This window comes from Xenopus tropicalis, chromosome 2 (genome assembly GCF_000004195.4).
Source record: "Xenopus tropicalis strain Nigerian chromosome 2, UCB_Xtro_10.0, whole genome shotgun sequence".
Lineage (NCBI taxonomy): Eukaryota > Metazoa > Chordata > Amphibia > Anura > Pipidae > Xenopus > Xenopus tropicalis.
In genome coordinates, this window is record NC_030678.2 from 108,780,013 (window position 1) to 109,068,370 (window position 288,358).

Here is a 288,358-nt window from a genome sequence, read left to right on the forward strand (position 1 = left end):
CATGGCCTAGGAGCACACACGTTTTAAATTTGGCCATGGTGGAATTTTCATTATTCTTTAATAGGGCCTTCTCTATTAGTGAATCACCAGCAGTTTCAAGACTAGACAGCATTTTAATAAATGGTATCAATCCAAGGACATATGGTTTATACTGAAATACTATTGCACAGGACAAAACATGGGTTGTTTATGTTATTAAAACAGCCTCGGCCGTGCCTAAGTAAGTAGCCAAGATGCCACTTCTTTCAGATTAGAGCTGATCAAGATTAAAGTAGCTGCACACACTCTATTTAACATGAGGAGGGGGAGCTTACCCAGTTTATTGTGCCTACCTGTATCTGAATCAAGTAAGGATTATCTCTCCCCAAAATGTTGATAAGCATGAGCATTTTATATAAACTGTATGCAGCTTATCATCATCATTTATTTATATTGTGCCGTTAAGTTACACAGCACATGATATTAATTTATAACAGGGGTCTTACAATTATTCAGTAAACAAGGGCTAAAGAAATAGGATCAGAGGGCTCTGCTCACAAAAGGCTACAATCTAGTAAAGTAAAAGGCTTCTCTAAGGAAAGCTTTGAGACTTGGTCATTTGGAATAGAAAGACATTTTTAACCATTTTTATTCGGGAGAATGTGTACAATTGAAAAATATATGGTTTTTCTATTTGTGGCTTTACTCCACATAAAACACACTTTCTTGCTAAACATTAACACTGTTGAGAAGTTCTCCAATGCTGTGAAATGCCATAATGTCTGTTGCCTGATAGTAAGAAGGCCAGGCATTGGCTTGTAATCTTACCAGGTTCAGGCCCGGATTTGTGGCGAGGCCACAAAGGCCCGGGCCTAGGGCGGCAGAAATTTAGGGGCGGCATGCCGCCCCGCTGCAACAATATTGTGACATTTCGCTCCCATACGGAGCAATGGGGACTTCTCCCCACTGCTCTGTAAGGGAGTTTAAATGCCCGTGCATGCGTGATTGCGTCGGCGCGACACGGGGGAGGTGGGTTTGTTTGCGCATGCGTGGGAGGCGGGGCGCGAATGGGGGGTGGCCTAGGGGCGCCCGGATTTGAAATCCGGCGCTGACCAGGTTTGCAGGCAGATTGCATAAACAAGCTCAGCACCCCTGCAAACCCCTACATACAGTATAAGGTTTCCCCTTTGCCATAACGTGCTACTCAATAATTAATACTACAGACTGGCATAATCTCATTAGTCAGAGAGAAGGCATGTGATTTTGGGGTAAATATATAGCAGGCTGAAGTTTAGCATCTTTGAAAAAATGTTTTGTGATCCTGAGTAGTTCTAATGCACTAACTATGGGAATGGCATCTTTTCACCTTTTTCTGAATCAGCTAGAAGTTTTAACAGTCTAAATTATTGTATAACTATGATCTGAATCTTTACTATCACCTATGTTGTTACATATATTTAATGAAAATGTTAAAACTGAAGCCCAGCAAGGCAGTCTCATCCCATGCCCCAAAAATCCCCCAATTTGCATTTAGATTGTTCAGTGGCAGCACTAGTGAATAACACACTTTCTCTCTCTCTCTGTCAAAGCAGACCTGATTGTTATTTAACGCAGTGGCAGTTAAATTACATTTCCATTAAGGTAGGTCCAATACAATTATCTGGTAAAAATTCTTAATAAAGCACCTCACTGTCTGCTAGATTTAATTTCCCAATGCCAACTCTGACTAATGGTTAAAAGAAGGACTGAATAAAAGACAGGGAAGAGGAGGTGGGATAAGGCCAAATAAAAAGAGCCGATAGTAGCGACGGTGATCTTTTTTTTATTTAAACTCAGAAATGAATGTGTCTAATAATTGATAGTCAAAGCTCACAGCTTTAAATGGGAATAGTAATAACTCATATTGAAATCACCAAGGCGATTCGCTTCAGCTGCTTGGCAAATTTCTGTGAATTACAGATTTAATGCAAACCAATTATGAAGTCTATATTATGTTTTGACAGTTATTTATAATTGAACAAGTTCTAGTTTCCAATTCATTATAATTACTGCTGTTGGTAAAATAGTCAGGGTCAGACTGCCTAAAATCACCTTTCACTGGCAGCATGTGTTTTCAGATAATTTTCAATGGGGCCAACATAGGGCAACTTTGTGTATTTGGACTCACTGATTATGTGCAGGGCATGGTGCAAAGTGCAAAAAATGGGGGCTCTCTTCCATGTTTTTTTTTCAACTTTACTCCCTGGCTTGAACATAGAAGGAGAGAATACTTATGAGGTGGGCTTTGTATCTGGGTGGGCAGTAGTAAAGCGTGGGCTAACCAGCAACCCGTGGGTTTACACCACTTGGTCAGGTGGGTTAGGGTTAAAATATGGGCGACCATTGTGGGATTAGGTTGGGTGTGAGTTAGACTAGGGAAGTACACTTTTCCTCTGCTCCCAAAGTTTCCCTGAACTGGAACTTAAAGTACCCTAAAGTACTTAAAATAACTTTTAGTATGATGTAGAGCAGGGATCCCCAACCTTTTATACCTGAGCCACATTCAAATATAAAAAGGGAGCCCCTATGTGGACTGGCAGCCTATAGAAGGCTCTGATAAACAGGGTTTTAAACAACCAAAACCTGCCTAAAAGTCAGAAAAATAAGCACATGATTTGAGGCCTCTGGGAGCAACATCAAAGGGGTTGGTGAGCAACATGGTGCCCCTGAGGTAGAGAGTGATATCTGCAATTGATCTTAATTGTTTATTATTTGTGGTTTTTAAATTATTTAGCTTTTCGTTCAGCAGCTCTCCAGTTTGGAATTTCAGCCTATCTGGTTGCTATTGTCCAATTTAACCTAGCAACCAGGCATTTGTTAGAAAGAGAGACAGGACTTTAAGTAGCAGAGGGTATTAAGAGAAAGATAAGTAATACAAAGTAGCAATAACAATGCAACTGTAGCCTAAAAGAGCAAAAAATAAAAAGCTGGGTAGGTTTTAGGTGCCAAGCTTTTTATTTTTGAAAAACCCATTTTTCATGAATTGGGCTATTTGGATGAAGAAACCATGCAAGGGAACACCCGTGTGGTTGGGGATATGAATGCTCGAGTGTTCATAAATGTGCCCCTAAGTCTAAAAGGTTTTCAGCCGCAAGTTTAATGTGCAAAGGGCAGTTTGGATTCATGGCTGTAATTGTAAATGAGCCCTAATATGTAACACAAGTATCTAGTCTCTAATTCTAACCGCTGTGTGGTTCCTACATTTAATTGGACCCTAGCAACTTTCTTCTTCAGCCATATTGGGGGCATCTTTGTGGACATTTACACTTTTCACATCCCACTCTACATGATGTTACTTTAAAGCAGGGTCTGAAATCACCCAGAAGCTATTTGCTGCATGGAGTCCCCGGGGATATAAGGGACTTCATTCTGAGAGTTGTGCAAGTCGGACTTATGTGTACAAAGCAGATCATTGTTCACAAGTTTTTATGGGAAGAAGGGGAACTGAATTTGCTTTAGTACATATTCCAGGGTAGAACATGCTAACTAGATTCTTTTAAAGATTATCTTGAATACTTATGAAACAAGAACAATGTTTTTCCTACTAATAATGTGGTGATTTGCCCAGAAATTCCATTGCAACTTACTATAGATTAGATTTATTTCATTATTGGCTCATGAGGAAGCACGCAGAGAGCACGTGAATCGCGTTGGGCTTCTATTATCTATTGCTTTTATCGTTGTACACACTGTAAGTATGAGCAGGGTTTTATCTTTATATTAAACGGTTTTACACTATATTTTGCCTCCTCTTCTATTCTATATACTCTGAGGATTTTGACCCCACTTCAATCAATGCCCGGTCGGGTTTTTCTACATGTTCTAATTTAATGGCACCTGGTGAGCATTTATACTAGACGCTTTGAGTGGGTGTTACACATTGTAATCAGCAATTTGCTAAGCACTTGTGGTGTTTGGTTTACACAATATCCATTTGATCTGCACTATATTTTGTTTTTTGTTTTATGTTATGCGCTTCCACTGACAATACTGCATTACTATAGATTAGTGTCTACATCCGATGCACAGTTTTAATAACACAATTAGCATCAGATTCACTACCCGTATGTAAGTTGTAGCTAATGATACACCCCACTACGGGACCAGGCTGGCGATAATTCCAGGTCTTTGTGTCAATGCACACACTTGTGTTTAATTCATTAGAGCAAGCTGAAGGGGTGCTGAACTCAAGTATAAAGGAGTATGTATGGGCACCAGTACATTTCTCTATAGTGTCAATAAACATGCAATTTTGCATCCAAACAGTGCTATGTCCCCTGCTCTCATAGTAGCCTCTTCTGGCTACATAGATACAACTACAAACCAGCTTTCAGCCTGACAAGTTTACAATGAAACAGGTCACTCCTACTATAACATGATACTGTATATGCTTCACTTCTTTTAGCTCATAAAACCTACATCACCAAATCAAACTTTATCCATATGGGACTAATATTAATAACCCACTACAAATGGATTATTTCACTCTCCCTACAATTTACTAGTTGTCACCAGCATTATCAGCACCTGCAATATAAATGCTTGGTGGGGGCAGGAAGCTTCCATAACATAATTACATGGGGCCACATTACGGTAGAGCACTCAGACACCCTAAGAGCAGGACAAATGTTATGGGCCTTTTGTTCCCCTATACTATAGCCAAAGCCTTTTTATCCTATTAGTTAATTTCTCTGAGCTTTTATGAGATATTCATACAGTCAATTTCTGCATATTTAATATATTGTAATTATACCTATCTGTGTTCAGTAGGTATTTGTTTGGCTTGCTGTTATTAATGCAATTTATAAAAATGCAATAAAATATTTAGCATGAAGCCCTAGTGAGATTTGTAGAGGAAAAGAAGAGCTCTGCAGGAACTGGAGAGAGCATTTTCTGGCTGAGAGATTTTATGTCCTGGGAACGATTTATTTCAGACATTACTGCTGACCCCCTCCTGCTGAGGCTGAGCACATTTAGAGGAACATTAAGCAATTTCATTCCATAAATATGCAGCCTGACTGCGATCCAAACAATATAGCAGCAATATGCAATCCTCTTCTTTTGATTCCTTCCCCTCAGTATCGACGCCGCCTCGCATAGAATGGCTGCTGCTACAAATCTGATCTATGTCAGGAGAAACACAGACGCGACTCACACAAGTGATTAACGCTACACTCGGGGATTTGCATTAAATTTGCATTAACATTACCAAAACTAGGCTGGCTTTATACATAACTGGGTATACAACGCCGCAGTTTCACCTTCCCAGGCAACAAGCCAATTTCTTACAACAAAATTATAAATTAATAGGATTATGCCAATGCACATATTAGTTTCTCTTTATAAATGTATTCTTATAAATTTATCTTATGCTTTGCATTTGGCTTGCGCATGACTATTAGAAGTAAGAGACGGGGGATCCAGTGTTACCAATAAAAACCCTTCAGATCACAGGTAGAAGGGCATAAAGTGAAATGTAATGTAATTCTGAAATGCACAACAGTATAGTGTAGTGGATGATTACTAAAGACTGTTTTACAAAGAGTCTTTAGTATTTTTCCTTACAACAGTTAATATATCTAAGGATTTTATGTCAGTTCCTCAAGGTTCCCAACTCATGCCGCGAGTCACAGACAGATTCACCTGCTCTAATTGGCTGATTTTAGAGATTTGAAATGCCCAGCCACCAAACAGCATGGTAAAAATGTAAAGCATTTGTATCTGCAAAATGAGAAGATAAAAAAGAAAACCTATTTGTGAAAAAGTATTAAAAATATATATAACAGTTTAGATGTTGGCCTATATTGGATAAAAATATCAAATGAAAACAACCATTACATTAATATTCTGTCTGCAAATGCTGAGCCTTATACTTTGTTACATACATTGCACCTTATGTTGTGATTTGCCACATTTTGAACCATACAGTGCTCTATTTTGCCACAAGAACAGAACTGCACTGTTTTACATTAACCTTGGGACCATTTTAGAAAGAAAAGATTATTATCATTACTGCATGCTTGTGTGGTTTCATTATTGGGATAGAATGATGATGATGGTGAGACTGGTTATCCCACTTCCCTAAGTTTACATTTGTTTAGGCTTCAGATTGACCTAGTTATTGACAAAGCCAAGTATTCACTGTTTGTCTGTCTTTGCATGTTTTGTCTATTTACCTTGTAGCAATTTCATTGCATTAAACAGTAGCATGCCTATTTAAATTCATCACATACCTACACCAATTATGTATGAAATTGACTATACTATGTGATACAATGGAACTGTTAAGTGATGCATACAAACACCTTCTGGATGGTATAGACATCAAACTGCCTGCTAGTAATTACTAAAAAAATGAGTGTTTTTTATAGACTTCTCTAAGCGATTTTGTTCAATAAATTCAACTTCTCTCATACTTTCAGATTGAAACTAACTGGTAAAAAATGACACACATTAGATTTCCCAGTGCTCTAAAGGCTGTTGGTTATATAACATCTTGGCCTGACTCTTTAGTTCATTCATTTTATCCAAGGATCTATTTACTCCTTCTACCAAGCCAGCACAGCACCAATAAGACAGAAATATCTTGATATTAGGATGGTGGGATGGTGGATCCTGATATTCAGATTTAACCACTATAAACTTTCCCCTTTTTTCTTTAATGTGTCTTATTCAAAGAATGGTGGGTGGTTGATTTCCATTCCATACCCTACAGACTCTAATACAGTAATTACGCAGCCACTGCCCGTAAATTATAAAGATTATAAAGGCAATTGAAAAAAAAGCGTCATACTGTAACATTTTGTTTATTTTATGAACAGGAAAACACTCATTGTGCAGTCGTTACCAGATCGCTCTGGCATTTCCTAAATTAGATGGTAACATTCATACTTAGTAAAAACATTCTGAGATTTGTGCAAAGTACAAAGGATTTGTTCTTTTCATGTACAGTTTACTTACATCAGATTCTGCTTTGTACAAAACAAGTTTGCCAGATATAGGCCATATTCACTTCTACATTAATTCCACAAGTAAATCATTTAATCATATACAATATTTAACCATAACTGCCTCTCTTATTGGCACTAGCAACATTTAACACTGATTTTTTTAAATGAAATGTACAATTTAAATTATATATTTTCCCATATTAACTTGAAAAGCAGCAAGCATCTCAGTTTGTCATTCATCTCTCTTTTTTTTTCTTTTTACAAAACTCAACTAGTATTAAGGTTAAGCCTCACACTCATTGCTGAACTTGTAGAACGCTAGGAATATATATGTTCACTGTCCTTTAGGGGACAAACCCCATGAAGTATGGGTAGGATTAGAGTTTGCACCACATGAAACAATGGAACAAGTTCATTGAAAGTTTCAAGTGCTGGGCTAAGTAAAGTTGTATTTATTGAGTTAGAATGAAGTCTAACAAATGTTTTATTCTTTATTCTGTAGATATTTCTCAGAGAAATACTGTGGGGCAACAGGCAGTGGATCTTCCCTACTTCTACCTTACAACTCACCTTGGAAACATTTGGACTGGTCTAGACCATCAAGCATGGCTTGGTGTAAAATTTCAACTCTGTTAGTTTTAATAAAAGATTTTATGTAATTATCCAACTCACAGGGATGCTGGGAAATTACTGACATTCCTTGCTAAAAAAAATAGCCAAAATACAGCATCATTGCTTTGGCCCAATTCAGTTAAAAATATGGAGTTCATACCAAGATATGTGTGTAAATATATCTCACCAGCACTTTTCTGCCAGCCTAACCATATTTGACATTACCCATAAAATATATTGTATTTGTAGCAGTTGTGCTTCTGTGTCACTGCATACGCTCCATATTGTGCTTGTTATTGTGCTTGGATAATTGAGTCACACCTCTATTGGTACAAATGCCAAGATACAGTTTATAGTATTCACAAATGGCCAATAAATCGATATAATCCAAAACCCACCCGCCAATCGATCATACCGTTGTGTAAAACAATTGGGATAACTTGGAAGTTATGAAATCTGCGAAAATAATAGTTTCAAAATTGTTAAGCCCACTGGGCAAAAGGTTTTATTGTTAGTATTTCTTAGCAGTAGCTGTGTTTTCCATAAGAAATGTATTTTTAAGAATAATTTAGCTTTTTTAATTAAAAGTTAATGCTTTAGCTTGTGATATTAGTGCCCAAATAATATAGCCAGTAGTCTTAAAAGCAAGAACTGCAGTAGCTATCCAAAATGGGCAAACTGCCCTCACATCCCTTCAGAGCATATTTATGAAAGAGTGAAAAGACAAAATTCTCTGATAAATACCCCCATATCCAACTGATATGTTTATGTGGTATTTGGAGTATTTTTTGTATAGTTAATGTACAGTTGTGTAGGGAGCATAACATTGTGAAATGCAAATTTTTATTCAAATGTTGTGTCTTTTATTAAATATCAGCAAAAAGTGTTCGCTAACTATATGTTAACTGTGTGCATGGGAAAATTGTTAGCATTGTGCATTTTTGTCACTAATACCATTTGCTGAATATCAAGGATAATTCATACACTATAAATGAAAATGTGCTTTGTGGCTTATTCCAGGTTTTCTATTATAAAAGCAGCGCAAGGCAGAGGTATGGGCAAATGAGGCTAAGGAATGGGTATATGGGGCAGAAAAATGGGCAGGTGTGGATAATGGGCGAGGCAGAGGCTGTCTTCTATATAAAAGGGGGTGATCTGCCGTAGAAACAGTTAGGGAAGGGACGGATTATAGGTACTCTTGCCTCCCTTACAAACTTACCAGCATTTATGTGGCCAGGAAATTTGTATTACCAGCATTGGCCCTAGCTGGGGATTTGCCAGCTAAGCCGGTTAAATGCCAACTGAGTAGCAACTATTTGTGCAATGCCCTGAATAGTAAATTTTTTTTACTAATAGTATTCTGCGCGATCATTTAAAAACCTTGACTTGAACCAATTTGTTCTATGTGTCACTAAATATATTGCTATACATTACAGGATTCCTATCTGATATTAAAGATTGTGCCTTAAAGTAATAACATTCTGCATAATCCTTTGAAAAAAAAAGTGATTTGACCCAAACTTTTCTGTGCAATGCCTGTCCCTAATGAAACATGTTCAATAGGATCTAGCCGATGCCTAGTGTACATAGTGTTCACTATGGGGCAGCAGGAGGGCAATACATCATAGAAAATAAAGGGATAAAATGCAGACTGAATGTAGGCACCTACGTCATGAGAAAAAAGCAATCCCAATTTACTCTGAAATTGTCTGTTATGTCCTGTAAGCTGTTGTGAAATATAACTCCCAGAATCAAGGCTGGTAAAGGGATGGTAATTTGTTTATTAAGGGGAAAATTTATCAACGTTCGAGAAAGTTTTTTTTTCATGATGTTTTTTTGCACTAAAACTTGCACAATTCAAGTTAAGGTTCAAAAACTTAAATGCCTGATAAGTGCAAAAAAACTTGAAAACTTAAATGTAACTTCGCCATCTAAAAGCTTGTGAGTTTCTATAGAAGTCAATGGGAGTTGTCCTAGGCAAAGTTATATTTTCAATTCAAGATATTTGAGTTTTCAGATTTTATTTGAGTTTGTGTACTCGAAAATTTGAGGTATTCAATTTTTTTGGAATCGCACAAGTTTACCACATTAATAAGTAAGTGACCATTAGATATTTGAGTTGATTCGATTTAGAAAAACAAACTCGAAAATTGCTAAATAAGCCCATTCCTGTTAATGTGGTTTCAAGGGAAACTGTTTCTGCTGTCTACAACAAAATCTGAAGTTAATTAAAAACAATGAAAAACAGAAAAGGGTTTTAAAGGATAAACTAAACCTGTATTTTGGTGAATAAAAATAAAGTTGCACCTCTGTTAATCAAGAAGTTGGTTTCTATTTTAAAGTTAATGCTGTGCAATTATATATGTGGAAACCTGTTATCCAGAAATCTCTGAATTACAGAAAGGCCATCTCCCAAGAAGACCATTTTAAACAAACTAATCAAGCATAAAATAGTTTTAAAAAAATATCTTTTTCATTGCAACAATAATAAAACTGGTGCAAGTACCTGTGAGTAGCATCAAGGCAGCTGATTTTGTGTCCATTTCACCCTTTGCAGTTGCACTTGCATCATAAATAACCCGGTATGTGTGTGCATACCCAGACAGATGCAATTACAAACACAAGTAAATAATGGATGCTTTAATCACAGTAACATAAGTGAATGATAAGAAAAACCAAACCCAGCCCCATGCACCTGATGAATCTCTCCGCTGTGTATGGGACAGAACACGTGCGCATGTAAACTCCTTGCACAGGACATATTTCTCCTTGACCTGTTCCAGTGTTAGGGAAATAAAACTGCCGATAAATTATAATCCCTAATACATTCAACCAGATGTTTAAAAACAGCTGTAGGGCCACAGATCCCCAGAACATTTTACATCATGCACTTTAATGGCCATTGGGGATGATAAATATTAATGTAGCTGCAGTGCACTTAAAGGTCATCTGTTTCCAGCAAGGTTTTTTTCTATTGTGAAATCCACTCATGTCATAGCTCTAACAGGGTGGAATTTCTCCATGAACCATGCTAGCATATTTCATTTTTTTCTAACATTTGGTGCTCAATTTGCTGTATTTATTGCACTGGCTTGTCCGGGGACAGCTATATTTGACTTGTTGGTCACTTACGAAAATACCCTGGAGATGTATTTTATCTTGGAAAAGAAAAAAAGGTGCTTTCTATTATTTCAGGATCTTTACACTCCTACTGAAAATTATATATAAATGGCAATGCATATTTATAACCAGTAGATACTTTTGAAGAAAGACTGGATTGTCACAGTAACAAAGAATTTTCAAGTGGGCTCCAGCCTGAATCTTACAGCCCCCCGAGTAATTAGGGACAATAAGTGGTGTAGTGAATTCTCCTTATAGTATTCTATACTTACTATACTTATACTTATATTTTTAGCAGCTTTTGTTACAATTTTGGGGTGGTCCCTATGTGTTCCAGTCCGACACGGTTCAGACCAATTATTGCCACTAAGCCCTCTTTCATTATACAAACAAATGTATTTTTCTAATGAAGAGTTAATATGAAAGTCACAGCACTTAATGATTCGGTTGGTACAAGTTGTACTTTACAACAGCTTGCAGGGTCTCAATTTCATATCAGTCCTGTGTAGAAATTATTAGATTTAGTTATTTGTGAAGATTCCTATTTGAGCCACCAAGTATACAATGGAGTATGAGGCATAGCCAAGACTCTCTGCTGTAAACATAGCCACTGCAAAGGTCTTAATCAAAATAACCGAAACAGTTTACAATGGATAAAAACACCAGATAAGAAAATACAATGTAATATTCTATAGTGTAGTCAAGGACAAATAATTAAATATATTATCTCCCAAAACAGACATCACACAAACAAATGTAGTTAGTCCCCACTATGTTTATATAAACTGTTGCAGACTGCAAGACAATGAGAAAACCAGTTAGTTTGCTGTTTCTGAATTACCATGTCCATCAAAAGAAAGTCTGCAGTACAATACATGACTTATTTATAACCTGTCCATTCTCCCTATTCCTTCTTGCATAGGCAAGTAATAAGAACACTGCAGTTTAGACAAATAAGTTAGGGTAGAATATACATAAAACATTTCATTCGTCATCAATATATTATTGTTAGCAAACAGCATCAAAATGGGAATCCTCTCAGCCACTGATTGTAAGAGGAAGGCACTACTTTTCCACCCAGTCCCATCTTAGTGAAGGACATTTATATCACTGCATTTCTTCAGGTGTAGGAATCGAGGGTCCAAGCCCATCTTTGGAAGTCAAAATGAAAACAATAAAGCACCCCTTTTGTTTGTTGACTTGTGCTCTAGGAACATCTCTTACATCACCAGCACATTACAAGATTTTCCAATCAGGCGATTACAGTTTCATGTTGGTGCCTTCTCTTTTGTTTTGTATTAGAAGCCATACAATTACTTTTGAGAGCAGCCATCAGAAACTCTCTACAAAGCTTCCAGGGAAAAGTCCTGTCCTTCCATTTCTTTGCAAAGTGCCTTTATACCAACCATCTTCTCGTTTTTTGTGAACAAAAACAATGTCTCCCTCTTTCAGCTCAATTTCTGCTTCACTTTGAGGTGGGTATGGCACAACAACCCGATACCTGAAACAAGTAAAAATTATATTAGAAGTATAGAATGTTTAATCATTTTGTAAATTGTAACATATTGCTCTACATTACATTTAGGACATTAGCGTGGAGGCATAGTATCTTAAATGACTGAGATCTGGGGTTTTCAAATCACCCTACCATGATTGTAGGACTGCTTCAATTCAAAAGTGCCATGGAGGGCCAAACTCTGCTCAGGGCCCCTTGTACATCATAACAAGGTTACAGATACAGGAAAAAATGCTGTATCAACCAGTCAGCAATAGTTCCAAGAATATCTAGGACTCAATTTTAACTGGCATTTAGGCTGCACTCTCATCTTCTTGCACTTCTCCAGGCCCAGGCGCTCAGCCCCACAGTCTGGGAACCACTGCCTAAGGCTGTTATCCCACAGGTTAGAAACCAGTGCCTTAAGGCAACGTCAGACCTGATGTACAGTCCACTTCTCTCTGCCTGCATTCTGTAGGTGGAACTGACTTTGCCCTCAAGGCAAAGTCAGTTTGGAAGCCACTGCCTTTAAGGTTATTAACATTTAAACATTTAAAATTCATTAGTAGCATTGTTTTTTCCACCAATGTGGATTTGTTAACTTAGTTATCATCAAACAAAAGGTACTACAGAGAAACGGGGGAACATAAACATTTTGCGTGAATAGGAAGCTCCCACAAGTCCACCTGCATTCATAAAAAATATATTCATATTAACTGTTAGATGATGCAGAGTCAACTCAGATACGTTATTTCTAGATGTTACAAACGAATGCTTGAACTCCATATCAGAGTAACCACTCTGCATATGATAAAAATCAATTCCAAGACATTTTGCAGTAAATCTTTTACATCACAAGTATCCAATGGTCAAAAGTAAAAATCAACACTGGTGGTATCATATTAAGTAATATTTACAGTTTTTAAAACCTGCCAGATAATATCTGACGTGTTAGTCATGTATATAAATTGTGCCAGGAAAATGAATTCTCCCTAAGGAATGAAATGCAGTAACATGAAGGCTTGTTGATCAAGAGAACTGCATACAGAAGCTAATATTTCCCTTTAATATGCAGAGCTCAAAGTGTGGTCACTAACCTCCAGGAACACCACCAAATCCCTTGTACAGTATGTGGGATTCCTTTGATATTCTCTAATTTAATCATATATTCCTTTTTAAAAATGGCTGCTGCTGTGTAATTAATTCTCCATGAATTTAAATAGCTACAATTCATCAGAGGGAAATATTGTCAGTAACCTGAAGAAAGTGTCACATGGTTACTTTTGTTGATTGCTGCACCTCCTATGGCAGAGCAGGGGCTGGGCTAAAGGAAATAGCCGTGAATACTGTACATAAAAGACAGCCTCAGTTGTCTGTATTATATATCTGCAGTTCTGGCAATGGAAGACAAGGCAGTGTGAAGATGTCTGAGGAGGAGCCAGCCTAGTGATCTGCTTCTATTGCTGGCTCTCAGGATAGATCCTCAGTTTCAAATCCCTATGGTAGCCCCTTGTGATTCTGAACAAGTCACATAATCTCCTGGTATCCTAACATACTTAGAGTGCCCCCAAAGGCTTTGCTGATTTCCATAGTTCCTCAACACAGGACAAAAGCACCATGAGTACCATGAGAGTAATACATTCATTTCTTCTCCTCTATCTCACTGTGGAGTTGCTATAGCTGTGTAAGGGTTGTGCTACAAACTTCAGACCTTTACACAGCAAACACTTTTGATTGATAAACAATAAACTGAGCAGAAATTAGCATCAATTACAGGGTTAAAATTAAGAGTTGTGTATTTTTTACAGTAAATAATGCTTATAATACAGTTAACCTGCTTTAGAATATATGAAGCCAATCCATGTTATTACGGCAAGAATTCATGATGCACTTCAAAAGTTCCAAACCATAGGTTTGTGCATATGGTTGAGAAGTCAGATCTAATGTGCATTTGTGCCCATAAAACTTATTTGCATCAGTGATTTCCTGTAACTGAGAACTAATTAATTATTAACTAGTCATGTGCGTATAATGCAAAATATAGAAATGAGCAGTTCTGGCAGTGTCTGTAGAAAACAGATTTCTGTGTGTTATTTCTTCATTTAAAGGAAGGTCTTAAGGTGGTATTTCTATACGCAGTTACATCTATCTGTGTACCCAGCTAAAATATGTAAAGTAGAGTGCCTGACCACCCCGCTGCATTGTAATGATAGGTACATACAGTAGATAGATGCATTTCTGTGACCCCTAGTTCAGGTTCAGGATGGAGGCCTTTGAAGAAGTTAAAAGTTGCCGTACACTTAATTGTACATACCGTATATACTCGAGTATAAGCCGATCCGAATATAAGCCGAGGTACCTAATTTTACCTAAGAAAACTGGAAAAACTTATTGACTCGAGTATAAGCCTAGGGAGGGAAATGCAGCAGCTAGTGCTAAGTTTCAATAATCAAAATAAATACCAATAAAATTACATTAATTGAGACATCGGTGGGGTATATGTTTTTAAATATGTATTTCAAAGAAAAACAGTAAACTAGTTCTGTAAGCGGAGAAGAGGGTCAACAAAAACAATATGAGTACTACCCCACGCTCATTGCACATTGGCAAACTGGCAGCTGGCCCAGTCCCGGAAGACACGTAAGGGGAAATAAGTATTGCGACTGGGAGCGGGCCAGGGCACTGGAGGGTCTGGTTGCGGTTGGCCTAATTTGCACCCAAAGGACAGAAGGTGCTAATCTGGAGGGACCCATGGCACCTGACTCGAGTATAAGCCGAGGGTCACTTTTTCAGCACATTTTGGGTGCTGAAAAACTAGGCTTATACTCGAGTATATACAGTAATTTAACTGTACATAATTTTTTTTAATTATTATTTGCTTTTGTGTTCTGGCTCATTTAACTGTCTCCTAATATACAATATATTCAAAAGTAGAAATGACATTGATTTGTTGTTGCCATGGATATTTGCAAAGTTTAATTCAATGGGAAATAATCAGTTATATTACCTTTGAACCATGCAGCAATTGTGTATTCTGTTCATTGTCTGCAAGAGCCCCGCCAGCCTATCACCCACAAAGCCCTTTCACACATCTTACAGAAAGTACCCCTTAATACAGTAGGACTAAAGACTAAAATATATTTAGGATTTTATCCATCTTAATAGAAATGAACACAATGTTCTCACCTTTGTGACTTGAATAATAAACCACAATAGATCTGTAATGACTTTGTACATTATGAATAAAATCTGCCCTTAAACAAGTGTTATTCTAAATTAGAAATAGCCTTTCAGAAAAACAGTAAATGTGTCTGTGGCAAATAGCATTTGTACATAATATACAATGTTCTATTTTGAATCCAGAGCACATAAAAATATTTCTACATTTTCTATTGAGACATGAATAGAACATAATTATATGCTTGTCACAAAAGAAATTTTTTCTTCTTTAGTACACCCTAATATAAGCACAGAACATGCTCAAGAAACAGACAGAGCAAAACTTTTAAATAAGAATAACTATTCACTCAAGGCTTGTCAATAACACCATTAAGTGATCATTAAACCCCATAAACGTTCTACACTTCAGTAGTTCAATGCAAGTTGGTGCAAAAAGAGCATTTCACTTAAAATTGGCAGTCAAGCAATTAAGATTCATAAGTGTTATTGCATTGCAAAGCCAGACTGCTTGTTATGGGTTACTAAACTCTGTTTAGAGCAAAATGCAACAGTTACTTTATTATAATATTAATGCCTTAGACTATGATGGTTGGAATTTGGGTTATGCAATTGGAGCAAAAAGTGGGCGGCTGATTCTTCCCACAGGTACTTGCTTATAGTAATCAATAAAATTTAACAAGTATATCATAGAAGTGTCAAGGTTGTGGCCTTCAGGATGACTCGATCCTACTGTCAGGGCAATGGTCACCAGGAAAGGTACAGTAAGTAAGAATTGAGGAGGAAGCAGGATCTGGTCAACTGGCAGGACAGGTAAAACTGGAAGTAAGATGGCCTTTGCTCTTTATAAAGGTACAGACAGGTCAGACAAAGTATATGCAGGAAAGGTTTGTGCTGATGCAGGCATGAGAGGGAAGGTAAGTGCTGCTGGTACTGGCAGGATTAATGTTTAGGCATGCCTATTCTATAGCCTAAGGGTCCAGTGTAATCAGGGGCTCATCTAGCTTTTATTATTGCTTCTCTTTCCGAATCTTTAAATATTTATTTGTACTGGGTCCTGTCGGGTGCACCTGGGAGTAAGCACGCATGTGCCTTGCATCCCTTCTTCTCCCAGGTGCCCCGCGCCGGACCCAGCGCAAACAAAAATAAATATTTAAAGATTTGGAAAGAGAAAATAGAAATAATAATTGGAAAAAAAAGCTAGATTGGCCCCTGATCACACTGGACCTCTAGGCATGCAAGTGACGCATGCCTTGCCATACTCTTGCTTTGCCTGCTAACTGTGCTGTGTATCTCCAGGTGGGAATAGCCTAGAAGGGGAAAGTGTGGAAAGCATCATTAAGGGGCCTCTGGAAGTATTGGTAGCAAGAAAAAAGGGCAAAATCCAAGGAGAGACAACAGAAGGGCCAAGCAAATATCAAGCCCAGGCACAGTTTAGAATAGAGGCATGGGGCAATTTAAGGAATGCATAGAGGAAATGGGTAAATGGACGTAAGACCAAGGCATTCGTACAATGGGGATTTACATAAGTAAAGTCTGTGCCCAACATAGCATCCTCACTGGACCCACATCATCCCTGTGCCCTCAAACCAACACTTACTTCCTGGTGTGAATAAATGAATTAAAGACACCAGTAAATCTACAAAAAAAAATATTCGTCTTGTTTTTGAAATGTTACTTTGGTATCACTTCATTCTCACTGTACATTAACCTCAAACCTATTTACAGTTTTAAAAACCTACCTCTCCCTGAATAAAGTTTTGGGCTCAGGTCGGACAGCAATCATTGCAGAAACAGGTTGTCTTACTGGTGAAGGAAATGAGAAATTAAGATCTAAAGAGCCAGTTTTTCTGTGCAAGGGATGCATTCCCATCGCTCCTTGCATTTCACTTTCAAGCGGACACGATCCTGCCCTGCCATGGCTGTTCATAGAGGACAGCTCCAGTCCCACCGCTCCTTGTATCATTCCTTCTACCACAACCTGAGGGTCATGAGTTGGCGAGATGGAGGGTGGAGATCGAGATTTCTTTTTTGCAGAAGCTCCAACTAACAATTTCAGAAGTCCACTCTTCTTCTCTCTCTGTAGAAACAAATAAAGCATTCAGATTCTTGCATTCAGCTTGACCTTTGATGTACTTTTGTTTAATAGAATGAAAATATGTTAATTACTTAATATTATTATGGAAATACTCTTATCCTCATCAAGTCATACTGTAATTAATTTTTAAATCACACTGTTCTAGAAAGGTATCCATTATTGTGGCTGATCCTTTACATCCTTTCTATAACTTTTTTTTTTTACTACAAGTGCTGGACCGGGGTGTCTGGTGCCCACCAGGGCTGTCACCTCAGGGGCCACTCCAGTCACAAACCTTCCAACTAAGGGAGGCCCTGTAGGGCTGCACTTACTTGATTAGCTGGGCTTCCCTGCTCTCAGTAAGCTGCAGACTTGGGAAGGGATGGAGGGAGATCCTGTGCCTGCATGTTTTTTTCCTCTACACACTGTTCCTTTTCTCACTGAAGTCTAAGTCCTGGTAGAGCCACACATGGGTGAAATTAGAACTCCATAAACAGGCCATAAGCTGCAGAATCGCTCTAAAGGACTCAAATTGGCAGCTTAAATCTACCCAAGTATGGCCACCTTTAACCTTTCCTCCTATTACAGCAAAGAACTGCAGGCCTTCAAGCTCCTGCCCTGACTTCTGAAGCCTGCAGCTCACTGACAAATAGGGGGGCCTGGCTAATAAGTGCAGCACAGTTAGAATGTCCGCCCTGATGGTGGCCCTTGTAGTGGAACTAAGTTGCTGGGGGCCTACACTGTATATTGCCACCTGGAAAACAATATCAGAGTATCTGTGCTCAGTCATCTATGTTGTACAACAGTTTTATTCCTCCAGCTGTAAGACTTTTACATTTAAATTTCTTTGTAGGGTCCTATATGGAACCCTTGTGGGTTTCTGTTCTTGTCTCTTTAGAGATTATACTGTACATAGGCATATAGCCTGTTTTTATGTAAACATATTGGAATTTGTATACTGTATTTGCACAGTAATAGATGCACTTTATAATAGCTCATAAGGATGTTATTGTATAAAACAGAAACAAAAATGAGCATAATATGGTTAATATTTACAAGTATGGGATCCGTTATCTGGAAACCCATTATCTGAATTACAGAAAAGCCCATAGACTACATTATAAACAAATAATTCTGCTTTTAAAAAATTATTTCCTTTTTCTCTGTAATAATACAACACTATAACAGAGATGCTAGGATATGATTAATCCTCATTAGAGTCAAAACAATCCTATTGGGTTTAATTAATCTTTAAATTATTTTTTAGTAGACTTAAGGTATGGAGATTCAAATTATGGAAAGATCCCTTATCCAGAAAAGCCCAGGTTTTGAGCATTCTGGATAATAGGTCCCATACTTGTACTGTGGTGACACACTGGAAAAGTGAAATTGCATTGCTTTTTTTGCACATTAACTGTTGCTTTGTATACTACATTGTTCCTTTCACTATCTGCTGTAATATGTGTAATGTGTTTTCTTTTCTGGGGCCAGAGAAAAAATGGTGTACATTATGTATTGTGGTGACACAAGTGGGTTGCTTTTTTTTTTACACATTATTGCTGCTCTATTCACCTTTTGTTGTAATATGTGTTGTGTATTGTGTATTGAACCAATTTTGTTTGTGTTTTCCTATGCATTTGAGAAGACAATAAAACCTGAATCTGAACAAGTCAAGGGGTTATAATTTGGTAGCTGACAAACCCTTCTCCTAGCACCACTGCCAGTGATATTACACCCATGTCATTATCCTGAGCACTGCAACAATAATCCAGGACTTCACAGTTTTTTAATCAAATAATTAATAATTACATAAAGGTGTTTCTCCTCCTTTAGGATATTATGCTTTTTATGTGTTATGGTATTACCTTTAATTCAGATAGTATAAGCAGTGACCATGATGATCAACCTGACAAGAAGCACACTTAGCAAGTGCTTCCTTCCTTCCATACACTCTGGCATTATAAACCCAAAACTACCAGTAGTGCACTTGGTGTTCTGTGCTATACGTTATAAGAAAATATGGTTGGAGCTTATATAAGATCTAAAACAGCATCCTTCCAATGCACATTTAAAATAAAAGAGGCAATGGGGAAAGTTGTTATGAGATAATATAGTGTTATCTTTACATTTATAGAACACAGTGCACAAACCAAAGATAGAGTTATAAACAACATATTGGTAATCACCCTTCGATATAGGAACAGCTTTTGATTCTCTGCAGTTGATTTTCTACCATTTTCAGCCCTAATTACATATTAATAATCTGGAGTAAATCAATTGGATTCTGACATTGATTCCTAAAAAAAAACCCAATGTAATTTACTATATGATAGGGAATTTCTTTAGAATCTCCAGATATTCTCTAACTAACTCAGAATGAAATTCTCAGCCTTGCATATTAATGGCTGTCATGTGATACTGGGTATCATCTTCATAGCTAGAAGCCTAGTAATTACTTTAGCATTTTAAATAAAAACAATATCCAAACCAAGGCCTGGTGGAATAACAACATTTAGGTTTGCAGCATTTTAAATTAAAACCAAGTGATTTATACTAAAGAGATTCTATATCTGAAATGGAAGCCTGCCAACATTTCATCGGAAGTTGTTCTATTAGCTGCAATCATAGGGAATTTAATTGAAAGCTCATGACAGTGCCTTTTGTACTCAGGGCAATCATTACAATTCAACATTCTAATAAGGCAAAAAGAATGGGAAATTTTTAGAAAAACTTTCATCATTTAGAGACCAATCGAATAAGATAAAAGGTGCCAGTAAAAGAAAAGAAATGAGTCGCATTTTTGATTCTTTAAAGATGTTCTTTGCATATAAATCTCAGAATAGTTAGTGGACCTTAGGCTTACCAAGATCCCAAAAGGAGAAAGACCTCACCATTGCAGAGACACAAAAGAGACTTTACCAGCAGGCACACTTTCTACTAATGTTTATGGCCCATGGGGTGTTTTGACAGGTTCAGTGCTCACATGGAAAACAGAGGCAGTCAAAATGTGTAGAATCAACTGTAAACACCCCTCTTAGATATGGGATATGCTGATATCTACATACACTAGTGATGACAAGAGGTCTCTGCTCTATTAGCATGTTCTATTAATAGAGCATTTACCATGCTTTGCTATGGCAAGCAGAGACAGGCAATATCGGACATTTTGGCCACTGATGTATTCTGCCTGAGCAGTGGGGGCTAATACACTTAATGTACCATAAGACTTGCAAGAATCACTGCGAGTAGTGCCTGCAGTGTAGATAATAATTCCAAATCACGCCATGCCAGACAGTGCTTCACATTGGAGAGCAATTGCCAGTTCCTACCATTATTTCATTATTTCCATGGCTCTCTAGGATATAAATTATTTCTTAAACAGCAGATAGAGGCAAGCAGTATTACTCTCACATAACAGTGAAAAGTGAAAACTCTATGTATAGCTCAATGGGACCACAATCAGGAAACTGTTTCATTATTATATGCTAATTTGATGGGATATCTAAAGGAAAAGGTAATTTGTCTTTGTGAAATGTTTCACTGATGACTGTTGATGTTTTAAGGACATGTAAACCCTACATTTTTCTACCATGTATATAAGTTGGGCACATCTCCCCCACCCAAACCACACCATTTGTATTACATATATCCCCTCTGTTTGCCGGCTCCATCACATATTCCTAAAACAAATAACAGCTTGCACCCGGCAGCCATTTTCCCTTTCACACATTTTCAGTGATATTTACATCTGCAATTCATGCAACTCATGTTCATGCAATGAGCAATGCAAAATTACACAGGCAGAACTTACTTTGATAAAAATTCCTGCTTGAGTTGTGCCCTGTTAAACAGTTAAACTGAGCTCAGGACAGGGGGTTAAGAGAAAAACATGTTTCTTCAGCAGAGTGCACAGCTAGAGCAGAGTTTTTATGGAAACCAGCAGTGCCATCTCTCTGTTGGCTGCTAGCATGTGTTTGGTAACCTGAGTTGAGAGGAACTGAGCATGCTCAGTTGCCAAGAGCCAAAGTAAATTCCTTAGGGAGGGGGCTGAGTGAGTTACAGGAGGAGAAGGAATCCCAGGTGATTAAGGGGATGCTGCAGCCTTACTATTAACCTTTGAACAGCAGGTGTGGCAGGTATTTAAAGATTCCAAAGAGGCTGTTTATACGTCTGTTAAAATGGCATATGATACAAGAGCAATAGGGTTTCTGAAAGTCAACTGAAGTGACTGGATAGGCATACTGAAACCCCTACACACCAAAGAAGGGGCATTTTATTTCTATTATATGTGGGCTTTATATGCATTTTTTTAAACAGAAGAGCATGAAATACAGACAGCTAATATCACCAGCAGATTTTTGGTTACCAAAAAGATGTATTGGATTGTGGTTTAAAGGGGTAAAATAAAATCTGCAATATTAATGAAAAAAGACAGTAGCTGCCTTTCTGCAAAGATTTAAACCGATTTCTTCCATTGTAAAAAGTCCATTGCAGATGCTATGATAATAGATTTATTCTTTTCTTCTTGCCCTTATACAGGAAAAGGGTTAATATTTGTGATATTTTCTGGTATAATTTCTGTACCACTCATTGTGTATAGCATTACTTCAGCACTCGTTTCTGGGGAGCACAGAACTCAAATTAAAACCACAATAATCCTTTTGCATTACTGAAAGGAGATGAGCATGCCTTAGCTTAGCATTTGGTTTTGTAGATGCTCAAAGTGTTATATTCATGCATTTGCTCCAACTAGTGATATATTGTTGTGGATTCAAATTTAGTACATGCATGGGACTAATGATTTGGATACTTTAAGGCCGCTGAAAAATAGCTTAAACATTGATTAAGTCCTATAGGATGTTTTACCTCCAGTAATGAGTAATTATATTTTAGTTGGGATCAAGTACATTCTACTGTTTTATTATTACAGTGAAAAAGGTTAATTCATGTTTAAAAATGTGATTATCTGATTAAAATGTTGAGAGAGAGAGCCGTTTTGTAATTTGAAGCTTTCTAAACAATGGGTTTCCTGTGAATCCCATATTTGTACCCCATTTAGGTGGCTCATATTAGTGATATTTAAAACCTCTGAAAACGCTGGAAACTAGTATTTACAAAGTAATACAAATACATCCATCAAAGTTATATGAATGCCAAAGTAGTTGTTAATGTAGTGATGGAAACTCAGACTAGTAATATGTTACTGCATACTACAAGCTTTTCTGTTACTATTTTTACAGCTCTAAAAAGTAAATCTTTGCAAACATAGTAAAGATAAATCCCATATATTTGCAATCAATTTTTATAACAGCGAAGAGATATGATAACCTGTAACACAGGTATACGTACAGGTCTGCAGCTGTACACATATACTCATATTATAACTTTGTGATTACTAAAATTGAACAATCAAATGGATATATCATGAATGTAAATAAAATGTTTCATAAAATATTCTAAAGCATTCCATAATGTAAAAATGTCTAATATGCATTTCTAGTAAAAGGTAATACTCTCAGTAGGTAATATTTGTAAGTTATAACAGGTTCCTATTGCCCCTGTAAGGCATGCAAGGGTGGCATGGGGATCAAAGGGGTTAATGTTGTTTTGTTGAAATTAGGAATGACCAGTGGAATCATATGGGCCATTAAATACACTTCCAAAATAAAATGCTACCTGCAGGATGTTGCAGTCTGGGGCACTGTTTGCTGGGGAACAACTAATCTCCTGGGCAACACTATTATACCCCAATTATAAAATATAAGGTCACTTTGTTTGCATGAGGATACTGACTTATTACTTTAATATAGCTTACACCAAGGTGACTTCTTCCCCTCACGGTTTGAAAGTAGGTCCATCCTTTTTGTACAATAAGCAACCTCATACACTGGCATGCTAAAGTCCAATAACTAATTGTGCCACTGTAGCTGATCTAAATATTTGCAGAGATATTCACTTTAGTGCCTATTTGTTGGCTGTGTGAAATGAACACACTGGCACATTTGATGACAGATGTCTCTATGGTTTTTTTTTTAATACAAAGTTTATGCAACGTTATGTCACAAACAATATATACATAAAAGAATTCCTATCCTCATTCTGTGCCCTGCATAAGCATAACCCACTTGACAGAGCTGGCAGGTGGCAGACTGGCCCACACATCAGATGTGACATTTGCAGCAGGTGAATTGAAGGCAAACGACAGCATGACAGACGTATGAGGCATTTAGGAGCCGACCACAGAGCAGCCAGCATGACTTAAATACATAACCTTCAGGGCTCTCTGCCTTTAGCTGTATAACAAAGCAAGGCACGCCATCTAATTGCATGAGTGCTGCAAGCTCATTAGTGCAATTTGCTTTGTGTATATTTTCACAAGTTTTACACTGTAAATATATTTTTTGAATTGGCAAGATTAACACAGTTCAATAAATAGTGAGAACGATAGTATTTCTATTTAGGAATCAAGGAAAAAAATGTTCTTTTCCTTGGAATGTTTGCAGAGGCTGTAGATGAGAAATTCGCCCCCAACTGAAATTGCTAAAGGCCCATGTGAATCACACAGATCTAAACCCCTCTTAGAAAAATATTCTCTTTTCCTTCTCTTCTCTTACTGCACTTCACTCTTCTCTCCAGCCTTCCTCTAAACATTTGCTCTCTCCCTAATCCTTTTTCACACCTTTTTTACTCATCTTCCTGTCCTCTCTAGCACATTATTTAATCCCATTTCTTCTATGCACCCACTTCCCATCTATTAAATATTTTCTTTTTATTACCCAGTTTCTCCAACCATCTTCCCTTCTCCTATGCTCTTTTCACCCCACTATTCCATACATTTTTTCTCCTTTATCCTGACTCTCTTATTAACTCAGTCTTTAAGTATTGTGTACCCCTTTACTGACTGCCTCTAAATTCTCGTATTTCTCTTCTTCTGATTGTTTTGATATTCATGTATCGTAATTGGGATTATAATCCCTGCCACATTTCCTTTTTTAGTGCTTTTTTAGCTGTAATTTATCCAGTCCCTGCCAGAAGCATTCTGATTAGGAGTGCTCCGCTTCGTGGTAAAAGTAAAGATTGCGGCCCCCATGGGTACAACTGCAGCACTCCGGCATGGTGCGTAGTGATGCGCTGCTGATATGTGACATCAGTTACATGTGACTTCCTCCTTGGTCCCCTTTTCTTTTCCTGCACGTTGATGATCTTTCATCTGGTCCATTCTACTACAGGAATGGGATCTGTTAAGCGGAAACCCCTTATCCATTATAACCAAATAATTCTAATTTTTAAAAATGATTTCCTTTTTCTCTGTAATAATAAAACAGTACCTTGTACTTGTTGAAAAATAAATTGATTAAATCCATACTGGAGGCAAAAAATCCTATTAGGTTTATTTGATGTTTAGCAAACTTAAGGTATAGAGATCCAAATTATATAAAGATTCCTTATCTGGAAACCCCAGGACCCAAGCATTTTTTATGATAGATCCTATTTATCATTATTCTACATCCTTTCCTATAGGCCATGTTCTCTCTTATACTTGCATACTGTCATGCTTCTGCTTGCTAGACAGTTTGTCACCTTTCATTGCAACTAGGCATGTAACTCACTCATTTTGTAACCCCCACCCTGTTTTCCAAATACAAACACTTTAACATTCTGAAAAACAAGACTGGACTAGAGGAAACAATGTTACTTGCCATTTACTATTCATAAATGCTAAAAAGAGAACAACAGTCAAGAGAGATGCATATCAAAAATATCTTGAAAATAAAATATTTTACATTGAAATTAGATTTTTAGTTATTTAGTTTCTTAATTAGTCAAAGACAGAAAACAGGACAAAGCAATTGATTTTCCTATCTCATAAACAGGGCTCACTTTAATTATGATGTTTTGTAATTCACTACTAATCCCCACGCACTGCATTACAGGAAATAATGAATGAATTGCAATTAAATGCTACCATACTAAATATGTCCATGTATCTCAGAGAGAATGACAAGGCTTTAATACATTGGTTTTATGGTGTTCTCTGCACAGATGTAGACAATGAAGACAAGTGAGCTGGGCATCAATATGAGGGAATTTGTTCTAAGCACATATTCATTTTTAAGAACGTTAGTCTTAAAATAAAAAGAAAATACAAAATACATTAAACCATTTGATTCAGTAAAAAAAACCCCCACAAAGGCCACATTTGCGTGACATATAGCAAAATTGTATGCAAGCCACAATAGCACTGATTTAAGGAACTTTAGAATTCTCCTCTCACTGCTGTGACAGTAAGGCACATGGAGCTCAATCAATCAGAGCCATATGACTAACCCTTAAACATCTACTAAATGCTTTCTACCGACAAATTCATCATTTTTAATTCAGACAAGCACTGAATACTCCACAAAACATTTGAATGAGCCCAATCCAAAACTTAATTTGCTTATTCATACTGAGTAAAACAGTCAAAATGGCTGAACTTTGAACAATAATGTATCACTTTTAGTTGTAAGGCTGGGGGCCCATGGGGCCCATGATACATTTTTCTCTGCCAGTGTTTTGTATGCTCCCATTCACTTCTTTGTGTAGCTCGACGCCACAGTGGCATAAGTAGATGTTACTGGGCCCCACTGCAAATTTGATTTAGAGCCCCAAAACCTTTTTAAGTTGACTTAGTCTACTAAGATTTATTGAAGCTGTTCATTATTTAGGACCTTAAAGGGCCCTCTACATTCCTGGGCCCCAGGCCCAGACTGGCAATCTGTGGATTCTGGCAAATGCCAGAGGGGCTTCTGTATGATGCCATAGACGGTCACTATTTATTGGGCCTGTGGTGGGCTGTTTGGGCTTCTGTCTACTTTAAATGCCACTGCCTATTTGAATCCCAGTCCAGTCCTGCTGGGCCCTTGTGCAACTGCAGGGTCTGTTTCCTCTGTAGTTACACCCCTGGCACAGCATCAGACTGTGTGCAACTATACTGGATTAGTTTAAAAAAAATCAATTGTTTGCTTTTTTGTGCTGAAATCCATTTAGTACAGCTGAAAGTCAATGCTGGCTGGGAGCAGATGCACTTTTCTTCGCCATGTTCAGGTAGTGAAACTGTTATATATTATCAGCATTCAGTATTCTAGTTGTCACCTTCTACCTGACACACTTGCAAAGCTGGGAAATGAATGACAAGCCTGTGTAACAGAGAAGGGGTATAAATATATGTAAATCCGATCATATCTCAGAAAGCTTTGCAACCCCATATCCAAGGTATGTTAGTAATTTACAGCGACAGAAATGTAAACACCGGCAGTCCCAGCAAATCAATCAGCAGTGACCTTGAAGACCTCCTCTGTGAATTGTGATTTGGACTTCACAGGGTTAAACTACAGAAATCCATCACTTTACTTGTAATCCCTCTTACTGAAACAAATGCTCAGTTTGTGTTCAATACATAGGACAGTATTCACTGACACACCTTGTATAATGCAAATATTTGCTCCGTTCTCCATTCTAGAGATTTGCAGCAGTTCAATGATTAGAATTATTAACATACCATAAATAAGATACTCGTTATCCTTCATTCTTTCATCTTCAGCTTGTCTGCAAATAACACATTCACTGATTTCGCACAAATTTTGCAAAAGTACCAGTTTTTGTAAATAAACTGGTACCCAAAAGCAGAATATATTGTTATTTAGCATTAATATAACATACACATATTATTATAATAATGCACTTTCCCAACATTATGGGCATATTTGATAAAATCTGTTTGACCACAATAAAATCTAATTTGGCTGACATATACAGGTATAGGACCCATTATCCAGGATGCTCGGGACCAAGGGTATTCTGCATAAGAGGTCTTTCCGTAATTTGGATCTTCATACCTTAAGCCTACTAAAAAATCTATAAAACATTAATTATACCCAATAGGATTGTTTTGCATCCAATAAGGATTATTTATATCTTAGTTGGGGTTAATAACAAGGCACTGTTTTATTTCTACAGAGAAAAAGGAAATCAGTTTTAAAATTCTGAATTATTTGATTAAAATGGAGTCTATGGGAGACAGGCTTTCCGTAATTCTGAGCTTTCTGGATAACGGGTTTCTGGATAAGGGATCCCATACCTGTACTGCTTTTAATAGCAACACAATTAAGAAATACCTTTTAAACCACTTGAAATGGTTGATGAATGTATATTAAAAAGTTGCTTAGAATTACATTCTCTTTCATGAACTGAAATCTTATTTCTGGGTTTACATCCCCTTTAATGTACCATGGTGTCATTTTGACAACCATCTTGTCTCTATCATACTAAATGCCACAATGGAGATAAACCTTATTACTGCAGCCCTTCAAGTTGTAAATCTTACAATACAATGTTCAAATGAACTGTAGAGACAGCTATAATAATCTCTTTTATGTTTTACAAAAATAATATTGTTATGATATATAAAATGTTCTTTCTGTGTTTTATATTGCTGCCCCAAGGACATCGCTTATACAAGTGAAGTGATATACTGTATATTGAAGTAAATCTATCAACAGATTTTTGTGTTTAAAATTATTTTTTCTTCCGAAAAAACATCACAGCTGTTTTCTTTTATTGTTGGCACCTATTATACAGTCATGGTTTGTTGATAAACTATTGCACACACACACACACACACATATATATATATATATATATATATATACAGTATATAAAGTTACTCTTGAATGCTAGAGGTTACTGGATTCCTTTGACTTTATGTTCAGGAAATTCCGTTTTTATGTTAAACCTTACAAAGAACTAGTTCTGTGTTGATCCCCTATTTCACAATAAACAGCTTATTGAAATTCCTTTTATGCAAAATGATTACAGCTGGTGCTAATGGAAAATGAGCTCCGCTGATATAATCAGATGTTGTTCGAACTTTTGGCTGATGCCAGACGAGGCGTTTTTACGCTGCATATTTTCTAATTCTCTCGGCAGCTGAAAAACGCACGATATCATCATCCATAAAAATAACTTAAACAGTCTCGATGGAAAACACACTATGGGGCACATTTACTAAGACATGAATTCGAATCCGAATTGGAAAAATCTGATTGGAAAACGAACATTTTGCGACTTTTTCGTATTTTTTGCGATTTTTTCGGCACCTTTACGACTTTTTCGTTACCAATACGATTTGCGCGAAAAAACGCGAGTTTTTCATAGCCATTACGATGTGCTCGTATCTTGTTGTGACTTTTTCGTATTGAGCGCTCGTAAGCGGTGGGCGAAACTTTCAGACTTAGCATGATTTTGGAAGCCTCCCATAGGACTCAATGGCACCCTGCAGCTCCAACCTGGCCCAAGGAAAGTCACCATACTGAAGCTTGAATGAATCCGAATCTTTCGTACTCGGCACGAAGGCTACGAAAAAGTCGCAACAAGATACTAGCGCATCGTAACGGCTACGAAAAACTCGCGTTTTTTCGCGCAAATCGTATTGGTAACGAAAAAGTCGCGACAATTTTCCGAAAAAATCGCCAAATACCGATCATTACGAAAAAAACGCAATCGGACGCATTCGGCCGGTTCGTGAGTAAGTAAATGGGCCCCTATGTGTAAATGCGCTAGAAAACGCGTTACCACTGACTTTTCATGCGTTTGCCGAAATACGCCATTATTTGCACATCAACCTATTCCTATGTATACACAAAGGCAGAAAAACCTCTATATATAAATATATGTGCAACAACAATGCTTTATTACACATACAGTATGGGGGTGATTTATCAATGTTCAAATTTGAATTTATTAAGTGCAAATTTAGCAGCTAAAAGCGTGTGAGTTCATGTAGAAGTCAATGGGCTGTCCTAGGCAAAGTCAAGCCATATTTTAAATAAGAGATTTTTTAAATCTCGAATTCACAAATTCGAAAACTAATAAATAAGCCCATAAATGTATGTAGGTTTGTCATGAAGCATGGTTTATTCTGTGCAACTAACTAAACGTATCATTTCATTCTAGCCACAGTGCCATAAGGTAGAACTTAATATAAATTGCTGCTTTGCAGCTAAAGCCCATATAAACATCAAAACAGGAGTGTATAAAACATGGCAATCCAGCTGGCTTCTGCTGAAAGTTAGACATGAACAGTATACCAGGTGGCAATAACTTTTTTTTATTCCAAACACGATTTGCTTCTACAAAACACTGTACAAACCACATTTTCCTCCATCCTATAACCCAGGGCTGACAATGAAGAAAGGTATGAATCAGGAATGCGAGAGTATTATGCACAGATGGATGCCAGGAAGCCCAAAGTATCTTCTACACCTCATTTGCAATTTTAATCTGTAATGCTGAACAATACCAGCCCTGAATGCCTTCCACTAGAAAGCCTATGTTTTCTTTGCATATAAAGTCATTAAGAAGAAGACCAATTTCAAGCTTATGAATCCAACATGCACTTGCAACAAGCTAGTGTGTTCCATTGGCATACAACATCATCTTACAAAAAGAAACTGTATATAAAATAAGTGCCAAGCACATATGGAATAAGTATGGAGTTCATGAAAACAATGTATTGACTATCTGACTATGAAAATTTGCATTCATCCAGGTCATGGTATATCTAGTATAAGTAAATCAAAAGCAACTGGACTTGCTAAGCAATCATCATCAAGACGTTTCACTACTCATCAGAGCAGCTTCTTCGGATGAGTAGAGAAACTTCTTCAATGATTACTTAAAAAGTCCAATTGCTTTAGATTTACCTATACTAGATAAAGCAATGGCTATTTATGTTTCTTTTCTTACTAATTTATTAATAAAGGAGATGATGAAGTGAAGAAAAAACATGTATAGAAGGGTACACATGAAGGCCAACATATGTGCTATGATGAAAGTGGATGACAGAAGAAAAAGGAAAGGGGGTTTGAATAATGAGAACATACAGTATGGGAAATGGCACTGCCAAGGGGAAGGACAAAGCGTGACAGGTTAGACACTAGCACATGAAACAGTGCTTTGCTGTCTTCCTACAATGAAGGTCACTGTCATGACTAATTTAAGTAGCATACTGAACCTATACAAAGAAAAGCATTAGATAAGGCGGATACCAAGGCATGTCTCATACAGTCTGGATGGGATTTGGCTCACAGTGCATAAACTGGATTATCTAACCACTTGACTCACAATTTGTCATATCTATCGGTGCTGAGTGCAAACTGATCTCAGCTCATATAGCAATTTAATGTATAGATAGTGAATTCATTTTTAAAACAATGAATGTTCTTACCTGCAAAATGTTCCTGATTTTCAAGGGACAGTATTAAATTATGGACCCTTAGGGTGAAGACACACAGAGCTACTAGTAGCAGCTACTTTTTCGTGGCTATTCAACTCCAGAAAATACCCTGCCATAGACAATACTTAGAATTGCCTCTGCTAAAACACACTTAGAGACAATTATCAGTAAATGATCAGCATTGTCTATTTTAGTAGCCGTGACAAGTAGCTGCTACTCGTAGCTCTGTATGTCTTCACCTTTAAAGGTGTGGGGCTTACTGGAAATTTTGTGGAGGTTGTGGATTGACCTATGGCCTTGTACAGATGGAGAGTTTATAAGGGGCCGCATGTGGTATGGGTGCATTCTTTTTGTTTCTAATCTGCAAATGCACCATAAACTGCCTGACATGGTGTATCAGCAGATGAATTTAATCTATGTCCTAGCACAGTCATTAAAAACCTTGCACTGAAGGTTCCTTTATTAAAGGATAGTCTAGTGAAATCAGAAGAAATAATTACACAGCAATTTTCAATCTTGCACAGTAATAGCCTAAATAGAAAAACTGTTGCTGAATGACTGCATGATGTTCACGATTAGTGATGAGCGAAATTTGCAAAAATTTTTACGTGCACAACTTTTTTTGCAGCAATTTTTTGCGCCCGTTTTGTGAAACAATTCGCCAAATGGGAAATGTGGAAATTCACCGCAAATCCCTGCCTGCTGAAAGTAGTATTAAAAGAGATATAAATCAAGTTTAATGACTACTCCATTGCTAATAATAAGCTTGCCATCTGGGCTGTTATGTCTCTTAAAGTGGCCATACATGGGCAGATTTAAGCATCCGAGTCCTTCAGATCTGTTTGTATAGTGCCCCCCTCATGGTCAAAAATTAGCCAGGTGTCGATCAGCTAGGTTTGATTTTACTGTCAGATTGGGGACCACATTGGCTCATTTATGCGGTCCTCACTCCAATGGCTTCTATACCCATTGTTGTAATTTGATCGTTTGGTGACCTCACCAAATGAGTGGTCCTTAACGTGTATGGCCACCTTTGCTGTCAGACAGGGTGTGGCTTAGATAAGCATAAATCTGACATATACAGACAGATTTAAGTAGATTCAGCTACTTCAGATCAAGGCAGCTTATCTGCCCAAGTATGGACCCTCCCTGACTTTCTTCTTAACAGATATTTGCCTGAATATTGGCCAGATATCTATTGGGCAGCTTTGAAGATCCCGTCATGGCGGGGACCACCATAAGTCTTGGTCTCTGCCGAAACAAACCAAAGACCTAAAACACCCAACTAACAGATATGTATGAATATGGGTATCTTAAAGCAAGTTAAAGGATTTTTGAAGATTAGTGGTATCTCATTTAAAATAGAGTACATTCTAAAACTAGTTCTAAAACCAATGGGTTTTTTGTCTTTGAATACAAAATGTTAAAGTCTTTTGTAAAAGATTGCTATTTATTTTGTTAGCTTGCCCTGCTACACAGAAATGCAGTGTCTTATTTAAATGAGTTCTGCCTGATGAAGTTATGAAGTTAAAAGATGTGGGAGTGTATTTATGATGATGAGCTCAGTTGTCAGAAGCAGTCAATCAGTGATATGTTTTAAACAGTCTACTAGTAGTTAGAAAAAAAAAAAGCCTGATCTGCTATTGCCAACTGTAGGGGGCTGATTTACTAAGACACGATTTCGAATCCGAATTGGAAAAATTCCGATTGGAAACGAACATTTTGCGACTTTTTCGTATTTTTTGCGATTTTTCGGCGTCTTTACGATTTTTGCGTAAAAACGCGAGTTTTTCGGCGTCTTTACGATTTTTGCATAAAAACGTGAGTTTTTCGTAGCCATTACGAAAGTTGCGCGCAAGTTTTAACGATACGAAAAAATCGGGACTTTGCGCAACTTTCGTAATGGCTACGAAAAACTCGCGTTTTTACGCAAAAATCGTAAAGATGCCGAAAAACTCGCGTTTTTACGCAAAAACCGTAAAGACGCCGAAAAACTCGCGTTTTTACGCAAAAATCGTAAAGACGCCGAAAAAAATCGCAAAATTACCGATCATTACGAAAAAAACGCAATCGGACGCATTCGGCCCGTTCGTGGGTTAGTAAATGTGCCCCTAGGTGTTGGTTTGTATGTTAGTAAGGGAGCCCTGTGAAGTGGCTACAGGAGCTGTCATTCTTAACTCAACTAAATAGAACTGAAACAAGGCCAAAACCATTTTGATATATTAGGTTTCACCTATTCAAAGCATTGAAAATCTGTGGGGAATCCAGGTAAAATTTGAAATCTGCCAAAAACATAGCAATTTCAAAAGGCCAATATAAAAAAGTGTTTTGACAAGTATGTATACTAGAAAAGTAAAACCCCATTTTTGAGTAGTGAATCTGAAGAAATTGAGTCCATGTAACAATAACTGTAAGAATGTTTTCTTTTTTTTTTTTACCACCTGAACAGTTTTAAAAAATGTCCATTTGTCTAGTGGCATTTCTAAGCCAATACTTTCCAGAGCCAGTCCTTTTCTATTGTATGTGCTTTGATTTTTGTTGCTTTTTTAATAGCATTAAAAAAAAATTTCAGAGATCCTAAAATCTTTTTGCTCCCATTATCATATTTTCCTTGCTTACCTTGCTGGGTTTTTTTATTTGTACTTTTCTTATTTTTTTTTGCTTTTTTTCTTGTTTTTTTAATCTTATCACCCTTATTGTAAGTTCTTATTTTAAAAATGCCCTTTTTCTGTAGTCTTGATCCTTTTTCCCCTTTCCCTATCCAAATTTCTTTCTAGTCTTTTTTCACCTTAAGGAGAAGGAAAAGTAAAAACTAAGTAAGCTTTATCAGAAAGGTCTATGTAAATACAGCCAAAAGCACTCACATAAACGCTACGCTGAGTCCTCTGTCAAAAGAAACACAGGATTTCTTGTCTCAACATTTTTGTAAATATGTTCTTAGGGTATCTGACTTCCTCTCTCAGAAAAATCCTTCATTCAAGGGGCCAGAGTCTGTGCAGTTCTCCTCTCCCCCCTCTCCTGCTCCCCCCTCCCATAAGAATTCATAAAACTCACTCCCCCCCACCCATAGGAATGTGTGATCTGAGCTATAACACTAGACTGCAAACAGGAAGCTAATGAACACCAAGCTAAAATGGCAGCTGCAATCAGAGAAAGCTTCTAGGGCTCTTTACTTGGGTATGATAAAGTTTTCTGCAGTATAAATATAGCATTCTAGGTGGCACTAATGTGGCAAATCTAATGGAAGTAAAATGCCAAAATGCCCTTCCTTCTCCTTTAGGTATGTGCCATCTCCATGTTTATTATTCCTGGTTTTTTTTTATATACTTTTGAAAAGCTGGAAGGGTAATGAATACGTGTCTAGTAACCCATAGCAACCAATCAACGGGTAGCATTTAAAGGTCAGCTGTTTGAAAACAAATATCTGGTTGCTATAAATTATTAAATATGTGCAAAATTTTGAAGTTTTAGTGGCTCCACAGTAATTTTTTTATGGTGGGGTTCATAAATTATGTGCAAAGAACTCTCTTTTATTCTCACATTTTACTCTCTCTTCTCACACATATATGTGTACACATGTTTAAGCTTACAGTGTTATCAGAATTGCATTACTAGTATTTGCCTGTTGCGATCTTTACTCCACCATAAATAACATTACATTTATAAGCCCATTGTCACACACGGCTAATCTCTACTTACCTTTTCAGTTTTCCTTTCGTCTGTTCTACAGCCTGTGTTTGTAGGGCTGCCAGTCAGCAAGCTGATAGGTCCATTAGCAGCCTCACCATTTAAATTTGCCGCAGAGACATTTGGAGGTGTTATAGCTGCTGCGGCAGATGTCAATGGAATGACCGGCCTTGCACAGTGGATAGGAGGAGATGGTAAGCCAGATTGCTGAATATGTTGTGGAGATACAATAGAATGTGTCCTATTTAAGTTAGCTGGAAGACGTGATGGAGAACTTTGAGTCCTTAGAGGTGACACAGTGGCTGTGGGCCTTTCCTGGGGCTGTGCTGAAGAATGGCCTAAAAAAGACAGTATATATGAGTAGGAGAAACCGAGTTTCAGCTTTTTCAACTGTAAATGTAAATAACTATCAGCTTTTTAACTGTACATAAATATTTTGCATGTTGCAGAGGTGTGCATTTAACTATTACTGGTGGGAGTGGTAATGCAGAAAAAGAAAAAATGCCTATGATATGCAAGTTTTTTGTGTCTTTCTGCTGTCAAGTTTCCTTGGTTATTTACTTTATGTTGTATTAATTAAAATGTACAAACTTCTGACATCAATAGTAGTATAATAAAGCCTTGTTTCTGGATAAAATACCTTAAAACCACAGTCACTGTATTTATGGAAAAAAAACCTTTGTCAGCTTCACTTTAATGTAAGACCAGCATGGGCTTGGGGTGGCACCTGTAGCAGCATAGCAGCCCCTAGAAAGAGTTCTATGTGGTTGTGGAATATTTTTTCAATGTGAGAAAGACAGGGGGCTCATTTATCTACACTGGGCAAAGCTGCCCATTGGCAGCAACCCACAGCAACCACTCAGTAATTGGCTTTTTTTTCAGCCAGCTACAGGTAAAAGAATGTACGCAACAAATGTAATGGTTGCCATGGGTTACTGCCCACAGGCAAATCTGCCCAGCATTGATAAATGAAGACCAGTGAGATATTCTGCATTAAGTAGGCAATACATGAATGGATGATATTGATGCTGCTTGGTCACTCCTGGATGCATTGGTAGCATATTGCCTAAAAACTTCCTCTTGATTAAGGCTTGGCCAGATACTTATAAGGAAGGCTGGAAAACATGTTGGGTGAGGATTGTATTGCACTACTTTGGACCATGGTTATGGTGCCCTCCTGACCAGATTGCATTCACCCTCATGTTATCAGAGTGTTGGCTTGCAGCTTATTTGCCTATCAGCCTAATTTTGCCTAACACTTGGGTAGGAAGAACTTCAGAGAAGTGATCCCCTCTGTTAGTGGAAAAGGGACGACAGACAGATAGATAGATAGATAGATAGATAGATAGATAGATAGATACAAATTTAATGATAGATTATGTAGATGTAACACTTTGGCCTATGTCAAAACAATTGATAGACAGATATAGATGATAGATAGACAAGCAACCAGGCAGACAGACACATTAGATGTATTACTATGGCTTATGTCAAAACAATAAACAAGCAAACAGGCAAATCCATAGATGATAGATAGATTAGATAGATAGATAGATAGATAGATAGATGATACATAGATAGATAGATAGATAGATAGATAGATAGATAGATAGATAGATAGATAGATAGATAGATGCTAGATAGATAATAGATAGATAGATAGATAGATGATATATAGATAGATAGATAATAGATAGATAATAGATAGATAATAGATAGATAATAGATAGATAGATAGATAGATGATAGATAGATGGATGGATAGATAGATATATAGATAGATAATAGATAGATGATAGATAGATAGATAGATAGATAGATAGATAGATAGACAAATGATAGATAATGTAGCTGTAACTCAAACAATGCAATGCAAACAATGAACTGAACCTGCCAAATTCATACTATATAATTTAGGAGATGTGCTTTTCCCTCTCATATTTGGCTTTACAATACTGCACACAAAGTAATTCAGGGATTCAATTATTTTTGCATATGTAAGAAGGCTATGCTGCAGGCAAAAATCTTCAATAGATCTACATGATTAAATTAACATTGTGTTAGGTTAGAGAGTTTTAGCATGCATAAAAGACCAATTTAATCTCCTGTGGTGTAAGATTTCAATAGGTTAAGCACAGAAATAGAAAAGAACAGCATTCTTACAAGCTTGTCTATGGCTTTTTAATCACTAGCTAGACAGTTAACTATCTCGTAATGCTGAATGCAGGAATTACACCCCATTTTCCTGCTTTGGTAGCAATTTCACCATTAAAAACACATAACTTGGCAAAGTTCACAAATAAACTAAAGGAAACACACCTGGTGGGCCTACCTTATATTCAACCTGTAACCATAACTTGCATTTAAATAAAAATTCATACTCTCTGATTTGATGTAAAGCAGACAGGTTACAGAGGCTGTATGCCCCATGTTCAACATGAGTTAAATTAATCAGGCTTGTGCTGAACATACTTTTTACCTAGCATGAAAAATGTGTTTTTTGTTATTTCTTGAGGTAAACAGGGCAAATAGGGAGACTGAAGTTACACCATGTTTAGTCCTTGTGAGGTAGATAACTGCATTGCCAGAATACAATTCCTCTGTTCCCTGCTTACTATGTTTGTAAAATGGAGTTCATTATGCAGAGAGATTATTTGTGCACTGGTAATCCAATAATTTACCTTGTAAGGACCAAATGAGGCTTCAGTTTCTCTGCTCCCACAAATATTAATTGCAATTAAAACACAAGTACATGCCTTTTTCATTAAACTTGTGTTGAACAATGGGTTATACTGCCCCTTTAATGTATTCAACAGACATTTTATAATAGAAATAACAAAGAGCAAATACAAATATCCACCAGCCTCTTGTTTCTTTGAGGATAAATATGAACCTACCCATCTGTATTGTGCTGCGGGCCTGGTGTTGTGCTGAAATCTTCATGTTGCTGGAGTTTGTTGGTGACTGATGGGGGTGTAGTTGAGGCACAGTAATAGGGAGGATCGGTCTGACGACATTAGTACAGTTTGTTGTCCCACCTGTAGATGTATGGACTGCCAGTGGAGACCCTCTAGTTGTGTGTGAAGCCCCCATGGTGCAGTTCCTAGCATGAACAAGCCCTGCAGGTACTCTGAATTAGAAAGAAAACCAAGGGGAAAAAAGTAAAAAAACAAGATAATTACCTATATAAATGATTATTTAAGCAACACACATACTCTGGCCATATGAATCAGGTGTTGTCACATAAGATAAAGCACAAGATTTGTTACAATGTCTCTGTTTTTAATTAATCTTACTTTTTATTGAAACAAACACAGCTGCAGGTGTTTTTCAATTTTCAAATGAGACCATATTCCAATTATTTCTATAACTCTTTTCAAATGGATATTTCTGTTAAAAATAAACATGTCAAACCATAATTACTTTTCTTTTCATATAATTAATATTCAAGGCTCTTACAATTCACCCTTTGTTGGTGCCACTCACAACTACACTTAGAATAAATAGGAAAAAACAGAAAATAAAATATGTATATTAATATATACTGTGTGTTTTTTTTATTGGAAAAATGTAAAAGAAAGGTCAAATGAGAAGGAAAGGTAAAACCTAAGTAAACTTTATCCGAAAGGTCTGAGGTATGTATAGGTATGTAAATACAGCCAAAAACACGTACAGAACTGCTGCTCTGAGTTCTCTGTGGAAAGAAACACAACATTACTTTACTTCTGTTCTGTATACGTGATCTTCTGTGTCAGACTTCCTTCTCTCAGCAAAATCCTTCAGGGCATGGCACGTCTGTTCATTTAGCTCCTCTCTCCCTTCTCCTCCTCTCCCCTCCCCACTGTGCTGTAACCTGAGCCCAGAGCTGCTCCCTGCCTGCACACTGCTGCCTGGAAGTGAAGTCACACCAAGCTAAAATGGCAGCTGCTATCTTAAACAAACAGATGGAGTTTCTATGGCTGTTTACTCCGGTATGGTAAAGCATTCTGCAAAATAAATACAGGGGCCGATTCACTAAGGGCGATATTTATAGCATGCATTAAAAATATTATCACTTCGTATATTTGGAGAATTAATGATCGATTCACAAAAAGGACAGTTGTCTGAATTAAGGAGCGATTTTATTGTCGTTATTTATCTGGCGATTACATATTTTCTAAGTGATATTTTAAGGCATGCAATATATATATGCATTATTTCGTAGCACGCGATATTAGCGCACGCTATTACACATGTAACCAAGGCAACGTGAAAATGTGGGCTGTGACACTCCACCATATATCCCTCCAACTTTCTGAAAACTTCCTGTGCCGAAAAAATGAAGGGAGCACAGAAGTTTCACAATGCCAGGAACAGCATGGCTTCTGTGTGTTAGTGGTTGCAGATAAGGCTCCAGTACCTCATACAGGCCATAGATGGAAATAACGCTTTGCGATAATTGGGGTTATTGTGCATGCGATTTGAGTAGTAACGCATGCAAAATTACTTTGATGAATCGGTACTTAATTAACAAACGCTTTTTAACGCATAAAACTATGTGTTAAGAGTTAACGACCTTTAGTGAATCGATCCCATGGTGTTCTAGTTTGCACTATTATGACTAATCCTTTAAATAAGTTTTGAGTGAATACAAAACGCATGCTCTTTTTAATATGATTTAACATTATAGCATTCCAGTGCAGTTTCCAGGTAAAAGACCAAACTCACAGAAAGGAATGCCTTTATATGTGGAATGTAGATAAATGTGTTATTATACACTGCTTTTACCATGCTTTAGAAACTTACCACTTCTGCAATTATGAACTGTTTGGTATTCCCTGGGGCCAATAACAACCAAAAAGAGGGAAGATCCACTAAAGTGTGTTAAAATGAATTTATTTATAGCATGCGGTAAAAATTTTATCGCGTCTAATTTTTCACATCTTAACGCACGATTCACTAAAAGCATACTTGCGTTAATTTACACGCGATGCTGCTTGCGTTATTTTAGTTGCGAAGACTATTTTCGTGCGGTATTTGACGGAACGCGTGCTAATCAACGCACTGCATACAAATAATCTCTGCGTGCGAAAAAACGCACGCCATGTTAGCCATACACGCCATTACTTTCGGAAAATTACTGTACTGAAAATGACTATTTCCCTGCAAACTGGAGGCTACATCACTCTAGGGCCAACACATACTTGAATAAATCCCACTGCAAAGTCCATATTGTGTTGCCAAAAGCTCATGAACTGTACTTTTCTATAATTACCTCCTGCCTCAAGTAGGTGTTAATTTTAGCACAGACAAATGCGATATTTAGCCCGTCTAAGTGTTTGTGAATCATGCGTTGTGTTATTTTGGCGTGCAAATTAACGCATGCGGTAGCGCGGAAATTAACGCACGCGATATGTTAATTTTAACGCAAAAAAGCGTGCGATAAAACTTATTGACCTTTAGTGAATCAGCCCCCAGGAGTTGTTGTCCTATTGTAACTTGTAGTAGACTGTTCAAAACTAATTGCTGATTGGTTGCTATTAGCATTTATTTTTGTATATTATATATATAAACTCATCCATTCTCATACAAATTGTTATTAGAGTGCTCGAGTCTCTCCTACTAACAGAGGAAGTATATGATCCTCAGAAAAATTTCTGCATGCTGCTTTCTGCCCTACCCTGCCTGTGTGTGCCATACTCTGCCTGCCCTACCTTGACTATGTGTACCATACTCTGCTGCCTTATGCTGCCTGTGTGTGCCATACTCTGCCTGCCCTACCCTGCCTATGTGTGCCATACTCTGCCTGCCCTACCCTGCCTGTGTGTGCCATACTCTGCCTGCCTACCCTGCCTGTGTGTGCCATACTCTGCCTGCCCTACCCTGCCTGTGTGTGCCATACTTTGCCTGCCCTACCTTGACTATGTGTACCATACTCTGCTGCCCTATGCTGCCTGTGTGTGCCATACTCTGCCTGCCCTACCCTGCCTGTGTGTGCCATACTCTGCCTGCCCTACCCTGCCTGTGTGTGCCATACTCTGCCTGCCCTACCTTGACTATGTGTACCATACTCTGCTGCCCTATGCTGCCTGTGTGTGCCATACTCTGCCTGCCCTACCCTGCCTGTGTGTGCCATACTCTGCCTGCCCTACCCTGCCTGTGTGTGCCATACTCTACCTACCCTACCCTGCCTGTGTGTTTTCATTTTGCTTAGATTGCATTACACTGCAGGATGCTCTTGCATGTGTCTCTTTTAAATGGCATAATGAAAGGGCCTGCTTGGTTCTTAATTGATTGGAGTCGGGACCTAGGGGGAAGCTAGAGCATAAGCAGCAAAACAGTCCAGAATCGTAGCACCAGAGGGGTTAATCAGTCTCAAAATATATTCCAGGCACAGGTAGGTTCAAGCAGCAAAGAGGATGGTTAGAAACAGACAGAAAGGTCAAATACCAGTAGATCAATCATAAGAAACAATTGACAGCACACCCAGGAGCTTACTATGGAAGTCCTAAACTCAGGCATTGAACCCAGGTCTCTGGCGTGTATTTATTTAAAATTTTCACACCAAGCATGATGACATCACATGTCGGCTGTGCATCACCATGCGTCGCACCAGTGCAATGTTGTTATAGCTGTAGCCCCAGCCATCTTTGTCTGGAATAAAAGATGCAGTCTGTGGCAAAACAAGTCACTGTGCAACAATAATAGCCCCTGCTTAAATTTACTGTATGGAGTTTAATACCTGATGTAAAAGGAAAGGCCATGGACATACAGTACTACTGAGGAACATTATGTATATGATAACCATGCGTAAATATATAAGGGGATCATATAATAATCCTTCTAATGATTTACAGTATTTACCAGTAGGTCCTTCCAACAGAAGCAAGGGCACCCATTCCAATAGAAAAAAAGGAGGTCTGTCTTAAGATTCGGAAATGATTTTTAAAAGTGACAGCTGTCCAGTTGTCGAATTCTCTACCTGAATCAGTCGTACTGGCTGATATATTACATAGCTTAAAGAAGGGGTTGGATGACTTTTTAGCAACTGAGAAATACAGTGCAAAACAGCTCATAGTATAAACTGATCCAGGGATTGGTCCAATTGTCAGCTTGGAGTCAAGAAGGTTTTCTTTCCTCATAAGCTTCAGAAGGGGTTTTTTTTGCCTTGCTCTGGATCAACTAGCAGTTTTGCAGGTTTCATATAGACAGAAAAAGTGGAACTTGATGGATGTCTTTTTTCAATCTAACTTACTATGTTACTGTCTAGACACATGTACATGTTACATACAGCACATTACATTGTATTAAACTCCATACGGAACTTTATACGGACTACTGACCTTTCTTCATAATGAACACATTTAACAGACAATCACTTTCTTCTCATATGTAATGCTTTAGACCTGATATCAAATATCTCAGCAGCGTACTAGTCAGGCAGACAAAAAAAATCAACAAAAACCAGCTCAGCTTTTGAAAAATAATTGGTTTTCTTCTACTTCGAAAACAGCATTCTCACTTTTTATGTTGGCATTGTGGAGCATATTTCTTGCAATTCTACTTCTAGTCCGACAAATCAAGGACAGCCCTCTCTTTCTTTATGATAGGGATTCGAGATAAACACTTAGGATCAGGGTGAGTGTCCTCAAATCTATCACCTACTCTTAATCTAAAAGTCTTATTTACATTTTCTATACCGCTACCTAGAGAGATTTGTAACTCACTAGGAGAGTGGAAAAGATAAGACATCTGCCTGAGCAGAACATAACAAAATAATTGAAGTTTTAAAATATCTTCAAATATGGATTCTAGGCCTTTGGTGTTATGTGAAATACCAGCACATGTTCAAGTTTTTGTAAAAACATGAAAAGGGGTTTAAAAAGAGAGGGGTAATTAAATGATGAATCTAGATAAGTCTATTCTAGGCTCATTCCTTTGTTTTCCCTATTTCCTTTACATACACACCTCTACCTGCCAAAATTTGCCTGCAACATTATACGTTGGTATGGATATGAACAGTTTCTGCACCCCATTTTGTGTTGCTTTAAACAGACAGGTGCTTTTGGCCTGAGAAGTGTGAAAATTAATGCAATTAACCATATTAAAATAAAGTTTAAATTTTTGCCTGCTTTGAATTTACTGTAAGCAAACTGCTTAAAACAATGAACTTTCAAAGTCCTAGTATAATGTAAAAATATCATCACATCTACATATCTTGTCTGCCATTATGCTATCGTAGCACTTAATTTCTTCAGTCATGAACACACTTGTGCAATTGGGAGAGTCAATACTGAGAGGCAGGCTGCAGTAAAAAAATATATCAGCAACGCACCAGGGTCATTAGTGTTATTGTTGCTTTAGAATAGAAGGACGGGCATCTGAGTGAAAGTGCAAAACAGCCATGGCTCCAACTCACTCATATTTGCAAGAACACAAGAGGGGTCTATGCAGGATATGCTATTTGGCACTTTAGCCATATAATTCTGTAGAACTCGCTACAGGCCAATATATAATAAGAATACAGCAGTCCTATGCTCCACTAAGAAAGTTGTGATATGTTTCAAATCCTGAATTCATTAATCCCAATTCAACAGCCAGATTGTATGCATGCTGTGCAAAAAGAAGTACGGCATTACTGAAGGGTCAACACTACTTATCTTTTATTTCCCTTTGCATTTGCCTAATGATTGTTTGTTTTTTCCAATAGCATCTGTGAAAAAGTTACTGATTTAGCTTGCAGTTTCAGTCCTGCCTAAGCTGCCATCGTCTTCCGATTGGCTGCGCACCTCCATAACCTTCCTGATGTAGAATTAACCTATTACAAGAAGAAAAAGGCTTGGGCTATCAACTCAGGAAATTAGAGGGGTCACTTGCAACCCTGGGGGTACAAGTTACTCCTCACCATTTGCGCCCCCTGGGGAGAGCAATAGGGGAGGCACAGCTCATTCCTGTCTTTACAGGGCTCTTATTTTGCACCTCAGAATGATGCACAAGGTCAGGTTGGGAAGGAAGGACAACTACATGCCTTGGTGGTGGGTGGCAGCTGAACAAGAAAGCAATAGAACTCACCGTTGGCTCATTGATATTATCAACTCTAGGCTTTCATTGTGCTACCTGCAGTTGGCTAATCAGTGACTGATGGCTATGGGTTACTGCCCAGGTACAAATATGCCCAGCATTAATAAATGAGCCCCAAAACCAGAAGGCAATGTACATGTAATGGCCTGTTGTAAATCAGTAACAGTAAGTTACCAGGACAACAGAAAAATTTACAAAATTTCAAATATATTAAAGAATGATTTTGAAAAATGTTTAAAACACTTAACACAGATAATATGTGCGATTAATAGTGAAGCAGAAGGTAAATGGTTTATACTGCAATAATGCCGCTACCTCCTACTGAAATAAACCATGTTCTACAAACAGAAAAAATATGAGACATTTGAAAATTATTTACAATAAACTGCAATTTTGCCTTTTGTGTATAAACTGATAAATATTATATGCATCTCTCCCGCACACCAGTACAATGATATACCAATTCATACACCACACATACAGTGCAATTATAGCAATTTTACATAATAACAGTGATATAGCTGAAATGATCCTTTAGAATTCAATTTGTTTTCCATAAACTTACAGGTATCAGCAGAGAAGAGATATGTGTAAATAACCCAGAACCGCATGTTGCTATGGTAACCCCATACCATTACAAAAATCTGACAGTAGGGCATGCAGGTAGCGTAGTCACTCAAAGAGCAAATGCAGTGGATAATGTAGTCGTAATTGCAGGTTGACATTTGCAAAATATCCGAGCAACAAGCATTTCTACCTGAAGCATAAAATATACACAGATTACACTTTGGTGCTCAAATTAACCACATGTGGTAGTCATTATTAATATTAAAGGGTTTGGTGGCAAAATACATTATAAAGTGTTCTAATTTCAAGGGCATGATTCATTAGTAATATGAATTTTAAATAATATTGTGCTAAAATCAATTTTTTGTGGAATTTATTTGGTTTACCTTGAGGATTTTCAATTTTTGTGTAAAAATTTGTCGCTGCTTTAAAGGGAAACTATCATAATATTGTTGTTGAGATATTCTATTCATAATATACCTGTATTTTAAACCCATTCTGTAACTGTAAAAGACATGAAGGCATAAGTCACACATTTCCTATGGGAGACAACTGCTTTGCTTGCTGTATACAATATAAGAAAAGTCTCACTTCAGCTCAGTTGGCAAAGCAACTATTAGCGTCTCAAAAGCGTTAGGCTTATGTCACACTGTGTGACTCTAACTTCTACTACTGGGGTAGAAGCACCATTGTAGTGCAAGACACACATTGGTTTTCACAGCACCACGCCACCACATCTACTCCTTTATAAAACTCGGAGGGACTTTAGGGCTATATACTTTCAGATGCAAGGCGAGTATGACCTAGTAGCTTTTTTATCTTTCTGCCTGATTCTGGGCATCTGGTTTTGTTTACTGTATTGTACTAGATCTATTTAAGTGTGAAGTTAGGGTTCCATGTGATACTATGATACAGATATTCTACAGATTCTAATTAAATCAGCTCGGAACTGTTACCATTAGAATTTTCAGTACGTTAATTTTTTGCTTTTACCTGTTGTATGCATTATACTTAACCATTGTTAGTCTCTTTGAAATAGATAAAATAGAGAGTAGCTATATACATTGTAATTGTTACAACACTCTGGTTCTAATGGTGATGGGTTCTAATTTTTAAGTGGTTTTATGAAACTTTTGTCTGTTTAAAGACTTTTTGTAACCAATAAAATTGTACCTGATTATTATGCCTAGGTGTGGCTCTTTATATAAGACATATTCTATTATTTTGAAACATTTTTAGCAACCATCATTGGATGAATAATGTTTGACCTGGCACAACAGTTGTCTTCTCCTTACAAACAAGTCAGCAGTTTATTCTCCAACTGCATAACTTAGGGGTCTATTTATTATGCTGTGTAAACTGAAATTCATCAAAAGCCGGTGAAAATAGCTGTGTAAATTACATGGAAATCAATTTATCCAAACAGCAGATTAGCGTCAGTGGGTCAGTAGTTGGTCGCACAGAAAAATATGAAGTTTTTACGTGCGGAAGCTTGGTAATTTGCCATTGTGGCAAATGTGTGCAGCAAATATTGTCGCATAATAAATCTGCCCATTAGTCCCCTCATTGCAAAATATTCATCTGTCTCTGCTCATAGCACTGTATCCTTTATATTACATTAAAACCAAACATCTTTCAGATAAAATGGACAGTGGGTATATATTAAAGGTAAAGTATCACCACATAATCTTGCCTTTTCTATGCTTTAACAGTTCTGTTATTTTCTCATGCTGTTTTCAGCAAGAGGTATGTTTGTAGATTCATAACTCTTAAACAAGACTCCTCACCTGGAAACAGGAGTGACATAGTTGCCTGGAAATACCCCTGACTGCCCGGTCCGTAGAGATGTCCCCTTGAACCATCCATCTTGACATTTCTCAATGACTCTGTACATCTCACCTTTGCGCAGCTCCAGTTCATCGTTTTTCTGTGGTTTGTATGCATAAAGAGCTAAGTATCTGCAGAAATAACATATAACAGAAAATATATTGGAAATCAGTAAATACTGTAGATATTACAGCACTTGGCACAGGTTATATATATATATATATATGTACATTTTAAAAAAACATTCAGAAATAACCCAACTACGTTTTGAATGAATTTGTGGGCCTTGTACTATAAGCACCAGAAAAAACACTTAATGTTTTCTTGCATTTCTATAAATAAAGACAATTAAGCTTATTGTATTTACGTCTCTCCCATGCTGCCATTGTAGAATATAGTGTAAAGTCAGGCAAGACTGTAAACTAAATATTATTTTCACACATGGTGGTGTATAGAAACTTCCATTTCCAGCCTTGCTTTTCTCCCCCACGGCTCCTTTTAATTACTTTCACATCATTAAACATGCTAATCAATACTGGGAACTTTGGGACTTTTCAAATATTACAAACAAGTCTATCAGCTCCTTACTGAGAGAATGAAAACCAGAAAAACAAAGTAAGTGATATAATTCAGTAGGGGAAAAAGCCTACACTGCCAGAATTGTACTAACAATGTGCACATGATAATAGCTGTAACTATTATTTTTGTTATATTTGGATTCTAAAAGTATGTACAAGTAAAACAGTATGTCGGCATTTGAAAAAAGATCTAGACAAATTGAACGAACAAACATTTTTAGCAACCATCCTTGGATGAATAATGTTTGACCTGGCACAACAGTTGTCTTCCTCTTAAAACAAGTCAGCAGTTTATTCTCCAACTGCATTCATTCTCCAACACTTAGGGGCCTATTTATTATGCTGTGTAAACCGAAATTCGCCAAAAAAACGGTGAAAATAGCTGTGAAAGAAATTAAATGGCAAATTTATCAAGGTATGTGTTATTTTACACCATCTGAATGCCAGATTTGACACCACTCTTTCCAGTGGAAGTTGGTCGCAAATGTGTAATAAATCTGCCCATTAGTCCCCTCATTGCAAAATATTCATCTGTCTCTGCTAATACCGCTGTATCCTTTATATTACTTTAAAGCCAAACATATTTCAGATAAAATGGACAGTGGGTATATATTAAAGGTAAAGTATCACCACATAATATTGCCTTGTCTACGCTTTAACAGTTCTGTTATTTTCTCATGATGTTTTCACACTTTATATATTTACAAGTTCATTCAATTTGCTTGTTCTGCCTTATCTCATCCATACTCATTACTAATGAAGTCACTGGCCTCCCAGGCAGTTGTAAAGTAAATAAAATCAGTCCTTTAATAACAAAGGAAAGTCTAGCCTGCTCTCTGCCATCTTTTGCCTGATTAAAGCTAAGTAAGCTGTTTTATAAGGATGGTAAACCCTTACATTCAAATAAGACTGATTCATTTAAATCATTGATGGCATACAAGATGCATTTTAGAATTTAAGAATTACTTCAAAGGGGTGTGCTTCACCAGTCATATGGTAAAGACAGCTGAGCCAATGATACTTAGAGTCTGGGCATTTAAGTAACTTCAAACCCCAGCATGGCGGAGTGGCCATGTGTTCAGTACAGGCCAGCATCTAAGGTACTCTTAGGGGTACTCACCCACGTTCTATTTATTCCTTTAGGATTTTTCAAAGTATTTAGCAATGGGTGAAAGTAGATTTTGTCGGGTTAAGATCTCCTTTAAATAATCATTCTTAAAGGGACAGTATAAACCACTTTTCAGTATGAGCTCAATGAATATGGCTTGTGCTGAGAACACTTTCTGCCTATTGCTTTAATAACTAAACAAGAATATGAAGCCAGTTCCACTTTAGCACTTCCTGTGACTTTCTGGTTCTGCTAAGCAACAAAGGAGATAATAAAACAAACTATCACTCCACTTAGAAGCCCCCTAATAATAAGATGCCCAAATGGCTGCATCTTAGGGAAGGGAGGGGTTAGTTTGTTCAAAGAGAGATAAGGAACTCTGAATAAATTAGTATTTTTATAATGGGGGGAAGGGAAGAAGTTTGGTGAAAAAAAAATTATATTTTCATTTAGTGTTTATGATGGCAACAAATTGGCAATCATGTGGCTTATTCTTAATTAAAGAATAGACACAATACAATTAACTCCTATTTTCTGAGCATAGTAACAACATAGTAACAGCAATAGTAACAGCAATGTTGTTTTTAGGTGTTTTAGTATGCAGATAAGAGACTCTTACAAACTTGTGACCAGTAAATTCTACCTGCTGATTGGTTGCTATTGTTTGCTGCTCCTGGGCAAACTAAGTGCCTTTTATTACATAACCCCTTAGAGAATTAAATAGGGAAATGAGCAAACTGTTTATCTAATATATACATATTTATGCAAAAGTAAGAGCAAGAGCAATTAAAAGTACATGAACATACATGTTGAGGGGCAACTGAATCTTTGGTGATGTTCCTTGCTCTCCAATAACCGTGCCTGTTTTTGGACCTGCTGCACCAGCCACAGACGAAGAGCCAAATGCAGAGGAATCCTAAAAAAAAGCATAAATGCAGGTTAATTGAGCAAACTGTTTGTAATAATCTGATGAAGGCTGGTAAAATGGTAAATTCTCATCAATACAGACTTTGGGACTCAGGTCAGGTTTAAGGTGTCAAATGAAAAAAAATATAGATATTACATTCATTGCCATCAAATATAAATTATATATATTTTTGTTCAAGAGCTTAATAATTGAATGTTACAAGTGAAGATGCTATTAATAGTGGGAAAGGTAGCATCGCTAAAATGCAATAATTGTGACTGCCTATGCAGCTGAATCTCTATTACCAGAAGCGTGCTGGGAAATGAAAGGAAAACAAAAGTGTTTATACATCATGTAAAACATAACCTTGAAGTGTAAAACTGAAAGAATATATTGGGCTTTTATTCAGATGGAATGTCACAGTGACTGAAGGTGCATTATTGATTTGGACACCCAGAAAATTGCCTTTCTCTTTGAACAGCAAAGGGGATCTGTTCTGGCAATTTGTCGCTATGCAAGGCATATCAGCATGACTTGCAGTTAGTTCTCTGTAGAAGCTCCAGCAATCACTCCTTGCCACAAGGGACACCAGCTTGTTAACAGCTTCTGTGCGGGCATTGCAAAGCAGCTCTATTGGAACTTAAACGGGAACTAGAAACCATTCAAACGGCTCATTAGTGCTTCTGCTTCACTCCTCTGCTGCCACTGAATGCAGTGATAGATTGCGAATCAATTTGCCCCAGGTTGCTATCGCAGGAAGGGGTTAAATGTCACATTAATATTGCACCATTGTCAGTGCCTTTAAACTGGGAATGGAGTTAAAAGAAATACATGTTCATTTATGCATTTTAAAGTAATGCTATCATATCTCTCAAGTATACCTCCTTAATACGTTCTGTTTGAGAACACACCTGGCTGTTTGCTCTGGTTCTGTCTTTTATCTCTCAGCTTTTGTTTTGGTTTTGGTTTTATTGTAAATAAAAAACTGCAGCCAAGGTATGTAACTTGTGTCACCTGGCTATCATTGGTACTTACTGCTAGCATATGTACAGTACGTTGCAATGCATTTAGACGTTAAATGGATACATGAGACCAAAAAGAATCAGCCATTTTTAAATCTGTGTCACTTTGTGAAAAAGGGAGAGACACCAAAATATTCTTTAAGCTTTGCCTAAAAAAACTAATGATCTGTTCATTAAAAAAGACCAATTATAGCATTGTTCCTTGTCCTACAAACTGTACACTGTGCTTTTATACCAATGTCTGCTCGGTCATATGAATGAAAGGTTTGAACATTCTCCCCTCTGCTTTCCAATGCTATCAGATCTATTAACTCTTTTCCTCCTTACATATTTGCTTTTGTTCTTCGTGTGAACTACTGTATTGTATTTGCCACTAGTACAGTTATTCCAAGATCTGTCTTCCAAGCTATTGTGAGAATGTCATCCCCGTGCACAGACAGGAGGGAAACCAACACAGGGAGCCATACAAAGGTTAATGGGATGGAGAGAATGATGCAAGAGCCTGACCAAATCCATCACTTTGAATCTAAGTCTGGGCTCTTTCCTCTGGAAATGTTTTTGCGGTTATCCATGCCTGTCATATCTCATCATACACCTCTTGTGTTTAGCACACAGCCTTCTCTTAGCCACCACTCCACTATCATCTATAACAGAAACTATTTAATAAGAAATTAACTAAAAGAATGGTTTGAACAAACATTTCAAACCATGTGTGCATACCCATCGTGTAATATAGACAGTTCTCTTTCATGTACTTACTTTGTTAGACATTTCTGTACATTGCCTTTTATAAAGCTGTGTAAGAAATGGTGTTGAAAAATGCCCCATATGCTGATGTTTAGCAATTCTTTATAATTGTGTGATTACAGAGAGATAAGTGCATTCGCCATTATGAATGTTAATGTCCTGTTTATTTAATAGATATGTAAAAGAAAAAAGACCTGTTTAATATAATGGCGTGCTATATAAAATCACACATATTCTGAAATGTAATGCTCTTTTTATTTATGTTGATATTTTTGAAAATGATGAGTAGAAAACAAATTTTATGCATTTGAGCTTTCTTTATTGTTTAATTTGATTACGTTTTTTTAATAAACAAGCAAAAATTTGAGATTGGTAAAAATTTGAGTTCGTTCAAGCTAAAAACAAATGTGAATTTTGATAAATAAACCTCCCTGTGTAAACTCCTTCCCTAAAAAATGTATGTCTGAAAATAGCTGCATAGAAATGACTGTAGAGTACTGGTGTTTTTTAATCAGCAACTTTACACCACTTTCCATTAAAAAAAAATGTTGTCACTTGAATATAGGCTATACCAGGTCTAATTCTGTAATATTTAACACAGGTATAAAAAAACAATACATGTCATATATATATATAAGATAAATACCTGTGAAGAAAAAACTTATCCAGAAGCACAAATTCTTATATATTTGTATATCACATATGAAATGGGACTGAAAACTCATTATGACAACCATGTAATTTTAGGCTCATAATACTTTCAGTTGTAAGCCCCACATAAACAACAGTAACCATGTTAAATAAATCCTATCACAAAATGGAGCATCTCCCACAATTATCAATGCTTTAAAAAAGCTTTACAAATTGGCCAGGTTGTAATTACGATCAATTTTACTTATCACAATGACTGGAGTATTAGGATAATCAAGTAAAAAAAAGTACAGACCTGTAAATATGCTAAATATAACTTTTTGACCGATTAGAAATTAAAAATCACAATAACGCTAAAATTTTCTCCAACTTTACTTTCAATGATCATAACATGATCTCTTTTCAGATTGTGTTGGGGAGATAACCTTATAAAGAATGCCAACGAACCTGAACCTGCAGATTTTTGAAGGTTAAGGCCATCTCTGTAGGGACATAAGATGGGATATACTTTTCAAGGGGTTAAGCAAAGAAAGTAAATGGAATTTATATCAATGTACTAACCAAACGTACATCTCTGTATCTTCCCCTTAGAAGCAAACTCAGACAAAGCAAAACCACCATGGTTTTATAGAAAGGAGAGAATGAGATGCTTTAGAAAAAGTTAGATGAAGATGTACAACAAAAAAATTAAGCTGGGTTGTTGGGCCCTTGGTATAAGACTCATGATAATTGGTTTGAAGGGAACAGGTAAAAGACAAATGTTGAACCAATTTTTTCAAGTGAAGGCTTAATAGACCCAGTTCAAAAGTTTACATCCAGTTCAACCTACATATAGGTAATTGGTTGAGATCATTAGATCATCATCATTAGATCATCAATAGCAAACAAAGGTCAAGGACCTGATGGTATTCACCCCAGCACACTAAACAAGCGTAGCTCTATAGTTGATAACCACTTTACTTAACCTTTTATTCTTTGATATCTGCCATGGTACCAAGTGATTTATAATTTAGTAGCGTGTTGGCATAATTCAAAATTCAAAATAATCAGGGAACTCTAGGCCTGCTAGTTTGACATCTGTTGTAGAAAATCTTTTGGAAGGGCTATTAAGTTGGCTTTTACATTGGAATACATTTCAAATCATAAGGGCTCTATTTTTGATGCATCATTTTATAACTTAATAAATGACCTTGATATTGGCTATGTAAGTACTGTCTCTTTGTTGCTGAAAATAATTGTACAAAACAATAGGTTTCATACAGGATGAGTCTGTTTTGCAAAGTGATTTACATATGCTGTGGGACTGAGCAGCAAATGACCAAATTGTTTATAAAGTTTAAGCATTTGAGCCAAAAAAAATTGACTAAAGAAATAAAAGCATAACTTTGTCTGTTTATAGATCCCTGGTAAGATTTCATTAATGCTAATAATTCTTCACCCTGAGTATCCATTTTAGTTTTGGGCACCAGTCCAAAGAATATTAATGAGCTTGAAAAAGTTCAGAGATTTTTAAAACTATGAAGAAATACTGTTTTGCTTTTTTTCTAGAGAAAAGGCTATTGCAAGGAGACATAACTGCTCCCTACAAATATATTAAAGGTAATAATTTTTCATTGGGAGGGCAGGAGGGCTGCCACATTTCATATTAGTGAGGTCCAGGCAGGTGACGTTTGGGGGTTGAACAATGAGGTTTAGTGGGTGTGCTGACACAGCAGTGAGCAATTGGCTGATCGCTGTATCATTTGGTGCAGAGTCCTGTCCAAATTTGAAAATCCAGGCATGCATGAAAACCACAATGTCCAAGTTAAAACCAGACAGGTGGCTCTAGAGGGCAGTGAGGCTATGGCATGCTCTGACTGATAACATTGTGATGGCAGATTTATTTATTGCCCTTAAATGTTTGGCTTATTTGGCAAAATATCCAGATCCAGTAAAGTAATATTCACTGCTATAGTCAACATTATTTATGTATTGAAATATTAACACGTACAGGCTGTGGGGATTTTCAGGGTTCCCTTGCATCAATGTTTGATGTAATGCATCAGTGCAGGCTGGGCAAGCGCAATACATTGTTGCATATTGCTAGAAACATGTATGGACACAAGAAGCTTTGGCTTCCATGTGCACTCAGTTCTGCATCAATTTTACATAGATGCTACAAATGGAAAAATTGTAAATCATAAATAAGGCTTACATTTGGCAATATTTTAGTTTTAGAACTAGTTTTTTAGTTCTAATCTGGTCAGTGATCCTGTAGGACACATGTCTTTTTTCAATCCAAATTAACTATGTAAATATTTCAAATATATTAAGAACAAGAGTAATGTGATCTACTCTCTGCAGACAACAAGTTATTCATGTGAGGGGAATCTAAGTACTGACCTGGCGCAGAATAGTGCATATCTTCAGCAGAGGTCACATAATACATTCTCAATAGGGATTTCAAATACTTTCAGTCTGCTGAAAAAATGCCAACCTGCATTTGAGCACTCAATAACCAGCTGCTCAGGGGAGGCAGGGACGACAATTATTGCAATCGTTTCTAAGATTTTCTGAAAATCTTACAGTCATATGACAGCCACATTCCCCTCCTTTTTCTTAAATCTGTGACAATTTTGCTTTATCACGGCAACCTCATTTTTAGGTTCCTAGCTTTTCATGCTATGTTATATATAGAATATCAAAGGTGTAAAAACACAAAAATGGGCATTTACTTACCAGGTGAAGTGTGCAAAAGTGTAGATTGCAGCAACATGCAGCACCCCCCCACAATAAAGCATTTTTCTCCAGAATTTCAGCATATTTGCAGCCACGCACCAAGTTGCATCTCCCAAATTGCGCTGATGTGCTACTGCGCATGTGGGTTTTTGCAAATCAGATGCCAGTTGTGGTCAGAATTCTCAGATGGGGATTATGTCATTTGCAGCAAACCGTCAAAACAGTAGAGTATTTTGTCACACAGCCTACTATAGCACCCTGAAACTATGGCCACTTTCAGGGCTCCCCAGTGTTAGAAAGGGAACTTGCGTACTATTTATCAGAGCAAGCTGGGAACTGTGTCCCACAGCATCAATAGAAGCACTTGTGCACAATCCATGAGACAGACACAATGGAGCTCACCCCAACAATGCAGAAGTGCAAGGAGAATGCATGGATGAAAGTACTTTTGATGAATAGCACTAGTAATTTAGTGCAACAGCACTTGTGTTAAATTAAAGCAAAAGTGGCAAAATATGAGATTCTTTACCTGTTTCTGATTCCACCCTTTTTTGCTGCCAGGTATAATGATATAAAACGCTAAGGAACTTTACAAAATCAGGTCATTATAAATTTTTCATGCTTTTATTTAAAAACCAGCAGTGCGCGACGGGAAAGACAGATACTCCTTTCAACTGCAATTACATTTACAGATAACTTTAAAGCCATTTAACTTTTTATTTCAAATTTTCTTTCATTAGGCCAGAAATTCTTAACCTATGGGTCAGGACCCAAAATCGGGTCAGTTAATGAAGTGAAATTCCCCGCTAAAATTGGCAATAGCAATGAAGATAAGCTGCATTATTCAATCTGAACCAGTTTTATGTTCACAAAGTTGACTGCATGAGGCATTTGGGTCACCATGAGAAAAAAAAGGTTTAATCAGAAAAAGTTTGCATATGAATAATGAAAATTCTCAGTTTTGCTACCCAGATATTTGTTTTCAAACAAAGGGGTTTGTTTACTAACACTGGAGATAATAAGTTGCCTATACCAGGATGTTTTCTAACTTGTAGGTAATTGTTCAAATCTAATTGCTGACTGGTTGCTATGGGAAATATCCCTAGTAATACATACAAAATCGCCACGTGTGGCCACCTTTAGGGTAAGGTCACATGGGTGTATTGTCAGCATGCAGATAATGAGAATCTAAAGGCTGACAATACACACGTGTGACCTTACCCTAACGGTGGCCACACGTGGCGATTTTCGTTGTTTTGTGCGACCATCGGTCGCAAGAAAGATCGTTCCCACCCTCCACTGACTTTCAGGGCTGAATCGTCAGATATGGAGGTAGAAACAATAGAATTTCTACCTCCTTCTGCCGATTCAGCCCTGAAAGTAGATTTTCCTCGGGTGCCTTCAATGGCGCCCATTCAAAATCTTTTAACCCGCCCGATCGGCTAATATCTGCAGGCTTTTGCAATATCGGTCACCTCGCCGAGTCGCCATACACGGTTTCGTATGATATCAACGGTGCATGTATGGACAGCTTTAAGGTGGCCATACATGCACCGATATTATCGTACGAAACCTCGTTTCGTACGATAATCGGTGCGTGTATGGTATGTCGGCGAGTCGACCGATATCGCAGGAACCTGCTGATATCAGTCGACTCGCCGATCGGACCAGTTGGAAAATTTTGATCGGGCGCCATAGAAGGCGCCTGACCAAAATTCTCCCTTCAGATCTGAATCGGCAGAAGGAGGTAGAAATCCTATTGTTTCTACCTCCTTACCTGCTGATTCAGCCCTGAATGGTGTGTGGCGGATCTTACGATGTTTCGTGCGACCGATGGTCGTACGAAACATCGTCAGATCGCCATGTGTATGGCCACCTTAAGTCTGTTACTTAGAAACAAGCCCATATCAGATTACTGACAGTTTCACATTATGTTGCAGCATTTACATGGTACAGAGTATGATTTTGCTGAGCTTCCATGGCTGACTAAAAAGAAGCCATGTTTAATGGGCAAATAATACACTGTTACATTTACACAAATCAGTGCTGATGGCTTGAGGCACAATTTTTGTATTAAAACACTTAATCCTGCTCAGACTTTCGTTCTACTTCATATACTTAAAACTAATTTAAAATTCCTAACCTGGTGCTGGATACTCCATAGTACTTCTCAGCTCGGTATCACCTTGATACCAGTGTAACAGCAACACTTTTCAAAGGAATCATCTGCATATAATTAAAGGTAAATGTCATAAAGGTTTCCATTCAATTACATTAATTTGGGGGAAAAAAAGTGTATCAGACAGTGCACATCTAAAGGCACATGTCAAACAATATGAATTCTATTTTGTGTTATTTTCAGTAGTTATTTGCAAACACTTCTAACCCTTGGATCAAAGATCAATAAATGGGCAGGTGAAAGAGAAACTAATAATGCCATATCTGGATGGTTCATTCTCCCTCAAAAGCATGTCATTTGTATCTCTTTTGCCACTAACCGTACATTTTTCTACATTTAAATGAAACCACAACAATATGTTTATAATTATCAGTTTTCAAGAGTTGGCATCAAATTGGCTAAATAATCAGGCACTGTACAGAAGATTAATTATTTGTATCCCATAATGATGTGCCTATATTGCTAAAGCAAGGGATACATGTAGTTCATTATCAAGTTGCATCCTTAATAAAAAAAAAATATTTAATTGATGTAACATTCTATAGCAGAACATACAGAGTTCTCAAGGCTGCAATATGCTAGTTTTGAGATTCGTTTCTGACTGCTTAATTTTCAAGCATTGCATTGATTTGACAATAAGACTTGCAATGTTTGATTCCATAATAGTTGACCTAAAAGGTCAGCGTTCATTTTTCCTTGGTGTTCATAAATATTTTCTCTATACCCAGGGCTCATTGCTTTTGATATGTCATAAATATCTTGGCTTAAGCATTACAACAATGCATCCATTTGTATGTTGCTTTCTGGCATACCAGCACTTGCTCTATTTTCCTATTTTCCTTATCGTTGTTCTATCTGTTTTTTCTGATAATACTGTTCTAGATGTACATTCATGCCTTCTTTCTCTTGGACCAAGACACATATGGAGATACATCTCCTTTTTGTATTACATAAATTCCTGAACCAAGTGTATAATTTAAAAAGTCATCCCAGGGATGTATAAAATCACTTTTTTGGCAGCATTATGCTTTCATATGGCCTTGGAACTCTAATACTGACCTCTAATATTCTTATACTTTACCATAAGTGGTACATTTTTCCAGTATAATAAACAAAATCTAAAAAACTTAGGAACATTTGAACAATGAAAGGCAAAGTGGTTGGGTTTTCACCAAGGAAAATAATGTGTACTTTTCAAAGGGCAGTGATTTGTTCTCTGCAGTTTTCGAATGAACTTTATTATAAAAAAAGTCTAAAACATTAGCCACTGTAAATATTATTTTATAGAGTTCTTTTATCAGATTTCAACACAAGTTCTGTCATTTCTGGGGCATGTTTGAATCAAGAGTTAGATTAAATATTGTTTAAAAGAATACCAAAGTCCCCTTATGATTGCAGCACTGCTCAGTCCCAAATGCTTTGTTATAATGAGTTGGAAGAAAAAATGTGACACAACCCCTTTAAGTAACCTGGTGGTTGATGCATCCACTCATCGGCTACAACAAAACCTCTTTAGTCTTCTAGATATAAGTCGGGGACTATGTAATTTGAAGGATGAAATTCCAGCATGCCACTCCATTTATTTGGATACTGCTTTGGAAAACCCATTTGAAATACTGATAAGCATGAGTTGCAACTAATGCGGTTTTGAAAAATGTCCAGTTTTCAATCCAGTAACTTGGATGATTGTTTCCTTGTCCTAAAAGAAACGCTGTTCTGCCATGTAGTTTAAGCAGCGTAGAAATGGTTGGGGGTTATACCCTTTCCAAATGAGATTTTTGATGGTCATAGTGATAAGTGTGCAAGGGTTAGACACAGCAGCATTTCTAGAAACACACACTAAAAGTAATTGCTTCAGCAATGAGCTCAATGTTATTATCATCAATAAAATCACCAGCCTGAAATAGCTTCTCTAACTTCAAAGCAAATCTGGAACTGTCTCACCGCAGGCCACTGCCACTGTCATTAATTCACAAAGAAATGTATTTCTGTGCCTCAGATGCCTATATGTTATCTTTTTACTAAGTTATGTTTATTAATTTTCTTTTCTTACATAAGCGATGAAAGCATGATAGTCTCAAGGCTAACAATGAGGTCACTCCCTTGAAACAAATGACTTGGAAAATTTCTTATGACCTTGCAGACGCACTTCATTTATTCCAGCACTCAGTAATACAAAGACATGGGCAGTCACTGCTTAATGACAGTCGGAGCGGTGCCCAGAATTCTACCTGTGAGAGAAAACTCTTCACAAAAAATAATAAATGTTTCCCAGCAAAACTTTCTGCTAAACATTTTTGTTGTTTTCCAGTCTCGTTTTCTAAAGTTTCCAACAGGAGTAGTTGGGATATAGCAATATACAGTACAGGACCAGTGCCTGGCCTACAGTTGAGGGCGCCCAAGGCTTGCCACATCCCCTGTGCACACGATTTATCAAAACAGACTGGCAAAAGGCATTAGCGTTTCTTACCAAAATGCACAAGGAGCAGCTGTATACCCAGGTACCTTTTATGAATGGGACTGATCATGCAATGAATGTGGAAAAAGTTGCCTCTGAGGTTGCACATTGTATATCTTCTGGTGTTCTCCTGACTGTATCACAGTTGGAAAATGAAGCAGCACGTGGTGCTATTGTTACAAAATTCATTAAATTAACAGTTTAAAAATAGTTTAAAGGAACAGTAACAGCTTGAATGGCTGCCCCCATGGCAGATACTAATCTATTCTTTATTTATGGTTTGAGACCCAAAAACGATTGAACAAGTCGTTTAGGGTGTGTCTCCGTGATCCCATTTAAATAAAGTAAAATTCCTTCCTACTGCAGAAAATACTAATAAAGTAAGATGCTTAACAAGTTGCCCCTTTTTGGAAAGCAAAGGTGATTCTCCACTTTATTTCAGGTCCCCTGAGAAATGAATGACTGTTGTTAGCCATTTCCATTAGCAATAATACAGAGAATGCAAGTAAATTCTTGTGTAGAAGATAGTCCTGAAATGAGTGGTTGTGCTGAATTTCTATGTTATGAGACTGGGGGAAACTAGATCAGGGATAGCTCAGACAAAGATTCCAGTTTTGCCAACAATAAAGCTCTCCCCTGTAATTGCACTTACTTACAAGTGTTTGTTTCTCTGCTTCCATGTTACTTGTTTGTCAATAAATATCAGTGTTTCTGACTTTTTCCTTTATGTTTCTCATGAGGCTTAAATTGATTTTTGTTGGTGACTTAAATGTCTATGCCTAGCACATAATTCCATCTTGGAAATGGGCAAGAATCCCTTGTTTACTGTACCTTATGCATCTCAGATATTACTGTGCATTATCTTGTCCTTTTAAGAGACATGTACAGAGATAGAGGATAAAGGTGAGGATCTTAAAATGTGCTATTTGGGACAATTTTCAGACAGACTGATCAAATGTCTGATGATCACACCTTAGGCTGTATCAGTTCATTTCGATGATCCATACATACCTATGCATGACTGGCTTCCCAGACAGATCTGTTTTTTAGATTACTACTGAAAAAGCAGGCCTGGGTCCATATAATACTGCACTGGCCATTTTGGCAAGCAGTGTCTGTAATGATTTGCCTGTTGTCTGTGTTCAGGATTAAGAACCTGGGTAAGCGCAGTCCATAAGGCCTGGCAGATCCCTTCTTTCCTTTCTTTTTTTCCTATGTATGTATATCTTTATTTATAAAGCTGTACTTATGTACGCAGCGGTGTACAGTAGAATACATTCATACAAACAGGGGGTATTAAAATAGATAAATACAAAGTATTACAATAAGCACAAATAAATAAAAGATACAATTGTAATAAGATAAGAGTCAAAGACACAAGAGGATGGAGGTCCCTGTCCCGTAGAGCTTACAATCTAAACGGGAGGGTAACTTACAGACACAAATAAGCAAAACTTACAGACACCTGACATTGCTGGTACAGGCAAATTTCTATTACAGTCAATGGCAGGTGACATGGAAATAGACATACAATGATGGAGAAACGGTCTTACAAACCTTATTCTCCAATGTCAATTTCTGACTCCTCCAGCTTCATTCCTTTCCTAATGCTTTCCACTGTTCTATCCTTTTTCTTCTTTTGCCTATCCCTTTTTTAATGCAGGCCCCTAATCCTTCCTTAGATTTTCTGCTCTGCCTTTCTGCACTTTTCTAATACCCATAATTTTTTATTTTACTCTTTTTCTATAGCAACGACTGCTTTCTCTGTTGTGCTTTATTGTTCTTTTGCTTATTGATTAGATTATTATTATTGTTCTGGCTCTTCTTTTATTTTTTTTTATTTTTTTTAGCTTTTTTGTTGTAATTTGAATATCTAATACAGAAAACTCAGTTCAATTCAATTCAGGGATGAGGTGTGGTTCACAGTTGTCTGTATGTCCCATGCTGTCAAACTCAAATAATCTCTGCTTGGCTTACTTCTTTGGTGCTCGTTCAGCAGCTCTATATGAGTGGTCTGTATTAGCAACATATTAAAAACAACCCTATACACTTAACACACTATAGAGTTAAATGCAAAAGTTTGGTATTCCTTGCCAAACGATATCTTCTGACGAAGTGGCATGAAGCCATGAAGCTTATGGTGTGGGTCTCTGTGATGATTTTAATGTAGGCAATAAAAGTGTTTTTTTTTTTAACTAATGAAGTGACCCGGTGCTCTGCAACTTCATATTCTGCACAACAGAAAACTAGTGCAGGAATCCGTGTGTCAAAAACAATATATTTGCAAATGTTGGACAGTTACAATGGATAATTACAATTAATTTCACTTCCTGATACTAATTACTCATTAGGACTTAACAGCCATTAGGAGTTGTCAACTGCAGAGCTCAATAAAATCTGACACTCCGAACTTTTGTGTTTCCACTTAATAACATAAATATGACATAATAACATAAATTAAATTAACTGATGTCTAATAAGCAGGGGAATGCTATGAGAAGTTTGAAAAATGCCTGCAGCATTTCCACAGCTGTAATGTAGAAGTAAAGGTAAGATCTGGAAGAGCAAGAATACTTTTAGAGAGAACTGCTCATGTGATGGCCGGAAAGGTGAAGTCAAATTCTCAAGACTGCAAAGGACCTGCAGGAAGGTTTGGCTGACACAACACAGGTTGCACAAATAAGATCTGCGTGGAAGAGTCATCAGGGGGAAGCCCTGCCTGCAAATGTATCACAAAAGCCAGAAGCCTTTTGGAAACAAGTTTTAGAGACTAATGAAATATAAATGTAGCTCTTAAGCCACAATCAAACAAGGTTTGTGTGGAGGAGAAAAAAAGAAGCAATTTTTGATGAAAAAAAAACTGTGGATCCAATAAGCTTTGGGGTTGTCTGGTAGCCAGTGGCACAGGATATATTGAATGTGTAGAAGAAGGAATGGATTTCACTTAATATCAGCAAATTCTGGATACTAAAACAGTCAGCCAAGAAGCTGAGCTAAAAAGGTGATAGCTTGTACACTAAGGCAATGATTCTAAACATACCTCAATCGTTGCCACAAGCAACTTGAAAAAAAGCAAGCGGAAGATTTTTTGAATGGCACTCACAGTCCCCTGACTTCAATGCCATTGAAAAGGTGTGGGTAGAAATTCAACATGCAAGATGGCCTAAGAAGATCTTGGCATTAGAATTGATCTCCAAGCAAGAGTGAGCAAAAACCTCTACCACAACAACTGAAAGACTATTGACTGGCATTTGCAAGCTGAGTTCTGTGCCACAGTAAGTGGTACTAAATACTGACTTTTACATACCAATGTATACACTTACGACAGGTATGGGACCTGTTATCCAGAATGCTTGGGATCTGGGGTTTTCTGGATAAGGGGTCTTTCCATAATTAGATCTACTAAAAATCATTTAAATATGAAATAAAGCCAAAATAATTGTTTTATCTCCAATGGGCATTAATGCTATATTTTTTTGGTACAAGGTAATGTTTTATTATTACAGAGAAAAGGAAATCATTTTTACAAATCTGAATTATTTGATTAAAATGGAGTCTATGAGAGATGGCCTTCCGATAAATCTGAACTTTCTGGATAACGGGTTTCTTTCTAACTGATTCCATGCCTGTATTTATTTTGTTTCTATATGTTAAAGTTTATGAAATCAGATGTAACTGTGCATTAACATTTTCAATGTTTAGAAAGAAAATCTTATTGGAAAGCATAGCCTGCAAATATATAGGTGCATTAATAGCATCTAAATGTTGTATTTGTTTCATGATTTATTGGTATTTTTAAGTTGCGCCATTAGGTGGTATCTCTAGAAAAAGAAGAAACCAGCATTAGGGCACCCTACTCTTTCTTATCGGGCTGTACTTACACAATCATGTAAATAATCAGGGTATTTTCCATTCAGGAAAAGGGGGAGTTGTTTCTGCAAAAAGCAGGAATCTGCTACCATCAAAAGAAAACCTCAGCTGATAAAAGGAGATTAGTTCATTAGCTTGTCAGAATAATTATTTATTTCAAGTTATTTGTAACTTTGTAATTAAAAGCAGAAATGGATAAACAAACACAATGCTCTCAATCACAATTACATTAACAAATAGATTTAAAACTGCAGAGAATTCCGCTATGGCTTTTCCTCTGCAGAGCACTGCCTCTCCCTCAGTTTCTCTCAACTGACATCTTACATGTCAGATATAATTTACACAGTCACCTGAGCAAATTGCCTCCCACATATTAAAACCTAACACATGTTTAAACACTAAATGGTCATATGAGTGTTTAAAAGACTTCCCTGTTATAAATTTGCATTCCACTGCTTCAGTAAACATTATAGCTCTTTATATTTCAATGCAGCTTCATTAAAAAGTTAATTCATTTTAATTTCAAGCTACTTTGTGTTTCAAGGGTTTTAGCAATTTCAATTTAATTAAACGTAGCACAGAGGTGACACATTGCAGCACATCAGGACAATATTCCTTATCTAGAGGTAAGATAGAACTTCTATTTTCCTAGCATATTGTCCACAGAAAATCATTCTTCATATTTGCACTTATACATATGAATTGAAGGTGCTACTTCAGGAAAGGAGGTCTGATATTTTTAGTTATTTGCTCTGTATACTATATACTGTATATTTACTGTTGCTCAGACGGCAGTGAAGGCTTCCCTTTTAATATGCCCAGTTCTAGTAATATAGCTACTGACAACTTGAACATGTAAAGGTAAACAAAGGTCCAGGACCGGATAATTTTTCAGGATTCATTGAGGTCTGGCATAGTGCCGAGAGACTGGCGAATTGCTAATGTGGTGCCATTATTTGAAAATGGATCCCGTTCCTGAAAACTATAGGCCTGTTAGTCTGACATCAGTAGTAGGAAAGATTTTGGAAGGGGTAATAAGGGATAGGGTACTTGAATACATTGCAGTTCACAATACTATTAGTTTGTGCCAGCATGGTTTTATGCGTAACAGATCTTGCCAGACTAATTTAGTCGCCTTTTATGAGGAGGTGAGCAGGAACCTCGATGCTGGAATGGCAGTTGATGTCATCTACTTGGACTTTACTAAAGCGTTTGATACAGTACCTCACAGAAGGTTAATGATCAAATTGAGGAATATTGGCCTAGAACATAATATTTGTAATTGGATAGAGAACTGGCTGAAGGATAGTTTACAAAGAGTGGTGGTAAATGGAACATTTTCTAATTGGGCCAGTGTGGTTAGTGGAGTACCGCAGGGGTCTGTCCTTGGTCCTTTACTTTTTAACTTGTTTATTAATGACCTGGAGGTGGGCATAGACAATACTGTTTCTATTTTTGCTGATGACACTAAATTGTGCAAAACTATAAGTTCCATGCAGGATGCTGCCACTTTGCAGAGCGATTTGACAAAATTAGATAACTGGGCAGCAAACTGGAAAATGAGGTTCAATGTTGATAAGTGCAAAGTTATGCACTTTGGTAGAAATAATATAAACATGAACTATCCACTGAATGGCAGTGTGTTGGGGGTATCCTTAATGAAGAAGGATCTAGGGGTTTTTGTAGATAACAAGTTGTCTAATTCCAGGCAGTGTCATTCTGTGGCTACTAAAGCAAATAAAGTGCTGTCTTGTATAAAAAAGGGCATTGACTCAACATAATTTGCCTCTTTATAGGCCCCTGGTAAGGCCTCACCTTGAGTATGCGGCGCAGTTTTGGGCTCCAGTCCTTTAAGAAGGATATTAATGAGCTGGAGAGAGTGCAGAGACGTGCAACTAAACTGGTAAAGGGGATGGAAGATTTAAACTATGAGGTGAGACTGTCGAGGTTGGGGTTGTTTTCTCTGGAAAAGAGGCGCTTGCGAGGGGACATGATTACTCTGTACAAGTACATTAGAGGGGATTATAGGCAGATAGGGGATGTTCTTTTTTCCCATAAAAACAATCAGCGCACCAGAGGTCACCCCTTTAGATTAGAGGAACGGAGCTTCCATTTGAAGCAGCGTAGGTGGTTTTTCACGGTGAGGGCAGTGAGGCTGTGGAATGCCCTTCCTAGTGATGGCAGATTCTGTTAATGCCTTTAAGAGGGGCCTGGATGAGTTCTTGAACAATCAGAATATCCAAGGCTATTGAGATACTAATATCTACAGTTAGTATTAGTGGTTGTATATATAGTTTATGTATGTGAGTGTATAGATTGGTAGGTGTGGGTTGTGTGTGCTGGGTTTACTTGGATGGGTTGAACTTGATGGACTCTGGTCTTTTTTCAACCCTATGTAACTATGTAACTATGTGACTACTCCTATTCTTTTCATTACGAAGCAGACCTGTCCTGCTTTCTAACTGATTACATCCTATATGTAAATGTCCTGTGCTATTAAGATGCTGTGATTAGCTAAAGATTATTTATATATACCTTTTTGGCATGCTATTGCCTGCAGCCATAACACTGATGACACAAAGGGGCCCATTTACTAACCATCAGATTTTTTTGTTTTCTCGATTCAGATTTTTAGCACTAAAAGCTGCAGAAACAAAAGGTCACAATTTTCTCCAGATTTACTATGCGTCAAATCGGCTCCAAATCCAACAATTTGCCAATTAAAACTTGCTGAGATCACATGGAAGTCAATGGCAGAAGTCCCTTTCCTTGAAGATCCATCTTTTGTCCTAAAACTTTAGAGGCTTCGTATTTTTGATGCTGGTTTTTTGTGCGACAATTCAATAAAGAAAAGGTTTTGGGGCGACAACTCAAAAAATGTGAGTTTTCACAGCAACAATTTGAACAAGTCACAGTTTCTTTTGCACAGACTTTTCATATTGAGTTTTTTTAGTAAAAGTCAGACCCTATTTGACTAAATCAGTCTAATTTTAAAATGAAGAAGTTATAGAGTTTTAGTTATTCTGCCCCAAAGAGTCATTTACAGGCACAAGCACAATTGTGTTCTCACAAATTTCACCACAGTCAGCTGTATGTAAAATCCCATTTATTAAAGCTACTTGCATCAATATGAGTTCTTTGAACTTCTGTATAGCTATGCTCAGTGCCACTCAGTCCCTCCTGCCTCTCATTTTGATTTATGGGCAGTTGCATCTATAAATGCAGGGGAGCCTTGGAGCTACTGCCACCTCAGGAGCTTCTGGGTTCCCTTAGGACCCTGTGTCAATGGGCACATCTCAATCTAAAGTATAGGAAGCACATGTCACTCAAACCAAACACTGGAAATGACGTTAACAGGACAAAATCAATATTTTGTCATGTTGACATCATCTCCAGTGTTTGGTTCGAGTGACATGTGCTTCCTATACTTTAGATTGAGATGTGCCCTTAATTGCATCTGATTTGGAACAAAGTGCAAGAAAAATTGCATTATTCTAAGAAATTGTTCTTAGATAAATGCACTTGCAGTCATAAATGACCCCTACAGATTACAGGCCCTGAATGGCAGATGCCAGAGAAGCTACTGTAAGTTGCTATAGAGTGTTTTATACTTGGCATATGCATGTTCATCAGTACCTTTGGCCACAGCTGTACATAAACCAAGAGGAATGACGAAAGTAAAAATGGACACATTAATATAAAGCTTTAATACAAAGAGGGATTTTTTTTGTTATTAAGATGCATACTGCACTGTTTTCTGTACAGCAAATACATTTTATGCAGTCCTTTCATCCACCTTTTTTTCTAAAGAAAACAGCAGAGAGATCTCTAACAATTTCCATTACTTTTAATTATCAGAGCTCTTGGACTGCAAGATCATGTGTGGCATTGTCTTCCATTATACCATGTCCCATCTCTGTTTTATTACCTTGCTCAAAAACTTTTTTAAATGTATTATTGCTTTACCAAGATCTGTATATACTTCTCTATCTCTTCCTTGCATATGTTAACCCTTCCTTACTCTTTCCTGTTTACGCACTTTCTGTCCTAAATGTTACCTGGAACCCAAATTTTCCTTCGGCTATCAGTGGCATTCTGGAAGATCACTGGTCACAACTGAAGGGCTACACGTTGGGCATATGTTCAATATCAGCTATGCAATACAGTATATTGCTTTTACATTACTTTTGCTTATCACTGAGTCACTGTGATGATGGCTAACAGCACAGGGCACATTCCTTTACCTACCCCAAAAACATCCCATATACACAAAACACTCAACATGCTACATGACATATGTTATATACAGTAGGCAATCAAAATAAATAACAGGCTGTATCAGATGCTATAGCATTTGTTTTCAAAAGTCCCTGCTTATTTTGCAGAATAAGGTGAATAAAAACCTCTATCAGTTTTTCTATGGTGTAGAACACCATAATAAACTCATGATACAGCAGAATCCAACAATGCGGCTTTTTGTAAAGCTTGAATCTTTATTAAAAACTGTCAAGCAGGTCCTTGTCCCATACAAACAAAAGTTGTCTCTCCAAACAAGAACTACAGCGTCTCTAGTGAAGATGACTACTCTTATTTACTGTGAACACGCTGTGAAGGCTGGGATTTTCTGCACTGATCACTGGGTGTTAGTACATGTCAGCACGGTGTGTCATCATTTAGCTGTCATCTTTTCAAAGGGAGCGAATAAAAAAAATATGCCGAGAAGGTATTTAGGTTCAGTGATGCGTTCAGTAAAACATCATGATTTATGTTCGGATGCTATCTGTAGAAAATAGTAGGCAGATGGGACAGGGAGCATGATACCATTTATAGTACCATGATTACATTTCAACGATCATCTTTCACTATTTTCATTATCATGTAAATTGATTTTATTTTATTTATTCATTTTCCACGCAGTCAATCACTTTCTCCTTATTGTACTGTAGAGTAAAGGTAATGTAAATTAGTGCATTCTGTCTAACTCACAATCTGGCATATGATTATGAGAGGTTATTACAAGTATAAAAAGAAACACCAATGTATACATGAGAAATAACTCAAAATCTATTAAATAACAAAAGGATCCCACTCGTCCCTTGTTCTCCATACATTTAATCACACTGATCCTCATATTTTTATACACAAAAACTGAGATTTATGAGCTACTTATAGTTTAATCTGTCAAGCGGCTGTCGCTTTAATGGCAGAAGAAATCATTTAAGGACAAATGTTTTAAATCCATTCTGCAAAGTTGGCTGATGGGTTCTTCCCTTGGGTAAAGAATATTTGAAAGGAATATTTGATGTCATCAACATATAATTAATACATTTCTTGACAGAGGTACTGGAATATCTGAACCTGATGGAAACCAAGTATTGTTTCCAGCGTTACCGCCTCAGGTCCAACACCAACATCACAGCTACATGAATGGAGCTTAATGAACACAAATTGCAGAAAATACAGTGTAATGTTAGCAGAGGTTAAAAAATAATATGGTATTATTTCTCTAAACACCAGGGGTTATATTTATATATATTTTTGAACCCCATTAAAACCTTCCAAAAGCCATGAATAACAAAGAGCAGCTATTTTTTTACATGTGATCCATTTGATGCTGTCAAAATTAGGACAATCCTAATTCAGAGCTGCCCCGACTTCTTTAAATATTAGATTTGTGATTAGTATGATTAGTATGTTATTACATGCAAAGCAGAAATCAGAAAAAATGACTGGGACATACATGCCTCACACTGGCACACTGAACTGTGTACTCTAATGCAGCAGGTAGGCCAGTAAAATTAAAATCCAATTTTTTTCCAGGTGAGTAAAAATTTGGGCCTTAAAGCCCAAGTCAATGCTCTTTAAACAATTACCTGGGCTGGAGCACTGGATGAAAGCTGAGTCAATTCTCCGATTCTGGCAGCAGCACGGGGATCACTAGAACTGATCAATACTGGTGCACTAATTTCCATGGAATGCCTGTTATTCATGGCATGGGAGGATTTGTGCGTCATACTCAGGGCAGTGAATGAATGCCGTTTCTTGGTATTCCTCTTGATGTCGATGTGCCTCTGGTTGGCACTGCCTGCTCCGGCACTGTTTAAAGTAGGGCTTTGAGTCACACTGACTAACATGCTGGCATCAAATGAGACAGGGACCTCATAGCCTTGCGCTGCTGTTAAACACATCTTGTCCTTCTCAATGAGCTGTTTTGCTGTTTCGTTCAGCTGATTGCCAAAGGGGGACATTAAGACAAAAGAAAAGAGAACACATTAAATGGATGTCATCTTGCCTTCTGTATGCTCTGTTTTCTGAACAAAACTACAGGTAACTGCCAAAATTAAGAAAACATTTGAGTACATGAGCAATGTATAATGAAAGCTGGTGTTTTCAAACAGGTGTGGTCAATAAGTTATTCATGTAATGAATATTCCATCATGCCTATGGTATATACAATTCCAGAGCTTTAGTTTCTCCATATTTTGGTTACCAAGGCAAGAGGAAAATATTTCATTTTGGTAATGGATGTTCAAATTATATTATATGGCACATTACTGCATAGCATGTTGATTTAACAAACATTAACTATGTTATGGAGGGAATGTAATGAAGGTTAAAACAGTGACATCTGTGGATGGAATCACATGCACCTCAGTTATTATGTACATGCAACAGCTTAACATAGATGGAAAGCAGACAAGCAATTCTAAATAAACCTGAGGGGTGGGCAGGCAGTATGCTCAACATTAGCCCTAATAAAAATTAACAGCAATGTTCCCTTTTTGTTGGCAGTTACCTACAGTTCAGACAAGATTTTTGGAGGTTTATAGTGCAAACCCAATTCTTTTTTTAACTGAATATTTTTACAATTTTTTGTAGTATGCCAGCTGGACCTGTAAGCACAAAGGGATCCTAACTTTAACAGCAAGATATTGTTTATTCTTCTTGTGTACCAAATACTGAAGTTCTGATGATTATTTTGTTTCCTATACAAATCTGAACCAAAATGTATGTTCTATAAACATTGTTTGTAAATGTATGTTCAAGCAAAGAGTGAGCATGTTTCATATTCATGCACAGAACACTTATGGGTCAGGCTGAGACTTTCATAAAAAAATTATATTAAGTCGCTCCCACCAAGTCCATTTTGGGCCAACCTGCCACATAGCCAATACTTACAGACAAAGACAAGAAATGCTCTGCACTCGCCATCATTAATATGCTTAGACATTTAAACATTTTGTGCATTAAGCTACCAAAAAATGCCCTCCCCTTTAAGCAAAACAGGGACTGTTTATCCATATATTGCATATATTGCTCTGGCCAGTCCTACTCTCACTTTCGTTTGATTCATTAAGAATTCTACTGCTTGATTATACATACCCAATACTTGCCATTATTAATTTGGCATTAAAAGTTTTGGTTACGAATCACTGAAAAAGTTGTCCATTTAAATGGAAAGCACGGGTCAACAGCAAATTATTTTCACTTTAACCTCTGACAGTGACATAAAGGAAATAAATATACAAAGGCTAAGTGAGATGCCATAAACCATTTTATGATAACTATCAAGCACCAGAAATAGCAGAAATGCCTCTTCAAATGTCATTCATGTATGTCATTTTGTCAGCTGTATATTTATCATCAGTTTTAGCTCTGTCAACAATACTGTGGGTGAAAACATGTCTTTTGAAAGCCAATACATTAGCAAATGGGTAAAATTATTATTTCTACTTTAAGCTTAGATCTGTATGTCATCTAAACAGCTGACAATATACTGATGAAAACATAGCACATTGTTTATAGTAATATCCAATCTATGTGTATGTGTGCAAAAATATATGTGTGTGTATATATGTATGTTCAGGTATTGGGACCTGCTATCCAGAATGCTCAGGACCTGGGGTTTTCCGGATAAGGGGTCTTTCCTTAATTCAGATCTCCTACCTTAAGTCTGCAAATAAAATTATTTAAACAGTAATTAAACCCAATAGGATTATTTTAGCTCCAATAAGGATTAATTATATCTTAGTTGGGATCAAGTACAAGGTACTGTTTTATTATTACAGAGAAAAAGGAAATCATTTTTAAAAATGTTAATTATTTGATTAAAATGGAGTCTATGGGGGATGACCTTTCCGTAATTCGGAACTTTCTGGATAATGGGTTTCCAGATAAGGGGTCCAATATCTGAATATATATATATGTATGTACACATATATATATATATATACACACACACATAGCAGGGTTTGTTAAAGTATACAGTCTAACACAATAGAGCAAACAATGTGGCACTCTGTGAAATACACTGGACTATATAAACCTGCTTCACCTCTAGTCTGATATGGGATTATAATTTATAAAATATGCATTTGCACATTTTGCACATTTGCAAGTCCCAGGAACTCAATAGTAACAGAAGTACCGTATCATATAGTAAGAGAAGTTTGAATATAATAAAGCATATTTCCAAGTCTAATCCTATATTTTGTTTTTTCAGCAATTCCGAATTTTTCTATGATAAGTTAATGATTGACTTCCTTGCCCCAGACATACTGGTAGCCATTATAATTGTGTTAAATCTCTGCTGTTTCTAAAAATATCTCTACAAGTACCTTTTGAAGATTGCTTATTTCTTGGTATGTACACCTGATGCCTTATTTAGTCAAAGAAAATTAAATATGTGTTGCCATTAAGTTCACAAAAGCTCTTTTTTTTTTTTACAAAGCCCGTTGCAATCTGTTACCTTGGTAACATAACAGCATTTTGAATAGATAATTTACAACAGAACAATGATTTCAGCAGAAATAGTTAAAAACTGCTTGGCTTTTTGGATGCTCCCATTTTTATTTTGAGAAAATGGGTGCTTTAGCCTTGCACATACACTGAGAACAAGTGATGAAAGTGATAACAGCACAATAAACACCAATGACAGGTCCTTATTGAGTGCAAAACTGCTGACATTGCGTGGATCCCTCTAAGCACAGGAGTCAGCATACATTCTTCAATCCTTGCCAGAAGGAGTAAAATACTCATACATATGAAGTAATCAAATCATTTCTTAGTCATCTGGTATAATATCTAGACAATTCCCTTTTCAGCATATTGCACCTATTTGTCTTTGAGTGAAAGGTATTGTTTTAAGATGAAGGAATTGCAAATGCCATATTGTAGTATGCTAAAAAGAAAAGCCAAGCAGCACATGCCTTCATCAGATGAGACAGAGTGTTTAGAAAGTCCCCCCATTTCACCACCTGGCTTATTATGTTGATTCTGTATTGCAGCATGTGGTTCTGATTAGCTCCCGTCTGCCCAGTGGCTAATGTAAGAACCGCATGGTTCATAAGTAAACCTGCTACTTCCATAGGGTTACTCTGTAAGCTCAGCTCTGTAAGAGCTGCTACTGATGAATCCACTGATGCATCCACCTAGGATAAAATTATTATTTTTTTATTAAAAGTAGTATTATTATACTTTTATATAGCACCAAACCCTTTACAAACAGCTTCACAGAGATAGTGCATGATACATCTGCCCCTACCCCAAGCAGAGTTTACAATGAATTACAGTCACACAAACACCAGGGTCAGTTTTATCAAGAGTCAAGAAACTCTTCCTGTACTCCACATAGATACATGGGCACCACATAGATACATGGGCACCACATAGATACATGGCCACCACATAGATACATGGCCACCACATAGATAGATGGGCACCACATAGATACATGGCCACCACATAGATACATGGCCACCACATAGATACATGGCCACCACATAGATACATGGCCACCACATAGATAGATGGGCACCACATAGATACATGGCCACCACATAGATAGATGGGCACCACATAGATACATGGCCACCACATAGATACATGGCCACCACATAGATGCATGGCCACCACATAGATAGATGGGCACCACATAGATACATGGCCACCACATAGATACATGGCCACCACATAGATGCATGGCCACCACATAGATAGATGGGCACCACATAGATACATGGCCACCACATAGATACATGGCCACCACATAGATCCATGGGCCCCACATAGATACATGGCCACCACATAGATACATGGCCACCACATAGATACATGGAGACCATACAAACTTTTTGCAAAAGCGCTAACCAATGATCCAAGGTGCTGCCCAAATAAAAAAAAAAGTCCCATCTGCTTGTCACCATTTTCTATAGGAAACACAATGCTTACAGTAAATGAGACAAAGCAGTGATAAACGGACCAAAAATATTCATAAAAGTAACACCCACACAGCACAAAATTTTAAACTCTAGTCTTGTGTTTTCATAATATAACCAGGATAGAAACATGTATGCATACCCAACAGCAACATTAAACTGGAAATGTAAACTAAAACATTCATTTTCGTTTTTTATTTTTCTAATTAATAAATAAATAATTTTTTTTTTTTTTTCAAGAACTGAGATGAAGTTCTTGAAGTTCATGCAAGACAATTAACCTATTTTTCTTTAACATCTGAAGGAATGCACAACTCCTAGGGGGAGATTTACTAATCCATGAACACTCATATTTTCGGCGACTTTTGGCACGTATCAAAATTTTGTGACTTTCGGATCGCCAATACGATATTATCGTGACTAATACAATTTTTTCGTAAGCATATTCATGATATTTGCGATCTATCCAATTCGGGATTCAAACTTGTGTTTTCATGAATGTGCCCCCTAGTTTCTACAGCTGAAGGAGCGTGGGGTGGGCATCCCTGGTTGTAACTTGCATCATTCACTAAAATAGGTTTTGGAATCATTTATCTAGCAATACAAGTATAGAACCTGTTATCCAGACCTGGGACTGGGTTAGGAGTCTTTCCGTAATTTGTATCTAAATATATGCCCCCTAAAAAAATCATTTAAATATTAAATAAACCCAATAGGATTGTTTTGCCTACAATAAAGATTATTTATATCTAGGATTAAATAAAATGTACTGTTTTATTATTACAGAGAACAAGGGAATCATTTTTAAAAATTTGGATTATTTGCTTATAATGGAGTATATTCGGTAATTCTGAGCCTTCTGGAAAACAGGGTTCCACATAACGGATCTCATACCTGTACTTGGGCATGTCATGGACCCATGACCCATGTTTTCTAGTCAATCAATGTCCTTCAAAATTGTTATCATTTTCAGAAGTGAGTAAAATGTTTTAATTTCCTGTTACAACAAAGAGGTTTTGCCATTTTTTCACCCCACCATGTTGCAGACAAAAGTGATCACAATATCCTCTATGGTAGGTTGAAACCAGATTTAACTTTTTTTTATTTATAGCATTTAATGGTGGGAAAGATGTCTGCCACTCTGCCCGTAAAATCTAATTAGTGATTTCCCAAATTAGGAAGACAATAAGTGAGTGCTATTATTCCATTGGATTGCCATAATGACAAGCTGTACTACTCCATATGGAACCTTTATCCAAGCCAGAGCAAGCCACAGCTGCAAGATAACCCTGCGACAGATAATTTTGTTCAAATCCCACAAATTCTCATTCTCAAAATCTCATTTCCCATTTAATCATTACCCAGACACATGCTGTCTTTTAGCAGGTGGTAATTTCCAAAGAGTGTGAACAGGAACTTTAGTAATTCTGCTGTACGACTGATTGCTGATTATGTATAATATGTATACTATATATCTATCTATCAAATTAAAGGGGTAGTTCGCCTTTAAATTAACTATTAATATGATGCATTTTCCAAATCCATTTGCAATTGGTCGTTATTTTTTATTTTCTGCCATGTTTAAATTATTTAGCTTTTTGTTCAGCATCCCTTTAGTTTGGAATTTCAGCAGATATATGGTTGCTATGGTCCAATGTACCCTAGCAACCTGGCAGGGGTTTGAATGAAAAGTTGGAAGATTAGTTGAAGGAGGTCTGAATAGAAACATAAGTAATAAAAAATGTAAAAATAAAATAATTACCTCACAGAGCAATAGATCTTTGTAATTTTGAAAGAGGCAACTAATTAAAAAAACACATCAACAATGAAGACTAATTGAAAAGTTAATGAAAATAGGCCATTCTATAAGATACTTAATGAACTACCCCTTTAATAAATTATAATGTGGAATACAATACTTAATTAATGAAAAATTATTTTTAGTGCCAAATTTAATTATAAGGGGCATATTTTTTACTCTTTTTTATGTATACAGAGCCCGCTTGTTTGTCTTAAAGATGTACACACTTCATTGGACATCTCCCAATGTGCCCACCGTTTCCCTGATATTTTGCTAGCCAAAACTAGGGGAAGGCAGGTAGAAGAGGTATGTGCCCACCACCCCCACTGGCACGTGCCCACTGCGCCTCATGCACGTGCCTCTTCTGCTTACCTGTAGTTCCAGCTCTGACAAGGAGTAATTGTTTTTATTGTTTTAAAACAAGAACAGCTGTTGTTAAAACACTTTTCTGGCTGTCATTAAAAATGTTCCTGACAGCAAGGAAAGTGTTAAAACCTATGATAAAACTTTTTCACATCATTTCTAAAAGGAAGAATTTTTATGTTTTCCTTCTCTTCCTCAATATATATGAGTAAGAGTCTAGAAATCCTTTATCATCAAAAAAATAAAAGAGTCTTCATCGAATAAGCCCTTGTTTGTCAGGCAAAGGAGGAAAAACCATTGTGGATAAAATATTAGGCAAAGCTCCAGTCCCTGATGGAATGAATCCAAGGTTACACAGAGAACTAGATAGATTGTCATAGGCAGAAGAAGACAGCTAATATTCAAGGACTCTATCACCTTTGGTACAGCACTATATGAATGCCAAAAAGTACAAACTGTGCTACTTTTTTAAGAGTATGAGACATTTATCCTGATTCCAAGTTTTTCAAAGAACCTGTTTTTAGGAGGTTTAACACAGGGAAGCTAAAGGCAACAGGAGTGATGGTATAACAAAGTATATTTGTATAACTAAGAGAGGAAAAACAAGAAAAACTAAATGGGATGCGTTATTTGTAAATGCGTTATCCAGAGAGCTCTGGATTACAGGAAGGCCATCTCCAAGTCCATTTTAAGCAATTATATTGTAATTATAAAGCAGTACGTTGTACTTGATCCTAACTAAGATACACTTAATCCTTATTGGAGACAAAACAATTCTATTAGGTTTGTTAATTATTTTAATTATTTTTCCGTAGACAGTATGGTGATCCAAATTACAGAAAGATCCCTTATCAGCAAAACCCCAAATTCTGAGCTTACCAGATAACAGGCCCCATGCCTGTACAATGAGATGTCTGAGCCCCTATGTATAAAAAATACACCTAAAAAAGTACACACAATAAAAACAGAAGTTATTTAGGATCTATGTTACCTTTACTATATTGCTTAGAGCTGCTAAAGGTTTGCATGCACTAACTTACTAACTTAGCAGTTCTCAGGACATCTTGCAAATTCTCTTGTGCCTCCTGCAATTTATCCTGCCCTACACTATTAGTGACCCATTAAGGTATGGCACACATGCTGATGCTATAGGCCACACACTGAAAGGGATATAGATGCTCAGAAGTAAAGCAAAGTAATGCCATTTTGCAAGCTTTTTATTTTGTTCTATATTAAGTATATACATTTCTTCAACTGTTTGAGGGTATCTATATTCCTCCTAATGGCTCTAAAAATTCTAATAACACCCATGAGGTCTAGACTGAAGAAAAAACACAAGAGGTGCAAAAAATACAAACTTCACTGAAGTACAGTAGTTCCAGGGTATCAATTTAAACATTTGCACTTTTAGATTTAACCATGGACTGTGGATACAATATAGCAAGGCTTCCAACCCCTAATCAATATAAGGAGTAAAGGTTTAGGCTGGGCATTTCTTGTTTGTCCCTGTTTAAGGCTGATAATGATGATTGTTATTCATCCTTGATAAATGGTCCTTATAACTTCAAATGTTGTGAGAATGTAATTTTTGCAGCAGAAGACTGCCTGTGTTGCTGTACTTTGGCTTACAATTGGCTCTGGATTGCAGAGTGGGAGGATGTTCTATGTAAATGAAGGATAGATCTGGTGAAAATACTGCTTGATATCTGGAAACTGGAACTAGTTCAGAATTAAAAATGGAAAAAGGTTTAATACTTATTGCCATTCTCTTTGCTTTAAGTTGTTTTTCTCGGGGTTAGCATTAAGATAATAAGAGATATAGTAAGTTGGACTTGATGCTCTTATTATTCTTTTCATCCTTGTTAACAATCTAATTATATATAACAAAGCTTTAATCTAATCTCTTTTCACACCATTAAATATATTACCCATTATTATTGAGATATAACTCTTTGCAACCATTTTACTCATTCTTTTAATCATTTTTTGTTGCCATGGCGTATTCAATCATATTTTCTAATAGGCAAACTCCTGCGCATTTCTAAAGCTGCCAATTGTTTCATCTCTGCCATGGGAATGAAGGAATGCTTCACGCTAGAACAACACAAATGCATGAGGAAACTTCATAATGATATAGCAAGTTCCACGTCCCATTTTTTTCTGTTAATCAAACAAAACACTGTTTATTATTCATACATGCAACAGTATATTCAGATGATAGTTTTATTATGTGTCTGGCTGACAATGCAAAAGAATTATAATTTTACAGAAATATAACATTTTAGAAACCTTGGTAAATGCCAAAATAGTCCTTCATCTCTGCACAACAATTGCATTGGCTGAATATATATCATATATATCACTAAACCAATCTTAAACAGGCAGCAAACAATTCCATAACATAAAAAACAACAGGAAACAGTAAAAATGCTGTTATACTGAATGCCAGATTGACCTTTTCCCATAGTTTGAAGAGAAGTATTACAGCACATACACTCACAGATCTGTGAACCATTAACAAGGCTGAATCTATTCCATTTATATATTCTGAAGATTACAATTACAATTACAAATAGAATGTTTTTGTGCATTATAATGAACCATTTGGGCATTATTTAGTCAGAGTGTAAGATAACAGTTCTAAAACAATTAATGGAAAACCTTCCTTAAAAATAAATTGTAGCTATACATGGGTAAATTCCTAGGTCAGTTATCTGTTCCCGTGTGGTTAAGCAGTTGCATTGAACATACACAAAAAGTCATGTTACACAGGATCAGGAGGTTGAGAACTAATTTCAATGCTTTACTTGAAATGGCTGAATTGGTAAGTGGTGTAGTTGTGCTTAGGCCATGCTATGAGCTCTCTGGATCAACATCTGCAATAGTTTTATGTGACCAAACAAGGCAATATGGGACCCTAGGGAAGTATTTATAGCTGGCAGTAAGTCCAGGGCTGCATTAACCCACAGCCCTGTACAAAGTCCCCTGCCGCAAGGGCTCTGTAACTGAGCACTTGTGCCATTTAGCACTAAACCTATCAGAGATCCTATCTGAACCCCATTGTTCAATAGATTCTAACCCATTAATATTATTAATTAGCAAATGATTACAATTAAACAAATCAAGGAAAGAAATGCAAGGCAGTTTTAAAGGGCCTAATAAAAGAAAACAAAATTCTAAGCAACTTTCCTATATTTGTATATGTAAATGTAATGCAAATGAAAGCAGCATTTGCTTAACTCTTGATTATGATTTTTTAAACAATGTTGCAAAAGCCAGTCTCATCCAGCAAGACAGGTATGCCAATCTACCAGCTTGTGTTACATTGTTTCAAAAGTCAGAGTTCAATTAAACTGGTAAAACTTACGGATTTAAACTGTGTGGGTAGACTGTCAAGGTTGTTTTCTTTGGAGAAAAGGTGCTTGTGAGGGGACATGAATACTGTTTACAAATACATTAGAGGGCATTATAGACAGATAGCAAAGGATATTTTTCCCATAAAAATGATCAGCACACAAGAAGCCACCCCTTTAGATTAGAGGAACAGAACTTTCATTTACAGCAGCGTAGGTGGTTTTTCACGGTGAGGGCAGTGAGGTTGTGGAATGCCCTTCCTAGTGATGTGGTAATGGCAGATTCTGTTAATGCCTTTAAGAGGGGCCTGGATGAGTTCTTGAACAAGCATAATCCAAGGCTATTGTGATACTAAAATCTACATCAAGTACAGATATTGGTATACATAGATAGACAGAAATATAATAGATAGATGAAAGATAGATAGATGATAGATAGATAGATAGATAGATAGATAGATAGATAGATAGATATGCGTGAGTGTATAGATAGGTCAGTATGAATGTGTGTATATTTGTGCAGTGGGGTTCGCTTGGAGGGGTTGAACTGATGGACTTCTAACTATATATCTAAAATGTTATTTGCTAATGATTGTCTACTGTCCATAAAAGTTAGCTAATAAAAGTATTGGACCACAAAGCCCAACAAAAAATAAAGAACATGTACAGAAACAAAGGGAGGAATGTAACAAAATAATGTAGTAATAATAAAAATTATTTGTGTATTTTGTGAGAATTTAATGTGGGCGCTGTGAATGTGGAAACTGCTTTCCAACTACTTCTGACAGTGGAAGAAAATTTGCAAATTTTATTGTTTTCGACAGTACGCAGTGTATGTAATAAAACTTAAAAAAAAAGTTTGCCTTTAAAATTGCGCAATGCACAATTAAAATTCACAATGCAATCAACAATATTACATGGCAAAATGTTAATTTTTATTCTTATTTGTGTGCATTTTTTCCCCTTACAACTTTTATTACATTCCCCAATAGAAATGAGGCAGTATTTTCATGCTCACATTCTGTTTTATGATATTAGGGGGCTGATTTACTAAGACACAAATTTAAATCCGAATTGGAAAAATTCCGATTGGAAAACGAACATTTTGCAACTTTTTCGTATTTTTTGCGATTTTTTCGGCGCCTTTACGACTTTTCGGAAATTGTCGCGACTTTTTTGTTACCAATACGATTTTCACGAAAAACGCGAGTTTTTCGTAGCCATTACGATTCGCTTGTATCTTGTCGCGACTTTTTCGTATTGAGCGCTCGTAAGCGGCGGCCGAAAGTTTCAGACTTAGCATGATTTTGGAAGCCTCCCATAGGACTCAATGGCACCCTGCAGCTCCAACCTGGCCCAAGAAAAGTCACCATACTGAAGCTTGAACGAATCCGAACGCTACGAAAAAATCGCAACATTTTGCGCAACTTTCGGAATGGCTACGAAAAAGGCGCGACTTTTCACGCAAGTTTTAATGCTACGAAAAAATCGCCAGATTTTGCGCAACATTCGGATGGCAACGAAAAAGTCGCGATAATTTTCTGAAAAAATCGCCAAATACCGATCATTACGAAAAAAACGCAATCGGATGCATTCGGCCGGTTCGTGAGTAAGTAAATGGGCCCCTTGGTGTCCTTTAGTGCCCTAATGGTACTAAATCAGAATGGATATATTCTAATGATATATCCATCAGCAATGATTTCAAACGTAATACAAAGAAGATAAGACATATGGCCAACCTCCAGCTCAAGTACTTTAAAGTGATGCTTCATCTAATGATTTGTAATATTATTTATTTCTCATTTACTACAGTGTGTTGTGCCTTATTATATTGCCACACACAGGGATGTTTTACACATCAGATTTACAGCCAAGAATGCTTGCTGATAGTTAGCGTGCCTTCTACATCTTAAATCATTGTTGGTCCCACAGGGCTGCTCTTGAGACATCTTCACCTCAGCAGCCTAAAGAGAAAAATTATGAAAGGCAAAATAAACCCTGAGAACATTTCATTTCCTTAGCCTGGAAATAATTGGTATCTGTTGTATAAATAGACTAGAATAAGAGTCATGATATCTGATATATTTTTTTTCCTTTAAAAAATGATATGTTGCTATAGTCTGTGCATAATGAGACATTGTCTAACAAACTAAACCTTTGCAGCCCTACATAGCTATATTAGATATGTCATTTGGAAAGTGTATTTTTTTTAGAATTGCTTCACGTGTAGAAGAAGACTATGCAAAGTAGATAGACTACAGTAAAGGAAGTAAATGGTCTGAAGCATGAAGATTTTCTACAGGAAAATACATTACAAAATCGTTTAACAAGAAGTTCTCAGTCACAGAGCATTTTGTTATTAAAGATTCATAGTAACATGGAAGATGATTTTTAAACTCAAGGAAGAACACTGTATTAAATTTAATGTGCTTGTTGTGTCCCACATAAATGTGTTATGATGTTCATCAGCTAGTTTGCCTGTAGCTAGTTTTGTCCCTCTCTTTTCCCTGTAGTTTGGTTCCTCCCATTTAGTCTCCCCTCCCACAGTCAGTATCTTTTCAGACAAGTATCTGTAAGCATGTGCTGCATCCATCTTTCTGTACCTGGTAAAGCTACTTCGTTTTGACCTATGGAATTTGTCACTGTAAGATCTACACTGCAAGATTAAACTTCTTCAAGATCTTCATCCGTGTCTTCCATTGAGTCGCCTATCTGTGGATACTGCCCTTATGTAAGTTATTGCCATTCTACTGGGACTTGGGACAGTCTAGGGATCAGTAATTACATAGCCACAGCAGCTGAAACAGGATAGCGCTGTTCAATCATTTGCAGGCACTTACAAAATCAGTAGATGTTAGAGTGCAGTTCAGAATGCTAACACCCACTCTACTACCGATGGTCTCAGTCAGAAGCCCATAGAGTAGAAGACCTGATAAACCCAACCACAGGAACGATCTTATCGTTCCGAAAGCTCCACAAGCCAACCTTACATTGTTTGAATACCTACAACTAAAAGACTTTCTGCGGCCACCACAGGGTTTGAGCTCATAGCCAAGGCTTACCTCAAAAAGGTCTGAACACTCTAAGATATATCAGCTTCTCATCACACTATCTCCTGAGCAAACACCTTACCATAAACATATGTCTTAAGGCTGTGGCACACGGGGAGATTAGTCACCCGCGACAAATCTCCCGTGTCGCAGGCGACTAACCTCCCCGAAATGCCATCCCACCGGCGAGAATGTAAATCACCGGTGTAATGAAATACACAGCACCACAATTTCTCCGAAATTGCGGAAGCTTCCTCTCAAGGCAACTTCCACGATTTTGGAGAAATCACAGCGCCGCGTATGCCATCCCACTGGCGATTTACATTCTCACCAGTGGGATGGCATTTTGGGGCGATTAGTCTTTCGCAACACAGGAGATTTGTCGCGGGTGATTGATCTCCCCGTGTGCCACAGCCCTAAGTGAAAGGAAACAGGACACAACCTATCACAGAGGAAGATTTGGGCTTCCACATGGGTCAACGCTAAAAGAATGGTGACATGCACAAGGCAGAAAGAAAACCTATATAAAATTATGATGCACTGGTATAAGACTTCAGAGAGACTTAACACATTTTTCCCTAACCATTCCCCGCTATGCTGGAGAGGATGCCAAACTGCAGGCACTCTAGTACACATTCTATGTATATGCCCCATAATACAACCTTATTGGGACAGCATTAGGGACCTACTATCTCGACTCACCTGCGGAACCCTCCAGAAAGACTCTCTCACCCCAGGATTACATAAGGCTTCTTAAACTCTAAAAAATCAAGTATTAACAGCTGCCTGGCTAGCACTTACGAGCAAATGGAAATCAGCAACTCCACCCTCACTCCCCAAAGTAACAAATACAGCAACAAAGAGTTTGAATCCGGAATTGCCCATATACAGAATAAAAATACTAAATTTCTGGAAACATGGGCCATGTGGGACTGACTGACCAAAATGACTGACAAAACATGGTTTACCCAACACTCCATCCCCAAACTTATTGAATACCTAATAAGGCTATGTAACCTGTTGACTATACTTTTTATGCTGCATTTTTATGTATATTTTACCTTTTCTTTCTTCTTTACTTCCTTAATAAAAAATTTAAGAACAAAAAAACAAAAACAAAAAAAAGAACCCACAAGCTTTACATCATCTAATTTACAAAGCAGATGATTCAGTTCTTAGAAGCTAATACATTTATCTGCTTTTAAAAAATGCATGGTATTCTGCGTTGTAGATTACTATTTATTGATACTAAAGACAATAGTGTTGCTGGTACAACTGTTGTCTTTAGTATCAATAAATAGTAATCTACAACGCATCTGCAGATCAACTGCACTGGTTAAAATTAGGAACATGGATACTTTGTACATAGATGGATTCGCAACAGTGTGTTAGCTGGGATAGGGACTTATACTATACGTCTGGATGTAAATTAATTCTCTCTGTGCAGTTACGGACACTAATTGAACACGAGTAACAATTCAACGAATGAGTGGATTGATTGCTCCAGTTATTTGATTGATATAAATAACAAAGTAACAGGCACTGATTGAAATAGGGAATAATACACTTTATTATCTATTACATATTTTATTGTATATATACTTTTAACAACATTTATTAAAAGTTAAGTTTTATTCTATATACAGACGAAGCACTAAAATTTTCTCTGGTTTGTTTCTTTCCAAAAAAAAAACTTTGTTTCTTTCCTTAGGATTTGCAACAACAGAGCTGGGGGGGGGGGGGGTGAGGGGTAGGGGGTTGAGTAGCACAGTGGAAGTGACGTCATGGACATGTGACGTGGTACCGGGCCTAAATAAAGCCTTGTTTCCTTCATTATGTTATTGCTCTCAAATCCTTTCCCCTAGCCAAGGAGCATTCTAGATGAAGTGCACACCACATTCCCAGAATTCACTTTCCTAAAGCACTTCCTGTGAGAGATAAGCATGTCCCAGGTGCTTGGGAATAATATAAAACCATGCTTTATAAAAGCCACAAACAAAAACACCAATAATATAAAATATAGGAAATATTCAAAGATACCTGTTTCTAAAAGTCTGCCTACTTTGAAGTGGGCATCTACTACAATGGACAAATATGTTCCGTAGAATAGAAAGCTTTTTGTAATGAAGCCTACAGCTCCATTCTTTTCAGGCTAAAGTTAGCCACACCTATTCTAAACTTAGCCTAAGCCACAACAATAGGTGCTCGCAATTGTACCATAATAAAAAAACAAATAATCTCTGTTTTCACATTAATTCATATTATTTATAAACTATAGACAACTTTAATCCTTTTGTATCATTTAAATTTCTCTATTGTTTAAAGGGATGAATATAATTTTTTTTCTGTAAGAAAAGATTTGTTTTTTTTTCTTTAAACCATTTCTAAAAGGTGTCTTATAACTTAGTAATTTCTGATGAAAGATACCATTTATAGCTTCGTCATTTGCATTACCCTTTCTCACCTGTTTTGCTAGGAGGCTAATCTTCTTCCCAGATTGTAATAAAACAGTGCCATAGGCTATGGTTTGAGCTACAGACAACACATCTGGTGATTTTTTAAATTAAACATATTAAAAAAAACCACACAAAAGTAAATGAAAAAACAAATGAAACAAAATTAGATTTTTATTTCATTTCTATATTGTACAGGCATCAAAAGGCAAGACATGCTTATAGACAGCTATGCAAAATCAAATTATCTAACACTCTGGAAATGATTACATTACAAAAGAGACTTTTTATTAGGTAAGATTCAATTATATGTGCAACTGCAGCTGTTGAAAGTTTGTAAGGGTACAATGGCAATGTACAGTAGCTTGCTGAAGACTGTAATACAATTATATATTAAATGGATAATGCTGCCCTTGGATTGGAAACAGGTGATTTAAAGATTAAAAATAAAATCATATAGCCACTGCTAGGGACGTTGATTCTTTTGACTTCTATTTGTCACATTCCAGCAAAAAAACAGAATGCAAATACAGCCCTATGTGTGGTGTCAGCACTGTTAAAAGTGGGGCAGGATGTGGCAGGACACATTTTTTTTTTTACCATTTATTTACTCATCCCTTATCAGTCATGCAGCTACAGAAGAAAAGTGGAAGCCATGTTGTTATAAAGGAGAGGTGAGGAAAAAGACACTCAAGGGAGTAAGAGGGTGAATTTAATTAGGGGAGAAATTGGTAAGAAGAAGGCAAAGTAGAAGGTTACTTTTGTGGGTACATTAGAAAGATGAAATGAGTTCTTGATAATAAAACAGTAGATAAAAAAGACAGGCAATAAGGGGTAGAAGAAAAGGTATCTGAAAAAGGAAACTAAAAAGAAGATTGGCAACAGAGGAACTGGATGGAGTAGAAAAACACTTGGAAAACAAGGGGTAGAAGACAATTACTGTAGTCGAGAAATAGGCATCCAGGTTAGAAGAAATACTTGAGTGAGAAAAAAAAATATGGTGAAGAGGGGAGTTGAGAAGAGAGGTACCCAAGCAGGAAGGGATGTAGCCAGGTTGGGAACTGGTAATAGAGGAAAGGGTTGGGAGTGAAGTGGTAGAGAAGAAAGACATCCATACTTGTAAAAGAAAGACAGTGAAGGAGAGGCAAACAGCGAGGCGAGTAAGAAAGTGCCAAAGGCAAAAAGGTAGGGGTTGTAGGTTTGTGTAGGAGATAAGGATTTCAGTGGTGGAAAGGCACAATAGCAAGTAGGATAAGAAGGTAATAAGCAAATCAGTAACACAATGGAAAAGGGTATTTGCTATTGACAGTGGTGAATTAGTGGACCAATGGGGAACATCACATGAGCTGGCTCACAAAATCATATACAGGTATCGGACCCCTTATCCGGAAACCCATTATCCAAAAAGTTCCCAATTACGGAAAGGCCATCTCCCATAGACTCAATTTTAATCAAATAAATCACATTTTTAAAAATGATTTCCTTTTTCTCTCTAATAATAAAACAGTACCTTGTACTTGATCCCAACTAAGATCTAATTAATCCTTATTGGATACAAAACAGTCCTATTGGGTTTAATTACTGTCTAAATAATTTTATTAGCAGACTTATGCTAGGAGATCCGAATTATGGAAAGACCCCTTATCCGGAAAACCCCAGGTACCGAGCATTTTGGATAACGGGTCCCATACCTGTACCATATATACCAGTTGGATGTATCATCATGTGTGATGATTCTGGAGGAGGAAAACTGTGGCTGTGTGTGACTAAGCACAGAAAGAAGCTCTCAATATGTTTTGGTGAGATTTGAGATATCAGGAATCCTCTGAGGAACTAGGATCCAGGATAGTTGTGAACTGCTTTTTTAGCTCAACCAACACAGTACTGTACATATAAATCAATAACATAAAGAGGCAAAGTTCAGCCTTCCCAATGTGGCTCAGCCCTTCTAATACCAACATCACTTCTACAGCCTCTCCTAGTTGTACTGCCATTTTTTAATGTGCATTTGCAACTTTGGCCAACCACGCTAATTATAAATGGCAACTTGTTTGCCTTACATTTTACAGAGCATTTGGAGCTACAGCTTTGAGACATGTAATCTAATATCTGAACTGCAGACTTATTTTATGAGTGTAGTGTATGAAAAAAAGGTTTTTGCAATGCTAATTGCTTCACTTTTACTTGCAGCAATTAACTAACAAATGCTCCATTAATGAAGACTTGCTTGTGAAAGGCTATTGTTCAGTCCTTCATTAAATTAAAGCTCAGAGGCAATCATATGCTAACAAAGGGAATTAAATACCCTGCTAAACTGGTAATGGGGGGAGAACCCGGGACGGATGCATTTATACAATATTCGTATCATTTTAGCTTTATAAAAATAGACATTTGACAATGTTAAAAGATAAATACAAATTCTCTGAGATATTTAATTCCAAAGCTATTCCACAAAACATAGCTGGTAATGCTTTTGTTGTTTATGGAAAAGATTTGTCTAATGTCAAAACTGGTGAGCAGTGGTACTGCAACTGATAAAGTCATATACTGTATTATATATTCCAAACATCTCTCAGAAAGTGTTGACCCTTTGTTTAATGAGCCGTAACAGCTATGTAACACATCTTAAATTAAGTATTAACTGTATTGATTCAAATTAAATCAACCATAAATGTTCAACAAGTTCAAAACGATGTACATAAAAAGACCATATTGACACTTATATTGAAAAACTATTGACACTAAGAAGGCTTTTAATGTTACATTTGTATATTACTGTAAATTCGTATGCAAGCTCTAAGAATTAATTTAAAGAGATTACAAACACAGGCACAGTTCTTAGTAGTGATCTAAGTGATATAACAAGGGTTAACTGTGATTGCTCCTCAAGTAGTACAAACCCAAAACTTTACTTAAAGTTCTGAATTACCTTCGGTCTGTACTTCTAAAATTAATCAGCCTAATGCTGCCCAGGTTATATGACTTCTTGCACCCCACTTACCTCCACATACAGGATGGGAAAAATACCGATCTTGTCTCCCAACATTCCTTCAGCCCAGTTGTCATCGACACGTCTTATTACAGTCAAAATTTCATCCTGCAAGAAAACAGTGACTATATATTAAGTGGGTATCAGAAACAGGCTTTTAAAAATATTAATATTTATGTATTTATATATAGATATAGATATAAAATATAGAATGTGAGCAAAAAAATATGGCAGAACTGCTGCAATTTGCTGATAGGGAACCTTTCATTAATAACAAAGTAAAAGTGAGTAAAGTTCTTTGATATATAATACATGTAATCAAATTAGAGGATCAGCCATCAATTACCATTCTTTGACCCTATCCCTTTGCCAGTTCACTATCCACATTCATGAAGGCTTTCCAAGAGTGAAGCAGCTTAGTTTTTACATTCATTGTATGGCAGTGTTTCAAAAACCTTGACACATATTCTAACAAACACTTTCCCATTCATTTCAAGTAGGAAATATTAGTTTCAGTTGAGTGTTAGTGCCAGCTGCTTCCATTAGGCCTTTTTCATCTGTAAGAAAACTATATACAGTTATGAGACTTTTTATCCAGAATGCTTGTGACCACGGGTTTTCCAGATTTGGGGTCTTTCCATAATTTGGATCTCCATACCTTAAGTCTACTAAAAAATCATTTAAACATTAATTAAACCTAACAGGGTTGTTTTGCCTCTAATAACAATTAATTATACTCAGTTGGGGTCAAGTATAAGTTACTGCTTTATTATTACAAAAAAAGGAAATCATTTTTAAAAATGTAAATTATTAGATTACAATGGAGTCTATGGGAGGTGGCCTTCTAAAATCTTCCTAATTGCTACTTATTAAAATAAGAAAATGCCATTCAGCCTAGAGTATTAATTAGTGTATATTATTAATAAGTAGTGCATATTCATTTATATTTCAGTTGCCTTTGCTAATTTTCATACAGATATTTTTTTATGCCAAAAATGTTATTGTTGTTGTTATTTGCTAATGTGCAGAATACAAAGTAATGAGAGGATTTAATGTTAGAAAGTGGATTATTGCCTGTTTGTTTGTTGCTAATCTACATGATACATTTCAGCAGGCTGGCATGAAAGGGCGGAACAGGGGGTGCAAGCACAAACCGGCAAGTTTTGCTCAGTAGCAGTTACACTGCTAATCCCTTTCTGTGGTCCCATGTCGATGAGTCTACAGAAGAAAAACTGCCAGAGATAGCTGTTATTTGAGAATATATTTTGTACAGCCAGAGGGCATAATGAAATAAGCAAAGTACAACATTGTTCTCACAGGCACCCTTTGCTTGCATTGCTGAGACAGACTTGTATTCTGAAGTATTTATATGGATTTCTGACATATTTTGCAGATGTTGGAAAACACGCCAGTATCAATGTCAAAGGGTCTCTTGAGGAAGACAAAGCTAATTTAACTCTTCCCCTATGAGCCTGAAGATTAGAAGTCATTAGTGTACCAGCCTGGGCTTGCTATCGCTCAGTGGAACTGAGGTATGGCATTTGTTGTCACAGTAGAAAGGTCTCTTTTCATCACCACAAGCTTCAGTTAGAAGGTGTTAGAGACACACTATGCATTAAATAACTAGAAAATAGCATCCAATTGTTTCAACTGCTGTATAATCATGCACAGAGCAAGGCCTCCAACTGCACGAAGAATGCACGCTATAAACTGCACAGCAAGAGTTGCTTCCAAAATTTTTCAGAATTCTTTTATTTTTCTGTACATCATCCCCCTCTGTGGGAGTTTACTAGTCTCCCTGCAAGTGACCTAGTTTACGAGTAATGAAGTTCTCTGGATTTCTCTCATTTTTCTATTGGCCCATAAGTATAACTATAATGTAAATACTGCTATCTAAATGACAAGTTGAAAGACTACAGTCTGCAGCTGTGGAATAATTGTAGAATGAACTGATATGTCCAGAGCTTGACTACTTCAAGGAAATATTATTATTATAAATAATAAATTATACATTACTTGTTAAAGTATAAAAACTTCAAGCTATCAAAGCAGATCAATTTGTTAAACAAGCAGGAGGTTGTGATAAAGGGTTTGTCATTTATGTGTATGATATTTAATGACTGTGAGAGGATCCCTGTACTGGTAGTACTGGAGTAGGCCAGAATTCAAGCTGGTGAAACAATAGTAGCATGGATGAATGTACTTGCTGAGTGTAATGTGCAGCCTGCAGTTAGACTTGAATCCAGATCCATGTGTTTCCCAGACCTTGCTGCACTAGGAAGGCAGGCTACATGCATGTATAAAAAAAACTACCAATTCAGTCCATGTTCCAAGCTTCATTAATTGAGATAAGCTGCATTGCCTTATTCAGTAAGTACTGACTGTTGGCAAAACCCCCCCTTTGCCTTGTCTTAAAAAAAAAACAATCCTTTGTTCTGCACTAAATTGTAGGTCCAGTTCACTGTATTTCTGGGTATTTTGCCTTGTCCATGTATGTCTAGCCTGTTCCTGGAATCCTGTTGCTCAGCTTTGTTCTTTATACTGATCATATAGAGGGATGTAGCGAACCTCAAAAAAAAAGTTTGCGAACGCGTTCGCGAACTTACGCCAAAAAGTGCGAATATTCGTGAACTTTGCGAACCCCATAGACTTCAATGGGAAGGCGAACTTTAAAACCTAGAAAAGTCATTTCTGGCCAGAAAAAACGCCACGCGAACCCAAATTGCGAACTTCCGAACTTGCGAACACCCGATGTTCGCGCAAATTAGTTCACCGGCGAACAGTTCGCTACATCTCTAATCATATATTCTAAACACTGCCCTGCCTGTGTTTGGATTTCTTTTGTGAGACTCCTACCTGTTTCCTGAACCTAGCATGTCCTGCCTGAGCTGAATAATTGTCAACCCTGCCCTGCTTGTACCTAGTATCAGTCCTCATTTCCTAAACCTATCCAGTCCTTAGTCCTTATCCTATCCTGACTGCAGTCGACCTTAACATTGGATCTAATGGCAATTGCTCTTCCCATTGAATAATCACGTTTCTTTAAAGGTGCCCAGTAGGTGGAACCAGTCACTGAAGGATCAATAGATGTAGACCCAGCAAAAACAGTTAAGCAGAAAATAAGCACAGTCTCAAAGCATAACTGCAATTCAAATTTTCTTATATTCTTTTCAGGTAGACAGCAGGAGATACCAGAACCTGGAGGAACCACTGGTAAATGCAGAATCGATGCATAACTGCAAAGTTTCTTACATTCTTTTCAGGTTTAAATCAGTAGTCAGTAACTGAAGGGTCAACGGCAGAAGGACTAGCAAACACTGGTATATGAAATGTAAGTCTCAAGGCACATTTGGGAGGCCTTAAGGAAACTGCACACATGATGGCTTGTCGCCCCCAAAGGTGTAAAAAACTTGACATGCAGTGATACTATGTAACTGCGGGAATATGCCTTCTTCCATATTTTCCCACAATTACAGCAGATTGCTCCACATAAAGGGATTTACATGTGGCAATCTGAATCATCTTCAAAGCAAACAAAAAGATATAGAGATAGCTAGAGGGAGACACACAAATAATTTCTTTTTATCATTGATACACTCAACAAACACTTGTCCATTATTACAATATGGATTTTTTTACCTTAGTAAATGTTAAGCAATCCTTATCTTGATCTTTATCTTTGATTTCAAAGTCATAAAGTGCTTTGCCCTGTGGTGGCGGTTGAGTCAGTGGCTTTATGCATTGGACGTAGCTTGCTGGAAAGAAGCCTCGATTTCCGTTCAGTTCTCCATGGTACCAGTTCTCATCCACTTTTCTTCGTAAAATTATTATATCGCCCTTATTAAATTTTAGATCTCCTGGTTCCTTGCCCTCATAGGCATAAAGTGCTCTTCCACAGGGCAGTTGTGAGATATTCTGGGGAGAAAGATAAATACAAATAAGCAAAACTAATTTTACAGTAGTCTGTAGGTAGTACAGTAGATATTTAAAAGTCGGCTGCATAAGCCATGTTTCTGCAAATATTAGGTTTAATATTGACAGCCATGGCCAGTTATTTTCAGAGCTCTGACATTATTTGCACACATAACACAGTGTAAATGACCCATGGATTTTTATAATTTGTATACAATTTTGTATGTCACCATGGTTAATAGCTCTGAATTAAATGTCACTATAATTAATGAGCCTCCATCTCTAAGAAATGGCACTCTATACAGCAGACGGATATTTATGCTATATATTTATTTTTCAAAGTATCAAGCCATTATATAAACAATCCATTACATTAAAATATTAACTAAGACACAAAGACATATTTCTTAAGATCAGTAAAAACCAAGTTTTATTGGTTTAACAAGAATATCAATACAAAAGAGAATAGCAACAAGTGTGATTTGCACAACATATTCCTTGTCAATAATGGTGTAGTAGGCTTATCTGAATCATTTTTCACTTTGTATTGGTCTTACAGATATATCATGTCACATATTATGCTGAGTACTTTCTAAAACATAAACTAAAACAATAAGCAGTGAGAACACTTTCAGCTCACTTTCAGCTCAGTACAGAACACTGAGCTGAAAGTGCTGGTTTGGTAACTTTACATTTACTAACAGAAATTTTACTTGAGTAACATTATTTTCCTTGACTATAATAAGCATTTGGTCTGCTGCAATGTTATCTAAACTCCAGTTGTATACATCCTACCTTGATTTCCACTGCAAAAACAATACAGGTATGGGATCTGTTATCCAGAAAGTTCCAAATTATGGAAAGGCCAACCCCCATAGCCTCCACTTTAAGTAAATAATTCTAATTTTTAAAAATGATTTCCTTTTTCTCTGTAATTATAAAACAGTACCTTGTACTTGATCCTAACTTAGATATAATGAATCCTTATTGGAGGAAAAACAATCCTATTGGTTTATTCAATATTTAAATGATTTTTAGTAGACTTAAGCCACCTACAAGTTAGAACTCAAAAGCAAAGATCTGATTGGTTGCTACTGGCAACAGCACTAGTGATATGTATCTCCAGTCTTAGTAAACATGCCCCTAAGGGCTATGGCAATTAGCAAATCAAACTGCCCAACTATGTACAGTGGGCAGCTTCTCATTTGCTTGAAAGTGAAAGGTTACTGAGCATTAGAGATGTAGCGAACTGTTCGCCGGCAAACTAATTTGCGCGAACATCGGGTGTTCGCAAGTTCGGAAGTTCGCGAACTTTTCGCGTATGTTTGCAATTTGGGTTCGCGTGGCGTTTTTCCGCTGCGTTTTTTCTCGGCCTAAAAACGCCTCACAAGCCACACATGGCGTTTTTCAGCAAATCCAGTTTCCATGGTGCTAATAGTGCGAAATAGCAAAAATCGCCGCGTATTCGCTAGGTCTGCCAGCTGCCTTTGCGATTTTACGCAACACTGTGTCAACAAAGTATTTTTCAGAGAAATTTTTGCCCTTGATCCCCCTCCTGCATGCCACTGTCCAGGTCGTGGCACCCTTTAAACAACTTTAAAATCAGTTTTCTGGCCAGAAATGACTTTTCTAGGTTTTAAAGTTCGCCTTCCCATTGAAGTCTATGGGGTTCGCAAAGTTCGCGAATATTCGCATTTTTTGGCGTAAGTTCGCGAACGCGTTCGCAAACTTTTTCTTTGAGGTTCGCTACATCCCTACTGAGCATGGGCAACTGTCATGGGAAAAGTGTGTTTTGTAATGGTGTTGCTTTAAATAAAAGGTAGTGAACCAAGCAACCCATGTTCCATTTTCCTGAAGGGAACTAAAAAAATACTATGAAGGGACCTTAGAATCATTTGGCTAGTGGCTTAATTACTGTGGATGCTAGTAAAACTCTCATTCAACTTATGGATAGCCTAGCTTTACTCATCAGTCACTAACATATACTCAGATGATACTAGGTTTCAAATTGTCACACAATAATGATTTTATAAATAAACATATAGCACTGTGCCCCATAAATGTCTTCTACAGAAATGGAATATGATAATCTCTCCAATCATTTTGTTCCTTCTTGTAAAAGAACAGTTCACTTCTAATAACAAAAAGGCCAGCATAATAAAAACAAGAATGTGATAAATAATGTGTGCTGTAATGTTAGCCAGCCACTAGGAATTTATCAAAACCTCCCAGGAGCAAAACTAAAACAAAACAATTTACACAACATTTACTAAAATAAATTGTACTGCTTTTAATTAAATCTACTGCAGCCAGGAGACTTTGGGCTATGGCCCATTTGATTTATATCTTGATGTTTATGGATGCTATTATAAACAAGACAGGCACTACTTTTTAATGGCATTTCTGTTACTAGATTGCCTGCCACTTTAAAACAGTATATTATTAGCCTAAATGATTTAGTCAACTCATGCTTTATTCATATTGTTTGCCCATATTCATTCAACACTGTGATATCAGCAAAAAGTAACTGCAGTAATCAACCTTTCTACAGCATTTCTGTGTATAACCAGTAGTTTGGATGAAAATAAGAAGTTAGATTAAGGCTGCAAAGATATTTATTGAAATTTATTTTCAGCTCATTTTGTACATATTGTTGCATATGCCTGTGGTGATGTCTTTTGAGCCAGTCAATATTCTTACTGTAGTTTATAAGTAAAAAGCTCATAAATGTATATGGTTCTCCAGTTGTTGGTAATTATACAGTTCTTCATACACAGCTGGAAAGCTGAATGTTTAGTTTTAGTATTTATAAAACACAGAATCTCAGGCCTTCTATATATGAGAACTTTATAAAATGTTCTATCCAAACCTACCCAAGTAATTTCCATAAATGTATTGTAAAATATAAGTCATAGTTTAATTACTCCATTCCTTTAACCATTTTGGTTGATCAAAACTATTTGTTACATTTGTTTTTTGATATGTCCCCCATTAATTTTGCTGCCAGGTATAATGAGAATATGTAATCTCCCTACATATAAAAAAAACATATGAGAAAATAAAAGAAAGAAATACAGAAATAAGTACTTTTTATCAATAGTACAAGAATTAGCACTGGAAATCTTTAGATATTAGAATACCAGCTAAACATATATTTAATAGTAGATAGAAATCCCCACAACTGCTGCCCCCCTAGTTGCTTGTATCTAAATTACCTTATTTACATATCTATGTTATTGGCCCATAGGTAAGTGAATAATTCCTGTCACTCTTAGAAATATGTGTAGAGGAGGCCAGTGTGACCCATATTGCACCATCACTAGCTGGAAAGGCACTTTTAGACCAAGATAGGGTTAAATAACCCTAAATAAAGCTTCCACCAAAGTTATAAGGTTATATGGTTGCGCTTAATACCAGTTTGGTAGGATCATTGTGCCCCTATTGGTGCAGGGCAACCCTGCACACTGCACTTGCATATAAAGTAAATTATATTTTAATCTGGAGTAAAGTAAATATAAGTATTTGTGCTTTTTGGGTTTCTCGTATGAGTAAAAACTGTCATATATTATTAAAAGGACAATAATGTTTGCAGCAGCAAAAGAGATAATAAAATTAAAGATCCAGTCAATGATTCCCTAAAGGGCATTCCAGTAAAATTTAAAAACAATCTGTTTAGTCTGATTTTGCACATAAGCCTGGAGCCTCTGTTCCATCAGCCTCCTTATTAATCCAGTCTCCAAATTCCACTTGGTGCAATCACTGAATCAAATCAGTTCTGCCTAGCTCTAGCTGCTATAAAAATAGTAAATAGCTACTGGCACATACTATTCTTTGTTCAGCCATTTTCGAGGTCTCACAAGTATTTTCTCTGTTTAGTTTCAAGTCAAAATAAATAACTATGCCGCACATCCCTGCATGGGTACACACGCAGAGAGAAAAGCTTATGCCACTCCAAAGCACCCTTCTCTGAGCTGACACAAATGTACTAAGCACACAAGAATTTCTTAGAATGGTTACACATTAAACACAAACCAACTGCTGCTCTTAATTTGATATTGTTTATTTTGAGATAACATTTAAATATGAAATACCACCATGCAGATTTCTTATGAAGTCTCCTGTTTTTAGCAGGAAAATAAAGGAGCTTGATATATAACTTTATTCTCTTTTCAGATTTAGACTAAAACCATTCTGAAGTACTTTAATCCTGGGATGATTCTGAAAAGGGATAGAAAGAATTTCTTTAGACTGCTCAGGTTCCGGAAGGCTTGTTAAATCTATTTATTTATCCACAAAGTGCCAAGCAAATCCCATTGTTCCGAAGAAAAGATTTACAATACCACAGGGTCTGCTACAAACATGGTTCTTAGTAATTGAGCGCATTGATTTTTTACTCATGTCCTGCGGGTTAAAAACTGTTCTGCCACCCAAGTTAATACTCCAATAAGGTCAGCTCCACAAGCTCCAATACACAATGATGTTTAATGAGATTATTCTAATGTAAGATAGTAAAAAGGTAGGAAAGGAGTGCATGGGGATATGAAGAAGGCTACTATTTGATATTTATGCTGAAGGAATTGATTCATTTATTGAAGGTGGAAGTTGTACACGGTTGACAATTAATAACATTCAGGCAAATCAATAACAGTCTTACTGTGTTTCCATCACCAGGGTTAACTAGATCGAGACAACGCTAGCAACACATTTTAAATAATCGGTAGTTTGTGGTAAAGGATTTAATGAGTATAGAGTGAAACTTCAGTTGTAAGTACCCTGATTTTAAGTTTTCCACATTTTACCCTGTTTTTTTTGAGGTCCCACCAATATAGAATTATAGTGGGTGCTTTACATAATATTTTCCCAAAAATGACCTCTGGGAAAGTTCTTACTAGTGAAATAAAGATGTTTAAAATACTAACCAGATAAATACTATGCCATGGTTCTGTCTGTAAATAGTGAATCCCAGTTAGTCTGCACCTCATACAGTCATGCACAAATGTTTTATTGCTTTAGGTTGTGAATCTGACTATTGGAAAAGTCTTGCACATGCCCCCCATAGTGTAACAATAATGCTGCAATGCTTCAACACATTTCCTTGATTTCACATTTTCCCAGATTTTACATAATTTTATCCTGGTCCCATGAAAATGTAAGATGGGGTCTCTACTGTTTATATATGCATTCTGCTATGCAGAGAGAGTGCACAAAGAAGTAAGAACTGGAACCACCATTGCAGTTTTCTGCTAACAACAATACCAGCCTGGGTTATTAGGTAGCTGATTATAATCACTGAAAGTTGCCTAACATTTAGTACCCCCCAGAGATTCACCTTTCCTTTTCCTTGAATTCCAACTACGCAGGAATATTGGGTAAAAAACATGGTCATCTAAATCCTGAATATGACCAAAAAGTTTTTTTTATAAAAGACACAAACATATATATATGTGTTATTTAAAGTTTGGCCTTTATTTTGTGTATGTGTATTGTTGGGTTGATGACTGATAAAGCCAGGCATACAATAGAAAATCCTGTAATCCCATGGGGTGATGGGCTACATATAATTGCTATGTGCCCCACACATGGATGGCCATATTTCCCTGATCACTTGCTGAATCAGATTATCACTGCCATTTTGATAAACTTTGGTGCTATAATACCAGTCTGATACTGAAGAACAGATAAGGAAACAAGAAATCCTGTATTTCTTTTGATAGAGGACTCAGTGCAGCATTTCTGCGAGTGCTTATGGCTGTATTTACATAGACCTTTTACTTAGTTTTACCTTTCCTTCTCCGTTAAGAGATCAAAAGTTATTGCCACCCATAATTTTCTGTGTTAGCAAAAGCCACCATAGAAGCTAAAAAAATGTATAGCTTAATCTCTAAGAGATCTATTAGTCAAAAACATATGAAAGCTACATTTAAAAAACAATGTATAGTGGCCCTTTAATAAATTGATGCTGCTGCTCCAAAAAACTGCGAGTCTGGGGACTGGTCTAGTTTAATGAGACTGCAGGAAAACAAATTACAAGCTTTATCAACTTCCAGAAAACTGAATGATACTATGCACTGAAACTGCTGATAATGCAACCAGGTATGTGCAATTTCACAGTTCATATAGTACGTCCTAGTATTCCTCTCACTCATTTCAGCTTTATCTCCTATCAACCCACTTGTGAATGAGGAAAGCCTCTTCACCTTTCCCTAATGTGCTGCAAATTGAATCTGATCTGGCCTTGATCATGATCGATGATTGCCACTGTTTATCTTGAAGGATGAATCTCATATGTTTATTTTATTTGACTGAGAAGTTAGCCACTGCAGTCTTCATCAACATACCCTTATCTCTATAATGCACCTGGCCTCAGCATTTTACATTTCGTGACTGCCTTAAATGTGATGTACGAACACAACATTCAAGCAGGACTCAGCCTGAGACAGATGAGTGGTGAAGAGTTTAATCTCTATTTGTAATTCCTGATGGCAAATATATTTATTTCCAGTTGTCAAAACATGTTAATAGTTGTTAGAGAACTTGAAAGCTATGTTCCAGTGAAGGCATACATTTTACAGCATGAATTTAGTTCTGAATCACACGCCATTGGCACCATGTTATGAAATTTAGCATGCATCAGATTCATCTTTTTTTGCACCCCTGAGCTGTCAATTCACAAGGGGAAATTAATCAAAGTAGTACATTGTAAAGCTTTCTTCAAAGGCTTATTATTAGTCGTAAATTAGTAAGGCTCTTACTAATTAGTATAATTCCCCCAATGTTTATATACCATGCAGGTGTTAATAAAGAGAGTGTATATGCAAGTGGTTTTTTGGAAGTGCAGGCTATTGTTGGTGATTAAAGTGTACCCTCTGGGGATGCACTAAATACATAAATCTTGGATTTTACTGAAAACTGAGTCTTATACAAAAGATTCAACTGAATCCAATCCCTAATTTGCTTATTCAAATCCAAAAACAACATTTGCTTATGAGGGGAAAAGTGGCATTTTACTTAACCAGAGATTTAAAATCCCCACTATAACAACCCACTGAATATAATTATTTAAATGAATGCCATGTAATTTGAAAAGGCTGTGTTCCACTTTGGAATTAAGGCAGTGTATAAGATTTATCATGGGCATCCTGATAAATCTACACAATTTCTTTACCTAAAAATCAAAAGGCAGAAATGTAACCACAATAGTCTCCAACATAACACCAACATTTTATAAAAAAATCTTTTTTTTTGTATTGTTATTGGGGCATTATTTATAGTATACAGGTATGGTACCTTTTATTCAGGATGCTCGGCACCTGGAGTTTTCCAGATAAGGGGTATTTCCGTAATTTGGATCTTCATACCTTAAGCAGGGGCACTTCTGCTATATTCCAGTTGAGATACACGCCTCAGGTGGCAGCACCCCTGAATTTACCATGGGCATCAAAAACTTCAAGAGCTGAGATTCCGATATTTAAATTGGAATTTCAGCTTCCAGTGCAGAAAGTTCTATTGCCCTTTCTCTGCCCACTCTGACCCAAAAAACCCTAACCCAAAGGCCACCTCAGGGCTGCACTAGGAGCCAGAACAACCCTGACCTTAAGTCTACTTAAAAATCATTTAAACATTAAATAAATTAAAGAATTGCTTAGCCCCCAATAAGGTTTAATTGTATCTTAGTCCAGATTATTTACAAGGTACTGTTTTTTTATTGCAGTGAAGAAGGAAATCATATATAAAAATTTGAATTACTTTATTACAGTGGAGTCTATGGGAGATTGTATTCCCATAATATGGAGCTTTCTGGATAATGGATCCCATACCTGTACAATATAATAAGGAAACATGTTGTAAAGGGGAACTGTCCCATTCCCCTAATAAAAAGGGAAATAATGCTGTAGGCCTCGCACAATCAAAATGGGTTTTTGGAGAAGCAGTATTTATTGGGTTAGGATCAAGTGGAGAGCCATAGGTGGGTTAATGATACAGTAAGTTATTCCCATTTATACTTGCGTGATAACATTCCTCCTGTAATGTGCTGGTGAACTGACTTTTGGGAAATCTACCTACATGCAGTTTCCTACACTGAATATGCATGACTCTAAATGAGTCCAAAATTCTTCCAAATTAATTTCCTAATGCACAACAACATTTTTATGCCGCTTAATTACCAGCATGTTTTCTATTTGCCTCTCTTGTTATTAGGGCAGTAAAAGGGCTGGGAGAATTAATATGTAGTGCTATTCATGACTGCATAATGCTATGGGAGAAAACAAATATTGTAGTGATACCCCACGGAGCCTTGTTTGACTTGCCTAAACTAATAACAGTCATATTTCAAAAGCAATGTGCCCCTGCAGAATTATATGAAAAAAGTAGAAGTTCCTTTTGTCATTAAAAAAATAGCTTTTAAGGACTTGGGAAAAGCAAGATAGAACTAAAATAATATGCATAGTGATGTAAATATATAGGTTATTTACATTAGTTCCTAAGTCCCAACGGGATTTAAATACAGTAGTTTATCTTAAAAATTGTTGGGGGTGTAACTTAATCAGCATAAAGCTTCTAAAACTATGGATTAGCAAAGCAACCTTGTACTGACAGTTTAATTTATGTGGAGTGTAAATGAGAACTGAATCTTATTATTATTATTATTATTAACATTTATTTATAAAGCGCCAACATATTCCGCAGCGCTGTACAATAAGTGGGTTACATACATTGGACATACAGAGTAACATATAAAGCAATCAGTAACCGATACAAGAGGTGAAGAGGGCCCTGCCCAAAAGAGCTTACAATCTACAAGCTTAAAAATGATTATGGCTAGAAATGCCATATTTTATATACTGAACTTATTGCAGTAGCCTAAAGGTTCACCATTTCTGTAGTAGTAATGATCCAGACTTTCACAGGAGCTCCCCACCTCGAATATAGATAAAAGTGTCAGTGACACTCACATGACAAGGGGACTCCTCAATTTCCCTTCGCCTTCAGCCATCCCTCTGAACCCCATTGTTACATACATTAATAAAACACCAGGAGACGGAAATGGGTAAAAAGAGGCCACAGCATTTATTTACATTTTATCAAATAAATAGGACCTTGCCAGCCTCACCCCAAGGCAATATTCAAAGCCAGAATTCCATAAGAGATCGCTACTATGCTCTGCTGTTCCTTACTGAAGACTTGAGATAAGCACTATGTCATTATATCCACCACTGAGTATTAGGCTGCCTCTACCTACAGAGAGGATGGCCCCAAACTCTGCTACCAGCAGGAGCTGCATCTCCCACCATGAGAGAAGTTCAGCAGCCCTGCTGCCGGTCCTGAATCTGCAGTGCCTCGATGATAGGAAATCCAAGCAGGCTGTCACCTAGCACAAGCAGTAGTAGCGTCTGTATCAATCAACCCACCGTGCAGTCAAAGGAGAGAAGCTCCTTTCTCCCTCTTCTAAAATTTCCTGTGCAGTACTCTGGCAAGGTCCTACTGCTGCTGTGACAGAAACAACTTAAAATACATTAACATATATCCACTGTTTTGATCCAGAGGAAGGCAAAAAACCCAGCCTGAAGCCTGTGCCAATTATGCCTCAAGAGGGAAAAAATTCCTTCCTGACCCCACCTGGCGATCGGAAAATTCCCTGGATCAAGGATTTGACTTTTATTTAACATAAATAATACCATGCAGACTCTCCCATTCATACTGTATAGTGTTACCGAAACCACAATATAACAGTGCATATAGGAAAACATTCACATTCTGTTATCAACAGATAATATGAGAGCATAAAGAAGAAAATATCCTGGCATTTTACAAAATATGCAAAAAAGAGGGGAGGGTGGGTGGGATGTTTCTACCTGTTCAGAAGATAGGAAGTGAACTCCTTCTTTTGTGACATCATATCCCTATCCTTCTCCACCCCCAGCCCAGCTTTCCCCCTCCTTAACATACTGCTTCTCACCCAATCACAGCTGCATCTGAATTTTTCAATCTTTAAACATAAACCAGTGTAATCTGGCTGCTGGTCATTCGGATCCCTTGTCATGCAGCCCCTGCGTTTATAGCTTCAGGGCTTCCTTTCTCAGTGTGCTCTGGGCAGCTGTTGAGAAGCTAAACAGAAAATGAGATTTGTCTGTTATAGAAGCTAATGCTATAGGGCTAATCATTAAATTCTGATACTAATTCACTGGTTTCAGGGCTGCCATGTACTAATAATTTGAATGAATTACCAATCAGCCTTATTGTGTGACATTTATATTCTATATACACAGTATATTGTGTGTCGGTCCCCTAAGCTCAGTAACTGACAGCAGCACAGAGTGTGTGCAATGAATCAACAGAAAAGAAAATGGGGAGTTACTGGGGCATCTTTGGAAGCACAGATCTTCCCTGCTAAAGGGTTGTGGTTGCCCTGGGCTGGTACAGAAGCCCAAAAGAAAGGTGCAAACAGGACACAGACATGTAAAAGTGCACAAAATGCACCAGAAATTTAAACATCTGTATATTATAGGGAAAATCTTTGTGGGAATTCCATATTCTACCTTGATGCCTCTGTGGTGTACCATGGACACAGATCTAAAGGCAAGTAACCAGGGAGAACCAGCTGGTAATGGTATGTTGGTAGTTTATGTGTAGACATAACAGGTAGCAAAATAAGTCATTCTTCAACTTTTTTGCACCAGCCCTATGATTTTACACAGTGCCCCCAATCTCACAGTAGTTTTTAATGGAGCATTATACCAATCAGTTATGGATTTGAAAACACTTTGGTCCTTGTATGGTTTTTCCTACCCGATTAAAACAAAGGTACTCCCACTGTATATCTACAAGATTAATTAATACAATAGTCATTGTTTTAGAAATCAAACAACCATCCCTTTTTCCCCAGATAATTTAGCAACTGAACTGTATAGGGAATGGCAGGGGCTACTTTGGGCACTTTAAATGCAATTTTTTTTAATAGCGCGAAGACATGGTACCAAAGAGTACAAATGAGCTCCTATACACTTCCTATCCTATACACGTATTTATATAGTCTGCCATGCCATAGTAGCATGAAAAAGTGTAGTGACATGTATTCAAGATAATAATGTTGTACAAATGCTGACACTATGCCACATTTTCAGGCTACTAAAAAAGCAGCTAGTAAAGTGCCAGCAGAAGCCATGCGTGCCTTTAGCCTAAAGGTTTCTAAGCAATGCACTGAATCTTTTTTTCCAAATAGACATGGCAGTGTTATTTAGGCAGACAGCAAGTTAAGGTGAGTTTGTAAACATGTTCAATAGGAACAACTGATTGAACACTCCTTGCATGGCCTGGTTATCAATGCAGCCTTCTCTGTAATCTAATGCACCTTGTGCAGCAGTGTGGATGCCCCTGGCTACATCTTATGTGAATAGATTTACAGTGTTCCTCTCTCCTGTCAAAATGATTTATTGAAAAAGACAGAGAAGATTTGGCACAATACACCTCAAAGCACCTTTGCCATATTAAGAACCGTTTGCAAAGGCACTGAATCTATAGCTGCTCTATATTTAATGTGTCTCTAAGCTATTAAACACACTCAGTCTCTGTAATGCCATCTTTATTCTATCTTACACTTGAAAACAATCACTTGTAACAGCAAATTTAAAGAAATATCCCATTTGATGAGAGTGATATGTAATGGCCTTTTCCATCTATATAGCTGTCATAGCTGGTAATGCCTTTATTGATTGCATGACACTACCCAGAGCTTTAGATCCACTGCATTACGCATATGTACACCAGGTGCATGCTAAGTGCTCTATGTATGAATATTTTCCCAGGCAATGCATAAATACACTGCAAGAAACCAAGTCAAAAATCATGGAAATGCATAAGGCTAGATTATTTAATATACAATTTTTGCTGTGCTTTTTACAAATTACATTAATTAAATATATTTTGGTACATAAGAATATATTACATATACATGTTATTCATTGTCTTTATTATTTCTCATGTCAAGTCAAAATGCTTTCATGTTCTTCTATGTTTAATACATCATACCAATACAATACAAAAACATCTATGGATTATTGCAAAAATAGTAGAAAGATATGGTCTAGATATAAATTCCCTGGCTTGACTCCCACTATCAATCATTGAGACCCTGGGCAATTTACTACTATCTTAGCATATTTAGCTTGCCTAAAGAAGGCATTTTGCTGTAGGAATAACTGTCAACGCTAAAGAAAAAGTCTATATTAATTTATATATAGCACATATTCTGGCCCTGTCATCATTGTCCCTGCCTTCAAAACTTGCAGGCCATCTAATTAGTTATATATTGGTCAATGTCACACATTCTGAAAATGTAGGTGCCTCCTGCCTCAGAAAATGTTACAATAAAAGTTAGGCTCTATGCATTAGACAGAATTAAAGAATGTTTGTTAGTTATCTGGACTAATCAAACACCCGAAAGGTCCAAGGAATGCAATCTTATTGATATTAATAGGATTATAGTTTCATCACCTAGTAAATCTAGTTAAGCAATTATTATGCTTTACCTATATATCTTTGAAAATCTGAAAAATGGTAGTCTAATATCTGCAGGGTTTTTGAGAAAACCACAAGATCTACATTGGCAGATTCTATTTCCAGGCAAAAGACATTAGTTATTTAATTAATTTAATTTAAATTTAATTAATAACCTTCATATTAGTGGAATAGCACTCTTCATATTAGTGAAAGATGTGTCCTTCTCTGCCATAAATATTTATCCCCTAGAACAGAGATCCCCAACCATTTTTATCTGTGAACCAAACTTAATTGTTAAACCAGTTGGACAGCAACACAAACTTAAAAAAAGTTCCTAGGAGTGTGTTAAATATGAAATGTCTCGGTTATAAAGAAAGGATTATGAAGTTGGCATTGGTTATATTGGAAAAGAGTTGCTAAGAGGGGTTCTAGAAGTAAACATTCTCATCACTTTGTGCAGTGGCATAACTAGATGGGCTGGGCCCCACAGCAAATTTAATTTAGAGCTTTACTGGCACTCTACAATCCTGGGCACCTCTGCAACTGCAGGGTCTGCTTCTCCTGTAGTTATGCCCCTGACTCTGTGCATTCTTTACACCAGCGTTTTTCAACCGCTGTTCCTGGTGTGCCGTAGGCAGGGCCGCAATTTTTACTTCAAAAAAAAAATCCGGGCCCTGTCATTGGTTGCGCCCCGTGTGTACGGGTGACGTCAGTACGCACGGGGCGCAACGTTATAAAAGGGCCTGTGTGCGGTCGCGTGTAGGCAGAAGTGCAGAGGCGGCGCGCGTGAGGGGAAGATGCTGCTGAAGCCGCCGAAGAGTAAAATGCTGCTGGGCACCAATGTATTAGGGGGGGCCACGGGGCTCACTGACTTATGGGGGCACTGCTGCTGGGCACCAATGTACTAGGGGGGCTGGCTCTTGGCACCAATGTACTGGGGGGCACTGCTGCTGGGCACCAATGTACTAGGGGGGCACTGCTCTTGGCACCAATGTACTAGGGGGGCACTGCTGCTGGGCACCAATGTACTAGGGGGGCACTGCTCTTGGCACCAATGTACTAGGGGGGCACTGCTGCTGGGCACCAGTGTACTAGGGGGGCACTGCTCTTGGCACCAATGTACTAGGGGGGCACTGCTGCTGGGCACCAATGTACTAGGGGGGCACTGCTCTTGGCACCAATGTACTAGGGGGGCACTGCTGCTGGGCACCAGTGTACTAGGGGGGCACTGCTGCTGGGCACAGAGTAAAATTTTTTAACATTTTCTAATGGTGGTGTGCCTCGTGATTTTTTTCATGAAACAAGTGTGCCTTTGCCCAAAAAAGGTTGAAAAACACTGCTTTACACCATAGTTAACTTTACCTTTGACCTTTTAAACATTTTCTGCCATTTTCAAGTACAAAGTGTTCATATTTCACATCTCCTACAATCGAATGAGTTCCACTCTGTGTGCATCCCCGCTAACCCTAAATGGTCACTGGCTGTTTCTGTCTCCAGGTCATCCATACTACTAATAATATAATGCAGTCATATTTGCACATAGCACACAGCAGACATAATTAAAATAAATGCCTTCATTATCATTAAATATATGAAGAAACCATACAATATGCTCTACAGTGCTTAATTCACCAGTAGTTTCTTCCAAAGGACATAAAACCATTCCTTGGTTGTACCGGCAGATACATTAATTTCCAGAACTAGTTGGATGGCTTTATAGCAGTTGAGAAAATACAAGCATACTGCTATACTGTAATTCATAAGTGATTATGGTAAAAACATCCGAATACCACTTAAAAAAAACTTTTATTGACACTTTGGTCTCTCTTCTTAGATCAAATTGATTCTAGACACAAATTACAAATATTTGGGTTGTTACATATATAAATTACCTTTTAATGACTGAACCTATGGTATATTGCATTATTGGTAATTAATTTCATTTATTTGTTAACAGATCACCCACAAAACTTAAAATATCCACTGACCATTGTTATAATGAGTTATTGCTTTTCATCTTTAGTTATGCCAACTGCATTGATATATTTCCATATCTTCACTGATATCAGTACTACAGCTGTTTCCAATTCTACGCACCCTGTAATGCTCTAAAGATTTTTTTTTACAAACCTTGTATGTTTTATTGGAAAAAATCAATAAAATTATTTGAAAAGATATTAATTGTAAGTGGCATGTTGATCCAGCAACTGGTCCAATTATCCTTTTGGAGTAATTTTGTTTATATAACTAGTTGAAACAGTGATTGTTTATCTACATATTGCAATATTATTTAATGTCAAAGTCATTACCAGTCTGGCCAGTCCTACACCCATTTTAATCTGATTCGTTATGTGTTTTCATAGGAACCAGTTAGTCTAGCAATTTGATATTTTGGCTTTGTGGGATAGTGGCTTAAATATAAAGAATCACACAAGTGTATTACTGAGCTTTTAATTATTGTAGAAAATTGTTATTTGTTTCTACTTAGTTCATTGGTACATTGGGTGCTACACTAACCATGTTCTGGACCTATTATTATTGTTACGGTTCAGTTACTATGCCTGGTTATAGTACCCCCCGAGCTGAAAATGGTGTTGATGATTTAACAATTATGTACTGAAAATCACCATAAAGTTGAACCATTTCTTCACTGTTTACTTTATCACCTGCTATAGGTACTTGGTTACTGGCTACCTTCACACTGCCCCACCCCATAGAAAAGTAAAAAGAAGAAGAAAGAGAGGTATAGAATGAGAGCCCAGGTCCAACAAACTCTGTTAAATCAATGAAAAGAATAATCACTGGTGGCTTGAATTTCACTAGCTATGAGCTAACTGTAAATTCCCCATACACTTTCCACATTACAGTGAATATCTGATGTTGGTTTTGGAACAAGATCTTAAAGAAAATATGAGCTTTCCTGTTCTTTCCAGACTTCTGGAGGTACTGCTGTTTAAATGAACTCTACAGCAGACTTCAATTTTCCAGTTCTACTTAACCAGATCTAATTATTTTACATTGATTACAAATACTTAATTTCAAATTCTGCTTGTGTAATTACTTACTTACTTATTTTCCATATACAGTGATTTGTTTTCTAAATTTAACCTGTTAATTGCATCTTATAACCATGCAACAATATTAAACATGTTCTCTGTATTATTCTTATTGACAGTCCTGCCAAATATTATTCACTGACCATACCCTTCCATACATCAAAGGTAAGCCAACGCTAAAAGTCAGAATATTGAGAAGAGACTACAGGGTAAACAGTGCAGTGAGCAAAGAGCAATTTTGATCTGAACCACCATTTTTTCCCCATAATGCAGTGTTTATTTCTGAAATTCCAAGATCATTGCCATTATAAATGGGCAATGCTCAAGTTGCCATTGCACTGCATCTACTGAAACTGGAGTTGCTCAGTCCTTCCTGCCTTCTCTTCTGAATTATGCACGGAAACCCTGAAGCTACTGTCTTCTTCCCTTTGCGCCATAAACACCAGAAATGACGCCAGGTGGACTTCAAAAGTATGGCTCCTTACTACCACCATGATGACAGAATTCTGGGACTGTGTAAAAGAAATTGTTAATTGTGCTCAAAATTCCATTTTTCTCTCTGCACTTGTGGACATGTTTCCTGTGTATAAATAGTTTTCTATTACAGAGCTGAGGCAGACAGACTACAAGATTTAGTGGCTTAAAATTGTCCCCTCAGTAATGCATGTGTACACTCTGGTGTAAGAAGCATACATCAGTAGAAAGAGTTCTGCTTAAGTACGTTTGTTGGAAATACCCAGTCTACCCCAATATTAATTGTGCGAGTGCTCTTCTCAGTTTACCTTGAAATACTCCCTATTAGAAATGATACAAGAAGTCTGTAGACAACAGTAACCACAGCGGTGCCCTAGCTGTCCTATCTGGCCCCTATGCCATCACCTTTACACCCTGACATGATCTGATCAGGGAACTTCTAAGTGAGACTATAGGCACACATGAACTAAGCTTCACTAACAGTCCAGCCTTCTGGTACAATATGTCTGTTATTATTAAATTTAACACTCACAGATATGAGCTCCTGTATTACACAGATTAGAGGGTACCAAGTACTCCTTAACTCATTATATTATTATTACATGTTCTGTGTGAGAAAGGATTCTTCTGCAAACTGTACCATTACATTAACCATGTATCAAATAAAGATATTCACTTATTTTTGAAAGCAAAAGATCCTTGCAGAACATTTAATTTAAAGTTTCTATTAGAAACTAAAATTGCTAGGTTTACAAAAGACCTGGGGTTTGGGCCTTTAGCCAGTTTCAACACATCATAATCTTACTAAATCCATACACTGAAACGATACAATGATGTGTACAATAAACTAAACCAAGTGGGCAGATTTACTTAAATTCTAACTGGCAATCTCCTCTTTCTGAAATTAATGATAATAGCACATAGTTTGTTTTGTCACCCATGCTTAATCTCCTCCATCAAGGGTGTCAAGAAATATCTTTCCAATGGCGTCAGTGTGAATTGCCACCAGTAAAACATGTGAATTACATAACCTCTAAAAAATTGGCTTTTCCTGCATTTCATCAGTTAGGCCATTCAAATGTTTAACTGGAGAAAATTCATCAATGGAAACGGATTTTTTTTTTGCAATTTTATCACCCGTGCTGGAGAGATTAAGGGCGGGGTGACAAAACGTACCATGTGCCATTACCCTAAGGGGCACATTTACTAACCCACGAACGGGTCGAAATGAGTCCGATTGCGTTTTTTTCGTATTGATCGGTATTTTGCGATTTTTTCGTATTTTTTGCGATTTTTTCTGTGTCTTTACGAATTTTTCGTTACCAATACGATTTTTGCGTAAAAACGCGAGTTTTTCGTAGCCATTACGAAAGTTGCGTAAAATCTGGCGATTTTTCGTAGCGTTAAAACTTGCGCAAAAAGTTGCGCTTTTTTCATAGCGTTAAAACTTACGCGAAACTTCGCACCTTTTAAGTTTTAACGCTACGAAAAAGGCGCAACTTTTCGCGTAAGTTTTAACGCTACGAAAAAATCGGGCGATTTTACGCAACTTTCGTAATGGCTACGAAAAACTCGCGTTTTTACACAAAAATCGTATTGGTAACGAAAAATTCGTAAAGACGCCGAAAAAATCGCAAAAAATACGAAAAAGTCGCAAAATGTTCGTTTTCAAGTCGGAACTTTTCCAATTCGGGTCGGATTCGTGGGTTAGTAAATCAGCCCCTAAGTGTATTAGGCTGCAATATTCCTCTTCACCAGGGATCCCCAACCTTGTTTACCTGTAAGCCACATTCAAATCTAAAAAGAGTAAGAGAGCAACACACGCATGAAACATGTTCCTGGGATTACAAATAGAGGCTCTGATTGGCGATTTGGCAGCCCCTATGTGGCAGCCTACAGGAGGTTCTGTTTGGCAGTATACCTGGTTTTGAAGCAACCAAATTTGCCTCCAAGCCAGGAATTCAAAAATAAGCATCTGCTTTGAGGCCACTGGGAGTAACATCCAAGGGACTGGTCAGCAACTTGTTGCTCACGAGCCACTTGTTGGGGATCACTGCTCAACAGTAAGCAGTACAGAGGACTGGAGATGTGGAATTGCAGATGCACTTGTTAAAAGATAGGAAGATGCCTACCTTCCTAGGTTTCTGACACCTTTAAGCACATTTGGACCTTTTACTTGAGTGGAATTGCGTGTTAGGAAAGCCCTGGAGCTATAATCGCAGGGGCTGCATCACAAGGGATCGGAATAACCAGCAGCCAGATTACTCTGGTTTATGTTTAGAGATTAGCAGAACCAAGTGCAACTGTGATTAGGTGAGAAGGAAAGAGTTAAGGCAGAAGAAAGCTGGCCTGGGGGCGGAGAAAGAGAGGAATGTGATGTCAGAAAAAGCACTCACTTCCTTATCTTCTGAGCAGAGAAACATCTTCTTTTTGCATATTTTGCTAAATTTTTGGAGTTTCTCTTCTTTTTGTTTTCATATTATCTATTAATAACTGAATGTTATTAGAATATTGTCTTGGGTTAGGCTGGCAAGGTCCTATTTATTTGATAAAATGTGAATTAATGCTGTGGCCATTTTCTCCACCTCTATCTCCTGGTGTTTCATTCATTAAGGTATGTAACAAGGGGGTTCAGTGGGGTGCCTCAAGGCGAAGTGTCAAGTTCCAGATACCAGATACTCTAGATACCAAGTATACTAAATAATAGATCCCATGCCTGTTAAGATGGCCATACACGCACCGATAATATCGTATGAAACCTTGTTTCATACGGTATTCGGTGCGTGTATGGCAAGTCGGTGAGTCGACCGATAGACTCACCGATCGGGCCAGTTAAAAGATTTTGATCAGGCGCCATAGAAGGCGCCTGATCAAAATCTGCCTTCATCGAGAGAAGGAGGTAGAAATCCTATTGTTTCTACCTCCTTATCTGCCGTTTCAGCCCTAAACTGTTAGTGGCCGATTGTACGATCTTTCATGTGACCATCGGTCGGAAATCGCCACGTGTGTGGCCACCTTAATAGTTAAACAATGCCTTTTTCCTTTTTTTTTAAGGGGAGGCTTATCCAGAGACTACAGGTACCGATAATTCCGCTTAATAGATCCCATAGCTGTATTTAAGATAGAAAAAAATACTTTATATGTGTTTTAAATGTAAAACTATACTGAATACAACATGAAACTCAAGGTAAGAAATGTTTTCTAAGCGATCTGGAAACTTTGAAAATTATAAACTTCAGGGTCACTGACAAGCAAAACAGAGAGAGATTTTATTGCAAGAAATGATTTATGTTAGGTTGAACAATTTTACATATTTGCCCTGTTTAATAACCTTGTTTCTAACTCATCAGTTTAGTAAGATTTCTGCAAAAGTTTACTTCAACACATTACTGTATTATATATATATATATATATATATTTCTTTTGTATCAAGTCCCTGTGTGTGCGGCACTCTTTCTATCATATATATATATGTATATATATATATATACATACTACAGTTATGCATTATATATATATATATATATATACAGTCCCAAAATCGGCACTCACCAAAGCAGTAAATATAAACCGGGTGCTAACCACAAATTGACATATCCTCCTTCAGAAAGCACTCACGGTATTGAGAAAAAAGAAAATATTTATTTACACAAAAATGTCTACACGTTTCGATCCATATAGGATCGTCAATATATATATTATATATATATATATATATATATATATATATATATATTTCTTTTGTATCAAGTCCCTGTGTGTGCGGCACTCTTTCTATCATATATATATATGTATATATATATATATACATACTACAGTTATGCATTATATATATATATATATATATACAGTCCCAAAATCGGCACTCACCAAAGCAGTAAATATAAACCGGGTGCTAACCACAAATTGACATATCCTCCTTCAGAAAGCACTCACGGTATTGAGAAAAAAGAAAATATTTATTTACACAAAAATGTCTACACGTTTCGATCCATATAGGATCGTCAATATATATATATTATATATATATATATATATATATATATAAAATGTCACATTTTTCATGGCAAATGAAAATATGTTGAACACAGGTTTTCACCTTTGTTCAACATATTTTCATTTGCCATGAAAAATGTGACATTTTATATATATATATATATATATATATATATATATATATATATATATATCTCTTGGGCTTTTGCATTCCTAAAATGTTCTCAGTAAAGTCTCAGGCCCAGGGGCTTGAAACATTTTAGACTGTAAGCTCCATGGGACAGGGGATCTCCTTCCTATTGTTTGACACTTTGACACTTAGCACTTAATCTTTAAGGTAACTGTACTTTTCATTTATTTGTAGTCTATAGTGTATTAAATAAATGTGGATTCATGCTCAGCACAACTCTGGCAGGAAAATCAGACGGGGTAGCAGCTTGAACTCTAATATAGCTATAAAGCTGCAATCAAATGAGTGATGTTTTTCAAAAAGTAATAATTACTATTAACTTACTGTTCTATTAGTGCTATTTTAGAAAAAAATAAATAAATTAAAAAAAAAAAATATATATATATATACACATACCATGTAATTGCTAAATTGGGTATTAAAAATCAAAGTCTTGGCTTTTCCAGGGCCAATATGCCCGCTCATATACAAGACTTCCACTTAATTTAATGAAATTGTACAGTCTGACCAAACCGATGGCAAATAACCACTATTTTGTCCTTTGCTGTCAGTAGAAGAGTGAATTATGTGCAACATATAACCTGCTCATAAGAGAGGCTGAAAGGGTGAATTAGCTGCTGGTTTAGGTTACAACCTATGAATCTGCTAAATATCCTATCCTGCGCCCAGACTTTTAACAAGATGAGCCGCTATCAAAGGAGTGCAGCTGGTCAGATTAAAACAAGAAACCCATTACAGCTTATTGATTGGCTCGAAGGTAGAATGTGACACTTGTGTCAGGATGTCCTTTCCTCGTGATTGGTACATCTTCACTTCCATTTTCCGTCAGTTCACAAAAGATTATACCTGTATATATTTTCAGCTAAAGCTAAATAAGTAGGGTGAATACACAAATAATTTCTTATTGTTATTACTTTTATTTACCAATAATCTTAATTATATAAAGGACATTATTACTATGGTTGCAATATTTAACCATAGTTTGCTATGCATGTAATCTGGACTAAAACCTTTCACGCATAGGGCTGTCCCATTTTGTTTTGTTTGATGTCTTGCACTATTTTACATAGAAGCAGTGATGCAAGCAAATCCTTAATTGCACAAACTCATTGCTGATAAGATACTGGCAAAAAGCAATACAAACAATGTATGAAAGACCTTATACAGTGGACAATAAACTGGCAATATAGTAAATCTGTAATTTTGAATGGAGGTATAAACAGACCCTCTTAAAAACAATGAACAGAGACTCAGATCTTAAGGTAAACAGCAGAATTTTTACCGGACCAGTATTCCCACAACATTGCCCTTTTGTACTAATCAGCACATAATTGTACAGAACATCAATATAATGAGCTAAATAACAATAACAGCTACTAATGAATTACTTGTATGTCTAATTTCTGCTAGCAATGTGAAAGTGTTTAAAAGTAAAAGTGCATATGATTCCACATCCATTGACTATTTTATAAACCACCCTGTAAATGTTATCCGTTTTATCAGCATTAATACTAATACATTTTTAAGCTTAACCACATGGGGAAAAACTAAGTCATCAAGGGAGTTTTTACTTCCATTACCCCAAAAAAGGCCTATATCACACACCTTCTATTATTCTGGACCTGCCTTAAATTTGTCATGTTGCAAAGTAATTCACATATTTGCTGTTATGCTATAAATGGGGCTAGGGAAAAAAATAACAACTATCAGCAGAGCAGAGTTCCTATAAGAGAGTTCTCACAAAACCCATTGCAGTTAATGCATGGTGCTAGAGTTTGTTCAGAGGTTCACTTTTATACAGAGCTTTCTGAGGTGTGCAGAGCACAAGCACTTTGTTAAACATATAATTCTGGGTGGGGTTTTCAAGGTGATCACTACCCCTTTTGTTACTATTATGGATTGTGGTTTTTTATAGAATCCTTTGTTAAAGGCACAGGAAACAACTTCTTGTAAGTGGACTGCAGTAGGACAAATTCCTCTAGGATTTGATCACATGGGCTTTTGCATGAATAGATGCTTTCTCGACCACCAGCTTGTAAGAGGATGAAATAAATATTTTTATTTCATTAATGTAATGGTTAAAGCTATATGCAGGTTAGTCACCAGTAAGCCTTGCTTTTTGGTCTAAGAACATCAGAGGCAGCATCAATACCTTGTGGCCAGACCTACAGGGGATGTTGGTACTTAGACCAGTGGTGGGCAAACTTATTAGTCAACTGAGCCAAATATCAACAAAACAGAGATTAAAATTTCTTTTGAGAGCCAAATTTTTTGCAGACTGTCACTGGCTCACTCGTGCATGAAATGAGCCTCCCCTGCACTGCGTATCCCCCCCGCCTGCTCCGCGTCTCCCGTACCCCAAAGACCACCCCCTCCTGCTGATTTTTGCTACGGGCAATGAAAATGTGATCGCACTGTACATGCGAGCCCGCACCTGCGAGCCCGCAAATTGAAGGGACTAAAGAGCCGCTTGTGGCTCAAGAGCCGCATTTGCCCACCACTGACTTAGACTAACTAGTGACAAGCAGTGGCAAGTGAGTTAACTCTAGGAGTGAAAGGTAGAGAGGGCTAGTTTGAAAGGACAACTTGTTGTCCTAACCAGGAGTGCTAAGAGAGAGCATTAGAGCCCCTGAAGCGAATAGTGCGCCAGAGAGGCAACTGAGGTCATAGGAGGGCCTATGGGTGAAGCTTGGATGCTGTACATACCATCACCACAGAGGAAGGGGTAACAGCCCCTAGTGAGCAGGGAGCCCCTACAACAGCTAATGGCACTCTGTTGGTGCATCCACATGGGACAGGGGTCCCAAGCACTTTGGTGAGAAACACTGGATGTGTGTGCAGATTAAGATAGAGAATCTGCAGGGGTATTATGCATTATATTACTAACAGAGCCCAGTCTTAGGTCTGTCTCCCTGGGGGAAATGCCTGTTATTAAAGTGTGTTTGAGTTTATTGCATTATTCTTTTACATAGACCCCATACCTGCTGGTGAGAACAGTAACTGCCTTACCAGCCACGGGTAGCAGCTTGACCACAGTATATAGATGCAATCAAATGACTTTTTTTTTTTTTTTTTTTAAAAAGTAACAATTCTGCTTGACTTTATATCCAGCAAACAGGTTTTTGAGCTTAATTAACTTTATTTTAAGCCCTCCAGGGATGCGTCGTCTGCAGAATCTCTAGCAAAGTGACCTAAATTTTTTGTAAGTCCTTTGAACATCCTATGCATATTTATACGTTGTGTTTTTTTAAACATCTTTATAGAATTCAGCTTGTTTAACAAGTGCTCTATAAAGAAGGTACAGGATACTCTGCTCAAATGTCTAAAAAGTTCAAAGAAATGTTCCAGGGTTACATTTTGTTTCCAGTTAATCCAAATAACACCGCAACTCTAAGGAATTAAAGAAGCTCCCTTTTCCTACAATTAGCATGCAAAGTACATAGCCTAGGCAACGTGCAATTCAATAATCCCTGTGACCCCAACTGGTGAATGTTTTACACAACTATTTTGTGTCTCTTATTTACATTCAAATGAGGATTTGAAGCAAAATGGCAAATATTGTAGAAATTAATTCATCTAAATAAATCAGATTCATATGAGTATGTTCAAAAAGTCTGACTATTTTATGTAGTATGTATTTTTAGTATGTAAATCTTTCAGCCCTGCGTCTGCTGGGGCCACATTCTACTCGCTAAAGGAGCAGGAAAAAGAAAAAAGACAAGTGTAGAGCAGAGGCTAAGTCACAGTGCAGGATCTCTTAGTGAAAAGGGAACGTCTGACTCACAAATGAGTTTTGATCAGGTCAAAGCACCCAACCTTTTGACTCTTCAGTAGTTTTTCGACTACAATATAAAGTGGTAAAGATCAAGGACAACCTGAGAATAGAATTGATACTCTTTACACAGGCAGTTCTCCAAAATTAACTTTTAGGGGCTGATTTACTAAGACACGAATTCGAATTTGAATTGGAAAAATTCCGTTTGGAAAACAAACATTTTGCGACTTTTTCGTATTTTTTTCGTCGCCTTTACGACTTGTCGCGAAAAGTCGCAACTTTTTCGTAGCCATTACGATTTACTCATATCTTGTCACGACTTTTTCGTATTGAGCGCTCGTAAGCGGCGGGTGAAACTTTCAGACTTAGCATGATTTTGGAAGCCTCCCATAGGACTCAATGGCACCCTGCAGCTCCAACCTGGCCCAAGAAAAGTCACCATACTGAAGCTTGAATGAATCCGAATCTTTCGTACTCGGCACGAAAGCTGCGAAAAAGTCGCGACTTTTCGCGCAAGTCGCAACGCTACGAAAAAGTCGCAACATTTTTCGAAACATTCGGAATGGCTACGAAAAAGTCGCGACAATTTTCCGAAAAATCGCAAAATACCGATCATTATGAAAAAAACACAATCGGACGCATTCGGCCCGTTCGTGGGTTAGTAAATGTGCCCCTTAGTATCATGACAACTTGCAATTAGTATTATTTTTGTTTTTGTGATTTTTAAGTTGCTTAGATTTTTTTCTTTTGTGGATGTCATGATTGGAATTGAATACATTATCAGGTTTCTGGGCCTTAATTACCCTAGCAACCAGGCAGCAGCTGGAAAATGAATAATAAAGGTCCTAGATACAATTAGAAGTAATAACAGATAATGTTGACAATTAAAGCCTCACACTTAATCAGTTAATCAGAAAAAATAGACAGAAAACTGCCTAGTAACACTGCAAGACTTACCCGAATCATATAGAAACCAGTCAGAAATGTGCTTTTATGATTCCAGTGATTGTAGACAAAAAGTAACTTCTGATTGGTTACTTTATGTTTCTAATCAATTTTACTTGTTACTATAAAAGTCCAAGTGTATATATTAAAGATCTGTATTTCTATGTAATTCATGTTTATTTATATAGGGGATTATTATATAGGATTATTTTAACTGCTTTAGAAGGTGAAGTGGGCTAAATTTAAAAAGAGCCTCTACTTGTCCTACGGCCAGGTGAGTTTTTGACAGTGGCTTTGCTGGGTTTTGTTAGGGATGAACCAGATGTAGAATTAGGTAAAGGATGTAGCTGAATCCCAGCAGTTGCACTGGATTTAAAATGTTGTGCCTCCTTTAGGGAAGAGAGTAATGTCAGGGCTCCTTTGTACTCTGCACCCACTGACACTCCCTAACTTGCATCTTTTCTTTTAAACGTCCAGATTATTTTAATGCTGTTGATCATACACATGACAGACAAGCTAAAACACAGTATAAAGCACACCCAACTATGCAGCCACATACACACAGAGACATTGGTTCACCTATGATGAATATGCATGACAACTTAAAAAAATAAAGGGATTTAAGTTCAAGCATTTTTAAATCTGCTTCTTTACCCATGAATTATTGTATGGGGACAGCAGTTGAAGGCTGCCAAAATCAGAAGTTATAAGGAAGAAATTTTACACAGCTGGTTTTAGTGTGCAATGGATCTACAGCACTAAATATTTAAGCTATGGAGAACAGAAGACTGAAAGTGCAGGAAAGCCATTAAGGAATTACCTTGTAGGTGACATAATGGTAATATATTCCCTCCAACAGCTACATCAAATAGAGCTCTGACCGCTTTCTTTTTTTATATCTTTTTTTGTAATTATGTATTATTTTAGAACATATCCAGTTTAATATTAACTAATAATATTAACTCTAATAGCAAAGAGATAATTTAATGAAAGTGTTTTTTACATTTTAGTTTTGGGTTTCAAAATTCATAAATGACGTAAAAATACCTGGGTGGTCTAGGTTATTAGATTTAGCAAGTACATTTTATTAGCACAGTTCAATTAGGGAATATGCCTTGCTAGGGATCCACAGCCAAGAGACCATTTTACCAAAGTGCTTAAAGGGGTTGTTCACCTTCAATGTCCAAATTTTATTAAATTACGAACAATGCTCTCAGTGTGTCAGAAAATCAATTGTCCATATAAAAAGTAAAACGGCCACTATAAAAGCTACTTTTTATCCCTGTTAAATCAGTCCTTCTTCTGTCTCTATGATCAGTTTTCTGAAGAGATGGGAGTACTGCTGCTTTTTTGATAAGGGTTTTCTATAGTGAACCATAGTCTTATCAAACACATAAGGTGTGGTGAGTGTTTATTATTAATACCATAAACATATTGCCTTCTTGACTGTTTCACAGCTAAGCCTGCCTTCCATATTGTTAGGCCTCAGACTATAGGGACTTAGCATTATAGTAAAATGCACTATATAGTCAGTTTGGAATACAGAAGTTAACAGAGTTCTGTAAGAAAATGTGACATTAAGGACTCACACACTAAAGATATATTCCGGACTTGAAAGAAGGTTTGGTAAGGTAATAAACAGGTAATTCGTCTATTTAGTATAAACTACACAAAGTTTAAGAAAAAGGGATATTAATAATGCTTATTAAATGCATATTTAATAACGTAACTTAATAATCACAAATATTTTTACTGACCATTACACATAACTTTTTGTACATAATATACATAATTATTCCCTTCCTGTAATACAAAATCAGCATTTCTATGGGATGGAGAAGAATCAGGAAAAAAAAAAACTAAACTTCACATACACTATTCCAATAAGCTAGTTCAACTACATGGGAATTAGGAAATCCCTGATATCATTAACCCAGGCTAGCACATTGTTCACTGCATCTTATAGTAGCAGAGAGAAATTGGATCTGTTTGGGCTAAGAGAAAGCAAGCAGCAATCTACTACTTTCATACCACAATGGTACAAGTGCATATATTTCACTGCCCACTTCCCTTTTGCTTTTTATACTGCACACTTTTCTTTGGCAGCCTCTTGCTAGTTTTTCTGGCTGACTATTCACAGTGAAATTGCTCAGATAAACTCATCCATGGTAAACTCTCTCCTGAATCTCAGAATAAAACCATGTGTGAAATTCTTCCTTCCCTAATTACCTACTTCAGCCCTTCTATCATTGTCTGGTCTTGTGTCATTGTAGCATTGTAACTATTTGCCCAAGGTTTACTTCCATTAAATGCCCATTTAGATAAATGCAATGCGCCTATGGCCTATGTTACACAGCTAGTTTCAAACTGATTTTGAACATTTATATGGGGACAATCAATCTATTTTGCACCAAAAATGAAGCTAATTTCTAGGCATCTACAAGTGACACCTTTATGTGACAATAATCCTACTGTCTCAGGGCTCTTTTGTCTAAATACCACCCCTAGAACCTTCTTCTGAAACTCTTTTTCCAGATTCCAATTTTATTTGATCCACATACAGTATCTCAGCAAATGTGCTTATTCTTCACAGACACTGGTTTACATTTTTCTATAAGGTTTTAAAGGTTTTTCTATATTCATGGATTAATCTGCAGTACATTTTTTACGTACTAACAAGGCACAGTATGCAATATACTGTATCTGTCGTAACACTGGGAGGCCTATTTATCAAATTTCAAATGTTAGCTTATTTATTAAAAAAACTCAAATATAAAAAAAGTATCAAATTAAACCATGAAAAAAAATGAATTAAGAAAATTGCATTCTACTTTTCATTTTTAATGGGTCTACAAACTCTTTGAAAAATTAGAAAAACTTGAATGCAAAATATTGCTTACATTTTGCTAGGACAACTCCCATTGACTTCTATGTGAACTTTAAAGATTTAGATACATTTGAGTTTTTCAGTTTTTTTGCAATTGAGTTTTGCAAATTCTACTTCAAATTTTTTAATTTTAGCACAAAAATGAACTGCGTCAAAAAATGTAAATTGAAACCTTAGCTCCTTAGCGTATGGTAGAATACAGCCTAGGCTAAGTAGTGTTTACACCAGGCATGCTTATCTGCTGCCCTCTAGCAGGGTTAATGTTAGAAATAGCTGGTCACAATCATACAAAGCCCACAGGTTTGGCAATCATAGTATACAGAACATCTGCTCTGCTAGAGAATGCTGGGAGGTGTAGTCATTAAATAGTCCGAAGAATGTATCATTGTTTGCACATACTCTAGTAATAATATTCAGTGAATGAAATTTCTTCCTATGGGGTAATAGAACTACTGTATTTGTTGTGCTTCACTTTGTGGGTACCATGCATCTATCTTCATGATATTTTTGCTAAAGCTTTTATAGCAGACTAATTTCTGTCTCTAATAAGCATAATTACTGCTATAAATCATGTACTCGAACTGAAGAACTGTAAGCAAGGCACATTTTTTCCATGGAGTGGTTTCTAAGAAAAACAGGCCTAGTTTCTTCTCTCTCACTTTTTAAGCAACAGAGCCAGTTGCTCTTAGCAACTCATCGCATGCACTGCAAAGCAGGCAGCTGGATTTGAATTCTGTTAACTAACCTTTCTATCTCATTACACATTCACCTGGGTGCCTTATTTCCATTGACCTGTCTTCTAGACCAATTAAGATCAAGTAAATGAAAAGTAGCAATTTCGTGCTATATTATTTTTGCAAAGTGTTGACTTGAAGAACAACTGACAATAACTGAATTCCCAGATGTACTCTCTGAGAAGTACTACTCTCCTTTCTCTCTTTTTTACCTGATGACTATTCCTTTTCTTCCCCTATCAGGATTAAAATAAGTTTGTTTGTTTTTTAATTATCAAATAAATTAACCTTGAATTCTGGCAAGGAATCCTATTATTACAGTTATGCTTTATTTACACACCGCGTTAAGGTTTACACAAAACTTCACAAAGATGTTTGTCATCCTCATTGGTCCCTGCTCCAGTGAAGTTTGCAGTCCAAGGCTTCTATTGACACAACATACACAAGACCTTTGTTTTTTTATCCAAGAATCTAAAATATGCATCTATATTAATACTGTTGGATAACATTTACTCTAAACTGATTAAAACATAATAATATCTGTATATGTGTAGTTGTTGCAGTATGCAGAAGAAATGTTGTCTCCAGTACACAGAAAGGATATTACAGAATTACTTAAATTCTTAATTTTCAAGATAGGCTAGCCCTGGTGGGATTGTTTACATTGAGAAAAAAAGTGCTTAAGGGTGAAGACATAGAGAGCTACTAGTAGCAGCTACTTGTCGTGGCTACTAAAATACACAATGCTGATCATTTACTGATAACTGTCTCTACGTGTGTTTTAGCAAAGGCAATTCTCATTATTGTCTATGGCAAGGTATTTGGTGGATATGACCACTGTGCAGATCTAGATAGAAGGACAGAGCTGCTTAGTAGCAGCTACTTGTCATGGCTACTAAATGCCAGAAAATACCCTGCCATAGACAGCACTGAGAATTGTTTCACGTAGAGACAATTATCAGTAAATGATCATCATTGTCTATTTTTGTAGTCGTGACAAATAGCTGCTACTCGTAGGGGCACACTTACTTATCCACGAACGCTCCGGGCGTTTGTACGATCGCTCCTATCGTATTTTCGGCGACTTTTTCTACGCTTGCACAACTTTTTTGGTGCTTTCCCGACTTTTTGACGCTTGCACGACTTTTTCATATTTTTAGCGCGAAAAAATCGTATCGGTTTTGCCGCTGTTTACAATTGTTCGGTACGAAAATTTTGTGACTTTCGGATCGCCAAAACAATATTATCATGACTGATACGATTTTTTCGTAAGCATTTTCGTGATATTTGCGATCTTCAGAAATTTCAAAATTCAAAGTACGCTGTACAAGTTCAACATTTCTGCCTTACTTATTTAAGTAATTATTACTTAAATAAGTAGGGCAGAAATTATTTATTTATTAAGCTTTAGTTCTCCTGTAACACCTCCACTCAGCAAGGGCATGTCCTGCAATGCTTGCAATACTTGCACCCATTTTCTGAAAGCAAAAGTTGTCATTTAAAAACAGCTAAAAGGCAGAATGCACTCTGCATTAAATACATGCTCATTTTCTTATGAACAGGCAAGATGCATGGAAAGGCACCAGCACAAAAAAACATCTAGGCATGCTGGATGTTTTCAGATTGCTTTCATGTGCCGCCGTGAGAAGAGCCTGCTGGTGGATCACTAGTAATTGCAAAGCTAGCATTGTGGAATGCAATTTAAGAAAACAATATTTGAACTGTTAATGCAATATTGATTGGAAGTTTTACCAAGTGAAGCAATCTAAAGATGCAGCCAGTCATAACATTGTAACTAGAGATAAAAGCCAAACAGAAAAATGCTGGGGATTTCTTACAAGCAGTAGAAGATTGTGGCCCTCCTGTGGTTTCTGTTCTACAATTCTGGAGGGAATTGCTGGACTACAGTTCACCAGTATGGCCCTCTGCCTGTTTCCAGACAAGCAGGGGGAACTATTAAATACACAACTGGAGGATTCTAAACTTGAAATCCTTGATTTAAATATTATTTCTTCTTTATATGTTTAGGGGTCCCATCTTTTTTATTAAGGACCCATTTTTCTAAAGCTGGCTGCTGCACAGAATCCTTTTACTTGTAAGGCTGATGTCAGACGAGGCGTAGGGCGGATATTTTCAGGAAGTGGAAAGATGCTTGCCGAAAATTCCGCCCTACGCCTCCTACTTGTGCCTGCACCCCAATGAATGGAATACGCTCGGGTGCAGGCACATGTAGCGGAAATACGCATAAAAACCCGATCGTATTACATTCATGCGGGTGCAGGCACATGTAGGAGGCGTAGGGTTGAATTTTCAGCAATCACTTTTCCGCTTGCCGAAAATAACCACCCTACCCCTCGTCTGGCATTAGCCTAAAAGTTTATTTGAAAAGAAACAAGGCAATAAACCCCATATGTAATTAGGCGCTAAGTTTGTCCAGGTGCAGTAACCAATAGCAGCCAATACGATGTTTGCTTTACACCAGGTGACCAGCAAATTCTACCTGATGATTGGTTGCACCTGGGCAAACTTTGTGCTTTCTATTATATAACACTATTAGGGTAATTTACTAAGGCAAGTGAATTATGGACGCAATTTGATACACCTTTTTCCTACAATCCATTATTTTCCCCAAATTCCCAGGATAATTTTTGCCAAGAGAGTTGCATATGACATAATTGTGGACAATGTGACAAAACATGAAGTTGCGCACATGAAGTTTCTGGCAATTGGCATCAAAATAATGTTTGCATGTGAATCTTAGGCACAAGTACACTGTACATACTGACAGAGCCTGCTGTGGGGTAGGCAGGAGAGGCTCCTGCCTGGCGCCCCCCAATCGTTGCGCCCTAGGCAGCTGCCTCTTCTGCCTAACCCTAGTTCCGGCCCTGATGTATATATATATTATAATGGTATTGAAATATATATATACTATAGCCACAGCACAGTTTTCTTCACTTAGGACCATACAAAGCTCAACTCTAATTTTGTAATGCATAAATACAGAAACTGAAAAACAGAATCATTATAAAAATACAAAATCTGATACCTATGAGTAATACAAATTTTAAAAGGCAGCCATATACATATTTATGAGATGACAAAAGATTTATTTTAATCATGACATATCATATTTATTCATGCATATGGTCATTTTTTAAAAGCAAGCTTCGCCCACAGGCGAGTGAGTTTTGTTTGGAGGCCTGTCTTTAAAAAATACCCTTTATCTAGAGAATTTTTAACTGCAACAGAACTGATGTGGCCAAATGATTCAACTGCTCAGTGGTTTTTGAGCCTTTGCTAAAAACTGTAACTGCACTTTTAGGGCTGAGCACTAAGCTTGGTAGGCTGAGAGAATGCAAAAACACAAATGGCAGAAGAACAGATTTTATTGCATCAAAATAGTGGTCAAAAAATCATGTTTTACAGAGAGTTACTGTGTGAATCTAGCCGGTTCAAAACACTGGGGCTGTAGAGTGATTACGAATAGCTGAACTTGTGCCTTTTGATAATTTTAGTAAGTATGCTGTTCTAAATATAATATCTGTTTACAATACATTGCTCTTCCATTGGCCGAATAGCTTTAATGTATCCCAATATTATTGTGTAGGATATAACTGAGACAACTTAAAGTCATGCTGTCATGCAAATATATCTGTTTGTTCTGCACTTCTATATTTATGCCAGCAAGTAATGTGAAAGAATTTAGCACAGACAGAAACACTTTAAAAAAAAAAAAAAAATGGATACTCCTAAAAAGTGCCAAATATTCCTAAAAAACTCAATGGTACCTCAAGGTATATACATTTCAGCTTGCTAAGAATTTGTTTCCTAAATGTCATGCATTACAATTGTATAACTGCCAGCAAGCATTAAAAGGCTGAAGGATAGCTTTTATACAGTATATGCCTCATGTGATAGCACTAGTTATGGCCACTATACAAAACTGTTTTGTAAAAAACTACAGGAGCTACCTCTTAAAACGCAAACAATATAACAGTAGTTCATATCTTTTGGTAACTACAGGGTTTTATTTAAAGACCATTGCAGGCTACAAAATGCATGGGAATTGCATGCTACCCCTGCATTGAGAAAGAGTAGCCCAGAGTGAACAATATTGTGTATAAAGTTATAACATAAATAAAAAGGTTTTTTGAACACTTGAAATTTAAACCCAGAGATTTTAGAATTTACTTGCTTTGTTTCCTATAGGATTTGAGAACATGCTGCAGGAAACCTTTGAGCTGGGGTTTGTTAGCCCCTGTTCTGAATCCTTGCTAGTCCTTGCGATACAGTAGGTTAGCTGCTCACTGCTTGAAATTGGTGATAATTCCAGTATTCTCTTACCGAACTGCGGCAACAGCTGTAACTGATATGCAACAAGCAAATGGGATTCTAATGCTGTTATTAAAGCCACATGATGGAAGTGAGATATTCTAACACCAATCCTTTAGACAAAGCATCTATCACAACTTAACTTTCAAAAATGAAATGAGGCTTTGGATATTTGTTATAGTTATTATAAAATAGATATATATCTTATTTATGATATTACATTTTTAATTGTAATTGTTAATTTTTTAATTGTAATTCATTCAATATCACCTGAAGTGCAGGCACAATTTTAAAATGTACACCTGAATGGTAATACAGATATAAGGCCCATTATCTGGAAACCCATTATCCGGAAAGTACCGATTTACAGAAAGGCCCTCTTACTGGGAGGCTTATTTATCAAAATTTGTGTAAATGTTTGTATCTTTTCCTACTTGAATTAACCTCTGATTTTTTAAAAATATGAATGTTACCTTATTTATCCATTTAAAAAAAAATTGCAACAGAAAAAAAGGCATTAAAAAAACAGGAATTCTGAATTTTCACATAATTTTTAATGGGCCACAAAGCTCACAAAATTTTTGAAAACTTAAAAAGCTCAAATTGACTAAATAGTTACAATTTTAACTAGGATAGCTCCCATTGATCTCTACTTGGCCTCACAAGCTTTACATTAAAGTTTATTGTGTGTTTTTAGCATAATAAAAATTTATTTACCATTCACTTTTATGGTTTTTTAACTGGAATTGTGGAAAGAATATGAACATTGATGGATCTGCCCCATAAACTCAATTTTAAGAAAATAATTCAAATATTTAGAAATTATGTCCTTTTTCTCTGTAATAATAAAACAGTATCTTGTACTTGAAGATAACTAAACTCCATGAATCCATATTTATAGCAAAACAATCCTATTGGGTTTATTTAATGTTAAAGTGATTTGCAGCAGACTTAAAAGTATGGAGATCCAAATTATGGAATGATCCTTTGTCTGGAAGACCCAAGCATTCTGGATAACAGGTCTCATGCCTGTAATAGATATGTAGTTTTTACATTCCCATTTATCATGCTACATGGTATAGAGATCCAATTGTTTCCCATATATAGATTCTCTATAAAGGTTCTTTGAAAGAGATGTCCTTGCTGCTCCATGAAATTAATAACTGTCCCCATTCAAAGCTCTCTGCTCCCAACAATGACACTCAGTGCAAAAAGAATGGTGATAAAAAAATACACCAAGAAAAAAGGCAATTTAATTCCTTGCCATAGTAGGACCTTCTCTCATATCTCTGAAGGTGCAGTCAGCTCAATATATGGCTTTAAAATGGCATTACCCTCACTGTGATTTGTTTTTCTTGGAATGATATATTTTCATCACTCGTGACAGCTTGAAGAATCATATTGGGACTTTATAATGCCAGTTATTCCAATATAATTTAACGCCAATTCAAAGCACAGCCTGGAGTCTAAAGCAAGATTACAACGAATGCCATTAAAGTTTGCCAGCCAGCTTTGATAAGCCAACAATATATTTGTCAATTTATTCATAGGTACAAGCTAGGAGACAGCTATAATCTCCCACTCTTCCCCAAGCACCCGCATCTGCCTCCCCGAGAATTGCATTACCATTCCCAGAAACACATTTCTTAACTTGGGCCATGTTACTCCTTTTGCAGCTTTTCTGCCATCTGCTGGGTGTAACCCTTTACTTTTCTCACAGTTCCTGATATTAGACTTCTAGTTCTATTTTCTCAGTGAAGATTACATTTACTACTGTATGGCATAGTGTCATCCTGTTTGGCTTTAATATAGTTGCCGTCTCGTAAACTTGAATGAAATTATTTGAGCAGACGGATTTCTAAACAGGATACACACCTGATTCCCTTCTAAGGGAGTTCAGGAGTCACTGAATTGGACACATTTCTTCATTATCAAACAGCTGCTGTTGTTGGAGAACAACAGAAGTTCATCTATCATTGTGGTTGAAAGATATTTTGGTCCCACAGCATCTCAACAAAAATGAATCATACATTTATGAATGTTTTGCTCAGGCCATTAGACTCTGTGTGCTTAATACTATCATACATATCAACAGGTCTGATGCATGCAACAATCTACAACCTTGCTGGGGAAAAAAAATAAATATGACTGAGCAAATGATATTATGATATATAAACATTTTTTGATTATTGTTTTTTAATATGCAGGCTACTGTTAATTGAAAGTAACATTTGCTGGCATTTATCCACTTGTTTTACTCTCAGTATTAAATGAAAGTTTATTGCAATTAGTTCTTAGCTACCATGTCTGGGGACATTTTGGTCACAACCTAATAGTCAAAGACCATTCTCAGACCAACCCCATCCATTTCTAAATCTACCACAACTTTGGTTCCCAATGTAATATAGAATACAAAATCCTCTTTCATCTGATTTATTTTTAGGAACTGGTTAAAGGAAAAGGAAAGGTAAAAACTAAGTAAGCTTTATCAGTTTTGCAAATTTTTCAGTGAAACGGGACAGATTTGTTCATCACTAGCAGTGTGCACTAGCAAGTGCAAATAAATGCCAGAATGCACCAGTTTTTTTTGTACTTGCACACTGCCCTCCTATTTGCAAACTACCCCTATTTGACAAAGTCTTCTTTCAAGAAGTAACAATGTGCATACTTACTTAATGTGTCTGAGTTATATAAATAACCAATAATTATAATGAATTGAATTTTAATATAATAATTTAAATAAGTTGTACTGAAGCAGAAGTCCTTTCCGGGACAGTACATATGAAAACAAAACAAAAAACATTTTATTCCTAAGCACATAACCAGCACATTATGATTGTATTTCTTTAAGAAAATAGACTAATCTTTTATTTTATAGAGGATTATAGAAGCAGAAGTTTGAGCAGATATCTTAAATTGTTTTGCTCTGTTATTACAATAAATCACCAAACAGTATATTATAAAAGAGTAAACACATTACAATGCTGCTCATCAGGCTGTGACAGCTAAAAACGCTATGAAGTCCAAGCATTCATCTTGTATAATTCTCATGATTAAGGTTGGAATGTATAAAAGCCAGACAATGAAAAAAATTGCAAAAAAATATAATAAAAAATTCAATTTTCCATTTTTAGTGCAGAATAACAGCTTTTTCAGTATGCTTTATTGCATACTATTGTGCAAAAGACAAAAAGGGTCAATTGAATGAAAGTGCAAATACAGCCAGTATTCCAGTGAATAAAGTTTTTCCTGAATTCAGCAACACTATTTTCATGCGGGGCCTGTTTTCATGAGAGGGTCTGAAAGAGGCCCCACATTCAGTTAGGTTGCGTGGCGCTCAAGGCATTTCTGTTCTGTACTTACTGCTTGCTTGTAAGCACAGAACTACCTAGTGCCACAGAAATGCTCAAGATGCAAGTACTTGGTAAATAAGCATTAACGGGCAAGATGTTGCACTGAGTAGTACCCTAATCTGCATCAGGGGCAAATAACTCCTCAAATGCATTGGCAGTGGGCAAATACTATTAAGGCAAAACTGTAAAGAGCATGCAAAGACAAAGTTATGACAGTTGTACAAAAGGATTATAATGTTCATAAGGCTTGTATTTCTTTCAGGGTAAAATAAATGACATTTCATATAACAGTCATTATCAGGGCTGCTTTAATTAAAGGGCAAAAAGGGCATCTGCCCAGGGACCACTGACTATGAGGGCACACTGACCATGCCACTTTTGTCTTTAATATATATATTTTTTTTTTTCACCACCCCCCTGGCCCTGAGATCTGTGACATGCCTCTTATGTATACCCCGCCGGGCAATTAATGCAGCACTGATTGGGAGATAACACTGACAAGGGGTGGGTCAGCCAAGTCTCAGCATAAATATAAAATGTGTGCAATGTGTACAAGATGTGGTTGCAGACAGAAAGAGAGACTGCGGGGGTGACACATGATGCTGCACTGTGGGTAGTAGTGCTTGTGGTTGCTCAGCAATGGAGCACTATAATATTACTAGGCCTGATGGTGTGTGGTGTTAATCTGGACCTCGGAACATAGAGCTGTGTGGAATCAGCATGAAGAAGCACTGCTCTGGCTCCAAGACAAAGGAGAGGGAGGCTGTGGGACCAACTGCGATTAGAGTATAGAGCTGAAGGGACAGCTGCAGTTCCTATGTGCTATTATATGACCTAATGTGGAATTGATATCTAATGTCATTCTACTTGGCCGGGTGCTGTGGGATTTACATTAGCTACTCTGTATTCCATATTTCCATTATACAGTAAACTACTGGCATGCCTGGGATTTTATTATGGGCCTTTTCTTTGTTGTTTTTTTTTTTTTAGTTTTTTTAATGGTCATGATAATGCCATCACACTACACACAGCAGTTAACTATTTTCATATTTTTATTTTGCAAATGGTGGCAGGTATGGTTCCTGCCACATGTACAGCGGTCATGATGGATGGTATCTGATATGGGTGCATGGCAAAAACCATCATGTATTATCATTTACATTTACAGCTCTACATAAAAGTCTCATAATGGCAAAAATAAATTATATTCATATACACGTGAAATATATGGACTATTTAACTTCCCCACACACGTAGCAAATGTAGCACAAAAATGGGTCCTTTTTGGGTACTCTATGCTCCTTTCCTGTACTGTTCAACCTTCTACCTTAATTGCTCAAAGAAGGTGAAAATAAAACCAAAAGAAACCAAGACACAGACCCAGATAAAGCCACTAACACAGTATATTGGTTGTACCTGGACTACTGATAAAAAGCAATTAATGGTTTTCAAGAATGAAGAGAGTTCTGTACATTGTCAGTAACATTGCATTGGGAATTTTGAGACTGACTAGTAGCTAAGTGAAGTTTATAATTTTATCTGCCATTGATAACCAACAAAAGGTACCGGTTAAAGGTAATGTCCCATGGAGAAATTAGTCTTGTGCAATAGATCTCTGCTACCTCAGGCGCTAATCTCTTCAAAATGCCTTTCCACCGGCAACACAGGGAATTGCTGGTGGAAAGGCCTACAAAGTTGTGCAAAGTTTCCTCCTGCAGGCAACGTCGGAAAACCGAACTCATCTGTAGGCCTTTCCACCCGCAATTCCCTTTGTTGCTGGTGAAAAGGCATTTCAGAGAGATTAGTCGCCCGCAAGAACAGAGATGTCTCTGTGGGACATTACCCTAAAGGGCCGATTTATTAATGGTCCAGGTGGGAGATTCGGGAATAGTACTTAGAGTTATTATTTGCTGATGATCCAGCAATTGCTTTTTCCCCATAACATATTCTCCACATCTCAATGAATTTAACCTATTCTGAGAATTGATCAAATTTATTAATTTTTGATCCTGAATCAATCTAATGTTCTATCTCTTTAACTCAGACCTACTGAGCTGCTATTAAAAAATATTTTCTTTTTGACTTCAAACCTATTAGTGATCTTTTGTAAATATAGTGAAAGAATCTCAAGATTAATAAATCAATCAAGATTTGTAGTTTTATCCAGGATTATTTGAGAAATTTCAGCTCAAACTCTTGTAACTCCTTTTTGTCTTTAAAACAGACAATGACCATCTAGATAGGCTATAGAACATAGGGTACACTGGACTTTGCAATGTGGAATGATTAAGGGGTAGTAGTGAAACTACAACTCACTTATGCTGTGTGCAGCAAACTCAAGCAGAACTGAAGACAATGCAAAGTAGGGTACAATATACTCACAGTCCACAGAAGCAAAATAGTACAAATCATCGATGATATAGGAATAGGACATTCAAGGCAGCACACTGTGACACCAAGTGGAGGCAGCTTAGGGCAGTTTAAGGTTCATCTCTAGGATTTAAATGTCTAATGTGGCCTGGATACCATACAGCTGACATTGATAAAAAAAGATAAAACTAAACCTTAGGCAACCAGAGCTTAGGGGAGAGCTACTCCCTGCTATCAAATTAGTTAGAGCACAGAGCTGCTCTTTCTAGCTAGAACTATCTATCTCACTCTCCTAGAAAGAATAACCTTTCTCTGACTAAATTCTTGTTCACAGGGTTTCTGCTCTCCAGAGGTTTAGGTCCCTCTAGGGCAGGGATCCCCAACCTTTCTTACTCGTGAGCCACAGTCAAATGTAAAAAGAGCAACACAAGTATCAAAAAAGTTCATGTTGGTGCCAAGTAAGGGTTAAGATTGGCTATTAAGTAGCCTCTATTTACACTATCAGCTTACAGGAGGCTTTATTTGGCAGTAAATCATGTTTTTATACAACCAAAAGTTGCCACCAAGTCAGGAATTAAAAAATAACTACCTGGTTTGGGGGCACTGAGAGCAACATCCAAGGGGCTGGTGAGCAACTGGTTGGGGATCACTACTCTAGGGACTGAGCTGTTAAAATCGTAACAGTCCCACGAAAATCAGGACAGTTTGAAGGTATGCAATAGCAAAATAGATACATGGGTATCTGCCTAGTAATAAATGGAAATAAGAAAGGTAAGGTTTAAAGCTATAGGGAATGTAAACCCTATAGACATCATATAAAGTGAAAAAGTGCTTTGCCCAAAACATGTAGTGGAACACACTAATAAACACTAATTGCAGCAAAGCCCTGCAGTGTCAGGTGTCCTCTATTATCTTATATGATGTCTACATGCAATTAGTGCTACAACATGAGCACGGGAGTGATAGCCTGCTTGAATGAGGTAGCTGAACTGTAATACTGGACTTGGAAAGATTTTGGTAAACCGTATAGGTCCCTACACACCTTATATTTGATAATATTTATAAGTTCTTTATGCTGAATGAGCTGTATATTTTAAGAGAACCCTACTAGTTTATTACATATTTGCAGTTCAATAAATATCATTTTTTAACTGATTCAAAGCATTGGAATGAGAGGTGAACCACCAGAGGATTATATTTATCAAGTGCCTAATATACTCCCCGATTTGTACAGTCATAAACAGTAAAGCTGAGGAATAATGCCACTTTAGCTATTTCCAATATGTTTTTTAAAGCCAGAAGCCAGTTAATCCAACCGTGAATCTAAAAGATTACCTCAGGGACCATGAGCCATCTGTCAATACTTCATCTGACTCAGAGAAGGTGGTATTCAGGATTATTTTTTCTTTTTCATTGTAAAATGTGTAAGACTGGAATATACTTTTAAAAAATCCAAGCCGGTGCCATTTTATGACACTCGAATTAAATTATCTGCCTAATTAATTACTTTGTGATAGAAATGACAAAAAAAGAGAAGCAACAGTTGAAGCAGGAATCCCTAGTTACTATAAATGCAGAAGTACAAGTTTGGAAATCACTCCTGATGGTATAACAGCAGTTCACTGTGTGCAGTACATTTCAAGATCAAACCAACCCTATGGTATTTACCGTATTCCTGAAAATGTGTAGCTGTCCCTAAGCTCACCCACTGGGATGGGAAATTGTTCAGCAGCACAAAGCCTCTGGCTTTCTGAGTTTCCATAGAGATGGTGGAAATTGTGCAAAGCTTGCAAGCAGAGGGCAAAGAAATAAATTATTGTCCAGTCTTGTTGGAGGGAAGGTGACTGAGAGAACTTGATAAATTTCTTCTATTTCCTGAACATATCCTTCTCCGTTAGTTCGTAAAATGTAAATTTCACTCTACAATCATCATAGATAGGGTTTCCACCTGGCCAGTAAAAATGATGCATGATGTCAATGTTATTAATAAGGAAACACAACAAAAAAGTAGGAAGGCCTTTATTTTTTTCAGAAAAGTTGGCAACCCTAGTCACAGAGAATGGAGCTGCTGATAGATCAGTCTTTAATCTCAGTATTTTATTGTTTATTGCTTTTTGGTGACATTCTAAAGATCCAGCATTGGTTTGCAGATGGTTGGTGGCATACATATTAAAGGGGATATGTCACCATCAACATAATTCAAAATCCTTTTCTTTTATGTTCTCTTCAGTCTTGAAATTCACAACCACAATAAGCAGACAGGTGCTATTTTGTATCACCCCAAAATCTTGTCTATGCGCCAGAATGGGGGACCAAATGCCTATGCACAGGTTACACAAATATAGACCGCGAAGAGAAACTAATGCACTCTAAATCTAAAGCAGGGCTAGCCCTTCCACATATGTTCCTGTATTATTTAGCAGCTCATTTGGGGCACTTGACCACTTGGGTGGAAAGGTCACATCATAAGATTCTGTACTCTCTGGGCTCAATTGACTGGTTTAGATACAAACCCCATAAGTTACATTTTGGGGAAACTGCAGCACCCATTTCAACAAGCTCTGCTCTCTCCTCTGGTCACTACGATCAGAGTGAAGTATGGTCTGTCTCTTCCAAACTTATCTCGACGCAAGTCACAGACCCATTAACTCCACTTTGGAATAACTCCACATACCTACTTCTTTCTAAGTTAGAGTTTAGTCATCATTATAAAAGGTATGGCATTACCACCCTGGGAGATGTGTGGCAAAATAGGAAACCTCTCACATTTGTCCAATTAAAAGAACTCACTACACGGTCCTGCAGATCACTATCAATAGAACACCCCAATTGCGTATCCTGGCTGTAATGCAGGATCTTCATCTTAACCAGTGCCAAACTGGCCTCCTCCAGGAGATACTGCTTCCTTCTGGCCAAAAGGCTAATTACCCAAACTGGAGAAATCCAGGTGTCCAGATGTATGCAAAATAGAAAAACTGATCTACACTAAGCAAGGTGTTCCCACTAAATTTTATAAAATCTGGGGCCCATGGTTAGATATATATCCCATAGACAAATTACTTAATGACACAGAATAACAGTGTTGCGCTGTCTTTCATTTTGCTTCACTTTATGGACAACATTGTTAACTACTGTCCCCTACAATTTGTCTCTAATCTTTATGTTAACTAATGCAATCATTGTTTCTTTTTCTTTTTCCTTTCTCTTTGTGCTATTATTAATTACCTTATACACTGACATTGTGAATACTTGTTGTAACACAGTTACAGTACTCTTTACTCTGTGAAGAGGGTGAGGTAACGTGAGGGGTGCAGTGACATTTAGGAAGTGCAGAATGGAAACTAAAAGCAATAGCAGTAGCAGAGCCAAATTTCCGTTTTAAAAAGCAGAAATTTGGCTCTTAAAGTTACCGGGAGCAGCTTTTTGCCTTGTAATATCCAGGCCGCTGCCACCTGAGGCAAGTGTCTCAACTCGCCTAATCGCAGCAGCGCCCCTGTGTCTGCCTATTAAGGCTGCACATTTTTTGTATAGCTAGAAGTATTTGCAGTTCCTTCTTGTAAAATCACATTTGGCCCTCAAAAAAATAAAAGCTAATGTTGCTAATGGCAACTGCACTTGTGCAATTTATCACCTGTGTTAATAAATCAGTGCTATTATTTTGGAATCTGTTGGTTGATATAGGAAAAATGGATTTATCCTTGAGCCATGGCAGCACTCATAGCAGAAGCATATAAAAGGATTATAAGCAGAATTACTTTAATCAAGAAGGGAATTGCAGATATACACAGGATAGAGACATAAAGGAAGGTTTATGAAAAGGTAGGGAGTATGCATGACTAATACAGAAAGAGGATGCTTCAGTTGATGAGGAAGCATACAGGGACCTACAAGCAGTTAAGTGATAAATCATGTGTTGTACCTCACTCAATGACTTTGAGAGTTAAAAAAATATATTTCCTGTTAACTTGTTGTTTAAAGGGAATATATTAAATATATCAGAAGGTTTAGGTTACTTCAACTGAGAGGATTTGGACAAAGCAATTAAGAATTCACTGGAGGCAGGGGGATAAAATCTGCAAAAGCACAGTATTACAGACAGGCTAGAGGAAAAAGATAACAGTACCTGAAATAGGACAGGATTAGTTTTATCTATGGTGTGTATGCAAGCAAAAGGTTTGCATTAGCCTCAATTGGCTTTGACAATGGGAATATTTATCAAAAAGGGACAGACAAAATGTGGAGTTTGGAGGCATAAGGCTTATGTAATAAGTTTTGGTTAGAGTGCTAGGCATGGCCAACTCCAACAGCACTCCAACAGTGTGAAGCTAATGTGCCTACATAAATATACATCATGGTACTGGTGGATCACAGGAACCCCTTTATGATAAATGAGTACTAGGGCACCTTGTATCTCTAATGTGGTGAAACTAATAAAAGTCAGGCTTAAATCCATAAAGAAGGTTTCTTTTGTTACTCTGCTTTTTCAATATTTTTCAATCTACAGGCAATTTTCTCAGAGCAGGAAAAACCTATTTTCTTCCACAAATGTCCAATGTCAAATTTGCTTCTGTATTTTCTGCGGGTAAATAAATTGGAGGTAATGCAAAAAGGCAGCTTTTGCATATTGATGCCAATTTCAATTTATTTTCCTTTTCATGGAAAAAGCTTTGAATGTGTTATGCTCCAGCCATTTTATGGGTCATCACTCAATGTTAGAACAGATATAAAATCTGCCTGAGTAAAATACCTTCTGTGATAATGCACTTTTTAATAGGCTAGGGGTCTCCTGTACATCACTATGTGGACCTTATGATTCCTCATTTTAGAGGCTATTTGGCAGTGTTGGTACCAGGAGAATTAGCATGATTCATCAAAATAAATATGAAGAGTTCTAGCTGCTCAGTTTATTTGTTTTCTATCCACGCATTTTTGTTTTGCTAGCAACATATAAATTCCATTTCTGAGTATAACACCCTTTTTGGTAAATCTCTGCAATTTCACCTTCTCTCATATCCAGAATACAAGCCTGTGTACCTACTGCTGTGGTCATATTGCATTTCTCAATAAAAGGAGGATTGGCTGTAAGGAATAACAGTTTTTATTTTATATGAAGTCTCAAAGGCGTGTGTGGCAGGAGGTTGGAAGGTTAAGTTGAATCATAAGTAGAATCTGGAAGCTTTTGAAGCATATTTTGACAAAGACTGACATAGTATAGACAGCTTTAAAGGCTAGTAATATTTTAATTTTCATCCTGGCAACTAGAGAATACTGCAAAACACTGGCAGAAAATGGCAGCTGAAAAGGAATAATTGTAAGATCAATCAGTAAATCAAGGTGATGGAAGGGGGTGGCACAGTATGTGAATGTGTGAATGAAGATGGAACAGTAGGTGGCTGCAGTAGTCAATGAAAGATTTGGTAAAGTTAAGCAATAACATCTACTCAGCAAACCTGTAATGTGAAATGATGGCACCTACCTGAGCATGAGACCCAAGGGAGATGTGTACCTAGCATGGACACGTAGAGACAGGGTTCCATTTGCATGTTGTATCCAGAGACACACAACTAAAGGCCATGTAAATGCACTGCACACTGAAGCACCATTTATGTGCCATGCCTTCCCTCTCAGGCACAAGATGCACTCTTCTGCACTCAGTTTACTAACAGGCAAAAGGGTAAAGGAGCCAAGGGAACAGGAACTCCAATAGATAAAAGAATAACAAAACTTTATTTCATATTAGGCAAAAAGGACCCAATGCGTTTTGACCCCATCTACAGGGGTCTTCATCTTGGGCAGTTGCCGAAAAATACAATTGCAGGCATTTTCTGCATGTATACCTGGCAAAGACCCCTGTAGATGGGGTTGAAATGCATTCGGTTCTTTTTGCCTTATATGAAATAAAGTTTGGTTATTCTTTTATCTGTTGGGGTGAACTATTCCATTGGCTCCTGTAAGGAGCACCAGGAGACTGGCGCGTCTTCCTACCTCTAAGTGCGCCAGTCCCTGGGCTCCTCTGCATAGGTTCACTCCGTGTTGTCAGCGGATGCAACAATGAAATTGGAATTTAAATAGCGTTTATTTCCTTGTTTTGATGCCAAAGCTGTTTACTGTATTCTGACCTTGCTAAAGCTCATATTTTACTGATTTCTGCTGGTTTTGACTTTTGCCTGTCTCTGACTTACAAATCTTCACTGCCTGCCACTGGCCCATTGCATGACTGACTTTGCCTGATCCTTTTGGTACCTCTTATTCGGATTAACCTTGGCGGTAGAAAGTTCTGGGGCCCCAAGTCTGTGACAGCTCCTTTACTGTTTTAATATGGGGACTTCCAAGTAACCCCCTCCCAGTGAACATCCAACCAATAATATGTTGTGTGCCAATCAAATACTCTTGTTGTTACTAACAGGCAAAAATCTTTGCAATTCTATTATCTAATACACAATTTTGCACCTGACTTGGACAGACACAGCTTCCTAAAATTCTGGGAAAGGAAGCTGTATTGTGGGTTAACACAATTACTCCCATCTGATTAGGTTCAAGTTTACCCCATGATATTGTTTTGTGCTCTGGACTTCATGAGTGAACAGCCTCTTTCTTTATTAGCTATACAGTAGTTCTATTTCTCCCAGATGTTTTAACATTAAGGACACCTGTATGCCCTTAAGCCCAGACCATATTCCTTTTTGTATAATGAGTCATTAAAATAATGTAATATTAACAAAATAGCAGCAAGTAATTATACTGTGTCTGAACACGTAAATTATTATTGTCACTTTTTCCCGTGGAAAGCCACGGGAGACCTATGAACTGCAATACCAGAGCATCACTTTATCTTTTCATTTTGAGGTCACTGCTTAGTAATGTCTGGCAGGTCTCTCTAGGTTTGTAGAGACGATTATGATCAGATGTATACAGTTTTTGTCCATTACGGCACAAGCCGCTACTATCAAGAAAGATGATGAAACCCTGTCAAAGTTTATCTTTCTCTCCTTAGAGTATTAAAAATGAAATGTTTTATTTATTACATGACCTTAAGGCATGACCGCTCAGAATCAGAGTTTAAAAGAGTTAACCAAACCATTTTTTTATTATTTTTTTAAAGATAGTTTGATTAAAGCCAATAACTTCTAGAGTAATTTATATTATAGCAAACTGAATTATTGTATAATGTGTAAGAACATTTGCATAACTTGCCTCAAATGACCACTAGTTTCTAAGTCCCATTCCCATATCAGTCCCTGCATGTAATACTGCAACTGAAACCTGAATACTGCGGGGCCGCATGTGCAGTTGTGGTCCCTGGTAGCTCCAGTGTTCCCCTTAATGCCTAGACTTGTTTGTTTTTGTTGCAACTGTGCTTAATTTGTGATGAAGTGAACAAGCAGTTGCATTTATTTGCATTTAGTAAGACACAATTGCAGTAGGTGCAGCACAATTTCGTCAAAAGCATTGCCCCTTTGCTACCACAATGATGCCAAAATGCTGCATTTTGGGGGCGGAAATGCAGATTGTGCTTTATATTGCATTTATATTTCTTATGAATTTATCCTCTTTATTAACTAAAACATAGCAAAGTATTTCAACAAAACCCTTCCCCACTTCCTTGCTTTTGATCTCTACCTTCCCGTATTCTACATGGGTTATTTACACTAACATCTTGGCTATTGCTACGAGGATATTTCTGCATATGCAAATGTATTGTACTGTATAATGTACAGATGTTTTCAATAAACTTGTCTGTAGACAGAAAATAAGCAAACATGCAAATTCCATCTAAACTTTATAGATGTAATATTATTTTTATAATTCTGCCAAAAAGACTAAAGTCATTGTTTATATTTTTCCAAATCCCATGGCTTACTTTTTGTCATTTTTTATTCTTTATATTGCACCAACGTATTCTGCAGTGCATTTACAGAGATTTTATATCATTCACACCCAGTGGAGCTTACAACTGATGTCCCTATTACATTCACTAAGGTTGATTTTATCAGGAGCTGATAAGCCTACCTGTATGTTCCGGACTGGAGTATAGTAGGAAACTGGCGTACCCAGAGGAAACCCACTTAGACACAAGTAGAACATACAAACTCCTTGCAGATAGTGCCCTTGTAGGAATTGAAACTAGCACCCCCGCACAGCAAGCCAGCAGTGCTAACCATTGTGCTATATAGTTTGCTAGAAAATATATGTGGTGCATTGTATTAATGATTATTGGGAGGGGTCTCCTTGTTTAAAATTTAGGGGCAAAGTTATAAAAATGTAAGATCACATTTTTTTCCGAACTTCAAGAAAATTATTAAAAAATGTCATTTTGAATCTTTCCAAACTACATATAGTGCACTGTATTACTAATTATTGGGGGTTTCCCATGTTTAAAATTAAAGGGCAAAATTATTATTACATTATTTGAGATCACATTTTTCCCACAATTTTAGAAAATAGCGTAAAAAATCGCAAAAAATACGAAAAAGTCGCAAAATGTTCGTTTTCCAATCGGAATTTTTCCAATTCGGATTCGGATTTGTGGGTTAGTAAATGTGCCCCTATGTGTCTAAACGGCTAAAAATCCGAATTCGACAATTCGCTAGATTAAGCTTGCCAAATTCATGTAGAAGTCAACTTGACTTTTTCAAATTGTCGCAGGGACAATTCGATAAAATCAGGATTTCCGCAGTGACAATTCAAAAAAGTCGAGTTTTTTTAACAACTTTTCTCTCAGCGACTTTTCCTTACGACTTTTTTTTAGTAAATATTAGAAATTCGGAAAACAATTTAAAAAAAATTAGAAATTATGGAGTTTTAGCAAATCTGCCCCATAATCTTGAATTTTTCCAAAGTTTTTCTGCATTTTCAATGGAAAATGTACAATATTTTCAACATTCATTTTTTGGCGATTAATGCAATCAAGCTTTTTGTAACAAAAAAGAATAGTGGTTGAGTTTAATCACAAAGTTCTGAAAAATCTTACATTTGAAAATTAATAAAGTGGCCTCTCTGTGTGAGTGGGGTGGTTTCCCTTTTAAGTGTAAAGATAAAAGAACCCCTAAATTCATATACTGTAGCATATCAACAACAAAATTGCTAAAACTCCTTTGCTAGATAAGAGGGTTTTCAAATTCACCATCCTGCCAGTTATTTATGATGTCATCTGGAACTTTTCGTAGAACAGAACAGCATGCAATACATTTCTCAAAAGATTAACTGTCATGCAATGAAAACATTTTTTTCTCTTGGCCTCCTTCCCTGGGAATCATGGTTTAGGAGACACATAAATATTTGCTTCAAGTGCTTTAATCAATGAGTTATTTCCTGCGACTCTCTCCTGAAATCTGACCACTGTCAGTTTTCTGGCATCAGATAAACTGAAGGACTCCTACACCTTCTAACTGTTGCTTGGGTGAAAAGTGACTTTAGAAAACAGGAAAACAATATCCTTCTATTGATGCACTGGAACTTGAAACAAGAAATTCCAAGCTGCACAAATTCAATGATGTTTATTATGGCTTACAGCCCTATAATATATTACTGCCTAACCATGTATTGATGGTTAGTGCTGAAAAACTGCAATAACTGATTAAGGGAATGGATACTATTGTTTTAGGAAGAACATACAGCAATGAAAAAATTCTAATTGAGTTAAAAATTACTAACAATTAATGATTAGAGTTCTGCTGCAGAAAAACACCCATAGACTCCAAAGGCTGCAAACGCATTGAGAATTTTTGCTTCTTTCACAAAGTTTTCTGTGAAGTGAAACATGTTGCTCCCCAACCCCTTGGATGTTGCTCTCAGTGCCCCCAAACCAGGTAGTTATTTTTGAATTCCTGACTTGGTGGCAAGTTTTGGTTGAATAAAAGCAAGATTTACTACCGCATAAAGCCTCCTGTAAGCTGATAGTGTGCATAGAGGCTACCTAATAGCCAATCCAGTGTACTAAGAGGGAGAGCAAACAGAGATCAAAACTAAAAAGATAACAAAAATAAAATAAGAATATAAAGAAAGATAAAAAGGCTTTCGTTGCCAAAGATATATGTGTTTTTGGTTTACAGCTTATATGGCTGACTGTAAAAAGTGCAAAATGTACAGCAAGTAAAATGGCAAAAGAAGACCAGCACTTCTTTTCTCGCAACATGTGAATATTCATGTCACAGATATACGTATACACACACACATAAACACATATATATATATATAAGGTCCTTAATAAAGGCATAAAGCTTTGAAAAAGGTGTGCCGGTCTAATAATAATCTTATATATATATATATATATATATATACAGGTATCGGACCCCTTATCCGGAAACCCGTTATCCAGAAAGCTCCGAATTACGGAATGCCCGTCTCCCATAGACTCCCATTTTAATCAAATAATTCAGAATTTTAAAACGGATTTCCTTTTTCTATGTAGAAATAAAACAGAACCTTGTAATTGATTCCAACTAAGATATAATTAATCCTTATTGGATGCAAAACAATCCTATTGGGTTTAATTAATGTTTTATTGATTTTTTAGTAGATTTAAGGTATTGAGATCCAAATTACGGAAAGACCCCTTATCCGGAATACCCTTGGTCCCGAGCATTCTGGATAATGGGTCCTATACCTGTATATATATATATATAGAAAATAATCATCTGTGGCCAGCACACCCTTCAATGTTTCATCAAAAAAATTTTATTTTAAATATATTGTTAAAACCAACGTTTCGGTCCTTATTTCTCCTTGAGAAAGGTCCTAATAAGGACCGAAACGTTGGTTTTAACAATATATTTAAAATAAAAATTTTTTGATGAAACATTGAAGGGTGTGCTGGCCACAGATGATTATTTTCTATACAGACATAATTTTGGCTAGCACCCCGCAGAACATTGAGCCTTGGAGTGCGGACACCATTTGGATTGATATATATATATATATATATATATATACAGCAGCGAAGAGATCCGCACTCACAGGACTTATAGAATTAATCTGGTGTTTATTGAGAAGACTAGTATATATATATAGTAACAGGCAACCAAATAGCCACCATTCACATTTTCACAGTGTGGTTGGGTGCACTCCACTCAATTATACATTTTTCTGCGATGATTAATAAGCCCTGCGAGTGCACATCTCCTTCTATTGTTGCATATATATATACATATATATATATACAGTATATATACATATAATAAGCAACAGTTTGCCATCATGCTGTCAGTAAATTTAAACTTTAAACCATTTTAAATGCAAAAAAAGTTTACAAATATAATTTATATAGGTAAATGTTCACAAATATTCCAGAGAAAACAGCTGCCTTCGGTGTATTTAAGATATTCTATCTCTAAAGCCAGCCAGAACATCATAATTAATTCATGTTTCTCTATTTCCAGTGAAAAACAGATGATAAATTGCTTTATTGTAGTAGGAGAGCTGATGTGATCATATTTCAGTTTCCATCTGCGAATTTAATATGGAGCAATAGCAGAAATGTATTGCTGAACAAACGGCCCAAGCACAGGCCTATAAGCCACTGTAACATGCTGGAAATGAATATGATAAATCTTAACTAAATTGGTTACAGATCGGTGTGAACATCAGATCAGACACTGCAGATTGTATGATATATAACAGAGAGAAGTTACTGTAAAGGTGGCCATACACGCACCGATATTATCGTACGAAACCTCGTTTCGTACGATAATCAGTGCGTGTATGGTATGTCAGCGAGCCGACCGATGTCGCAGGAAGCTGCTGAAATCGGTCGGCTCGTCGATCGGCCAGGTTAGAAAATTTTGATCGGGCGCCATAGAAGGCGCCTGACCAAAATTCTCCCTTCAGAGCTGAATCGGCAGAAGGAGGTAGAAATCCTATTGTTTCTACCTCCTTACCTGCCGATTCAGCCCTGAATGGTGTGTGGCGGATCTGACGATGTTTCGTGCGACCGATGGTCGTACGAAACATCGTCGGATCGCCACGTGTATGGCCAGCTTAATACTTCCGACACTTGCTATCTCTGAAGCATGGTGGTTAGTAATGTTAGCTCAATGACTCTCACTAACATGCTTCTTAAATAAAGCAAACATGTCGGTGAATGTTATGATTTAATTTGAAACGTAAATTAAAGAAAAGAAATGGCTTCACGATATCTTATGAAATAAAGCTTTCCCTACTTGGATCATTTCCTCTATGAATGCTGACCCTGAGTGTGCAGCGTAACCTCAAGCTACAACTTTCTGGCTTAACATTCCATTGACGACACAAGCCAAGAGCAACAGGTGTGTAGTGGTTTCTGCATATTAATGCCTAACGCTCACGCAAGGGATTTCACAATGAAAATGATCTATGCTTTATTGGTATTTCCAGCAACTACCATTTGAAGTATATTAGCATTGTGTGTGTTTGTGTAAACCCACATTTTACAGTGTGTTTAGCTGCACTGTCTCTTTCCAAAAAGAATTAATCAAATGAAAGTATTACAGCCACTACTCGCCCCATAGCCCAAAAAACCAGAATAGTGGCATGTAATAACTATTAATCCAAATGTATTACAGTTTAATACGTATAAGTATCTACAATGAATATAAAATACATACACTGGCCCTTTAAATATAGCTAATATCGAAATAGTAGAAAATATTAAAATAACTTAATCAAAAAGAGCAGCAAGACCAATGCAACCTTTTCTGTTCTGGAGAGAGCATGCTTTTTCATACACACCTCTGTATGGTGGATACTTATTAGTAGAAATGCAAATAACTTTTCTTTGAATGCTTTTAATGCACACTTAAGTTTGCAACTAATTTACGTGCACTTGTGAGCGTAAATGAGTTAATAGGTGATGCTTTTTTTGTAGTCTACAGTACCAAACTATGTGACCTTAAACGCATGTATCAAGCAATACTGTGTGGGTCGATACAAGTATGAAAGGTTGGATCAGTTGGTATCATTCATATGTCAGGTGTGGGCAATACAATAACAAAAATTAAAGGGAGTTCTTTAACTCCCTTGGATATTCTTACGGTTCTTTTGACTCTTCGCTAGCTTGATTCAAATATGCAAATTAGGATTTGGATTCGGTTCATTATTCAGCTTAAACTTTCACGAAGGATTTGGGGTTCAGCCAAATCCCAAAATAGTGGATTTGTTGCATGCCTATATATTACACTTCGCTTATATGTGAAAGAAGCTAAGCCGCACACCTTAAATTCATATGGCTTCTCCTCCCCTGTGGGTAGCACAGCAACCCCCATCACATAATTACACACCTTAGAGACCCCCTAACAACTAATTTCAAATGCTAACAAACTCCCAAAACAAACCCCTGTCAGGTTCACTCCCACAGGCTGCACAGGCCAGGCACACACGTATGGCACATATGTAGGCAGAGTATGGCACACACAGGCAGAATATGGCACACAGGTAGGCAGAAAATGGCACACACAGGCAGAGTATGGCACACACAGGCAGAGTATGGCACACACAGGCAGAATATGGCACACAGGTAGGCAGAGAATGGCACACACAGGCAGAGTATGGCACACACAGGCAGAGTATGGCACACACAGGCAGAGTATGGCACACAGGTAGGCAGAGTATGGCACACACAGGAAAATGAGTACAATCCCTGGGTGGTGCCAACATTTGGCACCCCCCCCCCACCCCCCACCCCAGTGACTTTAACCTTCCTTTTCCTTTAAGACAGGTATCTAAATAAAGCCTGCTCAGTCTGTGCCCTACAAGTAACATAAATAAAAAAGACTTTCATTTATACAGGCTGCTTGACATAAACCATTCACTGTACCTAATGCTTCATATTAAGATTGCAAATGAAAGCTAAATGCTCCAGACTTGTTCAGTCAGCTACAAGTTACACACGCAGAGCTGTCATTTCACAGCCTGGTAGGAGGAATATAAATAAAAAGCTTTTTGCTAAAGCCATACTCCTGGCAAGCTGAAGATGTAGGGGAAGTATGATGAAGAACACTCAGCCCCAGTGACTACCATCCAGTTTCCATCTCTCTCCCTTTCTGCTGTGGCAGAGCTTAGATTTATGGCTCACCAGGGTGTTATTTTTCCTGTTACCTTTTAGTGATTATTGGAAGGCAATGCGGCTAACGAGGGTTTCTTTTTTCAATGTGAGATACAAGTCTAGGATATTTATCATGCATTTTATGGCAAATGCTATTTAATGCTGACACATATTGACTAGGTGAAAAGGAACGTGATCACATAATGTTTGTAATCAAGTAGCTGGAACACTCCGGAGGATATGTACCTGTCAACGGAAGCTGTTACAGCCAGCTCAACTCTGTTTTCATTAGTGTTCAGAGACTGCTTTATTCTGTCCTCTACGTCTTTTAAAGCTGAGTGTCGTCTCCTGCTTGTTTATGCCTTTTCCCTGACGGTCTTCCTAGCCTTGTGGTACAAGGGAAAGAATGTTACCTTCCAGCTGCTATGAACTGCACCTCCGAGCAGCACTCAGCTTTTATTTGGCTAAGGATACTGGGAATTACATTTCACAGCAGTTGATGGTGTATAAGATCATATCCTGTGCTATCATATGCATTAACATATGAAGAATGTCAATCTGTCAGGCCTCAGACAATGTGGGAGTAGACCTTACAGCTGTGCAGCTATATGATCATCATTAAGGTATTCGGAAAGGATTTTTTTTAAAGATTGCTCACAGTTTTAAAACTGCTTTCACAGGAGTGTTTGTCTCTTTAAAGAAAAGTGTAGAAAGATTATTTATATATGAGGGTCAGTGGGTGGGTTATGACACAGTAGGAAGAGATTGGCTTAATTCAGTCAATCAGGAAGAGCTTTGAAACCCAAACAAGCAGTTTTGACTGCCTGTGTAAAAACTGTACTGCCCGTTTTAAAACCGTATTAGGGACAACCTTACCTGGCTCTCTGTTTAATTACATGTCAGTAAAGGCACAAAAAAGTAGCACCAGGGTGGCAAGGAGCCCTGGAGCCTTGTAGTTACTGCCTACTTAAGGCAGGAGCTAAATACAGAGTTCAATTGAGCCTGAGAGTGTAATGAGTCCCTTTCAATACTATTCACTGTACTGATGGTTGTGTCCTTATCCCATTACCACTTAGATTTATTACATTTATTACTAAACTTGCAAAGAAGGAAATAACCCCATTATCACCAATATGCAAATGTTTTCATGATCATTTAGTTATTTCAGGGTACATATAAAAATATAGTTGGGTTCTAGTTGTTGTTCTTTTTAATCCAGCACTAGGTGCAGAGCATAAGCTCTTTTTTCATACTGTAACATACCCCATGCTTTAAAGCTGTATCACTGCATACCAACTAAAAAAAAAAAAAAAAATATCTGGCATGGTTGCAATTATCTAACAAGGGTCATAGAATTATACATGAAATGAAAAATATCAAATCAACTCAACAATGGAGGGTGAGTAATAAATGCAATTGATTGCCGACTGATTGCATTTAATTAGTTGCAATTAGCTGCAACCAGAGCACCCCAGTTAATATAATTTTCTGCTTATTTCCAGGTTTTTCCAACTTTTTGGTAATATTGATAAGCACTTGAAGTTTGTTGACAAAGTATATCCTGACCTAATTATCTTAGGGCAGAATAATTAAGGCTGCTCTCTGGTTTCTGCCACCAGATGGTGCTCATGAGCTCATATGACACTAGTTTGTGTCCTTGGAAAATTAATATCTATGTTTATGCACATATTTGAATATTTGTTTATAAAGTATGCATTATATGAAATAATACACAATTACTTAAATATTTTGACTGTATAAGGTAAAAGACAGAGAGAAGCATACATTTTCAAAGTTGCCATATAGATTTGACTGACATTTACTCTTTATCCTTTACTCTGTGGCTGTTGCTCTGACAGTTTGTAATTTTGGACTAGAATGTTCGATTTCTGTGCAAAATGTTCATCTGGAAGTTATTATGCCAAATGATTACTATTAATTATAGCTATATGAAAGCAAACTCTGCAAAAGAAAAGCTACAGCAAAACTGGCCTATCCATATCAAATGTAAAAATAGGGTAAATGTAACAAATGGCATAAAAAAATAATTGGATGGTAATGTAACAAAAAGGTTTGGAGGAAAAGTTTCACCTCATATGGACAATAAACAGTCAGAATATAATAGAATATAATAGAAAGGTGTTTACAAAATAATGGGTACAGAAATGCTGTATAGTTACACAGTATAAATCCTACTGAAAAATTAGGCACATTTTCCCTTTAAAAAATAAGGGCAGACAATACGTTTTGGATTCCATCCCCGTGAGCCTGGAACACGTCTAGATAACTATTAAACCTTAAAATTTGATTTTTTGCATATTTTTGATCATCCCTGGATTTGCACACTAAGGTGCTACTGCCCTCTGAGTGTCTAGACTTGTTTTATAAAGAAAACTTGTGGGACCTTCAGATAAGCATCTAAACCATCCCTTGTATATTCCCGGTAGTGAAAGGATCATTTAAATGCTTTCTTAGAAGTTCAGTCAACCAACACAATGAAGGAGCAGTATGGGGGATCCTTTTAGTCCTGCCACAAAGGAACATATCAAATACCATCATATACCTGCAAGACAAGTTACAAAGTTTTTATCCAAAAATTCATTAAACAATGTTATTATTACCAAGGAAGGACCCCAGCAAATATGGGTAGCAATGTAATAACAGCTCTACCTCTTGCTTTCCCCCGCTGGCATGGCTTAGTAACTTACACACATGTGCAGAGGGCACTACAGAAAGCCTGGTAATTTCCAGCTGCTTCAGGCACAATTCTGGGAATACCACTAAGGTGTGCAAAATTGACCCACAAGCGTGGGGGTGTTACTTACATGCTACCCAACACAAGCCATCAGAATGCAGCACTGCCAAAAGCTGGCAATGCTGTACTGAGAGATTAATTCCTTTTAAGTACAACAGAAACCTGCACCCAACCCAAACCCTTGGGCCTGTTCTCATTATAAAATGTGAATGGTGATAGTTTAGCTTTTAAACTTACAAAAGTATAGAGCCCCCTGTACTTCATATTTGTTAAAGTTTTCCAAATTGCTAGGTAAATTCTCTATTCAGTTTCATGCCTGGGGCCATTTGTGAACTTGACGGTTAATTGGGCCAAGTTTTATTGAGGCCATGAAATATAAACGTCAAACTTTTGCAGAGTATTCCTTTGTCAAAAGCATCTAAACACTTCAGAATATGTTCTGGTGGCTATAAATTTTACATGAGATAAATACCTTAATCTGAAATCTTCTCAGATGCCATTTTAATCTCTTCAACGATTGTTTGTGTTTTTGCCCTTACAGGACCCTTGCGTGCTAAACACTTAATGAAAGAACGGAACATTTCAGGTTAAGACAGAAGTCGTGAGCCTTAAAGAATAACTCAGACAGCAAGGGAGCCTGAAAGGGAAAAGAAAGGGAAACTACAAAAGCAAAAGTGCTAACACAAGCATGTGCTCATCTTTTCCTGCGTTTCATCAGGAATTTCAAAGTATGGAAACATCAAATAGTTGAGGTTTGTGTTGTGCACAGGTTTCCCATGGAAATAGACTTCCTTTTTGATTTACTTTTGTACAAGACTGGCAGCAGGCTGATCTTTCCCTGTGGGCTGCAGTCCTTGTGGCATACAGTAACTATGAATAGAGATTGCTTTCTCAGTTCCAACGTGGAATCACTCTTTACTATTCTGTTATTACTTGAGTATGCTCTTTTCGTGTTTGAGACTTGAACTTTAACAATTGAAAAAATAAGAAAAGCAACTTGCTAACCATGCTGTTATTTACCAAAGTAAATCCAAGGTGGCTGGACTTCTCCCCGAGCAAGAAATATACCCTCTACTTGTTCCGATTTACCCTTAATATCCTGTACAGGCATAATCTATTATTCATGTCTTATTCATGACTACAGAGAATTGCATTTCACAGAGTATATCCTTAAGGCAGATGTTATTGCTTAATTTAGGAGCACATTATCATACCAAACTGCCTGCTATAAAGAAACATGAAATTGTATTAGAACTTGCAGCCTGACAAATTCTTTAAAAAAATTGAAATGTAGTTTTGTTCTCCTAGTCCTATAGTAAAGGAAAAATATTTGATACTAAGGTTTATCTCTAAGGCAATACTAAAGGTTATCAAGGCTCTATTTATTTTTCCATAAAATACAGTATGGTATGAGATCTTTATTTACAAGAACTGAGCATCACTTCTATGACTATTTGTATTTGCATGTAAAAGTGTAAGCTGCCATGTAATTTCCATCATACCAGATAACTCACCAGAATCCATCTAGGTAAGTTATGGTGACCTATTTTATGTAGGGTGCATGAAACTTCCTTATTTTACCTAGACTTCTCTTTCTACCTGAGTTTTGTCTGTGACCACTGCTCTAAGGTCAGTATCTGACCACCTATCAGCTATTTAAAAAGTGACCTTCCTGAGGAAGCCTACCACAGTCACACACTAAGGGGGACATTTACTAATTCACGAACACTCCGAGTGTTCATTTGGATGCTCTGAGCGTATTTTTGGCGACTGTTTTGTACCTTGTGCAACTTTTTCATATTTTTCGCAACTTTTTCGTACTTTGCGACAAAATTTGTGTGACAAAATCATATTGTCGTGCCAAGTACGAAAGTTTCGGATTCATTCAAGCTTCGTTATCTTGACTTTCCTTGGGCCAGGTTGGAGCTGCACAGTGCCATTGATTCTTATGGGAGGCTTCCAAAATCATGCACAGAAGGATCAAAGTCAGAAAGGTTTTCCTGCATTTTACAATCATTCAGTACGAAAATTTAGTGACTTTCAGATCGCCAATACGATATTATTGTGACTAATACGATTTTTTCGTAAGCATATTTGTGATATTTGCGATCTTAAGGAATTATCGTATCCAATCCGAATTTATCCCATTTGGGATTCAAACTCGTGTTTTCATGAATGTGCCCCTAAATATAAGGTTTGCCTTCTTATAAAGATACTATAAATAGATCTCTTTTAAAGAAAACAGGCTTTTCCCTGTAGAATTAAACAGAAATTTGTGTATATGCAATTTTTTTACTTAGCATGTCCAAAGGTCATAGTGACTTGGTCACTGCTTGTTCAAGATGCCATTAACTCAGGCTGTCAAGACACAAGCATCCTTCTCATCTCCTATGGCCTTAACGTAGTGGTACAATATTCTTATTGGCAGGGTCTATTATTAATGTAACTGCGGACTACAGACTTCCCTTTATTATACAAAAATTGACTGCAATATTTGAAATATTGGGAATGGAGTGATAACTTGAGTTGCTGCTACCCCAACAAACAATGGGTAATGAGAATATATTGTGTGACCTACAGACCAGTGCCCCCACATCAATTACTATCCTTGAACCTGCTTGTTACAACTGTTCTAGGGAATGTTGGTTTAATTCCCCAACATGTCATAGTGGCACAGGTGACTAAGCACTGTTTAAGCAATTGGTTACCAGACCACCCTTTTACTGCCGATCATCAGAGTAATATTTAAGATACAGCACCACAGTTCACCATAATTATTTTTATCATTATTTACCATTTAACTACAGCAACAGCACTCATGTAACAACAAACAATGGGTAATGGTATGAAAATGTGGCCTCAAAATAAATTTACCCCCACAGTATGCAAACTATATCCTGCTATCTATCTTTACAACCACACTGTTTTTATAAAGATAAATGTGACAGTAATTACCTGCAGCCAATTAACAATAGCTGCAAACATCAGCAGGAAAAATATTCAGTTAAGACAGAGCCATCTCCCTGTGTGCATGGATCATGCTACATCATGCTTATTAAATTAACAACATAAATAGTACAAGCATTAAACAGCAGGACTTCATGTGCTATCTGCATAAACTCAACTGCTAGCAGCCACATCATGAATCACGAGCCATGTTCTCCCAAACTGTAAGTTGTAAACCCAAGTTTATCGAATATAACAAATATGCATCACAGATAAGTACAAAAAGGTTCATCTTGGAGGACAATGCCCAGTTTATATAGAATTACAGCTCAACCCCTTTATGGATTTTGAAGGATAGGTAGTTTTTTTTATAGACTTTCACTGCTCTTATAAGAACTGACCATTTACTGTAGTCTGGAAGCCAAAATGCTATAGTGGATAGTAGATATTTCAGCCATTCATCTCAAAAGTATACATTTCCATTTAGCATGTTTATTGCTCTTGTTGAACCACCTGGAACAACAAGCCAGCCCGTTTTTCCATTAAAACAAATGAAGACTGTGTGTGATAGATGCATCAGTCAAAGTCTTCTCCATCTTTGGATATAAGTATCCCATACAATATGCTAGGTTACATTTTGTTGATTTGTGTGTTCAATAGATCAGTGACAACTCTGTGTATTTCATGCATTAAAAACTCTTCATTTTTTTTGTTTAGAACTTTTTGAGCATAAATAAATCTGTATTGTCCTAAGTACATTCAATGGCACTATAATAATATAGGTACCCCATGATGTCCAGCAAAGGACAAGGGGGACTGGCTGTCCCAAATATACAGAGCTACTACATAGCAGCACACCTGCGACAGATTGCAGGATGGACAACATATAAACCAACCACAAAATTGGCATATATAGAAACCCTATGGATGTCTCCTACCCACCCTAGCACCTATGTATGGCAGACTGGAACAGGCAACAAGATACCACAGGGGACCCTAGGACATAACATTCACTCTACACAACTGGCATCAAGCTAGAAAGAAATATAATCTAATGAGAACATTTCCACTATTGACACCGGTACTTGACAACCCCCTATTTCCTCCAGGTACACAGATTGCATTCAAATCACATTGGGGATCCAGAAATCCCTATACTATCTATGACTTCATCAATCCACGAACATGCGAACCCCTAACCTTCGGGGACCTACAAACAAAACTGCAAATACAACCTACTCAACTTTTTAGCTACCTGCAACTGAAACATTTCATCCAAACATCTCTACCAAAACGGGACCAGCTAACCCCTCTCACAGGATTTGAACGCATATGCAAAACTGGCCTCCCACAAAAGGCTCTAATTGCTATAATATATAGACTTATAACAAGCTTGCCGACTGACCCTTTCCCAAAACACAGATACATGTTGAAATGGGAAGAAGCTCTCAGCCAAGAAATAACCATGGAAACCTGGGAGGAAATATGGGAAAATGCCCGGAAAAATGTATCCTGTGTGAGACAAAAAGAAAGCCTGTATAAAGTACTGTTTTTTTGGTACTACACACCAAGCAAGTTCCCTAACTAAAGTCAACAATGCTGGAAAAACTGCGGGGAGATAGGGACACTGTCACACATAATGTGGTATTGCTCCTCCCTAACTATATTCTGGAAAAGGGTGGAGACACTTCTGAATAAAGTATTTTATAGAGAACATACCCTAGACCCACTAACTATCTTGACTGGGAAACCATCAGACCTCAACACTTCAGCTGAGCAGAGATTAACAAACTACATTCTGACGGCAGGCAAAATGGGGATCACATATCGATGGAAAGATCCGCAACCACCATCACTCTTAGAAATCATCTCCAGGAATACTGACATGAGATAAATGGAACACATGACAGCCAGAATACGGGGTGCAATCCCCTGATTCAATAAAGTGTGGACCAGATGGGACATCTTTACAACCACAGACGTATATAAAGAGTTATGTGCAACCTAGACCCAGAAATAGAGAGTAATAGCCCCTAAACACAAATTCTATACACAATGAAGCCCTGTTATGTTTTATTCCCCTTCCCCCGGTTAACACATCCAGGTTTATACCCCCTCTAGTATATTATACATAGTCTAGAACGGTACTAAGATAAAACAATGTGTTAAATGAAAATGACACAATGACTTTAACAAAAATTTCTTTTCTGAAAACTATGTACCAAAACTGTGTAACATTACGGTCTATAATGTATAACAGATCATGATGTCTTATCTTTTTCTTTCTGATAAATCTTTCAATAAAAATTTAAGTTACAAATAATATAGGTACCCAATAATATATGTAGCTGTACCTCATTTCTCTTTGTCAGCACTCTGCACTATTTTGGAGCACAAAGACCCGCTCCTTAAGGCGCTCACCCATAAGGTACAAAATGCAAAAAACCTGTTTTTTCCACTTTGCATGCTGCCATATGCATGATAAATGAAAACTATTAAGCATGCACATTTTTCTATATAATTACATCTTAAGTTGAAAATTAAATTACAGGTTCAACTCTTTTAAGAATCATATTCTCCCTGTTTAAGAGAATGGCAAACTTACACACGCTACTTGACTTTTTCTCTTCAGTTACTCAGATACTGAGTATTTTTGAGTAATATAGCCACCTGGAGTTACTACTTAGGTGACTTTCAATGGCTTTGTGAGTCTGGCAGCAGGCTCAATAAAGAGAAAACTTGCAGCCTAAAGCCTGATACCCAACACTGTTGAAAGAAGTTGTGGTGATATATTACTGACTTGCTATAACTATTCGGAAAACAAATTTTAAGTGTGGATGCTGTCAGTCCAGTAATATCAGTATCACTTAAACTTTACTTTGAAATGTTCCCTTCATTGCTGTTCAGCAAAAGATTGGATGTCCTTCATGTGAAGTGTCAAGATAAACCTTTTTCAATGCCTATATTCATTACAGCTGCACTGCACTCAGTTGCACAAACACTGTACTCTATCTGCACAATTATTACCATGATAGGCTCAGGAAGGTAAGTTTTCTGTGTGAGAAAAATTGTTTCTTTTGTATAAAATTCTACCCAAATAACTGTTTAAACCATAAAAGAGACAGTTATTGTTTAGTGGGCAGCACCCACGGACTGTAAGCGTGAGAAATCTGTTTTCCCCATGGTTATACATGGAAATGACAGGTTATGGCAGAGAAAGATGAAATTCCCCGAGTGCCTGTAAGGCATGCTACTGTAATCATCATCACCAGTGCTAATTACAAATGTTTTTGCAAGCTGTTGGCTGAGGTTTCCCGCTAGACAGTGGTTTCAGTGAGTAAGATGCTATTTATTGCTGCTACCATGAATGTCACAGAAGCTTATGTGTGCGAGAAACACTGTCTGCTGAAGAAATATCCTTGTCTATAAAATCCACCAGGACTTCTGAGGGAATAGGTACAATTCTACGTTTGTAGGCTGCTGGCTATGCAAACATAATAATAGAATTACTAAAGTGGAAAAATAGCACACGCCAGTCAACTTCAACCAAGACAGTATTCCTTTTTGTATCATTGATCTATAAACTTGGTGTAACTAAAGAAGGGGCAGATCCACAAAAAATCACATATGACCTGTAATTCACACAAAATTGTAGATCGTCTTTGTTTTTGTTTTGTTTTTTAATTTTATTGTTTATTGAAAATGTTCCATATTCCAAAGTGTACAGGCAATGTTAACACAATAAACATTCATCTTCCAGATCTCACAAATGCGTCTTCAAATTTTGTATATCCATTTTGAGCCCTTAAAACCTGTCAGTAGAGAAACATTATAGGCCAGAGAACAGAGCCTTTGTCCCTCGGAGATCTTCAGGGTGTCAGACAGGCCTCCACTGCTGTCACTTGCTGGAAAGCTACAGAATCCCAGCAGGAACAAACAGTATTCGCCTCGTTGCAAACTCAGAGCTATAGGGACATTTACCACACTGTACCTTTCTCTCCTGCAGAGGATTTTAGAGGTGTAAAGGCTATTTGCTCTGCCACATATTTTTTTTAGTGTTTTCAGTGGCCCTACTATACAAATATCTTAAATATACCATATCTTACTCACTTGTTACTTGTTAGACTACTAAAAAAAAGCAGTCTATGTTACCACAAATCTTTTAAGCAGTGCAAAGATTTACATTACTCACTGTTGTGCTCTTGCTATTAAGACTTCACAGAATCATCAATGTGAAACCATACAGAACAATATACAGAACTACACTATGCCAATATATCTGCTTTACCATAATTACTCTATTATTTATATAGATTTATCAAAATAAAAAACATTTGCAAATCGTTTTTTTTCATTACATCTAAACAACGCATATGCAGTTTATATATAGTGTCATATATTATCCTTTAACACCATAATGTAAATTGGAATATGGAACTTTAAGGAATTTTTAATATCTACAGAGACCAGACCATTGTGTAAGAAAAAGCATGTAGAATCAAAACAAGCAGATGGTACAAGTGCTCCTAAAATTGAAAACTGCACTTTGCATCCCCTGCCATGTTCAATGGGTATGATTCCTGTGGAAAAAAATAATTAGCCTAAAAACATCAAAGTGCATTTTTGGCACATAAAACATGCTTTCATTGCATGGAATAAAAGGATAAAAGCATTGCCTTAACATTGTATCTTTATAGCACAGAGAAAACCTTAAATTGAACTCTAGGCTGGATATAGAGAAACAGTCAGGGAATGTCCACAGACCACAATGAACTCCCTTAGCAAGGTAAGATCCATCACCAACAGCGTAATCACACTCTTTTTAATTTCCATGTAATAGTAATGTTGCTATCCTGACATTTGCAGGAAATCATTCAAGTATTATTGTGTTGTGGTGAATAGATGCAAAGATTTTACGATTTAAAAAAACAAGAAAAAAGATTTTTCAAAACATATTAAATAAAAAATTCAGCAAAAGAAATAACCTACTTTATATGCTTAAATAACAAACTCAGGTATGCCAACACTGATCCTCAACTGAAAATAGTAACATATTTTTTAATTTATTTAAATAGGAACCCCTCCAAACATGTTTAACAGATGGGTTATGTAAGATGGTAACCCATAGCAATCAACCAGCAGTAAGCTTTTATCTACTCTACAGCAGAGAGATACTGAAAGCAAACACAGAATTGGTTAGTATAGCTTACTAGACTAAGTCAAACCTTGCCCCTCTCTTTGACTAAATGACCTATTATCATGAATCTTTGACTGCCAAAGGCCCAACTTCTGCGAGAAATACATTTTGGCATGACATAGTTACATAGTTAATTTAGGTTGAAAAAGCAATCCATGCAGTTAATTTCTTGCAGATTATACCCAACACACAAAAGGTGTGAGTAAAGGAAAGAAAGGGAAAAGTGTTAAAGAGTAGCAAGCAGATAGAATAGGATGCTTGTGCAGAAATCTCCCCATTTTGCCTGGTTATCATGTGTTTATTTTGTCTTGAGGCTGACATTTTTTATTTTATATCTCTTAGTATATGTGGTGCTATAGGAACTTTGTCTAATGACCACAGAATGACCACAGAAGTTCCTATAAAACACCAGGTTAAGGTGGTGTTATGCAATTTATATCCTTGGGGTCAGTGATGCATTCCTCTCAACATTCCTCATCTGAAGAATGGAACCTTTCAAACAAGTTACAAGTGCGCCCACCCCACTAGTACCCCACTTTAAGTCTAATGCAGGGTTGGACTGAACAAGACCACACACATGCACTAAATTTGTTCAGCACATCTATGTTTTGGCCTTACAGATTAACTGAACACCACTCCAGCTGTTGGTTGTCTAAATCAGTTGCTGAAAAGGGTCAAACAGGCACAAATGAACCTGGAAACTGGCTGAATTGAAAGAAAAATCTATACTTGTAAATGACTTAACCATTATAGTTTGTCACCTTACAATAAAAATAATGATAAACAACTTGTATTTTAGGGATGCTGCCCTTTTAATAAGGCATGTTTATTATATTTGTTTAGCCTTCAGTGGGTATCACACCTCTACAATCCAAAAAGCTAATGGGCATTCAGTAATACTGTAACTTGCAGAAAGGTCCAAATGTTTTCATCTTTCCACTCCTTGCATGGATGATGTAAACACTATTAAACGCATTTTTTGAAAGACAGGTCTCCAGTAAATGACTTAACCTCTCGCCAGCTCCAGTAATCCTCTGAGAATTCTCACCTTTCCTTTAGACAGCTCTGAAGTGTTTTTCTTGCATTTTCCCGTGCCTGCTGTTTAAGAAGATTGAAGGATCTAATATTTTCTGCTATACTGCTTCCCCCTCATTTCTGCATCTTTTGTCCCCTTCATGGATTTTGCTAGTGTGTTCTTTAAATGGTTTGATAGATATTTGGCATGCTGTTACACTGGCACACAGCAGAGTACAGTTTTATGGCAAAGAAAGTGCCCAGCCAAGCCAGGATTGTATTACAGTTATATAAAGCTGTTTTTTTACAGTACAGTCGTCAAATAATCAAGTTGCTTCTGAATGTTCTGTTTATTTCTTTGTCCTTTTTTTTTATCTTGTATTGCGTTCCATAATGGAACCTTCGAGTAGAGGTATGATGGTTCTATTTAGAAATTGCAAGGATGTTGTATTTGCATTCCTTAAATTTTGGCAAAAACATGCTTTACATAAGTGAATAAAATCTTCTAGAAATCTATATTTTTTACAGACATACTTGATTCTACAGACAGGAAAGGAGCATGTTTGTAAGAACCATTTCCCAACCCCCACACAGTTCACAGTTATAATGCAATCCCTTTGCCTCATTTTGTTCCTTTGTAAAGAGAGAGGTTTTGTGGGGCTTGAATTTCCTCTGCTTTCTTTAGTGTGTGGCGCACAGATTCTCTGGATATATATATATATATATATATATATATACACACCACACACCTTTAACCCAACTGAATTTGCTCATTTTCAAAAAGGGAGGTATATAGTTCCTTTTTATTTTATTAGCCCTCTGGATTGTTTTACTACCTTCACAAGGAGTTGCAGTGATATCACTTTGTTGAAATGTGAAATTAGCAGCTGAATTATTATTGCTCATGTAGGCTTGAGCAGTTTGGTTACTCGGTTACCATTTGTACCGAACCTGCCAAGCTTTTTGATTTTTTTGAAAAACCTGCTTGGGGGAAAAAAAACCTAAGGTAATCTCTAATCAGATACAGAAACCAAGCATGTGTTCAGGAACTCAAGCATGGTTTAAGTTACCGTAATACTGAAAAGAAACAGTGACACTGTTACACTGGATTAGAATCAAACAAAACTGGTAATAAAGTTTGAGCAACTCCAGTGGCCAGCATAATGTAACAATGTAATAATTATCTAACATGAGTGTTTAACAACCCTTATGACACTATTTATGCAGGTAGCATTTCATACTAACTTGTGAATGATCAACATTTATTAAAATATTATATATAAATCTGCAGCTTGATATAGCTCCCAAAACTTGAACCAAAAAAACAAAATCTTTAATGTCTTAAAACACTGCAGAACATTTTATGGTCGCCACAGTTGGCAGTTGATGAGACTGTAAATAATTTCCATTAGTTTGTAGGCATTTTAGTGTAAAATGTAACACTGTAAATTGATGGTTAGGGAATAGCTTTATAATAATCTAACTCACTAAGGCACACTGCCTAATTTCCCCAAAGCACTCATTTTCACCATTACCTCTGCAAGTCTAACAGCAAAATAACATCAAATTTACAAGCACTGCTCCAAATTCAATACTCTTTAATAATTAAATGGATTCGTTTATCATGCTCTGTATTTGTGCACCATATGTGCAGCATTTTTCTAAGGTCCCTTGAGAGCAGGAAATCATTTCAGTCAGATAAGTGGCTCTGACCACAGGCAACAGGGGTTACAGTTGATAAGTGGAAATGCCATATGGTCAGTGACACAGAAAAGGTGATGCCATACACAGTTTATTGACCAGAGAAATACTGTACTCGTCAATGGAATAACAGCACAAAAACAGTAGTAAGTGAATAGCAATACAGTACAAACATGCACATATTACTGGAGGCATTGGGAAAGGGGAAGTGTGAGGGTGTCTCTTTATGGCACAGAGACTAATAAGAAACAAATAAATGTCTGTACTTTTGGTTTTAGCTGTGCTAAATAGTCTTAAACTAAAGAAGGGTGACAGTTGAAAAGTATATACCAGTTTAAAATACTGATGTACACTGTGTAGAACAGGAATTTGAGACCTGAAGAAGTTGTTGCTAAGTACTGTAGTAGTCCAACACCAACTGAAGATATGCAGAATGGGCCCTCTGGAAATAGAAATATGAAAGACTAGTACAGATTTTTAATAAACAAGCCTTTAATAATACCCTGAAGGGGCTGCTTTCTTCTGTGGACAGAATGATTTTCCACCATAATAATAATAATAATAATAACAGATCCATACTAGAACTGGAACTGCTGCAGGGCACATCTAAATGGCCATTAGCTAAAGTATAATTATAGCAGCCTGTATAGAAGACAGAAAGTGTCGAACTCCCTGAATCCAAAGTACTCTGGTATTATCTAGTCATGTCCCTCTTTGCACACATTTAACGGTTGTTAGGAAACCCTCTGTCACATGTAATTAGTGTATATGTTTACAGAGATGAGGGTGTTTGTTCTTTAGAAAGCTGCCTGTTTGATACAGTTTTAATTACTGAATGTAATACACCTAATCTAACTGAGGAATCTATAATTAAAATGCTTTGCAATGCTAGAAGGTAAAGTAATTTATTATTTATCAGCGCTTTCCAGATCCTATCGTCTAGGCTGTGCTATCACGGGGAAACAACTCTCTTACCGCACTTGATTACTTCATTTAAAACACTCTGTGAAACATAGTGGTTCACTAAAGACTGTCATGGATGCTGTTTTTCAATCCTGAAAGATGCATGCATAGATTTGTTAGTTCTTGGCAGTGTTTTGGGATTTCTGCATCTCATTCAAACTGAAGTATATAGCAAGAATACTAAACATTATCTTGAACTGATTAGTAATTCTGTATGTTGTCTAATCTTGTCCAGTTATTATGGTACCTGTCCCCCTGCATCAACCTGCCCTCAATCAAACAAAATATCCCTGCCAAATATCAAGGCAAACAAATCTACCCTCCAGGTTGTATATGTTCAGAACATATATGCTAGAGATGAAGCATCTGCAACATGTAGACAGTCACTGCTGTTGTGCCTTTTTCTTGTGTTTCAGATGTACAAGTCATAGCTGCTCCAACTTTATGCTATAGAGCAGAAATATCAAGCTTGTAGCATTCTGGCTATAGAGCTAATTGCCTATTTTTAAATATGTAACATATTTTAATAAAATGATCCGAAGAACAGCATGGGAATTGAGGTGGTGATTTTGATCTTACTGGATCTTTTCATTCAGCTCATAGATAATTTATTGTGGACTGTACCATGGTTACATTTAACAGAATATGCGATCATCAGTGAAGTCATTATTAATAAAAAAAACTTTCCCAAGATTTATGCAAAAATACAGTTGCAAAGCATCTTCTCAGTTTGTAGTTCTACTATATATAATATATTTTGCATTTTGCTCTTCCTCTAAAAGAAGTTTAGTTACTGTGGGATCTTATTGATTACATTGACCAGATAATGTGGAATATTTATGTATTATACAGTTTTTAGAGGATACAGTGAACTGTTACCCCTTTGCTAAAATTTTAGCATCCTCCCACGGAGCACTTGATTTGTGTGCGCTAGAAATTTGGTTCTAGTTATGCTAATTTACAAATGGAAAGCTACCAGCGCCATATAATTGCTAAACACTATATTTAAATTATAGAGTATAATAAAAGGTGCAAAATTTGCTACAAAAACTAATAGGCAGGTAGGATATACTGGTCACCTGTTTAAAAAGCACACATTGATGGTTGGTATGAGTTACTGCTCCTGGGCAAACCTAGTGCCTTTTATGACATATGCGGCAAACTAAAATGTTCTTGTTGAATTCTGCAAAGAAATAGTTATGATTGAATTTGCCTATGCAAGAAAACGCAGAATCTGCTGACAGTCAGTCTTTAAAAAGGTTATAAATATGCAGTTGCAATATTTTGACAGTGTTCCTGTACCGAAGCTATTCATGTACCTGAAATCAGTGCTGCAACACAGACAGGTTTAGCCTTGCTTCCCTTGTCTTGCAATATAACTAGATGCCAAACGAACTGAATCGAGTTAATCAACCCCTAGTGATACGCCCATGCCCAATCCCCTAAGTTAGATGTTAGCATTTTTTAAGACTTCTCACAATGTGTAATTTACAGTTTTGTTTCTCATATAGTTTGACACCACTGACACCACAAATATAAAGGGTGTTACATGTGAGTAAGTGTAAATATAATGTATTGTTTCCTTGTTCTAGTAAAAACTGTTTGTTGGCTTCAGAATCACTACCACAGTTGATAAAATTAAGTTGATATGTAGCCATGACGAAAGCTATTTGTGCAGAAATTGGGCTATAGGGCACATGCTTACATAGTATATAACAGATATGCTGTTAAAGGGTCAAATTACATTTACGGTATGTTAGCGGAAAGGCCTATGCATTACTTTGGTTTTCCAAAGTCAGGCAAAGTTGCCGGCAGTAGGAAACTTTGTGCGACTTCGGAAAACTGAAGCAATGTGTAGGCCTTTCCACCAGCAATTCCCTTTATTGCTGGTGAAAAGCTTTTGGGGGAGATTAGTTGCTCGCAGTAGCAAAGATTTATTGCAGGCGAGTAATCTTCCTGGGGGGACATTACCCTTAAAGGTAATTATACAAGCGACTGTATTCCAACAATATAATTTATTACAGAAGTGCAACATTTTGGCATTTGCCATGCCAAGCTCAACCTTAGCTGATACTAAAATAGACTGCATCTTCAGGGAAACTAAAGACCCGTGTAGGATGGAGAACCTGAGCACACCAGATACAAGAGGTAAAAGCCACTGAAAAGTTAGCATCATTCTTCTCATACTACAGAAACTAAGGGCCTGAGTTTTAGACCTTGGCACAAATCTAGGCAATCTTTGATAAGAGACCTCCTTTATTGAGGACAAAGTGTGTTGTAGTGGGGTTAAGTGAAGGCATTTAAAATGAAACTGGAAGTAAAACTAATGCCTAAATCAAAATTACAAAGAATTATTTAGAAGAGTTTAGCTAAAAACAAATTGACATAATGAGAAGATAAGAAGTGATTATTGAATTGGAAGTGCTCAGTAGAGTTCTGCAATCCAGGAATATTGACACAAGCTAAAAGGCTGAGACACCAGCTTTATATCCTTCTGATTATGGTAAGCTGCACATAGAAGTTGAACAAGGTGGATTAATTATTTAGGTGCAATAAATTTGATGGTTTGTCAGAGCTCAGAGCAGATACACTTTTTCAGATGCATTTTCCGAGAATATACCATTATAGGGAGATTGATTTTTTTTTTACATAGGATGGTTCAGTTATATTAATACTTTTTACATTTTAATATCTTTGATGTTTTTTTTTTTTTAGAATAATTAAAAAATACAATAGACAATTTAATTGTATAAAAGAAGCAATATATACAGCAGATTGAAATGTGACCATAAGATTTAAATCCAACGAGGTCCCAGCTTGACAGCAAGATCTTCAACTTATTGGAATAGTTAGAGATGTAAATGATCATAATACAGTGAGGGAAAGCTGTGGGGCTTTCTATTTTAATGATGATATCAATGCTCTGACAACATGATTATCTAAAAACACTTTTTTTTTTCAAATAGAAAAAGCTATGTTCAAAATAAAAAGGGAGAAGGAACAAACAAGCCAGAAGCACTAAAGGCAGACATTCAATGGCCATCCTGCACCCAATTCAACTAATTGTCCCAAAGACCACAGGAACAGATACCACAGGAGCGGAAATATATATGTTATAGCCAACAGCCGACCTCTTTATCTACTGATCCACAGATTATATACATGCAAAGTTTGATTCAGGTCTAAATCAAAGCAAGCTGTCAGAGGTTTGCTCCATTATTCTCAAAGCAGTGGATTAGTTAATGCTGAAGGTTGGTGGGCTACTATTGGTTTGTATACCTAGAGAAAATTTTACATTTTACTAGTTTTCCCCCTATTGCATTTTAATAATTTGAGACCTAGTGGTCATATAAATATTATAGTAAAATGGGTTACTTTCTATCTCTGACAGATTTCACCTGCTCTAACTAACTGATTCCAACATGAGGCAAGAAACTGAAAGGCGATACAGGTATGGGACCTGTTAACCAGATAAGGGGTTTTTACATAATTTGGATCTCCATACTTTAAGTCAAATAAAAAATCATTAAAATACCAATAGGATTGTTTTGCAACCATTAAAGATTAGTTAGGTACTGCTTTCTTAGTAAAGAGAAAAAGGAAGTCATTTTTAACATTTAGAATTATTTCTATCGGAGATGGCCTTTCTGTAATTTGGAACTTTCTGGATAACAGGTTTGCAGATAATGGATCCCATACATATAGGGGCTGATTTACTAAGACACGAATTTGAATCCGAATTTGAAAAATTCCGATTGGAAAACAAACATTTTGGGACTTTTTCGTATTTTTTGCGATTTTTTCGGCGCCTTTGCGACTTTTCGGAAATTGACGCGACTTTTTCGTTACCAATACGATTTTCGCGAAAAAACGCGAGTTTTTTGTAGCCATTACGATTCGCTCGTATCTTGTCGCGACTTTTTCGTATTGAACGCTTGTAAGCGGCGGGCGAAACTTTCAGACTTAGCATGATTTTGGAAGCCTCCCATAGGACTCAATGGCACCCTGCAGCTCCAACCTGGCCCAAGAAAAGTCACCATACTGAAGCTTGAATGAATCCGAACGCTACGAAAAAATCGCAACATTTTGCGCAACTTTCGGAATGGCTACGAAAAAGGCGCAACTTTTCGCGCATTTTTTAACGCTACGAAAAAATCGCCAGATTTTGCGCAACATTCGGAATGGCAACGAAAAAGTCGCGAAAATTTTCCGAAAAAATCGCCAAATACCGATCAAAACGCAATCGGACGCATTCGGCCGGTTCATGAGTAAGTAAATGGGCCCCATAGTGGTGGTTAGAAGCAGAATAATCACTAATTAACAATTAATTTCTCAAACACTATATAAAAAAAAACCTTATTTTCAAACATAATTATTAAGCATTCACTACAGCTTAATTTTGTTTAGAATAGAGATGTATTCCATTTCAAAAAATAAATCAACATTTAATTAGACCTTATATGTATGTAGGCATCTATGTAGGCACTAAAGGATAAAAGGGATTATGCTGAATAAATGAAAAAATTCTATTAACATTTCCCATTGAACATATAGATGTGACTTAACAGCACTTAGACATGTACTGTACATTTCTAATGTCATGTGTTATCACAAGGTGCAATTGTATTCTGGGCCTGAAGCAGTAGCTATTATTAGGATGACTATGGCCGTGGAAACAATTCAGAATACAGTTTCATTACCCTGATGACAATGTTACCATGATTTAAAGGGTCATTGGACACAAAATAGAAACACAGTTTTCGAACAGCTCAGCATTTAGAAATATATTGTATTTAAAGTGCCTCTTGCGCTTCTAAATCACAAGGGATGGCACAGCACCAGTAGCACACATCCACTGAGTTGTTTGAGTACCAAACAAAGCATTCCCCTCCCAAATTAATATTTTTGTGCTCCAGTGTCATTTTTGCACCCAGAACGTGGAAATTCGTCGCGAATCCATGCCTGCCGAAAAATATCGCTCATCACTAGTATTTTTTTATCGAATATTGATTTGATTTGTGGAATTCTTCTCTCTTTTCCATTTGAGAGTTTTCTCTACATCCCTCTGTATTGTTAAAAATGTTTCTGTTCGGCAGTCAGGTTTCCTTGGTTCCTTTTACTTAACAGTACTCTCTATTGCTTTTTGCCCCACTAGTGCTCATTTTGCACTCCATTGGGAGTGGATATCATGCACTTACAATGGTCCTTCAGTGACACTGATTTTATCAATGCTCATTGATACCAAGTACCATGTATTCCAGACAGCTTGTATAGTAAAATGTAATGCTGCTAAAATACTTCACTCATTCTGTAGAAGCAAAGAAGGTGTGCCGAGGAAATGTTCAGTAATCATACATGGTACAGAATATTATAATATTCCACATCACTAAAAATGGGGTTACCTTTAAATTAACCTTTTGTATGATTTGCAATTAGTATTATTTTTATTTTTGGTAGTCTTCAAATGATTTAGCTTTCTGTTTAGCAGCTTTCCAGTTTGGAATTTTAGCTGCTATCTAGTTGCTAAGATCCAAGTTACCATAGCCCAGGGGTGGCCAAGACGTTGATCGCGGTCCACCAGTCGAACCACCCTGAATTTCTAGTGGACCGCGACAAAGCCGGGGGATGTGGAAGTGCGGCGTGAATGCATACGTATTCTGCATTACGTGCGTACTTGGGAGATGAACAAAGTCTGGCCACCCCTGCCCTAGCCTCACAGAGCAATAGTTTTTCTGTCTGCCAGGGTCAGTGACACCCATTTATAAATAGAAACATGCAGAAGAGAAAGGCAAATCATTCAAAAACTTTATAAAATAAAAAATTCATTAAATTGAAATGTGGCTAAGAATGAGATATTCTATAACATAAAAAACATGTACATTAGAGGTCAAAAATAGCCTCACTTATTTCATGCCTATTTGCCTATAATAAAGTGCCAGACAGGCATGAAACACTTTTGGCTATTTTTGGGCTCTAATGTCCTTGTGTTTTGTATTTTTGTTATAATAAAGCTTTGATTATTATTACATATCTTTCTAGACTTTACGATTTTAATGTGTATAAATCATAATGGACCTAAACTGCTGTTGTCATGTGAGTAAACGGGAAACTCCTGATTTGCTTTTACCCAAATGGTTCTTCTTCCATCCCCCAGTCACTTAATACTATGTAAAAGAACTGCATGAAAAATTAAAGCTAAACACGATGCAAGTTTTACTGTTTTTTTTTTTTTTAGAAATTAAGCAAAATGTGATTTTATTTCTAAATATATGCTAAATATATGTGCAAAATATAAAGGGAACTTGTCCATGTAGTAATATCTTTATGAAGGTAAAGCATATTTGGTTATAGTCCACCATTTCTACAGGATGAACTTGTGTGATTAGAGAACAGCTTCCTAGAGGAATGCAACACATGCATTTTGCCAAACCAGCAGCTAATACAACTAATTGGCAGGGCATCAGAAGTCTAGAGCATCCTGAGTTTGGAGCTTTTGCCTTTGAACTCAAACTTCAAAGGAAGAAACAGCAACATTTTGTGTTTCAGGCAGTATATTGAGCTTATGAAAGGGTTGTCTCCTGTTACATATATCTGGAGGTACCTAGACTGTAATTACCAGATCTCCAGTCTACTGATTAGTGATCTATGCCTTAAACTGCACATTGTGTCAAAAGACTGAACAATATATATGTTTAGGCCACCGATGGAGGTTGCTAGAAAGGAGAGAGACATGCCACTGTACCAGAATTATAAAAATCTGTTTCTAAGGCTGCCAGATGGTTTTGGATGTTTTACATCGACAAAAGCTGCAGGTTATAGGATGCACATTCCTAAAAAATAGTATAGTTATTATGTATACTTTAACTAAGATGCAATATATAGCAGAGCAACATTTTGTAGAGTGCTCAACTTTTGGGCCTCTTGTTCTCAGCTGAATGACAGTCAGTAACAACAAAAGTAGACAAATGAAAGACACCTTCTATTCCTATAAATTTTCACTGATTATAAAATCTGTGCATGTGCTAATGAAAGTTTGTGAATATACAGGTATGTGACCTTATTATCCATAATTTGGATCTCAGGACCTTACGTCTACTAAAAATATTTTAAGAATTAAACAAACCCAATAGTATTGTTTTGCCCCTAATAATGATTCATTAAATCTTATTTGCAATTAAGTACATGGTACTGTTTTATTATTAGAGAGAAAAAGGAAAATATTTTTAAATATTAGACTTCTTTGCTTAAAATGGAGTCTATGGGAGTAATTTGGAGCTTTTTTGATAACAGGTTTCCAGATAAGAAATACCATACCTGTGCTTTCGAAAGCATGAATCGCTTCTTCTAAATGTATGCTGATATGGTCTAAAAAAATTAACCCCACTAATTTAAATTTATCATCCTACCTGAACTGGTCACACATTATCCAGTGAAAATAGAAGCACAAATTCAGCTTGCAGAATCTTACTCAACACAGCAAAGGTTTTTAAAGTGAGTGAAAGTTCAAAATTAATATTTATCTAATGAAAAAAAATTTAATTCTATTTCCATATTTCCAAAGTACATTAATATGAAAGAAAATTATTGGCAAAAATTTGAAACATAACATTAACATATATTGTAAAGTAATTTAGAATCACATTTCGTTCAGGAAAAACTATATGTTTGGGTTTATATACCTTTTACGGTACCTGACAAAAATATCCATTGCCTATTTTGGAACAGAAGATGATTATATTTGCCAAAAATAAACATGTACATCACCAATGTGACAGCTTTAATAAAAGCTTCAGGTGTCTCATTGCAGGAAATAAAGTACAGAAGGTTGTTTTAATTGAGAAGTAAAGTTATTTTAGCGCAGTGACTGTGAGCCCTGTGGGAGCAATGTTCTGCCTAATCCCAATAAAACATGCTTCTGCTAAAAAAATCTTTACTGGCTGTTGTTTTTGTTAAAAAACACTTTTACAGTATTTGTAACAGTGCATATGGTGCATTCATGTTTTTAAAGGGGACCTGTCGCCCTAAAAAATAATTCCAAATCCTTTTCTATCATGTTAATTGAGCAAAACAAACTCAACACTATATAAATTATATAAATCTTGTTCCTTTCAGACTTGGAACTTACAATCAAAGCAAGAAGACAGGTCACATATTATAGACATTGTTATTAAGATAAATAGTATATCACTCCAAAATCTTGTGTTTGCACCAAAATAGGGGACCTAATGCCCATGCCCATGCCCATGCTACACAATTATAGACCATAAGGAGGGAGCAGGAATATGAGAAGTGCAGTAATATCTAGGAAGTGCTGAATGGAAAGTAAAAGGAATGTACTGCTCCACCTCTATGCCTATAGGGTGGGAAATAAATGATTGAAGTATGCATATTTTATTAAAAAAAGAATTTGTGTTTCATGTTTAATTTCAAAGGACTTTTGTTATACAGCTTTTTAAGTGTGGGTGACAGGTCCCCTTTAATTAGCTCAATTTCAGAACACGGTGCAAAAAGTTTCTGTTGGTGTATGTGGGGATGATACACTTTTAAGCTGCAGGACCTACAGGAGTAACATCTGCGCCCAGGTCTTTGAATCCATGCACTTCTAAAACCAATTTAATCTCTCACAAGAAAAGAAACAGTCTTCACAGTAAAAGGTCTAATAATAAATCTCACTTGCAGGGGATGCGGGGGTTGGATAAAGGTATTCTCAATAAAGGTATTGAGGATGTTTGATAGAGACAAGGAAGGTTGTAATAGATCAATTGCTGTACTGAGGCCCATAGATTACTAGATCACTGGATATGCTTTAGTCTAACTCCTCCTTCCAGTACAGGATAACAAGCCATATTTAATAAGCTCATTCCTTAGTGTGGAAATGCATATAGATTAGGATTTTTGATTAAAATGTGCGTTATGTTAAGCAATTAAATCATCTCTATTACTTGATGTTCTACACAATCTAATTTTTTGTCATTTACAGTAATTCAACTGTTAAGGAAGCAGCAGCCATCTTTACTTTAATTTGAAAAGATACTATCCCAGAATTCAAACAATGTGTAGCTCTCTCAGGGCTCTCAGAAAAGCATTTTTCAAATTACTAAATCTTGACAGAATGGGACTAAGTGCAATGGTCACGGGTTCATCCAGTATTAAAGGAGAAGGAAAGACTAAGTCACTTAGGGGTGCCAAAATGTTAGGCACCCCCAAGTGACTCTAATCACTTACCTTTTACACCGGCTGGTGCCCCAGTTAGGAGAAAACCGCACCAGCCCGGGGTAGCTGCAGCGAGTATTTCCTCTTCCATATTTCTTCTGTCTTCGGAATACCTGGGCCGGCGCATGCGCAGTAGAGTAAAAAAGACAACTTTTTAGTTGAATTCGGCTTTTCACTCTACTGCGAATGCATAAGCGCATGAAGGAAGAGGAGACGCTCGCTGCAGGTACCCGGGGCTGGTGCGGTTCTCTCCTAACAGGGGCACCAGCCCGGGGTAAAAAGTAAGAGATTAAAGTCACATTTTGGCACCCCCAAGTGACTTAGCCTTTCCTTCTCCTTTCATGTAGGGGGCTGATTTATTGCAGGTGTCCAGAAATTCAGTGTTTAGTATTAGATTAATGGCCAGAATTTTGTTGAAGGCCACATTTTTAGTATGCTCTTTATTCAAATGATGCCTTCATTTCAAAAAGTAAAAAGTAATGTCTCAGATTTCTCAAAAAATGTTGCATAAACTGGGCCCTAACACGGCCAGGTCCCAGCACAGTCACACCCCTAAACCCCTGATATTTACACAACTAGCTGTTCCTAAATTTTAATTTGGAGGTAATTGGTTGTTAAATGCTTATTGCATCCCTGGTTTATATAAAAATAATTATAATCATGAGCACAGATTTCTCTGCTCTCATGTAGCATTACTGACTACAGTCCCTACCAACATACAACATATAGTTGCCATGAGTTGTTTTGCTGCTGTTGGGGTGGCACATGCAAGCTTCATACTGAGTTTGGTCTAAAAAAAGAGTTTATTTAATTCTGTAATAATAATATTTGAGTTCAATGTGCAGAACAAAGTACTGCTGCTGACAGATTAAACACACAGATGTATGGGTAGGTTTACATTGCAGCTTGTGCTCTTATAAATGATGGTTGATTATGCTTATAATGTGCTACATAAAGTGGCCACAGGAGTAGTAATTTAATCACACTCTAAAAGATGAAATAGCAGATGGAAGGTCTCCACAAGTGCGCTGATTTATAAAGAAAATATTGTAAACTGCTCTGTGCCGGCCTTTCTGCTGCCTTGTAAATATAAATGTCACTCCCTCAAATAAACAATGTTTTTTACTCCTTAGTAAGTGAGACAGTTACACAGGGCTCATAGTAGCAATTTCTGTTATGAGTTAAGAAAGTATTAATAGTTGCACAATGAATAGAAAACGGTAAAACAATAAACCTATTGTTGCTTGTATGGTGCTAATAATAATATCTACAATGCCTGCATCAGCTTTTCTGCACTACAGCTTCAACTAGGGGCATAATAAATATGGAGATACTGTGGGGCCCAGGAGGCGAAGGGGATTATTGGGACACTGACTGATTCAATATTGAACTATTCCCAATTTTAAGGAGGTCTTAAACTGATTTTTGCTGATTTTTTAATCATGACTCAAAATTGAATATATTATACATAAATTATACATCACTCGGTAAAGTTCCACAGCCAGTTTGGCAGGTGTTGGCCAAAGATATATTTATGTAAATATGTATATTTATTCTCATATACACATGTACATAAATATTCATGGTAAAGAGGGTTCTTTAATAAAAGTGATAGTTACAAAAAATATATACATTTATTAACAAAAAATATTGATACACATCTACAGTAATAGCAAACATGCAAAATACAAACAACAGTCTAAATAAAATATATACAGATATTTACAAAGATATTTGCAAATGTGGATAAGTTACATATAATTCTACTGCCTCCCTTATACGCATCCTTCCATCGAGTCTGGCATCTCTGTCCTTACCGCAGGAATTCCAGGAACACACCAACTTAAACTTAACTAATGCTATTAACCTCGAGACTGATGTGTCAAATACACAAGTCACAATGTATATATAAATACATGCATATTATATTTATTAAAGATTTAACACAAGTGAATACGAGGTAACAGCATGCACCATTTTGGCCACTTTGGATTATTTTTTGGCAGACTACTGACACAAAGCCTGAAGAAATAAGCACAATTGGAGCTGATTCGGCTGGCAGTTCTGGAATAAGAGGAACCTAAGCATCATCTTAGTAAAATATCTATTTCACTAATCAATATGTGCTCCATTGGCTACATCATATCCTGTTCTACAATAGCAAAATGGCTCTTTGGTAAAATGTAGTAAACATTCAAATAACTTGCAAGCCACTCATTAGTAATTTAGGAACGTCTGAATCTTTTATAGATACAGTTAATCAATGTAGTAAAAAAATGTTTTTTATGCTGAATCCTCCCATCTGAAATGTCCCATTAATGTGTTACCTCAAACTTTAACCCATACATCATAAACCAACAAAACCAATAATGTCTGTATCCTGCACTGACAAAATATTATTTCACTAATGCTCATTAACCTTCATTTCATAAACCATCATAACCAATAATAACTGTATCCTGTTCATGTACAAATATTACCTCATTGAAATCCATATACTTTCCTCTCCTTTCAGCACAGTTTGGCCTTGCCCAGTAATTCCCTTAGAAATAATGTCAGTGTATTTTAGCTACCAGGTGGGTAGTTTGTTTCGCTGCATTACTTTTTACAGCATTAACTCAGCATTTCTTCCCCAGGCCTGTCAGTTGGTGACCTTCCCAACCAATATTGCCTTTTCAGCATCATAATGAAGTGGCACACTTTTAGTGACCTTTGTCATTCATTACTGAACTGTTTTTCTTTTTAGACCTCATTAACTAAAACTTTCTCATAACTCACTCAAAATTCCATCTCCCTCTTCTTACAATTTGCCTCTCCTTCCCACTTCATCGCAATAAACTCTTGACCCTTTCTGTCTGCTACTGAATGGAATTTGTTGAACACTTCTTCCAACATATACACAATCAAGTGACGTTTTGACTACAATATCGGTTTGTTTACCTGCTTAATAGGAGGGTCAATAATAATACATTTTCTAACAGAAGTAATCTATGTAACCCAGCATTTGGACTTGATTTATTTAACTGATTCATGAACATAATTGCCTGTTCCAATTATATGAAGGTCTGTGACTGTAGAAAAAAATACAATAATATTAATTTCAATTTGTATAATTACAGGAACAATATGCCAATATTTTTGTTTCCTTTCTGTTCGTCTGATGTTAGTATCAAAATGTAAATATGACAATTATTATTGTGCTTTTTCCCTCTAGCAATCTAGCTTCTATAAAGGTTTTAGTATCGCCCTTCAATTGTCTTATAATTTTCTTAAAAGAAGTTATTTGGGTGTGATCTGACTTAAGTCAAATTGGTTACTAACAGCATAACATTAGCAAAGACATGGCTCAACATCAAAATGATGTCTGATTCTTTAGATTCATCTATTGATGCAGACAGCTGTGGAAACTCTGAATCTACCACCACCTTCAAAGTTCAGGTGAACTTGAGTATAATTCAGAAAAGAAAGTTAGACGGAAGCATAAGCACCAAATGCAACAATGAAACTATGCGGAACTGCTTTGGTGACAAGTGCCTTTAACCCTTGCACTGCCAGCCGTTTTGGTCGAAGCAGAACTTCTACTGCCAGACAGTTTTTGAACATTTTGCACTGTTTCACTTTAGGGGCCTTCCCTTGGGGGGACTTTTAGTTTACCATGGCAAACAATATATCGTTTTTTTCAGGACAAACTAAGCTTTCAAAATGTGGTAGAATTTTGGAGTAATTCCAATTCTGTAACAAGATATAGGCATCTAAATGTCTAAAAAATGAGAAAAAAAAATATTTTCCATAATATAAACACATACACCAGAAACAAAAATGATTTTATGCATGAAAATACAACTGATTTGGAAAGTTCCATGTCTCCTGAATGTGACAATACCAAATATATATAGTTTTATGGAGATTTCTCACTTGTATAGGTCAAAAACTCCCAGCAGTACACTACCAAATGTCCAAAGCACTGCTTCAGAAAGCTGCATACTTTAGATTTCAAGGCCAAAAATTCCACTAACAGAAGGTTTATCCCAGAAAATTACACATTTCTAGAAAGAACAGATTCTGGGTAATCCAGAATAGGCACAACTGTCTGTCTACTTAAAACTACCAAGTTGCAATGCTTTCCTAAAGTTATTGGTTTTAATCAAAATTTATGAAATTTAAAAAAAAAAAATCACTTCAAAGCTTCCAGTCCATAGTATCTTATCTCCTATAGGTCATAAAGTAACCAAATAAAACACCCTAAATATGAATGCCAGGGGTCCACTGAACAGCCCAATATGTATAGGTTTACCTAGGTATGTGGCATGTAGGGGCCCCAATGTGAGCATACCCCCATATGATCTATCATTTCTGTAATTTCAGCTCCTGCAAAATCAACACATTTACATCATTATATGTGGAATAAAGCTAGTATAGAGTACTATAGAGTACTATAAGCTAGTATAAAGTACGCTCACCCCAGAAAGCCACATATTTTTGGAAAGTACACATTCTCCCGAATCTAAAATGGGTACCCATGTCTTTCTAACAAAAGTCCAAAGTACCAAGCCGCAAAGTTTTTCTAAATGTGGCAATTTTGATGACATTTCCAAAAATCCCCTCAAAGCTTCCACTTTGCAGCATCTTATCTCCCACATAGCATTAGGTACCAAGATAAAACACCCTAAATTTAAAAGCCAGGGGTCCACTGAACGGTTTATTGCCCAATATGTATAGGTTTACCTAAGTATGTGGCATGTAGGGGCCCCAGTGTAAACATGCCCCAAATGATCTGTCATTTCTGTCATTTCAGCTTCTGCAAAATCAACACATTTACATCATTTTGCATGGGATAACACTAGTAAAAAGTACGCTCACCCCAGAAAGTCATATATTTTTGGAAAGTACACATTACCCAGAATCTAAAATGGGCACCCATATCTTTCTATTCCAAAGTACCAAGCCGCAAAGCTTTTCTAATGTTGGCAATTTTGATGACATCTCCAAAAATTCCTTCAAAGCTTCCACTTTGCAGCATCTTATCTCCCACATAGCATTAGGTACCAAGATAAAGCACTGTAAATTTGAATGCCAGGGGTCCACTGAACAGTTTGATACCAAATATGTATAGGTTTCCCCAAATATGTGGCATGTAGGGGCCCCAATGGGAACATACCCCCATATGATCTTATGTGGGATTATGCTACAAAAAAAGTACGCTCACCCCAGAAAGCCATATATTTTTGGAAAGTACACATTTCCCCTAATTTATAATGGGTACACATTTCCTTTTACTCCAAAGTACCAAGCCGCAAAGCTTTCCTGTTTGCCGATTTTTATGACATTTCAGAAAATCGCCTAAAAATGTTGCCATTTGCCACATTTATCTCACACAATTTCTTGCATACAGAGGCAAATCACCCCAAATACGAACACCTATGGTCTACTGAACAGTTTGATGCCCAATATGTATAGATATACCAAAGTCTGTGGTATGTACTGACCCCAAAATGAAAATAGCGCATATGGATCTCTCGCCTGCCAACTCAGCTTTTGCACACAGAGCCCCCTGTCAGCGTATGTGATGTAACACCCCCTAACTATACAGAAAAACCCAGATAACCATATAGTTTTGGAAAGTACACATTCTGACAAATCCAACATCGGCAAAGAGTCCTTTCTACACCAAAGTACCAATCTGCAAAGCTTTCCTAAAGTTAGTGGTGTTTATGACATTTCAGAAAATCACCCAAAAATGTTGCAATTTGCCACATTTATCTCACACAATTTTTTTGCGTACAAAGGCAAATCACCCCAAATAGAAACAACTATAGAGAGACCCTCAGAAAACCATATATTTTTGGAAAGTACACATTCTAATGAATTCAAAATAGGAAAAGTTATTTTTCTACACCAAAGTTACACATGGCAAAGCTATGCTAAAAACAGATCAGGAATACTAATACAATGCAATAAAACCACAAAAATTGTGCAAATTAGTGAAACAACAAAATAAGTCACACAACAGTGTAATTAGTGGTCAGAATATCTAAGCCAATAGTCACGCTGTCAAAATAAACAGTTTTTAGGGAATAAAAAAAAAAGTGTTTGTGCATACATGTGTGTACATGTGAAAAAGTTGTGTGACAGTGTGTAATTGTGTATATGAGTGTATATAAGTGTATATAGGTAAGTGTGCAAAATGAAAAACAAAAAAAAACCTGCAAAATTGTGTGCTGTATGTGTGTGTAAATGTATGTAAGTGTATGTAAGTGTGTGTAAGTGTGTATAAAAAAATCAGCCTTACCTGTCCTGAAGCTTGCCTGGTCCTCGGTGCTGCAGTCCTGGAGCAGGAAGTCCCCCTAGGCAGTGGGCCGGCTCTGGGGGGGGAAGCAGGAAGCGGGACCAAGCAGCAGACCAAGCAGGGCCGACATGACAGCCCCCCTGGCCAGTTAAATATCCTTTAGTATGTAGCCTACATGGTACAAGTATGGGATCTGTTATCAAGAAACCTATTATCCAGAAGGTTCCAAATTATTGAAAGGCCATCTCCTGTAGACTCCATTATAAGCAAATAATGCTAATTTTTAAAGATAATTTCTTTTTTTTTAGGAGAAAACAGCACCAGCCCGGGGTACCTGGAGCAATGCGCTTCCTCCTTCCGCCTGCGCTTTGCTAAGACTTACACATAGGCGCATGCGCAGTAGAGTGAAAAGGCGACTTCTCTGTTAAAGTTCGGCTTTTCACTCTACTGCACATGCGCGCGAGCGCTACAGGAAGGAGGAAGCGCTACAGGTACCCCGGGCTGGTGCTGTTCTCTCTGAAAAGGGGCACCAGCCCGGGGTAAAAGGTAGGCTATAAAAGTCACTTGGGGGTGCCTAACATTTTAGCACCCCTAAGTGACTTTGCCTTTCCTTCTCCTTTAATCACAACTAAGATATAAAAAATCCTTACTGAAGGCAAAACAATTCTTTTTGGTTTATTTAATGTTTAAATGATTTTTCAGTAGACATAAGTTATGGAGATCAAAATTATGGAAAACCCCATGTCCCGAGCACCTTGGATAACAGGTCCCATACCTGCACTAATCTTTAACACCCTATTGCTGTATATACTACTATATACAAGCAGATTAATTTGGTTCAGGCAAGCATAATACAACTAATTCTATTCCTAATACACAAAAGAAACTAGCAGTTAACAGCACTTCAATGAGTTAAGGCTGCCAACCAATATATCTTGATCTTATAATAACAGATTGTTACCTAACTTGATTAGTGGATTCACCTTTACACGTGGGAGAACATTTTATTGCAAAACACTTGTCAAAATGTCAGAGATTGCCATTTTACAGCACCCACAAATATTTATCATTGAAATGAAAGTGGAATAGTGGGAAGTCATTTGACACACAGACAAAATTGCTGCAATGTTGCAGCCTCACTCCCAACAGTAATTAAGATCCATCACAGCACATTTCTGAATGTTTTTCTATGACAGCAAAACAGGGAACTGAAGACAGCTCTCAGACACAGACATTTCCCAATGCAGTACCATAGGTCTATGGATGCAACACCTAAAAACTAGATAATTACGTTAATACAGGTATCGGACCCCTTATCCGGAAACCCGTTATCCAGAAAGCTCCGAATTACGGAATGCCCGACTCCCATAGACTCCATTTTAATCAAATAATTCAGAATTTTAAAACTGATTTCCTTTTTCTATGTAGAAATAAAACAGAACCTTGTAATTGATCCCAACTAAGATATAATTAATCCTTATTGGATGCAAAACAATCCTATTGGGTTTAATTAATGTTTTATTGATTTTTTAGTAGACTTAAGGTATTGAGATCCAAATTACGGAAAGACCCCTTATCCGGAATACCCTTGGTCCCGAGCATTCTGGATAATGGGTCCTATACCTGTAATTACTTACACGGGCATATACCTTTCCCTTTATCAAGCACTTTGCCTACTGATAAAATAACACACTATCAGTACAATCATGTGACCAAACACCTGATACCAAAGTTACGATAGGAAGGCAATGGGAAGCCTATTATTTAGACAGACATACAGTAAGTCCCTAATGCATTAAAATCATAGATATTACCAAGCTAAAAAAGTTGAAAAAAAACCAAAACTGCAATTTTATAGTAAATTATATTAATTATAGAAAATTACCTGGGAGCAGAGTGTATATAGAAATATGTAATAGCAAAAAACAAACCATTCACAGGAATTGTACTGAACTGAAAAAGGTTATCATTTATTTAGTGGACCAATGTTTCAGTCTCCATTAGGTCTCAATTTTACATGGTCACGGAACTCCTCAGTGACTTATAATATTGTTATATTCTACAATAGGCGGTACATTATTCATTATATATATATATATATATATATATATATATATATAAAATGATCAAAAATAAATGGAGCATTTATGAGACTGTATAAATGGTGAAAAAACACTCACATTTGCTTGAGGGATAGAATCATCAACTGTATAAATGTGCACCATTTATTTTAGTTTATGTTTGCACCATGGCCATATATGATACAAAATGCACTATAACTCTCTTTATGAATATTTTATAAATGTTCACCCACTTTAAATGTTATTGTATGATATATTGTTTTTTTTTTTTTACAGTGAACAGGTTAAAAAAATACAGGGGGAGCTGCATGGGTCCAATTAAGTTGCAGGCAGTATTGAGTGATGCTAATTACATTTCATGACACACCTACATTATGGTTTTACATCTCTGGACTGACATTCAAGAACCTTGAGGATTAATTACTAGTAATGAAACTGAATTCCGCAATGCACAGTTAAACCTAACTTGTGTTTGCAACAATGAGTTTGACCTTTTCTGCTCGGCAGGTTGTGGAATTTCTTTTCCAAGGTTATTGGCAGAAAGACCCTATTTCCATCTCCCACTGTGGCATCTCTACATTTCCCAACTACTGCAATATCATCTTTATAAATGTATATCATGACTGATGTAATCATGTTACTGTTGCAGGCTCGTTTGACTCTTATTTACATGCATGATTTTATAATTAACATTACAGCTGAGAGTGAATTAGCCTCATTGTTTTTGTCGGCAATAATGAAACCTGACAGTCTCATTAGTTACCTGACTAGTTCTCACTCATATTCCTACATGCTTAAATCTCTCAAGGTGTAAAAAATCAATTTGTGACAAAATACATACTGCTCATGAAATGTATAAAACTTTTTCTTTTGTATCAAGTCCCTGTGAGTGCGGCACTCTTTCTATTATATATATATATTAAGCACAAACAAACCGCACTCACAGGACTTGTATGAAGCAAAAAATGGTGTTTAATTCACCAATTCAAGCCATCTTCAGACGGCTTACTAATTATGTTATGTTAACCCTACACCATGTTGTAGCTCCTATCATTCCCAACTACAGTCAGGGTATCCCAGTGGTGGCCTGTAATATATAAGTTTTAACCGTCAAAGCAAATTGCAGGAAACATGCATAATAAAGCAGTAGAATTCTTAATGAATCAGATTAAAAGTGAGTGTAGGACTGGCAAGACCAGGGATGACCTTTACAAAGTTGGCCATCTTAAATGTATTTTAATATATCGGCAAAAAATCTCTGTCTTGTTTAAAGGGGAGAGCATATCTTGGTAGATTAATGCACAGAATGTCTATTGGGGGAATGTTTTAAAAATAAGAAGTGTTGTGTAAAAGATTTATCAAAATGTGAGCATAGAGCTTTATACATAAAAATTCTCCCACTCTCTATTCAATCCTATGGGACTTTTAGAACTGTATTTATCATTGGGTGAAAGTTAGAATTCACCATTTGATAAATACACTCTAAAAATCCCATAGGAATGAACAGAAAATGGGTGAGTTTTATGCATTAAGCTCTAAATTCACATTTTGATAAATCTGCCCCTTATTGTGACATTTTATAAATACAGCAATGATCGAGTTTAATTCGAATTTATACCATATCGAGTTTATACGGCTTTCAAGGCCAGGAGAAAACGAATTTTTGTAAATGTGCTCCTAAATGTTGCTGTATGTGTTCTTATGTTCACCTGTTCTAAATGGTTCTGCAATCATTCAAAGCTCTGCACAATTTAGGGTATCTAAGTTCTCCTTTATTGAAAATAAAATAAAGTTAAGAATCTCAGAATGCCCTTTTATGAACTTCTGCAATGTACTTTATTTAATTGTTAAAGGGTTCCAAATACTTTGTACTGAAAAACCTCTCCAGTCAGAAGAATCTCTAAATACTATGTGCTTTTTCTCATTCTTTTCTTCTATTTTGCTAGTTCCCAGAGGAACACAACTGATGATGTAAGGAAGTTTGATGTAAAGCTGCTCAAATAAGCATGAGGGTGCATGGTTCTTACAATAAGTGAACATATATCCATATATATATATAATTTAAAAAGATAAGAAGTAGTAAGCTATGTCAATTAATAAGATTATTTTTTTTAAACAGATGACCAGTAACTGCTACCTATTGATTGGCTGCTATAAGTGACTAGACCTTAAGTTAATCTACAACCTTATGTTACAAAGCCCCAAAGACCATTAAAGTAAAGGACCTGGACCTCGTAGTAAAGTTTTTCAACAATTCTTATCAAACAGATAAATATTTCACAGAATAGCAGATTCCAACCCTTTTAATCCAGATACTGGATTTCTTACACTGCATGGTCCTTGCAAGATCTATTTTCCCCACAGTTCCTGATTGCTGACATTTTTTTAGTAAATATAAGGTATGGAGATCAAAATTACAGAAAGATCCCTTATCTGGAAAACCTCAGGGCCCCTGAGCATTTTGGATAACGGGTCCCATACCTGTACTATCATATTATATTATTATATTTATATAAATATAAATCAACTGTTGTGTGTGAAATACACATAAAATAAACAGGCACACATATAGCTATTGCTGTAAGATTTCGCCTCTCTTATCATAAGATATGAAAGGTCATGGCACACAATATTAGGAATAAATCCCTTTCCACCATAACATATGCTTATTTTCTAATCCTACAACTATACTGTATATTTCTAACTGCATGTCCTGTTTTTCTATAGGCATATTTTACTACAATATGATGCAAGAGATCAAGCAACAAAACTTATCTTAACTATATCTTATCTTTTTAGCTTAATGAATCACCTAGCAGTTTAGAAGGATAACTGCATCTGTTCTACAAAGATCAAATAAACAATTCTTCATTAAAAAAATAAATCCTGCAGCCTTTAATGTATTCCAGTTGCATATTTGGCACAGGCCAAACACATCTTGTCTAAATCCTTTTGATGACATTTAAACATAACTGAAATAGTACTGAAAAGTACACTGTTCTCCACTAACTCTTACATCTGACTAATGCCAGACTCCCACACCTCCCTTGCTTCAAAATGAGTCTCATTAGAATCACAGATTTAAAGCAACAATCAGCCGACACATTTTGCAATCAAACCAAAAAGCACTCCTGAAGCACTGTATTCAGACTGCTAGTTGTGGCGTGGAAAGAGGACTTTTAGACTCTGTGTGTTGCCAGCAATCACCAATTGTTCATCATGTGTTTGCACCTTACTGTGAAAAGAATGTGATGTGAGTATGCATTCTTTCTTAATGCTGTTTCTATAGCAACCAACCACTCTTCTTCAGGTGCTGGTGACAAAACACACACTTGAGGCAAAGTAAATCAGCTCACAATGTTTAAGTAATTGGAGTTTACAAAATTATATTTACTTATAAGCTTCTCTAATTGCAACTATACTATATAATGGGGAAAGAAGATGTCCAGAGAATTAACCATCCCTATAAGTGCACAATCCGCAAACTTGTGCCTTTTATTACATATGTCTTACATACTGTATGTGTTATACATCTAGTCTAGAAAATGTTGCTCCAGAACTAACTGGAGATGTACTATAACAGCATACAGTATATATTGTCTACACCACAGGTGCAAAAGTAAGCCAGGCATCAAAACCTGTTGTGTTTATTCATAAGCATAGTGATCACGAAGAATAAACACACAGCATATCATTAATTCATCTAAATGGAATTTTGTAAGCTATGGAAGAAAAAGGATTTGAGCAATGAAATGGCTGTGTAGGAAACAGCAGTTGCGATCATATAAAGACCAGATACGCCATGTCATTCAGCCGCCCATCATTGTTTGTGAACACTTTTACGCAAATCAAATTAAATTGTCTATATTGCCTTTTTTATGTGTTTATCAAGGAAACTTTACAGTCAATTGTAAAGGTTGTTTTTGTGTTCACTGGCCACTACATTAGCAAACACTCGCTACACATTCCATTATCACAGGGGAGGATAATGTCAACCCATGTTATACATCTGCTTGAAGATGCCATTAATGGAATCTGCACACCTGGGTGTGAACACCCTTGTCACGTATATTGTAAATGTTGCAATGTGCAAAATACCCTTTTTTTCTCTAGCTATGGGTATATTTCTACAGCTATGGGACCTGTTGTCCAGAATGCTTGAGACCTGAGGTTTTCCAGGTCCTTTTTGTAATTTGGATCACTATACATTGTCTACTTAAAAATCATTTACACATGAAATAAGCCCAATAGGATCCTTTTGCTTCTGAAAATGACTAATTATATCTTAGTTAGGATCATGTAAAAGCTACTGTTTTAGTATTACAGAGTAAAAGAAAATCATCTTTAAAATTCTGAATTATTTCATTAAAAAAGGAGTCTATAGGAGATTGGCTTCCCATAATTCAGAGCTTTCTGAATAACAGGTTTCCAGATTACAGATCCCATACCTGTATTATGGAAGCTAGTAAAAATGGCATTATAGAGTGAACTTGTTGCTGCTCCTTTATTTTCTGACAGAGTAAAGTTATATCCCCTTGCAGCGTAAAGCCTCCTTAACATGCTTCAGTGAACTGTCACAAAATCCATTTCAACAGAAAACAGCTCAATATCCTCGTTCTGCATTAGCAAAATGAAGTAAACAGGACTCTTAATTTAAAAGCAGTGGAGAGAAATCAAATCCAGACCCTTGCTTTGTTAGCCTTTTGTCTGAAAATTAATTTCCCTTCATAGTAAACACTGTACAGGAGAGTCTTTGTGGGAATAAGAAGAATGGTAAACGGATAGGGATTTGGGGTTTTGACATGACAAGCGAAACCAGTCAAAAACACTACACCTGTCTAACAGGGATAAAGAATCTAAACCACCAACTGCATACACTGGGGTAGATTAATCAAAATGTGAGATCAGAGCTCACCAGAGAAAAATTCACCACTTTCTATTCATTCCTGTGGAATTTTTAGAAGAAAATGTATTAAATGGTAAAGTCTAACGTTTTAACCACTGATAAATATGCTTCTAAAACTCCCATAGGAATAATTAGAAAGTGGGGGAATTTTTCTGTGGTGAGCTCTAATCTCACATTTTGATAAATCTGCCCCTAAGTGTTCAGAGACAAATGCTCGCAAAAATTCTCACTATAAGCAGGGAGCCTAGTTAAATGTATTCCTGCAAGAAATATGACTAATCCCTTAGTAAATAAGCCTTGTAACTTCTTAATACAAACTCGACATTAACCCCACCTCACCCATTTTACATATGCCATGCAGAAGCTTTCTTTCCTTTAGTACACTCTACTGGGCCCATTCATTAAAGCACGGTTGACCACAACTGAGAAAATTTAGTATTTTTTCTAATTTATAGAACATTTTGTAATATCCACGATTATTTCGTTAAATATATATATGACTTTTTCATGGTAAGTTTCACAAGAATTCATACTTTTCGCAAAGACTACAAAAATGTAATTATTCATTCAAGCTTTGATATCGTTTGGTTTGGTATCTTCTCACCATCTTGGGTCTGTAGAGTGCCATTGAGTCCTATGGAAGGCTTCCAACATCATCCATTTTGTTTCAAAGCCAGAAAGGTTTTTGCGCAGTTTACCATCGTTTGGATTAGAAAATTTTGTGACTTTAGGAACGCAGACATGCGTGTATGTACCAGGCTTTCTCTTACTGATTTGTCAGCATATGTACCTACAGTAGGTGTCACTGGTGCTGACTTGTAATATAGGTCCCTAGTTTGTGAATAAATGCTCCCAAAATACATTAATTTAGCTATGTGCCATTTTGACAATTCTTACAATTTATTTATTGATTTTCTATTTTACACTATGAAATGGGGAGCTTGTACTCTGCAGCAGAGACAGGAGAAACGCATTCTTACCTGTGCGCTAGCTCCCTCTCTGCAGTTTCTACAGATGCCAGCATGTGTGTTGTCTAAAAATGGGTGTGGCTTGATAAAGAGGTATGGCTTTCACATACATGGGCATAGTCAACATTTGACTATCGGCCCTCCACCACGTAGGTCAGAGAAATTCCCAGGAAGTATATGTGGAGAAGAGGGTGCTTGTATCTTTATAGCAACTCCACGATTATTATGTAAAACTGGTTTAACAGTACATTACTAGTGAGAGTTTATCAAATGCCTGCTACCGACGTTTTCATGGTTTATGTTTTTAATGCATAAATACAGGTCATATTTATATACAGACACCTTTTGGGGGTGGGGTGACACATGGGTTCCCTGTGCCTCCTTCAAATATTCCTTCAAATATTCCCCCCAGTAGCATCCCACCTTTTCTGCTGATTGACAACACTCGCTCTGAGTTGCCTAAGTTACCAAAGTTTAGGGACTACATAAAAAACATTCACACTATGCTGATTAGTATGTAATTCAGTTGCTATATTTCATGTCTGCACAGAAGCTAGTTCATATAGCTAAATGGATTATTAATCAGCCATGTAGCTGACATATGCAACAGTGGCACAGAGCACACTGAGCATGTTTAGTGTCACTGTCAGTGAGAGTTCATGGGCATTAGTGAATAGATTAGCCGCAGGGCTTTAAAATGTCCAGTTTCTACAATTTGGAATGTTCATAGTCATGATGTGACTATTTATTTTTCTAGTCTCAAACTTATCTAAAATGTGATATGTGATGTGTGTCTTTGTAAAGATTATGGTCTCCTTGATGGAAGTAGGAAAACAACTGAATGCTGTTAGACAAAGCTAAAACTATGGTAAAATAACTTATTTGATAGCTGTTCAAAGTATAGGAGGCCAGATGTTGAAAATAAAAATACAGAAACCATTACTTCAAATTCCAGAGTTTTCTTCTTACTCCACATGGAAAGTGATTTTTATGAAAGTTATTTGAGCAATTACTTTATGTAGACACAAAGGGTGGAAATCATTGCTTTAAATCCAACTGGCAACATAAAACAGCACTGCCTTAGTTGGTCATTTTACATTTCCCCTCATATGGTGTTACTTAAGGTCCTCCTTGTTCAAATGCTGAAATTATTGTGCAACTCATCTGACTCTATGAAGGCATGCAAAATCAACCTGGAAAACAATGGTACAGTTATTAAACATACTTGGAACTGCTGCACCATATTTTAAACTTGAGTCATTCCTTTGGAGTCTTCACGCTATAAATGATCAGTACAAGAAGCCATGGATTTTGTCCACACACAATGTGGACATTAAACCTCCTTGCAGACAAATTCCTGTTGTATGTCATTAGAGATAGGTTTCCTACATCCTAAAATCATCTATCCTTCAAGGAGAAATATGCACTTTGCTGAGATAGTGGCTTAACAACAGCCCCGCCACAACCCGCCTGCCCGCTTGCTCCCCCCACTTCCAGGTTGCTTGCACCAGGGGAGGTAAGAAAGGGGAGGGGAATTTCTAAAAACTATAGTGACCCCACAGTTAGGTCCCTTCTGTCCCCTGTGCCCCCTCCCCTTCACAAATGCAAGGTCTGCTTCCCCTATAGTTACACCACTGAGCTGAGTCTTAATAACAGTGTGTCTTATTAACAATAAGAGAATGTTTACTTGATTTTCAAGATGATGTATTTTGAATTGGGCATCTCCCAAACTGATGAAATAACATAAAAGGCAGGTGAAGCAGTAATTGTTTTCAAAAACCATAAATGGTCAGTATAAAGGCCGCTTACTCAGTTTTTTGGCCATTCTCCTATAGGTGAGACTGTGCACTGACAGGCACAGGATCAGACTCTTAGAGCACAAGAAACATATTTTGGTGTGAAAGGGCATACTTTAGCATTTCTGTGTCCAAATCAACTCTATGCAGTATATTTATCATGCTGTGTAAAAAGTGGATGTTGCGGTGATGTTGCTCATAGCAGCCAATCAGATGCTTTGCTTTGGTTTTCTAACTGGTGAACTGTTTTCTAGCTGTTAAAAGAGAGACTGTCCCACAAAAATCAGGATAGTTCGGAGGTATGCAACTAGTCAATCTCACAAAAGTTGCAGTGCACACATTATTTAGTGGGTGTCAAAATGACTCTGGGATGCTAGGGGGTGAATACTGCATTGTTGGTAAAAACAACGGTAAAGCCAAATGGTGCTTCTTTAGTTAATGAGCACCATTAATCACATCTACATATTGGAATGAATGAAACATCCACCAAGAATCACATCTACGTTTAAATTTTTAGCCCAGTCCTTCCATCACCATATGCTAATTCATGATTGTACAGCACCCTGTTTGGAATTCGTAATGGAATTTCAAAATAATTATTATTTCAGAGCATTTTTTAACTATTTTTATGTTTTATGTAAATAAAACTCTAGATTACATGAAACTTTTAGTTCTCAAACATCTATTTTTAGATCTATTTGGGATCTATTTTTTTTGTAGTAAATGCTGGCTACATGTCAGTAATCAACACCTATAAAGACATTTGAACAACAGGCCTAGTTAAATACACACACAAAAAAGGGTTTACAGAGAAAAGTAAGATATGTAAATAAACAAAAAGCATAAGCAATGTTATTAGACTAGGGGGCAGATTTATCAAAATGTGAGTTTAGAGCTTAATACATAAAAACTCACCAATTTTCTTTTCATTCCTATGAGTGTATTTATCAATGGGTGAAATTTAGAACTCATTTGATAATTTGAATTTAGAACTCACAATTTGATAAATACGCTTCCAAAAATCCCATAGGAATGAATAGAACATGGGTGAGTTTTATGCATTAAGCTCTAAACTCACATTTTGATAAATCTGCCCCTTAGAGTCTGGAGCATAAAAACATAGGAATGAATGCTATTTTTCAAGGTTTTTAGTCTGTTTGAATCCTGCTCACCTGCCCCAAAGCTGATTTCTTGCCAACATTGTTGTGCAGTTTTAGTAGCCTGGGATATTTTAGGGAGAAAACAAAATTTGGGACAAAACATAAAAATTTGGTAACCTGGAACTAAAGCCAACAATATAATTATTGGTACATGTATGTGCCCACTGATCCCAACTGATATCGATGTGTACTTTAGATATTAGTCAGTTTGGGAATTAGGCAGGTTTAAGAATCTCAACTTCCAATGCAACATGATGGCCAGTGCATTGGTAGATGTGGATGTGAATGATCGGACCAGCAGAAAGGTTGTGTGTGGCCCCTTGCATGCTTTTCATCTATTCGCCAGTGGGCCAATCATTTGAAGAGTGACAGGGCGTTACGATTGTCCCCTATATACACACATTTCAAGCTAAAATCATCCCTTTTGTGCAAGTGTATGTGCATGTTTGAAAAGTTTGGTGTTTTCAGTAATTACAGAGTGCAGTACTGACAGTCTGAATGACTATTGTATATGACTGGAACACCTTGGCAATGAAGCCAGTTATAATTATGTTGTCTGAAACTTGTCTTCATTTCTAAAACTCTGCAGGTACCACATTTGACACATGTATAAATCCATCTGTACGTAGAACGATTTATTGAATTTTCTTAGCACCTTATCTCATCTTATCTGAAAAATGAATTTAAAACTCTATCAAACCACATTAAAAATGAGTACTGGAAGACAGCCAGTGCACTGTGAATATACACGTGGACTGCCAGTCTATCCAGATTTCTGAACTCTCAGAGCACCCTTTCACTGGTATAGCTTTTCCTAGGGCAAGAGAATGAGAAACGTTCCATAAATCTCTGGAACTCAGTTAATCAATGGCATCTCAAACTGTGAACGCCAGCTTTAAAATAAAATTCAGTAAGTCAATGTATTAATGCAGCATATGATTGAATACTCTTTATACATTGTTAATGGTATAGCAAAGATCTGTTTTCCGAATATATTTCCCCTGTACTAAATTGTCTCCCCTCTGACTTTGCTAGTGTTAAATGAGCAGTATAATAGCAAACCACCGTCATGCTAAATCAGATTCACATGTAACCTAAATGGGAGTTTTTTCCAAAATTGCCTCAGGGAAGAACTACTATCCCTTATCTACTCCAGTATTGCTATTTTAATGTAACAGCTAGGGGGAATTTAGAGAGGATCATACCTGTCACTAGACTGTCTTAATGATGACTTTTTTGGTCACTCCTTTTGGGTAAACTTTAGTTGTCTAGAATTAGGTCAAGGACTATAATTTTTTTAGGTTCAGCCTGGAGGAAACATATATTAAAAGTTTTAATAAAGATATTATATTTCACATTCAATATATCAGAGATGGGAAGAATAGGTTTTAGCAATAGGCACTGGAAGCTCCCCATGGTATTTATTTTTGGAAAAACTATTAGCTGCTAATTAGCATTTCAACTGCATTTATGAGAAGTTAAAGCCCTAGGCTGCACTCAGAGTGGTCTGCAGGGGTTAATGAGAGATTAGCAGGAGTTACAGTTGCAGAGAGGGGACAACTTCCTTTTCCATAAGGTCAGAGTATCAGCTTAGGGCAGCAGGTTTGGCAAATCCACCTGCTGAGAACAGCAGGCAACTCATCTGCATGCCTGATGTTTATAAACTAAATCCCTTGCTTTTCCCATGTGAACAGCATTGGCAGACCCGCTAAAAAGTCTTCATGTCTTCCCTCGTTTAGAATTAACATTCAAGATGTTAGCTCTCTGGAGAAGAGAGGCGAAAAGTGAACGGTGTTATGAGTGTCAAAGTCAGCAACATTCATAGATCATTAATAATGATAGAAGCTTGCAAAAGGAAATTACATGAGAAACGTCTTACAAGTTTAGAGCAATGTTCTTGATCTCCTAGGAGCACATAGGAACAATTTTTTTTATGTATAGTTATGTGGGCCCCCAAAAATATGTCTGAAGAAAAACTTTTTTTAATGCAATGCACCAAAGTGCTTAGAATTTTTATTGACTTGGTCCTAATATTTCTTTATGATTACTGTATTTGGTTTATATTATTTATAATATATTATTTAATTGTAAACAGATGTAACACGAGTCAGGACGAGACTCAGTATAATCTAAAAAAAACCAGTGATATTACTTCATATTTGGCTGTACAAATCAAAAAGACACATTGACAACCCATTAACAAATATTTTTCTTTTCAGTACAAGGTACTGTTTTATTACTACAGAGAAAAAGGAAATCAATTTTAAAAAATTGAGTTATTTAATTAAAATGGAGTCCATGGGAGACGCCCTTCCCATAATTTGGAGCTTTCTGGATAATGGGTTTCCGGATAAGGGATCCCATACCAGTATATGAAAATGTGTTCTATAGAATGATCCAAAATACAGCAGTATATTTACTATTATGCCCTACTTAATATACAATTCAAAACATTTTGCTGTAATAAAGAGAGATTAATGTGTACTTAATATTAACTAAGCTAGCATAAACCACTCCTGATACCAAAACAATCTTAATGGCTTTCTTTTAAATGTTTTCTTCAGGCATGATGTTCCATATTACAGTAAGACCAACTGCGGAAAACCCCAAGTCCAAAGAATTGCAGGCAATAGATCCCAAGTTTTGCAAATTATTGCTAACGAGAACGTGACTGCGCTAACAAGAATGTGACTGTGTTAACGATATTGTGATTGTGAGAATGTCACAAAATGTGACTACATACTATTTTAACAGTCTCAATTTAACAAGAATACATTTTTCTAAGAAATATATATGAGTATGCATGTGGGTTTAAGAAATAGAGTACATTTGCACTTGCCCACATTCATCAAAGTCATCAAAAGTCCCGCAAGAGGATCTTTGAGATAAATGTGCAATCCATCAAGCTGTGATCAGTAATAAAGCAAGCGGCAAGGTGATTTAGTATCACATCAGGCTGGCTGTGCTGAGGTCATCCTCCTCAATTTCCTTAGTAGCACTTTTTAGTTATTAGACATACATGCTATGGTCTAGAGGAGACCCCTTAGTATACATTGTGTATGCATTATTCTAAGCAAAAACAACCAACAAAACATGCTAAATATAGTGTATGTAAAAACAAAATCTTAAAGAATATTTACTGAAGGCAGCTGTGTGCCCCATTTCATGCATGTATGTTATTTTATTTCCTCCAGACAAACAACCTCAGTTTAGTCATATATTATGCTAGAGATTGCAGCCATGTCTTAAAGATGAACATACAATACTGTAGTCAAGGTAAGTAGACTGGCATATTGCAGTATATAATGTAAACCACTATACATAATTAAAAAGCCTCAAGTAAGTTCACAATAATGTAATCCCTTTCTCTAAAGTGAGCTTACTGGAGTCCTTTGCTTTGATACAACCAAGTAATCATGCTGCAGTTACAAAAACTGGGCTTTAGGAAAGGAGCTAGTAGTTGGTAATTTCTGCATACAGATTTTTTTTATATAGTTTAGTCAATCTAAATTAGCTGCATACAGATATTTTTTATTTAGTTTAGTCAATCTAGCACATCTCTACAACAATCTGTGTTGCCCAAAGAATGATATGGCAGATCAACCTCTGTGTGATCACTGCAAAGACTGAAAACCTTGATGAGTGCACTCATACGGCACATGTTTGGGGTCATTAGCCAACCCACACTGCACAGGATCAACTCACAATCTGACCAGTTTGTTGTTATCATATTCATAAGATAAGTACTACTTGGTCATCCACATGTTTGCACTAATATGCAGCTGTTCATAACAAAGGTCCATCGCACAGTATGTGTATGTGTATAAACATTCATGACCCAAAGGTCACAGTCACTCCTCTTTACCAGAATGTTTGGGCATGTTAGTTTTTTATGACTGCATGAACAACAGAATACAATGCATAAAATAATGCAAATTCTATTAAAAATATTACTTGAGTAAAAATTGTATTTATATATTTTCTCTTTTTAACAATATACTGTATACAAGAATAACCAATAATCCTATATCTTTACATAAACACACCCATGATACCGCCTCCATCATTTGCTTACTAATATTGCTAGTGTTATATAAAAAACGTAATCCAATCCCACAGTTCTCTACAGTGCTGTGTGAAATTGCTGGTACAGGTATGGGACCCCTTATCCAGAAACCCGTTATCCAGAAAGTTCCGAATTACAGAAAGGCCATCACCCATAGACTCCATTACAAGCAAATAATTCTAATTTTTAAAAATGATTTCCTTTTTATCTGTAATAATAAAACAGTAGCTTGTACTTGATTCCACCTAAGATATAATTACTCCTTATTGGAGGCAAAACATTCCTATTGGGTTTATTCAATATTTCAATGATATTAAGCAGACTTAAGTTATGGAGATCCAAATTACGGAAAGCTCCCTTATCTGGAAAATCCCAAGTCCTGAACATTCTGGATAACAGGTCCCATACCTTTACTATATCAGGAAAACAACTCACCTGTTTTAAAGTGACTTCTAATTTCCTTATATTCTATATTTCTTTTATGTGCATTAATGAATGGGATCTAACTGTTTTATTCAGTTATACTGTATCTGCAAGTTTACACTGAAGGTGCAAAAGCAAGGAACAAAAACAGAAACTTTCCAAAACTGTTATGCAGACCAACTAAATCAGATAGCAATGCTGATTCCTTTCAGCCGAAGGGTATTCCGCATAAACAGTGCACAAACTAGTTTTAGCTTACAGTGTCACTGCAGCATCCAAGAACAACAGATATATATAATCTATTGAGAAAACTACCTCTAGCAGCAAAGTAGTGCAGAATAATGTTGAACATTGTTATTCAGGAAAAAACAAGATTTGATGCTAGCCAGATCGGACAAGGTTTGTTTTGCTATAATGTAAAAACTGACTAGACTGTTATATCTGCTCTTCTAGCATAAAAATACCTTTCTCTGTTCCTTCTCTACTGATCCAGAGTGCCTTACCACCTATCCATGTGGAGGACCATGAGCAGGCTGTTTTGAGCAATCATTCTATGGGTGTTTGGACATGCTTCCCATTGGTGTGTGGTGGAACTGAACCTGCTGCCCTTGAAATAAGCTTTTAAGGTGCTTTGGTCAAACAATCAGATTTTTGCCTTGAGGGTCTGACATTCTTATTCTGTAGTAGCAGAGTGTTGCACCATGTTAGCCATATAACAAAACCAGAAAATATACAAAAGAAATACCTTTTAGTGACAAACGAAGTAGATTAAAAAATAGGACTATTCAGGACTACTTTCGGGACAATGACTGAAGCAGGGACGTAAGTAGTCCCGAATAGTGATGAGCAAATCTGTCCCGTAGAATTCGCGAAACGCTTTTATTGTGCAATTTTTTTTGTCACCCACTTCTTTTTCGTGCGCCCGTGTCTTTTTTTTTTTGTCGCCCGCACCCAATTTGACGCGACCGTGCCTATTTTGACGTGCAACGAAATTTTTCGCGAAAATTTTCACATAAGTTTCGCAAAACAGTTCACCAATGGTGAAATGCGGAAATTCGCTGCGCATCAATGCCTGGCGAAAAAATTCGCTCATCACTAGTCCCGAAAGCTTGCACCTACTTAGCCAATAAAATGTGTCACCTACTATATATTTTCTGATTCTTTTTCTGGATTGCTATTTTTAAGATTTTTCTGCAACAGTGGAAAAATGCAATTAACAAAAAAATGTGATGGAGATTTTTTTTGTTTTTGTGAATCATGTGAATCACTGCAAACGCAATTCCAGCCTTTAAGTGTCTGACCATATCATATGGTCTAACCATTTTGATATGACAAAAGCTTGTGCATCCAAAAATGTGTTGCTATATGATGTAGTCAAATGGTTTTTATTTTTATAATTAAAGGGGATCTCCACCCAAAAACTGATTTTCTTTTGCATAATGATGGCATATGCTATTCTAAGTGACTTTCAAATATACATTAACACTCTTCAGTGGTTTTAAAGTTAATAAATTAGTAAATAGTAAATTAAATTGCTGCATGACTGCTTATATTCTCTGCACTTCTGGATCTGACTCCTGAAAACAATGTAGCAGAAATGATTAACAGACCTGGAGGAGAACTGACTTCTGCCTTATTGTTTTAAGAGGCAAAACCAGAAAACAGAAAAAAGATAATAAAAAATATTGTGTTCCTTTGGAAATATAGTTAGAAATACCTTAATAAAATAAATCGACTGTATGTCCATGTATATTGGAAAGTTGTTTATAATCACATTTTCTTTCATTGTACAAAAACAGTTTTTGATGGAGATCCCCTTTAAGGTTTTAAAAAAGCAAATAATTACAAACCACAGGAAGAGAGGAAAAGGGGCTCGACTGAGAATTTACTCAATCTCTATATGATACTAAAAGTTAATTCTAAAATGAACATCCGCTTTTATCTGTCTACAAGGGAATGGAAATTGCATTGATGGATATTTGTGTTTGAACTTGCCCAAATGTAAAACGCTACCCTGGGATCCACGCTTATTTTTAGCTAATCTTAGGAAAAACAAGAATTATGTGTTACAGATGGGTTTCATATGTGGTTAGAATGTAATTCTTGGATCTACAGGAATACGCAGGAGAATATTATTATTTCCCACTCACACCACTCATAACATTTCAGCAGGCAAGATAGCAATGTACAATACAAAGAATAGAAAATCACTTGTCAGTAGTTAGAGTAAAATCAACGCAAATCTAATTGTGAAGCCGACCTACTAAAAGTGATACAATAAGGTGGTTTGTTTTAAATACTGATATAATCATACTAGATCATATATTGGTGCAGAAAATGTCTCTGGAGTCCAAATATCTGAATAGTAATTGGATAACAAGATCTGCAGTCCTTCTGTTCACAGCTTTTATTGTTTGTAAAGCCTTACTATGCCACTGGTTTGCTTTTCACCTTAAATTTCATCTTTCTAAAAATTATAAGTGCCAAGAACTGCTTTATATATCCTCTTGCTTGCAAATCTCAGTGTTGATTGTTTGAACTCAGTGAGATAAAATCTAAAGCAGCTCTCAGCACAAATAAGAGCAGGAAGATGGGTTGAAGAGAAAACATTTGTAAGGCATGGCTAACTTCTCTACAAAACAGATAACAAGGCTACAGCAGATGGATTCCAGGCTTGCCAACAGTAGATTCCTTATTATGTTGTGTAATTACTTGGGTTGGAAAGCTTGTACATATGCTTAACAAGTTGATACAACTCTATGTAAAATAACAAAAAAAAAAAAAAAAATATTTTCAAGACTTGTAGAATTATCCCATTTAATTAAAACAAAAGTGTCAAACCAGGGAGATCTTTTGTTCAAATATGATTGAAACTAAAAATTGTACTCAAAGTTTCATCCCTTACTTCCTACAACTTTTCCCTGCAGACCCAAAGCCAAATATTTTCCACAGGTTGCACTCCAACACCTACATTTTATACTATTACAATAAACCCAAACCCCAACATTAAAGTGAGCAGAGAAAACCTTTAATGAGTAGGTGTATCTCAGAGAAAATGCGCACTGCCAACAACGTCTGCTGTTGCTTGCTCCCTGGTTTGCTTCGTTTCTTGTAGCTGCAGTATAAGAATGACACCAACTATGATAGAATAGCTTCTGAGAGAAATATGTTAATTTTTTATCAACAGGAATAGCAATCACCAATTTAAGTTTGCAGCAGATGCACTTTACATTTTTAATGTGTCCCTGGCCCATGCCTGAAGCTTAGCACCAGTAGATAGCAGTGAAAATGTCTTATGTAATTTTAATGTTTTCTCTGTTATCTGGCTCTAATAGAATTACATATGAAGGGACACTACCAAGAAAATATTAAACATACACTAAGGGGCGTATTTATTATGCTGTGTAAAACTAAAAAACGGAGTAAAAAGCTATGTAAAATAAATGGAAAAGATCACCGTCTGAACGCCGGATATTACGCCGTTATTTTCCATAAGTTCCGGTGGAAGAAAAAAATGCGTAAAAAATTACGCCGTTTTTACGCCATTTTTACACGGCGAAGCCTGCCGATGTGTGGTGTATTTTCTCGCCATTTTTACACAGCATAATAAATATGCCCCTAAATTCCAATGCATGCTTAATATTTACAATATTTTTCTTTTTATGCATGCTTCCTCAACCTAATATTTTTTTGAAATTGTGAATTGAAATTTGGACATTCCAAATTTCTAGTAGAGGTATGTGAGACCCTGTGAAATGTCTCAATGCCTAAACGCATGTTTTATGCTGGACTTGGGAACAGCCTGAAAGACAGATGCAGTCTTCAGAAGCCACTGGTTGCCCAAGAAATGCAACTAGTAAAATAACTACCAATATAAAAAATAGAAAATGTATTGTATTGGCAGCTTAGCAATTTTATGATCATAACCTAAAACTATTTTTTTTAAAAATGCACACAGATGCAGAGAATGATATATAAGAGAAAATATGACCAAGGAAATTCCATTTATTAACCCAAATCAGATCAGGAGCACTTCACTACACTCAACTACATTTTTATTCCTGAAAAAATGGTTGTTTTTTTTACTTAAATATACCAATATAACTTTTCAGAGATAACCAGTGGCTTTTCATGTAGCAGAATCTTTCCAAGTCCAGTATTCCAGTTCAGCTACCTCATTCAAGCAGGCTATCACTCCTGTGCTCCTGTTGTAGCACTAATTGCATGTAGACATCATATAGGGTAATGGAGGACACCTGACACTGCAGGGCTTTGCTGCAAATTAGTGTTTAATAGTGTGTTACACTACATGTTTCGGGCAAAGCCCTTTTTCACGTGAACAACATAACATCTGAACAAAAAAAACATTTAAGTGGTTACAAGACCCAAGTCCAACCTCCCCCATCACCGCATTGGTTCCAAGCAGTCCAAAGGGAGGGGTTACTGCTCCAGGGCACTCAGTTAGGAGCCTGGCCCCAAGGGAATTCTTTTAAAGTCCAAAGTTATTTTTTATACATGGCCCAGGAACTACCAAGTAAATTGGTCTTCCACCATAGTGTAACTGTAAAAGAAAAACAAATTCCAGGTACAAGCACAATACATATACTGCCCATCTTAACTGATACCTATTTTCTACTTGGGTGTCTTACCACATGCTGACCAAGTCTCACTAGGGCAGTTCATTTATATCTGTTTACAGAAAACATTTTACACTCCATGCATCATTTAAACCATTAGGCGCTAAACTGTTCAGTTTTTTTATCCATACTGCCTCCTTTTGTAAGAGTAGTTTTGTTATATTCCCCCCCCCTTGAGGGGTACTTAACTACCTCTAGCACCATCCAGCGCAGTTGCGATTGGTTATGTTTTACCTGGTGGCTACGCTGGCGGAACCTTCTTTAAAATTCCTAATGTCCCCCTTATGTTCCTCTTACAAAAGGAGGCAGTATGGATAAAAAAACTGAACAGTTTAGCGCCTAATGGTTTAAATGATGCATGGAGTGTAAAATGTTTTCTGTAAACTATACACCTCTAATGGTAACCTCTGTTCTTTTACAGATATAAATGAACTGCCCTAGTGAGACTTGGTCAGCATGTGGTAAGACACCCAAGTAGAAAATAGGTATCAGTTAAGATGGGCAGTATATGTATATATATATATATTATATATATAATTTGCAGCAAAGCCCTGCAGTGTCAGGTGTCCTCCATTACCCTATATGATGTCTACTTTTCATGTAGCAGGCCAATGGCATTGTCCTTTTTTAGAAGAATAAAATTGGTATGGCCATTTATTACACTGTAATACATATTCATATGCAATTCTGCCAGCAATAGTAAGTGCTTTTTCAATTTTTACCTTCAAACACTACAAAATAATTCAGTTGTAATGACCCACAGGAACATCTGAGAAAAACAAATAGCTTTTTAAAGTGAATTACTGATTCATGTTGCCTGTGTTAATAATTCTCAGAGCAGTACAAACAGGTTGAAACAGCAGCAGGAATACATCAAATATGTGAAGGAATTTTTGATAGGAAACTGTTTGGTTGCAAAAAATATTGTTGTCCTTTTTTATTTATCCAAATGTGAAAAGGGACACCACGAAAAGATCATCTCCAATGTTCTAGTTAAAGGACAAGGAAATGCATTTTGGCATGTTATTGCCAATGGATTAATCTCAATAGTACAAGCTAGAATGCTATATTTATTCTGCAGAAAGATTTACCATACCTGAGTTAAAAGCCCTATAAGCTCCCTCTGTTTTCTTAAGATAACAGCTGCCATTTTAGTTTGGTCTCAGTAAGTCCTGTGCTGCAGCTGTCTGCTGGTAGCTCAAATTACTGCAGAGAGGGGAGGGTGAGACAGCAGAGAAAGGAAGGGGAAAGAGCAGAAGGGAAGAAAAGAGCAAACTGATCAAACTCTTGCCATGCCCTGAAGGATTTTTCTGAGAGAAGGAAGTTTAATACTGAAGAACGTGTACACAAAAGAAGAAAATAAATCCTGGGTTTCTTTTGATAGAGGGTTCAGTGCAGCTTTTCTGTACAGAGACCTTTCTTATAAAGCTTACTTAGTTTTAACCTTTCTTCTCATTTAAGTATGTTGCAGGCTTCTACTGACAAAGTAATGTAACCTGAGCCTCAGAGCCAGGTCAAGGAAATTTGCAAGGATGGTAATTTGTGGAGCACAGATTGTGTTAAGCCATGAAATAAACACAAGTTTTTTGGATCTGCACCACTTTCAACAAAGGTTGCACCCTAGGCAAGGGTCTTCTTATGTTCCAATGTTCTTATGTCCAATATTTTGTAAACATCACCTTTAAATAAAAAGGTTACATATATGTTGTAATATCTATGTCGCTAAAGCATCAAACAATATCAGAAATACTGGTATTCATGCAATCTTAATCTCATACAACATTGATATGTTGCACTCAGGTCAGTATAGCTTAAAGTTTTCTAGTGAGTATGAGACAAACTAAAATGTATAGGTTGCTACTTTGACTCTACAGTAATTATAGTCCCGGGAAAAGTATCTTTTTATTTTATTAAGTTTTGCTTTTTAATATTCACCTAGTTTTGAGCTAAAAAATATGTCAAGTTTACACCTTACATTTCTAAACCTGAATATTGGTTGAGGGGAAACATATAACTTTATTCAGCATTAAGCCATTCCCCTAGCATAGTGTGACCAAACCATGCCCAGTTATCCCAAGCCACTCCACAATCCTACTAAAAGACTGGGTTATGTTAGCACACACCTTTTATACTTTGGAGGGGGTTGTCTTTTTTGTTCCGCCTTCTTCTTGTTCAACTTGTATCAAAACTAAGCCTTTATAAATAAGCTGAAGTCTAAATTATCTAAACTTTTCTCTTTTACTCCTACCAGTAAATAGTTAATAATTCAAATACACAGAAATAAACCCAGTACAAAGAGATAATATCTTCAAGATTTTAGAGCTATGTCATAAAAGCTTTTATATACTATGTGATATACCTACTATACTATACTGTTGCCATTTGAAGGTTTCCAGGAATGCCCACAAGTTCTGTTCCAAGAATGATAAGCTATTCATCAGTTCTCAAACGAAAAGACAAATAAAATATAAATGCATTACTCATACATATTACTCATTCTCATATATATAAATTTGTTGTTTTTTCACTCAAGCCATTATAATAGCTTTTATGTATTAAGTACCACAACATTTTCACTGTGCTATTAAACAAGAAATAAAACATTGTGAGACCCATATACAAGTGGGTATTTTTGCCATACCTCAACATAAGAAATACTAGTAAAAATGTCCATTCCTTTTAACTCATTCTAACACAGTTTTCTGCCCTTGCTGTCTTTAACATAAATCCATTACACTGAGGGGTCCTCAAACAAGGAATGACAGTTTTATTTCTAAATTTTGTGAAATTTTAAAATTAAATCTGAAAAAAACTGTTCATGTTTTTGAAAAATAGATATCAGTGCAGGATTTTGCTGGGGAAGCTCTATTAACTGATTTTGAAAAAAACATATTTCCACGTGACAGTATTTCTTTTAATAGATTCCCTTTAGCTGAATGAAATTTGTGAATATGAGTCGTTTTTCCTAAATCTAATACACTCACATATCAAATGATTGCTTACTTATTAGTAAGGAAAACTTGTTTGAATAAAAAAACTTAAATACCTTGAATTTACAAGTTTACAAACTCAAATAAAACTCGAAAACACAATTAGCTCGAATGGAAAATATGGCTGTTAGGGCCTAATATAAATTAGCCCCCATTTCCTTATGATAGCAGCTACTGATACATTAGAATCGCCTTTATTATATAACTTAATTATATTTGTATATATCTATAAGCTATGTTACAGATATTACCAGCTCAATTCTTTTAGATATGTGATAGCATAAAGTCGAAAAGGAACAAGTATTGCTTGATGAAATATGCAGTTGGGCTATGTGCAGGCATTAAGAAACTGATGCTTGATAAATGTTTAGGTTACAAAAGCTAAAATTGCTTAGAATTAAGTTTGCCTAGAGACTATTTTGCTTAACCATAATGACTAAGAGATTATTATCCAATAAGATACATAAATTTGATAAGAGGATGACAGATGATAAAAAGACATTGTAACGGTCAGCTGGGGGGGGAGATCTCTCTGAACTACTGAATACTTCTGTATTCTGCACTTTACCAACAAAGTTTCCCTGTCTGATGAAATAATTGCTGCAGCTCTGCTGAAGTTATTTGGGAACCAACACTGAGGTACAGGACCTCACACTTTGCTTAGGACGACCACCATTTACTTAAATAGAAACTCACAAGCTTTTACATTTTAGTTTTACATTTGAGTTTTTGGGTTTTTTGCACTTAATAAATTCGAGTTTTTGAACCATAACTCAAATTATGTCTAGTGCGTTTTAGCACTAGAAAACTGGAATTATGAAAAAAAACAACGCTCGAGCATTAGGGTTTAGTTGGGGTGTGTGTGTCTATACAATGTATATATATACATATACAGTATATGTATATACCTATAAACAGGACCAGCACACTATTTCACAGCAATTCTTCTATTTATTCATTCACCGTGCGTTCCAAAACTGAAACGTTGGAACGCATGGTGAATGAATAAATAGAAGAATTGCTGTGAAATGGTGTGCTGGTCCTGTTTATAGGTATTTACATATTTTGACTTCAGCACCCATCTGTAAAAAAACTTTCAAGTGCGGACACACAGCTTGACTATATATATATATATATATATATATATATACTGCATGCCCAGTAAGCGGTCAGTGACCATTGTGTCGGCGTGTGCGCATGCACAGGTAGAATTCAGTGGCTTCCGCGGCATCAATACGTGCACTACATTACATCCTCCAGTTTCCACAGACTAAAAGTTGACAGCTCTGAGAATGTGCTAGATTACTTGGCTGATCAACTATACTGAACAGATCCAGGGCTTAAACATTTAAATTTTACGTCAATTTAAATGTATATTAAGAACAATCGCAATAATAATCCATTTTTTCCGTATTTGAAATAGCATGCAAAAAAAATAGAATAGAAAGTATGAAAACTAGCCCAGGAGTGGGCCCTCTTTAGAAAGCATACAGGAATGAAATGAGCAGCATCAAGCATCTATAGGTCAGCAAATGAGTAGCAGAAAAATATTTTGCAATGGAAATTGCTTTTGATAGCAGCAGTTGCCTAGGTTTGTTGCTGAATGGCAAGGACAACACAATGGGAAGTTATCAGAACTAAATCACAAACCTCTTTTAAAATAAAGCATATAAATTCAGTGACATACTGCCTACTGCGTGATTATCAATATCAGTCCAAAAGCTGGATCCCTTGTTTCCTTCTGGTGCAAAGTAAAGTATGGTTAAAAAAACAAAAACAAAACACAGTTTGTAATGCAGACTACCTCCCAGGAAACAATTTAGGTATAAGTACAAGTATATATATACAAGTATAAGCTACAAGACTGCCTTATTATTACAGGTAAAAATCATAAAAAAATTAGACTTATTTGCTTGAGATGGACAATATTGGAGCTGGCCTTGCCATAAATTAGAGCTTACAGGATAACGGTATCCCTCTAACCTGCGTACACAGCTTCAGTTAGTGACAAGTTCTGAACACAAAACTAAACAGTTTGCTGTTTCTACTGTTCTTATACTGGATTCTGGTTTGGGAAAGCTTAGCCTCTCCAAGCCTTTTATAAAATCTGACTGTGCATAACAATGAGATAGAAAGAAATAATTCCGGCATCATAACCCGATCTTAAAATATAACCATAAGTCTGGTAGTTTCATGACCTGCATAAATTCTCTTGGCCTGCAGAGTTGTGTCTTTGTATGGTCATGGAACTCACTGTTGCCCTCCTTTATTTAAACAACAGGGAACTAATTTGTCCCCCAAAAATGTTAATAGCTGGTACAGTTGTTACTTGTAATTAAAGCTTACCCATGTCATATTCCTGTAGACTTTAGTTATATATATATTATTCCTTATCTAACAGTTTTGAAATTATATATGAAGTTGTTACCACTGAATTATAACAATATTATTATTGTTAATAATATGACCCCATGTAAAGAATTGTCAATATCAAGCACTCTCCAAACCTTTCCCCTATCACTGATGAATGCATGATTATGTTTTCCCTATTTTGAAACCTGTAATGACTGGATTTGGCTAAATATTAGTCTGAATGGCAAATTCTATTCTATTTTCCATTTGGAAATTTGGTAAAAACAGTAAAAGTTTGTCACTTTTAGTTAGTGTCTTTGGATTTGGACAACTAAAATTAAGGATTTGGTTCAATATAAATCTTGTAAACAGTGTTGGTATTTAGCAGGAATTCTGTATTTAGAGCATCCAAGTTTTACAGCAGCTTCACCCTCCTTCATGCTCATTCACTGCACACTTCCATTTGGGGAATAAAAATAAAAAGTTAAACAATAATAATAATGAAAAAATTACTAGTCAGAACAGAAAGAAGTTATTTTCTTGAGGTTTTTACTTGTAACCTAGTCTGTGGTCATTAGTACAAGACTTCATACAAAGGCTAAACTAAAAATAACTTTCTTCCAAAAACTCTCTAAAAGATACTCGCCATCATTTTATACTATAAAAGGCAGTATATTTGAATGAATTGTCGATAGGAAATGAACTTTTACTTTAGATATTTCATTTCTCAGCAATGGAGTTCAGCCAAACAGAGTAAAAAAACCCAAGAAAATAAACACAGCTGCAAACAGTTACAGGCCTCCTGATGCCAGTGTTCTCCTTCATACATATTTGGGTAGATATTTTAACTCCTCAAAAAGTAAAGACCCTATACAGAACTGAGACTAATACTCTTATTGCAAGTGAAGCATAAACAGTATCATATGATTACATATCCCAGATTTTGTACTAAGTATCTCTGTGTAACTATTATCTAATTAATAATGTGCCCTAATATTATAACTACTTATATAAAGAACATTTTCATTTTTAGGAAATGGTGAAAAAAAATGTTTTCAATTCTTTATACTTGTGTAGAGGCATGTTGACGGATCACAGCCACACATACGTAAAAAACACATCTTAATGAAATGCAGGACAATGCAAAGAGAAGTTGCACCTGTACACATGCTTAGATTACATTCTTATTATTTATCAATGCAGTAAAAACATATTTAATTAAATGAGATTCAGTAACAATTAAGGCAGTTCAAGTACCTTCTCCAAATCTGCCAAGACCAATTTGTGTGCATCCATTAAAGGAGAACAATAGCCCCGGGCGCAAAAAGCATTCATAACAGAGAAGTGCAGTCACCTACCTGTCTGACATCTTCTTACTGACTGAAAACACTTCGGGTATCACTGCGGACACCTATCCTGCTTGCGCATGCGCAGTTTACACTGATTTCCTGCTACCTCCAACTGCATATGCGCAAGCAGGTTCGTATCGGCGGAGAGACCCAAAGTGTCTTCAGTCGGTAAGAAGATGTTGGCGTTGGCTGCATTTTTAGCTAGCGGTTAGTGATTTGGACAGACATCAAACTTCAAAACGCATCAGTTAATATAGCTTCTCCAGCAGAATCCTGCATTTAAATCCATTTTTCAAAAACAATTTTTAATTTTAATATTAATTAATTTTTGAAATTTCACATGGGGCTAGTCATATTCTTCATTTCCCAGGATCAGCAGAACAATGGGAAGGTAGCAAGATAGCAGCTCCCAGTAGATATCAGAATAGCACTCAATAGTAAGAATTCCAAGTCTGTCTTGGGACTCCTCCAGTTACATGGGAGTAGGAGAAACAATAGGTTACCTGAAAGCAGTTCTAATCTGTAGCGCTGGCTCCTTCTGAAAGCTCAGACTCAGGCACAAAGCACTGAGTTAACTGCCTACACACCAATATTAGAACTAAAAAAAATACATGTGTTGGTTCAAGAATGAAATTTTAAAGGGAATATATACCATAAATTTTTACAATGCACTAAACCATGTAAAATAATGTAAAATAGAAGGAAGTGCTTTTGTTTTAATACCTTTGGGTTCAGATATGTCCACAACTGCTTGAAAACTGTGCTCTACCCAGACCTTATGCCAGCTGGCATGCCGGTTTAGACTCTTCAGTATATGGCTCAGGGCCTCAGGCCCTTGTGTCAATGACACAACCTCACCTACTTAAAGTGAAGTGAATATTCATAGAGTGGGAGGGGCTTAGCAAGCTCACAGACAAGTCTGTTCCTGCTCTACTCCACCTCTTCCCCCCCCCCCCTCAGCAGCACAAGCAGAGACACAGAAGGAGGGAGGGGTTTTCCCTGCTTCTGCTGAGTAAAGCCTGTCAGTCAGTGCTGTGACCACTTCCTGTGGGAGACTGAAGCGACACTCCCATGTCTCATTTGGCTCTGGCTTCAGACTGGAGAGCTTGTGTATGCAGCTCTTATATAATGGCAGTTTTAGGAGGTAAAATGCTTTCAAAATATCTTTCTTTCTGCATCATTTCACATTTTCAGGGAGGATGAATATTATAAATGAATATGAACTTTATATAAAATGTCTCCTTTAAATGGTAGAGTGAATTTTTTGCTATGTAAACAGTTTCATTTAAAAATATAAAGTCCCCCAAAAAATCATGACACTATTCCTTTAAATTGCAAACTCTACAGTGCAGGGACCTCCTTCCTTCTGTATCTCATATCACATGGGACTTATAAACTGATGCAGCCATTCAGAATTTTTACTGTTAAATTTTTGTTTTGTTTTTTTAAACTGCTGTTCACCAAATGGGGGTGCAGGCTCTATTAGCACGCATCTCTGGTGGGGGAAGCAATTTTTATGGTGATTGGTGCCCACTAATAAGGAAGAAAGATAAAAACATAGGAAGGTAGCAACCCTATATGCAGTGATGCAAATATGTCAGATCTGGGCCCTACATGCAATACCATTTCACAGAATAGCTAGAATCTACAGTGAGTTGGATAAAACTCACCCTGATCGCCTAATTGTGGACTGGTGGAACTGCTGAGCTTTGCTTTACATTTTTAGTGTTCAAGACAGAACTCAGCATGTCAGATTTGCAGCTACAGCAGCTGATGGAGTTTTTATTTTTATTTTTTTTATTTAATTTTTTTCTTTGCCAAAAGCAATTTGATTCACATTTCAATCAAGCTAACCTTGGTTATCACAGGCAGGCAAATGCGCTTCACTAATCATGCCACTTCAAGCACTAACGGAACAGCTGAAATAAACCTCTTCATCATCTTTTTTTAATAAAGTCTCAAGATGTTTCTTGCGGTTATAATGGCAAGAAAGAAACATATTTTCTTCTGCTACCAACAGCAGATGTCCTTCCATTTCTTCTGCATCAGAAGAAAAAAGAATTCATCTAAAGTGGTACATTTCCTTATTAAGGAAGGCTCTAGAAGCCTCTAAAGTACAAAGATGTTTGCCATAAGCAGGGAGAACATGCAGCGTTGTTAACATCACATAAATCATTTTGCCAGTTCAAATGATCAAAACTAAAAACATGCTTGAAAGATTGCATGGAAAGCACAGCTATTTCCAGTATTAAAATAACCCAGTATTACACAATTCACTTGCTGTAATAGGCTCACAGTCTATTAATAGAGTACAGCTATTGCATCAATAAAGAATAAGCCATATTTATGGTATATTTAATCTTGTCTTGTGTCTTATCTTCTAATCCAAGAGTGTCCATTCTGTTTCAGAGTTGTTGCAACCATCAGTTGGAATCTGGTTTACACCATAAATAAATCAGTTCTTAAATTCTCAAGATTATTATATATTTATCATAAAACTAGCCTGCACATGACATTCATGGTAGTGTGCACCAGGTCAGTAAATTTTGGGTCAGCCTACATGAATTACTTCTCACTGGAGAATGTTTATTAGTTTAGTTCTCTGTTGAGTGTAAACTTTTTAAAATCAAGCAACTTTTAGCAAATTAACTTTTGAAATACAAAACATAAATGTTCACAAAATCTGTCCTGGGGAAGAGGGCAAACAGCTTTCAAGTGTGCTTTTGTGTACTTATTCTTCCTGTGTAAAAAAAAAAAGTTGATATATGCCACTTCTGTGCCACCACTCAGGGCCGGAACTAGGGGTAGGCAGAAGAGGCACCTGCCTAAGGCGCAATGGTAGGGGGGTGCCAGCCAGGTACCTCTTCTTCCACGTACCACTGGTTCCAGACCCTTTCCCCCCACAGTAAACTCTTCCTGTAGACCTGTGCCCTGTGCCATGTGCGCATGGGGGGGGTGGGGGGTGCTGGTGTTGGAGGTGGGCGGGCCAAGCAGACTTCCACCACTGGTATGAAAAAACAAATCTGATATTGTTGTGCTTGGGTGATCTATGGATAGTCTATTATTATTACTTTAATTATAATTATGTCTGTGAGTACTGAGTAGCAATTTATTATTGCTGGGTGAATCTTTAAGAATCTAATCCCACAATCCCAAAGTTTTTATTTATTATATTTATCAACATCTTTATGATTTGCTACTGCACTAGAAGAACTTATCTTGTAAATGTCCCTTTTTGTTTTTTGAAATAGTAAACTAGTGGAATAATAGTCTGTGAAGATTACACGTTGTTCTCTAAGAAGAATTTTGGTTTAAAACTTTATATACAGCATTTGGCCACTATTGCGGAGGCTAATCCTCTTTAAGACTTCACTATTCTTTGGCTATGATTGTCCCATAATAACCTAAAGTGTTTGCTTGTAATCTGTCCCTTAAAATGTTCTTTTACAATAGTCCTCTACTTCAATGAATCTCATGCTGCAAATAGCATGCAGAGGTGACTAACTGCCTATGAAGACTTACTGGACGAGAGAGCTGTTGAAAGTTTTTGTAGCTAAAACATTAGCAGTCTGCTTGCCAGGCATTTAAAATGTGTATGAGTATATTATGTTGTGAAATTTTATACCAACCCAAGGCAACAATAGCCATTTAGCAATGAAGATCTGTGCCCCCAAAGATGCCCCCAGTAGCTCCCCATTTTCTTTTCTGCTGATTCCCTGCACATGCTCTGTGCTGCTTTCAGTTACCAAGCTTAAGGGCCAATCCACAATATACTTTATATATGGATTTGTAATTAATTCAAATTATTAGTACATGGTAGCTCTGATTATAGTGCATTTAGCACCAGCATTTAAAAACTGGCCCTGTAGCATCAGCTTACATAACAGGCCAATTTCATATTCTGCTTGATAAATTGTGACATCCCCATAGGCAAGGCCATAAAGGCCTGCACCTAAGGCGGCATAAATTTAGGGGTGTTATGCTGCCCAGCCGCACGTAAAATTTGCTGCCATATGGAGTGCATTCTGTCCCTAGTGCTCTGTATGTGAGTGAAAAGCATGAGCACGATCCCGAGGGGGTGGGGGGGGAAGAATGGGGGTGGCCTCTGGGCACCCTAAATTGAAATTCCATGCTGCCCCTAAGTTTAACATCTTAAATGAAAACTATACCCCCAGAATGAATACTTAACCAACAGATTGTTTATATTATGTTAAGTGAATATTAAAAAATCTCGCCTGGAAGATATATATCTATAAATATTGCCCTTTTACATCCTTTCCCATGATCCACCATTTAGTGATGAGAGATCACCTGGCAAGGATCTGCTGCGAAATTCAGCATTTTGCCATTGGCAGATTCTTCTGCGAAACAGGCACAAAAATTTGGCATGAAAAAATTTGCACAGTGAGGAAAAAGTGATATCAAAAAAAGTTGCAGTTGCATCCAAACAGTAGCGGTTACGTCAAAAAAGTTGTAGTCGCATCTAAAAAAGTTGTGCAGTACCATGTTTTGCAAATTTTTCCAGGAAAGGGACAGATTCGCTCATCACTACTTCTTATAATTGTTTCTCTAAATTTGATTTTAAATACTTATGACTTATAACACTTATGAAATACAGAGAGTTCAGTCCAGATTTGCATTGTGTCCTTTTTTTGGAGAATCAATACTTCAATTACCTAATAATTGTCTTAATCAGTTTGGTATGGCAGTACAGAAAAAGAATGCAGAGCAGACAAATTGATATCTCATAGCTACAGGAAGGATTACAGGATGGCTGGAATTAGAACAGGACATGTAAATTGCCACTGTAAGCAAGTTTCTGAAACAAGGTGAAAAGGTGTTGTTACGCTTCTTTAAAGATTACACTGGAAAGGTCCAGCTATGGTATGGGAAAATCTGCTACTGTAGAAATAATTCATTCTGACAGACAACTCATTCCCAGCACACTCTAGTACATCTAAAGCTAGAGCAGTATGCCATTTCTGCTGTTGGCATAGCCTAAGTGTCTGGTTGTGGTCCGGATTGGAACTGATTAGACATTTATGTAATGCTCTGCAAATCTCTTCAGCATTAAAGGGAAATTACACAGTATCTCTAAGCAGGGATTATGTTCAATTTATTTTCCCTTCAACAGACAGGAAGGAATGTGTGCCTACTTTAATGTATACACAAAGAATTCCTTCTCTACAGATTTTCATTCATAAGCAGGATAGGGCACGTGTACATCTGCAAGTGCAGTGAGCAAAGTGCAATTTTCAGTGCAATCACCATGCTTTTGCCCATATCGCAATGTTTTTTTCCAAGAATTCTGGCTTCATTGTGGTCACAGCTGCTCTGCTGACTACAGGGAAAATGCGGGGACCCTTTTATGTCTAAGAAAGGGTCTTGTCATATTGCCTTATCCTACCATAGGCATAAACCTGAAAATTCTGCATGGATAAACTGATGCAGCACCCTAGATCATGATATTATGGCTGCTGTCTACAAAGGAACTTCAATATTTTGGTTGGGACATCTCTCACCAAACACCCCCCCAGGACCCTTTAACCAATAAGGGTATATATTAAAAAATATTGTTAAAAGAAAGAAAAAAGACAACCATCTTTTTGGGTTAATTATCTTATATATGCTTGATCAAATCACTTCATTAAACAATTGGTTATTAAACCACGTATACACCTTCACTGCAAATTCATAAATAAATAAAAAACAATTGGTAAAGTGCCAATGATTGTGGAAAAAAGTGATACAGTGCTATTGCATAAGTGCCAGTGCTGCCATAAAACACTATTGTATTAATTAATTGGTACAAACTTGAAAAAAATCACCCCATGAAATCCCTACCACAATTCAATTACTAATAATCAAAAACTTGATTCCATTAATTATAAAGTGACTAGTGCTGTTTAGGATTTGATCATTGCATAAATATTAGAAAGGTAATATATAGAGATATAGAGAGAAAGTTTAGAAATTAGAAAATTGCAGATGGTGGTGGGGATATTCTAATTTCTAAACTTGCTCTATATCATAGTGGGATTTATGGTGTATTTTATTAATAGTGAAAAACGATCAACATGGCTTATAGGTGACTAGGTGGCACTTTCGGCCGGGGATTTGGCACTCAAGGCCTCTGGACTTTTTGCGGACCCATTATTTATGAAAAGTATGACTGCTTGCAGTGGCATAACAACAGGCCGCCGGGCCTTCCCCTAAAAAATCTTTTAAGGGGCCCAGTGCAAAACAAAACCTAACCAATGCCCAATATGCACACACTCACTTGAGTGTCTGCCCACAGCGGATGCACAAATTTCTGGTGGCTATAGAGGAAACATATAACTATGCAGAAACAAGACCAACTGATAAATAGACATTTGGGCTTTTACATGGCAAGTAAAGAATCTGAATAATGAGCCCATGGACTTCAATCTATCTGACTGAACAGAGCCCTGATCTACCTGATCTTTTCTGGTAAGCCAAACCATTTTTGTTAAAGAATTGTCCCAAGAGAGCAGGTAAATTCAAAAGTCCTGTGCTAAATGGTTTAAGCTGAAAGGTTAGTGAAACAGAAGACTACATTGGTATAAGTTTGTGCTGCACTATGGGCAGTATAGCTTACTCACCATTTACATGAGAAAAACAGAAAAATTAAGAGATTTGGCAATTTTACATCACAATCTCCCATTTTAAGATAACATTTTTATGACAGATGAGTGGATAGTTAATGCAGAGAAACAGCCCTTATACTAAGATATTATTTAGCACTTTGGCTTGCTCTGCCTGAAGCTGCTTATAAGTAGTAATTTCCTTTTGGCATAACAGTGTAAACCAATGTCTTAGACCAAAACACAGAGAAATTTTATTTATTGTATGAAATTACTGTCTAACCTGCAACCCCCAAGCTGTAACCTGACAGCATCCCAAGACTGAGGGGTGCAAGGCCGAATCTTTATATCCTCATATTTTACAACAGGGGGTACATTATTTATTATACTACACAAGTTTCAGTTAATCATTTGACAGAAATTACATCACTGAGCACCAATTATAACTGATAACATCACTAAGCACCATTTATAAGGATATAATTTACAGGATAATAACGTATATGTGTATGTGGATATATATATATATATATATATACGCACATTCAAAGTTAATAAGATAGAAGATTATTATTATATTATTAATATTTCCTGAGACTTTTTTCTGGAGTCTACTTTGGATCTGAAAGGGTTACTAAATCACTCTAGCATGGTCATTGCAGAACAAAATGAAACATTTGAAACCACCCCCAGAGAAAATCTGGTTACATGCATGGCATATCGGTGGTAATTGGAATGTCAAAACATCCCTTGTCATTTGTTCTTGTTCTAACATTTGTTTCTTCTGCTTGGACAGGGCCCTGTAAAATGCCTCTATAACTACAAGAAGGGCTGATAGAAACAGGAGAAAGGAATGCTCTGGCAGTGAGAGGAGCAGACAGAGATTTAGCAATGGAATACAGAAAAAAAAGGAGGGAGTGGGCAGCTCAGAGCTATGGGCATGAGGAAGGCAGGTAGGGCTTAAAATTACTGACTGAAAAATAGAATGAGCTATCAGACAAATGGTTTAAGTTGATCCTTTATATTCTGGAACGTTCATCACAGTATTTAAATGCTGCCATACTGCACCCTGCGTTGACAGCACCAAAGATAGAAAAGATAGCTTGTACAGTTTTTCAGACGGTGAGGTAATGCTTGAGCAATTTAATCAAAATCAGAAAAATGCTTCAATAAGTAAACTTGTTCCCCACAGTTGATTAAAAACAAGCATGTGCAGTCTCTTATCCAATCCAATATAATTAGTTTTTGTCCAGTTACAAAAATGTTTATTTCCACATGTAGTGTTATGAAATGCATAAGGAAGCCAACTGTGTGGTTTTCCCCAAAGCAATCCTAATGGCAATATGACAACGTGTACACGGTTGGTTTAACTATGAATGTATGGGCTTTATTGCTACAAAATACTATTATACTATTTTGAGATAAAGTTATTTTTTTTCTCCAATCAGCTTGTTTCAGCTTTGTCTTTTTTACCAGCTTTAGGGATCTGGCACACGGGGAGACTAGTCGCCCCCAACAAATCTCCCTTGTCGCAGCGACTAATCTCCCCGAAATGCCATCCCACCGGCGAGAATGGATGGTGGGATGGCATACGCGGCGCCGCAAAGTTTCCTCTCAAGGCAACTTCCGCAATTTCGGGGAAATCAGGGCGCAGCGTATGCCATCCCACCAGCCACTTACATTTTCGCCGGTGGGATGGAATGTCAATTGTCGCAGGCGACTAATCTCCCCGTGTGCCAGAGCCCTTATGGAAACTTGCATGATCATATCTGCAACTTCAGTAAGGATTATCTTGTATGAGCAAGGCAGAGTGCAATGTGCAAAAAACAGGCACAATCAACAATGTTTTTGCACTTTGTTTCCTGCTTTACACATAGATGATTTGTAGCAGGTCTCTAGACTCCATTTCGGAGAGCAGGGTAGTGTGTCTTCATCCAATAAATACAGAGTAACCTAAGTTCGGACCAACAAATTAGGAAGCGCCTGACCATTCCTTACCATACAAGCTGCAACCAGGCCCTATCCTTACCCCCAATCCTATGACAGGTAGTACGGATAGGGCTTTTTCATAGAGCTGAGCATAGTGGCACTATATAAACAAAGTCCAGGTAAATGCCAGAAAAAAATAGAAAGTGTAGTTCAAGCTTTTCTTTTCCACATCAGTGTTCAGATAGAACTTTCTATCTGGGGAGTAGCCCTATGGGCATACAGCTCCTGAGATTGTTGCCACCAACACAGGGGTTCACAAAAGATCAAAGGCTTTCAGCTTCACGGGTAACTGGTGCTCATGCAAAAAGCACTTGTGCCCAGGGTCTGGTCACACTCTGCACCTCACATAGATAAAAAAAAATCTGGCAGAGTGTTTACTTTAGGGCAAGTCCATTCATCCTGGATGTGAGTATTTCTCTTTAGATTCTCACAGAAGCTTTTACTAGTTCACAAACTTTTCTGCCCTGGCAGCTCTCTTAAGAAGTGCACACACCCTGCCATGCCAGCTTTGTAATCTATAATGAATGATCACAGTGTTCTAAAACAACTACAAGATGGTCTGGGTAAAAATATTATAGCATATCACTAATTAACACAGTGCACAAGGCAATTATTTTTTTTTATGTATACCTTGTAACTAGTCCAATTCCATGCACACATGACTATCCATGAACCTGTATGTAAACATGTAAGACCACACATGTATGTCCCCATATTATTTAAAGGCAACCTGCCACCCTAAGAAATAATTCCCAACTCTGTTCTAATGTTTGTCTAGCAAAATGAACTTTACTGACACTAGAAAAATTGTTAAATCTTCTTTCCTTTATTCTTTTGAAATCCACAGTTAGAGCCCATAGGCAGGTACCATTTTGTAAACACTGATGATAAAGCAAGCTTTGCATTATCAGAAAATCATTTGTATGCACCAGAATGGGGGACCATTGCACATGATAAGGGCAGCGTCAATTCTGTGGCCCTCTCTGACAACCCCCCACCCCTTACCGTTAAACCTATCTCCTTAATTCCCCCCGAGACACTCACACGACAACCTTTTGGTAGAAAAAGGCCGCAGCCAGTTTATTTGTAACTGTATCAAAATTGTTTAACAATAACACATATATCATTAAATAATATAACTTAGTAATATATAATATAACATAATAACAATAATAACAATAAGCCGCTGAAGGCTGCTTTGTGGCAGCTGTATCTGCCCCCACAGTAAACAGTTCCCTGAGGTTAGACCCCTTTCTCTATCCACCACAGCCCCATTTCCCACCGACCTATGGCTGTAATCCCTGTCCTCAGGCCTAACCTTCCGCCCAACTATTCTGATCACACCCCAGCTGCGACTATGCCCCTCTCTCCGTCCCTTCACCCTATCGGCCTTTTCCCTTTCTTCCCAAGCTGATGGAGGGAGGGTGGGAGCTGCTGTAAACAAAATGGCTGCACTTCTCTGCTCTCCTCCCCTTTTGTCTTCTCTTTCCTTCTCTCCTCCAATCACCTCCCGGACTACATTCCCCATAATGCCTTGCGCCAAAACCTTTTCCCGGGCCATTTCCTAACCTTATCATGGCCCCGTGCCCTCACTCATTCCTCGCTTCTTACGGGGCCCTTGTCTACGCAATTGTATTGGGATGGAGGGGGGAATTTGAGGAGAGCAAGGACATCTAGGAAGTGCTGAATGCAAAGCTCTGCCTCTATGACTGAGGCATAGAGGTGGGACAGGCAATATATGTTCGACAGCTAAGATTTTTAAATACCTTTATAACACGTATGGATGTGTTCTTTAAAAAAGAATTTGGGTTCCATGTTTAATTTGAAAGTTACTTTTATTATTCAGTTTTTTATGTCTGGGTGACAGGTCCCCTTTAATATACAGAAACGTGTACCATCTTAAACATTCTTGGGTGTTTGTCTATGAATGTAGGGCTGGAAGCATTGTGTGTTAGTAAATCTAAAATATATATATGCAATGTATCTAAAGCTGCTGGTGACTCTCTGCCACCTGATGTAGTGATCAGGCAGTGATTGGTGAATATACCTTGGCTGTCATTGCTAGAGATTTGTTACTGAGCTGAAAAAAATTCAGCTGCTTAGAAAAGACTATAGACATACCTATTCCATCACCATGTGTGCTGCTGGCCTGTCAACTTCATCACAAAGGGGCTGGGGCTGCCTTGTTGGTTGACCATGCCAGCCAGCTTGGTCAGGTATACCTGAACTAAAAACTAAAAATCAAAACAATTGTTTAGGAACAGTATATGGAGTTGGAGTAGTTGGAGTTGGAGTAGTTGGAGTTGGCTTAACGTACGTCAGTGACTTGCATCTGCTAGTGCTACTTTGGTGATGCAAATGCAAACTTGTACTGGCAATGCACAGAATCTGTATCTTAATGGTCCCCATTGGCCCCTTGGCATTGCCCCTTCTTGGACTGGGGTATATATTCAAGGATGTCTGCTTTCACGGATTAATGCTTTATAAAATGTGCCAGCCTATTAATTTCAATAGTAATCCAAAATCTAGTATTAAGGCAGCACTGAGGAATAATGTCAAGTAAAGTTTGTAACAGGACCAAATATTATTTACATTTCTCCACCCTTTAGCACTTATACTTTAAAACTCTGTGTACCATGGAAACAAATAATATAAACATGAAAGATTACACTAGCTATAAAAAACATTGCCAACATTATTTTCATGAGTTATCCGCAGCTGTTTGAGTCATTGTGTAATATGGGCTGTAACATATCCAGTATGCAGTCCCAGTCAATCAAGGCAAAACATCTTGGCACATTCTGACATGAGCACCTGTTAGCTGTTAACAAATTAGTCCAATTGTGCAATAGTTTATGCTGTTAAGAACCAAGCAAAATAAAATATTTACTGTCACTTTATGAAAAAATTTGCAGCAGTCACACACACAGTCACAGTTACAGAAAATCACAATTTTATCTTTTAAAGTAAACATATAAGATAAACTAAAAAACTTCCGGCAATTGTGAATAATATATCATGCTGGTTTCACTTTGCTCTAAAAATTTATACTCTCTGTAAAAAGTGCCCCTTTATTGGAGCTCCCTACAAATCTGCTATGGTCCCTCTCTGTGTTTCAAATAAGGGATGGGCCTGTCCTAACAGACCCTGCCAGAAGCACAGTAGGAGGGGATAGCCAATAACAGCCCTGCAGTCATACAAGCAAAGACAGGCTTCAGTCCCCTATCAGGTCAGCCTAGCTGCTGATTGGTTCCTATCCTACAGTGCAGTGTGTTGAGTGCCACTGGCCCCCATGCCGGCACAGCCTGGACAGTGGAGACTTATTCCCTCCCTTACTGAAACTTAGTTAACTAAAACATCAAAAGAAAAAACCAGGACACATGAATGGGGTGCAAGTCGACCACATGTACCAACACATGTTAACAAACTTATAGCTGTTTTATAACCGAATGCCGGCCACTGCGAATGCAGAGGGCATGTAACAGACATCAGTTAACACCAGAAATTAAATGGCCAAGGACTATCACCCGCCAAATGCTGTGACAAGTTCTACAAGTATAACGAACCATGATGTATAGATTACATATGTATGTATATATTTCTTTTTTATTTTTTTTTTTAAACAGTTATTGACAATTTGAGTTCAGAACAGGGTGGGAGGGAGATGCGGCTCCGGCCGCAGCAGTGGGGGAGAGAAGCGCAGTGCGGGAGGACTAGCCAAGTGGAAAAGGAGGTGACAGACAGGGAGGAGACATATTCCAACTTCTGCACAGCACGGGAACGCTGGGACAGTGAGTTAACCCCTTAAGTGCAGGGGGGGTCATTAGCATATTGCTAGCTCCCCAGTCCCTCTGCGCTTTCACTAATCTTTTCACTGCATTCCAGGAAAGGAGACAGCAGGAAGTGGAACAGATGGGCGGGACTAGTGGAGGTTTTGGAGAAACTTTAAAAAATCAGCCCAAAACACAATTCATTCGCACAATATTGTTTTTAACACAATATGTCCCCTTTGATCATTTGTGTAATAAAGGACATTTGTGTACTACAAAAAAGGACATACATATCAAAAAAAAAATTCAGTTTGAATTAAAGTAGTTGTTCACCAAGTTAATCAACTTTTAGTTTTAACTTTTTGTCCAAAAGCGCTCCAGTTTGCAATTTCAGCAGCTTTCTAAAAGCCTAGTTTACCTTGGGAACCAGGCAATGGTTTCAATAAGATAATGGAATATGAATAGGAAGGGGAAAATAGAAAGATAAGTAATAAAAAGCAACAATAATAAAACTGTAAGCTCACAGACCAATATAAAGCAAATAATTCAAAAACTATTAAAAAATAAATAATTACAACAAGTTGCAAAATAGTGATGATACCATCTTGCCTGCTCAATTGGTCAATGATCATTATTATTTCTACTCATGCATATTGCATTACTGTTTTTGGCCTCTCTCTCCTTTAAAAGTTGTTTCCCTTATCTACACAAAGGCCTTTAGGTTTGATTCAGACCTTTTTTAGTATTTGAAGGCAATTTGTTCCAAGGTATTAATGCTTAACTAGAAGGAGGTGATACGAATACCAAGAGGGCTGGTTTCAGTGATGCCTCAAGACTCTGAAGCACTGCTATTTTTTCAAGGATTTTAGCAAAAATGTTTTGTTGCTGAATGGTTAGTCCATAAATAAATATTTAATATATATATAATAAGTTTTTTTAGGTTATGGATTAAGTAACATAAATTGAAAAAAAATCACTTTCTCTGTAAATTAACTTACTCTTGCAAGTATTTTCTTAATGGAGAGCACCAAACTGTGGCCAGATCAGAAAGACAGCGCCACAAATGAGGCAGGAAAGCTGCAACTGCAATCTTAATTGGCAAAAGTCCAGATAGCAACACTTCCTGCTATTGTTCAACCACAAGCTGGTGGTCTAGTAATGTATTTAATCAGTTACCCTACTACATTTTCTTTATAATGGATGTGCTTGTGTGATCAACAGCAAAATGACCAAAAGAACTATTTTCTGGAAGTGTATGCTTTCATTTGCCACACAGTTCTGTAATGACTCTAGATTTCCACAGAGCTTTAGACCTTTGGCTCTCTTTTTCACAAAAGAAAATCACCTGTGCTCCATTCTACTAATAGTTCACTTATTATATACGTGGGATTTTGTGCCGCAGCGCTGAAATCCAGTCATAGCATTCAGCACACTCTGTAGTCCAAAATGATAGTCATTTCACCAGCAGCACTTAAGAACAAGGCTTGTTAGGCTGAAAGGTTGAATTGAGTGCAGCACATCTCTTTAGAGCTTAGCAAATCATCATGTTTTTAAAGAATGTCTAAAGCCTAGTGACTTGTATAATATATTTCTCAAATGCAGTGTTCATTCTGGGTATGAACAGCAGAGCAGCAAGCAAAATGTTCTTTTCTTTTTTTCCCCTGCTTTTCTACATGGTGGGTGTCCTACTATAATATTCCACATATGATCTCCAGATATTTAGAGTGGAGCACATTAAATTTGCCACATTTGCACATTTTCAATTTCCTGAGATTATGTTTCCACACATTGTGTACTAACCCAGCCCTCCTGCTGTCAATGGAGTCGACATTGCCTATACTGTTTGCATAGGGGTAGCCAGAGAGAAAGCCAAAACATACTGAGAGAAAGCAGATCCAGATGCATACTTCCTCTGGATTATACACCATTCTTTTATTGTTTTCTTTTAAAGCAGAAAGCTTTTCTAATCATAGCACCATAAATATTTTCTATGGTATTTAATTTAAGCAATATATTTAATACCATCTTTTATTCCAAATAATAGTAATGACTGCCAGTAAGACCAGACATCCTGTTAGAAGTCAGAGAAGGGTTTCCCTTACTTAGAAAAAACGACAAGCACTAAAATACTCAGCAAATCATTCTTATGGGAGTGCACTGCATTTCTTACAGACAGACCTGAAGAAAAGTTTGTACGTTCCAATAAAATTTAAGAAATTATTTGGAGTTTTCTTTTTTGCTACTTATTTTATAATTGACAGGTTTGGAACTACACATAAGCAGCCCTCTGTACTCCAGATATTGTTAAACCATGATCCTGACAACCCCTTCACCAGTTCAAGTTATTTAAAAGAAGGATGTGAGCACCTTTAAAGCTGCAACCACTGTTAACATATTTAAGGGAAAATTTACCCTTTAAAACATGAGCTCATTCAGCTGGGCTTATGCATAAATAGAATGTGAACTTACAGAAATAAATATAAATTTATTATGTAATATAAATGTATTTATTAAATGTAAATGTATTTTTTGCACACAAACAAATCTGATTCCACAGATTGAAAGGAAACCATGATACCCATACAAACAGTAACACCAAAAAATGAAAGTTAATCAAAGTAATTACGATATAATGTACTGTTGCCCTGCATTGGTAAAACTGGTGTGTTGCCTCAGAAACCCTACTATAGTTTATATAAATGAGCTCCAATGTAGCCATGGGGGCAGCCATTCAGGGTAAAAAAATGTAGATAAGGCACAGGTTACATAACAGATAAAACAAAAACTCTGTAGAATACAATAGTGTTTTATCTGTTATCTGCTATGTGCCTGTGCCTTTTCTCCTTTTTTCTAGCTTTAATGGCTGTCCACAAGGCTACATTGGAGCTTATTTATATTAACAATAGTACTGTTTTTAACGCAAATACAAACATTTTTCCAGTCCAGGGCAAGTATTTTATTTGCTTTAAAACATTGTATTTATTTGCTTTTATTCAATTGTTGGTGTCACTGTCCCTTTAAGTTTATAGTGTAAGGGCAAAGACACACAGGGCAATTAGTCGCGGCGACTAATCCACGCGACGAAACTTCGCACACAATTTGTCGCTGTGACGCAAATGAACTCTATGGGTGGGAAGTCGCTGCGATTAGTCGCTGCGACTTAGTTAATTCAAAGTCGCAACGACTAATCACCCCGCAGGCAACTCCTTCCCTACCTTGTTCCACTGTGAAGTGATGGATTCATGTCTTGAATATTTAAAATTCTGCATTATTCTACTGCTACTGCAAATGTGGTAAGTCTCGGAAAATATAGCATGTTATGTGCTGAACTCTGTGCTGTCAGTGAATGGTTAAAACGGCAACTGTGTGTCATCAGCCTCCTTAAGAACAGAACAAGAAATAATGTTTATCATTCCACGGAATGCAGTGTCATCCCTTAAAGTCTTTGTGCTCAGCGGCACCAAGCCAAGGTAACGAAATGGAGGGAGCTAATACTGCTATTTTGGGCAGCCTGTGACTTTGATTGAGTAAACAAGCTGATGGAATAACTCTTTGAGCCAAGATCCAAAATGATATCTTTGCAATCACAGCACTTTACAGTTTACCCTGCTGTTCAGTCTAGCTCTTCCCGTGAAATAATTTATTTATCTAGTTCTGGGCTATCCAATTGGAGGCCCGTGGGCCAGATGCAGCCCTACAATGCATGTTTTTCTTTTCATTATAAGTATTAAAAAGGCAGTGGGAATTCTCTTTGTGGTGGTTTCATTCTATCATTTGCCTTCCTGGAGGGAACACATCAAATTGAAAAATACATGCAATTTTAATATAAGTACTAGGAATGATTGTCCTATGGGTTAAAGATGATGCATGAAGAACTGCAAACAGCAACAATAGATTTGAGCTGCGTTGTGAGCTGCGCTGTGAGACCATAATTGTGGCTAAAAGCGGTCACTTCTGTTTACAATGTAAGAAATTAATTATGAATGTATAGTACTTGGGAATTAGCTGGCAAAGTGAAGCCAGAGCTAGTTAATTGAATATTTAATGAAGTGCTGGTGTCTATACCAATTTCTGTTTCTTTCAGAGCATTTATTGTATACAGTCATTTAAGGTTGTTAATAATCTTGTTAGCAATATGCTACAACTTAAATGGTTCAATGCAAATATATCTCAACTGATGCACTCAAACACTCCTCCCTCTATTATTTTCTAGTGTATTCTGCCCAATGTTTTTCTAAAACAATCAATTATTCAGGGTAATAGTATACTTTAAGTAATATCAGATGGGAAATATAGGCTGAGTAGTTCATTAAATGTTAAATTAAGGACTTAATAAACATAGCATATACATAATTTTGACCATCTTACAACAATTTTGATTTGTGTTGGCTTAGGTAACTATGTTCTAACCATAGATAACAATAAGCAGAGGAGTAATTTCCTATGGCTATTAAGGACTGCAAACACTGCTTTTACCAAAATAACTATTTACTTTCTTGTATAAGCAATAACTAAATAGAAATTATGACAAGGCAGATGTTTCCAAGTGCAAACCTTCTGAGTTGGAGTATTCTTTCTCACTGCATGGATAATTTGTGTCATTTCAGGAAGTGGAACAATTGCTATAGGAGGTACAGGGTATTGATTGGCAGACCCTGCATGTATATGAAATACAGGCAGTTCCTACTGCTGTGATATCACATGGACACAATGTAAATTATTATTCCTGTATGTTATGGAACCGAGCAAAAATTTTGATACAAAAATCAATAAATTAAAATGGCAAGTAATCACTTTTGGGGCTTTAGTTGCCCTTTAAATCACCAAATCACTCTCTAAAGATTTTAAACTCCAAAATAAGGTGCAGATCAGTTCTTTAGAATTTAAATATAATCAGGTGCTTTACTTTTTACAGTCAATTATATGCCAGTTTTTATAATAAATCCCTAAGTGGGGGTTGCTATTCAGACTCAGTCTTAGCTTTCCCAGACCTCCCTTTAATATGCTTTTCAGAACTGTGTCTCACTTTTAAAGAGTAGAGGGGGGAAACAAAGTGCTAATTTTCCAGCAAAAACTGATGAACAATGCAAAAAAAAAAAAAAATATATATATATATATATGATATTCTGCTATAGCTTGAGAAGTATTTTGTCTGACACATGTCCAGAAGGAATGTAAAACCCGCCAGGTCCATTATTGCTTCAAAAAAGTGATATTTTAGTTACAGTGCATAGCGAGACAAATGTCACACTGAAAAGGGATGTCTGCTGATAAAATAATTTCAAAATGATGTTTGTCAGATAGCAAAAGGCCCTAGCCTAGTGTGCTTTTTTTTATCTAATGTGAATTAGGATAACATACCTAAGAATACATACGCAAATACTGTAATATAAACAAGCTAAGCAACTGAATATAGGACAGCACACGTCGACATGATAAATGCCTTAAGCCTCAGGCAATGACTCATACAAAATGAATGAACAGTTCTTCTGGACGTTTAAACCAGCTGTCATATATAGACAGTGTCATAAGTCTGGTGAGTTCTTGAGTGACCACAAGGTTCATTTGTTGCAGTTAGCATTATCACACTGGTAGGTTATTATTGTGGGATATATGAGCCCATTAAAAATGTGTTTTACATGCTAATTTAATTAGAGAAAACCGTAAGCAGCATTTATTTATAAACGGAAACCACTAGGAATGTTTCATGCAATTATGGGATCTCTTATATGAAAACCTGATACCCTAAAAGCTCTGAATTACAGGAAACCCATCTCCCATAGAGTCAAATGTAAGAAATAATTTGATTATTTAAAAATGTTTCCTTTTCCTCTGTATTAATAATACTATATAGGTATGGGATCTATTATCCAGAATGCTTGGAAATTAAGGATTTCCAGATCAGAGGTCTTGATAAGGGCAGCGTCAATTCTGTGCCCTCATTCCAACCCCTCACCCTTCTGCTTACCTCCTTTCGCTCCTCTCAATAACACTCACCCGACAACTTTTTGGATAGAAAAGGCCGCAGCCCGTTTATTTAAAACAGTATCAAATTAATTTAACAATAACATATTAATGTTATTAAATAACATAACTTAGCAAATAACTTAACAATAAGCCGCTGAAGGCTGCTTTGCTGGAGCTGTATCTGCCCCCACCGTAAACCGTTCCCTGAGGTTAGAGACCCCCTTTCTCTAGCCAACACAGCCCCATTTACCACCTCCCTATGGCTGTAATCCCTATCCTCAGGCCTAACCTTCCGCCACTAGCGTCCAGGGGTGAGCCCTTACGCCGGACGCGCCCGCCCAACTGAGAACTGCAAAGCCTTTTCTATCCCGTCAGTCAGACCAAGGTTAAAAATGTCCAGTCCGACTGGCGACAGGTGGACACCATCCAAACGGTAATATCCAGGTAGCCTGCCCTCCAACTCCTTGTGTCTGACCACTATACCCTGGAAGCGCCTAATATATGCACTCATGAGTTTGTTTACCTTCCCCCTACTCCGTTCCAATGCTGCCTGGTTTCTGGCACCCCTCCAATGCAGCCTACCCACCATCTCTGACCATACTATTCTTACCCCTAGCAAACGTGAGCGCAGCGTGTCTACGTCACGTTTCATCATTCTTACCTATTCTTTTTGCACGACTACGCCCAAGTCGTTCCCTCCTGCATGTATAACAATCACTTCTGGTAGAGCTTCCGTCGCTGCTATCTCCATCACCCTGACCAGCAATTCTGGCCATCGTAAACCCCTAAACCCAAACCATTTCACCTTCACTTGGCCTTCGGGAAAACCCAACTGCTTCCCAGCGTGTCTGGCTGCTGCTCTTTGGCTTGCCCAGTAAATGTATGAGTGTCTAATCAGCCACACCGCTTTTCCGTGACCTTAAAAGATAATAAAACTTAAAACAACCTATAAAACTGTGCATATTTTGCTCTCCCTCTTTTTTATAACAGTGACGGCCGTATGTAGCTACGGAACCGCTTCGACTCCCATCTCCCTATCTTACGTATTAATTCTTCCGGCAGGCCTGCCCTCGCTGCCTCCGTGGCTGCACCTATGCGGAATGAGTGTGTGCCGTATTCCTTGGGGGGTTTTCCTATTTTTTCTAAACCTAATCTGAATATTGCTGCAAATTGGTATCGCGTCAAAGGCTGCCCATCCTCATGGATCAGCAAGGGGCCCGCCAACCCCGGTCGTACCTCCAGGAACCTCCTTAAGCAACCCCATGGGCATATATCCTCCCCATCCAACTTTGCCAGCTTCAGGTGGCGGCCCCTTCCCCACGTATCTGTCTTAGACCTCCTAAGCCATACCCAAATCCCCGTGTCCCCCACGGACACTTCCTTAATGTCCAGCCCCCCTGGTTTCTTCTTACTGTGACCAGCTCCCCCACTCTGAATGCCCCGAAAAAGGCCAGTGTGAAGGCCGTCTGGAACAATTTCACCTCGTAGTTCGATCTACACATGTTGGGTAATATCCCTATTAGCCCTTGAAGTAACTCAATGGACACTGGCCTCCTGCTATCCTTTTTTAGCCTTTCCTTCCTTAGTCCCAGCACCGCTTGCCGTACCTCAAACTTCTTTGTTATGTCCTCCCATCCCTTGAGCTTGAAGAGGAATGCTAACGCTGCCAGTCCTTTTTCTATGGTCGCTGCCGATTTTCCTTCCTCTACTTTCCAATAAACCCCCCACAATGGCGCTTCCATCCTTTCTTCCAGAGCAAACATACCCCCCGACCAAGCCACCAGTTGTTCCCAGTCCTTCCAGACCTTACCGTATGCTGCCCAGGTAGCGTCTGATACTGATGTCCTCACCATCCCTCCAAGTCTCCGGTCCCGAGCTGCCACAGACCAGCCGGCATGTGGGCTCCCCACAGATCCGCCTCTGGTGCTACCTGTCGAAAACGCTCCCACTGAGTGCGGGACAAAGCGTCAGCCACCACATTTGCGACACCTGGAACATGTACTGCTCTGAAATCCAAATTGATCTTAAAACACTGCAGTACCAGTACTCTCAATAACCGCACCACCTCCAGAGAGGTGGCCGACTGCTTGTTGAGTGCTTGTACTGCCCCCAGGTTGTCGCATCTGAATACCCGTCTGTTGGCGAGTTGCGTCCCCCACAGGAAAACTGCCACCACAATTGGAAAAAGTTCCAAAAAACACAGATTCTTTAACAGTTTGCCCTCGGCCCATCCCGCTGGCCAGAGTGCAGCACACCACCTACCGCCCAGATAGGCGCCAATACCTACACTGCCGGAAGCATCTGTGAACAGTTGGATTTCCTCATTGGTGACCTCTTTACCCTGGAAGATTATCCTGCCGTTAAACTCCTTCAAGAATCGGGCCCATATCTGCAAGTCTCCCCTGACTTCAGTTGTCAAGCACACGTGGTGGTGCCCTTCCTTACTCCCTCGTAGCAATGCACTCAAACGTCTACAAAACACCCTCCCCATTGGGATCACCCGGCATGCAAAATTGAGCTTGCCAAGTAGCGACTGAATCATTTTCACTGTCGCCTTCTTCCTGCCCACCATCTCGCCCACCCCCATGGCTAAGTCTTTCAGCTTGTCTTCAGGTAGCCTTGTCATGCCCGCCACTGTGTCAATCTCTATACCCAGAAAGCTCAAACAGGTGACCGGCCCTACCGTCTTGTCTGGCTCCAATGGTACCCCAAACTCGTCTGTCACTTCTTTTAAGACTTCTAGCACGAATGCACACCATTCCGTAGAAGCCTGCCCCACGCACAAAAAATCATCTAGGTAGTGTACTAAGTTTCTGGACCCTGTACGCTTTTTTACCACCCACTCCAAGAAACTGCTAAACTTCTCGAAGTAGGAGCAAGAAATTGAACAGCCCATAGGCAGACATAGATCAACGTAGATTTCGCCATCCAACTCGCAACCCAACAGGTGGTGACACTCTGGATGTATGGGCAACAAGCGAAAAGCCGACTCTATGTCTGCCTTGGCCATAAGGGCCCCTGGGCCGGCTCCCTGAACAACCGTCAATGCCCTATCAAACGATGTGTACGAGGCCGAGCAGAGTTCCGGGTCGATATCATCATTCACCGACTCGCCTTTCGGGAATGACAAGTGGTGTATCAACCGGAACTTGCCCGGTTCTTTCTTGGGGACCACCCCCAAGGGGGAAATCCTCAAGTTGTCCCATGGCGGGTCCCTAAATGGCCCTGCCATCCTCCCTAATGCCACTTCTTTAGTTATTTTTTCTCGCGCTACCCCTGGGTTCCTCTCCAATGATTTTAAATTCCCATATGTGCCTCCCCCCTCCCGGGGCCTGAAGGGTATCCTGAAGCCAAATTGGAAACCCTGTCTTAGGAACTCCACCTCCCCCTGCCTACTGTACTGTTTTAGCCAAGGCAGCATCGCGCCTAATCTCACTGGCGTCTTCCCCTTTCCCGGTGTCTGAGCTTTTTGTGCCCCCTTTTCCTTTCCTGAAACACCTGTTGTAGGGGTGTGTCCCTCCGTAACTTGAGCACTCATGCTTGTATTTGCATGACGTGCCCCATCTACACTGTCCCTCGTTATACTGCCAGCAGCATCCCAATCTGTGACCCGCCGGCGGGGTTGCTGACTGTCCCCCACCAGCGGACCTGGGAAAGGGGGATGTTTTTTGCGCCATCATGAGCCTCATCCACAAGGTCATGTCGACTTGGTCCCATCTCATGCCGGGGTTAACGGCAAGGCGTTGGCAGAACTGTTAGTCGTACCGCCACCATGCTAACCCGCCGTAGACCCTGAATGCGTCCCATATCCCCTCTAGGTAGCAGAACAGCGCGGAGCATTGTTCCGGATGTTTACCTCCCGTGACACTGGCCAAGATGCAGAATGCTCTCAGCCAGTTGCCAAAGGTTTTTGGGATTTTTCTATACCGTTTTGCCCTTTCCTCCTCTTCTTTTTTCCCATCCTTTTTGTCATCCTCCTTCGCCTCCACCATCTCATCCAATGGGAGCAGGGAGAAAATTTCCACGAACTCCCCTTTTTCTATTTTTTCCCTTAACTCTTTCTTTAGATGGGCTCCTAAGGGCCCTGCAAAAGAGACATATGAATTTTGCCTGGCCGTGTCGGGTACCCCCCCCGTCAATGAGTCTTTCTCCTTCTCCCTCTCTGCTGCTCCCGCCTCCTCTGCCCCTTTTCCTGTGTTGTTGCTGTCCCCCTGTGCGGTGGGTCCCGTTCCCCCTGCTGTTCCTGGGGTCCCTGTCGCCCCGGACTGACCTAGGGCCGCTGTGACGCCTGTCCACACCCTTGTCGCCCCCCCCCCCGTCCCCGGGCTGGGGTTTTCCCACCTGTCCAGAAACTCTCTCAAGCACTTTAGCATGTCTGTGCCGCTCCCTTCCCCAGTCTTATCCACTCCTGACGCGCTGGTGGTCTCCTGTCCCGGGGCCGTCCGGGCCGGTTCCCGTGGCCGCTCGTCTCCAGGGCGCCCCTGATGTCCTGCCATAGCCGCTGCCGGGGTCCTGTATCTGGCTGCCTCCTGCTCTCCCGGCTGCATTGCTGCTCCCCGCCGTCATGTCATGGTCCCCCCTGTCGCGACCTGCTGATCTTGGTGAGCGTGTGCACCGACAGCCCGCTCTGGGTGACCTACTGCTGGGGGACCTGTCTCCTATACCTCGTCCTTCCCTTCTGTCCCAATAAGGTGCCCTGGACCTGGATGTGGTCCGTCTTCCCCCCGGGCTCCTCCTCCTTGGGTAACCCGCCTGGCCAACAGATTGGCCGTATCTCCTTTCCCCTTCTCTGCTTCTTGAACGTCTCCTGCTTCTGGACTCCCTACCCCGTGTTTGATCTCCTCCTGGGGTACCCACTGCCGTGCGCCTCCCTGCCTGGCCCTCTCTCCTTGCCTCCTGTCTCCTGCTGGGCCTTTCCCTCTCTCTCCTTTCACTTCCCCCCAGAGACCGGGCTCTTGTGTCCCCTCCTGTGGGCCCTGGGCTGCTGCCCTCATTGCCTGGCCCTTGCTGGCTGGGTGCCCCTTTGTTGGTGGCCCCCCTTTGGGTGGTCCCTCCATGTTCCCCCGCTCCCCTCGTGTCCTGCGTCGCCGGCGGCTCCCCTGCCCCCTCCTGCGCCCCACCTGCGTCACGTGTGCTGGGCTCCCCTGTGGTGCTCTGCCCCTCTTCTGCCTCTCCCCCCACGCACCTTGTTGCAACTGCCGCTGCCATCCTTGTTGCCCTGTGTCTGGTCCCTGGCCCCGCCGCTTGCCTGGTCCGCGGTGTTGTGGCCCCCGGCTGGTCCCCCCTCCTGCGACCTCCTCGGCGTGCGGGTTCCTCTGCCGCTGTCGGCACCCCATGTCCCGCTGCTCCCGCCGGTGACGCGCTCCTCCTCCTTCTCCGGTCCCGCGGTGATCCTGGGCTGAGTCTGTCAGGGGGCCTGGTGCGCCTCGTGGGCCTCCTCTGCGCCGTCCGTTCTGCGCCTGCCACCTCTGGTCCCGGCTTCTCCCTCCTGGCATCTGGACAGCATGGCCATCAGCTCCCTCCTGAACGCATCACCGCCTTGGCCCGAAATGGCTTGCTGGATCCCCGACATCAGGTCCTGCGCTGCCATTATTCCTCTTCAGCTGCTATTATCAAAATGGATTCTCCCTTCTGCGCTCCTCCCCTTTTCATCCGTTTGCTCTTCCTCTTCCCCCACTCCTTCCGGACTACATTTCCCATAATGCCTCAAACTCTTACTCCCGGGCCTATTCCTAACCTTATCATGGCCCCGTGCCCTAACTCCTGCCTCGTTCTATTCCGGGGCCCCTTTCTGTAATTTGGTCTACTAAAAAGTAATTTAAACATTAAATAAACCCAATAGAATTGTTTTGCTTCAGATAAGGATTTATCATATCTTAGTTGGGATCAAGTACAAGGTGTTCTCTTATTATTACAAAGAAAAATTAATTATGTTTCAACATTGTTAATGATTTTATTAAAATGGAGTCTATGTAAGATGGCCTTCCTTAAATACAGAGGTGTCTAGATAACAGGTTTCCGTACAGATATACACACCTATCAATAGGTGTTTTTGTCAACCAAAAAATTGAGGGAAACAGTTGCTTTTTATATAAAAACAAAAATGCCCCAGTGCGGAAGGTTATGTACAGTCACTCTGGCTCACTCATTTTGCGCATGCATGTGACGTAAAAAACGAGAGCTGAGACACCATGCTTAGGGGCACATTTACTTACTCACGAACGGGCCAAATGCGTCCGATTGCGTTTTTTTCGTAATGATCGGTATTTGGCGATTTTTCGGAAAATTGTCGCGACTTTTTCGTAGCCATTCCGAATGTTGCGATTTTTTCGTAGCGTTACTACTTGCGCGAAAAGTCGCGACTTTTTTTGCAGCTTTCGTGCCGAGTACGAAAGAATCGGATTCATTCAAGCTTCAGTATGGTGACTTTTCTTGGGCCAGGTTGGAGCTGCAGGGTGCCATTGAGTCCTATGGGAGGCTTCCAAAATCATGCTAAGTCTGAAAGCTTCGCCCGCCGCTTACGAGCACTCAATACGAAAAAGTTGCGACAAGATACGAGTGAATCGTAATGGCTACGAAAAACTCGCGTTTTTTCGCGCAAATCGTATTGGTAACGAAAAAGTTGCGACAATTTCCGAAAACTCGTAAAGGCGACGAAAAAATCGCAAAAATACGAAAAAGTCGCAAAATGTTCGTTTTCCAATCGGAATTTTTCCGATTCGGATTCGTGGGTTAGTAAATGTGCCCCTTAGTGTCCCAAAATGGCTGTCCACACAGTAAGCTCCATCATTCTATAAAAACATTTATTTAAATATATGCCCTTTAAAGGCATTATTAGAATCCATCATCACAATATCACCCAGCAGGGCATTCAACAACCTCACTGCCTTCACTGTGAAAAACCATTTTCAATTCTTCAACTGAAAATTCAGCCCCTCGAGTCTTAAGAGGGGTTCTTTGATTTTTTTCTATGGGAAAAAAGAGCCACCACTACCTGTCTTTAATGTTCTCAAATGTACTTGCAAGAAAAGCTACATATAATACAGAATGTATTATTTTCAAAAACCCTAATTGGTCAGTGTGTATTAAACATGCTTATAGAAAAAAACAAATCACATTTTTATGCCAAATATAAAAAAAATATTCTGCTACAAATTGCAAAACAAAGATTCTAGCGCAGATATTTTTAACCTATGGGTGGGGGCCCAAAATGGTTCCCAGCATGTTTAAAAAGGATCTCCATGCCCCCTTTAACCATGTCATTTCTTACTATAATACTAATTAAAACAAGTTGCTTGAATTATTATAGACCAATGTGTCGCTGTATGTTAGATTTTTTTCAGATAAAGATGATAAGCAACATTTACAAATGTGGTGCAATGTGTGAGTGCAATTTTCCCACAGTGCACCCAGAATTCCAGTGAATTTTCAGCCACACACTGATTTGTGTCTAATGTCTAAAAACTAATGCAATAACATGCGTGCTTTTGGGACCTGAAGTTGTGGTCAAAATTTTGAGAATGCACATGGCATTAAATAGCTAGACATTTGGGAACTAATGTTTTTTGGCTTAAATTACAAATTGTACTTCATGCATTTCTTCAAACAAAAAGTCAATGTGTTTCTATTTCTTTGTGAAATAAAATCTTTAATCAGCAGGAGTCATTCTTCTAGCAACAGAGATTCTCAAACTGACCTAGATCTATGAATGTATTTTCTAAAGGGGATTGCCAGCTCAGACTCAATTTCCCTTTAGGAAAAACTTGTGCCAGCAAAGCTGGAGTTGCCTAGAGAGTTTTAGAAGTCTGGTTTCCAAAAGAGATGCGTGATAAATTACCCAGTATCTCGCCAGCCTCTAAGATTTTGGTTTTGTTTGATACTGAGCAGTGCAGTTACATAGCTTAAACTACTATGATGGCTGAATCATTAACTGGCAGATGAAAATTAGCACCATAACTACAAGTGGAAAGTTAAAAAAAAGACTTCAAGTCATCTGTTGTAATTATCATGGCAAGTAATGACTGATATGAAAAGAACAAATGAACTGTTTCTGTGAAATGCTTTGTGCTCTTCATGTTCACTGTGCACTACAAAAGGAAGACATGTGCAATGAGTAGGGATTAAAAGAGATCTATGGTAGCCCAAATAATTTCTGACAACTATACAACAGCCCCTCTGAGGGTCAGGCCCTTGGTTTTCACTACAGCTACAAAAGAAAGAGAACTTGCAATATACTGCCACTGTCTGTTCCTGTGAGAATTCTAACTAACATTCATCTTCATTTGATTTCAGTGGCATTATTGGACTAACCAATCCAGTTAAATCACTTGTAATAGCAGGTAATAGAACATGTAGAGAAGAGGTTCTCAAAACGTGGGGCTCTCCCCTAAAGGGGACCAAGAGCTTTGGTTGAGGAAACCCAGTCTAAGAGCAAGATAGATTAGACTGCCTATTTGCTCTGCTAAAGACCACTGGGAATCCCAGTTAGTTGTCATGTAGGATAAGATGTTTAATAAACAAATTTTCTGCAATAGAAATTCTTGGAACTATTGCTGCATGTACCAACTCGAATACCTGATTTTTAATTAATATGGGAAAACTTATTTTGAATAAAAAAACTCAAAAAAACACAAAAAACCCCTCAAATTGTGAAAACATTTTGAATTTGAATGTTGATAAATCACCCCCAAATCTAAAATCTATACTCAAGTAACTAGTAAGTTTAGACAAGTTTAGTCACCCTTACGCCCTACCAACCAAGTGATTTTGCTGGTCTACTGCAGTTAAAACAAATATCTTAGCCTGTTTTACTGGATTGGAGCAACCTTTCCTTACTGCATAACCCCAATATCTAGGGTGATTTTGTTCCCCTTAGTGCTACTGTTCTGCAGGGACAGTCTAGTTAAAAAAAAGACAGGTGGCAATCATTCCTGCCGACATTTGGCAAAATGCAGCTACTATTTGTGATGTTTCTTTTGCACCCCTTACAAAACTTTCTAAATAAAGGCTATTGTCTCATCTTTGTTTTTTGGTACTAGAGACTATTGATTTTAGGGCTACAGCCTTGTTGGAACATGACTTGGTGAGATAAATACCTGCTAACAAATGCAGTTTTACCAGAAATGGACCAAGCACCATTTTCTGAATAAAATGCTGTGTCCCAGGAGCATTTCCTTAACTGATTCTGTCAGTGAGTACAGCAAACAACTTCTATGCTAAATGTTAAACTGGGTTATATCAAGAGTTTTCCACACTCCCCTGACCATGAGGACAATTTTACCAACAAGCAGTTTAAAGGAGAATGCAAGTCAAAATTTAAAAAGTATACTGCCCAATAGTACTCTTATTGTTTAGTAAAAACCCCACACTTTTGGCTCACCTAATCAAATATTTACTCAGTCACACTTACTTCACATTTTCTAGAACAGGCAGCCATCTCTAAAAAGGTATTCTCCCTCCCTTTCCCTCCTTGCTTCATACTGCACATGTGTTTCATTCCCTCCCCCCCTCCCCTCAGGCAGATCTGCTTCTGATTGGGTGGTGGGCATGTGTAGCTCAGAACAGGAGACAGGAACAAGTTACACACATGCTCAGAGAATAGGAAGGCTGCCGCTGGCAGCTACAGGAAGGACAGAGATATTTCAGTGATGTCACTGGAGTCTTCACACTGCTGTAGGCTGCCAGCATCATATCTCAGAGAAGCAAGCAGGGATCTGGGAATTTAGATATGCAGTAAGTACTTAAAAAGAATGCCTTTAGACTTACTTTTAATTTATATTAACCTTTCATTGTCCTTTAATGAACTGAGCTAAGTTTCAAAGCATTTCCTACTTTGATCAGCGTGTCTGTTTGTCAGAATGTTTCTAACTCTAGAGGAGTTGAACTCCATTAAGTGTTAGAGATCAGCGCCAGAAATAAGCTCTAACACCCCACATTGAAGCCCTGAAAATAAAATGTAGATGTAATGCTAGCCAATTAGGGACTTTTTGTAAAACAATTATATTCATGAAAGTATGCTTTTAAATTGGTGTTGTCACTTTTCTTGAACAAGCCCTAACCATCTTTAACCATTTGGTAAAAAAAATTGAGTTAAGAAATCAGTCTTACAGTTCAGTGCAATCACTAATTCTCTGCTGAAGACCATATGGAGAGATTTCTAAATACAGTAACTGAGAAGTTACCTATCACAACAATAATACTGATTACCGAGAAATAGGATTTACAGCAACCACAAATTTAAAAGGAAGTAAATTTATAAATTGTAATTATCTGCCATTATGAATGCTGACACCAGGCCTGAAAAAACAAACCCTGTATCAGTCTGTAAATCACTATGTTGTTTTACCATGCAGTAACAATTCTGAACTTCTACTGATACCTTCAAAGAATACATAACATAAATCTTCCCCTCTAACCTAATATTTTTTTATTATATTCTCACTTTATGAAATTAAATCCTTCTTGAATCTTTAGAAAAAATTTGCCTTCTCCTTTCTAAATTTCTATAATGAAAGACAGTTGAATAATCCTTAGCTAAAGAAAAATATCAACTATCTATTTCCACACAAGTTCCTTTTAAAGCCCACTTTGCCTATCCCCCATCCTGTGATCTTCTTGTCTCCCCTTCAAATTGGCATGAAGCTGTCTAGCCAAAGGTTCCATAAATAAAACATGGATAAATATTTAATAAAATTTCACTTATAAACATCTGTAATGTATGTGAGCTGTTTTCTCTAAGTATTAGTTCTCTTATTATTTTTATGAAGAATACAGGTATGGGATACCTTCTCCAGAAACCTGTTATCCAGAAAGTTCCAAATTACGGAAAGGCCATCTCCCATAGACTCCATTATAAGCAAATAATTCTAATTTTTAAAAAAGATTTCCTTTTTCTCTGTAATAATAAAACAATACCTTGTGCTTGATCCCAACTAAGATATAATTGATCCTTATTGGAGGCAAAACAATCCAATTGGGTTTATTCACTTAAGTTATGGAGATCCAAATTATGGAAAGATCCCTTATCTGGAAAACCCCAGGTCCCAAGCATTCTGGATAACAGGTCCCATACCTGTATATAATTTCTGTCATCATACAGTCCTCTGTTCAGTGGTAGTCTATTGATTAACAGGTCTAAAAAAAAAAAAGGCCATAAAGCCCTAAAATAAAAAAGCCCTGTCAAGCCTGTTTATATGTACTTACTATTAGCTCCAGCAAAGACAAAAGTTACTTTCCCTTAGAGCATAAACTAGTACAAAAACTGCAAACACACAGCATTTACAATAACAAGAGTTGTCTAAGGGCAATGGCACACGGTGCTATTTGAAGCCTGCATTTGTCACGACTGCAAAACGCCAGAAAATATCCTGAAATAGACTATTTAGCAGATTTGTCTCTGCTTAAACTCAAATTGTGTAATTTCTAACAAAATGTGCCGTGTGCGCTATTGCTGTTATTTGTGCTTCTCTAAATAACAATGGCCCAGATTTAAGTCAGTTGAGAAAAAATTCTCAAAATCATTTTCTGACTTTCCCAGAAACTGCAAGGGACTTTTCATTTAATGAACCATGAGACCAAGGGGCCGATTTGCGTCTTTTTTTACACGATTCATCAAAGTCTTTTCGCATGCGTTAAGACGCATATTGCATGCGCTAAATAACGCATCATTACAAGGCGTTAATTTTAACGCATTGTGTTAATTAGCGCATGTAAATAATACTAACGCATGATTCACAAACACATATGAAGCATTAAATGCACTAAATGTCGCATTAGTCTGTGCGAAGATTAACACCTACTTGGGGCAGGTACTTTGCAGTCGGATTTTTTCAAGTATGTGTTGGCCCTAGAGTGATGCATCCTCCAGTTTTCAGGGAAATGTTAATTTTCAGAAAAGTAGTTTTATGAATGTAATGGTTACGTGCTTTAAATCGTGCGCTAATATAGCAAGCAGCGAAATATATCGTGTGCAACGGGAAATAATGCACGCGCGGAAAATAACACAAGGAAAATGCTCATCCCGAGTTAAATAAAGCAAACAACATCGCCTCTTAATTAACGCAAATATCCTATAGTGAATTGTGCGTTAAGTCACAAAAAATAAGAAGTGGTAAAATTTTTAACGCATGCTATAAATAGCGCTCGTTTTAACGCACTTTAGTGAATCAACCCCCAAGTGTTTTCATCAAAATTAATTTGGCCCAACATCTATGAGCAGATAGTTTCCATAAAATGCTTTAGGTCAGTTTCTGACCTAAAAGAGTCTATGGCAGGTCAATGCAGATAAAAGAAGAAAGCTGCTGTGTTTATGGCAGCTATACTAATGTCAAGGCACAGCTCCCACCCACCTACAAAATAAAATAGAAAAAGTTTTTCATGAATATTTTTGTTTAAATTAAATGAGAAAAGAGCATTTAAATAAATGTTAGGTCAGGCTTTAACAATGGCAACCATACTGCTTCTACCTATGCAACAAATACAAAGTCTTCCAATTTATTTACAAATTGTCTACATTCTCCCTGAAGTTTACTTTAGATCAAGGTCACTATATTTAATTTGTACTGTCCACCATACATTGCTCAGTATATTTCCAGGGCACGTAGTCGCAACAATGTGCTAATATCTTTACAGTCTGGTATTTTAGCAGCTATCTGATTGCTAGGGTCTTGTTTATCATAGCAACCAAGAAGTGGTTTGAATAAGATATAGGAATATGAATAGCTGAGAGCCTGCAATAGCAATACAATTGTAGCCTCACACAGCAATAGTTTTTGGCTGATGGGCTCAGTGAACCCCATTTAAAAGCTGGAAAAAAGGCAGAAGAGTAAAGCAAATAATGATAAAAAATGAATTGAAAAGTTGCAAGGAAAAGGGCATTCTAAAGCTAACCTAAAGGTGATGAAATCAAAGAGAGAAGTACATTAAGCTGGACCATAAGTCACCATTCCGGCAGCCCTAACAGCTAATGTAGTATAAACCACAATTATCTATATGTGAAAATTTGTGCTGCAGCATTCCCTTGTAGGTAGGTATAACTGTCTGGAACACTGAATTGCAAAATATGTATGAAATGCAGTAGTCAGAATATTTTTCCATCGGCAAGAAACATTTTTGCTACAATGATTTATGTGCTACAGTGTATTTATATTTTTATTTTTTGAAGCGTAATTGTTACAAAATGTTCTTGGAAATACATTTGAGTTGAGTTTTTTAATTGGCAGCTAAGGCAACATTTGTATTAAAGCAAGTGGTCTGTTTATATTCCATAGTACATGTTAGCATATGTCTATATAATGAAAACCTGGGTTAGTTTAGGAATATATGCATATCTATCTATCTATCTATCTATCTATTCATCATCTATTTGTATATATACACATATGATTTTTAAAAAATAATTCACTGCTGTGAAGTTCTCCAATATTGTTATAAGACACAATTGTAATTAGTCCTGGCAAATGAACTGCTTATGGAAAATATCTTAAAAACCCTCCATTTACATGTCTCCTCTGCACCAATGTACAGCTAAGTTGTTCTCCAAAAATATGGATTTACTAAAAGTCATTGATCAGATGGGCAGACCTATGTTTTGAGGGTAAACTGATGGCAGATTGAAATTCAGCACCCCCCGATTACTCTGATTACACTGATGTGCTGCAGAATAGTTGTCCAATACGACAGCATGGAACACATCTCACTGTTCTATCCCCCCACAAGCAGACTCATCCTTGTACCCCAGCCTTAATTAATTCTGTAATCTGCAAATTCTCCTGAGAAGACCATATTATGAAGAGACTGTGCAAGCTCATAGGGTTAAAAGCTATACCATGTTGTCAAATGAAGCTACAGAAGATGTTTATTTACTGAAAATCTGTCATTTTTAATGAAATGATATAATTTTATGCAACATAATATATTAGGCAGTAGCAGCAGGCAAGTGTAAGGATGGCATGGCAAACTTTTGTATTTTTGGCAGTATGCCATATTTTGCATTTTATTTATCATTTGCAAGGTATGTGTGAGTTGATCACTGTATGCAAAGTGCACCCTACAGCAGATTCTACACTCTGTTATATCATAATAAGCAAAGCTATTAAGTAGTGTGTCATTTCCAAATCATAAACCCAAGTGGAAAACAAATGAGAACCCCAGCATATCTACTTATTTAGTTAATCTCATGCACTAAACAGTGGTGGTTAGATGGGATAATTAGTACTAAAATACCCTTTAAAATAGATGTTATTAATCTGTTGGTGCAAAACTCCTATTCTCTCTGTGAATGGGTTTTGTTACTTTATCTTAGGCTCCAGGTTGTGAGTCCTTCCAGCACTAGTATTTAGAATGTTCCATTTTAAGATTATAAAAAAATTAAACTTGCTATGAATCTGATGCACAGTACAGGTATCAGAACCTTCTTCTTGATCGCAACTAAGATATAATTAATCCTTATTGGAGCCAAAACAATCCTAGTGGGTTTAATTAATGTTTAAATATTTTTTTTAGCAAACTTAAGGTAGAAGACCTGAATTAAGGAAAGACCCTTTATCTGGAAAAACCCATACCTGTAAATGCAACATATGTGATAATTATGTAAATATTAACAGATACTACTTTTAAATAGCCCAACTGCTATTATCTTCTATACCTTGTAATACATCACTTTTATTTAACATAATGAGGTTTCCCTTTTACTGTAGTATTATGTGTACTAGCAAAGCTCATTGAGGAAAGTGGTTTGTGTGTCACAGAGACCAGAAAGCATGCTATAGATGTGTAGAAGGAGACATACACTGTAACTCATTGTTTTCAGTAAAATCCTCTTTGCTAGTATCCAGAGCTCTCAACAGGTGCTGCCTGATGTGTGCACTTTTTCTTGGCCATGGATACGCATACTTTTCAAGCGGCAAGAGAGTTTCCACAGGGAGATATACACTTGTTTTCATTGTCAGCTGTTTCCCCCCCCCCATCAAACATTAAGCTATCCATCCTTTGACCATCAAATACAAGGCCAGGAACAGGTTTTGCAGAGAGAAGGCTTTGGCAGGCACACCAGGAGACATGGAAATGGTGAGATATGTTGGATATTTCTATAGGATGCACCTGAGGTATTTAAGGAGCTGAGAAATGAATATACACAAAAGTGTCACTTTTTCTTACTGACATTGTTGGCCATGTAAACTTTACTGGAGTCATACACTTTTAAATGTTTTAAAATTTTACACAAGAGACTGTAAATAGTTTAAGTATGAACATCTGGCATATGTGCTAAAATGTCTTTTTATAAGTTATATTACTTGATTTTCTGTCCTGGGAACAAAAGTGGGTTTCCTTTACTACATTTATGGTGTTGGTCACATACACTGAATGTATAATCAAGATGGCACAAGAAACAATAGGGCATCTGCTTGCATCCTCGCCCCAAAGATCCTCGCATGATGACTACAGTAAAGGTATAATGTTCAGTGCACTGGCTAGGATAACGGAAAGAAGGCAGGACAATTGGAGAGAAACAGAACTGTTATTTATGTTATTGCTGCAGTTCTGTTATTGTATGCGGTACTGTATTTAAACAAAGCTTGGCAACACCATGTTCTGCTCGCCAATCACAGACTCACACTTCTTACTGAATGCTAGGGGCAGGGCAGGTTGCAAAGTGCGAAAAATGGACACAAAATCTCTCCCCTTAAAACATTTGTATCTGGGGCATTAATAAATGTCTGCTTTTATCTTTCTAGCTAATCTGTTTGTGATACATACTGATATCTATACAAGATCGCACGATTCACTAAAAGGATATCTGCGTTAATATAGACGCAATGTTGTTTGCGTTATTTAAGTCGCGAAGACTATTTTCATGCGGTATTTGATGCAAGGCGCGCTAATTAATGCAGCGTGCTACTTGTCGTGCATGCTAATTAACGCACGTGTGCTACTTTTCACACGCACACCATATTAGCCATACACAGCATTACTACTTTTTTTGAAAATGACCATTTCCCTGCAAACTGGAGGCTACATCACTCTAGGGCCAACACATACTTGAATAAATTCCACTGCAAAGTCCATATTGTGTTGCCAAAAGCTCATGAACTGTACTTTTCTATAACTACTGCCTGACCCAAGTAGGTGTTAATTTTCGCATAGACTAATGCGATATTTAGCGCGTCTAAGTGTTTGTGAATCATGGGTTAGTATTATTTCTGTGCGAGAATTAACGCAATGCGGTTGCACGCTATTTAACACACGCGATATGCGACTTAACGCATGCGATAATACTTTAACGAATCGCATGTTTTTTTGCGTGTCAATTTTAACGCAAAAAAGCATGCAATAAGCGTTATCACACTTTAGTGAATCAACCCTACTGTGGTCTATGCAAACAGGTACTTCATTACACGTGGTCTTAGCATTAAACCAGAGAATATTGGTTTTGATAAAGAAAAAGAATAATGGTCAGGCAGCACAGTGACTCAGTGGGTATCCATTGGGGTCCTGAATTTAATTCCAGCTTGGGCATTATGTGCAAGGAGTTTGAATGTTGTGCTACATTCTGTAGCCTTTGACAATTTTCAGAAGTTGCCTGCAAACACATACTCATACAATTTTCTAAATAGAACCCAATCAATCTACCATATTTTTCGCCGTATAAGACGCACTTTTTCTTCCCCAAAACTGGGGGGAAAAGTTGGTGCGTCTTATACGACAAACTGCGTCTTCCTCTATGTGCCGTGGCTCTCTGCTACATCCTCGCTTTTATAAGGTTGCGCCAGTGCGTACTGACGTCACACGCACAGGGCGCAACCTTATAAAAGCACAGAAGCAGCTGGGAGCCGCGGCACAGAGAGGAAGACATCACGGGAGCCGGAGGCTGCTGGGGGGAGGTTAGGGGGGAAATGGAAGGTGCTTGGGGGCTCTGGGGGAAGCTGAAGAATGCTGGGGGTGCCGTGGGGGAGCTGGAGGATGCTTGGAGGCCCTGGGGGACGCTGAAGGATACTTGGGGGGGGCCCTGGGGGAAGTTGAAGGATACTTGGGGGGGCCCTGGGGGAAGCTGAAGGATACTTGGGGGGGCCTGGGGGAAGCTGAAGGATACTTGGGGGGGCCCTGGGGGAAGCTGAAGGATGCTTGGGGGGGGCCCTGGGGGAAGCCTCATTATGTGCAAGCCCAGAGACAATTAACTTTATACAGTTGATATAAAATATTTTACTACAGTATTTGGTTCAGAATCTTTTTTTTCTAGATTTTCCTCCTTTAAAATTGGGTGTGTCTTATATTCCGGAGCGTCTTATAGGGTGAAAAATACAGTATATGAATATAAAACACTTCAAGGATACAGTGTTAGGGCACTGTATCTATGGCAATTGTGAAGCCTCCATTATGAAAAAACTAATTGACTAAGGTTTCTTTTACCAAATTCTCAGTTCAGTATTATAAAAGCTCAACTTTTTAAAGAAGCCTGTTTTACAGTTAAACCTCTTCTCTGCTTTACTGTTGTTTCACACATGAAACCTTCAGAATGTATGTTTCAGCAGCAGGTGCAACACAGCAAGAAACACAAAGACATATAACTGAAGTAATGCTATTGATCTATATTTCAGGATCTAAAAACAATAAAACCAAGCAACCCTTCAGTACTCTCCACTTGTTTCTGATCATTTTACAACCCCCAATTACTCCCTGTGTTTCCTCCTATTCCAGTAAACCAGAGTTTCCTAAACTAGGAGCTACTAGGAGCCAAAACATAAGAAAAAGTATGAGTTCAGGTTACTTATAGTTAATAATGGTGAAACTTTGCTTAAATACGTATTTTCTGTTTGGATATGCATACCTATACAAATATATATATATATTGTTTTTAAGATAGGGGTGCCTGAAATGTAAAAATGCAATAAAGAAACCTCAACCAAACAATCTAAGATGAACCTTTTAGCTTAGCCAGTAAAGGTCTATGTGAAAACCACATTGATGTTTATGTATGACCTATAGAGTGGCCCAGCCCTTTGCAAATGACAATTTACATAGGAGGGAGAACATACTTGGCATTTATAATGTATGTATAACTATCGACCTGAAACAGTAAAAAACTGAAATGGACACATGAGTACAAGCTGGTATAAAACGGAGGGCTATACTCATATGAGCTTACAAACTAAAAGGTTTGATTCCTTACTTAAGATTGACTTGCAGTCTCTATCTACTTTACCCCTTGAGGTCTATAAAAGTCAGGATGTCAAACCCAAGTCTACTACAAGGAGAACCTTAGAGATTTCCTCTGGAGTCAAGGAGGCTGTTAGAATTCACATAGATATGCATGTTGCATCCTCTGCCAAACCTCAATGTCTGCTCCCACAAAGCCTTTTTCAAAAATGATAATGTAAAGTACAGGATCATGAATGACCTTAAAAAAAAGCAATATCTGCACATGCAATATGCATTAACAGCATCTTAATGAAGTCATGGTGCTTAATATTCTGTTTACAAGAACCTAACGCTACATAGTGATCAAGGCTACACAGTAGCCTATATATTTTTACAATAACCTCTATATATAGCCAGCACTGTGCTCTATCTGCACTGTATCTGCACTATGTTTCTAAATCTAAACAGACCTAAATGTTACCAGCATCACAATGACAGCTTTTACATCTGGGGCTGTGCATATGGGCCATTCAACAGATCTTCCAAAACCTTTATACGTAGATTTTGCAATCAACATAACATATTTATAAGCACTACTACAGACAATTTGTAATTAAATAAGACACCAAGCAATTACAGTATGCATTCATCAAATATTGTTGGAACTTCTGTTCAAGAGTTACTATTGAATTCATTCCCTGACTATATAAATAGGACCCCTTTGCACAATCCTTGTAGAACCTAAACACAATTAGAGGATGCATTAATTTGTTCTGAACAGCATGATAAGGCTGGATGTTACTATGTGATGGTAGCTATGCAAATGCAGACTCATAGAGAAGGATGCTGCTTTGAGCCATAGAGTGAAAATATACAGCTGTGTCCATTACAAGCAATATATATAGATATGATGTTCAACTGTAAATCACAGAATTCTTCTTTCTATGGGATTTTGGGAATAGAAGTTCAACATCTAAGTGGTTACAGTTTGCCAATTAGACAATAATATAATTATCATGGTTCTAAACTATACATAAGATCAGTAATTCAATATCATATATAGCCAATTTATATCACAGATAAATTATGGTTCAGTTAATAATGTCTTGTTTCATATATTGTAACATATTTGCATTCTTAATAATTTGAAACACACACCAAAATATAAACAAGCAGGAACTAACTAAAATTCAGGGCTATGATAATCTGAATCAGCAATGTGTATTTTTGCAACTGTTTTATTAGAAGGAAGAGCTCTAAAAGGACCCAAACAGAACCACCTGTCTGTGCCACATTGCCAGGAAGCAAGAAGACTGCAGCCCTCCTCTTTTAACATCACTCAGAAACAAAAGGAAGAACATTGGCAGTCATGGATTTCATACACGTCTGAACAGCAAAAGACAACTAATTGTTCATCAAACTCAGAAAAGCTGATTGACAGTATGCCATGTGTAATGACAAAATGCTGTCTTATTTGTAACCACAGTTTCTTCCCTGCATTCTTTATCGCAATAAACATTTCCATTGTGGGGCTTTAAATGCAAATATCAATATGCTTAGAAGAGGCGTTGATTTTACTGTGTCACAGCTCTGCTACTTTTTTTTCCATATAAGAATAGGTAACAGATATGTAGTTATATACTATAGCTTTGTGAAATGGGTGCATAAATATATATTTATATACACACAACAAAAACATCTCAGTTAGCTTTAGCAGAATAGAAAGTGTGAAATGTTCCCATTGCTATAATTATTATACACCACTGGTACACACATCTCTGGCTGACAAAAGGTATATGTGCTTTCTTTACTTTTCATACAAAATAACACCTTGGTCCTTATATATAGAATGTACTAGATTAAAAAAACATACAATTTGAGATGGAATACCTGCAAAAACTGTGCATTACTATCTACTAACCCAGGAACAGCCAATAAATATTGGAAGCTTATGGTAAGTAGGAATTAGATTTTTATCATATACACAAGATTTTTAACATATACAGCAAGAAAACTGCAAGAAGTGTGTTTATGGCTCCATCACAAGCTCTTCCAATATAAAATGCCCCACTCAAACTTTCCATTGCCATTATTGGGGCAATAAACACTGCTACTGGCCATTACTTACAAGAGACAAGGTGTAAGGGGGTGCCCAGTATGTGGCTCTCTTTGTTTAAATACAACTTAAAGCACCTGGGACTATAGGGAATTGAAGGCCACATGTTAGATAAATCTTTAGAGGTCCTGGGCAGTCCATAACAGGTGCAGGCAAACTACTACCATCCCAGGTAAAGTAATAGTGGCACAATTATCCGTTCTGCTAAGCAAAGCTCAGTAACCTGTACCCACCTTTGCCAGCATGAGGGCATTTTGGCTGGCAGTTGCCAGATCCCTCAGGCTGCTGGTGCAGGAGGCATTGGCTGTGTGGGCGGCCGAGCACCCCGGGCTGCCACAGTTGCTGCTGTGATTGTTGCTGTTGTTGCTGCTACCATGCTGTCCAGTCGCCGTTGGGCTGCCTGTAGGGCTACCCCGAGGTCTCTGGCGGATGCCATCTAGCAGCCTGACCAGCAGGATATTGGCTGGCAGATCATCCACCCCACACTCCACAAGGATGCGACACTCCGGGCAGCGCAGCTCGTTCCTGGAGCTGACAATGCTGTGCAGGCAGCGGCGGCAGAAGGTATGTTGGCATGGTAGTACTCGGGCACTGGTATCCAGCCTCTCCAGGCACACGGAGCACTCCAACAGATCCAACAGCGACGACTCGTCCATCTCTCCACCGCCACCACCACCGCTTCCCCCTTCCCTTCGGCCTCTCCGTTCCCTTCTCCGCTCCTCTTCCTCCCCTCTGGATGCCTTCTGGGCTCCTTTAGAGGTGCACAGCCAGGATGCCCCGAGGAGCATCTAGAATGGCAGTCTGGGTAAAACACCCAGCACAGGATCTAAACAAGAGTTGCAATTGGGCACCGACCCATCAAAGTCCAGAACCAGTTTGGCTAGAATGGCACCAGCAGCAGTAGCCAAGATCCCGTTCCTCAAGTCCACTTATCCCATTAGTAGCCCGGGAACTTTCACACATGAAATGTTCCAAATGAAGGGGAAACCATGAAAGACAATGCCCCGTGTGCCAAGATGCCAGTAGGTGGCTAGCTGCCAAATCCTTTGCTGCTGGCAGTGGCTCAAGGAGCCGAGGAGATAATGCCTGGGAATGTCATTTCATCCTGGTGCTGCTCAGGGAAACGGGCACATTATAAAGTCTCTGCAAAGATGTCAGGGGCAGTCCATTATACCCACGGCAGGGGTATGTGCGAGGGAGCCCAGCAATCCCACTACAGTGACTTCTTCCTATGAACTGTCCCTCACCCCTTCGCCTGCCAGCGATGCCTGTTCCATAGCGAGCAGTGTAACCTGATCAGACTCAGCCCCCCAGTAAGGGAGGGAGGAGCAGCAGTCAATCTTTCCTCTGCCTCTATAATGTGCTGTGTGAGCGGCAATGTGTGTGCCCTTTACCACTGGCAAGTCTGGCAGGCGGGGCACTACCAACCAGGGCACTTGGAGCTGTTGGGAAATATGAAACAAGCCAGTCAGATATTTTCCCCTAACCCCGTATTACAGGAAATCAATGAAGGACGTGCATTGGCAACTGGGGGACAGATAACAATTTCCAATACAGTGTTGAGAATTGCAGTTCAAAAACTGCAGAAGGGCGCCAGCAGTTGTATCTCCAATAAAATGAAGAGCCAAAGGAGTCAATATATAATAAAAATGGCATGGTTAACATGTTTATAGTGCTGCCATATTACACAGGGCTTGGCAATGCTTCTCATCAGGAGAACCTGCAACCCCCCATACACAGGGCCCATGTAAGATATAAGGCCAAAGCCTTATATTATGTTATATTGCATTTTGACTGGGTTTTATAGAAAAAATTTTTTGGGAGATTCAAAACAATCCCTCCTGTCAGTGTGCAGCACCTCTTTCTCAAGGACTGCAGTGAAGGCTTATTTCATGTAATAGGACAATATGTCCACCCCTCTAAGTATGCTGAAGCACAACTACCATAAACACAGCTGCAACTGCCCTGGGAACTGCTCTTGGTGGGGCACTTATATGCAGTATGCACAACATTATATTTATTTTCTGGGGTTACATTACATGAATGGGATTATGTGGAACGTCAAGATATGATATAGTGGGTTACAATTTATGTCAGGGCTGTCCATATTACAGCTTCTAGATGTTTTGAACTTCAGTTCCCAGAATCCTCTGACAGCCAAAAGCTGTTTAGTTATTACATGATATCAATGACAGCTTGGGAAGTGCACTGGGTTTTAATTTACTACTGGACCTTACTACAAAGTAAGGACAGTCCTGGGCTGTGGAGGTGACTTGTGCAAAGCACTGGCAGTCTCACTGACTTCCCAAACACAGCTGCTCTTATTCCATGTTACTAATTTGGTCTCCACGGAGCCCGTCTCGTAGCTCTCTGATTCTATCAGGCCTTTCACTCCCATTTCTCTTGCTCAGGTTTCATTTCTGTTTCTAGACCACTTGCCCAAGTGAGAAGGCCATGTGCAGCTCAAGAAGAACATCCCAGGACAAGGGGGGACAGCTGGGGAAGTTTGGGAAAAGCTGTAAACACTTGAGCTGAGTTGTTCCAAAAGAAAACAGAATCCTTTCATTTGTACTGGCTCGCCCTCTAGAGGGGAATGTATTATCATCACATGGCTGCAACTCATCTGTTTAACCCTTTTAAGGGCTACTGGAATCAGCTCTTACAATGGAAAAATAAGTGAAGAGCAAGCCAGGTAAACTGTATTGGAAGATTCTATTAATGCTTTTAAGTGTAGCTTGGATGATTTCTTGAACAAGCACAATATCCAAGGCTATTGTAATCTTACAATAGGCACTTGTATATATGGTTTTAATATGTAAGTGTATAGATAGATCTTTACGGTTTTAATATGTGAGTGTAGAGATAGATCTTTACGGTTTTAATATGTGAGTGTAGAGATAGATCTTTACAAGTATGTTTATATATGTGCACTTGTGTTTGGTTAGAGTGGTTGAAAATGAACTTTGGTCCTTTTTCAATCCAACATAACTATTTAACTATGTAAAAATCCGTACACTGTAATGGTATTTTTGGTAACATAAAATTGCATGTAGCCATGTGGTCTCTGCTGCCTCCTCTTTTAATGAATCAATGTGATCTATTATCTAGAAACCCATTATTCAGAATGTTCTCAAATACAGGGATGCCTACTTCTATAGTGTCCATTTAAAACTCTCCTAAAGTAATTGTTTTCTATAGGTAATAATAAAGAATGTAAGAAATTACTAAATTCATTGTGAATTTGCAGATTGTCTCTGGTTTCTTATTGTGTTGTGAATGAATAAATGTAAGATTTAGATGTTTTTTCTAAGCTGCTTGACAATCAAATGAAGCCAGAAGCAACAACCACTGTGGGCATATAGGTACTCAGGAATCTCTACAGGGGTCACAAAAAAAGCCTTTATTCATCGTTATATTAAAACATCTCCATGTGTTCATAAGTAAAGTCTTTTTTTACTTTTACATTTTGTAACCCCTGTGGAGATTCCTGAGTGCCTATATGCCCATTGTGGTTGATGCTTCTTGCTTTATGCACCCTATGCTGAGGGTCTGGGGCTGGTGCACCTGGATCGCCACTTCTACTTGGTGAGTTTTGTTTACTGCTGGTCTTTTGAGGCCTTTATTTTTGATTTTGTAATCATATGAAGCCCACAGGCATGAACAGTTAAGTATATTTGGCCACTTGGTCCTTTTGTGTGCTGCACAGAGCAATGTATTTGTAGTCTAGGCCTGGTGTGTGGTCTGAGGTATGTGCAAGGCCTGGTTTACATGAATGACTTTGTAGCACATATTTATTTGCATCAAAGTAGCTGAACTGCAGCTAAGACAAAGTCACAATTAAAGGGGTGGTTCACCTTTAAGTTAACTTTAAGGATGTTATGGTATGGCCAACTCAAAGGAGCTTTTAAATTGGTCTTTATTTATTTTTTGTTGTTCTTTTTATTTATTTGCCTTCTTTTGACTCTCACCAACTTTCAAATGGGGGTCACTGACCCCAGCCGCCCAAAAACTATTGCTATGTGAGGCTACAATGTTATTGATACTGTTACTATTCGTTATTTATTTTTCTGTTGAGGTCCTCTCCTATTCATATACCAGTCTCTCATTCATACCTTCTTGTTAAATATTCCTTTCAGGAAACCTATGGTGGTTTTGTGAATTGTTGTTTATACAGCATTGTTGTAACCCCCACTTTATGGAATAATGTTGTGATGGGAAAGATGAAATCAAAGAGATCTAGTGATAAAAAAACAATTCGCTAGACCAGATATCAAACCACATATTATTGGTGATGGGGCTACTACAGTTGGGCTTAAATTAAACAAGATCAGAATCAGTGGTCAAAGTCTAGGTGATTCATACATTTTGATCTTTTAGAATTATTTTAAAGCATTTAAAATAATACTGCACAAAAGTTATTGATTAAATTAAGGAACAAAAGCCACAAACATACTATTTGTACTTGGATACAGAAATAGCTGAAGGATAGATTATAAAAAGTACAATGGAAACTGTTTTATGTGGACCAGTGTTGTTAGTGGAGTACCCCAGGGGTCTGTCCTTGGTCATTTTATTTATTCTGAGGCTGGCATTTCAAGTACTATGTCTGTATTTGCTGGTGATCCTATTCTGTGCAAAATAATAGCATCCAATTCTGTGCAGGACAATTTAACTTTGCTTAGAGATTTGAATGAATTAGGCAGCAAAATGGCAAATGAGGGTCAACATTAATAAATAAGGTTATGCATTTTGGGAAAAATAATCGGGGCTTCTGTAATTAAGAAGGATTTGGGGAAATTGTGGATAATAGACTGCACAACTCTATTCAGTGTCAGTCATTGATGGTTACAGCTAATAGTAGTAAAAGTACAGTCATATAAAAAGGTAAGTTACTCAAAGAATAAAAGCACCATTTTGTAACTTTATAGAACCTTAGAAAGAAACCCTGAAGTATGCAGTGCAAGTCTGGGCTCCAGTCCATAGAAAGAATATTAATGAGCTGGAAAAAGTAAGAAACATGCAGCTAAACTGAAAAAGGAAATGGAACAATTAAACTACAAAGTGGTTTCTCTAGAGAAGAGGTGCTAACTCTTTACAATTACTTTAGAGAACACTGTAGACAAATAGCAAAGGATATTTTTCTTACACAATTGAACAAGGCCAAGAGGCCAACCCTTTAGACTGAAGAAAAGGCATTATCACTTGAAGCAATGCAAATGGTTCTTCACCATAAGGATGTTGAGGCTGTGGAATGCATTTCCCAAGCAATGTTGTGATGGCAGATTCCTTTAAATACTTTAAAGTGTAGCTTTGATGTCTTCTTGGATATGTGTATGTATGTATATACTGTATGTATGTGCAGATATGCGATTGTGTATAGGAATGTATGCGTGAGTTGCTTAAATGGAGTTAATGGGAGATTGCCTTTTGGATAATTGGTTTCCAAATAAGGTATCCCATACCTGTATATGCAAAAATAGAACAATATCTATAATATTGTAACCTCACAGAACAATAGTCTTTTGTTACTGTAATCGGTGATCTCCAACATCCAGATAAAAGTTGAGGACCGTGTAAAATGTTGCAAAGAATATGGCATTCTAATACATATTAAAAGTTAACTTTTTAATTTAATGCGCAGTAACTCAGAAACCATACTGGGGTTGGTTATGCTGAAGCTCCATTATTATAATACAAATGCAAGGTTTCAAAGACATGTGCAAGTGGGTTTTCCAGTGGGTATTAATCTGTTTGGGTAAACAGTAATCCATGTACTTCTCAATAGGGTCCATTGGGGATAATCCCGAGATTCCTTATAAATTTACTCTGGCTCTGTGTTTTTGTTGTGTCTGGTTTATTGCACATAGGAGCTATAAATTTATTATGTATAAACCAGGATACAATATTTAATTGAGATTCATTAAATATGCATTATTTTTGGAATAAGGCAATGTGTCTGTACAGGTATACATTGATTTTACCAGGCTTGTCTCACATAGTGTTGATTTTATATATACATGAAAAACTGTGAACTGATCTTGCTGCCGTTTCTCTTGTTTATCTATAGTCATCTTATAAACTGTATAATTATGTATTGTGTACTCTGGGTTGGTTTCCATGACTACTTGTTTAAAGTAGAATGAATTCATCTCTGGACCACTGTATGGCTAATGGCACATGGTTAGGTTTCTTTGCTGGCATATATACACCAATGGAAGCAAAAGCCAGCCCTCTGTCTTCTGCTACCTGAATGCGTGTGCACTGACAGGGATGGGATCATTTTCATGTTCTGACATGCTGATCTTGTGCATTGAGTTAGCGAAAAGCTGTGGATACTGGATAGGCATTTCTTCACTGGTGGTTATACACCAGTGAAGAAACCAACACATATACCATTAACCTATACCTTAATTATACCATAATTTATGTGTATTGTTATTTTGATTTCAGATTATTTCCTATATATCCATGTGCCATGTGTCCATGTGGCTGGTTAAAGGGATTAGGGATGAAATGGGATGAAATTAAGCACTCTGCCCACCATCCACATTCAAAAAACATTGCAGAACCACACTTTTTTCTAAATGAATAGGTTTATGACAAACACCGTCAGACAGGGATCTTTCTCAGGAACACAGATCCCAAGTAAAACATCCAGTGTACCATAGGTCTTAAAGTAACATTTATGTATCAGATGCAGTACACAATTTTGGGACACAATTTGCTGCATTTTTTAACCACAATGTGTTTGCATTTTTTGCAAATAATGTGCAAGTTGCTGCTAACATTTTCAGAGCAGGGAATACATTGTTTCCAGTGGGTGGCATTAAAAGGCTCTTGATTGCATGAATTTTTGGGGGGCGCAAGTCTGTGGTGCATTTTGATGCAGGCTGCTGTGGGGATTCTGGTCGTACCACCCCATTCAGGGTGGCAGTAGCTCCAGGGTATCTTCAGCATCAATAGGAGCATGTGCACAATAATCATTAGAAGAGGCAGGATGGATGAAATGGTGTTCAGCGCTAATATGGATAAGTGCAAGAAGCATGTCTTAATACCCCATGACCTGGTAGTGGTGTGATTTTACCCGTGTAGTTACTCCTCAGTCACATAAATCTCAGGAAAGCTGAGGTTAATAAGCATGACAGCAATGTGACAAAGCAAAATACAGCAGTATTAACATTTATTCAGGGCCCCCTTTAATAACAGCATTGTTGTATCAGCCATTCAATCATAATTCCAAGAATATTTAGCACAGAAAATAAGTATTACCCCCAAATATCTTCCATGTTCAGTCTGTGTGCCTCAGCTATCTGTGTAGCTGCTGCATTTAACTGTATGGAATAATTAATCATAAAAATCTGCTGACCCATACAAAATGGCATTTATTAACTCTAAACTAATACACATACACAAAAGGGTCTCCATTTTAGGTTCTAGAAGGCAAACGTGGAAATCAAATGCAGTGTTGCTTTATAGTCCCTATAGGACAAAATTAGAACCTACCCGCAACGATGGATGCTTTAAAAAGACTTTGGTTCTAGAACATAAAAATACTGCCATATTTTTTCTGGGTGGAAAGTAATAAGATGAAGGATTATGTGTCTGAGTAGACTAAAATGGAAACCATAAATACACAAGGTAGGTTGTACTGATAATTGTCTCAAGCTTATTTCTCTTGTGTTTAGTGGTAGTGCTTCAGCCTTCTAATTTAAAGGAGACAAAGCTAATTCCATATAAGCTTTGCTTCACCGTTTTCATTGCATTAAATATCACCTGATACTATTAATCATGTGTAGTAATACATACATCTTTGCTAGCTGATTAATTTACTAATTTGCCTGACTGATTAGCAATGTCAGGCTCCATATCTTACAATTTAAGAAGTTTTATTTATTAAAGTATACATAGGGGCACATTTATCAAAGTACAACAGGTCCGAAATACAAAAAATTCGTATTTTTTTTTTAACGGTTACAACTTTTGCGTATTTCCTGCAACTTTTTCGCACATTACCATAACTTTTTCGTACTTTGGACAAAAAGTGCGACCAAAAAGCGAGTCAAAATCGTATAGTCACGCAGAGTGCGAAAGTTTCAGATTCATTCAAGCTTTGGTATCGTGACTTTCCTTCGTCCAGGTTGGAGCTGCAGAGTGCCATTGAGTCCTATGGGAGGCGTCCAAAATCATGCACAGAAGGATCAAAATCAGAAAGGTTTTAATCCGTTTACGATTATTCGGATATGAAAATGTTGTGACTTTTGGATCGCCAATACGATAGTATCGTGACTAATATGATTTTTTCGTAAGCATTTTCATGATATTTGCGATCATCAGAAATTATCGTATCTAATCAGAATTTTACCCATTTCGGGATTCGAACTCTTACTTGAATCAGCCCCATAATCTAGAATTTACCAAAGATAAGATGTAATTAACATTTTTTTAGATGTTTTCCATGTTTCCAGTGAAGGATTATTGGGTTAATTAGAGGATTTACAGAAATTTAAAGAATTTGGTCTCTTCCATATTAATCCTAAAGTTGAAAAGGTATTTTTTGGTAGTACAGTTTTTGTAATAGTTGTTTATTTATAGCACCAGTTACCAGTTACTAAACTGTGGGTTCACTCCTTCTTAAGGCAGCGGGGATTAGAAGGTCTTAGAAACCCGAAGCTTGTGGCAACTATGGTGTTCTCTGGTTGATTGAGAACAATGTTAGGGAATTATCCTACACAGGAGCTTCCTAATTATTTGGTTACACCCCTACAATGGTGCAATATATCCCCATTTACAGAAATACTATATAGAAATGATTTTCAGACTTTGGTTTCTTTGTGATGTGAAAAACTTGGAGGTTTTGCGCTTTGCTGCCCTAGAGAATACACATTCCACTTTATGCACATTATTCTTCCACATTTGCTGTGCAGCCCTGCCAGAATGAATGTAAAATGGCTCCTCTGATGGTTGTTTTATATTATGTGAATGGCTTATGAGAAGCATTCTTTCAAAAAATATATATATATATCAGCAAATCTAAACATGTCAAATGCCTTTATTTTGCTCTTTTACTTACCAAGCTGCTTGTTCTGTATGATTTTTTTTCCTTTCCACAGAAGTGTCCATGAAAAATAAATGAGTTAAACAGAGATTTATGTTGCATATTGCTCACTGCATTAATGGGTCATTTGTGTGAATTGCAGTTGGAGAGGCTGCTTGGGAATGCTTTTTGATGTCCCATTTTATGGTATTCATTCAGGCATTTTCAGCTGATTTATTTCTTTTTTGCAAATTACTTGCAGTATGATCTGATAGTAAACAAAAATAAAACAAAAAAAGACGAAACTAAAAGAGAAGGCTAATCTCATCATTTGGAAACAAATAGGATGTTTGTCCATAACTATAAAATTTATCTAAACTTAATTAGTAGTTATGGAGACTATTTATTTTAGTAACGTTCACATTTTCACAGGTAACAGATCATTATCCATATCAAGAAAATCTGAAATACAGGACTGGCATTTTACATAGTGTTCATATTAAACAATTTTTTTAGCTTTTAATCTTTAATAATACATCAGTACCTTGTACTTGATGCTGACTTACAAGGCTAGTTTTGGCCAACCCCTGACTATGCTCTGTTATGCTAAACTACCACCAGACAACGCCAAACCAAGCCATACCTTGTATCCTGAATTTGGTTTGAATAAATAGAGCTTATGCTGCTAATGTATTCTGCATGTTATTTTAATTAAAAAATATATTAAGTTCATCATTTTCGAATAAAGCATTAATGGAACATTATTTTGATTTACCCTTACCATCCCCTCTCATTTTCCCTATAATCTAAAGCGTTTGTTTAAATAGATGTAATAAGCTTTATATAAAGCATAATTAGAAACCCAACTGGTATATGTGTCTCAGGTATACAGAGACACATATACCAGTTGGGTTTCTAATTAGCGAATCCTTAACTCTTCTGACAATAAATATATAAACCTGAAGAACCAATAAAATCAGAGCAACAAATAAGAAGAATCACTATATTCTTGAGACTTTTGTACTGATTGCTGTGAGAACTAGGTAGCTACATGTTATGCTCCCAGGCCTGGACGAAGTAAGACAGTAATACTGGTTAAGGTAAGCCTAGGAGTGGTTATACCTTCTTAGTGAGGGAAGGGGCTAAACTAAAACTTAGAACAGCCTACCACTGTTCTGGTCAATATACTATCAGTGGTACTTGGGACACAATCCGTTATTTTCATACAGTAATACATCAGTATTCCTTGAGTTTGCCTCTTGAGTTCTGGGGAAAAGCCTAGTGTCCAGACAGGGTAGGAGTAGGGATCTGATATTGTTCTATGTCTGTGCTCTCTTTACTGATCTATTTCTCTCCTTCTCTTTTATTTTTTTTACTCTTTCTTTAATCCCCAAAATTTGCTCCTCTGCTGGCCAAGACATCTGTCCCGGGACTGTTCAGAGATACACAGTTTGGCACAAGTAACTAATATTTATATACTCCCCTTAATCCTTTTGCTCTTGTGTCTAGGGCACTGTAAATTTATATCAAAGGGTAAATTTATGTGATGACAGTAAATGTTTAATTGAAAACCTATGGTTGAAGGACCATAAAACCCAAATTCCGTGGGGGTGCCAATATGTTAGGCTCTTGAATTTATGTTTTACTTTGGAGAGAGGCAGAATAGAAAGACAAATAATGCAAAAATGTTTAAAAAGTTGCAAAGCTGTTTACATTTATTTTATCTGCAACTCAATGGAAGATAACTAAAAGGTAAACAGATCTTGCACAGAACAAGGTAAAATAAATTGTTTTTCTTTTACATGAAACTTTTCTGCTTACCTGAAAGATGAAGCTATCTGAATATCCTGATTGTTCCTGGCTAGGAGAAAGAGAAATGTTATGCGATCAATGAAGAATCAACAGCAAAAGAAGATACAAAGATGAGCCTTTTTGAGAAAGAAAGAGAGAGTGATGTCGTGTTTTAAAAAATTTATACTTCATCATGATTCTTTATGTTGTACTCCCTGCTTACTTTGATATAGCAGCCTAAATATGTTTGTGTAGTCTGTGTTCATCATAAAAAATTAATTTAGCTTTTTGAAACAATCTGAGGTGGTCCTTGTACACTGTACACTGTACACTGTATACTTTGTGTAAATATATGTGGTATTTGTTTGCTAAACTGGCATACTGTATATTTATTCTGTGCTATATTAATATTGGCATGTCTGTACATGCATGTTGTACATTTGTATGCATGTGGAATAATCATTTATGCTTTTGAATAAAGTAGCCGAAAGCAGCATATTGGCTAAAGTTAGGCTTGCCACCTGTCTGGCTTTGACCAGACAGCCCGGTTTTCAGAAGGGCTGCCCGGGTCAAAACCTCCTGCCCAGTTTTGCTAATTAGGAAAACATTGACGTGGTGATCATCCACTCACCGATCCTCGCATCATAGTCCCACCCCTGTGAAGTCACGACCACACCTCCTTCCTGCAATGCCACGGGCTCGCCTCCTCTCCGCCCCCATGACGTCACCCCTGCATGACTTTCTTAGCTGGCAGAGGTGGCAACCCTAGCTAAAGAGCTTATCATGTTTTCCCTTTAATGTGTTGAATTAATGCATTAAAATGCAATGTTTTATCCAAACCTCAATGAATGGAAACAAATCTTCACTACTTGTGGTCCTTCTGATGCCTCAAGCTTACTTTTAGACTACTTAGGTTGCTTCAGGATAAGATAGAAAAGGCCACATTAACTAAACCTTATAAGGTCAAGGTGCTTGATCACAATAAAAAACAGACTACATTTTTAAATAGATCTATGGAAAATGAAGAACTGGAAGACAAATAAGATTTCTTTAAAGAAAAAAGTTCTAAGGCCAGTCCATAACATACTAAAAGTAAGTGTGGAGTCGCATAAAGCCCATTCTTGGCAACTGGACCACAATTCCAGTGAGTGAGACAAGGGAGGGGCCAGATGATTCTGTGACTCAAGACATGACATGCGTGCAGGTCTAGGCTGAGTAGCACAGAAGTGGATGTCCAAGGGCCCATTACATACTGAAAGACAAAGTCCACATAAGTGTAAACCTGCTGATTCATAGGTAGCTGTACTCTGCTGCTTAAAACCAACACGGGGCAATTTATGCAACTAAGTTTGGTTGCTTTAATTTGCAATGGACACCTTATAAAACAATTAATATGCTGGTCTGAATGTCCAGTATGACAGAGCCTCATAAATCACATGCATCCTGAAACATTCCTTAAACCTAGTACACTAGTATTTTGCATTATCCTGAATAAAGGCTCCTTCTACCCAAAATGGGCAAATTATGGCCTATGCAAAAGATATTAGAACACATTAGATGTGATGCACATTAGATGTGCAGAGGTGATGTAGAGCCCAGCATCAGCAGGCGTAGACCGGCCCTGTCCTAATCTATGCAGGCAGCAAGTACAATGCCCTGTTGCAGCATGTATCCAATACTTTTCCCTAACTTACATGAATGACGCAACACATAGAGGTCAAGATGGTCGAATGCTTATGTGTTTCTCCCTTCCATCTATCCTATAATACAGCACTGTGAAATGGGGAAACAGTCTCTGAGTGCACAGACCAGCAGTAATTCTATATAGCAGAATGGCAGTGTGCACAATCGAAAAAATAAATGACCCCTAATTTGTAAATTCGACCCCTTAAATCAGTGATCCCCAACCAGTGGCTCGTAAGCAAAATGTTGCTCACCAACCCCTTGGATGTTGCTCCCAGTGCCCCCAAACCAGGTAGTTATTTTTGAATTCCTGACTTGGTGGCAAGTTTTGGTTGAATAAAAACAAAATTTACTACCAAATAAAGCCTCCTGTATGCTGATAGTGTGCATAGATGCTACCTAATAGGCAATTTTATTTGGCACCTCCATTAACTTTTATGATGCTTGTGTTGCTCTCCAAGTCTTTCTACATTTGACTGTGGCTCACGAGTAAGAAAGGTTGGGGACCCCTGCCCTAAATCATGATCCCTATTGTCCTAACATTATAAGGGGCAGTCTGTGAAGGAAGTGTGTGTCCATTATGTACTATGTTAAACCAAATGAGCTCTTCTACACACCAGACAATTTATTGAACAGACTATGATGTATTGCCTAGGGTCAGGAATTCCATATTACGTAAATGTAAGTTTAAAAAATAATTGCATATTCCTGATAGCAAAAAGCAGATATAAAGTTAATAACAACTTTAGTTCTGGTTTGCACTCTGGATATCATATGATATCATCCCTGTGACAAGGTATATACATTATACCATTAAATAATATCAGTATAGTAATTACATTTTTACAATGTATATCTAGTATGTATATCTCGTATAATAAAAGGTTTATAGACAACCACAAAGTAAAGTGAGAAAAGGGCAGTAGGGAAAATGTATCAAATGTAAATACGAAATTGCATGTCATAGAAATTAACTCAAAATGCTACTATTCAGCAAGAAAGAGGTCTGGTAAGAGTAGTTTACTGTAAAGCCAACTCAATGCTTACCTTTAAGTCCATACATGGTTTTCTTGTGAGTTCATAATAAAGGGAAGATATACCCTGTTTATAAGTATGGCTTAGCTTCCATCTACTTCAGCTTACAGTGAGGTCAGTTTAAGTTAGGTACATAGCTGATTTTTTCATACAATTTGATACGGTCTGATAACCATGTGGACATCAACTTGTGTATGAGCTCCTTTAACCAGTAATTTTTGAGCAAAACAGAAATTAGGTTTAATAGTGACCCCCTTATTGCCTCATTGCTTGTATAGGATCATTGGGAGTCACAGTAATGCATAGGCTCACACATCCATGGGGCCAGCCTACAGACTACCTCACATGTCAATGTCTCAGAATGCTACAGTTTGGCATTACTGTATAAAATCCCATGATATATTCCAAAGGCGACCACTTTTATTGACTGTACATTTACTGAACATTTATTTTCTTCATACGATGACATCACATTTATGCATTTAAATAGGAGAAATTATATTGTTTTCCTTGACAGAGGCACCCTTAGGAGCCATAAAGACGAGGATCTTATGTTGCATTCTATAAAGATGAGAACATCTAGTGCAAGAGTTATGTGCCAGCCCCCATGTATGTACTGTAGGTATGAAGAAATGTTCTGTGCATAGAAAGAAACTGCATCCTCATATTACTTAGAACTTGTTACTACTGTATGTCACCAAACATATTACAGACCTTTCTTGCTACTAACTATTACCAGAAAGAATACATTTATCATACCCAGTGTTTCTTTGATGGAGTTCTATGATATTTAAATAATTCTCCAGTGGGAAGAAGAAGCTACAGATTACCATGACTGCTGTACAGCATGTTCAACCAGGTTTAGGTTTTAGGTTTATGATTATGATAAATATCATCTACTCTAATTAAGCATCAACATATTTAGCAGCCATGTATCCATTTCGGAGGGATACAGTCATAGTCATATGTTATAGGTACAGTGCAAATTAATGATACAGTCATATAAAAGTGAGGTGAGAAAGTGTAATGTCAACTAATGTGGAGCAGCAATCAGTGAAAGAGGCTCCAGTTTAACAGCTCTAATTAAATTCCCAATGTCCAGTAGCCATGAAAGCCCATAAAATTGCATGTCCACAATTACATTTTAACAATCATCATTCTAATTCTTAAATCTTTTTATGTCTTTATTTATTTTATACAAAGATTGAACAGAGTTGCGGATAAGCAATGAGTTAAAGTCGGCAGTTATAAATCTTAAAGCATAGATACAGTAGATGGTTTATATATACAACATGATCCTATCTGATTAAAATGAGAGTAACACTCTTATAGTGGGTAAAGCAGTTTAATATAGCAAAAGTCTCACACAATGAATTGTATATGAAGGTTTTCATTCATCCAGGTCACCATATACAGGTATCGGACCCCTTATCTGTTTACAGGGTAACCCTTTTGAAATAAAAAATAACAAAAGTGGTATAAAGGTGATACCTTTATTGGCTAACTAAGATAATCATAGCAAGCTTTCAGAACATTTTAGTTCCTTTTACAAGGTAATCAACTTGAAGGAACTAAAATGTTTTGAAAGCTTGCTATGATTATCTTGGTTAGCCAATAAAGGTATCACCTTTATACCACTTTTGTTATTTTTTATTTCAAAAGGTTTATCCTGTAAACATTTATCTGGAAACCCATTAATCGGAAAGTTCTGAATTACGGAAAAACCATCTGCCATAGACTCCATTGTAATCAAATAATTCACATTTTTAAAAATGGTTTCCTTTTTCTCTGTAATAATAAAACTGTACCTTTTACTTGATCCCAACTAAAGTATAATTAATCATCATTGGAGGCAAAACAATCCTATTAGGTTTAATTACTATTTAAATATTTTTTTTAGGAGACTTAAGGTAGGACATCCAAATTACGGAAAGACCCCTTATCCGGAAAACCCAAGGTCCCGAGCATTCTGGATAACGGTTCCCATGCCTGTACAATATTTGATAGCACCAGGACTTGCTAAGTATTTTTTGCCCTTCATCAGAACAGTTATTTCAGTTCAAGTTTCTTAGCATAATTACTAAATATGCATTGGTCAGGGTAACCTTTAATACATGCTTATTTAACATGACATTCAAAATTATTATCAGTGGAACTGTGTGAAATGTTTGGTGCAAAGCGTTAGTACCCACTTAATTTTTTTCGTATCTTTGACATAATACTCTATCCTATCTGTCTTAATACATATACAGTATACATCAGTAATATAACATAGGTGAATTTAACAATGTAAAAAACATTGTTATGACAGCAGAAAATGCATTGTACAAACATACTTATATGATACTGTACATTTTCTTTTATATTTGTTTTTTTAGAAAGAGGCCCTTCTATCCTATTTCAGCTGAGATGGTTTTTATGATTATGTACAACATATGTGCCTCTATTTATGAAACTCTCGTTTGTCTGCAAGATTGTTCTTTGCAATTGAACGTGCTAGCATTGTAATAATACATTGTAATAATCATTACATGGAGATTACTACTCTGCCAGGAAAAAAATGGCTGCAAGTATTGCTGAGCCTGAGAATACATTTCATGCGAGTGATGAGGCACCATTTCAGTGATTTGTAATTTAGTGCTGCCATTAAATCTAAAACAACCTTTATCAAACCCATACTTTCAACGAATGTTGCCTTGGAAGCTAGGTGAACTAGAGTTCAGAAATGATGACTCAATCAGCAAAGTAAAGAGCATGAGGATACAATAAGGGATTTTAATATTATTCCAGCATGTCCATTATTGTAAACATTCACCGATCAAATTCAATTTTCTGCTTACCGTTTTCTCCTTTCAAATGGTACCTCTTACAAGTTGGTTCTGAGCTATTCCATCTTCTCTCTAGTTACAGAGCCATATATTTGTGGAGCATAGCTTAGAGCAGTGATCCTTGACCAATGACTCGCAAGCACTCTTTGATGTTGCTTCCAGTGGTTCAAAGCAGGTGCTCGATTTTAAATTCCTGGCATTGAGGCAAGTTTGAATAAAGACACATGTTCAATGCCAAGCAGAGCCATCTGCAGACTTGCACTCCACATGGAGCTACCAAATAGCCAATTGAAGCCCTTATTTGGCAATCCCTGGAACATTTTTCACGACCATGCTGCTTCCTAATAAATTTTAAATGTGGCTCATGATTGAAAAACATGTTACAGGTTTGGGGCTTGTCCCTTTTTAGCTCCTAACAGTTAGGGAAGGCCGTCTCCCATAGACTTGATTATAAGACAATAATTCTAATTTTAAAAAATGACAATGGTAATAATAAAACAGTACCTTTTACTTGATCTCAACTAAGATATAATTAATCCTTATTGGAGGAAAAACAATCCTACTGGGTTTATTTAATGTTTAAATGATTTGTTAGTAGACTGGAGTTCCAAATTACAGAAAGACCCCTTATCTGAAAAATCTCAGGTCACCAGGATTCTTGCATAGTTTGGGAGCCAATGGCCAAAGGATTAAATACAGGATATACATATATTTGCATGCAGCTGGATTTGTCATTTATATTTTCATCAGCAAGATTGAGAGATATTGTTTGCTTTTGCTGATGAAAAAAAGCATGATCTCCAGAAATAATTAAAAGAGGATCATATATTTATGATTATTATCATATAATCAGAACTGTTGTTATAGTGAGGGCTCATTTAATGAGCTGTTGTTATATGCTGGGCATGCTGGTGGGTGCCCAGTCCAGTCTCATTGCAACCACAGTCAGAAAAGGGTTAACAGATGGTTGGGTAAACCTAAGGGCACATTGAACTTGAGAATTTACCTAATGCTATAGGTAAATTTACATACACAAGTAAATCCCTTGATAATGCCAAACACATTCTAATGAGCACAATTAAATGTTTGCTAAGTACAGAAAATTAATCGGATAGCATCCCTCATAATGCTTTGTTGTCTACTGCTGTGTTTACATTGCTATACATGTCTACTGCTATACATGTCTACTATACATGTCTACTGCTGTGTTTCCATTGCTATACATGCTATACGTGCTATACATGCCATAGATGACATGGGGGAGCAAGAAAGGAGTACATATATGTAGGGGTTTACCAAATCTGGGCCCTTAGGATAGAGACCCTTTCTAAGCAGACCCCTGGGTGGTGTTGGTCATGGGATAGTGGGTAGAGCTGGTATAGTTATAGTTAACAGGGAGGGTCCCTGCAGTTTTGGGTTATGGCCACAGGGTGGTGCATAGGCCCATATAAGGGGAATGCAGCCATGTGCTGCAGGCCAGAGTTAAGGGAGAGCCTCTGAGAGCAGAGGTATTCTCCCCATAGGAAGATTAGTAGATTTCTTGTGTCAGGTCACTCTAGGAGTGCTATGTAGTAAGGGCACAGTTAGAATGGGCAGAAATAGCCCCTCCAGGAGTGGTAGAGGGAGTAGGCTCCCCCAGCAGTACATCAGCTGGAGTGCAGGGACTCAAGAGTCTAGGTAGGTGGTTAGGCTGCCGCTAGATGGGGTACTGCTCTGAGGGTACTTAGTCGTGAGTACCGGGGATGAGTCCTGGAGGTGGTCCGTCTTGGCGAGAGTACCGGGAAGAGCCCTTAGAGAGGGTCTCTTGGCGTGTAGTACCGGGGAGGACATCTATAAGGGATCATCCTGGCGGGAGTACCGATAAGTTACCCAACAGGGGTAGGTACTCTGAAGGAGTAAGGAAGGAGAGTGTCCCCTGCACTGTATTTGTATTGCCACTCCTGGAGAGGTCCTGCCTAATAAACTACCAACTGTTTCATCACAACTGTGTGTTCATCGTGTCTGCCTCAAGGAGCACCTACATACCAGTAAGTGGATACCCCAGGGAGGGGATTCCCTTTGGGGGTTGTGTGAGGTCTCAGGCAGCACTACACCAAAGTATCAAGTCCCAGGGAGGGAGTTGTAGTTCTCCCATAACAGAGCCCTGGGTGGAGGCACGCCAATTATCCAAGAAATCCCTGCTTCCCCCATAGTCAGCGGGGCTCAGGACTCCTGGAAGCGCCAAGACAGATTAATTCAGCAGGTAGTGCCACATCAAATTAATAAGTGGGCTACATTTGGAGGCACTGCTGAGATTGTGAGCAGGAGCTGCTTAGTAGACAAGGCCCTAAGGGATCTGAGGCCTAGAGGAACTGTAAAGCCTATCCTCCGTGCGGGCTAAATTTGGACCACCCTACCCATATCCCAGTCAGGGGATTTGGCGCAAAACGGAGCCCCACGAGGCTGCCAGCCAATAGGACGGAGAGGGGGTGGGCGCCAGAAAAGCCGCGAAAGCTGAGGTGTGCCTGAGGGGACGTCAGAGTGACCCGCCCCGGGACGACCACCTGTGACCAGCGGGCCACTGAGAACCTGAGAAAAGTGCGCCAAGTGATAGAGGAGTGGCCTCGTGAATGACATCACGGGGGCCATTTTGGAAACGAGCAGAAAGTGAGTAACCGCATTGAGAGAAGGCAGCGTTACCCTTGTGTGCCACCAGAGTGCAAGACTGAGCTTACGATGTCGGCCCGTTCAGGAAGTCAGAGAGGGAGTGTAGCTTCCCTACCTGAAAAGCCGGAGGATGGAGTAGCCTATGACGCTGGCTACCGATATGTTGGGTTAGGGTCTTTTGCCGAAAAGACCACCTCGGCTGGAGGTTCCACCATGGTGCCGCTGTGCGGTGAGTGCGGGGCGGAAGCCTATTTAGCCCTTAATCAGGCCATGGGGCGTTGCGCACACTGTGGGCACAAGTGCTGGATGGGTCCCCTGAGGGATGAGAGGCAAAGTCACGGCCCCAGCGCGACAATGGCGCTCATCACCCAGTTAAGCCTGGGCAAGATAAACACCCCGGTGTATGGGAGGTACCTCCAGAGTAATGAGGTTACTGCTGAGGGGGGATGGCTGCCCCTATACCCATGGAAGACGGAAGCTTCAGTGTCCGTAGCCCCAGGGGGTGAAAGTACACCAGAGCCCCAGGTGGGGAGTGAGGAACCACAGGGTGGGGTACCCGAGGCAGAAAGGGAGGAAAGTGAGCCGGCGACCATCTTGGTTCCAGTCCCTAGTGCCACCCCAGCCCAGGACACCGCGGAGGTAGAACCCCAGGGTGTGTTGCCAACTCCAGAGGAGGTAGTCCCTACACCCACGGCTACTCCTAAAGAGGCAGATACCCCCAAGGTTAAGGCCCCGCCGCCATACATTGAGGTCCTTAAGAGACGGAGCAAGGCCTTAGAGGGAGCCTCAGGGGCTGACAGCTCGCCCACTCTTGTATGTGAGGGGGGCCCCAAAGGAGCCTTTGATGATGAGGATGTATACAGCCCTCAGTTGTACAAAATACCCGATAGTTTTATCCCTCCTCGCAAAATTACCAAGGAGGAGGAGAAGGACTTCTGGGTGCTGCCAGGCAGGGCAGACCCAGATATCTTTTGCAGGGTGTCCCGCATCCAGCGGGTCATCAACTACAAAATCTACCGCCTCTGGGGCTACTATATGCCCTACGCACCCCTCTGGGTGTACGATAAGATGGAGGGTCTGGTTGATGACTGGGTAGTCGCGGAGATTGCCTCAAAAGAAAAGAGAGCGGGGGATTGCTTGCACCATGTTGATTCAGTAAAGCAGATGGCTGCCTGGAGGTTCATAAGGGCCCTGGAGAAGGAGTGGTGGTGGGGCCGCACTGTCCTACGCCACACTGTGTATAGTTGTGGGAGGAAGAACCCCGAGCCCAAGTACTTCAGCACAGAAATTGTCATGCCAAATGGGGAGATAGTGGAGAAGCCACATCCATGCTACTATGCTCCTTATTCTGATGTGCAAATGAGGTTCTCATACATGGTGTAAGGACCCCAAGGGACTTGGTAACTCCCAGGAGGGAGCTGTTGTTACCCAGGGTAAAAGCACCTACAGTTTGGTGTGCCCCAGGAGGGACTTGCTTTTCCAGAGAAGGACTGTCGGTGTTGAGACGGATGTCCAGGCCACAGCCAACCGGCTGGTTGGGAAGTAAGGAGCACCCTGTTTGTTTCCAGGAGGGAATAAGTTCAGTTAGCCCAGGAGGGCTCAAGTTGAGTATGCCCACCAACCGGTGGAGGAGAAGGCCCAAGGTGGGATCACCTTGGGGCAAAGGACTCCCTCAAGGAGGAGGGGGGGGGCCAGGAAAGATTTTTTTTTGTGTTAAATAAATCTGAGTTAAGGGCATGCAGTTGTCCTCTGTTTTCTTATGTGTGTGAAATTTCTTAAGGGATAGAGACTCTTTTGCAGGACTTTTCACATGGCGGGTGGGACAGATTTATTGTGCCTGACCTTTTTCTCTACAGCTTACCCATTGTACCCTTGGCAGACCCCAGGAGGGGCTGTTGAAGAGTGATGTAACCATGATGGTATGAGTATTGTGTTTATGTGTCAGCCAGGAGGTGACAATTTTCTTGTAAGGGGAGAATGTAGGGGTTTACCAAATCTGGGCCCTTAGGATAGAGACCCTTTCTAAGCAGACCCCTGGGTGGTGTTGGTCATGGGATAGTGGGTAGAGCTGGTATAGTTATAGTTAACAGGGAGGGTCCCTGCAGTTTTGGGTTATGGCCACAGGGTGGTGCATAGGCCCATATAAGGGGAATGCAGCCATGTGCTGCAGGCCAGAGTTAAGGGAGAGCCTCTGAGAGCAGAGGTATTCTCCCCATAGGAAGATTAGTAGATTTCTTGTGTCAGGTCACTCTAGGAGTGCTATGTAGTAAGGGCACAGTTAGAATGGGCAGAAATAGCCCCTCCAGGAGTGGTAGAGGGAGTAGACTCCCCCAGCAGTACATCAGCTGGAGTGCAGGGACTCAAGAGTCTAGGTAGGTGGTTAGGCTGCCGCTAGATGGGGTACTGCTCTGAGGGTACTTAGTCGTGAGTACCGGGGATGAGTCCTGGAGGTGGTCCGTCTTGGCGAGAGTACCGGGGAGAGCCCTTAGAGAGGGTCTCTTGGCGTGTAGTACCGGGGAGGACATCTATAAGGGATCATCCTGGCGGGAGTACCAATAAGTTACCCAACAGGGGTAGGTACTCTGAAGGAGTAAGGAAGGAGAGTGTCCCCTGCACTGTATTTGTATTGCCACTCCTGGAGAGGTCCTGCCTAATAAACTACCAACTGTTTCATCACAACTGTGTGTTCATCGTGTCTGCCTCAAGGAGCACCTACATACCAGTAAGTGGATACCCCAGGGAGGGGATTCCCTTTGGGGGTTGTGTGAGGTCTCAGGCAGCACTACACCAAAGTATCAAGTCCCAGGGAGGGAGTTGTAGTTCTCCCATAACAGAGCCCTGGGTGGAGGCACGCCAATTATCCAAGAAATCCCTGCTTCCCCCATAGTCAGCGGGGCTCAGGACTCCTGGAAGCGCCAAGACAGATTAATTCAGCAGGTAGTGCCACATCAAATTAATAAGTGGGCTACATATAGATTTATAAAAATAGAGAAAATGAGATCTTCATTAAAGACAGTTCAAAGACATTGTCCCTTGGGAACAGCACAGAAATACAAAGGAGAAGGAGCCATCCTTCTGTTATTAATCCATAGTGCAAGAAATATTGTTTTTGTGTATGCAGAACATTTGCTGAGATGACAAGTTTGGAGACAGTTATTTTGCAATATGTTTCTGTATATCTGATATACCCTACTGCACCAGTCCAAAACATTGTACATCAATGCACATGTTTTCTTTGTCACAATTTGATGAATAATTTCATCAGTTATGCTTAGAATTCTTTTCCCCATATGTCTAATATTTAAATGAGGACTCCAGTCCTTTCTAATCTTCTGCATATGTTTATTTTGAACCACTAATTAATGCTTTTCTTTGTCTACCATTAACCATTTTATTGTAGATTGTAAAATCTATGTTGCTGGAGCAGCAACTCAGATTCTTTTTTTTCTGGTAAGCTCTTGTAATACTGTTATGCATTTGCATCAAAGTGTTGCCTGTACTTGAAGGGGAATTTCAACTTATAGGTTCAACTCTAAAGTTACAAAGACAATGCTCAAGATCCTTCTGTATGCCTGCTAATAGTCAATGTGGCCACTACCTCTATGTGCTTTGTCATTTTTTTTTTAGAAATTAACAAGACTTTTCACCCTAAATTTACCACTGACAGAAACAACTTCAGATTCAAATCACCATGTTTTTACCAATTAGTGATGGGCGAATTGTTCGCCAGGCATGGATTTGCGACGAATTTCCGAGTTTCGCCATTGGCGGATTGTTTTGCGGAACGGATGAAAAAATTCACTGCGGAAAAATTTGCGGGTGTCAAAAGAATAGCCATGCGACAAAATAATAGCCGCGGCGACAAAATAATAGCCGCATGACAAAATAATAGCCGCGGGCGACAATTTTTTTTCCCGCACAACATTTTCGCAGAACAGATTCGCTCATCACTACCAACAATGCAGTGGTTTCCTCAGAGTTTGACCACCATTTCGGCCACCCAATAAATAACTTATGCATTTAACTATAGTACTGTTTTGGAATGATTTTAACTCTTTGCACTTGTGCTTGCATTTGTACTTAAGCCCTTATGTCTAGCTTGGAATAACACATACCTTCAATGGACATGATTTTTTTAAAACATTCTTGAATATCTGCAGTAGTAACTGTATTTTATTGATATTACTGAACAAAAGAAAGACTAGCAATCTCATACTCTTCATCCAGTCAGTATGTGGACATATGAGTTATAGCTGCCTCTTACTCTGCTGGATGGCAGATATGGGAGATCTCTTTGCTTGTCATTTGAATAATTAATAGCATGTTAATATCAGGAAAACACTGAGATGGAAATGATATGTTTAACAATAGAGAAAGCTAAAAAAAAGCATATAAAGACAGACAAGTTTAATTCTGTTACTATCTGCTGGAATGACAGATAAAATATATACCTCCCTCCCTCCTACAAAAACATGTACCGGTAGATACTGTTTAAAACCATATACTAGGCCTCTCCTTAGACCATAGCGCTTGCAGATGCTGCTAACAGTATGTGTTTTCACCAATGATAATGGCAGGACAGATGATTTGACAGGTTTACCCCTGAGATACGCTTTTCATAGGATTCAGATGCAGCAAATGATTACCAATAATAATGTCGTACATTTAGTAGCTTTTAGTGTATCACCTTTGACTGGAAATTGGGTTTGCGCTAATAGATTCATAGGCATATAAAACAGTGGTGTCCCCATGATTAAAACAACCAGATGACTTCAACAATGGGTTAAACAAACTGTTTTCTATTATTTATCACTAACCCTAATTGAAGCTGAAGTTTGCAGTTTATATAGGCAGTACACGTCTTTGACTGTGGTGCATTTAAGCCATCTAGTGGAAGTTTGGGAAATTGTGGTCAATATCATTTTGCACTCTTGTAAATTAAAAAAGGTTTTCTAATATGAATTAATTAAGGGCCAATACACCTCCAATATTTTGTTTTGGACAATCATACTGATATGATATTTGGATAAATTAAAACCTTTTGGTGTGCAATTCTGTCAATTAGTTTTTTTAGAAACAACACAAAGTTTACAGAGTAACATTTTCTAGTTGGCAGTGTATACAGGAACAAGATTTACACAACTGAGTCACGTCCATCATTTCAGGGGATCTTTTGGAGTTTCGCATGCAGGGAGCACTTATATGGGTATAAAGTCGGGGTGTGAAGAAAAGAATTTCAGGTGTCCATTAATTGAAGCACCTCTGGATATATATCACACCAGGATCCCCAGCTGATTTCAAGTTTGGTAGGATACCCTCTTATTTAATATGTAAGTTTAAACAGGAAAATTGCTGCATTAACCATTTGGTGTCAAGCCCTAATGATAGGGAGGGGGTAGACCCATCCAGTCCATGGCAACTGTTTCTTTGGCATAAAATAGGAGCAAATGAAACCAGAGCCGTGTGTGAGCTCTTGGTATTGCAGCTTCCAGGATCCCTAAAAGGCAAGTGGTGGGTGTTAATAGCCTTAGGAAATCTAGATTATTGGCTAGAATGTCAATTATTTGGGACCAGAAGGAGTGAATATGAGAATGCCCAAATATATGACCAAAGAAATCGGGTCCTAAGTTGCCACACCTTGGGCATCTGTCATCAGGCGAGCATCCCATTTAATTAAGTCTGACTGGAGTAATGTAGAAATAATGATGTGTGCAATTCCAGCAATTTTTTTGTGGATTTCTACAATTTTCCATAGTGTAAAACACAAAGAAAACTCTGTGGATGGTGAAAGCAATTTACTTATTTCATATAAATAAAGCCAAATAACCCCCAAAGTAGATTAAAGTTAATAGTGATTTATTGTCCTCTGTATTAAACATAATTTAATTTACTTAAAAACTGGTTGGCCAGATCTAAAAACCTTAGCAACAATTATAATGGAGCACACAAATTCATTAAAAAAATGTATCAAAAATTCATAGCAGGTAAATACTTACAAAAGTGCATAATCAAGAGTTTTATCCTCCCCAATCCAAAAAGATAAAAAATGCTGCAACAATTCTTTTCTCTCCAGTCTTTCTAGAGGTTTCTCAGGTATCAGGTAAATGATAACAATCACTGGGGGGGTGGCAACCCCCAGTGATTGTACCTTTTCTTCTCCTTTAATACAGTGGACAATAAATTACTATTAATTTAATTAATTCAATTAATTTAATTTTAGGTGCAAGGCCAGATCTGTGCCACAGCTATCTTCATAGGGAGTCTGGAATTACTGGCCAGAGACATCTGGTAACTGCCCTCATTGCCCATGTTTGGATCTGGTTTAGTAAGACTGATGCCACACATGGCGTTTTTCCGCTGCGTATTTTCTAATTCTCTCGGCGGCTGAAAAACGCCTGATATCATCCATAGAAATAGCTTGAAAAGACTCGAAGCAAACCACACAATGCGGAAATACGCTAGAAAACGCCCCAGCATGGATTTTTCAAGCGTAGGCCGAAATACGCCAGTATTTGCAAAGCAAGCTATTCCTATGTATACACATAGGCAGCTGCCAGACCTAGCGGAAATACGCTGCATTTTTTGCTATTTCGCACTATTAGCACCATGGAAACGGGATTTGCTTACGTCACCAGTACTAGGCTGAAAAACGCCATAGTCTCGGGCTGTGTGGCTTGTACGGCGTTTTTAGGCTGAGAAAAAACGCAGCGGAAAAACGCCACGTGTGGCATCACCCTTAATGTATGTGGCAGCTATGCACAGGGATCAAAACACCAGAATGTTATTCACTATTCATGGTTAAAGAAAGTTACTAGTCACATTACTAGTAGTGTTAAAGATTTTTAATTATGCCTTAAATTTTCCCAAATGTCAGTCAGTATTATACTTACTTTGTTACTTCCAAGAATGTTTTTGGTCTACATATTTCTTTTTATGAACACTGATGTAATCCTCAATAATTGACACTTCATCAGTCTTTGAGTTCCTGTATTCTGCCCTGCACCTGTATCCTTATCCTACCATCCTTTGTTTAATATACTTTATCCTGTGCACTGCTCCTCCCTGTTTATTTCTTAATAGCTTGTCTGTACACTTGTGGGTCCTTAACACTGGTTTCATAGTGCTTCAAAGGCTCAAACCTAATACAAGTTCCTTTACAACCTTACTGAACTGTTACACTGCAACCCTTTTTGGTAAGTATAATAGCAGACACAAAGTTTGCCCCAGTTCTAGTAGCACAACTAATTAGTATTTACTACAGCTTTAAAAATCTGATTGATAAACTTTTCACTCATTATCACTTTACAATGTAGTTATTAGATGAGTCTAAAGTCTTAAAGTTACCAGATAATATAAAAATAGTGGCCATTTCTAAAAATGCATCCAGGAGTTCCACACTATTTAAATGTCATTGATCATTTTGCAGTTCGGTGTTTATTAGAAATGTTCCTATATACTTAGGGGCACATTTACTAATCCACGAATCCGAATCACGAATGGGAAAAAATCGTATTGGAAACGAAAATTTCGTAAGATCGCAAATATCACGAAAATGCTTACGAAAAAATCGTATTAGTCACGATAATATCGTATTGGCGATCCGAAAGTCACGAAATTTTCGTACCGAACAATTGTAAACAGCGGTAAAACCTTTCTGATTTTTTTGTGCAAACATCCGAAAAAGTCGTCGAAAATACGCTCGGAGCGTTCACATGAACGCTCGAGCGTTCGTGCTTTTGTAAATGTGCCCCTTAGTGTTTACCATACCCTGCCTGTGCCTGTAAAAAGAAGGGTTAGTGGAGTTACAGAATGTCTTCTGCGCTCTTGTTTATGTAATTGAGAAAAGTATTTGTTTACATTTCTGGCACACAAGCAAGAACTAATTTCAAGGCTATTAAATTACCTTATGGGATTTTTAATCCTTGAGGGCCAGATTAATACAGCTTTTTAGTATGCAACATTTTTCACAAAAACGCTTTCAGCTCTTGCAGATGTTTATCGTTTAAACTCTACGCTCTACCTCATAGGAAGGAACATCACTTAATGCCAAAATACTATCTTTATATTAATCCAGCACACTGCCAATAATAAGTACAAAGCTAGGCAGTAGCATTGAGATATATTGCAATAATAATTAACCATTTTAGAATAAATTATATTTAAGTCTTAGCCAATCACCTCATTAAAGCACTTCATTGGCACCTATGACAATGAAATTGCTACCCCCACCAGAGGTGTGGGCTAGTAGTTTTTACAAAAAAAACAGCCCTTGCCGGTGCTAGGCCACCTGCAAAACCTGCTACCCATTGTCCATGCTGAAAAAGTGATATGATCATAAACACAGAAGTAAGGTGGAAGATTGGAAAAAAGGCAAGAAGCTGCTGCAAGAAGCAAACTGCTCTACAATACCTGATTCAAGTTCCACTGACCCATACATACATATCAGATCAGAATGTACATACCCACTACAAACCCAATACCCACAAGACAGTGCAGGTACCTGGGGGTATCCAACATGCTCCAATAATCTCATGCCTAGCTGTTCTTATATATTACACCTCTTGTGGTCAGCATTAAAAAAATTGTTGCCCGCGACTAATATTTTTTGACGCCTGTGCCAATTTTTGGACGTGCGGTCAAATTTTTTCATGCGTTTTGCCATTGGCAGATTGTTTTGCGAAACGCATGGAAAAATTTGCCACACGTCCAAAAATTCGCTGCGAATCCATGCCTGGCGAAACATTTCATCACTTGTAGCCGCATATAAATAGTTGTGCGAATAAACGCACGCCATGTTAGCCATAGACGTCAATACTTGCGGAAAATTACTGTATTAAAAATGACCATTTCGCTGCAAACTGGCAGCTGCATCACTCTAGGGGAAACACATACTTGAATAAATAACACTGCAAAGTCCATATTTTATTGCCAAAAGCTCATTAACTTTACTTTTCTATAATTATCGCCTTCCTGAAGTAGGTGTTAATTTTCGCATAGCCTAATGCGATATTTAGCGCACCTTACTGTCTGTGAATCATGCGATCGTATTCTTTTCTGTGAGCTATTTAACGCATGCGGTCGCGCGAAAAATAATGCATGCGTGAATCTCGCGCTAATTATCGCGTCTAATTTAACGCAAAAAAGCGTGCGATAAAATTTATCGCACTTTAGTGAATCGGCCCCATTGTTTCACTGTATTCCACCTTATGTTTTATATTGTCATTTAAGGTTAGTATGAATATGTGGCCTATGAGCCTTTAATACAGGTACAATTGGGTAATCTGTGTGCATCCCATTTGATAAATAGAATGTTAAACTGTAATAACTTTGCAATGATATCCAGTACCCCTGTACTGTGAAACAGAGTTAGTTAAACTATGTGTACCCCACATCTTTGTTCATTGGTAGATTTGTAGAGCTTCTACCTGCATTTCCCCTTGTATATATTAAGGGGCCAATTCACTAAGGTAGAATCCGAATCACGAAATCCGATCATTTCTTATGATTGCAAATGTCATGAAAATGTTATACTTAAGATCCAAAACTTCAGAAACTTTTGTATTGAAACAATCGGGAAAACCTTTCTGACTTTGATCCTTCTGTGCATGATTTTGGAAGCCTCCCCATAGGACTCAATGGCAGTCTGCAGCTCCAACCTGTCCCAAGGAAAGTCACGATACCGAAGCTTGAATGAATCCGAAACTTTCGTACTCGTTGCAACAAATACGATTTTGTTTCACAAATTGTTGCGTAAATTGTAGCACAAAAAAGTACAAAAAAGACGTGCAAATTAACGAAAAAGTCGCAGAAAATACACAATAGTTCTAAAACTTAGAAAAAATACAAATTTTTAGTATTCGGACTCAATCTTACATTGATAAATGGGCCCCTAAGAGTTTAATGTATATTTGTTTTTTTAATCTGATTGCCCTTCAGATTATATGAAGGCACCAATATTAGTTACCTAAGTTTCTGTCAAAAAAAGAAGCAGAAAAGGAACTAGTACAGCAACACAGTAAGCATGGTGTGAAGTCATTAGGGGTTCCAAGGCCGAGACAATACCCAGACTCCACAGCCAGAGAAATATCAAATCCTTTCCTAGCACAGGTATTCCTCTGTACTAAGCAAAATATTGCAGGAACATTTTAGGTTGTAGCAGTTCTTTTAAGCAGTGTTCTCCAACTTTTGGGGTACTGAGGGCCGAAATTTTTCTGGCCAATAATAGAAGCTAGTTTAGACCATTCACTTTTTTAAACCACACCCATGTTATCACCTTTTAAGACCATACCCACATTAAAGATGGTAGCACACCAAAAAGAAAAAAACAAATAATTGGTGCTCATTGCAGGGATATCATCCTCATAAAGAAGTTTATTATTCATTATTATTATTATTATTATTATTATTATTATTATTATTATTATTAAGACATACCCTTAATTGCATATGGCTCCTCCTCCCCTATGGATAGTACAGCAACCCCCGGCACATAATTAAACACCTTAGGGACCCCTAACAACTATTTCCAAATGCTAACAAACTCCCAGAATAAACCCCTGCCAGGTTTACTTCCCATAGACAGCACAGGGCAGGCAGAGTATGGCACACACAGGCAGCATAGGGCAGGCAGAGCATGGAACACACAGGCAGGGTAGGGCAGGCAGAGTATGGCACACACAGGCAGGGTAGGGCAAGCAGAGCATCACACACAGGCAGCACAGAGCAGGCAGGGCATGGCACACAGGTAGGGTAGGGCAGGCAGAGTATGGCACACACATGCAGCATAGGGCAGGCAGAGCATGTCACACAGGCAAGGTAGAGCAGGCAGAGTATGGCACACACAGGCAGCATAGAGCAGGTAGACCATGGCACACACAGGCAGCATATAGCAGGCAGAGTATAGCACACATAGGCACTGTATGGCAGGGTATGGCACACACAGGCAGGGTAGTGCAGGGCAAGCAGAGTAGGGAAGGAGACAGGAAACCTATTATGTACGTTAGACAGCACTGCTTTAAGGTATTGAATGTCACCTTTATTCTTTGTATAATTAAGAAAACTGAGAAAACAAAGACCCCTGAGCATAGTTAACAAAGAGAAGCGACATTTTTTTTTCCAAAACTAGGTCTATGTGACTTAATAAAGCTAGTGCTTCATTCATCATGGCAAAGATAAAATAACCATATATTTTATCATTTTCTCGACATACTTTCTGTTTTACAGAGATAAGGTCACCACTACAACATCACAGAGCCAAGCTAATCACGTTTCAAGAGATTCAATTACAGAATTATACTGGCTTATTAAATTTCATGTCCACAAATCTCTCAGTTTGTGTGTCAATAGGGAGGCACTTCAGGTTGTCTTGTAATAATTAAATGAGGAAAACAAAGTGACTACTGGAATGGATGTAATATAAATTTTAAATCATAAAAACTGACTTGACTGCAAATAAAGTGCAGTTCATGATCCACATAATTATGTGTTCATTATTTCTAGTGATGACAGAGATGCACTTTGCACACATCCTTGTCCCTTAGACAATGTATTAAAATGATCCACAAGCCACATTAATTAATGCAAAGACAAACAGTTCAAGGCCTTAACATTCTATCTGCGATGCACTGGAATGCATAATCAATTCTTCAGTTGCTGGCACTGGCAAACATAGAGCAATTCTTATGAATTGAATAGTCTACTATTTTCCTTTCAAGCTTTAAATTAACAACTGCCTTTCAAAATCCTTCACTGAGCGCATGAATAAGGAGTTGCACAATAAGAATAACTGAAAAACTGATACTTAAGAAGAAGCATTCCTACATCAGTCAGGTTCATCTTAACAACATGGCCAAATTTGTCCCAATTCAGTCACCAATAACAGTTCAATCAAAAGTTAGCTTTTATGGGTCTAGTGTGGTTACAATGGCAAAAAGTGTATTTAGGGAATAAGCAAATATTATCCATGTTACTAAATATGCCCATTAGTGCATTTGATTGTTGCATTAATGCAACATGAAATGGCTCACTCAGTTAACCAACTTTGCATATAGAACAAAAATAAAATTACAGTTTATTCCTGCTTTCCATCATCCACACTAAAATATCAGTTGCATGCAGTGCCAAATGCACTACCCCCATCCTTGATAGCGCTGCTCCTGCAGTCACAGTGAAGTGACAACTGCGATGGAAGGGCTGCTGAGGAGCAGGTGGGTGGAAGGGTAGCAATGCACGATGGAAGCAATGTGCTATGCTGAGGAGTCCATCACAGCCATAGCACATTGACAGGCAGTAAGGCAGATTCAGAAATCTGAACTAGGGGTAGTCAAAGTGATACATACCAAGTACCCCCCCCACACACACACTTTTTTGAACCCTAGGCATGTGCCTCTTCTGTCTCCCCCTAGTTCTGCCTCCCCTAGTTCTGGCCTTAGGGGCGACAAATATATATATATATATATATATATATATCTCAGTAAATATTGCCCTTTAACATCTTTTACCTTAAGCCACCATTTTGTGATGGTCTGTGCGCTCCCTCGGAGATCACCTGACCAGAAATAATGCAGCTCTAACTTTAACAGGAAGAAGTGTGGGAGCAAAAGACAGAACTTTGTCCATTAATTGGCTGATGGGGCCTAGCATGTATGTGTGCCCTTGGTTTGTTTGTGTGCACTGTTAATCCTATGATCCCAAGGGGTGGCCCATAGTACTTAAAATTGCAATTTTCTATTTAGGATTACCCAATGTCACATATTCCTAAAAAAAGTATATTTTTATGAAAATAGTTTATTTAGATGAATCATAATTTTACATGAGCTGTTTTATGTGATATATTTTATATTGTACTGGCGTATAGTTTTCCTTTAATGAAATACAATACAAGGGTTCTGGGATAGGTGGTTGACAGAAACATCTCAGTAGTAGCTCTTCAGACTTAAATAGCCACCTTAGACCACAAACTTCTGCAAAATGCAGTGGAACCAGCACGGAAGGCAAAGATCCTTCATATACTCCAGAAGTGCAGTCTTGGAGTTTCCAAAACACTAACCCCTTACATACACACTTGAATATAACCCTCAGTGAGGCAAGAGAGAAAACCAAGTAGGTATGGTACTGCCTTCAGGAAGATAAAGAAAGCATAATAAAGGAAATATAGTAGTGGAACTGATGAGAAAGTCATGATGAGAAAAATCTAAATTATGTAGAAGAATATAGATGAGCCTAAAGCCAAAATGTATGCTTTAGTCAGGGTTGGACTGACCCACTGTGGTGTCAGGAGAAAGAGGAGAGCTAGGCATCTACAGGGGCAGGGGTTATTGGCTGGGGTGGTGGGCTACACAGGTCAGATTATCTGGTGGGCCCAAGGTACTTCAGTACATCACTGGCTCTGTTGTTAAAGTTTTTGATGTGTGCTCTGAAATGTTTGCGTCTTTTTAAAATTTTTAAAGTATTCCACAATGATCCATCTATTTTTTAATCCATGGTGACTAGCTGCTTATATTTTTGTCCAGGATTATTATCATGCATGATATGAAAATTCAAATAGGTTTTCCAGCAGGATATATAAAGGAGTCTTAGCAAGATTAATTACCTCCTCTCTGAAAGTAAGTGCTATCTATTGTTTACAGGCTTATAGCAAACAGAATTGTGGAGAGTAAAATAAGATAGCGTATGATGAGCAAAGAAAACAACATAATATGTATGTTTATAATATTATGCAAACTCGCCTAGATATCTTATACAGCATTATTTGAAATCATACCAAACAATGCCTTCTTTTTACAATAGACCATATTCTTTTCAAATATTTCATCGCAAATACTGACTTTTCTATTGCTGTCTATTTTTTGTTTTTAAAATATATGTTTTGAAAATATTTTTTTCCCATCTCTCCTGTTTAAAAGTAGCTCAGTAAGCTTGCTTGCTGACTGTCTAAACTGTTACAATTCGATACATTAGTTAGCTAAGGCTAATAACACCAAAGTGTTCCGACAGCCAATGCCATGTGGGAAAGAACCTGAGTATCCCTTCTGTCATTGCTTAAAGATGCTAAAATGAGTGCCTTCATGTAATCTTCAAGTGATCTTTTCTATTTCCAGCACTCTTGCAGCAGCCAGAACATTTGGTAAATCTCTTTATTGTAGTTTTTTATGTAAAATGTAAAAATAATGTCAAATGTGGGAAAACTTAAAATCGGGGTATGTAAAACTGAGGTTTCACTGTATGTACATTTTACTAAATACTAGGAACAGAGCAAATGCTGACAGAGATAGAGAGAGTGGGAGTTTAAGGTCAATATATTTAAAATCAATTGTAATTATAAAATGTTTAATATTTTAATATTCATTAATATATATAAATCTATTTTGATTATAGTTTTACTGTGGACTAAAGTGACTGGCAGTATAACATCTTAAGACCAATACCCTCTACTGTTCTGGGAAGACTTTACACTAGAATTTGGAACATTGTAGGTGGGTATGCATTTATTCAGCCACAAGCGAGGTTGGGCACCGATGTGACTCTCAGTCAGCATTCCAGTTCAACCCATATTTTGGGTGGAACTTAGAGCTCTCTACAGGCTCAGTAAGTCCTATGCAGGTGTTGCTTTGTGCATGGGGGTTATTTTTTCTAAAACAGTGCTGTCCAACTTCTGTGGTACCAAGGGCCCGAATTTTCCTGGCCTACGTGGTGGAGGGCTGATATTGGTAGTCAGTTCTGGCCACTCCCATTTTAACACAAACATTTTTATGACCATAGAATACCAAAAACCCAAATGGCTGGTGCTTACTGCAGGAATATCACCCTTCATTCATAAGTTTATTATGTCATATTAAGCCATACCCTTAAATCCATTCGGCTCCTTCTCCTTTGTGGATAGCACAGCAATCCCCAGCACAAAATGACACACCTCAGAGACCCCAACAACACCAACAACTTTTTCCTATAAACCCCCCACCAGGTTTACTTCCCACAGACAGCACAGGGTGGGCAGAGTATGGCACACACAGGCAGGGTAGGGCAGGCAGAGTATGGCACACACAGGCAGGATTGGGCTGGCAGAGTATGGCACACACAGGCAGGGCAGGCAGAGTATGTCACACACAGGCAGGATAGGGTAGGCAGGGTATGGCACACACAGGCAAGGTAGGGTAGGCAGGGTATGGCACACACAGGCAGGATAGGGAAGACAGAGTATGGCACACACAGGCAGAGTAGGGCAGGCAGTGTATGGCACACACAGGCAGAATAGGGCTAGCAGAGTATGGCACACACAGGCAGGGTAGAGGAGGCAGAGTATGGTAAAAACAGGCAGGGCAGGCAGAGCATGGCACACACAGGCAGCATAGGGCAGCCAGAGTATGACACACACAGGCAGGATAGGGCTAGCAGAGTATGGCACACACAGGCAGCATAGAGCAGGCAGAGTATGGTAAACACAGGCAGGGCAGGCAGAGCATGGCACACACAGGCAGCATAGGGAAGCCAGAGTATGACACACACAGGCAGGATAGGGCAGGCAGAGTATGGCACACACAGGCAAGGTAGGGTAGACAGGTTATGTCACACACACAGGCCCGGATTTGTGGTGAGGCCACAAAGGCCCGGGCCTAGGGCGGCAAAATTTTAGGGGCAGCATGCCACCCCACTGCTTCAAAGTTTTGCTCCCATACGTAGCAATGAGGCCTCTCCCCACTTTTTTTTTTGCGATGTGAAAATGCCAAAATGCAAAAAATGCTCTCCATACCGACTTACGCCAAATTAACCTGTCACCATTTCCCCCTGGCATTTTCATTGCTTGAGAAATTTTGGCTAAAAAAATGTCTGTTAAAATGTCATGGTTACATCTAATTATTTGAAAATTGTTGGTAGAGCTGTAAAAATTATGGGCTAATTCCCAATGCTAATTAAAGCACACTTACCAATGCAAGTCATTACTGATGCAATAATCGCCAAGGAGATAACAGTACTACATATCACTGTGATTTGGGCCTACTGGTTATCTTAACTTTATCTTTCATATCTTCAGAAGGAGGTGGAACTGATGAGTCCAGAGATTGTGGTTTTGGTGGGCTCACAACTACACATGAGAAACAAAGATGAATATTTGTTATACTGGGTATTAGATCATGCTTCCTGAATAACAATATGAAAACATTATATATTGTGGAAAAGACAATTCTTATTGGGAATGAGTGTAATAAGGACTCCTCCCTATGTCTGTAATTGTAAGGAGAATATGAGATGGGACCAAAATGTTGGGTCAGTGTTTAATACCCTGAATGCTGTACTTATTTCCATTTCATCTGTCCACAGACTAATACACATGGTATCAGTGCTATTTAATAATAAATACTTACCTTTTACTGTAAAATCCACTCTGCTTATTGGAAACATTGAATCTTTGGACTTTTCTGTACAGGTGTAATAACCTGAAAACTCCTTGTCAGCTTTGTTTATAAGGAAGTGTGGTTTGTTGGCGATCTTTAAGGGTGAGACGCCCAATTCATCTTTCTAGAAAACAAAAAAATTGGAAAACCATGTTATATGATATTGACATGTACAAGTACCATTATATACACTTTATAATACCCCTCCTCTGACTCTTCATCACTGTCCAATTTAAGAAATGAATTGATTAATCAGTAATTAGAGAATTGTGGCAATTTACCTTTTCTAAAACAAATTCAAGCTTTCCACCAATGCTATTGAGAAACTTCACGTTGCAGTCAAACTTAAGATCTTCACCTTCAGCAACTTGGATATCCTGATCTAGAAGATACAAATATTGCAATAAAAATGAGTGAGTTCCTCTCAATATCTGACTGATTATAGGCCCAGCCAGAACCCTACCAAGACCCAAAAGAGAACACAACCTTTACAATGCAGCACCTCTTTCAGGCACTTGTGGTAGTCAGTGCAAGGATGGCATGGTTTCCTAGTTGTTTTGTCTGCAGATAAAGAAATTAATAAATTCAGATTTTTGGCACAGCCACAATGCTTATGCTTGGTGAAAGATTATGTAATTCTAACTAACTTTCCAGTTGACATTTATATTATATCTTCATAGATCTGTTAATGAACTGCCTTCTGCTGCATTGATTCAATAGCAGAAGCAGTACTCAGATACTGCTTTCAATTGCAATTACATTTAGGAATAACTTTAAAGACAATGCAATTTGTTATGAAAGTGTATTGGAAAGTTGCCAGGAATTCTATCTTCTTTCCTTAATAAAGAATTTTCCCAGTTTTCTGTTGCTAACTATGGAATTTATTAAATGATTCATTATTTTAATGCAAGTGCTTTCTGGGGATTCTTGCAGAAAAGGTGAAAAGCACAAACAAGTGATATATCATTTCAGATAAATCAGTTAAGTTATGTCTTGGATGGAAAACCAGTGCTAGTATTATATTTTATATTGTATTCAGACATGAATGTGGAAGCTATTTATTGTATTTATTATAACACTTGTCCTCCCTGTGTAATTGTGTATATTTAAAGATTGTACAGCGCTGTGTATCCTTGTAATGCTTTATAAATAAAGTTACACATATTACATACATAAAGTGTTTTATATACTTTAGGTCTCTAACTCATTTATACATCTCTTATTTAGAAAAGCACCAAATCCATTGCATTTGGATTTATACTAAGGGGCACATTTACTAACCCACGAATGGGCCGAATGCGTCCGATTGCGTTTTTTTCGTAATGATCGGTATTTTGCGATTTTTTCGGAAAATTATCGCGACTTTTTCGTTACCAATACGATTTTTGCGAAAAAACGCGAGTTTTTCGTAGCCATTCCGAAAGTTGCGATTTTTTCATAGCGTTAAAACTTGCGCAAAAAGTTGCGATTTTTTCGTAGTGTTAAAACTTGCGCGAAACGTCGTGCCTTATAAGTTTTAACGCTACGAAAAAAAGCGCAACTTTCCGCGCAAGTTTTAACGCTACGAAAAAATCGCAACTTTCGGAATGGCTACGAAAAACTCGTATTGGTAACGAAAAAGTCGCGATAATTTCCGAAAAGTCGTAAAGGCGCCGAAAAAATCGCAAAAAATACGAAAAAGTCGCAAAATGTTCGTTTTCCAATCGGAATTTTTCCAATTCGGTCGGAATTCATGTCTTAGTAAATCAGCCCCTAAATCTGTCGCAAAAGATTCAAAGAAAATACCAAATTTGTAGCCTATTTGAAATTAAAATGTGAACAAAACTTTACAATGGCATATTCTGAAAATGCAGGATTTGGCTGAATCCTCAGAGTATATTTGTTAAAATGTAACTGAGCATTTTTGAAAAAGCTCATAATCTCACAATCTTGACAAAATGCTCCCATCTTTGTAATTTGTGGTGGTTTTTATAGGTATAATCTAAAGAAGTTAATTATATTCAAGTTTTGCTATGGCAACAAAATCATGGAGAACAATTAGGCCATAAGATTTCAGATTTTTTTTTTAAAAAATAGAATTTTTGGGGTTTTATTAGCAACTGTGTTTTTTTGAAAAGACTTTTAGAGACTTTTCCCTAATTGCAGCAAAATTGCAATCTTGCAACTTTAGAAAATTCCCCCTTAGACAGATTGGATTCAGTGCATCCCTAAAAGAAAGACTTTTATAATTTATGGTACTGTGTTTTGTATTATATATTGGCCATTAAAAACACAAAGAAAACATTATATTATTTTTAACAGACAATATAATAAAATACTACTAATACACTTCCGGGGGGCGGACCCAGATGATGGCCACGTAGTACTCACTGAAATATCTAATTTGAGCCAAAATAAAAGCTCAAAACAACAAATTTGGTGAGAGGATAGTGAGGGGAAAAGGCAGGAATTATCGCCTGGCTCATCCCTCCCCTGCAACCCCGAAGTGCGGCACATCCAGCTCGCGGACCCGGACCAGATCCGACTGCGCCAAGCACCAACCTCTGATCGATGTTATAAAAGTGAGGCATAACAAAGCAACCAATACTGATCACTATAGAGACAGAGAATCCAGTTACGGGAGGGCGAAAGTTTGGGACTGCAACACGACCCGCACAACAGGAAGTGCAGGCCAAAACCACATTACAACACCAACCTGCTGAACCGTCGTCGTGAAAGTAAGACACGGCAAGGCAAGTTAACTCAAAAACAGAAAGTACGATCATGGGAAGGCGACAATATTGGGACAACGAAACAGCCTATACCACAGGAAGGACAGGCCAAAACCCTCCTCGCGCTAACTGCACACTAAACAATTTAGCCCTTGCACACAAACCTGCGCTGCAGAAAATAAAAAACTGAAACCTCTAACACAATATTGAACGCTCGCATATGAAACTGTGCCATTCACTACAAACCATACCTCACCTAAAGATATAACAAATTGCAAGAACTGAACACAAAATCAAAACCTACAGACTATAAAGCTAACTAAACAGTGGAAAGCACAGGCCAAAATTAATGCCCATAAATATTTTGTGCAAACCAATCTCAACGGCAAGCTCACCTATTTAACCTTAGCATTATACCACTCCAAAATTGAGATACAAACACAGGCAGAAGTTTAAGCCTACTAACTCAGCAACAGGAAATCCAGCCATCATATCTACATGTGCTGAAACATTACCTAAATATAAATCACAGGAAAATCATTTTCCCAAAATGAAAGCCTATTCTGACTGTAAATATGTAAACACAAACAAATTCTTATTGCCTAGCCAGAGGGGACATACTTGCTTAACTAAACCAATCATGGCAAAAGGCAACAACCAAGCACAAAGAAATTACAACTAATACCCTTAAAAGACTACCTAACCTTCTGCAACCAAAACAAGCAAACCAGCCTGGAATGGAAAAATACTTAGGTTCAACAACCAACATGCCACAGAGACAACCTAAACAAAAACCAAAAGAAAAAAAAGCAACCCAGGATTTAGACCAAATGGAAACAAATACTGAAGTACTGTAGCCAACCAACAATCACAAACCACTCAAGCACAAGACCTAGCACAATTACTAGGCCCACTGCTCGACCAAAAGCTTGCCAGCATAAAAGAATCAATGACAGAAATCCTGAAACAAGTTACGAATCAAACACAAAGGATGTCAAAGGCTTAACAAAGAACATTGGAGGACGAACTAGACAAAGCTCAAAAAACAATAGACCTACAACAACACAAAATAATAATAATGGCAGATAAAATGGACGATCTGGAAAACAGGAGCAGACAAAACAATTTAAGACTGGTGGGCATACCAGAATCGGTAAAAGGTCCAGAACTTGAGCAGCTACTTAAAACTGAACTTCCAAAAAGTCTCAAAATGGAAGAGACACTCTCACATTACACTATCGAAAGATATCATAGAATCGGACCCCCACCATCCAAAGACTCAAACAGACCACGACAAGTAATATTTATATTACTCAACTATAGAGACAAAATGAACATCTTAAAAGCATATAGAAAAACCAAAGATTTCCATTATCAAGGACGCCGACTCCTACTCTTCCAAGATTTCTAAGAACAGTTGCAACAAAACACAAAGAATTTTCACTGATATGCAGACTCTTATACGCCTCAGGATATTGCTTCTCTCTACTATTCCCAGCAAAACTAAAAATATTAGACAAAAACAACAGGAAGACCATCTTCTTTGAAAATCCCAAACAAGCCATGGACTACTACAAAACAGCAACCTCAGAAGATGGGGAACAAATCCAAACAACCTGAATCACAAATGGAACATTTGACTAACGAACCCCTAGTAACTGACTAGGGAAACTAAAACTGGACCAATAATTGAACTTAATAAAAAAAAAAATAACCAAAATTGCTAGCCCATATGTGCAATCAATTAGAATCTTAACCGAAATTCCAGAACCAGGCACTCCTCTCATTTTAACCTCCCCTACCCCTCCCCCCTACCCTCCCTACCCCCCCTTTTTCCCACCCCCTCTCCTCCCAACCCCTCCCCCCTCTTTCCTTCCCCTAGCCCACTTTTTACAAAATCACGTCCCCTCCTCTAGAACCACTGTTCGCACTATTAACCTGGACAACCTAGGCAATCAGAAATGTTTTCTCAACCTTCCTTCTTTTTTTTCATACTTCTCCATATGAGTAAATATGGTATTGGTTATCATGTAACAACCCAAAATCAAGTTAGCTCATACTTTTAATATGCAACCCTACTGTAAATACATTATCCTAGGACTTTGTGGGAAAAAAAATTAGAGTGACAAGCCTGCTCGCTGGGACAGGCTAACTCTCCACATAAGTAACATAACTATAACCAAACGCCCTAAAAAGGGTATAGGGTAAGCCCCCCCCCTTATAAAAGTCTCAATGACAACCGTCACTGAAACACAAAACATGCCAACCCAAACCATGACCAACTTCAAGGTACTTTCCTGGAATGTAGGTGGCCTAAACACACCAATAAAGAGGAAAAAAGTATTAGATCATTAACGCAGGGAAAAGGCCCAAATTATCCTGTTACAGGAAACTCATTTGCGCCAAAAAGACAAGCAGACACTCCAAGACAAATGGTTGCAGTCTGTAATAGAAGCATCCTATAAAACCAATTCCTGAGAGGTAGCGATACTAATCAGTAAAGACCTACAGTGTATTCTCACAAAAACCTACAAAGATAAAAATGCCCGCTAACTAATATTAGATTTAGACGTATATGGTGTCAAATATACAATAATAAACCTATGTGCACCAAATAATGAAAACAAATTGTTCTTTACAGAAGTACTACAAAAGGTTGACTCCTGGGGGGCTACCAATATCATACTTTGAGGCGACATGAATGCGGTCTGGGATGACTTCATGGATAAATCAGGTAAAACCACCACACACTCTAAAAACAGAGCAAAACCTCTACACAACCTATGCGACATTTTACAACTACATGACACATACCAATGCATACATCCCATAGCCAAAAAATATACCTTTTACTCAGGAGTACACAAATCCCACTCACGCCTAGATTACATCTTTGTTTCCCGGACGATGCTGCCAAAAATAGGCAATATAGACATATCAGATCATGCCCAAATCTTAATTGGATTAAAATTGTTGATGCCTCAGCCACGCTCAGACAATTGGAGGTTCCCAACATATCTGTGTTCCAGTGGGGACTTTCAAGCATATCTAAAATCAAGTTGGGCAAATTATATAGACGACAACATTGCACACTGGGACAATCCACAGCTACTTTGGGCAGCAGCCAAACCAGTCCTGAGAAGACATATAACTTCATATTTAATCAGGCAAAAGAAAACTTATAATGATAAATACAACACTCTCCACAAACAACTAACAACACATTACACAGCTTTCAAACTTACGAACTCACAAGAAGACAAAAATAAATACACAGAAATCAAATTACCTTTTGACACTTTATTAACAGGAAAAGCATACCAATCATTAAGTTACACAGCACATAAATTTTACAGACAGGGCAACAAATCAGGGAAACTCTTAGCACTTTTAGCCAAAAGGCAGACCAAAAACACCTTCATACAAAAACTTAAAACGCCTAACAGATGGACCCAAGACCCTAATCAAATCATGAACATAATCACTAATCACTTTAAAAAGCTATACCAAACAGTGGAAAACAACCCACAGGAAGGCTTACAATTTCTGCAGGAAGCTGGGCTCCACAAGCTTTCAGTATAGGACCGAGACATCTTAGACGCACCTGTAATGAAAGCAGAAATATTAGAAACAATTAAAAAATGGGAAAACGCCAGGTCCTGACAGTCGACCAGCAGAATTTTATAAACAACTGGCACCTGACATAACTCCCACCTTAGAAACACTATACAATAACACCCTACAGGGACATCCACTATGGCATGAAGCTAATGTAGCTAGGATAATACTAATCCCTAAAGAAGGCAGAGACACAACAGAACCAAGTTCATATAGACCCATATTGCTACTAAATCAAGACATAAAAATAGTATCCAAAATAATGGCTGATAGGTTGCAACAGATCTTACCAAAAATACTCACCAAACATCAAACCGGATTTCTTAAACAGCGACACCCAGTCCAAGCTCTCAGGAAAATACTCACAGCAGTCTACTACAGAAACCTAGAGAAAAGAAAACATGACATGCTAATAAATTTAGATGCTGATAAAGCCTTTGACAAAATATTGCACGCACACTTACGTCGCTTACTGAAATTTCAACATTTCGGTATACAAACACTCAACTTATACAAAAACCTATACAATTCACCTACCACATTCATAACAGTTAACAACTATAACTCAAGCAGATTCACCATCAGCAGAGGGACACGACAGGGATGCCCCCCATCTCCCCTCCTATTCAACTTAGCTATAGACCCCCTATTAAGACATATAATGAAAACACCCGAACTGAAAGGTATCCAAATTGGCAGTACAACAATGGCATTTGCGGATGACATTTTACTATTCCTTAGCCAACCCCAAACAGAAACACCTACAATCTTAAAAATAACACAAAGATTCTGAGAAGTGGCAGGTTTCCAAATATATCTAGACAAGTCAGAAGCTTTACAACTAACCCAAACGACATCTCCCACCTGGCCCACAAACTTTCCATTCAAAAAAGTTAGAGATAACATAAAATACCTAGGTATAATAATACCCTCAAATCACAAAAAAACATATGCATTAAACATAAGAAAAATAATAGACAAAATACAGCAAGAAACACAAGAATGGAAACATATTAACCTGACCTTCTCCGGTAGAATACATTTTATCAAAATGTTTCTTTTCCCAAAACTATTATACCCTATGCAGATGCTACCATACTATTGTAGGGATCCATAGGGTTAACTAGTCCCTATGGCTTTAAACCCTGCAGCTTCCTGGTTTTGTGCTGTTACTGGGCAAAGACCCCTGTATCAGTTTTGAGTTCAGATGTGTGATTATTGGTTCACAGGGAGACCACTCCCTTGGCACTCTGATATAGTGCTTAGCAGGGGGTGGGTCTGCCTCTTTGGCTGCCTGTGTTCACAGGGGAAGGAGCACTGTGCTGGAGGCACAGGAACTAGGCCCCCAGTAAAGCCATGTGCCCCAGAGTGTGTCAGCCACTCTGGTGAAGTCGGGGACAGGGACCCCGTGAATGAGGACCAGTTAGATAGCAAGTTTTGTGGAGCACTTTCTAGGAAAGTGAGATAGTGAGGGAAGAGAGCACGAGCAGTTTGGCTCAGAGGAAAGTAGCTGTGGGAGTACCCTTCCAGACAGGCATTGTTGCCTTAGTGTAGGGCCACGGTTTAGACCTAGGAGGCAGGTAGATTGAACCCTGATCCAAAGTTGCCGTGGGGCCTGAGGAGTGTGGTATCCAGCTAGCTGTTCCACAGAGTGAGCAACTGAACTGGTGGCACTGATCCTGCCTGGCTCAAGGGGAGTTGGGAGGAGCGGGTGTGCCCCCTCTCTGTGCTGTCCTCAGAGAAAGCTATGCTAACTGATGTGTGAGTATATTGTATAACCCTGCAAGTTACTTGTCTCTGACAATAAACCAGTTCTACTGTTAAACTGCAAGAACCTTCTGGCGCCCATTTGTTATTCTGCACTGCACACAGCTACAGTGGGTTGTAGTTGCACTACACCATAGCTCCGTTTGGTTACTTCCACATAGCGAAGGCCCATCCTGAAGGACTGAGTCACGTGTACCCCATGCTCAAGGCCTATCTAGCCGTGCTGTTGGCTTGTTACAGCCAAGAAAGGGTTACATTTATGGCGCCCAACGTGGGGCCGAGCCATCCTTGAACAGGGCGGAGCCATTATCCTGAGGGTGCTGAGCTGGTGTGCATGTACTTTTAAATTTTTCTGACAGGCTGCTGGACTCTATAGGAAAAGGCGCCTGTGGATGCTGATCGTGAATTCTACGTGGTGTTTGGCCGTGGGTTCGGGCTTGAAGGTTCCCCCGAGAGTACCCATTGGCTGTTGAAGCCGTCAATCAATCGCTGTGGGATTTGGCGCGCTTCTGTGAGATCCCGCGGGAAGTCACGCTTGTTGACGAGACTTCGCGGAGCGTCGGCCATTTTGTGACAGACCTCGGACCCAGATGCAAGCGCAACATGCTGCCTGATTGGGAGTTGGTAAGCGGCTGCTACCACTGAGGACTGCAACTGGATAAGTTCCAGATGACCGCGGCTGCGGACTGGATTGCTGTGAGAAGGGGGGTAAGCAAGCCATTTCCCCCGGGTGTTGCTGCGCTGGCGGAACACCCCAACTATAGTGACTTTCCATAGACCCTGCTTTATCATCTGGAGAGATGGCGGATAAAGGCCGGGAGGGTGGGAGAAATCTAAGGTGTGAGGTTATGCCCGGATTTCCCACTGGTTGGTCACCCCTATGGACTCCCAAGGACAGAGACACTTAGGGGGGATGACCATGTCTGCTGCCCATAAAGGTGGGACAGAAGTGGACTAAATAAAGTTGATGTTGGGTGGGGTGTGTTTTTAACAGTTGCATGCACCCACTGACTTTTTCTCCTTTACAGCCAAGCACACGATGGGGTTGTAAGTGATTGAGAAATTGTAACATGTTTTTCCACAGGAACCATTGTACCTGGTATGCCTCAGGAGAGGGTACCTGAAGAGGATGTTTGGTACTGTGTGTTGTACATGATTTTTGCACTGATTTGAAATGTGTATGTTTGAACCATTGCCGGGACGGAATGGGTTTTCCCCCGGGTGAATGTAGGGATCCATAGGGTTAACTAGTCCCTATGGCTTTAAACCCTGCAGCTTCCTGGTTTTGTGCTGTTACTGGGCAAAGACCCCTGTATCAGTTTTGAGTTCAGATGTGTGATTATTGGTTCACAGGGAGACCACTCCCTTGGCACTCTGATATAGTGCTTAGCAGGGGGTGGGTCTGCCTCTTTGGCTGCCTGTGTTCACAGGGGAAGGAGCACTGTGCTGGAGGCACAGGAACTAGGCCCCCAGTAAAGCCATGTGCCCCAGAGTGTGTCAGCCACTCTGGTGAAGTCGGGGACAGGGACCCCGTGAATGAGGACCAGTTAGATAGCAAGTTTTGTGGAGCACTTTCTAGGAAAGTGAGATAGTGAGGGAAGAGAGCACGAGCAGTTTGGCTCAGAGGAAAGCAGCTGTGAGAGTACCCTTCCAGACAGGCATTGTTGCCTTAGTGTAGGGCCACGGTTTAGACCTAGGAGGCAGGTAGATTGAACCCTGATCCAAAGTTGCCGTGGGGCCTGAGGAGTGTGGTATCCAGCTAGCTGTTCCACAGAGTGAGCAACTGAACTGGTGGCACTGATCCTGCCTGGCTCAAGGGGAGTTGGGAGGAGCGGGTGTGCCCCCTCTCTGTGCTGTCCTCAGAGAAAGCTATGCTAACTGATGTGTGAGTATATTGTATAACCCTGCAAGTTACTTGTCTCTGACAATAAACCAGTTCTACTGTTAAACTGCAAGAACCTTCTGGCGCCCATTTGTTATTCTGCACTGCACACAGCTACAGTGGGTTGTAGTTGCACTACACCATAGCTCCGTTTGGTTACTTCCACATAGCGAAGGCCCATCCTGAAGGACTGAGTCACGTGTACCCCATGCTCAAGGCCTATCTAGCCGTGCTGTTGGCTTGTTACAGCCAAAAAAGGGTTACACTATATTAAAGCAACCGACTTAAAACGATTAAACAACATTTTCAGAACCTACATTTGGAACAAAAAACTCTCCAGAATAAGCCTCCCTAAATTAGAACAGCCCAAACACCTAGAAGGACTCAATCTCCCCAACATTAAAGAGTATAACAAAGCAGCCCTTGTCAGATACATAGGAGACTGGCTGCTAAACAGAGACCTTTATACAACTACATTGCTGGATCAATATCTAATTGGAGATTACTCCGCCAACTACTTACTACACATACCTCTAATACAACTCCCACACACAACACAAACTAACCCTTTATTTATAGATACCCACAAAGCATGATACTCCGTGAGACAGAGACGCAAAATATCACCCTCCATTTCTCCATATATGTCATGGACATGAAATAAAAACTTCCCAACAGGTCTTTATAACCGCACCCTACTCCAATGGAGCCAAAATGGACTCCATAACATTTACAATTTATTGGGGAAAAACTTCACTATCATATCTCAAACTGACATGTCTAATAAACACCCCTTCACAGTGCCACACACATATTTGCGCATGCAAGTAGTCCATTATGCAACCCAAATTGTAAAATTATTAATGGATAAGGACAAAAATAGCCCAAATAACCAAATCTGGAAAGACAAAAACACAAAACAAAATACAGCGAGCATATATCAAATCATTAGAACTTTAACCAACATAGATAACGAAAAGCAACACGCCTTTAAAGAATAAGTTCACCTTTTTTTTTTCTATTAATAAAATAACTCTAAACAGCTTCCCAGATTGCCTGCCTTTGTCCCTCTGTTCTTTCTTACCTGGTTGCTGAGTTACATTCTGCTCTATTCCACTCCTTCCTTGTTCAGAGTGAAGCTCCGCCCCCACTTCCTGTTCAGGTCTCTCACTGCACCGACAACTTGTCGGCAGGGGAGAGTCCCTTCTGGGCATGCCTGGAGGCAGCAGGAGCCAGCCTGTGCATGAGCAGGCTTTTTTTTTTCCAGGAGGGTGGGGGCTTCTGCTCTCTCTGAAGACTTTCAAACATGGCACATGTGACTGCAAAGCACCAGGGGGAAGTGCTGGACACAGTGGATTAAGGTAGTCTTATTTTAAAAATTAAGGTAGTGTAAAGTGTAGAGAATAGTAGTCTAAGGCTAAATATATGATTTGTTTTTTTAACATTTACATCTCCTTTAAATGGACCACAGACATCCCAAATGCAAACACATCAGACATCTTAAAGCAACATACAAAAATGATAAAATTAATCCCAGTTAGCAAATACCAAGATATGACGATACAAATTTTACACAATTCCTATCTAACCCCAGAAAGGAGACACAAAATGTGCAATCTCCAATCGGACAAATGCCTCAGATGTCATTCCCCAAAAGCCAACTTAATATACAACCTATGGTCGTGTCCCAAAATACAAGATTTCTGGAAAGAAATAGCCTCATACTGGACACAGATGATGGGAAAACCTTTTTCAAACAAAACAAGAATGGGCACTGTTCAGCATAACCAAATCTTACACACTCCTAACTAAACCTGAAAAATTATTGGCGGGGAGACTGTAAAACAATACTACACCAATGGCTAACCTCAGATATCCCAGCCGTAAAACTAGCAAAACAAAAACTACACCATATTTTTTATATGGACTGGCTAGAGGCAACAACCAAGAAAGAACAAACCACAGCAAAATGTTTCAACACATGGCTCATATACATATCTTCCCTACCTCAAACAATTAGTAATCTAACGGTCTGCACATTTAGACAAACCACATGGTATGATACAGAAACACTTAAGGAACACCCACTCCTGATCGAAGCATCCCAGTACCTTCAAAATCTGCAAATTCAAGAAACCAATCAGCAAAACTACGAACCCCCCAGGAGTCAACAAATAAACAAAATGTTGGCAACGCACCTACAATTAGAACCAATCCCACAAAGCCCAGGATGAATAGGTATGAGCTAAAAGTTCAAAATTTTGTTAAACATGTTGAATTTAAATGTTTTATCTTTTCTTTATTACTTACAAGATGCAAAACACAATAATAACGCATTGTTATAAAAGTTGTAATAGAACTGTTTGATGACAAATACTGTAACAGAAATGTTTGATGACTTTAGTCCTACCAGCTTGGCATATTAGTTACAGAGCTAATACTTACCCAGTGTCCTCTCTTCCATAGTGGCAATAACGCCCTCATAAGTAACAGTAAATATTTTCTTTAAAAATGGTTTAATAAAATCTATTTTGGAATATTCAATTGCATCAAGCTTATGTCCCACAAGTTTATAAATTCATCCTGGATTTTATAAAACTCCTTGTCACATTTGAGGCATACTAATGTAGGTACAGAACTTTCAGTGAATATAAAAAATAGGAATAAAAGAATAATAAAAAAAATTGATGTAAAAATGCTGGATAAGCATCTAGCTTCTTGCTCTTAGCAAAACAAAAAGCAAAATGAGACACAGCAGGAAACAGCACACTCTAAATAAACCTTTGAGATGTCATAATGGTTGTCATGTTGATGTTATACTGGCTATGTGATGGTGATAGTGACTGACACTTTAAACTGGTGGTATTAACATAGCTAGAAATTAGATTACTCTGGGAAAAGGTTAAATATTTAACCTGAAACAGTTTGTTTCTATGTATGTACATTACATGGCAGCGGAATAAATTGTGTTTTATATTCAATATCAAATATTTGCCATTTTTTTAAAACGCAGCAAGAGACACAGAGAGAAAGCAGAACACTCTAACAAAGCTTTCATTGGGATGCCATAGTGGCTGACACTTGCACACGATGGATGTGTCTTTTTTCAACCTCAGCAAGTTTGTTGCTATGTAGCTCTCTATACATTTCTGGTAATGCCATGAATTTGTTTTATCTACATTGTAAAATAAATTCCACTTCTTTTTAACAACCAACAATATGCAGCAAGAACTTAGCACACTCTAAAGCACCTTCATTATGATGCCATAATGGCTGACACTTGTACACCTCAATACACAAAATGAAGTGTATTTGACACCACTTAATGAGTGGGATTCACATGCAAATGATGTTCATCTATAGCTGGAAATTACCATCCAGTTGGCTGGCACTTCCAACAATGAAATATAGGTTCCCATTAACCTCACCCAAATCCCTATCTAGTACAGGATTGCTTTGGGCTCCTACACCACATACACTGGCCTTCTTGCTAGGGGTACAGCTGCAATTGCTGGCTTTAAGTGGCAGTTTTCCAGGGAAAGGCTGTTGGAGGTGGGTTGTGAGGGGTGGCAACAAATGTGAATGTGTCCGTTATTGGTAATGGAGTAATACATTTGTGCACTGTATTATGTAGTTAATGGCACCACTTCACAACTAGTTAGAATAAACTGGTTCCAGTAAGGTGTGCCTCTTATTATGTATGCAGCCCCCAACAAGTCCTACATGTGTGAATTCCTTCAGCTTTAACACTTGTGCTTAAAAATGTAATTTAGCTGGGGCACTTTTTGGCAACCAGTATACAGTATAAGTGTGTGATTCCACTAGGTACAAGACAGTTGCATGTGTACATACAAATGGATAGGGGAACCCTGCAAGTAACAACTTCTAAAGACAGGTGTTAAGTTCCCAGTTCCCCGATGTCCATGAGCCCACCTTGTGCCTGATGGCAAGTAGTGCATTACTGTGGGTTAGTGAATCTGTCCCAGTGCCCTAAGCAGAAATTTACTTGTGTGCCCCCCCCTTACACAGTAACCCCCGCCGTTACCCATACACAGCCGCTCCTTCTTCTGCGGCTCTGCTCCTTTAGCGGCAGCGACAGGCCCTTTTATAAGGTTGCGCCCCATGCGTATGACGTCACACGTACCACGGGGCGCAACCTTATAAAAGGGCCTGTCACCACTGCACAAGTTGCAGAGCAGCAGAAGAAGCCGACGGTAGGGTACAGCCAGCGCATCTCGCTGTGCTTGATAGTTCAATGAATGTCCCGGAAATGCGGGACATTGATTGAACTATCCGGGACAGCGGGATGCGCTATAAAAACTGGTGGGACAGTGTTGGGGGGTATGTTATAATATATAAAAATGATTTTTTTTTTGGAGCAGCTGGGATGGTGCCCCCCTGGGAGTTGGTGCCCTACGCAGACTGCGTACTCTGCGTATAGAGAGCGGCGGTACTGAGTCCTCCTCTGCATGTTAATCGCTAAAGCCTTAACCCAAATCTTGCAGCTGTCTTTCCACAATGGCACCATCATTGTGAAGAAACTTCCCTACCTTCCCCACATCCAGAGCTGCGACACTGAGTAAGTGATGGGCAATTAAAAAAAACAGCAGCCGGCCAACGCAATAGCCTGAGTTACACCAGCACTCACTGTCACTTGGTTTCATGGAATATCTGCATCTGGCACGCACCTAGTTCTTTCTCATTGACTGAATGCTGAT

At 37.9% G+C, this 288,358-nt stretch overlaps 1 protein-coding gene across 2 annotated transcripts; it reads right to left on the reverse strand.

The window, feature by feature from the left end:
- Window positions 1-11,375: 11,375 nt before the first annotated feature.
- sh3rf3 (SH3 domain containing ring finger 3) lies at window positions 11,376-240,806 on the reverse strand. 2 transcript variants are annotated; one of them, XM_002937660.5, is made up of 10 exons: window positions 238,488-240,806; window positions 89,970-90,245; window positions 86,343-86,438; window positions 67,978-68,331; window positions 48,359-48,468; window positions 45,827-45,997; window positions 37,310-37,542; window positions 34,425-34,750; window positions 17,115-17,452; window positions 11,376-12,201 (listed from the first exon to the last, which is right to left on the reverse strand). In XM_002937660.5, exons 1-10 carry the CDS (start codon window positions 239,040-239,042, stop codon window positions 12,033-12,035), a joined length of 2,628 nt encoding a protein of 875 aa, XP_002937706.2. In that variant the 5' UTR covers window positions 239,043-240,806; the 3' UTR covers window positions 11,376-12,032. The 2 variants fall into 2 exon arrangements, with proteins under 2 accessions (XP_002937706.2, XP_031752863.1); XM_031897003.1 differs by lacking the exon at window positions 67,978-68,331.
- Between the last annotated feature and the right edge of the window lie 47,552 nt (window positions 240,807-288,358).

What these genes read in the sequence shown, in the direction of transcription:
- sh3rf3 (XM_002937660.5), bottom strand. Translation starts at nt 239,042, where the DNA reads ATGCTCCTCGGGGCATCCTGGCTGTGCACCTCTAAAGGAGCCCAGAAG. An exon ending in TTCCCATCCTGTATGTGGAG is followed by an intron (nt 68,332 to 86,342) that starts GTAAGTGGGGTG and finishes TTTGGCAATCAG; the next exon opens with CTGAACGAAACAGCAAAACA. An exon ending in ACGAAAGGAAAACTGAAAAG is followed by an intron (nt 17,453 to 34,424) that starts GTAAGTAGAGAT and finishes TTGTTTCTACAG; the next exon opens with AGAGAGAAGAAGAGTGGACT.